The 288358-nt window shown below is 45.1% G+C and overlaps 1 protein-coding gene and 1 long non-coding RNA gene across 2 annotated transcripts in view; one reads left to right on the top strand and one right to left on the bottom strand.

The window, feature by feature from the left end:
• Window positions 1–45952, bottom strand: part of LOC137538465 (uncharacterized) — a 200331-nt gene extending 154379 nt beyond the window's left edge. The window contains exons 1-2 of the long non-coding RNA XR_011024799.1: window positions 45866–45952; window positions 17233–17311 (exon numbers count right to left, since the gene is read on the bottom strand). This is a non-coding gene — a long non-coding RNA (uncharacterized lncRNA). The remainder of the gene's footprint in view (window positions 1–17232; window positions 17312–45865) is intronic.
• Window positions 45953–53224: 7272 nt separating this feature from the next.
• MYBPC3 (myosin binding protein C3) lies at window positions 53225–270697 on the top strand. The gene is made up of 32 exons (XM_068260679.1): window positions 53225–53306; window positions 94575–94835; window positions 107740–107892; window positions 112275–112355; window positions 117122–117270; window positions 125492–125609; window positions 128833–128881; window positions 136973–137029; window positions 155835–156001; window positions 159863–159995; window positions 163372–163374; window positions 164690–164814; window positions 176475–176580; window positions 190828–190994; window positions 192221–192386; window positions 193909–194015; window positions 196884–196913; window positions 197010–197146; window positions 201201–201266; window positions 205848–206007; window positions 208723–208827; window positions 213264–213452; window positions 235808–235942; window positions 242584–242751; window positions 244431–244519; window positions 248024–248219; window positions 249829–249968; window positions 251521–251680; window positions 255777–255913; window positions 259925–260111; window positions 261633–261665; window positions 269728–270697. Exons 1-31 carry the CDS (start codon window positions 53282–53284, stop codon window positions 261641–261643), a joined length of 3777 nt encoding a protein of 1258 aa, XP_068116780.1. The 5' UTR covers window positions 53225–53281; the 3' UTR covers window positions 261644–261665; window positions 269728–270697.
• The last annotated feature ends 17661 nt before the right edge of the window (window positions 270698–288358 follow it).

Below are 288358 nucleotides of genomic sequence, written 5' to 3'. Positions count from 1 at the left end.
TGACAGCATTTCTTGTTAAAGTGGGATTGTCATCCATAAATTATCAAAACAGATTTACCTACTGCTTTGTGTTTATTATGTAGTCAGTCTATGTGCAGTCTGCAGTCTAGAGAGGGAAGCTGGTTATCGCCCCTCCCACATTCCTGCCCCTCACTGATTGGCTGAAGGCAGTTTAGCAGTGTCATGAGGCTGAGAAGGGAATTACGCCTCACCCCTCTGCAGAAGCTGCTGAAATACGATCTATGCTGTGCTCTCATGTGTTTACAAAGCAAGCTAGATATGACAGTGCAGTTTCTAGCATTAAAAAAGTAAGAGTAAGGGAGGAAATTACATTAGGATTGGCTTCAGTCAGAGGCAGTAAAGATGGAAAATGCCTGGAACAGTTTTCTCTTTATTACCTATATAAAATTTACTGAAATCAAAATGTGGACAGTACAATAGGTATGTTATGTAAGCAGAACAAATATTTATCTACTTATATATTTTATATATATATATATATATATATATATATATATATATATATATATATATATATATATTTTTTTTTTTTTTTTCCTGGGATAGTATGGCTGCCCCTGCGGCTTGTGATAATTGCTCTAAGTTGCATGTACTCCCTTCAGTCTACTGCTGGTGGCATAATTTGCTTTTTTTAACCACTACTGGACCACCAATAGTATAAAAACGTCCAGTTTTTCCCTGTTGATGGACCAGTGGACGGTTTAACACGTCCAGTGTTTAAAATCGATTTTCTCAAAAACTATAAGGTCTGTTTGAAAAAAATTGCCACTGTAGCATGTATGGGGGATTTGCTATTAACGTTAAAGTCAAATCCGTATTCACGGCCGTGATAACGGATTCTACATGTAATCACAGCTAGAATTCAAGTCGAATCCCGAGCTCCGATTCAAATCCAGATCACAATTATGGCATATCCGGATTTCGATTCTGCCGTGACCGGATTTACTCGAATTTGTGATTGGGGGGCATCCGAGCAACACTGCCCGTGTACTAATGTGCACTTTAAAAGTGACAACCTGGGGCTTCTTTCAGCCTATCTGTCCCTTGCCGCAGCTCTAGTATCCCAGGATCCCCTCCGCTGCAGATGCTGACCTTGCCAGGTACTACTGGCACTACTGGCAGTTTACAGTCTGTCATGTGCCCAAAAACCTAACTGATTATGTATAGTGTAAGGTTAAGGTTATGATTTTAGCCCTGACAAGAGAGAGAATAGAATTTGGGGTGTTTGACAGATGAGGCCTATGTAATTTAATAATTTTTTATTTATTTTTTGCCAATGTGGAAAAAATTGTAAAAAAAATATACAATTTTCAAAGTTATGGTACAATTGCAGCAAAACTGCATAAGTTCAAATGTTAAAAAAAATATGTATATCTGAGTAGGCCTGGGTCTGTAGTTTTCAGAAGGGTGACATTTATGGCTTTTCTTGACTGTTCAGACAATCCATTGGATTTGCTAAGAAAGAATGACTGTATTACTTTTGGTGCAAAAAATGGCCTTGAAAAATCAGTTGGTGCTGTTCATGGTTAATAGTGTATTGCGTGGCCAAAAAGCTATCTGATTGTGTACATAGGGTATTATTTTAACCGTGACAAGCGAGAGAATAAAATTCTGTAAAAAAGTACCAGTTTCAAAGTTATGGTACAATTTTAGCAAAACCGCATAAGTACAAATGATACAAAATATGTATATTTGAGTAGGCCTGGGTCTCTAGTTTTCAGAATGGTGACATTTATGGCTTTTCTTGACTGTTCAGACACTCCATGGGCTTTTCTAAGAAAGAATGACTGTATTTCTTTTGGTGCAAAAAATCGTCTTGAAGAATCAATTGGTGCTGCTTATGGTTAAGTGTGTATTGCGTGGCCAAAAAGCTATTTGATTATGTATATAGGGTATCATTTTAATTGTGACAAGCAAAATCGTAGAATTTGGGGTGTTTGAGATCTAAGGCCTGTGACATTTGAATTTTTTTAGCTGCAAACTGAATGAGAAGCAATAAAATTGTTATTTTCATATACTTTGTACCAAAATAAAACACTTGTAAAAAAAAAAAAAAAGTGACAGAATTAAAAAGAGAATGCATAAATATTTACTTTAAAGCCTCAGTTTTTTTAAATATGTATGCCATGAGGGTGTATTAGGACAAATAGGCAGATAAAACGTGTGGGTTTTATGTATGGTAGCATTGTTTATTTTAAAACTATAGGGGATGGAATTGGAGAAATAGTGTATTTTTTCATTATTTTCCTTGTTTTTCCCTTTAAAATGCATAGAAAGTAAAGTTATTGCTGAAAACAAATATCACCCCCAAAAAGCCTAATCTGTGGGAAAAAACGGAGAGTAGTGTAGTATACATAAAAATAAGTGAAAATATGAGATAATATTAAGTAGACAGTAGCCATGGGGTGCCTCCCCAGTCCCAACCCCAATATGGGTATCATATTTGTTAATGGAAAAATAAGCGATATTGACCTTGTCTTACAATTGAGTTTGTGCACTACAAACCCCTAGTGAAGACACATTTTAGATCCAGGGGAGCGGGAGCCATTTCTTTTCAAAATGATGCATCATGTCGGCCCCTCCAGCCCCATATGCAGAGTTTACCATCTTACATCAAGGATACCACACATTTGTTGAGGGTGCTTGATGAGTTGGTTGTACCACCTGGCACTATTTTGGTGTCCCTGGACATGGAGGCCCTCTATTCAAGCATCCCACATGATCGTGGGATTAAAGCAGTATCCACCTTTCTGAGAGAACGAGGTCGTGAGGAGTCGGAACACAATCTGTTCCTTTTGGCCCTACTGAGATTTTTGCTCAATAATAACATTTTCGTGTTTGATGGGGTCCACTACCTCCAGGTGCAGGGGGCGGCGATGGGCACCACGTGTGCTCCATCATACGCAAACCTGTACCTGGGGGAGTGGGAGCGTTTTGTTTTTTCGTGTGAGGACCTTGAGATATACCTGTGCCACGTTCTTACGTGGCACAGGTTTATCGATGACATATTCATTCTATGGGCTGGCACTCATGACGATCTGACCCGGTTCGTTGAGAGATTGAATGTGAATGAGCGTAACCTCCGTTTCACCATGGCCTGTGACGAGTCTACCATCTCATTTTTAGACTTTCGGATTTCCATCTTGGCGAATGGTCATATATCTACTGATCTTTTTAGAAAGGAAACTGCAACGAATGCGTTATTGCACGCTAAGAGTTTCCACCCGTTTCATACCATCAGAGGAATCCCTACGGGACAGTATTTGAGATTGAAGCGAAATTGTTCATCCGACGAGGATTTTAAAATACAATCTAATTCTTTACGTACTCGTTTTTTGAACAGGGGATATCCAGATGGGATACTCCGTAAAGCGTTCAATCGGGTTAAGACGTATGATCGGTCTGGACTTTTATGTCGCAGTCCTGGTGAAACTAAGAGGCGGACTAAAATGGAGGGTGACTTACGGTTTGTGACGAGATATTGCGCTCAATATCCTATTTTACGTGGCATTTTACAGAAACATTGGTATCTACTGTTGAATGAGCCTGTAATGCGTCGGTTTGTTCCGGAACACCCGAGCCTGACTTTTCGAAGGGCCAAATCCCTTTGTGATACGTCAGTACAGAACCACTTTCGGGGAGTAAACCCGAGATGACACTGTATCGTTTTAGGCACATACACCTGTGGTGGGTGTTCCTATTGTCGATACATGAGGGTGGGAAGGACGGTCCCCCTCCCAAATGGGAGATTATACACGCTCAAACATTACACTAATTGTCAAACTGAATTAGTGGTATATTTATTACTTGGCCCCTGTGGGGCCTTCTATATCGGCAAAACCAAAAGACCTTTATGGAGGCGCATCTCGGAGCATATGCAAAACATCGGCAATCGGGAGTCTTTGACCCCGATTGCACGACATGTTAGACAATGTCAAACATGTACAGGTGACAAAATACGGTTCGTGGGGCTCGATCGAGTCCACGGAACCATACGTGGGTGCAATTTCGATCGTTTATTACTACAACATGAGACACGGTGGATATACGAGCTGAATGCCTGTCATGCCCCTGGCCTTAATGAGTCATTTGGTTTTGCTCACTTCTTACAACTATAATATGTATATAGTTTCTGTATCCCCATTTAACATCTTTTCTGCTTTATTATCTGCATGAGTGCTCCTGAGCTTGAAACTGGGACAGCGATAGTCCTCCGACTGTAGACATGTAGCATATGAGCCATTATAATGGATTTTTTTGACTCAGATACAATTGTTGTGTCGATGAGTCTAGTGTGTGATGGTTGAATTTACTGACACACTATTGCTATTGCTAGATATTTGGCTCATACCTCTCTTACCCCTTTTTTGATGTGATGCATTGGTTTGCTGATTGTGTGGTGTGTGGCCGGTTGCTCAGATGGGCGGGGCGTGACCGGCGGAGGCCGGGAGGCGTAGGCGCGCATAGGGTGGAGCGCACTTCTGTTCCTCCTTGTGGAGCGCAGGCGTCACTTCCACCTTTGCGTGGCCACCCCTTGCGTCCGATTGGCCGCAACAAAGTATGAATACGCATGAGCGACAGCTAGGGGCACGCCTTCTGATGACGCCAGAAGCCAGCGAAACATGTTAGGGCTGTGCCTTCACTGAGCTGGCGTCCCATCTGCAGACTCCACGTCTCCTCTCCCCACATGTTGCCTCCCTCTCCGGACCACACGGATTGATTGAGCCAACGGGCGGATGGGCATAGCGGAGCATGCTGGACACGGAATTGCCGGACTATTGCATCTCCAGCAATTGCCATATCACCACTCTAGCTGATCAACAGCGGTGAGAAACTGTTCCCATACGGTGACCTCCGCTTGGGACAACAACCATTGCCGGACTTAACACCAGGAGTGACAGATACAGGATCTGTGTATGCAGTCAACAGTAGACCCTGCACGGAACTATGGAACAAAGTACCCTGGTGTGGTGAGATACGTGGTTGTATTTATGTGGAACTGTTATACCTTATCAGCTTGACTTCACGTGCTTTACGCTGCTGAACTAACACCTATGCTTGGCTGAACTCCGTTGTGCTTGACCCTTTGCCACCTAGCGCACTATTGTGATTTGTATGAAAAACGCAAGGCCTTGAACCGTTTGGGAGACATTGCATCATAATCTTTCAGTACAGGGGACTGGTGCTCTTGAGTTCTACCATTGGTTCTCCCCATATTGTGATCATCACAGCTAGGCAAGGAATGTGTGGGATGGCTGTGAGGCGTGGTTGTCTGTGTGAGGGGATGGCCATCTCAGTATAATTTGTAACAACATTTTATCTTTTTATGTAATCAATAAAGTAATTTTGCTATATTCTTTATAGAGTGTATTATGAGCAATTTCTTGAGATCACCCGTAGCATGTTTTTTCCTCTCCTCCTAGTATAGATTATCATGCCCATCAGGTTTGCCTTGATCTTTTCGCTAATCATGATCTCGTGTATGCAATCAAGCACTAGCCTATAGTGTAACAGTGGTTATTTCCATTGTGAAGCAATATAGGTCTTAGAAGCATTGGCTATAAAATGAATCAATTTGTGTTTAGCAGAAGTTATATTTATTATTTTATCTTATTAGGCTGGAGGCCTCATAAGAATATAGCTGGATCAAGATTAAGATGTAAATCTAGGATCTTATTGATCAATCTGAGTAATTTCTTCCAAAGATTGGCCACGACCACCATATACATGAAACATATTTCCAGAGTTTAGACATCCCTGGAAGCAATTAGGATCCCTTTCCGGGTAAATCTGGTGCAGTCTAGTAGGAACCAGATAGGCTCGGTGTAGAACCTGTAATGATACTTCCATTAGTAAATCACTTTAATGAATATAATAGTTCAAATTGGACTGCAGTCTATAAAGGTGTTAGCCAGGGTGCCAAACAGTTACTCAGATCTCAAAAAGTAAACCAACTTCAGCGGTTAGAGTGATATAAATTTAAGGTTATGTGCCTCTGTGCGGCTCTCACCCACCACCAGGACGCGGCACCTGTCACCACGGATGTCGCTCCTTTCCAGCTAAAGTACCTCCTCAAAGACTAGAACTCCATACACCTCTCACCAAGCACAATCCATGGTGTGCCCTTACTTCTACGCACCTATCCCACTATACCACAGCTCGTCAGCTGGCTTAGTGTTGCAGAGGGGGATAAGGACGGAGTGAGGCTAGCAGTGTGTTGTGGCTAAAGCTCCTGCCACATGTGTCACTTGTCACGCACCAGGCTTTCTCAAGCCTCCATATACGTTGCAATATGCAAGGGTACTAGTTTATTGCTCAAGTCTGCCTAAGGCAAGCCAAAGACTTAATTATGAAGCCCGGGTTTTATAGATATGCCTCTGATCTGCTGTATATTCTGACGTCATCAAGGAGCGTGTGAAGCCACTAGTGATGATCATAATCAACGTATTATGAATATGCAAAATTTTGTGTAGATTTTTGCAATTAGACCTAGGCGTAATTACAATTTGTTAATAATAATTTGTAATATTTGTGTGAATTTTCGCGTAATTTCATGGTGACTTTGGCAGTGGTGAATAACAAAGCCCCCATACATGCTATTGCCACCAAAATTGCTACATATTTAACCATTTCTGCCGCCCGGACGTGAAGTTCACGTCCGGGCGGCTGCTCTGCTGCGGTGCCGCGCTTTGGCGCGCTCCCGCGCGCGATCGTGGGCGCGCCCCCGTGTTGTCCCCCGGTAGCCCTGGGATCAGAACATGGTTCCCGATCACCGATCCGTGTCCCCAGCATAAAAACCGAAGCGCTCTTACTAGAGGCTTCAGTCTTTTTGCACGTAAAAATTTCCGCATCCCCCTTGTACTTCCGCTTAGCAAGAAGCTCAAGGAGGGAAAAAAACAGAAGGTGGCCATCTTGTGGCCAAATAGTAAAACTACATCTACATATTTTTTTACATTACAATTTGCACATATAACATCATTAAAAATTAACTGTTTATTTCCCACACTAAAATAATACCCAAATAAATTTTTAATTGAAAAAAAAATTACAATAAAAAAAAAAAAAAAAAAAAAGTTACCTAAGGGTATGAACTTTTTAAATATGCATTTGAAGGGGGTATACTACGAACATTTTTTAAATTATAAGCTTGTAAATAGTGATGGACGCAAAATGGAAAAAATGCACTTTTATTTCCAAATAAAACATTGGCGCCATACATTGTGATAGGGACAAAATTTAAATGGTGTCATAACCGAGACAAACAGGCAAATAAAATACATAGGTTTTAATTATGGTAGCGTGCATTATTTTAAAGCTATAATGGCTGAAAACTGAGAAATAATGAATGTTTTCCTTTTTGTTTCTTATTAATCCTGTTAAAATGCATTTATAAAAAAATAAATTTTAGCAAACTGTACCACCCAAAGAAAGTCTAATTAGTGGCGGAAAAAACAAGATATAGATCAATAAATTGTGATCAGTAGTGATAAAGTTATTAGCGAATGAATGGGAGGTGAAAATTGCTCTGATGCGGGCTGAAATGGTTAAAGGAGAATAGTGGGTAACAGTCAAAAAAATGATTTTTCAAAAAGACCTTGTAGATTTTGAAAAAAATCGATGAAATCAATAAAAATACAAAGAAAAATGTTTTTTACTGTTTAAAAATCTTTTTTTTTTTCATTTTTAAAATCGATTTTTTAAAAAGCTACAAGGTCTTTTTGAAAAAATATTTTATTTACTCGTACCCACTATTCCTGCTTTACATATGTAGCAATTTTGGTGGCAATAGCATGTACGGGGTCTTTTCTATAAACTGCTAAAGCCAGCACAAAATTACGTGAAAATTATGCAAAAATTTAAATTACCAATGATTACAATTACAGATGAAATTAATTATGATTTTTCCCAAAATGTTGCATTAGAAATTTCGATACCCCCCCCCCCCCATTATGCCTAATCCTCCAAAGCCACCCACCAATGCTTAACCTTAAAGTATACATCCGAGCTGCCCAAAAAATTGACATCTACTTACCCGAGGCTTCCTCCGGCCCCTGGCAGCCAATATGTCCCTTGTTGCAACTCTGGTGTCCCGGGATCCATCCGTTCCAGATGGCGACCTCTCCTGGTTGGCCCTACTGTGCCTGCGCGAGCGCCACTACCGTTCGCCCTCACATGGTATGAAGCATTCTGCACAGGAGCAGAAGTACGTGCAGAACACTCCAGACCACGTGAGCGTGGCCCCAAGTGGCTCTTACACAGGTGCAGTGTCTGGCGAGGTCGACATCTGGAACGGAGGGGATTCTGGGACACCGGAGCTGTGGCGAGGGACATAGTGGCTGCCAGGGGCTAGAAGAAGTCCCGGTAAGTAGATTTTTGGGGCAGATGTATCCTTTAAATCAACCCCCGAAGCTTAACCTTAAACACCCCACCAACACCTAACCGCAGCAAAATATGAGCAATATCGGGTGTCGAAGAAGTTTGTGTGCCGCCATAGATGCCCATACTAATATCAGCTAACGTGTGAAATTTGAGCGTCCCGTAAAAAGAAGGCAATCCTCAGGGTGTGGAGATGGAGTTGCCACGTTTTCTGGCGCCTATTATTCTTATGAGCCTAAAGCTAGCCATACATGTAGCAATTCTGAGTTAATCGACAAAGCGATCGACTTTATTAAGGAATCGACTTCAGTATGGTTGATCGAAAGTCGATCGACTAGTGACCCACACATTACAAGCGATTCCTATGCGATTTCGCCTTCACTAATCGATCTGATCGATGTGTCTCCATGCTCTGAATGCAAAAAATCGATTCAGAGCAGATCGAATGACATGTGACCTGCAGCCTATTCCTGTGCGATCGACCGATTTCTTGCATCCTGCTCGATCGACTAAGCTGGTCGATTCAACGTGAAATTGGCCACTTTTCATCGATTGAGAATTCTGGAACACACTAGATTCACTCACGATTCTATAAAATTATCGAACTGAATGGTCAATCGTACAGCCAAATAGCTAGATGTAGGACCACCTTAAGATCTGTATATATATGTAAATATATATATATATATACAGTGGAGGAAATAATTATTTGACCCCTCACTGATTTTGTAAGTTTGTCCAATGACAAAGAAATGAAAAGTCTCAGAACAGTATCATTTCAATGGTAGGTTTATTTTAACAGTGGCAGATAGCACATCAAAAGGAAAATCGAAAAAATAACCTTAAATAAAAGATAGCAACTGATTTGCATTTCATTGAGTGAAAAAAGTTTTTGAACCCTCTAACAATAAAAGACTTAATACTTAGTGGAAAAACCCTTGTTTGCAAGCACAGAGGTCAAACGTTTCTTGTAATTGATGACCAAGTTTGCACACATTTTAGGAGGAATGTTGGTCCACTCCTCTTTGCAGATCATCTCTAAATCCCTAAGGTTTCGAGGCTGTCTCTGTGCAACTCTGAGCTTGAGCTCCCTCCATAGGTTTTCTATTGGATTAAGGTCCGGAGACTGACTAGGCCACTCCATGACCTTAATGTGCTTCTTCTTGAGCCACTCCTTTGTTGCCTTTGCTGTATGTTTTGGGTCATTGTCGTGCTGGAACACCCATCCACGATCCATTTTCAGTTTCCTGGCAGAGGGAAGGAGGTTGTCGTTCAGGATTTCACGATACATGGCTCCGTCCATTTTCCCGTTAATGCGATTAAGTTGTCCTGTGCCCTTAGCAGAAAAACACCCCCAAAGCAAAATGTTTCCACCCCCATGCTTGACGGTGGGGACGGTGTTTTGGGGGTCATAGGCAGCATTTTTCTTCCTCCAAACACAGCGAGTTGAGTTAATGCCAAAGAGCTCTATTTTGGTCTTATCAGACCACAGCACCTTCTCCCAGTCACTCACTGAATCATTCAGGTGTTCATTGGCAAACTTCAGATGGGCCTGCACATGTGCCTTCTTGAGCAGGGGGACCTTGCGAGCCCTGCAGTATTTTAATCCATTGCGGTGTAATGTGTTTCCAATGGTTTTCTTGGTGACTGTGGTCCCTGCTAATTTGAGGTCATTCACTAACTCCTCCCGTGTAGTTCTAGGATGCTTTTTCACCTTTCTCAGAACCATTGACACCCCACGAGGTGAGATCTTGCGTGGAGCCCCAGAGCGAGGTCGATTGATGGTCATTTTGTGCTCCTTCCATTTTTGAACAATCGCACCAACAGTTGTCACCTTCTCTCCCAGCTTCTTGCTAATGGTTTTGTAGCCCATTCCAGCCTTGTGCAGGTCTACAATTTTGTCTCTGACATCCTTGGACAGCTCTTTGGTCTTTCCCATATTGGAGAGTTTGGAGTCTGCTTGATTGATTGATTCTGTGGACAGGTGTCTTTTATACAGGTGACTAGTTAAGACAGGTGTCCTTAATAAGGGTGACTAATTGAGTAGAAGTGTCTAACCACTCTGTGGGAGCCAGAACTCTTAATGGTTGGTAGGGGTTCAAAAACTTATTTCACTCAATGAAATGCAAATCAGTTGCTATCTTTTATTTAAGGTTATTTTTTCGATTTTCCTTTTGATGTGCTATCTGCCACTGTTAAAATAAACCTACCATTGAAATGATACTGTTCTGAGACTTTTCATTTCTTTGTCATTGGACAAACTTACAAAATCAGTGAGGGGTCAAATAATTATTTCCTCCACTATATATATATATATATATATATATATATAAAGAGAGAGTGAGAGACACTAAATTAATTGCCTTCACTTTATAGTGGAACCTCACAGTACCCACATAAGGTTTAGATGCCTTAAAGTGTACCCAAAGCGGTGTGTCGGGGCAGATCAGACACAGAGGCATGTTCCCTGCTGCAGGACATGCCTCTGTGACCCCCCACGCCGATGTCTGCCCCCCTCCACCGCAGCGATATAACCCCTCAAAATTAATGACAATGATTGTCGCTATTCTGGAGGGTAAGGGAGGAGAGAGGTATTCCCTGCTTAAACGCCCACTCGGGCTTTCCTGCAGACCTTCCAAAGCTGCCATTGGGCAGCTCTCTCCCCGGCCGTGCCCCCTGCCACTCCCCTGCCTCCCTGCAAGCCTCCCTTGGCTAAATATTCCATTTAGCTTGGCACTTGTATTGGCCTGAGGAAGCGGGCTTGGAGCCGCGAAACGCGTTGCCTGTGCTATTAATAAATCTTTTGTTTATTACAAAGATTTTTCGAAGCAGTGAGGGAATTTATTTGGCATTAAATCAGTGATACAAGGTGTTCATTCCACAGTCATCTTAGTTACAGCAAATCAGGAAATAGGAATATGATTGCATATCTTGAAGTAACGGAAGCATCAATTAGCAGTGGCTGGATAGTGTAATGGTTAAGGGCTCTGCCTCTGACACAGGCAACCTGGGTTTGAATCTCAGTTCTGCCTGTACAGTAAGCCAGCACCTATTCAGTAGGAGACCTTGGACAAGTCTCCCTAACACTGCTACTGCCTATAGAGCGTGTCCTAATGGCTGCAGCTCTGGTGCTTTGAGGCTGCCAGGAGAAAAGTGTGATATAAATGTTCTGTGTTTGATCAATAAACATAAGCAAGCTAAACTAAAGTAAGTCCTAAACAACTAAGCTCTAGACAGAAGTAAGCTAAACTAGGCTATATGTAAGCAAAAGTAAACCATAAAACTATGGATACATTCTATATACAGTATATAGAAAACTCTCTAGCTTAAAGAGACTCTGTAACAAATTTTCCAGCTTTATTTATTCTAGCCTATAAGTTCCTAGTCCTGTTCTAATGTGGTCTGTATTACTGCAGCCTTTTCTAGTTGCACTGTCTCTGTAAAATATTTAATCTTTTTTTCTTTGTCAAGCTTTATCAACCCAAGGGAGAAATGGGCTGCCTCTGTTGTAATGAATACAAGTTATGCACGCCCCCTCAAGGGTCTGTGTGCTTTGTTTATTACTCACATACAGCGTCTCTACTCTCAGTTTCAGCTCCTCTGTGATGCAGTTTGTGAGGCTGAGGGAGGAGGGAGCTGCCTGTCACATGCTAAGAAACTGTAAGAATCCCAGACTGGAGTGCAGATAATTCACACACACACATACACACACATATATATATATATATATATATACACACACACACACAAACATCACTTCCTGGTTAGCGGCCATGTCTTTTGTTTGTAAACACTGCCTAAAACTGGCGATTAAAAGCCAGGATCGCGTCGGGGAGCGGCGGAAATAGCAAAGAGGGAACCAGGAGATCACAGTAACTCGTTTGGTATGTTTTTTATTGTACAAATCGAACAGTACAGATTCTCTTCAACAAGTGTTAATTAGACACATCCCACTGTCGGTGGGATGACAGGTGTCAATCACATTATGAGCTTTCTATTAGCTTGTATGATTGACATACCATCCACTGTGCAGGGCCTTAATCTCAGACCATGATTGGAGACCTGTTCCCTGATTTCTGGGGAACTGTTATTGCTTTGAATGTGCTCTGGTGCCTTCCGGACTGCCCAACTTGTTAGATTAGAAACTAGCTAACCTTCCTCTCTACCAAGCAAGATGTCTCACTAGAATCCATGTCTTAAAGCGGAATATAACCCTGCATTTCAACTTTGCTCTAAAACATTATTTACAGTATATTATATGCAACCAGCATTTTTTTTTTACTAGACCAGCATTGGAAGGGTTACACAGGGCTTTAAAGTTCCTGGAGATTTCTGCAGACGCATCCGAAGCTGAAATAGATACATTTTGTTTACATAAATGTATCTAAGTGTTGAATGTGACTCACTCTCTCTCACTGAGAAGGAGCTTGGAAGACAGCCAAAGAGTGTGTAACATTTATCAATAGATACATTCAACTAAATAGAATGTATCTATCTGAACTTCTGCATATCTTTCCACTGAACTTTAATCCTCTGTGTTTAACCCTTCCAATGCTGGTCTAGTAAAAAAAATAATGCTTTTTGCATATAATATGCTGTAAATAATATTTTAGAGCAAAGTTGAAATGCAGGGTTATATTCCGCTTTAAGGGAGAACTCGGCATATAGTCTTCTGCTGAAACATTAGTTCTAAATCAATGATGGTTTTACATTGCAAGAACCTCACAGATTCCTACAAGTTCTATAATAAAATACAACTATCCACAATATTTTTGTCACCTTAATTTAAAATAAGTCCTTTGGTTACCCTCCTTATACTTTGTTACCTCTTAATAATATACTCATGGCGGTGGGAACTCCAGATATGGTACTGAGAACTATGACTGGGTACAGTAGTTAGTGCCTTTACAAAGAAGAAATCGGATATTGTATGTTATAAATGTGTTTTCTATGTAAAGCTTTTTTCTACATTTGCAAACCTATAAAGATGTGGACACATTTGTTGGTACCCTTACAATCCTTACAACGGTGGATGAATAGTGTACTGGTTGATGCAGGGGTAGGGGACCTATAGCTTGGGAGCCAGATGTGGCTCTTTTGATGGCTACATCTGGCTCACAGACAAATCAGTAGGGGTTGATTCACTAAGCTGCCCTGCTCAAGCAACACAGCTTAAGTTGGCCACACACTATAAAATAAAATGATCAGATTTTACGTCAATTTGATAAAAAAGATCGGATAAACCCAAAAATGTAAAGCTTTTTTTTTTTTTTTTTTCTTCGAGCAAGAAATCCGATTGGATTTCCTGTTTTTATTGATAAAAGTTTATCAGGAATGCTGGATTTTTCTGATCAATTTTTATGTAAATTGAATGGTGTGTGGTAGATTGTCAATTTCCTTAGGTTTACTTCTAAGCAATTTTTCTCAGAGTTTTCAGTCATTTTTATCATAATTGGGGAAAAATTGAACATAGGTGTGTGGTACATTGTAACATTTAAAAAATCTGACCAATCAGTCAGAAAATTTGATTGCCATTCTTGAATTGAACATATATTTTAAAAATTGTATGGTGTGTGGCCACCTTTAGTGTGGCAGCGCAAGTACATTTTTCAAAATAGGCACACTACTGCTGTGGAGTGCACTACTAACTTCCTAACCCAGGGGTCAGGAAAAGATTCCTGACCCCTGGGTTAATGCCTTTGACACAGGAGACCAGGGTTCAAATCTCGGCTCTGCCTGTTCAGTAAACCAGCACCTATTCAGTAAAGAGCTTCTTGGGCAAGTCTCCATAACACTGCTACTGCCTACTGAGTGTGCTCTTGTGGCTGCCTTACAAACGCTTTGAGTCTGACAGGAGAAAAGCGCTATACAAATACTGCAATTATTATTATGAACTCATTGAAGAAGAGATTTATGTCTGCTGGTAGCTAATAGTTAGAAGAGAGCCAAACTCTGGCACAGCACAGTGGCACAGTACAGTAGCTGTTCACATCTCTGTGTTCTGTGTTTGTTTACACAGAGTAACATCTCTAATTAGTCCTTATCAGCATCAACTGTGAATTGTCTGCAGAAGAGCTCTGTGGAGGCAACTCTCCATATGGTAAACACCAAGGCTTAACCCTTTCAGTGCCTTCTGCAGAACTGAAACAAAATAAAACTTTTTTAGGCTTTCCATTAATTGTCATGAAGAAACGTTTCTTTTTTCCATAAAGGTTATCATGCTGTGCCCAATCTTTTAAAGCAGAGAGTTTAGTTCCACTTTAATTGTTAATGTGTACCTGCATGCTGCTTGTCATCAAGTAAAGCAAAGTAAATATAAAAAGAGATAAAGTAATGCATATCCTACAAAGATGCAGTAAAGTAGCCAGGACAGATTTGTTGGCACCTCTAAAATAGATAATAAATAATTGGATTAGAATGATTTTACAAACTAGCTTTTTTCTTAAAGATGAGTACACACCTCAGTGTTCTTGTCCAGCTCTTTTAGCCTGTAGCTCCACCCGGCTAGTTTTGGTGAGCACCCGGTTGTTATCTGCTCACCTCCTCCTCTGCTGTAAGCAAAGAAGCGCCAGCCCTGCATTCTTTCATCTCGCACCACCCAGCTATTTTTTCATGCCACCCAGCTGGAAAACAATTCTGAGGAGAACACTGCACCTCTTGACTTATGACGCCTGTCAGGGATCGAGACCCGATTCCCCTGGGCGACATTGCTGGCCAGCCTGTACAGACGCCTGTCAGCTATATAGCTGCCGACACGTTCTGTTGCTATGCGAGGGGGGGGGGGGAGAGGGAAGACAGAGGGCGCGTGGGTGATGTCACACAGTGGGCAAGGGAATTGGCACAGACAAGGTGATCAGCCGTAGTGGGGATGAGCTGATCCACCAGGCAGATTGCTTGCGGGCTAGGGGTCGGCGACCACTGTGCACATGCCTGACGTAAGTAAGTTGTGGGTATTAGCCTTAAAGGACCACTATGCCGAAAAAAATGTAAAATGTAAAATACATGTAATTGTATTCTAATAAGAAGTGCATTTCTTCCAAAGTAAAATGAGCCAAAAATTACTTTTCTCCTATGTTTCTGTCACTTACTGTAGGTAATAGAAATCTGACAGACCCGACCGGTTTTGGGGTAGTCCATCTCTTCATGGGAGATTCTCAGCATGGCTTTTATTCTTTACAAAGACTCTACCTGAAAAGGCTTTATACAAAGATGCTGGCCATCCTCCCTGCTCGCTGCACACTTTTTTGGCAGTTGGACAGAGCCACTGCCCTCCGCTAAGAGCTTTTGAAGCTATAGACTCCCTGAGAATCCCCAACGAGGAGATGAGCTACTCCAAAACCTGTCTGTTCTGTCAGATTTCTACTACCCACTGTAAGTGACGGCAACGTAGGAGAAAAGTGATTTATGGCTCATTTTACTCTGGAAGAAATATACTTCTTATTTGAATGTGTTTACATGCTTTTTAAATTTTACAACGTAAACAATTTTACAATAGGATAGTGGTCCGTTAATGGAAATCACCCGTGTATAATTCTGGTAGGGTTTTTGAAACAAACTACCTCATGTACGGTAATTTACTTCATAAGGTAATGACATTTAGCAATTCTGGTAGGTTTTAGTCATGTTTTACCCGATGCGGTAAATTATGAGGTGATTGGTGAGGTAATTTGTATTAATTTTACAGAAAATAGCTATTCTCATGGAAATAAGAGGGCATGTTAGCACATAATTTACCAATCAGTTTAAAACCTTGCCTGTACCTGGTGGTAAAGTCAATTTGTATGCATTTTGCAGTTTTTAGTGAAGTTCCTATTGCTGTTTTAGCGTCGTTCCTATTCAGGCTGTGTAATAGAAAAGAACAGTAGAAATAAAACTCCAAACATTTACTGTAATTTTTTTTTATAGGGGATGCCTATTAATATACTTTTCATAAATGGCTACATAACCAAATACACCTTCCCCCCTCAAAAAAAAAACATCTTCCAAAGACTATTATAACTTATGGAAGACAAAGACTACTATTATTTATTTACTGCATGCTTACCGCTAAAATATCGCACTTTATGCATTTACTGCACGTTTTATCACATGTTCGGAAATGCTGAAAAATCTTTCAGAATTGCTAAAACGAGAAAATACCTCACGAGGTATTTTACCTAAAAAAAATATTTACCTCACATAGCTACCAGAATTAAGGCCAATGTGTTTAGCAGCTCAAGGCTGCTTCATATGGTCAATATAGTGCCAAATACAGTTGTAGAGTGGTAGAGCTTGGAAAACTTTTTTTCCCTTGTTCTGAATAAAGTTCTTTTTGAAATTATACGTAAATGATCTCCTTGAAGGTTGGATAACAGGTACCTTTACTCTTAAATGGTTTTTAATTATTTTATTGTACTTGGCCGCCTCCAGTTACCGGTTTTGGACATTTTTAGCTGGTCTAAATTTGAAGTAGGAAGAACATTTTTGACTGAGCTTAAATTAAAAAGAGACTTACACAGTACCCATCTTACACAGTACCCAATGTTATGATAAGAGTAGAGTTTTCCTTTAAACCTTGATAACATGGCGATAATGTAAGATTGCTGGATTATATATATACTGCCCACCATTCTCCAGCTCAGGACAGTAAATCAGCCCCAATGGTCACATCCCAGGAATACTTCCACGTAATCTATGTTGCAATTATTAGTCTGAGCCTCTTGAATTGGACATAGGTTGTCCGTCTTCACTTATTTTATGGCCTCTGTGTCTTGGGTTTCCAGCCTGTTGTCAGAAGTTGTCTATTTTTAGTTTGGAGACATTTTAAAGTCTCTATCATATTGCAAGTTTACTTACCTTGCCTCTAAGACTCTGTGCTCAACTTTTAAGGCTGTGAAATGTACATATTGCACATACTGCCCTGTGATACAGCTTCCTGTAAAAAAAAAAGAGACAAAATTATATATATATATATATATATATATATATATATATATATATATATTATATTAATATGGTATTGGTAAATTGCATAACATGTAAATCGTTAGTGATGGGTGTTTAACTTCTTATTGTACCAGAACCAATCATGGAATCGGTAACAATATTCATGCACAAATCATCAATTGGCAAAATTCAATAACCTTTATACAAACAACTTAAAGAGGAACTGAAACCAAGGGTTGAACTTTATCCCAATCAGTAGCTGATACCTCCTTTCCCATGAGAAATCTTTACCTCTTCTGAGATAGATCATTAGGGGGCTCTGTGTGGCTGATATTGTTTTGAAAACCCTCCCACAGTGTGATGTCAGCACCTAGGTACTGACATCACACTGTGGGAAATAACAGCTGTTTCCAACTACCAAAAAAGTAGCCTCTCCTTCAACAGAGATCACCTGCCAGCAGTTAAATGTCGCCATGTGATAAATGTCAGAATGTAAATCAGGGAGAGGAAGGATTTTACAATTGGCAATCACTGACTAAATCATTTATAAATAAAGCACTTTTTTCATTAAATTATTTTCACTGAAGTTCTACTTTAAAGGGACTACAAAATGCTGTTGCAATAAGTATAAAACCCTCATAAAAATAAGGACCCAGGCCAGGAATTGCAGGCAACACATACAGTGGGATGCGAAAGTTTGGGCAACCTTGTTAATCGTCATGATTTTCCTGTATAAATCGTCGGTTGTTACGATAAAAAATGTCAGTTGAATATATCACATAGGAGACAGACACAGTGATATTTGAGACATGAAATGAAGTTTATTGAATTTACAGAAAGTGTGCAATAATTGTTTAAACAAAATTAGGCAGGTGCATAAATTTGGGCACCACAAAAAGAAATGAAATCAATATTTAGTAGATCCTCCTTTTGCAGAAATTACAGCCTCTAAACGCTTGCTGTAGGTTCCAATGAGAGTCTGGATTCTGGTTGAAGGTATTTTGGACCATTCCTCTTTACAAAACATCTCTAGACAGAGGCGCTTAACTTGAATCCTTGTGCTTGATACTCCTCCCTGTATTGCCTGATGAAGCGGGATTGAGCCTGCGAAACGCGTTGCAATTTTTTGGGAGTTTCTAATAAATGTGTTTGACTGTCTGAATTGCAGTCGTTGTCGTGTCTGCTTGAGGGAGGTAAGACCACCACTTCCTCCTTCATTTTTGCCAATTAAGTTGTTTTTTAAGCTAATTTAATCTAATTTTATACTTTTGGCGCCTCTGTTCATTATATACAATTTCGAGTCCACCCTTGGTGGAGGGTTGCTACCCTTTTTTCCTGTCTACAGAGAGAGACTTCTTAATCCTGAGTGGGGTCAGGACAATCTCCCCACCTGCCTTTAGAGTGGTTACCTGCTGGTGACCCTGACCGGTGAGTATCTAGCAATATGAATTTATTGCCACCTTATCCAGTACGTATTACACTATTGGGGCTCTTGGTGTTCCCTGTTTTTATCTCTAGTTCACTAAGGTTTGATGGCTTCCGAGCATGGACAGCTCTCTTTAACTCACACCACATATTTTCAATTATATTCAGTTCTGGGGACTGAGATGGCCATTCCAGAACGTTGTACTTGTTCCTCTGCATGAATGCCTTAGTGGATTTTGAGTAGTGTTTAGGGTCGTTGTCTTGTTGACTATCCAGCACCGGCGCAGCTTCAGCTTTGTCACTGATTCCTGGACATTGGTCTCCAGAATCTGCTGATACTGAGTAGAATCCATGTGTACCTCAACTTTGAAAAGATTCTTGGTCCCTGCACTGGCCACACAGCCCCACTGCATGATGGAACCACCACCATATTTTACTGTAGGTAGCAGGTGTTTTTCTTGAAATGCTGTGTTGTTTTTCCTCCATGCATAACGCCCCTTGTTATGCCCAAATAACTCAATTTTAGTTTCATCAGTCCACAGCACCTTATTCCAAAATGAAGCTGGCTTGTCCAACTGTGCTATAGCATACCTCAAGCGGCTCTTTTTGTGCTGTGGGCGGAGAAAAGGCTTCCTCTACATACAGCATCTCCTTGTGTAAAGTGCACCAAATGGTTGAACAATGCACAGTGACCACCACCATATTCAGCAAGCAAGCAAGATCATGCAGCAAGCAAGATTATGCAGCAAGATTATGTTGTAGGTCTTTTGTGCTGGTCTGTGGGTTGACTCTGACTGTTATCACCATTCGTCCCTTCTGTTTATTCAAGATTTTTCTTGGTCTGTCACTTTGAGCCTTAACTTGAACTGAGCCTGTGGTCTTCCATTTCCTCAATATGTTCCTAACTGTGGAAACAGACAGGTGAAATCTCTGAGACAGCTTTCTGTATCCTTTTCCCAAACCATGATGGTGAACAATCTATGTCTTCAGTTCATTTGAGAGTTGTTTTGAGACCCCCCAAGTTGCTACTCTTCAGAGAACATTTAAAGAGGAGGGAAACTTACAATTGACCCCCTTAAATACTCTTTCTCATAATTGGATTCACTTGTGTATGTAGGTCAGGGGTCACTAACTTTATTTAAACAATTATTGTGCACTTTCTGTAAATCCAATAAACTTCATTTCACTTCTCAAATATCACTGTGTGTGCCTCCTATATGATATATTTAACTGACATTTTTGTATCCTAACAACCAACGATTTATACAGGAAAATCATGACGATTAACAAGGTTGCCCAAACTTTCGCATCCCACTGTATACTGTATGTCTCTGATGTGAGCCTGTTGCCGGTCCATTGCAGGATTCCTGACACTCAGTGTGATTTATGACACTGCATTGCTATGTCCATAAAAATGCTAGTGTGGGATATTGCAACAGCTTTTATGCTTAAACAGAGTGCTTGCTAAAAGGCCACAAGGAGGCACTGTGTATTTTGTTGATGTGTATACTGAGTGTTATGTGCTCATCTATTACGCTACTCTGTAGTTTTCTACTTCTTACTTGTTCCACCTTGTAGGATTTTTTTGTATTAAAGTTTTGATTGTTTTATAAGAAGGTCTAAAGAGTGTACAACGTGAATACTTTGTGTGCAGCACGCTGCACACCATATATACTCCAAATAGCAGTACACTACATAGAGGACAAATATCTTTTCAATGTGTACCTGTATGATAATTATTTAGGAATAACCTGAAGTTAATCATAACCTAAATATAGTATACAAAGTAAGGAGGAGAGAAGAGGGAAAGGAAAGAAGGAAAAGAAGATAAAGAACTTGCCAGACATTAGTAGAGCTTATTACTAGTGTTGGGCGAACATCTAGATGTTCGGGTTCGGGCCGAACAGGCCGAACATGGCCGCGATGTTCGGGTGTTCGACCCGAACTCCGAACATAATGGAAGTCAATGGGGACCCGAACTTTTGTGCTTTGTAAAGCCTCCTTACATGCTACATACCCCAAATTTACAGGGTATGTGCACCTTGGGAGTGGGTACAAGAGGAAAAAAAAATTAGCAAAAAGAGCTTATAGTTTTTGAGAAAATCGATTTTAAAGTTTCAAAGGGAAAACTGTCTTTTAAATGCGGGAAATGTCTGTTTTCTTTGCACAGGTAACATGCTTTTTGTCGGCATGCAGTCATAAATGTAATACATATAAGAGGTTCCAGGAAAAGGGACCGGTAACGCTAACCCAGCAGCAGCACACGTGATGGAACAGGAGGAGGGTGGCGCAGGAGGAGAAGGCCACGCTTTGAGACACAACAACCCAGGCCTTGCATGAGGACAAGAAGCGTGCGGATAGCAATTTGCATTTTGTCGCCATGCAGTCATAAATGTAATACAGATGAGAGGTTCAATAAACAGGGACCGGAAACGCTAACCCATCACAGATGTTCATTGTTCATGTTACTTGGTTGGGGTCCGGGAGTGTTGCGTAGTCGTTTCCAATCCAGGATTGATTCATTTTAATTTGAGTCAGACGGTCTGCATTTTCTGTGGAGAGGCGGATACGCCGCCGATCTGTGACGATGCCTCCGGCAGCACTGAAACAGCGTTCCGACATAACGCTGGCTGCCGGGCAAGCCAGCACCTCTATTGCGTACATTGCCAGTTTGTGCCAGGTGTCTAGCTTCGATACCCAATAGTTGAAGGGTGCAGATGGATTGTTCAACACAGCTACGCCATCTGACATGTAGTCCTTGACCATCTTCTCCAGGCGATCGGTGTTGGAGGTGGATCTGCACGCTTGCTGTTCTGTGTGCTGCTGCATGGGTGTCAGAAAATTTTCCCACTCCAAGGACACTGCCGATACCATTCCCTTTTGGGCACTAGCTGCGGCTTGTGTTGTTTGCTGCCCTCCTGGTCGTCCTGGGTTTGCGGAAGTCAGTCTGTCGGCGTACAACTGGCTAGAGGAGGGGGAGGATGTCAATCTCCTCTCTAAAGTCTCCACAAGGGCCTGCTGGTATTCTTCCATTTTGACCTGTCTGGCTCTTTCTTCAAGCAGTTTTGGAACATTGTGTTTGTACCGTGGATCCAGAAGGGTATAAACCCAGTAATTGGTGTTGTCCAGAATGCCCACAATGCGTGGGTCGCGTTCAATGCAGTCCTAGGCCGAAGAGGTCATAGCCTAGGGTCACAAAACCTGTTTATTGGGCAATTTCAATGGTGGCGAGTCTGACGTACATAAATCGCAGCAATGGCCGTTAGCAACGTCTGAATCTCACGAAATGTCTCATGCAGGTAGAAGACATATTGTTAGACTTGGGCTCCAAAGATGGGTTCCCTACATCTCTGCAAACCAGAGTTACAGGGGTCCAAATTTGGTAAAATCCCGCATAGGCTTTCATTGGGCCTCCTATTTACAGTTCCAAAATCTCACATCTTTTCAAAGGGCAATTACTCAGCAGTGGCAAATTTTCTAGCATTGTAGGGACCCTTAGGGGGAACATGACTGGTGAGTTTCGGGCCCCTAGGCCAAAGAAGTCATAGCCTAGGGTCACAAAAACCTGTTTATTTGGGCTATTTCAATGGTAGTGATGGTGACGTACATAAATCGCAGCAATGGCCGTTAGCAAAGTCTGAATCTCACGAAATGTCTCATGCAGGTAGAAGACATATTGTTAGACTTGGATTCCAAAGATGGGTTCCCTACATCTCTGCAAACCAGAGTTACAGGGGTCCAAAATTGGTAAAATCCCCCATAGGATTTCATTGGCTCCCTATTTCACTTTCCAAAATCTCACATCTTTTCAAAGGGCAATGGCTCAGCAGTACCAAATTTTCTAGCATTGTAGGGACCCTTAGGGGGAACATGACTGGTGAGTTTCGGGCCCCTAGGCCGAAGAGGTCATAGCATAGGGTCACAAAAACCTGTTTATTTGGGCTATTTCAATGGTAGTGATGGTGGCGTACATAAATCGCAGCAATGGCCGTTAGCAAAGTCTGAATCTCACAAAATGTCTCATGCAGGTAGAAGACATATTGTTAGACTTGGATTCCAAAGATGGGGTCCCTACATCTCTGCAAACCAGAGTTACAGGGGTCCAAAATTGGTAAAATCCCCCATAGGCTTTCATTGGGCCTCCTATTTACCGTTCCAAAATCTCACACCATTTCAAAGGGCAATGGCTCAGCAGTGGCAAAACTCACCAGTCATGATCCCCCTAAGGGTCCCTACAATGCTAGAAAATTTGGTACTGCTGAGCCATTGCCCTTTGAAAAGATGTGAGATTTTGGAAAGTGAAATAGGGAGCCAATGAAATCCTATGGGGGATTTTACCAATTTTGGACCCCTGTAACTCTGGTTTGCAGAGATGTAGGAACCCCATCTTTGGAATCCAAGTCTAACAATATGTCTTCTACCTGCATGAGACATTTCGTGAGATTCAGACTTTGCTAACGGCCATTGCTGCGATTTATGTACGCCACCATCACTACCATTGAAATAGCCAAAATAAACAGGTTTTTGTGACCCTAGGCTATGACCTCTTCAGCCTAGGGGCCCGAAACTCACCAGTCATGTTCCCCCTAAGGGTCCCTACAATGCTAGAAAATTTGGTACTGCTGAGCCATTGCCCTTTGAAAAGATGTGAGATTTTGGAAAGTGAAATAGGGAGCCAATGAAATCCTATGGGGGATTTTACCAATTTTGGACCCCTGTAACTCTGGTTTGCAGAGATGTAGGGACCCCATCTTTGGAATCCAAGTCTAACAATATGTCTTCTACCTGCATGAGACATTTCGTGAGATTCAGACTTTGCTAACGGCCATTGCTGCGATTTATGTACGCCACCATCACTACCATTGAAATAGCCCAAATAAACAGGTTTTTGTGACCCTAGGCTATGACCTCTTCGGCCTAGGGGCCCGAAACTCACCAGTCATGTTCCCCCTAAGGGTCCCTACAATGCTAGAAAATTTGGTACTGCTGAGCCATTGCCCTTTGAAAAGATGTGAGATTTTGGAAAGTGAAATAGGGAGCCAATGAAATCCTATGGGGGATTTTACCAATTTTGGACCCCTGTAACTCTGGTTTGCAGAGATGTAGGGACCCCATCTTTGGAATCCAAGTCTAACAATATGTCTTCTACCTGCATGAGACATTTCGTGAGATTCAGACTTTGCTAACGGCCATTGCTGCGATTTATGTACGTCACCATCACTACCATTGAAATAGCCCAAATAAACAGGTTTTTGTGACCCTAGGCTATGACCTCTTTGGCCTAGGGGCCCGAAACTCACCAGTCATGTTCCCCCTAAGGGTCCCTACAATGCTAGAAAATTTGGTACTGCTGAGCCATTGCCCTTTGAAAAGATGTGAGATTTTGGAAAGTGAAATAGGGAGCCAATGAAATCCTATGGGGGATTTTACCAATTTTGGACCCCTGTAACTCTGGTTTGCAGAGATGTAGGGACCCCATCTTTGGAATCCAAGTCTAACAATATGTCTTCTACCTGCATGAGACATTTCGTGAGATTCAGACTTTGCTAACGGCCATTGCTGCGATTTATGTACGCCACCATCACTACCATTGAAATAGCCCAAATAAACAGGTTTTTGTGACCCTAGGCTATGACCTCTTCGGCCTAGGGGCCCGAAACTCACCAGTCATGTTCCCCCTAAGGGTCCCTACAATGCTAGAAAATTTGGTACTGCTGAGCCATTGCCCTTTGAAAAGATGTGAGATTTTGGAAAGTGAAATAGGGAGGCAATGAAATCCTATGGGGGATTTTACCAATTTTGGACCCCTGTAACTCTGGTTTGCAGAGATGTAGGGACCCCATCTTTGGAATCCAAGTCTAACAATATGTCTTCTACCTGCATGAGACATTTCGTGAGATTCAGTAGTTGCTAACGGCCATTGCTGCGATTTATGTACGTCAGACTCGCCACCATTGAAATTGCCCAATAAACAGGTTTTGTGACCCTAGGCTATGACCTCTTCGGCCTAGGACTGCATTGAACGCGACCCACGCATTGTGCACATTCTGGACAACACCAATTACTGGGTTTATACCCTTCTGGATCCATGGTACAAACACAATGTTCCAAAACTGCTTGAAGAAAGAGCCAGACAGGTCAAAATGGAAGAATACCAGCAGGCCCTTGTGGAGACTTTAGAGAGGAGATTGACATCCTCCCCCTCCTCTAGCCAGTTGTACGCCGACAGACTGACTTCCGCAAACCCAGGACGACCAGGAGGGCAGCAAACAACACAAGCCGCAGCTAGTGCCCAAAAGGGAATGGTATCGGCAGTGTCCTTGGAGTGGGAACATTTTCTGACACCCATGCAGCAGCACACAGAACAGCAAGCGTGCAGATCCACCTCCAACACCGATCGCCTGGAGAAGATGGTCAAGGACTACATGTCAGATGGCGTAGCTGTGTTGAACAATCCATCTGCACCCTTCAACTATTGGGTATCGAAGCTAGACACCTGGCACAAACTGGCAATGTACGCAATAGAGGTGCTGGCTTGCCCGGCAGCCAGCGTTATGTCGGAACGCTGTTTCAGTGCTGCCGGAGGCATCGTCACAGATCGGCGGCGTATCCGCCTCTCCACAGAAAATGCAGACCGTCTGACTCAAATTAAAATGAATCAATCCTGGATTGGAAACGACTACGCAACACTCCCGGACCCCAACCAAGTAACATGAACAATGAACATCTGTGATGGGTTAGCGTTTCCGGTCCCTGTTTATTGAACCTCTCATCTGTATTACATTTATGACTGCATGGCGACAAAATGCAAATTGCTATCCGCACGCTTCTTGTCCTCATGCAAGGCCTGGGTTGTTGTGTCTCAAAGCGTGGCCTTCTCCACCTGCGCCACCCTCCTCCTGTTCCATCACGTGTGCTGCTGCTGGGTTAGCGTTACCGGTCCCTTTTCCTGGAACCTCTTATATGTATTACATTTATGACTGCATGCCGACAAAAAGCATGTTACCTGTGCAAAGAAAACAGACATTTCCCGCATTTAAAAGACAGTTTTCCCTTTGAAACTTTAAAATCGATTTTCTCAAAAACTATAAGCTCTTTTTGCTAAAAATTTTTTTCCTCTTGTACCCACTCCCAAGGTGCACATACCCTGTAAATTTGGGGTATGTAGCATGTAAGGAGGCTTTACAAAGCACGAAAGTTCGGGTCCCCATTGACTTCCATTATGTTCGGAGTTCGGCCATGTTCGGCCCGAACCCGAACATCTAGATGTTCGCCCAACACTACACATGACCCGTTCGGCCAATCACAGCGCTAGCCGAACGTTCGGGTAACGTTCGGCCATGCACTCTTAGTTCGGCCATATGGCCGAACAGTTTGGCCGAACACCATCAGGTGTTCGGCCGAACCCGAACATCACCCTAACAGGGTGATGTTCTGCAGAACCCGAACAGTGGCGAACACTGTTCGCCCAACACTACTTATTACTCAAGTGGTGACTTGTGTAGTAAGCCAACAGTTTTCACAGGGAAATACCTTCCCATATCTTTGAGTTTAGTTGTCAAACTCTCAATTTTGTAGACATATCTGACCCTAGTATGAAGATCCGCCCCTTGTGGGAGGGTTTACATCTCTCCAATGTTTAGAGATAAGGCAACGAGCTGCCGTAGGGCAACGGTTCTGTAGCCTCTGAGATGGGGCTTTCAGCTTGGGCATTGAAAGAGCCAACAGACAGATCCAGGGTCTTTAGGAACCGAAATGCCTGTATGTGTTTTGACAAAAGAAAGAACTTCGTCCCAAAAGGATTGAATGATTGGACAGGATCAGAAAGTATGGTGTGTGGTGCCTATGTTTCCACCGTTCCTCCAACCATTCCTCCGTCTATTTATATAGTCACACAGGAGTGTGGAGTTCTTTTTATTATCCCTGTGTGATGCCAAAGTAATGCCTTCTTACAAGTTGCTGAGCTGAGTGCCCTTTGTGTAATCATAAAAAAAGACGACATTTGCCTACAGTTAGAACTCCCCTTTAAATTTTTATTTCTGTATCTCAGTTCCTGTCACTAGGATCAGTGGGATTCAGATTAAATCATTAAAGGGCACTGAGTACCCCTGAGTACCCCTCACACTTTTTCTTTACAATGAGAGGAGGAGGTAGGTTGGTAATGCAGTATGACGTTGGGGTTTCGAGGGTAAGGGGGATACCACTGCTTATCGCCAGGTGGAATGTGCCAAGTCTGCAGCGGACGCAGTTCAAAGTTTCCACCTTTGGATGCTGCAATGCATGTTGGCAGCTGTAGTCTGTGCATCTCCCCTACGGCAGAAGTACTCACATTTAGGTACGGCATCCATCTCCCGACATGCATTAACGTGAGGTTCATTGTAAAAAGCGCAGTGTGATCGGTGCTCAATGCACTTTTAAAGGAACCAACACCACTTTTCCCCCTGGTTTGCAAAAGATATAGGAGCTGCCATGCCCCCCCCCCCTCCCCTTCTAGATGCCCATTTTTTATCCAGGGGAACATGTGAAGATAGCATCTGTGACTTCTCTAAACTCTTTGAAGCACAGTATCCTATGACCCCCCCAGGCTGATGAGAGCTTTTGTTTGCTCTCTCTCTCTCTCTCTCCGCACGCTCATCAGGTGAAGCAACTGAAATGCATTGATGAGTGACACATTCAGAGGTCAAGCTTAGGATCGATTCCCCCACACCACACCTACCACACATTTGCAACCCTGGCTAGGTGCAAGTACATCCAGAGGACTGACAGGCAGCCACAGATACGTGCACACTTCATTTCATTGTAAGTGCAATTTGTATGTGTTTTTAATTGAATTAAAAGGTCAATGCACTATTGGAGTGCTCCTCCTCCTTGTTCGTTCTAGGACCCTGTTAAAGGCTTACAATCTAAGGGCAGGGGATATGGACACACTAGGTAGGGCTCTAGAATAAGTATTCAGTATAGAGTTACTGTGTGGTGGTGGTGGTGCGGCTAGGCCATCTTGAAGAAGTGAGTTTTGAGGGCTCGCTTGAATGTGTTTAAAGAAGGGGCACGTCTGATGGGTGGTGAAAGGGAGTTCCAGAAGGTGGGGCGGCTCTTGAGAAATCCTGCAGGCACGCACGGGAGTTGGAAATGTGCAGGGCAGTTAGGCGAAGGTCATTGGAGAATACCTGTATACCTGTAAACAAGCTCTGAGATGTAGTCACAAAAGAAAAGCAGTCTGAGCTTCCCAACAATTTTTGTACATTGATAGCTGGCTACAAACTACAACGGAAAGATCGTTTTGATAAAGTGTAAAACTTGAGCAGCATATCAGCTCCCCCGGCTGAATATGAGTACTTATTCCTTGTAAGTATATACAGCTGCGCCGGATAGTTGGTTATCATGTTTAGACCCGAGGCATACAGTGATACCCGCACAGGATTCCCAGTAAAACAAGAGCACTTGGGAGGAAATAGGCTGTGAAATCATGCAGAGCAATCTCTTCCCAGAGTTTCCATTCCTGTCCTGCTGAGAGGCTCACGATGACATCTGTCACCAAACTGTCCATTTTTCCGTTGACAGCAGCAGTGCGCGTTAGAGGCTGCGGGTCACACTGGGGGCTCACACTGTCTTAGCAGGAAAGCCGCCCCCCCTGTTCAGAGCTGTGACAATTCACAGATAAACGTGCAAGCTGTTGCCACCAATGTTGATGTGTCATCTATGTGGACGGCCCTGGCGGCGGTGCAAGCTGTGCAGCACTGAAGGGGTGTCAGTGCGATGATTAATGTCATAGTGATCTTATCTTTGTGGTTATTAATACTCACTAAGTTAAAGAGGAACTGTCGTGAAAATAACATAATGAATAAAATTGCTTATTGTTTACAATATTTATTTATAGATGATGTAGTCTGCGTTGCCCATTGTAAAATCTTTCCTCTCTCTGATTTACATTCTGAAATGTCTCACTGGTGGTGACATCTTTAGTCCTGGCAGGTGATCTGCACGGAATGTTCGCTACTGAGAGTTCTATGCACAGGGGGAGATACTGCTTGCTGGGCAGTTGGAAAAAGCCGTTATTCAGTAAACTGTCAGGACCTTGGTCATGACATCACACTGTGGGAGGGGTTTCACCACAATATCAGCCATACAGAGCCCGGATGATCTATTTGAGAAAAGGTAAAGATTTCCTGTGTGAAAGAAGGTATCAGCTACTGCATGTAATGAAGTTCGATCCATGGGTACAGTTCCTATTTAATACTTGAAAAAAAAAGCAATTGCATTCATTACATTCATTTCACTACATTTCCCTTTTTATTATTTTTTTTGCCAGTTGTAAAATCTTTCCTCTTCTTGATTTACATTTAGAAATTTACCACAGGTAGTAACATCTTTACTCCTGTCAGATTCAGCTCTGTAGAATGTTTGTTTCTGAGCGTTCTGAATCTAGTAGAAGATATACCTGATCCCCCAGAATGCTCTGGGGGGAGAATTCTGCATATCTAAATATACCAATTAGACCAATAAATAGCAATATATAGCTATAAGAAATGTTTCCAATGCTGAAACCAGGAAAATGCACGAGGAGGCCGCTTTCTGGGGGTCCCAGTGGTGGAAGGGGTCTACAAAGGTTGACGGGGGAAGCCTCTTTAGGATCAAAAGGCTTCCCCCTCCCGAGGTGAGTACTCCATAGGGGAGATTTTTTTCCCACACAGGTGTCCTTTCATTCTGGACAGTTTACAGACTGCTATTCAGTTTAATCCAGTTAAAAACAAGGAACACCAAGAGCCCCAATAGTGTAATATGTACTGGTAAATGGTTATTAAATAGAGTAAATATTAATACTCACAAACCAGGGTTACCATTAGGCAACCACTGTAAAGGTAGGTGGGGAGATTTTCCTGACCCCACTCAGGAATAAGAAGTCGCTGTTTGTAGATGAGAAAAAAGGGGGTTCAACCCTCCACCCAGGGTGGACTCAATATTATGCAGGAGAACAGAGGCGCCAAAAGGATAAAAGGAAGCTAAATGAGTTTAAAAACCAAATTCTTGGTAAATAGAGGAGGTAGTGGTGGACTTACCTCCTCCAAGTAGACACACAACGACTGTAGTAAAGACAGTCAATATATTTTATTTATGAACTCCAAATATGCAACGCGTTTCGCAGGATTGATCCCGCCTCATCAGGCAATAACAACGGAGCAATAGTATATGTGGTCAGTAGAAGAGCCAGGCACCTTACAGAGGGCTCACCTGTACATCCCTCTAGGTATGGTTTGGGGGTTCCGGCCTGTGGGAGAGTCCGGGGCCTGGTCCTGTGAACCAGTGTTTGTGGCATGTGACATTCGCACAGGAAGTCAGCATTACAAACCCAACCACCCAGATAATAATAAAAAGAAATGAAATAATAAAATGAATAATGCAACAATGGTTTACATGCAATGCATAAAACTGTGCATACCAAATCCTAACAACCTTTAAAGGGATATACATTCGCTTTGGCACTGCAATATGATTATAGTTTCAGATACATTTCCTCATAATCAGATCTATTTTACCTTCCTAAAGATAAATGGTGATTTCATGCAATTAGTCATATAAGTCTGCAAGCAATGGCCATACATATTAATAGCTTGAAGTGGAACACAGGGAAGGCACACAAACCTCATCACATGAACAAAACTGTAATAGCAGGTAGTGTGATAATTATACAAGATATGAAATATCACTCACCAAGGGCAAGGAGTAACTGAGCGCGCTGGTCGTATTTAGAACTGGAGAGATACAATGTCACAGCAGATGGAGGTGATCAAACATTTTAGGCAATGTCCACTTCCTGGCAGGGAGCCTCTGACATTTCTGTCACCCCCAAGAACTGTCTCTATTGCTTCACAGAAAACACGGCACCTCATTTCTCATTTTATGACATTTCTTGGGTGAGATGCAAACTATCTATGTGCTGTGCAAACCAAAGGGTTGCAACTCCGGGATCATATTACCGTATATACTCGACTACAAGTCGAGAAATTTAGGACTGCCTCACAATGTAAAAGTGGGGGGGTCGACTTATAGTCGCGTCAGACCTAAATTTCCAAACTTATAGCCAGGGTCGGGGTGCCACTTTCTCCTCATTAGGCTACACTGCACTGCCCCCTCACTAGCTCTCCCTCCCTCCTGTCTCCTCCTAATCATAACTGTTGCCAGTTTTACCTACAAACCTCCCCTCCCAGCCGCTATGGTGCCTTCCGCTCTCTCCCCTGGTGGCCGCCTCTCTCCCCCGTGTTCAGTGACAACAGCGTAGCAGAGCTGACATACGTTACCTAATCCACCGCTGCGCGCTGTGTCCTTTGATCTCCTCCTCGTTCATGCCGGCGAGCATACTATAGCGTCTCTCCCGCTTCCAGTACCATGTGACATCGGGAGTCACATGGTACTGAAGCGGGAGAGACGCTATAGTATGCTCGCCGGCATGAACGAGGAGGAGATCAAAGGACACAGCGCGCAGCGGTGGATTAGGTAACTTATGTCAGCTCTGCTACGCTGTTGTCACTGAACACGGGGGAGAGAGGCGGCCACCCGGGGGAGAGAGCGGAAGGCACCATAGCGGCTGGGAGGGGAGGTTTGCAGTTAAAAAGGAATAGGTCACGTATGACAGCTCTGCTACATTGTTTTCACAGAACACGGGGGTGGGAGGCGAGGGGGCCACCCGGGGGAGAGAGTGGAAGGCACCGCAGCTGCTGGGAAGGGGAGTTTGTAGGGAAAACTGCCCATAGTACTTGATGCCTAAATATGTGCATATATCTGCTCTGCATATGTGAAAAGCTGAAGCAGCACCTGGGGACCAGGAGGAGTTAATGGCCGCAGAGTTTTATGCACTACAGCCATTAACTTCTCCTGGTCCCTAAGTGCAGACATTACTTCTCTTGGACCGCAAGTGCAAAACCAGTAACCCCTCCTAGTCCCCACCTGCAGCCATCAACTTTCCTAGGCCGACTTATACTTGAGACTTTGAAAAATACCAGCTTTTGGGGATCAAATTTGGGGGTCGACTTATACACGGGGTCGACTTGTATCCGAGTATATACGGTATAGTCATAAAATATTTGATTCTCAAGCCCTGGTGATGTTTGATTCTCAAACCTGGAGTGAAAATAAATTGATGATATAAGTAATTATAAGGTTGGGTATTGGAAACTGTCACGAAAATCTTAAAATTTAAAACGCATACAAATAAGAAGTATGCTTCTTCCTGAGTAAAATGAGCCATAAATTACTTCTCTCCCACGTTGCTGTCACTTACAGTAAGTAGTAGAAATCTGACATTACAGGGTTTGGGCTAGTCCATCTCTCCTTAGAGGATTCTCAGCATGGCCTTTATTCTTTATAAAGACACTCCCTGAAAAATATTTATACAAAGATGCTGACCAGCCTCCCAGCTCACCATAGATTTTGTTGGCAGTGGAACGGAGCAATTGCCATTCACTAAGTGCAGTTTGAAAATAAGGAAATCCCTGTGAACTCCCCATGAGGAGATGGGCTAATCCAAAACCTGTCGGTTCTGTCAGATTTTTACTACGTACTGTAAGTGACAGCAACATAGGAGAAAAGTAATTTATGGCTCATTTTACCCTGGAAGAAATGTACTTTTTAATTGTATATGTTTACGCGAAAGAGGTCCTTTAAGGAAAAAAACGGCACCATCATAAGCACCTATGATAACAGCCGCATTTAGGGGCATTAGGGGAACATTATGCAGCTATAAAGGTAAATTTGGGTGCCCAGAGGCAATGCTGCAATATAGTTATTCACAAGCCAGAAGCCTGTGCAAAAAAATGTCCCTTCTTGGCGGGAGGCGCCCAAATTTACCTTCATAGCCACATATCGCGGCTTTGAGAAAGAGGGGGGTTAAGTTAAAGAGGAAGATTTAGGGTTGGGCGCCATTGGGGGGGGGGGTTAGGGTTAGGCACCACCGGGGGGTCTTAGGGCTAGCCATCAGTAGAAGTAGGGTTCTGTGTGAGAGCAGGGTTAGGTTTCGCAATAGTAAAATACCGGTAAATAATACAGATACTCCACTGTGGAAATGTATTAGTAGAATATCCCTAATTTTAGTGAGATTTTACTACCAGCAAACCCGGCGCCCTTTATCCCACACGCCTTTTTTCATGTTTGTAATATTCACTTTAAAGTAAACCTATAACAAAAAAAAACAGCACCTAAGAGGCTTCTCCCGTCCTCTGTAGCCTTGAGGATCCAGCCCTGGCTCCCCTGAACATTTCCCTGACAAGCACTCCGCAGACGCAGCAGCAATATTTACCTTCAGGGCTCCAGGGCAGACACAGTAGCGGCTCTCCGATGGGCACCAACAGAAATAGCCATGCGGGTCCACTGTACTGCGCAGGCACGAGTCGGAGAGCTTCTACTGTGGCTGTGCTGGATTGCGATAGTTAAATATTTACCTCTCCGTCATTCGGGGGCTTCCAGCGCTGGATCGCCAGGACGGAGGAGGGCGGGGGAAGCCTCATTATGATGCAGAGGCTTCCCTCTACCGAGGTTAGTACTCCCCAGGTGCTGTTTTTTCATTACAGGTTTCCTTTAAAAAAATTGGCAGAAAGTTTGTTTTGATCTGTAGTTGTTAACTCTTCTCTACTTGGTCATTAGTGACGGTCATGTCTAGGAGAACTTGTGTAGAAGCATGTGATTTGTTTGATCAGCTAATAGATTTGCAGAGCTCTGATTTGCTGTGATAACATCCTGCTTTAGCACATGATCATGGCTAGCAAATCAGAGACTTGCATATCTATCACCTGAACAAACTGATCACATGCTTCTCCATGAGTTCTCCTAGACATGACCATCACTAGTGGAGGTCAGCATCCAGATTTAGGGCCCATTCACACTTGAGCGTTTTGCCGGCGATTTTGGCAAAACGCTCAAACGCTAGCACTTTTGAAAGTGCTAGTGCAATGAAACCCTATGGGCCCGTCTTTACTTGGGCGATTTGCGCTAATCGCCGCAAATCGCCCAAAAACGCCAAACGCAAACGCGTACCCTGCACCATTTTCAGGTGATTTCCCGGCAATCCCGTTTCAGTGCTATAGAAACGCTAAACACGATCGTAAAAAAATCGACAAATTTGAATGGTGATTTTTCTTCACATTAATCACGCAAAATCGCCATAGCACAACGCTAGCAAAAGCGCTAGCGTTTTGGGATCAGCAAATGTGAATGGGCCCTTACAGATTTTTCCCAGCATTTCTTGACACTATTATTGTAGAAGCCTGCAGATTGTGCCTTAACCTCCTTGGCGGTAACCCCGTGTGTGACACGGGGTAAGCCGCCGGAGGGTGCCGCTCAAGCCCTGCTGGGCCGATTTACATAATTTTTTTTTTGCTGGACGCAGCTAGCACTTTGCTAGCTGCGCCAGCACCCCGATCGCCGCGCGCCCGATCGCCGCTATCCGATGCGGCGCGCGCCCCCCCCCCCCCCCCAGCGCTGCCTGGCCAATCAGTGCCAGGCAGCGCCAAGGGGTGGATCGGGTCTCCCAATGACGTCCCGACGTCGGTGACGTCATTCCGCCCCGTCGCCATGGCGACGGGGGAAGCCCTCCAGGAAATTCTGTTCTTTGAACGGGATTTCCTGATCGCCTATCGCCGGAGGCGATCAGCGGGGCTGGGGGGATGCAGCGGCTATCATGTAGCGAGCCCTCGGCTCGCTACATGATTTTAAAAAAAAAAATAAAAAAAAAACTGCTGCGCTGCCCCCTGGCGGTATTTTTCATACCGCCAAGGGGGTTAAAGAGACTCTGAAGCCAGCTTAAAAACTAGTTTTTACCTTTAATTTAACTTAAAGAGAATCTGTAACGTTAAAACGTCCCCTGGGGGGTACTCACCTCGGATGGGGGAAGCCTCAGGATCCTAATGAGGCTTCCCACGCCGTCTGCCGTCCCTCGGGGGTCTCGCTGTAGCCCTCCGTACAGCGGTGACGTACTATTTACCTTTGCAGGCTCCTGCGCAGGCGCTCTGGCTGCTTTCGCTCCGAAGGAGGCGGAAATACCCGATCTCAGTCGGGTCCGCTCTACTGCGCAGGCGCAAGTCTCCGGCGCCTGCGCAGTAGAGCGGACCCGACTGAGATCGGGTATTTCCGCCTCCTTCGGAGCGAAAGCAGCCACAGCGCCCCCGCTGGAGCCTGCAAAGGTAAATATTGAATTGAACAGTCGGCACAGTCGCCGGCTGTTCGGAGGGCTGCAGCGAGACCTCCGTGGGACAGAGGACGGCGTGGGAAGCCTCATTAGGATCCTGAGGCTTCCCCCACCCGAGGTGAGTACCCCCCAGGGGATCTTTTTGTCGTTACAGAGTCTCTTTAAGGATCATGGTTCCTGCTAAAGCTCTGCTATCCCGTGGCAGAAAGAAGGATTTTTTATCCCCCAAATCCTAGACTTTCTTGGTCGTGGATTTTACTGCCCAGGGAGGCAGAGCTCAGGGCTGTAGCTCTGCCTCTCGTCGAATCAATCCTCACTGATCTCCGCTTCTCCCCACCCCTCTCAATGAAAGAAGACTGAGAGGGGCAGGGAGAGGCAGAGATCAGTGAGGATTGATTTGACGAGAGGCAGAGCTACAGTCCAAAGCTCTACCTCAATCAAGAAGTGCTCCCCGGTATTTGCCCCGGGGATTTGGGGGGTAAAAAACTCTCGTAGCAGTCACAATCCTCCTTCAGCAGAATAAAAGGTAAAAACTATTTTTAAAACTGGCTTCAGACTCTCTTCAAATTACTCTCCACATCAAGAATGACACCATAAGTGTTCTCAAATCAGCAATTCCTCTTCATCCTGTGCCAACTGCATCAAAATCTGTCTGCAAAAGTCACGTCGGGTTTGTTTCTGGAAAGGGGTTAGCAAACATGAAACCCAGCGTGCAGACACCTTACACATTCACTTCATCGTGAATAATTTTCAGCACACTACCACAACTGAGACCAGTTTCATTCATGATCATTTGGATGGTTGTCTGTCTGTCTTCCAGGATTAACACTCCACTTTCTTCAATGTGACTGCATCATCCATCAATAATGGTCTGACATGGTCTTGGCTCATCTATGAGGAACATAAGACCACATTGGAAATCCCTTTTCCACCTCACAATGGTGCCATGGGTAATCGTTTCCATAAACTGCCATGATCTCATCATGAATTTGCCGGGCACTATTACCTAGAGTGACCAGATTTTTGTGCGTCCAACCTGGGACGGGGAGGGGCGAAAAGTGGGGGGACTGAGGAGCGCGCAGTGACGAAGACTGGGGGTGGGGGGTTGTGTCAGAAAGTGGGCGTGTCCATGACATTGTATGGGCGGAGCTAACGTAATGATGTAACAGCGAGGCATAAGAAAGCAGTGTTTACGCCATGATGTGGACAAACGAGACTTTGTATCATGGGTGTGCAGAAACTGTGTGATGCTAATAGTATACCGTAACCACAAAGCAGCAAACATAGCCATCTATGACCATTAAATAATAAATGCAGTAACAATTCCCCCGGACACCAGAAAATAAACGCAATGGGCAACATGTCAGCACAAAATAAACGCAATGCGGGCAACATGTCAGTATAAAATAAACGCAATGCGGGCAAACATTTCAATAGAAAATAAACGCAATGCGGGCAACATGTCAGTACAAAATAAACGCAATGCTGGCAAACATGTCAGTACAAAATAAACGCAATGCCGGCAACATGTCAGTACAAAATAAACGCAATGCGGGCAAACATGTCAGTACAAAATAAACGCAATGCGGGCAAACATGTCAGTACAAAATAAACGCAATGCGGGCAAACATTTCACCAGAAAATAAATGCAATGCGGGCAAACATTTCACCAGAAAATAAATGCAATGCGGGCAAACATTTCACCAGAAAATAAACGCAATGCGGGCAAACATTTCACCAGAAAATAAACACAATGCGGGCAAACATTTCACCAGAAAATAAACGCAATGTGGGCAAACATTTCACCAGAAAATTAACGCAATGTGGGCAAACATTTCACCAGAAAATAAACGCAATGTGGGCAAACATTTCACCTGGAAAAGAAAGCATTTACTCACCTGGCAGAAGTCTCCGTCCTCTGGCGCGCTGCTCCCGGGACCACATTCCTCCTGCTCTTGTCTCCTGCGCTGACAGGGCTACGGCAAGATGGCGCCCGAAGCCCTGTACTGGAGACACAAATAGTCTCCAGTACAGGGCTTCGGCAGCCATCTTGCCGTAGCCCTGCTCGCCTGCCGGTGTCAAAACACCGGAAGACTAAGGAGGCTGGAGCGGGGCTGCGGGCAATGAACTGCCACGGCGTCTATAGACGCCGCTGCCAGTTCATGAAGATAGAGTGGCCAGAGTCCCGAGGCCGGGACGTCCCGCTGCTAAAAGCGGGACCTCATGCAGCCTAGGACAGCGGACCCCGAATCCGGGACGTGTCCCGGGCAATCCGGGACATCTGGTCACTCTATATTACCCTTCAAATGCAGAAACTTCATCAAGCTGCAAGCCTAAGTCTATTGACTTTCATGTTACTGTTCACATTAGACAAAGCGTTCCATAGTGTTGTAACTCCTCTGGGAGCTTTTAATCACACAACGCAAGCATTTTTTCCATCGGGTGAAACAGATACACGTCGAACCGCAACTTCCCAATGTCATGCCGTGTGCCATAACACGTGCATGAAATCAGGTTCTGGCACGTGTTAGCTAGTGTCAAAAAGAGCCCTCAATCTTTTCCATTTCACACTTTAGTCACTTTTGGCACAATCTGTTAAAGAAATAAAGGATGCAGGAGTTATTTTCTCAATATCATGCACTTCGGGACCAATGATGACACTGACAAGTTTTCATCAATGTTCCTAAATAACTTCTGGGTTCTAAATAATTAAAGATAATCTGTAACAGAAAATGAGCCCCTGAGGGGTACCTACCTCAGGAGGGGGAAGTCTCTGGTTCTTAAAGAGTCTTCCCTCTTCCTCCTCAGCAGAGGGGATCCAGCGCTGGGACCCCCCGAAGATCTCCTTGTCGGCCACTTGTCGGAGTGTGCACATGCGCAGTAGCGGCTCCAACGGTATTAGGAGAGCCCGATTGGGTCTGCTCTACTGTGCAGGGGTGAGCCGTATTCGCTTGCTCAGTAGAGCGGACCCGATTGGGCTCATCTACAGTGGCGTTGCTAGCCCCAAAGATTAGTGGCAGGTGCCCCGGATGTATTCTGGCGTTCCCCGGATGTTTCCTCAGGCAGAATCAGCTGTGGTGCCTCAATGGTGGGCATGCTGGGAGCTGTGGTGCATCATTTGGGGGTATGCTGGGTGCTGTGGTGCCATGCTGGGTGCCTTTATGGGGGCATACTGGGTGCTGTGGTGCCATGCTGGGTGCCTCAAAGGTGGGCATGCTGGGAGCTGTGGTGCATCATTTGGGGGTATGCTGGGTGCTGTGGTGCCATGCTGGGTGCCTTTATGGGGGCATACTGGGTGCTGTGGTGCCATGCTGGGTGCCTCAAAGGTGGGCATGCTGGGAGCTGTGGTGCATCATTTGGGGGTATGCTGGGTAGCTGTGGTGCCTTTATAGGGGCATACTGGGTGCTGTGGTGCCTCTATGGGGGAATACTGGGTGCTGTGGTGCCATGCTGGGTGCCTATGTGGGTATACTGGGTGCTGTGGTGCATCAATTGGGGGTATGCTGGGTGCTGTTGTGCCTTTATGTGGGCATACTGGGTGCTGTGGTGCCATGCTGGGTGTTGTGGTGCCTCTATGGGGGCATACTGGGTGCTGTGGTGCATCAATTGGGGTATGCTGGGTGCTGTGGTGCCTTTATAGGGGCTTACTGGGTGCTGTGGTGCCATGCTGGGTGCTGTGGTGCCTCAATGGTGGGCATGCTGGGAGCTGTGGTGTATCATTTGGGGGTATGCTGGGTGCTGTGGTGCCTTTATAGGGGCATACTGGGTGCTGTGGTGCCATACTGGGTGCTGTGGTGCCTCTATGGGGGCATACTGGGTGCTGTGGTGCTTTTATGGGAGCATGCAGGGAGCTGTGGTTCTTCTATGGGGGCATGCTAGGTGTTGTGGTGCCTGAATAAGAGGCCCATGGGAGCATGGGAATTAGTCCACTAGAAGGTCAGGGAAAGCTATGGGGGGCTGCCAAACAACCTGGCAACAGGCCAGCCTGCAAGCAGAAAGTCAGACCAGCCAGGACAGTTAACTCTGTCTAGCTTTGTGATATGCTGCATTTTTGGTTCCCTACCTGGTCCCCTACCTTTCTTGTCCCTACCTCTCCCTCTAGATTGTAAGCCTTCGGGCAGGGTCCTCCTCCTTGTGTTTCCTACCAGATCACACAACTCCATTACTGTACACCCATCCTATGGATCTGAGTGAACTCGATTTGCCTAATCTCCATGCTCCCATCCAGTGACTAACTATGCATTACCCTCAACTCCCACTGTGCTGCGTAATCTGGTTTTTCTTGTATTCCTATATTGTCTTATTGCTGTATGTCACCAATAAATATTGTCTGTAACCTTAAAGGGAAGGTCCAAGCAAAAAAAAAAAATGAGTTTCACTTACCTGGGGCTTCTACCAGCCCCATGCAGCCATCCTGTGCCCTCATAGTCACTCACTGCTGCTCCAGTCCCCCGCTGGCAGCTTTCTGACCTCGGAGGTCAGGGCCGAATTGCGTACATTTTTACACATTTCCGCTAGTGCAGGAACATTAACACATACATTTTTACGCGTTACTGGTGCAACGCGTACATTTTTGTTCCTGCACTAGCTGGAATGCGTAAAAATGTATGCAATGTGGCCCTGACCTCCGAGGTCAGAAAGCTGCCAGTGGGGGACTGGAGCAGCAGTGAGTGACTACGAGGGCACAGGATGGCTACATGGGGCTGGTAGAAGCCCCAGGTAAGTGAAACTCATTTTTTTTTTTTGCTAGGACCTTCCCTTTAACTAATGTCCAGCGGCACTGCGTTATATGTTAGCACTTTATAAATGCAATAAACGAATAAATAAATGTTGGGGTTGTTGTTTTTTTGTATTAATGGAGAGGGGGCTTCATCCAACATTTTACTGGGCAAGCCTACTGAGACCGCTGTTAAGTTCATGTAAATTTGGCTCCACCCATGACCACACCACATTCTGGTGCATGGCCACACCCATTTTACGGCTGTAGTGCCCCAGATCTCTTAGGAGCCTAGCAACACCCCTGCTCAGCTATATCAGCCGTAGCCCGATTGGAGAGCCGCTTCTGCGCAGTGACAATTGTAAATATTATTGCTGCTCTGTATCCGGGAAGCCAGTGCTCGATCCAAATGACTAAGCATGATGGGGGAAGCCTCTTTAGGATCAAGAGGCTTCCCCCTCCAGAGATAACTACCCCCAGGGGCAATTTTATTTTTACAGGTTTCCTTTACCCCACAGCCAGGAGCGCTCCCGGTCGCAGGTGCATGATCAAGGACCTGGGTTGCCAGGCGACACCTGCACAGCGTGTACCGACCCTGCCAACCCAGAAGTAGGATCGGGTGGACATTAGGCCTTAATGGAGACGGATGGAGGAGAACGGGGGGAGTGGTGGACATGAGGAGAGGCTCCTACAAATGCCTGCTCCCCGTTTTTAAACTTTTAAAATGGCTAAAGTATACTTAAAGAGAACCCGAGGTGGCCTTGTATTACGTAAGTGGGGCACAGAGGCTGGTTGGGCACACTAACACCAGCCTCTGTTGCCCCATCGTGTGTGTCAAAGACCCCCCTGCTCGCCGCTAAACTCCCTGCAGTGCTGGCGACACGCAGCGCGTCGCCAGCACAATGTTTACTCTAGCGCTGTCTGTCAGCGCCGCTCCCACGCCTCCTCCGCATCGCCGCTACCCGCCCTCGTCCCTTCCCTCCAATCAGCGGGAGGGAAGGGACGAGGGCGGGTAGCGGCGATGCGGAGGAGGCGGCGGAGCGGCGCTGACAGACAGCGCTAGAGTAAACATTGTGCTGGCGACACGCTGCGTGTCGCCAGCTCTGCGGGGGTATAGCGGCAAGCAGGGGGGTCTTTGACACACACGATGGGGCAACAGAGGCTGGTGTTAGTGTGACCAACCAGCCTCTGTGCCCCACTTACGTAATACAAGGCCACCTCGGGTTCTCTTTAAACTCTTTCTGTATTGGAAAACAATATGAGTCTCTTTTCTTTGCTACTAATGTTCCATTCCTCAGCTGTACTACACATACAATTCATTATCTCATAAGTTTATTTTTGCTTCAGGTTTGCTATAAAGTGGATCCGAGATGAAAAACTAACTATAACAAGTAACTTGTCTATATATCTTATCTAAAGTTTAGATAGTTTACACAGAAAATCTAGCTGCAAACAGCTTCAACACTTTATCATTATTTCTTCCTGTGATACAATGAGGGGAGGCATGTTCTGTTTGTGATCGTTACACACAGGCAAGCTGATCTGCATCTCCAGCCCTCAGCCTGTAAAAACTTCACTCCCCTCCCCTCCTCCCCTCTGCCTCTGAAATCTCTGACTAGTAACCTCCTCCTGCTCAGACTGAGCTCCCATAAGCCCTTGCTACATGGGCCTCAGAGTGCCAAGGCACTGGAAAAGCTGTGGGCGAAGATGGCTTATTTTATAGGGAATTAGGGTATTAAAACAACAACAACAAAAGTATTGGGCTTCAGGAATGCCCTATAAACTATATGAAAGGAACACAATTATGCAATGAGTAAAAGTTTATCTCGGATGCACTTTAAGGAGAGATACATTTCGAGTTGATAAGTAAGGTGAGATACTTCAGCAGAGAGGCTTTGTGAATCGGCCTCATTTAACCCCATTATAAGGACACTGAATAGGCTGAGTATTTTTAATGTGCTGAGATAACAACATGATTTATCTTCAAATGGGACTTGATTAATCCCTGTGCCCCTTTTTAATCCCTAATTAGTTAACAGCTCAAAGCAAAGGATCAATGACAAATTCTATAATCTCCGCAGTACATTCAGGGCCCATAAAAAGCCCTCTGAAAGGCAGAGTAATATTCAGCAATGCAGCAGGCAGGCAATGTTCACAGGCCATACAGAGTATCCCCTTCTGCAAACTAACTAATCCCTATAAGTAACAGAGAGTCCCAGACACAGCCTAGGCATTCATAGCTTGCACGGCCGGCCCGCAGTGCTTTCATTCCTCCTCTCAGTCCACATCCAGCGTGTAAGACTTGTCACTGTCATCTCTCCGATCCACACCACACAGCATGGCTTATAGATGTACAATCAGGACACAATAATGAATGGCTAGCAGCTCTCTCCATTAATCCTTTACTGACAGTCCTTCTTGTGCATGGTTCTATTTATTCAGAGTTCACTCTCAGATCCCAGAGTCAGGAAGGTCAGAGAGGACGACACAGAGAATGCCAAGGCGATAAGCTTCAAGGGTTCCCAGTAAGCTGTCCCTGTGTTCCTGATAGGTGCCTAGATTCCTGACTGGAGAGGTGAGTGACACGATTAAAGCTCCACTCCGGGTATAAACGATTTCCAGGCCTTGTCAGCACTCATGGACAGAGCCAGAGTACATTTCCACTTTTTGCTCCCGTAGGAGGTTTCGAGCCATCTTCACAAGGACCGCAAAGATCAGACACTGGTCGCTGTTACCGACAAATGTTTATAGAGATACTGCCTCTTCAATGTATCTTGCTTACACTGCTGTATATTGTGTTTATTCTGCTATGTACTGTGGTTTCAATCTCCTATCTCTTACTTAAAAGAGTACCTATAAGAAAAAAGTGCCCCTGGAGGGTACATACCTTGGGAGGGAGATCCTAAAGGTATGTACCCTCTGGATCCTAAAGAGGCTTCCCCTGTCCTCCCCAGCAGAGGCGATCCAGCGCAGGGACCCTCTGAAGATCTTGTCAGCGTGTGCAAAGGCGCACTAGCGGTTCTCCACTCGGGCTCCGGCATAAAAAGGCAAGCACGATCCGATCCGCTCTAATACGCAGGCATGTGGACCCGATCAAGCTCGGCTATTTCTGCCTGATCAGTAGAGTGGAGCCCGATTGGGAAACCGCTACTGTGCCTGCACCCACAAAGGCTTCCCCCCCCCAATGCCGGATTTACCATAAGGCATTGTAGGCACATGCCTTCAGGCGCCTGATGATGGAAAGGCTGCACACTTTCCTCCCCGAGCGCCTCCCTCCCTCCTTCATTATGCAGAGTCCTGATGAGAGTGTTATTGAGAGGTTACTCACTCTGCTCTCGGCATTCCACTGAAGAGATCGCCCTTTAATTAGGGGCTCCTCTAGCTACTTAATACTGAGGTTCCTCTAACTACCTACTACTTGGGGGCACCTCTAGCTACTTAAAGAGAGTCTGAAGCGAGAATAAATCTCGCTTCAGACCTCATAGATAGCAGGGGCATGTGTGCCCCTGCTAAACCGCCGCTATCGCGCCGCTAAACGGGGGTCCCTTCACCCCCAAATCCCCTCGGTGCAGCAGGGGAGCGCTTCCTGGTTGGGGCAGGGCTAACCGCCGCAGCCCTGCCCCACGCGCGTCTGTCAGCGCGTATCTCCGCCTCTCCCCCGCCCCTCTCAGTCTTCCTTCACTGAGAGGGGCGGGGGAGAGGCGGCGATGCGCCACTGATAGACGCGACTGGAGGCAAGGCTGCAGCCGTTAGCCCTGCCTCCAGGAGAGACCAAGTCTGCGACCAAGTGTTGCAGTGGGGGGTTTGGGGGTGAAGGGACCCCCGTTTAGCGGCGGTTTAGCAGGGGCACACATGCCCCTGCTAACTGTGAGCTCTGAAGCGAGATTTATTCTCGCTTCAGTGTCTCTTTAATACTGATGCTACTTCTGGCTACCTAATGCTAAGGGACATCTGTAGTTACGTATGACAGGTAGGGGAAGTAAGGGTGAAATGACAGCTGGGCCAGCAAGCACACTTGCAATGCGGTTTGGTGGGGGTTTGTAGGTTCAGGGGGGCCAAGTCTAAGGTGGCAGGACATCTTTGCCTATAGGCTCCTGTTAGGTAAATCTAGGCCTGCTTCCCCCCCCCCCCCTCCCACCCCGAGGTAAGTGCTGCCCCGCCCCCCTGGCGATGTTATTGTATCGCCCAGGAGGTTAAAACAGAAAATATTTGCGATAATTCAGGTTGGAGTGAGCTCTGAGATGTCTCCCAGTGCATCATTGCTGAAATATGCAAATCAACCTTTGTTGTCCTTAGAAGCTAAACACACCTCCAGATCCGCTGGAATGCAATGATGTGTCAGCTTGTTATTTGTACAGAGCCATAATAATCCAACATGCATACAGACTGTTTTGGATTGGTTGATCCTCATCAGTGCATGGCATAGATAAATGTGGCTCTATGGAGTAGGACTTGAAACACCCAGAGGTACAGACTAACCAGCAAGGTCATGGTGATTCAGAACTCATTTGAGTGCGTAAGGGGCTACAATGGTCCAAAAGCCCTCTTACTATTGTATCATTGTAGCCCCTTACACACGCCAATGAGTTCTGGTTCACCATAAGCTTGCTGGTTAGTCTGTACCTCATTTTATCCAGGTATTCTTTCAAAGCAGTCTTGAATCTAAAATGCCCTGTTTGTTTATTTTGCATTAATTTCAATAAAGATTTATTGAAAAGAAAAAAAAAGACACAGCTATTGTTACAGGGCAGCACAGCTGCCATCAAACTCCATAAATAACTTTCAAGCCTTCTCATATAAGGCATATATTTCATTGCCCCCTATGGATCCTGTGCAAGGGAAATTTGTGTACCTGCCACAAGTACTATCTGTTTCCCCAATGGTGTAGTGTTTGGAATTATCTGCATCCTTTGTTGTAGTGGAAGGAATGCCTACACAGTATTCATCCCAGTGTATCCACTCTTTCTCATAAGTGTTCCACAAAATCCCTAAGATGAAACTAGTCCTCTTTCTCCTCATCTCACTGTCTGAAGCCTTCAAATCCTTGAGTTTTGTCTTCTGAACCCTTGCATCACTCAGGCATCACTCTTACTCAGCCACAGAACCCCAACTCCTGGTGAGTGGTCTCTCTGATACTGTAACTGCCCTGGCTACTGTTCACACAAAACACTCATCATTCTAAGTAGAACATTCGCAGAGAGATTTGGGCATAGCAGAAGCTGGAGGTACTGTAGCTAGGTATGAGAAATGCTGAAATATTACAAGACTGAGGCGCCAGGTGTAACCCGGACCAAATGCTGTTGTGTACTCCTATTGTCTATTGCCTGATGAAGCAGGTGCAAGCCTGAGAAATGCGTTGCAAATACCCCCTGGAGTGTACCAATAAATTTGCTTTATTTTGAATACACAGCCTATTGTGTCTGCTTGCAGGAGGTAAGTCCACTACTGCCTCCTAAGCACTTTTAAACTTTTAAGGGCTCTTTCACATAAGAGCTTGCGTTGGAGAACGCTCAAAGCATACGTTTTGTTGTATGCGATTTAATGCGTTTTGATATGCGTTGCACTGCAGTTTTCAATGCGTTACAGCACATAAAAAAACGCAGGTAATTTTTTTTTCTTTTAGTTCTCAACTTTCTACATTGTTCCTCTGTTGCATCCTGGGACTGATTGCCTGCGTTAACGGATGAAAAACGCGCATAGTATGCGTTTTACATTGACTAACATTGTAACGCATAAAGCTAGCGTTGGCCGAAAAACTGCGCCTGGGTGCAGTGTAACGCAACGCACAAAAAGGCTGCGTTAAATGTGAAAGCTAAAATGAAAGTCTATGGACTTTAATTTCACCTTGGGTAATGCAAACTTTACCCTTTGTGTTGAAACGCAGAAAATCTGCCCTAATGTGAAAGAGCCCTTAGTATCTGATTTTATTATTTTGGCGCCTCTTTTCTCCATTACGAGTTCCGATAACCACAAGACTCAGAAGGTGAAGATCTGGAACTTACAGTGTTGCAGACAGAGATAGAGGACTACTCTTGGTATATGCATTCTTGTAAACACTAACGAGAAAAATTTCAATTGCATGTAGGGTAGTGCTACATACATGAGTTGGAAAGGGCTGGTTTTCTGGAAAATGGGAAAAACTGAGAGACTCCCCCAAAAATTAAAGGTTTAAATTGAAAGATGGAATCCAATAATACTAATAATAAAATTGGTAAGTCTTAGCTTACCTTGAAAGATTCACCAATCACAAGATTCAGACTTTTTATTCATTACAACACGTTTCACGGTCAACAGACGCATCATAGGATCAGTAGAAACAGTGCCTTAAAACATAAAACAGGAGGCTCACTACTCAAAACATTACAAATAGCTCATGGTCTGCATCTTAAAAATATTTCCAGTAAATATATATAGAAACAACCAGAGATATTTCTTGATGTGAGTATACAGTATATGTAGTCACGGAGCGCAGCACCGAGGATCATCCTTTCAACTGTTGATGTGAGTATACATTTGCATTTGACAGTGTGGAGAAAAGGGGAGGGGTGGGAAGGAGAAGCGAGGGGGAGGGGGGGGGAGAGGAAGGGAAAAGAAAAAGAGGGGACAGTAGGGGAGGAGGAGAGAGGAGAATAGCAAATTAGACAGTTTATGGTATATGTGGCAGATCTGGATACCAGAATATAGAAGCATAACACCACCTGTCCCACACAGCAAATATGTAAAATGTAGTGCATATCTATCTATATCTATATATATATATATATACAGTGGTGTGAAACACTATTTGCCCCCTTCCTGATTTCTTATTCTTTTGCATGTTTGTCACACTTAAATGTTTCTGCTCATCAAAAACCGTTAACTATTAGTCAAAGATAACATAATTGAACACAAAATGCAGTTTTAAATGATGGTTTTTATTATTTAGTGAGGAAAAAAAACTCAAAACCTACATGGCCCTGTGTGAAAAAGTGATTGCCCCCCTTGTTAAAAAATAACTTAACTGTGGTTTATCACACCAGAGTTCAATTTCTGTAGTCACCCCCAGGCCTGATTACTGCCACACCTGTTTCAATCAAGAAATCACTTAAATAGGAGCTATCTGACACAGAGAAGTAGACCAAAAGCACCTCAAAAGCTAGACATCATGCCAAGATCCAAAGAAATTCAGGAACAAATGAGAACAAAAGTACTGTAATTGAGATCTATCAGTCTGGTAAAGGTTATAAAGCCATTTCTAAAGCTTTGGGACTCCAGCGAACCACAGTGAGAGCCATTATCCAAAAATGGCAAAAACATGGAACAGTGATGAACCTTCCCAGGAGTGGCTGGCCGACCAAAATTACCCCAAGAGCGCAGAGAAAACTCATCCGAGAGGCCACAAAAGACCCCAGCACAACATCTAAATTACTGCAGGCCTCACTTGCCTCAATTAAGGTCAGTGTTCATGACTCCACCATAAGAAAGAGACTGGGCAAAAAACGGCCTGTATGGCAGATATCCAAGGCGCAAACCACTTTTAAGCAAAAAGAACATTAAGGCTCGTCTCAATTTTGCTAAAAAAAACATCTCAATGATTGCCAAGACTTGTGGGAAAATACCTTGTGGACCGCCGAGACAAAAGTTGAACTTTTTGGAAGGTGCGTGTCCTGTTAAATCTGTCATAGAAGTAGCACAGCATTTCAGCAAAAGAACATCATACCAACAGTAAAATACGGTGGTGGTAGTGTGATGGTCTGGGGTTGTTTTGCTGCTTCAGGACCTGGAAGGCTTGTGATAGATGGAACCATGAATTCTACTGTCTACCAAAAAATCCTGAAGGAGAATGTCCGGCCATCTGTTCGTCAACTCAAGCTGAAGCGATCTTGGGTGCTGCAGCAGGACAATGACCCAAAAGACACCAGCAAATCCACCTCTGAATGGCTGAAGAAAAACAAAATGAAGACTTTGGAGTGGCCTAGTCAAAGCCCTGACCTGAATCCTATTGAGATGTTGTGGCATGACCTTAAAAAGGCAGTTCATGCTAGAAAAACCTCAAATAAAGCTGAATTACAACAATTCTGTAAAGATGAGTGGGCCAAAATTCCTCCAGAGCGCTGCAAAAGACTTGTTGCAAGTTATCGCAAACGCTTGATTGCAGTTATTGCTGCTAAGGGTGGCCCAACCAGTTATTAAGTTCTGGGGGCAATTTCTTTTTCACACAGGGCCATGTAGGTTTTGAGTATTTTTTCTCACTAAATAATAAAAACCATCATTTAAAACTGCATTTTGTGTTCAATTATGTTATCTTTAACTAATGGTTAACGTTTTTTCATGAGCAGAAACATTTAAAGTGGACCCAAACCAAACATTTTTTTTAATTAAAAAATATTTAGTTGCACCACTCTGACACATACAAAGATAAATAAACACTCCTTCAAGTCTATGAGCATTTCAGTGCATGCTTTTCACCCTTCTCTTTTCATAACTAGGGTTATACTGGGGGCAGCCATTAGCAATTCCTCCATTGCCAGACACCTCTTACTTCACCAGTTTGCCGGATTTTGTCCCGGCAATTTGAGAGGATGGGAGGGGTTCCACCAATAAATGTAAAATATTTTATATTTGTCATCATGCAGCTGAAAAAAGGCTGCAATTTATTATTATAATTTAGAAAATAGATTTTATTTCTGAAATCTTGAATTTTTAATTTGGGTCCACTTTAAGTGTGACAAACATGCAAAAGAATAAGAAATCAGGAAGGGGGCAAATAGTTTTTCACACCACTGTATATATATATATATATATATATATATATATATATATATATATATATATATATATATATATATATATATATATATACACAGTCTATACACACAGTACGAAAAAATCTGTACTGCGCCTGCGCAGTATGCCTTAGGCTGCAGGAGCGTGAACGAGGAGGTGCAGTTTCCCCGAACTGCGTGAAGTAAAAGTGAGCCGCGGCGTGGGACCAGAGCATCGGTGAGTGGCTGCATGGGAACAGGTCAGCTGCAGGGGGTTGGCAGAAGCCCCAGGTAAGTGAAACTCTTATTTTTTATGCAGCTTACAGTTCCACTTTAATCAGACACCTGAAACAAGCATGCAGCTAATCCAGTCAAACTTTCCTTAGAGGCATCTGATCTGCATGCTTGTTCAGGGTCTATGGCTAAAAGTATTAAAGGCAAAGGATCAGTAGGACAGCTAGGCGATGTGCATTGTTTAAATGGAAATACAGTAGTATCCCTTTATAGCATACATGTCAAACTCCGGCCCACGGGCCAAATCTTGCCCTCAAAACCATTAAATTAGGCCCTCAAGTGGTTTACCCAGTTTGCTTTATGTTTGGCCCACTCTAGACCACCAGGGAAGCTGCACTGGAGGTGAAGCCCTAGAACACCAGAGAAGCCATATGGGAGGTAGGGGGAAAGCACTAAACACTAGGGAACTGTATAAGAGAGGGAGGACCACTAGGCACCAGGGAACTGGGTTGGTGGGGGGCATTAGACACCTGGGACCTTTATAAGGGAGGGAGGTGGCCAGTAGACATTGAGGTTGGCCCGCTACTAGGTCCTAGTGTACAATTTCAGCCCACTTTGTATTTGAGTTTGACACCCCTGCTTTATAGCGAACTTTAAGGGACTGGAAAAAGTAGTTTACTGTATCAGTATTTTACTATATCAGAATACTCTGCATAATCAAGCACATAAAGAATACTATAGTACTGGATCTTAATTCAATCAGTAATTGGGAGTGATTTTTTTCTTTTGAATGCTTCAGCAAGCCAGTACAGACAGCATCTAAGCTAGATCAAAATGCACAGTGCTCCATATGCAGGGATTTGGATGCAATAATCACACAACAGCTTGCACAGGAAGCATAGATCTCACCAGGTAAAGCAGGTTGAGTACTATTAGTGTGCTCCTCTGTCCTCATTTCTGTGCAGCTTGGATGATGCTGTAGTGTTGCAGCCATGAACAAGCAGTCACGGATGATAAGCAATCCCCTCAGTAATCAGGCAGCAGCTTACACAGGAAGCATAGGCCTCACCTGCTGGTGCTTTTGAGGTAATCCACACAGGTCCAGAGAAGTGTGCAGATAGCGAGCAGGCTGTACAAGTGGCTCCCACCCTGCCAACTGACCACGACTTGTGGGTCTCCTACTGATTATGATGCATGCGCCTGTCCACTTAATATTGAATACTGCAGGGGCCAAAAACCAGGTTTACTATAACAGAAGTTCTATTATATCAGGGTGTACTATATCAGACGTTAGTCTCATATACTTATAATGCTGCTTGGTTGGGACCTGGACATTTAGTTCACTATACGCAAATAATTACTATATCAGATTTTGTAAATGTCAGCATCTACATTCCTTTTACTTCAGTTTTCTTTTAAATCCAAGTGGTGGTTTCACAAAGTAATGACAAACCTTAGTGATTTTGTTTTTAAATTTCTTTATGAACGGTTGTTATTTTATCTTTCAGTTGGCTTTATATTGTATTGTATCAACATATCTGAAATGTATATGTGTGTGTGTATGTGTGTGTGTTGTGTGCGTGTGAATTATGTGTGTGACACTTGTTGATTCAAGAGTCAGGGATGCTGTAAAACAGACAGGTGTTTCGAAGACACACCGGTCCTCTTCATCAGTATAACATCATGTGCTGTCTGATAAAGAGGACCTGTGTGTCTTTGAAACAGCTGTCTGTTTTACAGCATCCATGACTCTTTTGCATCAATAAAAGTCCTTGAAAGGATTATGCAGACCTACTCTTGTACTTTGCTGAGGAGGCACCCTCTGTTGGGTGATCACACTCCATCCAGCTAAAGGGCTGTGCGAATCTTACTACATATCGACCCTTGTTTTCATTTCAGGTTACAAAACAACAAAATGTGAATTTTTTCAAAAGCGGCAAATGTTTTCTGTATTTATTGTATCTACAGCAGTCGTCCTCAAACCTTTTTACCCTGGAGGAAGCCTGCAAATCATTTTTGGCTCTCGAGGAACCCCTGCATTTATTTTGCAGAGGCATGGTCTTTAAAAAATAGGTGTGGTTGTTAATTTAACTACCCCTATTACAGCGTCTCTTTATTCTAGTGCTTTTTATTACTGTGCTTCTTTTTACAATACCTCCTGTTATAATTTGCTCTATCATCCTTCCCCCACCACCACGATAGGGGAGAATGCCAAGGAACCCCTACAGAGTACTCATGGGACCCTGCTTGAGAAAACCTGATCTACAGCATTAACTATCCAGGCTTTGCCAAGGAAGAGAGTGACACTATATAAATCAATAGATTTGTATTGTGTATTTATCAACAGAAGATTGAAATGTAATTGGGAAGAAAAGATCATTGCTATAAGGGCCACTTTTCATATGAATGGATCAGCCCTGATCTATTTGGCTGCAATAGTGTCTGAATAACAGCAGAAACAAGCATGCAGGAAACACCTGATCTGCTGCATGCTTGTTCAGGGTCTGTAGCTAAAGTACCAGGCAACTGGTATTGCTTAAAACAAACCTGAAGCAAAAGAAAAAATGTATGATACAATGAATTGTATGTGTAGTAAGGATAAGGAATGGAAGATTAGTAGGAAAGAAAAGAATATTTTTTATTTTCGGTTATATCGCTTTTTTAAAAAAAAATAACATTGCATCATTCTGTCACCGTTGCAGTTTTAAAGGCACACTCTGTCTTTTAAGCTATACAACAAAGCAGAAATAATAACCCTTTGAACTTTCCTGCAGTAAAACCTTCTCTCACGCTGTCTCTCACTGTTTCTTTGCTGTTTAAGTGTTTCAGAAAACAGGACTTTATTCGATCCAGTGGGTTGAAGAGCTCTGAGAAGCTCTTTTGCATAGATAACTGAAGTTTTTTTTAACTCTTCCTGTACTGGAAAACAACACGAGACTCCTTTCTTTGCTACCCAATGTTCTATTTCTTAGCTGTACTACATATACAATTCATTATATCATACGTTTATTTTCGCTTAAGGTTTGCTTTAAAGGGAAATAAATATGGCAGCCTCCATATCCCTTTCGCTTCAGTTGTCCTTTAAAGGGACTCCAAGCTCAAAATAAAAACGAAATCGGTACTCACCTGGGGCTTTCTGCAGCCCAGTGTAGGTCGGGAGGTCCCACGGCGTCCGTCTGGCTCTTCTCCCAGGGCCTGGACAGAAATGGCTCCCGGGCGGCTCCCGGCGACACTGGGCCGAGTGTCGGGCTCCTTCTTCCTGAAACGTCACGTCTGTCGTCACCACGCCGGCCGCCTCGCGTCATCACGGCGGCCGGGGTGACAGTACGGCGCCGGCCACCGTGATGACGCGAGGCGGCCGGCGAGGTGACGACAGACATGACGTTTCAGGAAGAAGGAGCCCGACACTCGGGCCCAGTGTCGCTGGGAGTCACGCCGGCCACCGTGATGACGCAAGGCGGCCGGCGTGGTGAAGACAGACGTGACATTTCAGGAAGGAGCCCGACACTCGGGCCCAGTGTCGCCGGGAGTCACGCCAGCCACCGTGATGACGCGAGGCGGCCGACGTGGTGACAACAGACGTGACGTTTCAGGAAGAAGGAGCCCGACACTCGGGCCCAGTGTCGCCGGGAGTCACGCCGGCCACAGTGATGACGCAAGGCGGCTGGCGTGGTGACGACAGACGTGACGTTTCTGGAAGAAGGAGCCTGACACTCGGACCCAGTTTCGCCGGGAGTTATTTCTGGCCAAGCCCTGGGAGAAGAGCCAGATGGACACCGTGGGACTTCCCGACCTACACTGGGCTGCAGAAAGCCCCAGGTGACTACCGATTTCATTTTTATTTTGAGCTTGGAGTCCCTTTAAATATAAATACCTACTGGTTAAGAAAAAGCAAATATACTGTACTGCTTCAGTGTAGCAAAGCTTATACTGGCCTGTGCAAAATGTGGTTCTTGTCGAAGCTTAATATAACTGGGGTCTAAATATATAACACCCAGCCCTGCAAGCACTGCCTTTGTCATAAATCCAACTTACACCCGCTCTTGTACTATACATACTAAGGAGGACCCAAAAAACTTTCACCGAGTGTGAAGTAACAGTTTTTGTAATAAACCTTTTGCTCTGTCCGTTGTTCCTCCCTGAAAAGCGTATGTATATGTGACATACGTGTTCTGGATTTAAACAAGGTCAGCTGTAAAGTGACAGGATCTTTCAGCACAGAAGCCTCAGTTATCCAGGAACAAGGACACCGGTGATGTCAGTGCATTAGGTCGGCACAGATTTATGGGCCTAGAACCCAGGCTGGGTAGTGATGTCAGGCCCGATACCAGCTTGGGTCAGAATCATGGCTGACGTACAATACCAGGCTCTACGGACAGCACACAACCAAAAGTGGGGGCAGAGGGCAAACATCAATGCACTGGCAGCTTGGCTATATATATCCCAGCTGATATATCCTGTCAAGCAAAGTCTGTTGCTGAGAAGGTGACAGGGCTGTGTGACAACAGGAGAGAGTGTGGGGGGTGGAGCACTTTTGAGTTTCTTCCTATCTTTTAAGGGGGTCTGTCAATCCCAGCAGCCTCATTCCAGCCTTGGCTGCGATTTGGACTGGGACTTCTGCTGCTTGCCACCTCCTTCTCGGTATTTCTGCCAGGCTGAGCAAGGATGCCCGAGCCTGTTAAGAAAACAGGTACATGGGGGCAGGAGGGGAGGCCGGTATGAGGGATGAAAGAGAATGAAAGGATAATAATAACGCAGTTGCTATAAAACAAGCACATAGGTTGGTGATGGAGAGTCAGGAGATAGTGCATGTGGACTTCCTCACCTTCAGATGACATTCAGGCTTGGTGTTTATAGACAACCTGGGGTTGGGTTAGAGAAATCAGATTATGTCTAATGAACTGTCAGATTCCTGTGTATTTCATTACAGCAGCTGTACTCTTCTCAGCTATCTCACACGTTATGCATCGACGTTGGGTGGACTAACATTAACATGTTATTACAAGCATCATTTTATATTACTGTCTCCATAAGGATTAGCTGGAGGAATTAGGTGGGTAAATAACAACGAGTTAACATGGGAAAATGATTTATGACTTAGCATGTGGATAACTTCTTGCTAGCATTGCATTGTGGGTGCTTCTTGGTGCATTGTGGACTTGTCAACGTTATGAATCGATGTTTAGCTGAAACAAGTTAATCCTGACTGAAATTGTACAATTCACCATAAATGGTCAGATCGAGGGATTAGAGACCTGTCAGACTCCGCCCATGGACAGGAAACAGAATGCCTAACCATAGAGATCCACTAACTGTGCAGACATGCGCAAATTCAACACGATGGCGAATCTGTGGACAATAAAAACGACTGTTTGATTCTCAATAATATGACTTCTATTTTTCGATTTGTTTGTGAAGTCAAATTTTGACATGAATATCTCTGTTGCGATAATTTGTGAGCTTAATGTTTGGCGGCAACGAAATGGGACGAATTGCGTGAAATTGAAAAAAGTGTTTAACTCTAATTATGGGTGGTCACACACAATGCAATACAATGATCCAATTGTACAGCAATTCCATAAAAATGATTAGTTGTACTGAGAAGTTTTTTTTCCATTCGTTTGAGAAATCTGATCGAATTTCCCATTTTTCTTGGATTTATTTAGGTATTTATATAGTGCCGACATATTACGCAGCGCTGTACAGAGTATGAAAGAAGATCGGGAGTGTTGGATTTTGAGATCAATTTGTATGAAAACTGAATGGTGTAAGATAGATTGTTAGTTTCTTGATGTAAGACCCAAGCAATTTTTTCTGAGTTGTCAATCATTTTTTTCAAAATTTAACATGTTTGTGGTACATTGGTCAGTGTTTTAAAATGTTACAATCAGTCAGAAAAATTGTTAGCAATTCTTGAATTGTAAAGATATTTAAAAAAAATTGTATGGTGTGTGGCTACAACTTATCTCCAGTGTAGTCTTAACATTAATCTTAATACTCCAATACGATAAATACTCAACTTTATCTTTAATGTAATCCTTACAGTGAACTTTAAAATAAGCTTAAAGCACACCTGAGGTGACATTAAACTAAAGAGAAAAAGAATTGTATCTATAGTCATAATCCTAAATTTAGTCTTAGTTTGGTTCACAAGTAAAAAAAAAAATGTTGATAAGCTTGGGTGAATGATCATGTTTATTTAGCCCCATAAAGACACATTTTGAACTACTGAACTTTTATCTGTCTCTTGTGCTCATAATTGTTTTACTCAGCTACACATGAGTTTTATGACCTGTGATTACTGATCGATCAAAGATAGCAGTTCTGGCTGCACAGAAATGGTCATTTAGATTCTCTGGATTCATAACTCTTACAGTGAGAAAAAAAGGAGTACAGCCTAGTTCTGTGTAGGATTGGGATTGTTCATACACATTTATCTCAGCTAGTTACCGTACGTGTCAGTTCAGTGTCCCTCTAATAGCAACCAAGGCTGTAAATATAACAGCACATGCAGCTGCTATGGGGCCCTGCTTTTTACTTGTGCTAATTAACAATGCACATAGTAATATGTAAGCTAACAATAATAACTATATAACTGCTATAATTTACTCAACTGCCATGAAAGCAAATCTACTGAGTTTGTTTTGAATAGTCAATTCTTACTGGAGGCATTAACAGTGACATATAGTCTACATATGGGGGCCCTATGTTTATATTTCCATGGGTCCTAAACACACATAGGCACACATCAAGTACATCGATTTCTGTCTGATTTAATCCCTTTGATCAATCTGCGAGTTACAGTATCGATTGCCCCAACACATCCCATAGATTCACTCTTGATCGGTTTTGGGCAGTTTATAAATCTAAAGTCTGAATGGACTTGTTGGAAAATATTTGTGAGTAGGGCAGAAAAGGTGAGGGTTGTTCAATATATATATATATATATATATATATATATAGAGAGAGAGAGAGAGAGAGAGAGAGAGAGAGAGAGAGAGAGAGAGAGAGAGAGAGAGAGAGAGAGAGAGAGAGAGAGAGAGAGAGAGAGAGAGAGAGAGAGAGAGAGAGAGAGAGAGAGAGAGATATTGACCAGTACAATGCTTGTAGTTCGATCGATGCTCCATATATTTATGCTGAAATCTATAATAATTAAGTTTACTGTGTATGGCAGGAATTGATCCCTATCCGATTTAATTTTAATCCGAATGGAATTGATTCGCTACACATAGCAGCTAATAACCGACCTGTGAATGGTTAGCTTAAAGTGAAGAACCTCTAGACTAAAAATCTACTCAGCAGCACTGAAAAGGCTTTGTGTTTCTTTAACAGTTTCACAACATCATAACTTTGTTTTTCTTACCAAAGCATCATTTTTAGCTGCATTTTTATCTAAGCTCCACCCATCAAAGGACACTTTTTTTCCTCTGATGCTGTGCAGAGCATGATGGGATTTCCTATGTTGTTATTCGCGCTGCCTAGCAACTGGGAGAGGTGCTCAGGACACAGGACAGTTGGAACTGTGTCTCATGCTCCCTCTCACCTCCTTTCAACCAAAAAGATGGCTGCCATCATGAAATCAAACATTTGCCTGTTCTTTTAAAACAGGGTGGGTAAGAGATTATATTACCTATCTATTTTAATTAACATAACTAATGTAACTTAATGACAGTATGTTTGTTTAGGCTGGAGTTCCTCTTTAACCACTTGAGGACCGCCCCCAGCCGATGGGCGGCGGCAAAGACCGGGCCCAAACGACCGCAATACGCCCATCGGCGGGGGCGGCTGCGGGAGTGGCTGTGCGGCGATCGCGTCATTCGTGACGCGATCAGCCGCCGGGGACTGGCTCCGCCCACCGTTCGTTGTAACCCGCCGGCCGCTCGGAAGCGCCGGCGGGTTACTAGCACCCGGATCGCCGCATGTAACAAGTATAATAGGCTTTGTAATGTATACAAAGCCTATTATACTGGCTGCCTCCTGCCCTGGTGGTCCCAGTGTCCGAGGGACCACCAGGGCAGGCTGCAGCCACCCTAGTCTGCACCCAAGCACACTGATTTCCCCCTCCCCTGCCCCCTGATCGCCCACAGCACCCCTCAGACCCCCCCCTGCCCACCCCCCAGACCACTGTTTGCACCCAGTCACCCCCCTAATCACCCATCAATCACTCCCTGTCACTATCTGTCAACGCTATTTTTATTTTTAAGTCCCTAATCTGCCCCCTACTCCCTCCTGATCACCCCCCCACCCCTCAGATTCTCCCCAGACCCCCCCCCCCCCCCCAGACCCCCCCCCCCCCCCCGTGTACTGTATGCATCTATCCCCCCTGATCACCTGTCAATCACCTGTCAATCACCTGTCAATCACCCGTCAATCACCCCCTGTCACTGCCACCCATCAATCAGCCCCTAACCTGCCCCTTGCGGGCAATCTGATCACCCACCCACACCAATAGATCGCCCGCAGATCCGGCATCAGATCACCTCCCAAATCCATTGTTTACATCTCTTATCTCCTCTAAACACCCACTAATTACCCATCAATCACCCCCTATCACCACCTGTCACTGTTACCCATCAGATTAGACCCTAATCTGCCCCTTGCGGGCACCCAATCACCCGCCCACACGCTCAGATTGCCCTCAGACCCCCCCTTATCAATTCGCCCGTGCAATATTTACATCTGTTATTCCCTGTAATAACCCACTGATCACCTGTCAATCACCCATCAATCACCCCCTGTCACTGCCACCCATCAATCACCCCCTGTCACTGCCACCCATCAAACAGCCCCTAACCTGCCCCTTGCGGGCAATCTGATCACCCACCCACACCAATAGATCGCCCGCAGATCCGACATCAGATCACCTCCCAAATCCATTGTTTACATCTCTTATCTCCTCTAAACACCCACTAATTACCCATCAATTACCCCCTATCACCACCTGTCACTGTTACCCATCAGATTAGACCCTAATCTGCCCCTTGCGGGCACCCAATCACCCGCCCACACGCTCAGATTGCCCTCAGACCCCCCCTTATCAATTCGCCCGTGCAATATTTACATCTGTTATTCCCTGTAATAACCCACTGATCACCTGTCAATCACCCATCAATCACCCCCTGTCACTGCCACCCATCAATCACCCCCTGTCACTGCCACCCATCAAACAGCCCCTAACCTGCCCCTTGCGGGCAATCTGATCACCCACCCACACCAATAGATCGCCCGCAGATCTTCTCTCCTCTAAACACCCACTAATTACCCATCAATCACCCCCTATCACCACCTGTCACTGTTACCCATCAGATTAGACCCTAATCTGCCCCTTGCGGGCACCCAATCACCCGCCCACACCTCAGAACGCCCTCAGACCCCAGCCCTGATCACCTCGCCAGTGCATTGCTTGCATCTATTTCCCCCCTCTAATCACACCTTGAGACACCCATCAATCACCTCCTGTCACCCCCTAGCACACCTACCCATCAGATCAGGCCCTAATTTGCCCCGTGTGGGCACCTGATCACTCGGCCAAACCCTCAGATCCCCCTCAGACCCCCTTCCGATCACGGTCCCCAGTGCATTTATTGCATCTATTTTCCCCTCTAACCGCCCCCCTGAGACACCCATCAATCACCTCCTGTCACCCCCCCTAGGCACTCCTATCCATCAGATCAGGCCCAATACATCCTGTCATCTAAGAGGCCACCCTGCTTATGACCGCTTCCACAAAATTTGCCCCCTCATAGACCACCTGTCATCAAAATTTGCAGATGCTTATACCCCTGAACAGTCATTTTGAGAAATTTGGTTTCCAGACTACTCACAGTTTTGGGCCCGTAAAATGCCAGGGCAGTATAGGAACCCCACAAGTGACCCCATTTTAGAAAGAAGACACCCCAAGGTATTCTGTTAGGTGTATGATGAGTTCATAGAATATTTAATTTTTTGTCAAAAGTTAGAGGAAATTGGATTTTTATTGTTTTTTTTCACAAAGTGTCATTTTTCACTAACTTGTGACAAAAAATAAAATCTTCTATGAACTCACCATACCCCTAACGGAATACCTTGGGGTGTCTTCTTTCTAAAATGGGGTCACTTGTGGGGTTCCTATACTGCCCCTGGCATTTTAGGGGCCCTAAACCGTGAGGAGTAGTCTAGAATCCAAATGCCTCAAAATGACCTGTGAATAGGACGTTAGGCCCCTTAGCGCACCTAGGTTGCAAAAAAGTGTCACACATGTGGTATCGCCGTACTCAGAAGAAGTAGTATAATGTGTTTTGCGGTGTATTTTTATACATACCCATGCTGGGTGGGAGAAATCTCTCTGTAAATGGACAATTGTGTGTAAAAAAAAATCAAATAATTGTCATTTACAGAGATATTTCTCCCACCCAGCATCTGTATGTGTAAAAATACACCCCAAAACACATTATACTACTTCTCCTGAGTACGGCGGTACCACATGTGTGGCACTTTTTTGCACCCTAAGTGCGCTAAGGGGCCCAAAGTCCAATGAGTACCTTTAGGATTTCACAGGTCATTTTGCGACATTTGGTTTCAAGACTACTCCTCACGGTTTAGGGCCCCTAAAATGCCAGGGCAGTATAGGAACCCCACAAATGACCCCATTTTAGAAAGAAGACACCCCAAGGTATTCCGTTAGGAGTATGGTGAGTTCATAGAAGATTTTATTTTTTTTTGTCACAAGTTAGCGGAAAATGACACTTTGTGAAAAAAACAATTAACATCAATTTCTGCTAACTTGTGACAAAAAAAAAAAATCTTCTATGAACTCACCATACTCCTAATGGAATACCTTGGGTGTCTTCTTTCTAAAATGGGGTAATTTGTGGGGTTCCTATACTGTCCTGGCATTTTAGGGGCCCTAAACCGTGAGGAGTAGTCTTGAAACAAAATTTCTCAAAATGACCTGTGAAATCCTAAAGGTACTCATTGGACTTTGGGCCCCTTAGCGCAGTTAGGGTGCAAAAAAGTGCCACACATGTGGTATCGCGTACTCAGGAGAAGTAGTATAATGTGTTTTGGGGTGTATTTTTCCACATACCCATGCTGAGTGGGATAAATATCTCTATAAAATAGACAATTGTGTGTAAAAAAAAAAAAAAAAAAAATTGTCATTTACGAAGATATTTCTCCCAACCCAGCATGGGTATGTGTAAAAATACACCCCAAAACACATTATACTACTTTTCCTGAGTACGGCAATACCACATGTGTGGCACTTTTTTGCAGCCTAACTGCGCTAAGGGGCCCAAAGTCCAATGAGCATCTTTAGGCTTTACAGGGGTGCTTACAATTAGGCACCCCCCAAAATGCCAGGACAGTGAACACACCCCACAAATGACCCCATTTTGGAAAGTAGACACTTCAAGGCATTCAGAGAGGAGCATAGTGAGTCCGTGGCAGATTTCATTTTTTTTTGTCGCAAGTTAGAAGAAATGGAAACTTTTTTTTTTTGTTGTTGTTGTCACAAAGTGTCATTTTCCGCTAACTTGTGACAAAAAATAAAATCTTCTATGAACTCACCATGCCTCTCACTGAATACTTTGGGATGTCTTCTTTCCAAAATGGGGTCATTTGGGGGGTATTTGTACTATCCTAGAATTTTAGCCCCTCATGAAACCTGACAGGTGCGCAGAAAAGTCAGAGATGCTTGAAAATGGGAAAATTCACTTTTGGCACCATAGTTTGTAAACGCTATAACTTTTACCCAATCCAATAAATATACACTGAATGGTTTTTTTTTTTATCAAAGACATGTAGCAGAATAACTTTCGCGCTCAAATGTATAGGAAATTTTACTTTATTTGAAAAATGTCAGCACAGAAAGTTAAAAAAGTCATTTTTTTGACAAAATTCATGTCTTTTTTGATGAATATAATAAAAAGTAAAACTCGCAGCAGCAATCAAATAGCATCAAAAGAAAGCTGTATTAGTGACAAGAAAAGGAGGTAAAATTCATTTAGGTGGTAGGTTGTATGACCGAGCATTAAACCGTGAAAGCTGCAGTGGTTTTGAATGGAGAAAAAGGCTCTGGTCCTTAAGGGGCGAAAAGACTGTGGTCCTGAAGTGGTTAAGTCACATCATGTGCCAAAAATAATTTGGCCCAAAAGATCGTCTGCAATTATTGCATCCATGAGGGGGTTCTGACTTGTTGCTGGCAGCCCAACACATGAGTAGATTATCATCGAAAAGGGTCTAATTCCAACACACACGTTCAACAGTGCTTGTCACCAATTCTGGCAAATGGCCTTTGTTTGAAATATTTCATAAAGGCTGGTTTTAAACCGGCATTAAAAACAGTCTTTTTTTGCCGGAGCTAAAGGGACCGGATCCTAAGTTAATGTCAGAATCAGAATAATTTATTGTGCCAAGTACAAACGGGGGGGGGGTTTGTACCCAGAATTGGTTTTGGCTCATACAGGTTCTGGAAGGATGGGGGGATAATGTCTGAAAGCCAAGAGGCTGCCATACTACGGCAATCATCTGTCATCCCTAAGGAGACATGGGGGGAGGGGGCAGAGGGAGGTGAAGGTTCAGCAGTGATGACCCAGTTCTTCATGAAATAAACCAGCGGTGAAGGCTGACGCTGCAAAGGATCACGATTGCTGACATCTGGCAGTGCTGGCCAAGGTGTTACAGTTCAAAAAGGTGCAGTTGCGTTCATTTCTGTGGTGGGTCCTGACTTCTGGCAAGCATTCGGCAGGGATAGTCAAGATAATCTGGCCCTTACTTCCGGTTTAGTGGCTGGCATCATGGAGAGGCTGAACCAGAGATGTCCCTGCTGCAGTGGAGCAGCAACAGCCGATGGATGGAGCTGGCATCCAGCGAGGGCAAAGGTTTCCCAATCAGCACGGTGTCCTAACTCAGTGGAGCCCCGACCTCCTGGGTAGCAGCGGTGGACTCCACAAGGCCTGTACCTGCACAGACATCGGACTCAGACAACAGCAAGGAAGAAAAAACTCCTGGTCCCGGACTCCCCATGGCCCGCACCAGCATCCCAGGCTACACCGGACCACACTGCACACCTTCAGGGGGGAAGCAAGATGAATTGGTAGGGAAATGGGAAGAAAAACAAGGGAAAAAATGATGTATAGGATCCATTCACATTGCTCTGTTTAAACAGATCTGTTTGGCCCATTTTGCAGACCGGAGTGCAAGCTTGGGGTACCCAGGATTTTTCCAGATTGGCGCATTCATCGCATTGACTGTGCGCTAATAGAATGGTCACAGATCAAAAGTTGATGCCGAACGGATCAGTTTGTACACAGATCAGTTTTTGATCCGAGCAATGTGAACCGGCCCTTTAGACAATAGTGGTATTCTGTAGAAAATAACAACTTTTTCTACCCAAAAAATAAACTACATGAAATAGTTGCACCTTTGCATTTGTGCATATTTCTAGAACATACTGAAACCATGGTTACAAGAAGATGGAATGTAAGTTCGCAGCCTGTTTAGTTGCTCTTATGGTCCTATAGATCAGGTTATCCAACAATGTTAGTTTCTTAAGGGGATCACATTTCTAAAGATTCAAACTATCTTAAAGTAAACCTTCAGACTAAAAATCTACTCAGCAGCACTGAAAAGGTTTAGTGTTTCTTTAACTGTTTCACAGCATCAGAACTTTGTTTTGTTACCCAAGCCTCATTTTTAGCTGTACAGAAGCTAAGCTCCGCCCCATCAACAAAATCTGTTCGGGCATTTTTCCCCTGATGCTGTGTAAAGGATGATGGACATTCTGATGTTGTTGTTCTCGTTGCCTAGCGCGCGCAGCCCGGAGGGGTGATCAGGACACAGGACAGTTGGAACTGTGTCTCATGCTCCCTGTCACCTCCTTTCATCCAAAAAGATGGCTGCCTCCATGAAATCACAAACATTTCCCTGTTCTTTTAAAACAGGGTGGGTAAGAGATTATATTACCTATTTATTTTAATTCATATATCTAATGTAACTTAATGACAGTATGTTTATTTAGGCTAAAGTTCCTCTTTAAGTGAAGGAATTTTGCACTTGAAATCACTTGTTTATTAGGACAACTGTTTTATGCCTACAGGTATCCAAAAATAACCTTTTTCCAGTGTGTAATCTGTTGGTTTATTGGAACCTCAGCAAAAGCAACTTGCTTATTTAGTGCTTGAGAAACTACAAGACCTAATTCCCTTCACAACTGTACAAACAACCAGGGTCATAACTTCAAAACATGGTTCCTCCAGCAAAACCTTGGAGGGGCCTCCTTCCTACATTACTGTCCCCATCCCTGTGCAGAGAAGGATCATCCACCAGACAACCTAGGCAGGTGCTTGGGGCCTAGTGGGTGTCAAGGGGCCATCTGCCACCTTCTTTGACCTCCTTAACTTCAGCTTACATATAGACCACCAGGGGCCCCAAATCTACTACCTTGCCCAGGGGCTCATTAAATCTTAATCCACCTCTGTCCCTGTGGTGACTGCGAAGATGGCCATCCTCCTTTCACCAACACCCATAGCAAGTGCGGTCAATAAAACTCCCTTCGTCCACCCCTAACAAACGCAGCGTTCATACAGCAACCTACAACAAGATCAGCCACCATTGCTCCTTCTATCTATAGAGGCAGTAGGCAAGCTAGTGATGCACAGAAATTACGGCAATGCGTACAGTGTGAACCATAACAAATAACTCTAACCTCACACTCTATGCTCAGTATGTGCCAACAAGAGCTATACAGCAATGATAAAGTGCCCATATATTACTCAATTTTCCATTAATAGATTCAAGAGTTTCACTTACCTGGGGCTTCTAACCAGGCCCCTGCAGGCGCCGTCACTGAACTATTCTCCAGTCCCCCACAGCGGCTGAGTTTCATTTTCAGCAACTGGGCCAGTGGATGGTCACTGCACCTGCGCACGTCCTCGATCACGCTACCGTCGATGGGAGCGTCCTGCGCATGCGCAGTACGAGATTCTATCATAGTGCGCAGGCGCAGTGGACATCCACTTGCCTGAGTCGACAACCAGAGGATCGTTTCATGACGGCGCGGGCACAGGGGGACTGCAGGGAGGCTGGTAGGAGCCCCAGGTAAGTGAAACTCTTTTTTTTTTTGCTGTTAGTTTTAGTTCCCTTCAAGCAATAGACTTTATTATACGATCGATACAGTGTGGTCAATCGAAAGTGAATCGACTAGTGGTCCATACACTGCAATTGAGATCCAGCCAATTCTCCTTCACTAATCGAGCTGAACGATTTTGTGCCTCAATGCTCTGAAACCAAAAATCCATTCTGAGTCGATTTAAATCATGTGAACATTAACATATTTCTTTACCATCGACACATATTTTCCATTCTGCTTGACTGGAATACTCAAGTAAATTTGACAATTTGTCCAGATATCGCCCAATTTCCATCGACTGAGCAGAATGGAACATAATCGATTCTCCGCTGCCCCACTGAAATGGTTGAATCGACCGGTCGATTCTACAGGAAAATTGAGTAATGTATGGGCACCTGTAAACAGTGCAAACAAATAAAAAAGAATAGGAGGAACATAGTGTACCCAAGGCCACATGTGACCTGATGAGATAAACATGTGTATGTGCAGGACTGCTTAACAGATTAATAACCAGTCTGTTTTTCTTTTTTTATTTTGCCGCCTGAAAGAGTTAATTTTCAGGCATACATGTGACAGTTTCTCTCTTGTTGGTACCGTGTGGGTAATATAGTAAACCTCACTGATAAGCAAATTACAGCCATAAAAGTTTTCCTGGCAAATCACAACTTCTGGGGGCATGGGAGAGATAAAAAAAAAGGTCAATGGTTCATGTATTTTAGCTGTAGAACACTTAATAGACCGCCATTGAGAAGAGACCATAAAACATTCCATCTACTTTATAAATGTTCAAATATAAAATAAAACCAGGGGATAGCTAATTTTTTAGGAGGAGGTGGAGATATTTTAACCTGCTCCACTCAGAGTCTCTACTGGACTGAATTTGGTCGCTCTCTGGGAAAAAGAAACACTTACTTGCCTCCACAATGGTAAAAACCATGTAGGGCTTGGAAGTACCCCTGAAACTGGAAGGTTGGGGGTGTAAAACAGCACAATAGAGAAAAAGGCGCCCAGGTGTATATAGAACTAGGTTAAAAACACTAAAATAAAAAAAAGCAGGAGGTAGCTTACCTCAATGACAGTCACATATGTCAATAAAATGTATTAGCATAGGCAACACGTTTCGTGGGTCCAAGCCCACTTCCTCAGGCCTATACAGGGCCAAAGGAGTTAAATGCCAGAGTTTTCAGTGCCTTGTGAGGCTTGGACCCGTGAAACGCGTTGCCTGTGCCAATACATTTTATTGACATATGTGACTGTCGTTATTGAGGTAAGCCACCTCCTGCTTTTTTTATTTTAGTGTCTTTAACCTAGTTCTATATACACCTGGGCGCCTCTTTCCCCTATTGTGCTGTTTTACACCCCCCGACCTTCCAGTTTGGAGGGGTACTTCCAAGCTCTACATGGTTTTTAACATTGTGGAGGCAAGTAAGTATTTCTTTTTCCAAGAGAGCGACCATATCCAGTCCAGTGGAGACTCTGAGTGGAGCAGGTTAAAATATCTCCACCTGCTTTGAGTGATCAGTTACGCCCTCTGCAACTCACCTTTGTGAGTAGTTTTACATTACATTCTTGACCCTCTATATGATTTTTACATATTGCGCTATTTGGGATCCCGTTGTCTCTGTTCTCTTTTTTAAAGGGAAGGTCCAAGCAATTTAAAAATAAAAAATCCACTTACCTGGGCTTCCTCCAGCCCCCTGCATCCACCCTGTGCCCTCTCCGTAGCTCCGTTGGCTCCAGGTCCCCTCCGGTGAAGATGCCGACCTCGCCAGGTCGGCTTCCTGGTCGGTCTCTTCTGCACACCAGCATACGGCTCACTGGTTGCGCTGATGTCATCACTACAGTAGGGATGATGTCAGTGCGAATCTGAGAGCCGCTCGTGCAGATGCAGTGAACATCCTGTGCCGGAGGTGACTCCGGGTCATTGGCGATGAGCGGCGCTGCGCCGAGGGTACAGAACGGCTGGCAGGGGCAGGAGGGAGCCACAGGTAAGTGAATTTTTTTATTTTTAAATAACTTGGATGTATCCTTTAAGGCAGTGGTCCTCAAAGTACGGCCCGCGGGCCGAATGCGGCCCCCTGAGGTATATTCACTGGCTCCCAAACACAAAATGTATAACTTACTGTATACATGTAGCACACTGCACCTTTAAATATCAGCGGCCTGCATATAGAATGGCAGTGCTGGCATCACCCATTCACATACTGTAGAAGCCAGCAAGCAGTCAATTGCTGGCTTCCAATCCAATTCTGTTTACGGTGACACTGCTGTCCAACCAGATGGCAGGTTGTCCCCTGGGTATGCTTCACTGTCTGGGGCACAAAGACGTTCTTCAAGTGCCGCATGAGTGAATGGCTGCTGCTGGGAGTTCTCCTCTGGGCATTATTGGGGGGGAACCGATACATAAAATGATGTTGAAAAACTTTACATTGAATTTAGGTATGTTCCGGCCCCCCAGCAGTCTGAAGTATGTTGACCCAGCCCTCGACCGAAAAAGTTTTGGGACCCCTGTTTTAAGGTGTCAAGACACCCCATACCTTTTTTTATTTCCACTTTGGGCATTTTAACTAGATAAGGACCGCAGTGATTGAGATCTACGCCCTGTATTGGTGGGCTCCTGGCTGGCAGGGCGTAGATCTCAATCACTGTCCGCAGCGCGCATCTGCCGTTTCCGCCACTCCCCGCCAATCGCGCCGCTCAAACCCGACGATTCTCGATGCATCTCACAGGCTCTGCCTGTCTCTATGACGGCAGAGTCATGTGAACGGGTCAGGAGCCGATTTCATTGCCTCCTGGCCCTGTCTTTCAATGTAAGCCGTTCCCATTGGCTTGCATTGAAAAACACGGCCAGGAGCCAATGAGAGTGGCTCCTGACCGGCTAACATGACTCTGCCGTCATAGAGACGGCAGAGTCTATGTCCTGGGGGTCTCGGTGAGCGGCGATTGCGGCGGGTATGTACGGCAATTCGTCGGGATTCCGTGGGGATTGGACCAGAGGTCCAGCGGTCTCTGGTATTTAAGTGCCCAAAGACCGCTGGTCCTTAAATGGTCAAGAAGCAGTGAAAAAGGAGTTAGAAGTGCACTGTTCAAGCAGGAATCGGCACAGATTCGGAGATATTCAAAAAACATTGGAAAAAAGGTGGAACATTGGAAAAAAGGTACATGCACACATTTTGGCTTGATTCACAAAAGAGTGCTAACTGATAGCACGTCCTTTTTCGCGTGCATTTTTGCGCAATCGCAAATTTCCACGCGCAATTGCGTTGTGCGTGAAAATGCACGCGAAAATGGCCGTGCTATCAGTTACCACTCTTTTGTGAATCAAGCCCATACAGTTTACTGTCCAGGCCTAACGCAAATAGTGAAGTGGATGCTAGAGAAGCAACGTGTATGTTGGATAAATGCTGTGAGCTTCGCATTATGCAGTTTGTGTTCGGCCACCGCAAGCCTTATTTGTGTAAGTAAGTTTTACCTGTGTCTTGTGACTTACCCCCTGTGTAGCTTGTATACTATCAGCAAAGAGTGTACTGTACATACTGGAGGTGATATAATATTATTATAATATAGCGATGTAATCAGTAATGCAAGCGTGTCATAAGTAAACCAACAGCTTAAAGCAGACCTGCAGCGAAAATAAACTTATGCTATAATGAAATGTAAAGAGAAAGAGATGATAAGATATAATGAAATTTATGTGTAGTACAGCTAAGAAATAGAAGAAATAGAACATTAGTAGCAAAGAAAAGAGTCTCATATTATTTTCCAGTACAGAAAGAGTTTAAGAACGTCAGTTGTTATCTATGCAAAAGAACTTCTCTGAGCTCTTTGACCCATTGGGTCCAATACAGTGCTATTTTCTGAGGCTCTTAAACACCAAAGCCCACTGACACAGTTGTGCCCGCTTTTCGGTTACACATCAATGTTACAGATGCTGAAAAGAGGACAGCAGCGGACACAACTGTGCTAGTGGGCTCAGGCCCGTAGTGACAGCTTGAGATAAGGTTTAACTGCAGGGAAGGTCAAAGGGTTATTATTTCTGCTTTGTTTTATAGTTTAAAAGACAAAGGGCTTGATTCACTAAGACAAATAGCATGCCTTATCAGAGTTAACACATCTTAGCAGAGTTAACACGCCTTATCAGAGTTAACCTGCCTTACGCCAGAGTTAACATGCTTTGATTGGTCCAATAGGCTGCCTGTCAAGTTTTCTTTCAAGTGACAGGCAGCCTATTGGGCCAATCAAAGTGCGGGGATAATATCTTTTAAGGCTTCTTGCACACAGGGACGTTACAGGCGCACGTTAGTGCAGCCTGTAACGCTCCCCTAACACACAGCAATGTAACACAAGTGGGCTGTTCACACTGCCCATGTTGCGTTACATTTTAACGCAGCAAAGTGCTGCATGCTGTGCGTTCTAGGCGGCTAAGCCGTGTTAGACTGTTTGCACATGCTCAGTCATGTTGGGGAGGAGGGGAGAGTGGCCGGGCACATGGCTAATTAATATTCACTGCACTCAGTGACGTGCAGTGTTTACTTCCTGGAGCGGCCGCTCTGTGCGGCGATTGGCCGGGAGGGACCACGTGATGCCGCATGCAAAAGTACGCATCACGGACGCCAGAGTGAGCTGCACAATGCGGCTCACTCCGACGTCCACACCAGAGAGCACCAGGCGTTGCGTTAGGGGCACGTTATGTGCCCTATAACGTCCCTAAACGCAACGTCCTGGTGTGTCACTAGCCTTAAGTGATTGGACTCGCAGGGACTCAGGGCAGGAAGAGTGGAGCTCTCATCATAGCCAAATAGCAGGCATAAGTTCCTAGCGTTCGCTATTCTACTCTGATAAGGCGTGTTAACTCTAATAAGGCATGCTATTTGTCTTAGTGAATCAAGCCCCAAGTGCGCTTTTAAAACTGCACCTGCGACAGAATGATGCAATGTTATTTAAAAAAAAGCTATAAAACTGAAAATACAAATATAAGACTCATTTCTTTGCTATTAATGTTCTACTCCATAGCCTGAATACACATACAATTCATTATATCATACGTTTTCTTTCACTGCAGATTTGCTTTAAAGTCAGCGTCATATATTTCATCTCAAGAGCTCTGTTCGTGTTTATTTTTTATTTTTTTGCATTTTTGTGGGTTTAAGCTTTTCATAACCCCTGTGGCATAGCATGTTGAAAATTGCGCAGTCTTTATCTTGAGAAACACACAAGTGTTATCGAAGCCTCTTAAATCATTTGCACATTTTTTCTTTTTTTAGCATGTCCTGTTGTTTACTTCATTGCACATGATTATCACAGGCAGACAAAAGGCACACTTAAAGAGGAACTGTAAAGAATGAAAAACATAATGAATGCAATTGCTTATTTTTTAGAATATTCATTTATAAAGCTTTTAGGGCCCTTTTCCCCTAGCAAGCGCGACCGCAAGCGCAAATCACCTGCGTTCTCGCAAACTGCTTTTTCCACTGTCCGCATTGTGTACCGCCGTCGGGAATGTAGCGCGATCGAGGTGAGAATCGCCCCGGCCGGCGATCGCAATTCAGCAAAAAATGAATCGCAAACGAAGCATTGTAATGGAAAATGAGCACCGCGATTTACAGGTTACCGCAGTGCTCTAGCGATCGGAAAAATGACTGCGATACGCTTTTTGAATCGGATTGCAGCTAGTGGAAAAGGGCCCTAAGTCAGTGTTTGCCCATTCTGAAATCTTTCCTTACGATGATTTACATTCTGAAATGTATCAAAGGTGGCGACATCTTTAGTCCTGTCATGTGATTTGTTTGTTTACTGAGAGCTCTATGCATTGCACAGAGGAAAATATTGCTTTCTTGGCAGTCGGAAAAAAGCCTATATTTCCCATAATGCAATGAGGTTCACAGACAGCACACTGTCAGCGCCATGGCCCTGATGTCACACGGTATTTCTCTGTCTTTGTCTGCCAGCACAGATAACTTGAGCCCTCCCACCACCTCAATGCCTGGTAAAAGATTAGCTCTTTGTTGCCAGCACTGCAACTTATAATAAGCAGACTCTCCAATAGTTGCAGTGTTGGCAACAAAGAGTGCATTCACACTGCGCCATGCCTTGATGCATGTAAGTATGCTGCCCATAGAATTGTATGGGCATGTTCACATCTCTGCGTTTCAACGGCTCATGTTATCCATACGCACTTTCTACAGTGTGATTCAGGATAACGTGTGGGATAACGAGCATGGTACATAGCAGTTCACGCTATGAAAAATAACGTTGCCATTATAGCTTTCAGAGTGTGGGGTGCAGTATGCCCACATTGTAGTGTTGTTGTGTTACAAAACACATGGCCTCAATTTACTAAGATCATGCAGGAGATAATAAGGCAAGAGAAAACTTACCACCACACATCAATAGTATTTTCAGTGTCACGGTAATTCACTAAAAAAGCTTGCCTTATTAAGGTGCAGAGATAAGTTTTCACAGTAATGATAGGTACACACCATACAATTTTCTGGCAGATATACCTGCTGGATCGATTATTTCCAACATGTCCAATCTGAATTTCGATCGATTTCCTGATTGTTTTTTAAATAGTTTTTCTCAATCGTTTTTAGATCAATTTTCATTCAGTTCTACGAAAATCAATAAAAAAAAAAAAAAAAATTTAAAAAATCGGAAAATCAAAAAATCGATTGAAATTCAGATCGGACATGTTGGAAATAATCAATCTGGCAGGTAAATCTGCCAGAAAATTGTATGGTGTGTACCTAGCATGAGAGTTATCTTATCATTTCTGTCCTTAAAGGGATACTGTAGGGGGTCAGAAGAAAATGAGTTGAACTTACCCGGGCCTTCTAATGGTCCCCCGCAGACATCCTGTGCCCGCGCAGCCACTCACCAATGCTCCGGCCCTGCCTCCGGTTCACTTCTGGAATTTCAGACTTCAAAGTCTAAAAACCACTGCGCCTGCATTGCCGTGTCCTCGCCCACGCTGTTGTCACCAGGAGCGTACTGCGCAGGCACAGACCATACTGTACCTGCGCTGTGCGCTCCTGGTGACATCAGGGGAAGCGAGGACACGGGAACACAGGAGCTGTGGTTTTCAGACTTTAAAGTCTGAAATTCCAGAAGTGAACCGGAGGCGGGGCCGGAGCATCGGTGAGTGGCTGTGCGGGCACAGGATGTCTGCGGGGGACCATCAGAAGCCCCAGGTAAGTTCAACTCATTTTCCCCCGACCCCCTACAGTATCCCTTTAAGTTACCTCCTCTGTAGTTATTTTCACATGCAGTTAAAGGGAAGGTTCACGGTACTAAAAAAAAAAAAACTGCACTCACCTGGGGCTTCTTCCAGCTCCTGGCAGTTGATCGGTGCCCTCGGCGAAGCTCCTCTCCCTCCGGGCGTCCAGCGGTGAAGAAGCCGACCTCGTCAGGTCGGCTTCCAGGTCGGCTTCCGTGCACTCCACGGCGGGGGGTCACGTGGTGTAGAGACGTCATCGGGTCTCTACTGCGCAGGCGCAAAACTACTGCGCCTGTGCAGTAGAGACCTGATGACGTCACGTACATCACGTGACCCGCGCCGTGGAACGCACATGACGCCGACCCGGAAGCCGACCTGGCGAGGTCGGCTTCTTCACCGCTTGACCTCCGGAGGGAGAGGAGCTTCGCCGAGGGCACCGATCAACTGCCAGGAGCTGGAAGAAGCCCCAGGTGAGTGCAGTTTTTTTTTTTTTTGATGTGCGGATCTTCCCTTTAATTAACAGCCTGTCTTTAACTTTAGAACTCTGTAGTTATTTTAACAATTGAAATGTTAACTTTAGAGATCTCTCCTTAAAGGGGCCCATACACTGGTCAATTTCAGACATCGATTGATCGATTCTATAGAATTGATCGATCAGAAATCGATTTTTTCAAATCAGATTTGCGATTTCAATCAATTTGATCTGACAGGATGGAAAATCTAGGTCCATCTGCTGCTGGTAGCAGATCGATGGCCCTAAAGGTAGCCATACACTGGTCGATTTGCCATCAGATTCGACCAACAGATAGATCCCTCTCTGATCGAATCTGATCAGAGAGGGATCGTATGGCTACCTTTACAGCAAACAGATTGTGAACCGATTTCAGCCTGAAACCGTTCACAATCTGTTGTGGTGGTGCTGCTGCTGCTGCCCCCGCCCGCCCGCATACATTACCTGCTCCGCCGGCGCGACTGCAGTCTCCCGGTCACCGCTGCTCCGTCTGCGCTCTGGTCTCCAGATCCGGCATGCCTCACTTCTTCTAGCCCGGCAGGAAGTTTAAACAGTAGAGGGCGCTCTACTGTTTAAACTTCCTGCCGGGCTAGAAGAAGTGAGGCATGCCGGACCTGGAGACCAGAGCGCAGACGGAGCAGCGGTGACCGGGAGACTGCAGTCGCGCCGGCGGAGCAGGTAATGTATGCGGGCTCTATTGCGTCGGTCGTCGGGCACTCGAACGCCGCTAGCGATGCGCTCTTTACCCGCGGGCGATCGACGGTTATTTTCCGCACGGCACGATCGACGGGATCGGACGAAATGGATCGAAATTCGGCGTGTAGCGTGAACGATTGGCAGCAGATTCGATCCCAGTGATCGAATCTGCTGTCGAAACGGGCGCAAATCGGGCCAGTGTATGGCCTGCTATAGAGTTGCATTGGATCTAATGGTGCAATAATGCATTTAAATTAATTTTCAATAGATTTCCAATAGATTTCATTCTGAAATCTATTGGAAATCTGTTCCTAGTGAGTGACACACATTCCTGAGAGATTCCTGTCAGATTCGACTTGACAGACATCTGACAGAAATCTATCTGATGGTTGAATCTGCTGCAAATCTATAAGTGTATGGCCACCTTAACTTAAAGCCAGAAGAGTTACGTTTACTACATGCCTTATCACCATGGTGATAACACTGGAAACAGCTCAGAAACGTTATTAAAGTGGGCCTGAACTCTTGCACAGGACAGAAGGAAAAGATAGAGAAATGCCCCCTGTATATATTTAGAGAGTTTAGCCTGTATAATTCTCCCTCATTTGTATCTAATCACAAGTTGTATTCTGATCTCTCCCCGTATCACATGACTGCCATGGCAGATAAGCCCATTTGAAAGCACAGGCTGTACACAATATGTCTGCTTCCATGAATCAGAAAGTAAAAACTGTGCAGATTTATTTTAGGATCTGTAGCAGCTGTAACAAAGAAATGTTTTTTGTTTAAGGGCTCTTACACAGTGGGACGTTGCGTTGCAGGAGACGTTAAGGTCACATAACGTTCCCCTAACAACGCATGGTGGTGCTAAAGGTGGACGCTACATAGAGCCGCATTATGCAGCTCCTGGTGCGCCGTTTTCGTTGGATAGAACCGGCAATGATTTATATGAATCATTGCTAGTAGGCAGAGAACCGACAATAGCAGGCAGAGAACCGAGAATGATTCATATGAATCATTGCTAGCAGGCAGAGAACCGACAATAGCAGGCAGAGAACCGAGAATGATTCATATGAATCATTGCTAGCAGGCAGAGAACCGACAATAGCAGGCAGAGAACCGAGAATGATTCATATGAATCATTGCTAGTAGGCAGAGAACCGACAATAGCAGGCAGAGAACCGAGAATGATTCATATGAATCATTGCTAGCAGGCAGAGAACCGACAATAGCAGGCATAGAACCGAGAATGATTCATTTGAATCATTGCTAGCAGGCAGAAACCGAGAATGATTCATATGATCATTGCTAGCAGGCAGAGAATGATTCATATGAATCATTGCTAGTAGGCAGAGAACCAACAATAGCAGGCAGAGAACCGAGAATGATTCATAGGAATCATTGCTAGCAGGCAGAGAACCGACAATAGCAGGCAGAGAACCGAGAATGATTAATATGAATCATTGCTAGTAGGCAGAGAACCGACAATAGCAGGCAGAGAACCGAGAATGATTCATATGAATCATTGCTAGTAGGCAGAGAACCGACAATAGCAGGCAGAGAACCGAGAATGATTCATATGAATCATTGCTAGCAGGCAGAGAACCGACAATAGCAGGCATAGAACCGAGAATGATTCATTTGAATCATTGCTAGCAGGCAGAAACCGAGAATGATTCATATGAATCATTGCTAGCAGGCAGAGAATGATTCATATGAATCATTGCTAGCAGGCAGAGAATGATTCATATTATTATTATTATTTATTTATAAAGCGCCAACATATTCCGTGGCACTGTACAATGTAATAAAAAAAACAAACAAGGGATACATAATGATACAGACAATGATATACATCAAATATGAACACTGATACAAGATACAGCACTGCTGATTACAATTTGATTTAACATGATGACTAAAATGTATAAATGTCTAACAGAGTGCAAGCAATTAAATTAATAACAGTCCATGACACAAAAGGGTGAGAGCCCTGCCCTTGCGAGCTTACAATCTAAAGGAATGGGGTGGAAACAAGAGGTGGGGATGTATACAGTATATGTACAGGCAGTGCATAATTAGGTTATTTAGTGGGTGCATGGCCTAAGCTAGAGAATATGCTTGTCGGAAAAGGTGGGTTTTGAGGGAGTGTTTAAAGATTTCAAAGGTGGGAGAATGGCGGATGTGTTGTGGAAGGGCATTCCAGAGGAGGGGTGAGGCACGTGAGAAGTCTTGTACACGTGAATGTGAGGAGGTAATTGTGGAAGAGGATAGAAGATATGAATCATTGCTAGCAGGAAGAGAACCGGCATTGCAGTGCAGTGAATATTAATTAGCCATGTGGCTAGGCAAAATAGCGGACTCTCCCCTCCTCCTCTCCTGCACACAAAAAAACAATAAAACAACATTACTGAGCATGTGCAAACAGTCTAACGCGGCTAAAAACGCGTATAACGTGCAGCGTAACACAACGTGGGCACTGTGAACAGCCCATTGATTTTTCAGTACTGTGAGTTGGGCTGCGTTACAGGCTGCTCTAACGTGCGCCTGTAACGTCTCACTGTGAAAGCAGCCTTAAGGTTATTATGCTGTTGTGCATCTTTTAGAGCAGAGAGGAGTTCTGAGCTCAGGTCCGCTTTAAAGACAGGAGATAAGCTTAGTGAATTGAGGCCAAAGTCAGAGCGTTAACCTCTAAGCAGCAAAGGGCGGAGGTAGGTGGGGTGGTTGAGTGATCAGCAGAGGGAGCTGCTCTAGGGAATACTCCTAACAGCTTTCGTGAATGGATCTTGGGTCACATGACTTTACCAAAGGGAGTTTCTCTGAAACAGCTGCATTAAATATGAAAAAAATGTTTGATTAATGACGCAGTCCCCTATTCACCTGTACACACAATGTAAAGTCTGAGAGGGTTTAGGAACTAGGGCATTACTAAATCCTGCACGTTTTGCAATATAAACAAGGAAAATATCAGCTGCAGCATCCTCATCAGCTCCTCAATGGTCTCCAGCTGCCTGCTCACTCCCCCCACAGAGCCCAGCCACAACTCCCTACTGCAAATGTAGTTCAGATTGACTGGGAGTGATTGGGCAGAAATACCAGCAATAGAATCCCTACAATTAAATCCTAAAAATTGTGCTGAAAGATCGCATCTGATAAAAAATTTGTAATGTCAATGAGCACCTTTTGAAATTCCGGTGTGTAATGTGCAGAGATGTACAGTATGGTGCCAATGTATGGTTCTCAGGGAAACCAGGACCTATTGACATTTATGCTGCAGGTGTCAGTGCAGTAAATCACATGACAGCTGCACATCACTTTAGGGAGCAGAAACGCTGGTATTTTTGGCTCATGATACCCAAGACTCAGTGTGGGATATATACAGTAGAGACTCTCTCCAGGCAACAGGCCAGGCTGAAGAAGCTGCGAAGAGTCACACTATGTCTGAGAATCAGGATGATACTGTTTATTAGCTAACTTTAAAAAAAAAAAAAAAAAAAAAGAGTAAGCTTTCGGCTATTCTGCCTTCATCAGTCCCAATTCTTGTATGCTGACAAGATGTTGGAGCACACATAAATTTTTTGGGGGAAACAATGTATTTATGTTTCAAAAAAAATAAATCTATGAATCCCCTTTTGATGTTGCATGTACAGTATGTAGCTGTGTACTCAACATCTTGTCAGCATAGAGCATTCAAATCTGATGAAGGCGGAATTGCTGAAAGCTTACTCTTATTTTTTTAAAGGGACACTGTAACGAAAAAAAACCAGAGCCTGGGGGTACTTACCTCGGTAGGGGGAGGCTTCTGGATCCTAACAAGGCTATTCCTGTCCACCGGTGTCCCGGCAATACAGCGCTGCAGCCCCCCGAACCATGGAGAGGTAAATATTTTAAATATTTACCTACCGCGATACTGGGCAGGAGCACTAGCAGCTCTCCGTTCGGGTTACGGTGGAAATAGCTGAACCCGATCGGATCCGCTCTACTGCGCAGGCTCCAGTCCTTTGCGCCGGGCGCAGTAGAGGGGATACGATTGGATTTGATTATTAATGCCTTACCTGAATGAAGAGCCGCTAGTGCACCTGCGCTGGATTGTGTGAGGTAAATATAGCCTGCGCACCCTTGTCAAGCTTGTCGGGTTGGGGGGGGGGGGGGGTTCAGGGGAGCCAGCGCTTAATTCCCCAAAGCTACAGAGGATGAGGAAGCCTCATTGGGACCCTGAGGCTTCCCCCTCCCGAGGTAAGTATTCCCCAGAGGTATGAGGCTTCCCCATCCTCTTCTCCCTCTGGGATCCAGCACTGACAGCCTCCAAAAACACAGTAAAATAACATTTTTTACCGCCCCTGGCTCCAGCACAGGCGCAGTAGCGGCTTTCCGATGGACTGGAAACTGGCTATTGGAAATAGCCAAGCCCAATCAGATCCGCTCTACTGCGCAGGCACGAGTCGTATTTACATCACCGTTGTTCAGGGGATTGTCACGGAATAGCCGTGAGAAACGCAGGTGAATCTAGAGAATTCACAGTCGCTTTCCTGATCGCTCCCTGTCGGATCTGTGCAGTCATGCAAGCGATCCGAAAACGACATTTTTGTGTTGTTTTAAATCCAGAGATCTGTTCCCCTGTGAGCCAAAGCAGTCCCCTCACCCCTCATGAATGCCTCACCACTCAGGAATCTCGCACGTGGCAGGGTTCCCTGCAGGGCCTAGCTCATTCCCCCTACAGCAGATGTCCCCATGAAAAGGACCAGGAAACTGGCTCCACAGGGGGGCCATAGAAAGCCAGCCGATCCGGCACCGAGCATGGGCCATAAGGAAAGCATGGGTGATATGATTTCCTGTCGGCATACGAAAACCGTATGTCGCACAGCTATAAAATTCATATCGTCTTGTCCGGTAAAATCTGGCCATCGTGCTGATATGAAATTCCTTGGGATAGACCGTCCGGTTATCGAGATATTAATCTTCTCAGGAGCCTGACCCGCTGGCTTAGCCGTGTCTGATGTCATATTAATCTGTATTTTCCAACAAGTCTGAAGCTGTTACCCCCCTAAATATAACGTGTATGGTTCAGGAGTTACAGCATTTCATAAGTTTAGCCCTAAAATCTCTCAGAGGGAATGAACTGTCATTGGTGGGTGACTCAGAGGGGCGGCATTGCCACACCCCCAAACCAGCTTCATCAAAAGCACCTGGCCAGCAGGCGGGCGGGGAATTCCTCCCTTTACCATCTTCATGACAAGCTGCTGCCAGCCAGAGGACATAGGGCTGGTGGCCATTTTGCTGACCCATCTGAACAAAGAACTCTAAGAACTTGAAACCGTTTTGCTTGAACTTGATTGGAAACCAGAACTCTGATTTTTCCCACAAAAAGGACATCTTTCCAGGAACTAAGTATTTTTCTCCCTTCTTTTATTTTTCATTCTGGCTATTACTGTTTTCATAATTGTTGGTTTTCATAATTGTCTGTATATATTAATTATTTATATTGCGTGAATAAACGACTTTCTCCAAGTCATTCACTTTCCGCTACCCTGCTTATCAGCACACACACAGAAATGATCCCGGGTCTCTGAAGATACGCTACTGTTTGTTTGTTGTTGGCTAGACAGAATATCGTGTGTTTAACCGTTTTATTCGCAGGATTAGTCAGTCAGTTAGTGGGCCCCACGGTCCCATAGTAACCGCGGTGGTGGCAGTTTACTCTGAACCAGTGGGTGACGTTGTAATCACCCGTGTCTCACAGGCTCCCTTCTGAGCTGTCTGCGGCTAATTCTTAACGGTTCCTGCGCATTGACTGCGACCAGAGTTCGCACGATCTGTGCGCTGGCATCGTTTAGAAGGCTAAGTGCGGTCAGCCACTGAGGGCTCCTGTGACAGGGATGCCAGGCCTGGATCCCTCAGGGTGAAGAGGACGGGGGAAGCCTCGTTAGGATCCAGAGACTTCCCCCTCCTGAGGTGAGTTCCACCCAGGAGAGGTTTTCTTTATTACAGATTCACTGAGGCTGAGTTCACAGTGGGACGTTAAAGTCGCGCGTTAAAACAACATTTAACGCAGAATAACTCACTGCAATGAAAAATCAATGCGCTGTTCACAGTGCACACGTTGCGTTGGTGCCTAACGCTGCACGTTAAAGAGACACTGAAGCGAGACTAAATCTCGCTTCAGCTCTCATATATAGCAGGGGCACGTGTGCCCCTGCTAAAACGCCGCTATCCCGCGGCTGCACGAGGGTCCCTTCACCCCCAACCCACCCCCCGCAAAAGATGGTCGGAAAGTTGGTCGTACATTTCTTTCTTCCTGGAGGCAGGGCTAACGGCTGCAGCCCTGCCTCTAGTCGCGTCTATCAGACGCGCATCGCCGCCTCTCCCCCGCCCCTCTCAGTGAAGGAAGACTGAGAGGGGCGGGGGAGAGGCGGAGATACGCGCTGACAGACGCGCGTGGGGCAGGGCTGCGGTGGCTAGCCCTGCCCCAACCAGGAAGCGCTCCCGCGCTGTATGGAGGGGATTTGGGGGGATAGCGGCGTTTTAGCAGGGGCACAAGTGCCCCTGCTATATATGAGGTCTGAAGCGAGATCTGTTCTCGCTTCAGACTCTCTTTAAGTAAAAGTACTGCATTCAGTGCGTTATACACGTTATTAGCTGCGTTGGACTGTTTGCACATGCTCAGTAATGACTTGGAAGCATACTTTTCATTGCCTGTATTTTTTACTGTATCTGCTGCATGCGACGGTAACGCTGCGTTGCCACTTTTTGGCCGCATTGCGTTGTAAGCTTGCGATGCGACTTTAACGTGGCATCAAAATGCAACGTCCCACTGTGAATCTATTATTATTATTATTATTTATATAGCGCCAACATCTTACGCAGCGCTGTACAGTGTATATATATATATATATTGTATTGTCACTAACTGTCCCTCAAAGGAGCTCACAATCTAATCCCTACTATTATCATATGTCTATGTATGTATTATGTAGTGTAATTACTGTAGTCTAGGGCCAATTTAGGGGTGAGCCAATTAACTTATCTGTATATTTTTAGGATGTGGGAGGAAACCGGAGTACCCGGAGGAAACCCACACAGACACGGGGAGAACATACAAACTCCTTGCAGATGGTGCCCTGGCTGGGATATGAACCTGGCGCACAGCGCTGCAAGGCGAGAGTGCTAACCACTACGCCACCGTGCTGCCTGAATATAATCATATAAGAAGAATATGGAGGCTGCCACATTTGTTTCCTTTTCAACAATACCAGTTGCCTGGCAGCCCTGCTGATCTATTTGGCTTTAAAGTGCACAGACAATGCTTACAATTTTTCTAACTTTGCTTCTCTCTCCTACTACACAAGGCATACTGAATATCAGGGCCGTGGAGTCGGAGATGAAGACATTTTTGGGTACCTTGAGTCAGAGTCAGGAAAAAAAATCACTGACTCCTAACAAATGTAAACTGTAATTAAAATAGGAAGTTTGATAAAATGTTCTATGTCTCAGATAATAAGTCATCATAAATAATAGTTCTATATACAGTAACATCAGTGCTTAGTCCACAAAAATGAAATAAATAAGCCATATAAAAAAACAACTCATTTGTGCTGCTATAATAAAGCAGTCATCACAATTTTAAAGTCAGATATCCATATCTGATTGTGACTCTATATCTGATGTGTATACAGGAATATTTTATATATAATAAATAATATCCCTGCTGTAAGAGTAAACCCTGAAGTGTAGTTGTGTCACTAGGAGGGAATGAGATGCAAATAATTCTACGTTGATGCAGTTTAATGCAAATTTTGTATGCAAATTTATGCACTACTTTTGCTCATGAAATCAAATAATTTGATACTGTATATTAAATTTGGGGTTAATGACTACAATTTTAGTAAGATTCACTGAAACCCCATATAACCTGGGTCCTGGTACACAGATTTGCCCCCTTCCAGAAAATGGCCCTGGCTTTTTCTATATCAGATATAGAAAAGATAGAGGACTTTTTCTGATAGGTGGCAGGGCTACGTGCTGAAAGCCAGCAGATATGGGGAAACTTAGTATACAGACGACATGCTGGGGCATTCACGTTGACAATGAAAGGCCGGGATGACTGACAGGGTAGAGCGCCAGTTTCTTGACCAGAAGCTTTTTGTTCCCCAAAAAAACGCTTCAGGCCGGTTTCAGACTAAGAATTGGTGGTAGCAGTGCGGCCCTGGGGCCTTCAGGGATTACCCCGTTAGCACGCGGTAATCCCCATCTTGCAGCCGGCCAAGTAGGGATCACGGGCACGGAAGTGTATTGCTAAAATATTCTTCTGTACATGCGCAACCCAAATACTTGCAGCGGACATTCTAAAATATATATGCGTTGCCATAGACTTACATGACTTCAGGTCCACCGCAGAAACGTACATAGGTTTGCAAAAAGTCACTTCCGTTGCATCGCGCTGCACCGTGTCAGTATGAGAGTCCCCATAGACTTTCATTGCTGTGTGGTACCGCACCCTCCCAGTGTGAAGGGGCCCTTAAAATTCCTAAGCTTTGGCAGTAATGAAATGTTCTTTATGTTATTTTAGAGTCATATTGGCTATTGTTCTACAGGAGAGGTAATTGTTTTATACTTTTTGGGTGCCTCCACCCACCAGTATTACTGTTCACACCTTTGTTGGGAGGCTGTTGGTTTTTCTTTAGCTTAGTGCCCTTTAGGGCCTTTCTAAGAACCAGGAGCACAGCCAGGGTGGATCCTCTCAAGCCTGAGGCGGGTGTGGGAACTCCCCTGCATGCCTTATTGGTGGTTGCAATTTGTTTGCAGGCAGAAAAGTGTGAGTAGGGAAATCCTCTTAGCTCTATTTTGTAATACTGCGACATATTGCGCCATTGGATCCTGTGTTTTTCTCCTTTGTGTTTTCTTTTAAATCTCCAGGTCCGACCTCCTCCAAGTTTTTCTAAGTGCCTTATTTATAAGTCAGTATAATGCTGGATATCACATCTATACTGCTTATACATGCTACTGTCCCTTGTCATGAGCCATTTAAGGCTATGAGACATTTACCAGTAACAGCAGACAGTGTTCTTCTGTGTAATTGCTAAATGGGGAAGTTAGCTCTGTATACAAAATTTGTGGTTTACACGACATGTCGCCATATGACTAGCAGTGAGTGGGGAGTCTAGGGGGTTCCAACTTCTCTTTGTTCTCATCAGGAACTACTAATATATAAGGCTGTCTATAGACTCTACTTTTTTCCACTACAAACAACCCTAGTTTTATGACGTTTATGGTGTGTTGACATCCTTGAGTCCTTATTGGGTGATCCCGTTATAAATCTCACTACCTTCTGCTGTGAGCCCTCTGAGGAAGCTGACTAAGCCTCGAAACGCGCGTCAAGTGCTTACAGCGTATGCAAGTTACATGATTCGTTAGCTGTACAGTAGAATCTTGTTATAGTAAACTCTGGTTCACCGGCATCGTAGTTTACATGATTCCCTTCCTGCCTGGTGGACCGCAGCGGCGTTTTTCCCGACGGGACACTGTAATGAGACATCACATCGTGGAGAGCGCTGCTGCAGTCCACCAGGCAGAAAGGGAACCATGGAAACCACGATGCCAGTGAAATAGGCAACGTATGCATCCCTGCTGAGTTGCCGACTCACCCCACCACCATCTGCACACCACAGTTACACAAGCCGCTGCAGGGCAAACTGAATATATTGTAGCACCGGCCCACTGCTTCTCACAAAAAAAATGCAGCTTTGACAATCACATGATCGCCTTATCCAAAATCACGATTTCGGTCTAAAAACAATAAATCCTTTAGCCTTACTCTGATTTGCTGTTATCATTTTCTGCTTTAGTACTGGTATATCCTACTGACCACAAAATATAGCCCTAGACTCAGTCCACACCTGCTGCCTATCTGTAAAATGGAAAAAAAGTGCCCAATTTTGGACTCATGTGAAATAAGCCCTACACGTCTATCAGCTGATCAAATGATTTTCCAGGAATTCTGTACATAGGCAGCACTGGCTGGAACCTGTGATATATACACACAGGATGCAGTCACAGGGCTACTCTCAAGAATGTTTTACCACTTAGCAGCTTATAGTACCATTGAACTGGGAGGTGCTGAACATACTTTTAATCCTGTTTTATCTGTGATGCTCTGACATATGTCGCAGCACCATCCTCACCCTCCAGCACCCCCTGTGGCCCCGCTCTGCTCACCTGTAGTATTCAACTGAGCAGAATGTCGATTATGGGCGGGGAAGTTGCAGTTCTCCCTCCTCTCTGCCCGACCTTAGGAACACCCCCTCCACTGGCTGGTTATGGTTCCAGATATCCTGTTACGGATATACTGTTACACAGGAGAGCTGCGCTGTGTGTGGGCTTGTGGAGATTGAGCTCAGAACGTTAGTGTATTACTACAGCTATTAGTACACTATCGTTCTGAGCTCAATCTCCACAAGCCCACACACAGCGCAGCTCTCCTGTGTAACAGTATATCCGTAACAGGATATTGGGAACCATAACCAGCCAGTGTTTCTACACTTTGTTTGTATTAACTGCGCTCCACGGAAAAGCACCCACAAATGTAAAAACATACAAGTCCTTGATAGGTAGGTGAAAAGAGGCGCCAAAAGGATAAAAGTACATAAAATATTTAAAAAATTGCTGGGAGGAAGTGGTGAACTCGCCTCCGTTAAAGCAGACACCAAGGACTGTAAATGTATAGATATACACATTTATTGAAAATACCCCAAAGATGCAACGCGTTTCGCGGGCACAGCCCACTTCTTCAGGCAATAAGCAGGGGATAAACAACAGCAATTCAGTTATAGCAAGCAGAGCACCTCTGTCTGCATTGCGACAAAACGCGTAGGGCGGAGCCAGGCAGCACGCTGACAATCCGGAGCTATAGGCAAACCAGGAAGGACGGAGCACCTCGTATCCGCGGCCGAAGGTTGTATTGATGTCCTAATTCTTGTGGAATGCCTTTTTATCGCTTTTAATAAAGAAGTCTTAAGTGGAGACTGAGGAGCGTGGATCACTATATATACACTACGTGCAAACTGACAAGCAGCCATTTGGTGAGTGGATTCACGAGGGGGGAACGCTGTCCCTGTCCCCATTGGTGAAGGCACGTCCCTGTGGAGTGCTGCACGCGGTGGATGTTATTATTGTGTCCCAAACAGTGCTGAGCACTATGTGCGTTTTCTCTATTGTGTCTTCATTGTAGGGGTCTTATCTCTGCTGGAGAATAGGAGTAAGTAGGCGCAGCAAGTGTCTGTGAACTTGTGTATTAAGCCAGTGTTTCTAAGGCTGGCCGGTCCCCTGTAATCTGTCTGCTCCCTCACCCTACTCTCGGTCCCCTCTGTTGTGCTGTTGTGAAGTCCGCGATCCAGCTGGGTTGTGGCTCACTGCGCATGTGCTGGGGGAGCAGGGATGGGGACCCAGGTGAGAGGGGCAACCCCCCTCCTCGCCGCCACGCCCATCCTGGCTGCTACCCCCTCCAGCATGGCATCCCCCTCCCCAGCCACAGAAAGGGCTGTGACACAGAAAACGGATCTGTTTTTGTGTCCAAAGCTGCCTGTGTAGAGGGAGGTCTGTTTTTCAGGGCTGTGGAGTCGGAGTCGGAAAAATTTTGGGTGCCCGGAGTCAGAAAAAAATGCACCGACTCCGACTCCTAATGAATTTAAACTGTAATTAAAATATAAAATATGATAAAATGTTCTATTTCTCAGATAAAAGTCATCATAAATAATGTATACATACAGTAATAGCTGTGCTTAGTCCACAAAAATGAAATAAACCAATCAAAATTAGTTACTTGTGCTGCTTCAGTAAAGCAGTCCCCGTATTTTTAAAGTCAGATATACACATCTGATTGTGACTGTATATATGATGTGTACACAGGAATCTCTTATATATACTAAATAACATCTATGCTGTAAGTATAAAGCCTGATGTGTAGCCGTGTCACTAATAGAGATGGTCAATGAGATGGAAATAATTCTGCGTTGATTCTGATTTATGCAAATGTATGCACTCTTTGCTCATGAAATCAAATAATTTGATATATTGTTAAAATTTGGTTTGGTGACTACGAATTAAATGGTACCTGAGAAGGATGAAAAGAAAAGTTTTATACATACCTGGGGCTTCTTCCAGCCCCCTTCAGGCTAATCAGTCCCTCACTGTCCACCTACACCACCTGGATCTTCTGCTATGAGTCCTGGTAATTCAGCCAGTCAGCGCAGTCCGGCCGCATGCCACTTCCACAGCCAGGAGCGTTCTGCACCTGCGCAATAGTGCTACGCAGGTGTAGTACGCTCCCGGCGGCGGTGTGTGTGCATGCACACTACACCTGACTGGCTCAAGTACCTGGACTCATAGCAGAAGATCCAGGTGGCGGAGGAGAACAGTGAGGGACTGATTAGCCTGAAGGGGGCAGGAGGAAGCCCCAGGTATGTATAAAACTTTAATTTCATCTGTCTCAGGTTTACTTTGTTACACAGTAGTACTATACTCTACATATGCACTCTCCACAGAGCTTCAGGGAATCCACTAAGAATGTTGTGCACATTGAACACAGTGGTGTTGTCTATCACCCATAAACCTGGTTCAGATTGTGCATGGAGAATGTGTAATAGAGGAAGAATCCCCTCATTCTCCTGCAGAGTACCTGCACAACACTCTTACATGTACCCACAGTTACTCTACCTAGGGCCTGATCCATGTTCAGATTGTGCATGGAGAATGTGTAATAGAGGAAAAATTCCCTCATTCTCCTGCAGAGTACCTGCACATCACTCTTACATGTACCCACAGTTACATTGCCTAGGGCCTGATAGATGTTCTTTGTTCCGGTCTGTACCTTTTACAAGTACTCTTACTAAGGACTAGTTTTAGTCTATGACTAAAGGGAATAAATATGGCATATGTATGTCTCCATATCCTTCTCACTTCAGTTGTCTTTTAAAATTCCTAAGCGTTGGCAGTTAAGAGACGAATTTCATGTTACATACTTTCAATCAACAAGATTGTAATATGCAAATTAGAGGAGTCGGAGGAATCCTAAACTGAGGAGTCAGAGGATTTTTGTACCGACTCCACAGCCCTGCTGTTTTTACATTCCTGCAAATCCGGACCGTCCGTTCAGTTTTTTAAAACGGATTCCCCAGGACGCACACACATCCGTTTTGAAAGTGAGTCAAGACTGCTGCTATTATTAAAATGACTATCCGTGGCTCCAGTTTTGGTCCGGGCCCCAAAACAGAGCCACAGATACGTTTTTTAAACAAGTGTGAACCAGCCCTAAAGGAGGCTGAAAGAAGCTGCAGGCGAGTAATAGTCCTTTCTCCCCTTTTGTCTCAGCTACACTTTAAAGCAAAACTGAAGTGAGGTTTGATACTTATCTAAGAGAAGGAAAGGCTGTGGATACCATTCAGCCTTCCCATTCCTCCGTGCTGCCTGTCGTTCCTGTGCGCATGCGCGGATGCACTCGTCTTCGGAAGTACTCAGGGAAGCAAATACTTCTGAAGGCTTCCTGAAAGCCTCCCGAAAGCGCTATCAGGTGGAAGTCCCATGAGGCACTGCAATAATGTGACAGCTCTAAGCATAACTCGGGGAGGCAGAGGCATGATGGGATTTGTAGTTTTGTCACGGCTGGAATGCCAAGGTTAGCCATCACTGCTATCCAGTATCCAGAGCCTTATGCTAGGTATACATGATACCATTTTCTGACAGATTTACTGTCAGATCGATTATTTCCAACAGGTCCGATCTGATTTTCGATCAATTTTCCATAGAAGTGAACAGCAAATAGATTGGAAAATCCATTGGAAATCAAATCGGACCTGTCGGAAATAATCGATATGACAGTATCTGTCAGAGAATTGTATAGTGTGTACCTAATCAAGCCTGAAGGTGAGACTCTTCACTTTATTTTCACTAATGTATTATTGTTCCTTCTGTCTTCCCTCCCCTCTGCCTAGCTGCTTATAGTCCACTATACACTGTACACCACCTCCACATCTCTGCATCCCTGTGTGACACTCACCTGTTTTGAGGTCTAACCACCATGACTCTGAGTTGTCCATCATATTCCTCCTGAATGAATGCCCCGAATGCCCCTCCTACTTCCTGTGCACAGACAGGAACAGGAAGCAACAAGTACAGTGCACTTATGATGAGACCTGTCTGCAGATTTTTGAGTCCCAGAAGCTTCTACAGGGATGGGTAGCAGTGGGGGGTCTGCAGGGAGCAGGTAGGGGCAGCAGAATCTTTGCGAAGTAAAACCTGGTGTAGAGAATACACAATATTACACACAGTGGTGTACAGCGGATATGTAGCTGTAGGTTTCTGTGAAGAAGGGTTTGTAGTCAGGGAATCTGCATGTCTCATCAGAGGGCTCAAATCATCCCCCAGTCATCAGTTGGGGTGTCACACTGACTAAGAGTGCTCATACATTATTGGATTTTGTAGCACTTTCGACCTTTGGATGTGATAATTTTAGTGAATCGAAGGAGAATTGGTACCGCAACATGGGCTCCCGATCGATCTCTCCATCGATCATGGCCTTACAGAATCAGTCGAAATGATAATCCAAGAATGGTGTAAAATCTTGATTGCAAGGGCTTAATTGTGTGCACGGTTATATTAATCACGTCTGATATTGCGACAACCAACAGACCCCCAGCCGGTCTCCTCTAAGGCCTGGTGCACACCAAAAACCGCTAGCAGATCCGCAAAATGCTAGCAGGTTTTGAAACGCTTTTTCTTATTTTTCTGTAGCGTTTCACCTAGCATTTTGCGGTTTTGTGAAGCGTTTTTGGTGTAGTAGATTTCATATATTGAACAGCTTCTGTAACAAAAACGCCTGCAAAGCCGCTCTGAACAGCCGTTTTTCAGAGCGGTTTGCGGTTTTCCTATACTTTACATTGGAGGCAGAAACGCCTCCGCAATCCAAAAAATGCCCCACCCCGGGATTATGCGTTTCAGCAAAACTCCTCCCGCTCTGGTGTGAACCACCCCATTGAGATACATTAACCAAGCGTATCCGCAGCCACAAGCGGCTGCAAAAACGCCAAAAAACCCGCTCGGTGTGCCCCAGCCCCTAGTGTTTGTAACTTCTGCTAAAGCCTCCCGTGTGCAATGTTGAAAGCTCATCTGTTACACGGCGGCCCGAATCCTGGCCTCCTCCAGTGTCACCCTGTGCGCCTGTACCAAGTGACATGGACCCATGTAGCAACATCACTGCATGCACCTGGTGTCACGTGGTACAAGCACTCGCAGTGATGCCGGACACCAGAGGACAGGATGTGAGTCGGTGTGTGACAGGTGAGCCTTCAACACTGCCCACGTATACACAGGGGGGATGCTGAAGTCTATTGGAAATTAGTGCGCACTGTATAAGCAGACAATAAATCTCTCTTCTCCGATCAGATCCATCTAATGATCAATGTGGTTGCAGACTGAACAATTGCAACCTCATTGTTCTAGTTTTGAATCTAGTCCCAGAACACCATCTGCATGCAATTTATGTTGTTCTCAAATTTACATTGTTCTCCTCTTTTAAATGGCCTTAGCATGTGGCATTCAGGGCCAGTTCTAGGCAAACTTGTGAGGATGCGTCCCCCCCCCCCCCCCGGATTTAGAATGATTGCACAGCACCTGACAATTTACTCTGCTTCATTAATGTTCTCACGTGACATGCTGCAGCTCAACACAGTAATGCACTGGCCGGCTGTGAGTCTGTGACAAACAAACTGATCACCCTCAACCACTCCATTCCTCCCCAGTCAGGGCAGCAGTGCCACCTCCTCCCTTCTGCTGTGCAAGTCAAGAGAATCACTGCTGATCTCCAGCCTCCCCCCTCCTCACTCACTGTCAGACTCCTCACACAGCACAACAAGCTGCTTTTCCCCAATGATGACCTCTTCACCTCACTCGCTCTCCTCTCGCTTCTCATCCTACTCTGACTGCATGCTGTTAGTGTAAGCACAGTACAATCATGCTGCCCCTGTAATCTCTGCACCTGATGCAAATGTTTCACCTTGCTTCATGAGAGAACAGGCCCTGGTGGCATTATGTAACATAATGTTACGTCTACAGTAGGGATCACATTGTGAGCTCCTTTGAGGGACAGTTAGTGACATGAAGGCCCGGTTCACACTGGACGGATCAAAAACCGATCCGTGTCCCTTGGTTCTGATCAATGCGACGTGTCCATCGCTCCGCAATCATTGCAGCTTCCTCAAACTTGCAGAACCAATCTGTTCTAATACAGAAACTTGAACAGATCCTATTGATTAACCTGTAGATGACCAAGTTACACCGATGGGCGTGATCGCGGCGGCAGCCCCAGGAACACCTAACGCCAATAGACATCAAGTCCTGGGGCGGGGTTTTGCAGGAGATCGCGCGTGCTGATGCATGCGCATCTCCACTTGAATGATGGAGCTTCATCAATCGCCGCTAGGAGACTGTTAGACGGCGAAACCGCCATCTAATAACACTGTACATCACTGCGATTTACGGCAGTGCTGTACTGGGGACAGCCGTGTCACCCTGGGCGGCAGGGAAGTGATCCACTTTCATAGGCTGAAGCCTTTGACAGCCAATCGCACTGATTGGCTGGTGGGGGGAAGGAGGGTTATTAAAATAATTTTTAAAAATGGTTAAAGCTGTAGTGGGCAAATTAGTAAAGAATGGCCTGGTCACTAGGGGTTTAACCACTTGCCGACCGCACGCTTATACCGTGCGTCGGCAAAGTGGCAGCTGCAGGACCAGCGACGCAGTACTGCGTCGCCAGCTGCAGGCTGATTAATCAGGAAGCAGCCGCTCGTGCGAGCGGCTGCTTCCTGTCAATTCACGGCGGGGGGCTCCGTGAATAGCCTGCGGGCCGCCAATGGCGGCTCGCAGGCTAAATGTAAACACAAGCGGAAATAATCCGCTTTGTTTACATTTGTACGGCGCTGCTGCGCAGCAGCGCCGTAAGGCAGATCGGCGATCCCCGGCCAATCAGCGGCCGGGGATCGCCGCCATGTGACAGGGGACGTCCCGTCACTGGCTGCACAGGACGGATAGCGTCCTGTGCAGCCCAGATCTCCCGGGGGAGCAGGTAGGAGAGGGAGGGGGGAGAATGTCGCCGCGGAGGGGGGCTTTGAGGTGCCCCCCCCCGCAACATGCCTGCAGGTAGGAGCGATCAGACCCCCCCTGCACATCATCCCCCTAGTGGGGAAAAAAGGGGGGCGATCTGATCGCTCTGTGTGGCCGCGGATCTGTGCTGGGGGCTGCAGAGCCCACCCAGCACAGATCCAAACAAACAGCGCTGGTCCTTAAGGGGGGGTAAAGGGTGGGTCCTCAAGTGGTTAAAGGGACACTGTAGGGGGGTCGGGGGAAAATGAGTTGATCTTACCCGGGGCTTCTAATGGTCCCCCACAGACATCCTGTGCCCGTGCAGCCACTCACCGATTTAAGATTATACTTTAAAGTCTGAAAACCACTGCGCCTGTGTTGCCGTGTCCTCGTTCCCGCTGATATCACCAGGAGCGTACTGCACAGGCACAGACCATACTGGGCATGCACAGTATGCTCCTGGTGACATCAGTGGGAGCGAAGACACGGCAACGCAGGCGCAGTGGTTTTCAGACTTTAAGAGTCAGAAATTATAGAAGTGAACCGGAGGCGGGGCCAGCGCATCGGTGAGTGGCTGCGAGGGCACAGGATGTCTGCGGGGGACCATTAGAAGCGCGGGTAAGTTCAACTCATTTTCCCCCGACCCCCCTACAGTACTCCTTTAAGCCCATGTTCCTTAAGAGGTTAACATAGGATCCGTTCACCTCCGTTATGATCGGACCGTTTTTAGTGCCAATGTGAACCGGGCTGAATTGTGTGATGTCGCTTGGATAACACTGCAGGAGATGTCAGCATTAAATAAATGCAGAATACTGATTGCTTTATTAATCCAGGAATTTGTGAGTTATTTATTATATTTATACAACAAGAACACTTAATCCTTTAAGAGCTGCGAGATAACAGATGCGGAAAGCTTTATAAATAGACACAAACATTCTTTGTAATAAAATGAGTGGGGCTGGCAGATAGCCAGGAGAAGAGATCACTCCCTGATTCAGGAAGCTGCCAACACTTTCATTTACTTTTATTTTGTAAACTGCACAAAAAGTGCAAAGAACATGTGGGCTAAGCAGTTCCCTTCTTCACACTTATAAATAAACTCCGTAGTGTACATTTCTTAAAGTGGACCAGAACTCTTGCACAGGACAGAAGGAAAACATAGAGAAATGCACCCTTGTATGTATTTATAGAGTTTAGCCTGTCTAATTTCCCCTCATTTGTGACTAATCACAACTGTAATTTGATCCCTCAGCCGTGTCAGCTGGCGGCCTCGGCAGAGCAGCTAATTTCTAAACACAGGATGTTAACTTTATGTCTGCTTCCATGAAAGCAGGAAGTAGACACACTGCAGATTTATTGCAGGATTTGTATCAGCTGTAACAAAGAAATGTTTTTTATTATGCTGTTACTTATCTTTTAGAGCAGAGAAGAAGTTCTGAGTTCAGGTCCGCTTTAAAGTGTACCCGAGGTGAAACTAGGGTAAAAAAACACATATCTACCTAAAAAGAGGTTTGTAGATATGTGTTTCCTGCAGAGGCTTCCCACAACATCCTCCAGACCTTCATTGGTCTCAATTCACTAAGATCATGCTGGAGATAATAAGGCAAGAGAAAACTTACCTCACACAGTGAGAGAGTTATCTTATCTCTTCATTCCTTACGTTACCTCCTCTGTAGTTAATTTACCTCCTCTGTAGTTAATTTACCTCCTCTGTAGTTAAGTTACCTCCTCTGTAGTTAAGTTACCGCCTCTGTAGTTATTTTCACACGCAGTTAATAAACAGCCTGTCTTTAACTCTGGAGTTATTTTAAGGATTGGAGAGTTAACTTAAATACAGAAGAGTTAACTTTAGGTTTGCCTGAGGTAAAATGTTTCCTGAATACTACATGCCTTATCACCATGGTAACAACTCTAGAAACGTTATTAAAGACAGGAGATAAGCTTAGTGAATTGAGGCCATTGCCACTTGTGGACCCCCCAAAGAAATCTGACAAGAGGTTGTCGGAATGAAGATCTGGGCTGTGCTCCTCTAGAGGTACAAGTGTGACTGTGCTGCGTCTGCGCGACTACGGTAGAGCCAGTGCAGTAAGGTGGAGTCTCTCGTGCACAAGCAGCTTTGTGCTACTGTGCAGGCATGGCCATGCTCGTGTGGGTGCAGCCTGGATCTTCCAGGGGGCCCAGGCAAGGAGGACAGCCTCTAAAGGATCCTAGAGCAGTGGTATCAAGCTCAAATACAAAGTGGGCCGAGATTGTACACTGGGACCTAGTCGCGGGCCAACCTCAATGTCTACTAGCCACCTTCCTCCCTTATAAAGTTCCCTAGTGGCCCCCCTCCCTCCCCTATACAACTCCCTGGTGTCTAGTGCTTTCCCCTTCCCTCCCCAATATGACTTCCCTGGTGTTCTAGAGCTTCTCCTCCAATATAGCTTCCCTGGTGGTCTCGAGTGAGCCAAACATAATGCAAAGTGGGGAAACCACTTCTGGGCCAAATTTAATGGCTCTGTTGGCCCAATTTGGGCCGTGGGCCTGAGTTTGACATGTATGCTCTAGAGGCTTCCCTCTTCTTAGGTACCATAAGTATGTGTCACTTTAAAGTACAGTTTCCGTAAGGGAGGTATGGAGACGGTCATCTTGATCCTCTAAAAAGTATCTGCCCGTTATGCTTACCCTCTACTTATAAGGCCTTTTGAGTCATTACATGCATACCTCCTACCTTTTTGAGATAAGAGAAAGGGATAGCTATAAGACATGCCTCTGCCACACCTCTAATCACACCCTGCCAATAAGACATGCCTCTGCCACACCTCTAATCACACCCTGCCAATAAGACATGCCTCTGCCACACCTCTAATCACACCTTGCCAATAAGACATGCCTCTGCCACACCTCTAATCACACCCTGCCAATAAGACATGCCTCTGCCACACCTCTAATCACACCCTGCCAATAAGACATGCCTCTGCCACACCTCTAATCACACCCTGCCAATAAGACATGCCTCTGCCACACCTCTAATCACACCCTGCCAATAAGACATGCCTCTGCCACACCTCTAATCACACCCTGCCAATAAGACATGCCTCTGCCACACCTCTAATCACACCCTGCCAATAAGACATGCCTCTGCCACACCTCTAATCACACCTCTGTCAATAAGACATGCCTCTGCCACACCTCTAATCACACCTCTGTCAATAAGACATGCCTCTGCCACACCTCTAATCACACCCTGTCAATAAGACATGCCTCTGTCACACCTCTAATCACACCCTGTCAATAAGACATGCCTCTGTCACACCTCTAATCACACCCTGTCAATAAGACATGCCTCTGCCACACATCTAATCACACCCTGTCAATAAGACATGCCTCTGCCACACCTCTAATCACACCTTGCCAATAAGATATGCCTCTGCCACACCTCTAATCACACCCTGCCAATAAGACATGCCTCTGCCACACCTCTAATCACACCCTGCCAATAAGACATGCCTCTGCCACACCTCTAATCACACCCTGTCAATAAGACATGCCTCTGCCACACCTCTAATCACACCCTGTCAATAAGACATGCCTCTGCCACACCTCTAATCACACCTCTGTCAATAAGACATGCCTCTGCCACACCTCTAATCACACCTCTGTCAATAAGACATGCCTCTGTCACACCTCTAATCACACCCTGTCAATAAGACATGCCTCTGTCACACCTCTAATCACACCCTGTCAATAAGACATGCCTCTGCCACACCTCTAATCACACCCTGCCAATAAGACATGTCTCTGCCACACCTCTAATCAGACCTCTGTCAATAAGACATGTCTGTGACACACCTCTAATCACACCCTGTCAGTAAGACATGCCTCTGCCACACCTCTAATCACACCCTGTCAATAAGACATGCCTCTGCCACACCTCTATTTACCCCCTGTCAATAAGACATGCCTCTGCCACACCTCTAATCACACCCTGTCAGTAAGACATGCCTCTGCCACACCTCTAATCACACCCTGTCAATAAGACATGCCTCTGCCACACCTCTATTTACCCCCTGTCAATAAGACATGCCTCTGCCACACCTCTAATCACACCCTGTCAATAAGACATGCCTCTGCCACACCTCTATTTACCCCCTGTCAATAAGACATGCCTCTGCCACACCTCTAATCACACCTCTGTCAATAAGACCTGTCAATAAGACATGCCTCTGCCACACCTCTAATTACCCCCTGTCAATAAGACATGCCTCTGCCACACCTCTAATCACACCTCTGTCAATAAGACATGCCTCTGCCACACCTCTATTTACCCCCTGTCAATAAGACATGCCTCTGCCACACCTCTAATCACACCTCTGTCAATAAGACATGCCTCTGCCACACCTCTAATTACCCACTGTCAATAAGACATGCCTCTAATGTTTGTCAACACTTGACAAAGGCCTAGTGCCAAAACGTTGTGTGCTTTTTGCTGCTATGGAATAAAAATCACTTTGCTATAACTGCACTAATCCAGGTGGAGATCCAGTCTTCCTTTTTGTGCTGGTCACACCTCTGTCAATAAAACATGCCTCTGCCACACCTCTAATCACACCTCTGTCAATAAGACATGCTTCTGCCACACCTCTAATCACACCTCTGTCAATAAGACATGCCTCTGCCACACCTCTAATCACACCTCTGTCAATAAGACATGCCTCTGCCGCACCTCTAATCACACCCTGTCAATAAGACATGCCTCTGCCACACCTCTAATCACACAGGAAGTACATCACTGATTATCTTTCGATCTGTGCATGTGCGCTACACCATCACCACAACAATCTGTTCCATTGATTCCACTGCAAATGCCTCTTGTACCGCTCGCCGGTGCACTGCAGAGCCAGCTTCTCCTCTGCATTGTCGGGAGCTCTTCCGCCGCATTGCTGTAGTACGGCCAGTCTCACAGAGACTAATGGCCACTGTGTCGGGAGAAAGGCACGGCAGCGAGCCATGACGAGAAGTGACGCACCACATGTGAAATGGGCTTTCATGGTCAGCAGCAGGTGAAGCATAACAAAAAGCCAGGGATGGCAGGGAGACGCCTACTGGTGGTCAGTGGAACAATACAAAATTATGTGTGTCCAACAGGTGAAACTTGCAACTGCACATTTCCTGACATTGAAGCTTAGCCACGTCAGTGTACTATAGTCAGATATTACAGGGTTTTATATGTTGCATGTGGTTCATGTTTTACGGTTTATGTAATATAAAGTTTATTTTTACATTGCCACTGATCCAGCTGTTTCCATTTGCGCAGCCTTCACCAAGAAGCCAAAGTCGGGTGAAGTGGTTGCTGGTGGCGCCATCACCTTCGACGCCGAGACAGAGAAACCCGGGGTTAAAGTGAAATGGCAGAAAAATAATGCAGACATCGGCGCCAGTGACAAGTACGTCATCAAGGCGGATGGCAAAAGCCACTCATTGACCATAAACAATGCCAGCTCGGAGGATGAGGTGGTCTACGCCGTCATTGCCGGGACCTCTAAGGTGAAGTTTGAGCTCAAAGTGAAAGTGCCAGGTAAGCTGCACATTATGAACTACATGTTTCTTATCTAAACATCATCTGTGTTAAGTACTACTTTCTTAAGGTGACCACATACGATACAATAAAATGATCCGATTTTATGACAATTCCAAAACATTGAAAGCTTTTTTTTCTATTCAACCAAGAAATCCGATCGGATTTCCTGGGTTTTTTTTTCAATATAAGTCAATCAGGAAGGGCGGATTTTTCAGATTTTTTAGGAAAATTGAATGGTGTAGGATAGATTGTCCCTTTATTAATGTATAGACCCAAGCAATTTTTTCAGAGTTTTCAATCTTTTTTTTTTTTAATTGGGAAAAAATTGAAAACACATTGGTCAGACCTTGCACAGTTCAGTATTACTGTAATGATAGCCCTTTGCATGCTGGTCGGTTGAGTTATATGTTTTAGTGTTTGCTTTTGATGCTGACAGTGGACTTCATACAGTACAGTACATTGGGCCTGATTCACAAAGCTTTTCTGTTAAACTATCTCCCTTTATTTATTAACTCACAATTTATCTCTCCTTAAAGAGACACTGTAACATCAAAAAGATCCCCTGGGGGGTACTCACCTCGGGTGGGGGAAGCCTCCGGATCCTAATGAGGCTTCCCACACCGTCCTCTGTCCCACGGGGGTCTCGCCGCAGCCCTCCGAACAGCCGGCGACTGTGCCGACTGTCAGTTCAATATTTACCTTTGCTGGCTCCAGCGGGGGCACTGTGGCGACTTTCGGCATGGAAATAGATGGAAATACCCGATCTCCGTCGGGTCCGCTCTATTGCGCAGGCGCCGGAAACTTGCGCCTGCGCAGTAGAGCAGACCCGACGGAGATCGGGTATTTCCGCCTACTTCGGCGCCGACAGCCGTCAGAGCGCCTGCGCAGGAGCCAGGAAGGTAAATATTACGTCACCGCTGCACGGAGGGCTACAGCGAGACCCCTGACGGATGGAGGACGGCGTGGGAAGCCTCATTAGGATCCGGAGGCTTCCCCCACCCGAGGTGAGTACCCCCCAGGGGCCGTTTTGTCGTTACAGTTCCTCTTTAAAGAGAACCCGAGGTGGGGTTCTGACAATGCTATCTGCACACAGAGGCTTGGTCTGCCTATACAGCCCAGCCTCTGTTGCTATCCAGATCCCCCCTAAGTTTCCCCTGCACTCTGCTATCCCCATAAATCACAGCCGTGCTGTGTTTACCTATGTACTGTCAGTCTGGGCTTTCCCCCCGCCTGTTGCATAGCTCCAGTCCCCGCCCGCATCCCTTCCCTCCAATCAGCGGGGAGGGAAGGGACACGGGCGGGGACCGGAGCTACGCAGGAGGCGGGGGGAGCAGCGAGACTGACAGTACATAGGTAAACAGCCCGCTGCGACACGCTGCATGTCGACAGCGCGGCTGTGATTTATGGGGGATAGCAGAGTGCAGGGGGGCTTAGGAGGGATCTGGATAGCAACAGAGGCTGGGCAGTATAGGCAGACCCAGCCTCTGTATGCGGATAGCATTGTCAGAACCCCACCTCGGGCTCTCTTTATATGACTTAACTCATTATTTACCTCTCCTTATCTAACTTAACTCATGGTTTAGCTCTCCTTATCTATTTATCTCATGAATTGTCTCTCCTTATTTGTTTATCTCATGCATTAGCACTCCTTGCAGTAATGCTGGGTACACACGATACGTTTTTCTGCTCGATTTTCCACCCGCTCTTTTTTCCGCTCGATTCTGCACTCGATTCTCTCATCTTCTGCTCGTTTTTCTTATCTGTTTCCATTCACTTCTATGAGAAATCGAGCGCAGAATCGATCGGAAGGAATATCGGTCATGTTGGGAATTATCTATCGAATCCATGTATCGAGAGGAAAAGCTTATGGTGCGTATACTACCCAGTATTAAGGTGAAAAATCAGTAACCTTTGTGAATCAGCCCCATTGTATTATACTGCATGCAGATTCTCTATAGAGCATTTCCTATTCTCATTGTTTATAGAACAAAAGTGAAAATAAACCAAATAAATTTGAGGAAGCTGAAAAATATCTAAATAGGGAATTTTTAAGGACGGCCACGGTGAAGATAGCACTTAGAAACAGCTGCATGAAATTACATTTACAGAAGTAAGGTGTTACAGTTCTGTTGTGGTCAACATTGTTTGGCTGTGAAAAAGATCACATTATTGTTTTTAGTACAAAACCTACTTGCAAGGAAAAAGGCAGGTGCTGTTTGCAGCATTAAGAGACCTGATTGGTTGCCAGCACCAACACGTCATTTTGATACACAATAAATATGGGGGCATCAGTTGTTGTTTGGTACTCATACCTTTTCACTATGCAAACACAGCAAGCAATGTCTACTAAAGCAGGACATACTTGCACACTTTTAGCTCGCAAGCTTCGACTGAATGCGTGACGTTGCAACAGGAGCAACTTTCTACTCACCCTAACCCAACACAGCTGAAGAGTCCATCCACAGTGGCCCCATGGCTGAAGAGTCCATCCCCAGTGGCTTCATGGCTGAAGAGTCCATCCCCAGTGCCTTCATGCCTTAAGAGTACATCCCTAGTGGCTCCATGGCTGAAGAGTCCATCCCCAGTGCCTTCATGCCTTAAGAGTACATCCCCAGTGGCTCCATGGCTTAAGAGTACATCCCCGGTGCCTTCATGCCTTAAGAGTCCATCCCTAGTGGCTCCATGGCTTAAGAGTCCATCCCTAGTGGCTCCATGCCTTAAGAGTCCATCCCTAGTGGCTCCATGGCTTAAGAGTCCATCCCTAGTGGCTCCATGGCTTAAGAGTCCATCCCCAGTGGCTCCATGGCTTAAGAGACCATCCCCAGTGGCTCCATGGCTTAAGAGTACATCCCCGGTGGCTCCATGGCTTAAGAGTCCATCCCCAGTGGCTCCATGGCATAAGAGTCCATCCCTAGTGGCTCCATGGCTTAAGAGTCCATCCCCAGTGGCTCCATGGCTTAAGAGTCCATCCCCAGTGGCTCCATGGCTTAAGAGTCCATCCCCAGTGGCTCCATGGCTTAAGAGTCCATCCCCAGTGGCTCCATGGCTTAAGAGTCCATCCCCAGTGGCTCCATGGCTTAAGAGTCCATCCCTAGTGGCTCCATGGCTTAAGAGTCCATCCCTAGTGGCTCCATGGCTTAAGAGTCCATCCCCAGTGGCTCCATGGCTTAAGAGTCCATCCCCAGTGGCTCCATGGCTTAAGAGTCCATCCCCAGTGGCTCCATGGCTTAAGAGTCAATCCCCAGTGGCTCCATGGCTTAAGAGTCCATCCCTAGTGGCTCCATGGCTTAAGAGTCCATCCCTAGTGGCTCCATGGCTTAAGAGTCCATCCCTAGTGGCTCCATGGCTTAAGAGTCCATCCCTAGTGGCTCCATGGCTTAAGAGTCCATCCCCAGTGGCTCCATGGCTTAAGAGTCCATCCCCAGTGGCTCCATGGCTTAAGAGTCCATCCCTAGTGGCTCCATGGCATAAGAGTCCATCCCTAGTGGCTCCATGGCTTAAGAATCCATCCCTAGTGGCTTCATGGCTTAAGAGTCCATCCCTAGTGGCCCCATGGCTTAAGAGTCCATCCCTAGTGGCCCCATGGCTTAAGAGTCCATCCCTAGTGGCTCCATGGCTTAAGAGTCCATCCCTAGTGGCTCCATGGCTTAAGAGTCCATCCCTAGTGGCTCCATGGCTTAAGAGTCCATCCCCAGTGGCTCCATGGCTTAAGAGTCCATCCCTAGTGGCTCCATGGCTTAATAGTCCACCCCCAGTGGCTCCATGGCTTAAGAATTCATCCCCAGTAGCTCCATGGCTTAAGAGTCCATCCCTAGTGGCTCCATCGCTTAAGAGTCCGTCCCCAGTGGCTCCATGGCTTAAGAATTCATCCCCAGTGGCTCCATGGCATAAGAGTCCATCCCTAGTGGCTCCATGGCTTAAGAATTCATCCCCAGTGGCTCCATGGCTTAATAGTCCATCCCCAGTGGCTCCATGGCTTAAGAGTCCATCCCCAGTGGCTCCATGGCTTAATAGTCCATCCCCAGTGGCTCCATGGCTTAAGAATTCATCCCCAGTGGCTCCATGGCTTAATAGTCCATCCCCAGTGGCTCCATGGCTTAAGAGTCCATCCCCAGTGGCTCCATGGCTTAATAGTCCATCCCCAGTGGCTCCATGGCATAAGAGTCCACCCCCAGTGGCTCCTTGGCTTAAGAGTCCATCCCCAGTGGATCAATGACTTAAGAATCCATCCCCAGTGGCTCCATGGCATAAGAATTCATCCCCAGTGGCTCAATGACTTAAGAATCCATCCCCAGTGAATGTAGTTTGGTTGAAAAAAGATTAGCATTAATAGCATAAGAAAAGATCTATTAGAACGGTTGATACTACAGAATACCCATATAGCTCGTGGTGACCCAGAATCCACTAGGATGGGACTATAAGGAGCTAAAAGAGATTTAAAAGCCCTCTTACTAAAAAGCAACACTGTAAATATTTTTTTTCCTTCTTAAAGCGAACCTATAGCAAAAAAAAAAATCATATGATATAATACATTAGTAGTGAAGAAAAGATTCTCATATTTTTATTTTCAGTTATATAGTTTTTTTGGTCATATAGTTTTATTATAACATTGCATCATTCATCAAACAGAGCAGAAATAATTACCCTTTGAACTTTCCTGCAGTAAAACCTTGTCTCAAGCTGTCTTTCATTGTTTCTAGGCTATTTAAAGAGACTCTGAAGCGAGAATAAATCTCGCTTCAGAGTTCATAGTTAGCAGGGGCAGTCGCGTCTGTCAGCGGCGCATTGCCGCCTCTCCCCCACCCCTCTCAGTGAAGGAAGACTGAGAGGGGCGGGGGAGAGGCGGAGATACGCGCTGACAGACGCGCGTGGGGCAGGGCTGCGGCGGTTAGCCCTGCCCCAACCAGGAAGCGATCCCCCGCATTACGGAGGGGATTTGGGGGATCAGGGACCCCCGTTAAGCCGCGGGATAGCGGCGGTTTAGCAGGGGCACACGTGCCCCTGCTATCTATGAGGTCTGAAGCGAGATTTATTCTCGCTTCAGACTCTCTTTAAAGGGAACCAGAGAGGAACGGGGGGTGAAAAAAGGAAAAGATTTCATACATACCTGGGGCTTCTTCCAGCCCCATAAGCCTGAATCGCTCCCACTCCGCCATCCTCAACTTCCTGGATCCGCCGGTACCGGGCCCGTCACTTCCGGCGGACGCGGCCAATTGTTCGCATCACAGGGGCTCCCTCCATACACGTACGCATGCGGCTGCGCAGTAGGCAGCCACATGCGTATCTGTATGGAGAGAGCACCCTGTGATGCGGAGAATTGGCCGCGTCCGCCGGCCGACTCGCCGACTCGCGGCAATGACGGGACCCGGTGGCGGCAGATCCAGGCAGCGGAGGACGGCGGTGTTGGAGCGATCCGTGCGTATGGGGCTGGAGGAAGCCCCAGGTATGTATGTGTCATCCTCTCTGGTTCCCTGAAGTCTCATAAAATTCACGTTTTTATTTTAAAAATCACTTTAACATCATTGACCTACCTAAAACGCTGCATCTCTGTGGCTGAACTGTAACTAAATGCCCCCTAAGTCCCCCAGTCCCCCCCCCTCCCGCCCCAAATAAAATCCACAACTTTCTTGGTTGTGGATTTTGCTGCCCCGGGAGGCAGAACTTTCAGCTGCAGCTCTGCCTCCATGCGCGTCAATCGGCGCGTATCTCTGCCTCTTCCCTGCCCCTCTCAGTGAAAGAAGACTGAGAGGGGCGGGCGGCGGCGGCGATCCGTGCTGATAGATGCGTGTAGAGGCCGAGCTGCAGCCGAAAGCTCTGCCTCTCACGGAAGCGCTCCCCACAGTGTGCCCCGGGGAGTTTGCGGGGATTTAGTTAGTGTTCAGCCGCGGGGATGCCGTGTTTTAGGTAGGGTAAAGGGGAACACTAATTGATGATGTGGGGACTTAAAATCCCCCCCCCCCCCCCAAAAAAAAATGGCTGTCAATTAACATTAGGCCTAGGATCCAGACAGCGGGCGTGCTGCCCACATTGTGTCCAAAGTCCAACCACACAACTGGGACATGACAGTTTTCAGCCAAGACACCTCCAAAAAAGTATGCAGCAATTGTGTTTTGGGTTAAATATAGGTGGTATCAGTGGCCTGTGGCACCCTGGCCTGGCGGTGGGAGCTGCACAGACAGCAGGAGCAGGGCAATGCAGCAGCAGCAGCAGGTGTAATGTGTGCCGGGAGTATGCCGGACGTGGTACGTGGCAATTGGCACTTAGCACGTGTCACGTTGCATTTGCCAACATGCATATAGCCTATTTCAAACTTTTTGGTCCTCATCAGTGCATGGTGTGGATTGTTAAGGCTCTATGGGATAGGATCCCCTGTTAGCAGTCTCCAAACTTTTTGGGTTTGGGTTAGGAGGCGGGGGTCTATACTGTTAGTAATGTATGGGGGTCCTCAGAGGTTAAAGTTAGGCACAGGTGGGGGGGTGTTTAAGGTTAGGCACCACCGGGAGGAGGGGGGGGGGGTGAAGCAATGACCATGACCAATACGTTGTACAGTTGTGCACACACTGCTGAAACAGAACATTGTCCTGCAGTAAAGACATTGTTTAACTGGAAATGTAATAATAGCACTGAAAGTAAAAGGAATATTCTGTGAAAGAGGAACTCTGATTCCTAATGGCACAACAAACTTACAAATAAACGTCTTCAGTTCCTGTTAAGGAAGAATAATTGCACTTCTACTCAATTCTACTTATTGTCATTTTGGGCTATCCAGCGTTGCTTGAATCTGTGAATCCAAACAACCCCCACTATGTCACTGAAGGAGTAGAAAACGTGGTCACTGTCTGGATACCACGGTCACCTGTATGACAAGGAGAGACCAGGAGCCAAATGGTGCAGTATTGTGGGGTATTAGATATTAGATTGTAGTATAAGAGTATTTATACTCACAAAGGCGGTTGCAGTCCCTGCAATCACCATATATATCGCCAATGGGGAAATAACCATCCCCGCTCTGTATTCCAAGTCCTACTGGAACTGGATGGTCGCACTCCTTGTAGATAACACCACACCCAGAAGGTGGACACCTCCAAAAGAGATGGAATGTATAGTACTGGGGGGGAGACGCCTACACCCCCCAGTGATGTCACTGAAGGGTGGTATGAGGTGGCGGAACTACAAATCATGGGCACCCCAGCAAAACTTTGATGGAGCCCTCCAATGTTAACACGCCTTCCCTTGCCTACTCCTGGTGACCCTCACAGCCTGGGGGCCCAGCTTGCAAGGCTCATAAAACATGTGTGAACATCGTCATTTTCACACTCATAACAAGTGTAGACATAAAAACAGCTTTTGGTGCCCCCTTACAGCTCTGTGCCCTCTGCTGTCCCCTTTAAGCAATCCCGAGCTGAAGCTGCAAAATAAGATCCTGACCTGAAGGAAGGGTAGCCTCAGGATCCTATTGAGGCTTCCCTCGGTGGTCTGAAGCCCCCCATTGCTAAGTGTGGCCTTCCTCCCCTCCCAGCCATGGATCATGCAAGACCACAGCTCTGGCTTATGGCTGATGAAAATCATTTTATCTTGGCCCTATTATATTGACCCTATAGATCCTCATTTCAGCAGTGGTGCCACAACAGCTGAACTGTGCGCTTGCCGAGCAATTCAACGTCCCGTCTGCTGCCCACAAGCACTATTCGGGTGCAATTTAAATGCAGCCAAATGGCAGCTGTTGTAACACCATGTGTGTCATAGCTTGACACGTGGGGGGGGGGTGTTACTCCGTGGCAGAAAACCACAACATGTTGCATCTGAGCACTGTTGCGCCCGCCCTCAGATGCGAAAAAATAAAAACATATATCCAGGCACATCGCCTCTAGTTAGGATATTAAATAAGTTATTAAGGAAAGGAAGGTGCTGAAGGGGGTGTGGCCAGAAAATTAGCAAAAATCAGTAACCCTTCGCACTCTCGCATGCAAATGTTCAAATAAATGCATTTACAGATTTAATCATCCAGGCACCACTGTTATCCCTACAGGTAAGTTAAAAGCCGGGGTTTTAGTTCGCAGAAGAATGCATTCTTATGCTTAGTCACCTACACTGCGCAGAAGTACCCAGGTAAACGGAGGTGTCCTAACTCTGGCCCTGTAACATGCATAGTGCAGACATGCAAACATTCATTGCATCAAACCTATCTAGGGATTAGGAGCACACATCCTGACGTCCTCTCCTGGGACAGACAGTGCATCTTACCAATCGCACAAGGGAGCTAACGTAGTGCATCCTTGCGCACCATGCACATACACCAGCATAAGCTGTGTGCATGCTGACAGAAAAACACATACAGGGGAAGGAGGGAGTGCACTGAATTAAAACCCTGGCCACAGGGGTCAGTAACAAGAAAAAAAAACATACATCCAGGCACATCGCCTCTAGTTAGGACATTAAATAAGTTATTAAGGTAAGGGAGGTGCTGAAGAGGGTGTGGCCAGAAAATAGCAAAAATCAGTAACCCTTCGCACTCTCGCATGCAAATGTTCAAACCCTCAGATGTGACTCTATGGGAGGAAGCTGCCTGTCGACCACGGGACCGGCCAGTGCACAAGAGCAGCTACCAGACGATGAATTCCCTGCGTTCAGCTGCTCGTCTGAAAGAGGCCTTAGAGTGAGAGTCAGGGTCAGGGCTATGCTCTAGGGGTTTGGTGAGCATTAGTTAGTGAGACTTAGGTTAATGTTAGGCTGTGTTAGGCTGTGAGTTAGAATTATGGTTCAGGTTTGGGTAAGGTTTGTGTCAGGCTTAGGAATAGGTTAGAGTAAGAGAGATGTTAGTGTAAGACCAGGGGTAACAATAAATCAGGGTGTGTGTGATGGTAAGGTTAAAGGGGCACTATATGTGCAAACATAGGCAAATAAGAAGTATGTTTACTCCAGAGTAAAATGAGCCGTAAGTTACTTTTCTCCTATGTTGCTGTCACTTACAGTAGGTAGTAGAAATCTGACTGAAGCGACAGGTTTTGGACTAGTCCATCTCTTCATGGGGGGGTTACATAGTTACATAGTTATTTTGGTTCAAAAAAGACATACGTCCATCGAGTTCAACCAGTACAAAGTACAACTCCAGCCCGTCCCCCACATACCCCTGTTGATCCAAAGGAAGGCGAAAAAAAACCCACCAGGCATGGTCCAATTAGCCCCAAATGGGAAAAATTCCTTCCTGACTCCAGATGACAATCAGATAAAATCCCTGGATCAACATCATTAGGCATAACCTAGTAATTGTAGCCATGGATGTCTTTCAACGCAAGGAAAGCATCTAAGCCCCCTTTAAATGCAGGTATAGAGTTTGCCATAACGACTTCCTGTGGCAATGCATTCCACATCTTAACCACTCTTACTGTAAAGAACCCTTTCCTAAATAAATGGCTAAAACGTTTTTCCTCCATGCGCAGCTCATGTCCTCTAGTCCTTTGAGAAGGCCTAGGGACAAAAAGCTCATCCGCCAAGCTATTATATTGCCCTCTAATGTATTTATACATGTTAATTAGATCTCCTCTAAGGCGTCTTTTCTCTAGACTAAATAAACCCAGTTTATCTAACCTTTCTTGGTAAGAGAGACCTTCCATCCCACGTATCAATTTTGTAGCTCGTCTCTGCACCTGCTCTAAAACTGCAATATCTTTTTTGTAATGTGGTGCCCAGAACTGAATTCCATATTCCAGATGTGGCCTTACTAGAGAGTTAAACAGGGGCAATATTATGCTAGCATCTCGAGTTTTTATTTCCCTTTTAATGCATCCCAAAATTTTGTTCGCTTTAGCTGCAGCGGCTTGGCATTGAGTACGATTATTTAACTTGTTGTCGATGAGTACTCCTAAGTCCTTCTCCAAGTTTGATGTTCCCAACTGTATCCCATTTATTTTGTATGGTGCTAGACCATTGGTACGACCAAAATGCATGACTTTACATTTGTCAATATTGAATTTCATCTGCCATGTATGTGCCCATATAGCCATCCTATCCAGATCCTGTTGCAATATGACACTATCTTCCTGAGAGTTGATGATTCTGCACAATTTTGTATCATCTGCAAAAATAGCAACATTGCTCACTACTGCATCTACTAGGTCATTAATAAATAAATTGAAGAGCACTGGACCCAGTACAGACCCCTGTGGGACCCCACTGCTAACAGTCTCCCATTTTGAGTACGATCCATTGACCACAACTCTTTGTTTTCTGTCCATTAGCCAGTTCCCTATCCATGCACACAAACTCTTCCCCAGTCCTTGCATCCTCAACTTTTGCACCAGACTTCTGTGGGGAACAGTGTCGAAGGCCTTTGCAAAGTCCAAATATATCACATCTACAGCATTCCCAATATCCATATTAGCATTCACTACCTCATAAAAGCTGAGCATGTTAGTCAAACAGGACCTGTCTTTAGTAAACCCATGTTGATGCTGAGAAATAAGATTATTTTCTACTATGAAGTCATGTATAGTATCTCTTAGTAACCCCTCAAATAGTTTGCATACAACTGATGTTAAGCTTACAGGTCTATAATTTCCTGGATCAGATTTTTTGCCCTTCTTAAATAATGGGAAAACGTGGGCTGTACGCCAATCCACTGGGACTCTGCTAGTTGCAAGAGAGTCACAAAAGATAAGATAAAGGGGCTTAGCCATAAATGAACTTAATTCTCTTAGGACCCGAGGATGCATGCCATCCGGGCCAGGTGCCTTGTCTATTTTTAATTTATTTAGTCTTGCCTTTACTTCTTCCTGCGTTAAGTATTTAATATTACAGTTAGAAGATTGAGACTCTTCTGCCTCTGTAATTTGCAACAGTGCTGTTTCCTTTGTGAAGACAGAAGCAAATAAAGCATTTAATAACTCTGCCTTACCTTGGTCGTCCACCATTGAGTTCCCACCCTCATCCTTTAGGATTCCTATACAGTCAACCTTTCTTTTTTTAGAGTTGATGTACTTGTAAAACTTTTTTGGGTTAGATTTGATATCCCTAGCGATTTGATTTTCAGCTTCGATCTTTGCCAGCCTAATTTCTTTTTTACAATTTTTATTGCACTCCTTTCCAATGCAGCTCAGTATTTCCCCCACGCCCCTTTCCCTGGTAATTGTTGTGGCCAGGACTTTCAGACTTGTGTTTTCCTGGCATTTCCTTTCCTCAAAGTATCACTTACCACTGGGTAAATTGCTGCAAATAGGAATATCACGATTAGTACACACATTAGTCGGTGATCAGTGTCGTCAGTGACTCGTGTATAAGTCGACCCCTATACTTTTATTAAGGGAATCAGACCTAAATTTCTAGACTTATACTTGAGTATATACAGTACGTATTGCGGCAGCACTGATTACTCAAGAGGTGGTGACGCTGGTAGTGAAATATTGGTAATTTGCATTACTGATAATTTACAATGCAGTACCTGGCACACATTCTCACTTAAACTCTCCCCTCCTAGTGCCTAAAATGAAACCCCACCTAATGCCTAGACCTAATCCTCCCTCCTAGTGCCTAAAACAAAACCCCGCCCCTCACCTAATGCCTAAACCCAATCTTCGCTCCTAGTGCCTAAAACAAAACCTGCCTCCACCTAATGCCTAAGCTTAATCCTCCCTGCTAGTGCCTAAAACAAAACCCCTACACCTAATGCCTAAGCCTATTCCTCACTCCTATTACCTACCCCCCCCCACACACACACACACACCGAATGCCTAGACCTAATCCTCCCTCCTAGTGCCTCCCCCCACCTAATGCCAAAGCCTAATCTTCCCTCCCAATGCCTAAAACAACCCCCTCATCCCATCTAATGCCTAAACATAATCCTCTCTCTTAGTGCCTAAAACAAAACGCCGACCCCTCACCTAATGCCTAAACATAATCCTCTCTCCTAGTGGTGCCTAAAACAAAACCGCGCCCCTCACCTAATGCCTAAACCCAATCCTCCCTCCTAGTGCCTAAAACAAAACCCAGCCCCTCACCTAATGCCTAAACATAATCCTCTCTCCTAGTGCCTCAAACAAAACCTGCCTCCACCTAATGCCTAAGCTTAATCCTCCCTGCTAGTGCCTAAAACAAAACCCCTCCACCTAATGCCTAAGCCTATTCCTCCCTCCTATTGCCTACCCCCCCCCCCCCACACACACACACACACACACAATCCGAATGCCTAGACCTAATCCTCCCTCCTAATGCCTACCCCCCCCCCCCCCCTTCACCTAATGTCAAAGCCTAATCTTCCCTCCCAATGCCTAAAACAACCCCCTCATCCCATCTAATGCCTAAACATAATCCTCTCTCCTAGTGCCTAAAACAAAACCCCGCCCCTCACCTAATGCCTAAACCCAATCTTCCCTCCTAGTGCCTAAAAGAAAACCCTGCCCCTCACCTAATGCCTAAGCCTATTCCTCTCACTCCTATTGCCTCCCCCCCCCCCCCCACACACACACCGAATGCCTAAACCTAATCCTCCCTCCTAGTGCCTAAAACACCCCCCACACACCGAGTGCCTGAACCTAATCCTCCCTCCTAGTGCCTACAACAAAACCCTTCCACCTAATGCTTAAACCAAACCACCTAACCCCTAACCCATGCACCCATTGTCTACAACTGTTAGCTCCTATGTAGCTGATCGGCTACTAGCCGCGTCCATCACCCAACTCACCACTTGGGTTCATGATTACTGCTAATTAACACAGGCGTCTATTAGATGCCTGCCAATCCCCACACTAAAATGACTTAATTCGAGAGGGCACCCAGCAGGCCACCAAGAGTCATGGTTTAAAAAGAAGAAATACCACTGTTGAATAACAGTGTTAGAAGTTGCTACTATGCTCCAATGTTGTAATTCACAGACCTGCATTATTTATACAATTTTATTTGACTGCAGAAAAAACTGAGGAAGCTCCAGCACCTGCCCCTCCTGCCCCTGAGGCTCCTGCCCCTGAGGCTGCAGAAGTTCCAGCACCTGCCGGTGAGGCACCAGCTCCAGAAGTGCCCGCCCCCGCCGCAGAAGAGAAGACAGATGCCCCTCCTGCTGATGGTATTTATACTCACCCAGACACTGATGATCTATCCTGTCAACCAATCAGAAGTCATTTTCACTGTTCCACCTACTCTAAATTGAAGTACTGAAATCTGATTGGTCCCTGTAGATGGATGTACAACATCACAGCTCTTTGCTCTGGTTTAATTAGAAAGTAATAGTAACATGTCTTTCCATTTATTTCCAGTACAGCCATAATGATGAAATGCTTCATAACACTTGGATGCATCTGAGAGGGACCATGTGCCCAGACCAATAGCCCCGACACATTTGGTGTCATCATTCATGCAGGAGGGTCTGAAACACCCCCAGAGAACACGTTAAAGCCACTTTTCTCTTTAAAACAGGAGTTCCCAACATTTTTTAACCCAAGAACCACTGTAAGGACTGAACTTTTTCCAAGGGGATGAGTTTGACGGCAATGTATGTCTTGGAGGGCTTCCCTGGGGTAGGACACTCCAAAATGTGCTGTGTTCTTGAAGGGCGGCATTTGTCTTGGGGGCACTCCGGGGTGTATGGTGGGCTTGACGGCGAGTTCATTGCAGACTGCTGAAAAAATATTTTAAACAAACGATGAAAATGATCTCCTAGGAGATAAGTCAGGAGAAAATGTGAATTGCATATGGGCCATATGTAAATAAACCGTCAGACATACGGGCCCACATGCCATTAACTTTTTCTCCTAAGTTTTCTCTCAAGTGACATTTTCTTAACTCATCAATAAAATGCCTTTTAAGCCCCAGCAAGCAAGAAAATACTCAATTGTAAACTTCAATTGTAAAATGCTTAAACGTTATTTCGAAGACAATATGAAAAGCATCTCCTATTAGATAACTCAGGAGAATTTTTTTTTTCTGCTGAGTTATCTAATAGGAGATGATTTTCTCCTAAGAGATCATTTATTATCTTCTTATTATCTTCTTTTTAAAATAACTTTTCAGCACTCTCAGCACTCTGCAATTGAAAAGGGGCCAAAAAGTAGGTGAAATAGTACTACCAAAATTATTTCGAGTATTTTCTTCCTTGCTGACGGTTAAAGAGATTCTGAAGCGACTAAAAATTTACCTGGTAGCTCGCTTCAGTAGTCTCAGTAGATGTAAACCGCCACATCCCTGCTGCAAAACGAGGGGTTTATACCCCCCAAATCCCAGGGCAAACATCCACGACTTTCTTGGTCATGGATTTTGCTGCCCGGGGAGGCAGAGCTTTGAGCTGTAGCTCTGCCTCTACTGACGTCAATCGTCGTGCGGATCTCCGCCTCTCCCCGCCCTTCTTTGTGAAGGAAGATTGAGAGGAGCGGGGAGTGGCGGAGATCCGCGCCGATTGACTTCAGTAGAGGCAAAGCTACAGCAGAAAGCTCTGCCTCTTTCAGGAAGCGCTCCCCGGATTTTCCCCTGGGGAATTGGGGGGTCTAAAGCCCTCGTTTTGTCGCGGGGATGCGACAAAACTTTTTCACCTACTTTTTGGTACTTTTTCAATTACGGAGTACTGAAAAGTTATTTTAAACAGAAGATAAAAAATTGTCTCCTAGGCGAAGACTCAAGAGAAAAACAACCTGATCCATTCCATTTCACTTTTTCTCTTAAAGAGGAACTCCAGTGAAAATAATGTAGTAAAAAAAAGTGCTTCATTTTTTATCATAATTATGTATAAATGATTTAGTCAGTGTTTGGCCATTGTAAAATCTTTCCTCTCCTGATTTACAGTCTGACATTGTTACTGTGGGTAGGTTATGTAGCTGCTTCTAGCTGTTTTGGCTGTTAGAGACAGCTGTGAACAGCTAATTCCTGTCTCTGAACATTGTTACATTGTGGCAGTTTGCCCAGAGTACCGCGGTACTCAGAGCTTCTTCTGGGAGGGGTTTCAGCACAATATCAGCCATACAACGCCCCCTGATGGTCTGTTTGTGAAAATCATTATATTTCTCATGTAAAAGGGGGTATCAGCTACTGATTGGGATAAAGTTCAATTCTAGGTTGGAGTTTCTCTTTAAGTTTCCTCCCCAGTGAATTTTCATCTTATCAAAAAAATGCCCTTCAAGCCACCAGCAAGCAAGAAAATACTAAGAATAGTGTGTTAGTAGAGTGCTGAAAGTTATTTTAAACAAAACATGAAAAATGATCTCCTAGGGGAACACTTAGGAGAAAAAGTGAATTGAATGTTTCTCTTAAGTGTTCTCCTAGGTGATATTTTCACTAGTGATGTCGGCAAACACTTCGCCAGCGAATAGCTATGGTCAGCCTGACCCCTGTACTACTTCCGGGTCGCAATGACTCGTAGTAGTACACGTGCTCTGGGCCAGATGCGTTCATTAGTACGCATGCCCTGGCCGGGCGATGGGCGTCCTCGATTGCACGCCGGGCACGCTTCGTGACGTCACTCTCATGCGCAAATCAAGGACACATATTGCCGGGCCAGGGCATGCATACTAATAAAGGCATCCGGCCCAGGGCATGCGTACTACCGTGTGTCATTGCGACCCGGAAGTAGTACAGGGGTCAGCCTGCCCATAGCTTCGCAGTGAGCAGTTCGCAGAACTGCTCACTACATCTCTAATTTTCACACCTTATCAATATAATGCTCTTTAAAGAGGAACTGTCGCAAAAATCTTAAAATTTAAAACACATACAAATAAGAAGTATGTTTCTTCCAGAGTAAAATGAGCCATACATTACTTTTCTCCTATGTTGCTGTCACTTACAGTAGGTAGTAGAAAACTGACATCACCGACAGGTTTTGGGTTAGTCCAGCTCTTCATGGGGAATTCTCAGCATGGCATTTATTCTTTATAAAGACATTCCCTGAAAAAGATTTATAAAGACATTCCCTGAAAAAGTTTTATACAATGATGCTGACCAGCCTCCCTGCTTACTGTACAGTTTTTTGGCAGTTGGACGGAGCAACTGTTATTCACTAAGGCCTCAATTCACAGAGCTTTATCAAACACTTTATCAAACGTTTGATAATTTTCCTCATGGGTAAAATCTAATTTTGAATTAAGTGTTTGATAAAGCTCTGTGAATTGAGGCCATAGTGCTTTAAAAATAAAGAAAACCCTTAGGGCCCTTTTCCACTAGCAATCGCTAGCGTTCACGCTGAACGCTAGCGATTGCTGAATTACCGGCGATTCCCCGACGTTCGCGGCCGCGATTTTGCTATGCTATGCATTGCATAGCAAAATCGCGGCAAATATCGCTCCGCCGCGCGTTCGCGTTCCCGGCAAAAACGAATCGCGGTAGTGGAAATGACCTACCGCGATTCCTATGTTAAAAAGCAAACCGTAGCGATTGTAAAATTCCACTACACGCAGATTCTGCATGCAGAAAACTGACTCCAATGAATGCCTATGGGAAATCTGCATCAGAAAAATCGCCTTCAGTGGAAACGGGCCCATAGACATTCATTGGAGTCAGTTTTCTGCATGCAGAATCTGCGTGTAGTGGAAACGGGCCCTAAGAAACCCCTATGAGAAGATGGGCTAGTCGAAAATCTGTCGGTAATGTCAGATTTTCTACTACGTACTGTGAATGATAGCAACATAGGAGAAAAGTAATTTGTGGCTCATTTAACTCCGGAAGAAACATACTTTAGTATTTGTATGTGTTTTAAATTTTAAGATTTTCGCGACAGAAGTCCTTTACGGCACCAGCCAGCAAGAAAATACTCAGAATAATTTTGACAGTACTTTTTCATCTACTTTTTGGTGCTTTTTCAATTGCATAGTGCTGAAAAGTTATTTTAAACAAAATATGAAAATCGATCTCTAGGGGGGGGGGGGGGGGGGGGGTGAATTGGATCAGGCTCATTGTCCGAAGGGTAGAAATAGTAGAAAGGTCAACATACCCACCTGTGAATCTACATGTGCCACCAATCAAGGTACGCTTAAAGTAAACCTGAGATCACAGAATTAAAAGGTTTTATACTCACCCGGAGCTTCCTCCAGCCCCATGAGCAGTGATGTGTCCCTCGCTGTCCTTCCGAGTTCCTCCGTTCAGCCGCAATTAGTCCCGGTAATCTGGCTCAGTTGTGCATGCGTGGCCTCTCCGCACATGCGCAGAAGAGCTGACTGGCCAGATTACCATGATTAATTGTGGCCAAACGGAGGCACTTGGGAGGATGACGGGTGACACATCGGTGCTCATTGGGCTGGAGGAAGACCCAGGTGAGTATAAAACCTTTTTATTCTGCAATCTCAGGTTTACTTTAAGGGAATCCAATATCTGCATCGGCTGAATTTTTCTGGTGTTTCCTTTTCCATGCTATACTTTCTCTCAGAACATATGAGTTCTGTGATTTCAGAGATTACTTACAAATAAGCGATCCTTGTCATTGCTGTTTGATGTAATGATTGTGTTTTTGGTTTCTTTCCACCCTCACAGCCCCCGCTCCTGCACCAGAGGCTCCTAAAGATGAAATTGGCCTATTTATCGAGAGACCAGTGGATGGAGAAGTCACTGTCGGTCAGTAGTTTCTTACGCAGAGATCACATCACTGCTGGATTGGGACAGCCGTGTACTTGTCAATACAGCACCTTAAATAAAGTGACCAGACTGCCGATCATTATTAGTAAATTAACATTACAAGTTCATGAGCAGCCATGCTTCTTTGTTTCAGTGCAGACACTTTCCCATGAAATAGTGATATTTTCAGATTTGCTGTTCAGATCTGACATCTAAAAATTAAGATGCTGATCTTGCCCAAGATCAGGTGCAAGTGTCCCTCAGTGTTGTTAAAGAGGACCTTTAGTGAAAATAACATAATATTATTTTTTCAATATTCATTTATAGTTTATTTAGTCAGTGTTTGCCCATTGTAAAATCTTTCCTCTCCCTGATTTATGCCCGGTACACACTATGCAATTTCCCAGCAGCTTTCGGGTTGAATCGATCATTTCCGACAGGTCCGATCTGATTGCTGATTGTTTTGCAGATCTATTTTGTACAGGAGTGATTGCTAAATCGATCAGAAAAACTATTGGAAATCAGAACGGACCTGGCTGAAATGATTGATTAGGCCCTAAATCTGATGGGAAATGGCATGGTGTGTACCAGGCATTACATTCTGGAATTTAGCACAGGTCTTTAGTTCTGCCAGGTGATCTGTACGGAATGTTCGTTACTGAGTGTTCTGTGCACAGTGGGAGATATCGCTTACTTGGCAGTTGGAAAAAGCTGTTATTTCCCACAATGAAACGAGGTTTATAGATGGCAAACTGTTAGGACCTTGGTTGTGACATCACCCTGCGGGAGGGATTTCACCACAATATCAGCCATACAGACCCCCCTGATGATCTATTCGAGAAAAGGTAAAGGCTTCTCATGGGAAAGGGTCATCAGCTACTGACTGGGAGGAAGTTCAAACCTTGGTAAACCTTCCTGGCGGTAACCCCGCGCTGCCCCCCCCCCCACGACCCTGTGCGCTGCCTGGCCAATCAGTGCCAGGCAAAGCTGAGGGGTGGATCGGGACTCCCAATGACGTGACGACGTCGGTGACGTCATCCCGCCCGTTGCCATGGCGACGGGGGAAGCCCTCCAGGAAATCCCGTTCTTTGAACGGGATTTCCTGATCGCAGATCGCCGGATGCTACATGATTTAAAAAAAAAAAAAAATTAAAAAAAAACTGCTGCGCTACCCCCTGGCAGTTTTTAATAGACCGCCAGGAGGGTTAAAGTATCTCCTTAAGCTGGTCATGCACTACTCGACTAAAATATAGATCCCTCTCAGATCTGAATCTGACCAGAGAGGGATCAATCTAATCGGATCCTTCCACTCATTGGACATAGATTTTTAATATATTTCAGCATTAACTCTTTGAGGACAGTACAGGGCTGACACTGTATAGACGTGTTGCTAGCCTGTAGGCCAGGGGTCTCAAACTCAATGTACCTGGGGGCCGCAGGAGGCAAAGTCAGGATGAGGCTGGGCCACATAAGGAATTTCACAATCGCGGCGCATGGCCGCCTCTGCCCGCCCCTCTCACTCTTCCTTCACAGAGAGGGGCGGGGAGAGGCGCCGATTGACGTCAGGAGGGGCAGAGCTGAAGCTGAAAGCTCTGCCCCTTCCAGGAAATGCTGGCGGATTGCCCTCCGGGTGATTTGGGGGCTCTGCAGCCCTCGTTTAGCGGCGGGGATGCGGCGGATTACTTGGGAGCACTGAAGCGAACTATAAGGAAGCATTTGCCGGCGAGGGCCACAAAATATTGTATCGAGGGCCGCAAATGGCCTGTGGGCCGCGAGTTTGAGACCCCTGCTGTAGGCTATGCAGGTGGGAGGAGGGCTGATGGAGAGGCTCAAAGTGCTTCCTGTGGGGGGCGAGTTGAGTAAGGAGTACAATGCTCTTCATCAGCGCTCGGCCAAGTCAATCTGCCGGGCTAATGGCTGGCCAGGGCATCGGGAGGCATCGGGGCCGATGTACTGATGCTAGATTCTCAGCCCAGGCGGTCGTCATTGCCCGCCTTGGCCAAACTGCATCAAGCAGGTGTGCATGGCTTAACGCGTACTTGCCCAGCTCCTGATGTTGGACTATGTCTTTTCTATCAGAATGGATCAGAAGCTAGGATTAGAAATGATAGCATAATATAACCACAGCTATGATTACTTCAGTGGTGTAGCTAGCAATAGGGGATGCAGAGGTTCCGACTGCACCGGGGCCCTGCTGTATTAGCTCTTCATTGGTTCTATGCTGGTACTGATCACTTCTATATGTGCTTTGAATGTCAAAGCAGGTGTTTTTGGCAGATTTTGGTGCTCACTATAAATATCTTTAGAGGGGCCCAATGTAAACATTGCACTAGGGCCCATAGTTACTTACCTACGCCACTGGCATTCTTAACACCATTTTGCTGATACAGGGCCCTGTTACTCCGGAGAGCTAATTGCACATTACACTGTGAATGGGCCCATTGGAGGACCATTGCAGCGAGTTGCTGTATGATTATAACTCCTGTTATAATGCAATGCGCATAGTGTGATCGCACCCTATATCTGATGGAAATCCTTTAAAGAAATAGATGCTTAAAGAGTCCCTGTAGTTACATATAGTAGGATGCAGTACATTTTTACACTCTTTTACTCAGAAACACTTCCTATAGCTATACTGTATATTGCCCTATGTCGGTAGCCCTGCCCTCTCTGTGATGTTTAGCCTAGGCTGATTAGCTAGTGTGGAATCGGATTTCTCCCCTCCCCCCTCAAGCATTCTGGGAGACCAGTTATATTTTGTACTGGCATTGGAACGCTCAATAAATGAACATTCCACAGAGCTCACCTGACTGGACTAAACATTTTAGAATGTAAATCAGGGAGAGGAAAGATTTTACAATTGGCAAACACTGACCAAACAGTTTATAACGAATATTATAAGAAAAAATCAATCAATGGTCCCTCAGCTGTGTAGGGTATTGGAGGGGGGGGGGGGGGCTGCAGAGGCAGTGGTAAAAGATCAGCGTTCCCACTGCTTTGTATTGTACAGCAGGGCCGGTTTAAGCATCAATGGGGCCTCAGGGCAAAATAAACCTGGGGGCCCCCCAACAGATACCCTGGGACAAAAATCGGCATTAAGGGACCTTTTATGCAGCTGGTATAGTCAGGGTGGGAAGCCCCAATTGGTCGGAGCTCCACATTCTGGCTACCCCAGCCTGCATGGGAGACAAGGGGTTAATAAGTTTCAGGAGGGGGGACCCCACATAATTAAAAAAATATATATCCTACACTCTAAGCATACAAACAAAATTGGGAAAATAGGAAAAAATGCCAGGGATCTTCATGCAGCCATATTGCGGCTGTATAGCGATCCCTGGCCAAAGTGCTGCGGCTGCGTATGGACCCCCTGGGAACCCCATCAGGAAATGCATTGCTCTTTCTTTTGATACATGTAAAATTACACTACCGTTAGGTTTGCTACTAAAAGTTACATTTACCGCATTTAAAAGTATACTTTTTTCCTTCAAAACTTTAAAATCGATTTTCTCAAAAACTATAAAGTCTTTTTGAAAAATAGTTTTTTCCTCTTATTCCCAATGATCTCCTTAACATATCCTGCAAATTTAGGGTTTGTAGCCTTTAAGGTAGATTTGCTATTAACCATTAAAGTCGGCGGGTTTTTAAATGTGTATTTTTTTTCCTTTGAAACTTTAAAATTGATTTTCTCAAAAACTATAAGGTCTTTTTTAAAATGTTTTTTCCTCTTGTAGCCACTGGGGGCCCCTACAGGCTCTGGGGCCCTGGGGCAATTGCCTCCTTTGCCTCTATGGTAGCGCCGGCCCTGTTGTACAGTACAAAGCAATGGTGTAATCAATATTTGAGTGGTAAAATAATTGAGTATTTTTAGGCCCCTTTTACACTTAGGGCCTGTTTCCACTGTATGCTGTGCAGCTACATAGCCACATTGTACCGCGGCTGCACTGTAACCAATGCACGGCAATGGAACAGTTTCCATTGTGTGTTGGTTTTGCGGAGCGGTGCAGAGCATGCTGCAGAATCCTGCACAGCTGCATCCGCCCGCCGTCTACTCCAATACACTTCTGTGCCGGGAGATGCGGAAGTGACGCGAATGTGAGCAAATGCAAATTCAAATGCAAATTCAAATGCAAATGAGCCCTTATACACTTTTTTGCAATGTGTTTCCCTTTCTGCACGCAGGGTAACGCAACAGCAACAAAAGTGTATGGGGCCCAGTACACTTACTGCGTCACGTTGTGCCAAAATCTTCCGATTTGCCGCCAGCCCACCACAAAGTCAACAGCCTGTTAGCGTGCGATTTCCACTGCATCGCAGCGGAATGCATTGAAGTCAATGCGCGATGTGTAAATTTTAAATTAGTCGGCGGCGGTGAGAATGTGTGGAACAAAACAAATACAACGGGGAAGCTGGGAATCCCAGTGACGTCCTTCCTGTCCAGCAGACAGGAAGTGCGGAAAGGTGAGGCTATGCATATGACCCTATCAGCGCACTCTGCCGCAGGGTCATATGAATCTTGTTTTTGGCACTGCAGTGCGATGCTAGAGGGCGGAGAATCACACTTGGCTCATATATATAACCTTCCTTAATCAGGAAAGAATCAGTTGTAGTTGATGTTGGATATACAGTACACCGCCTAGAGTTTGCCTAGCTTTATAAGTAACACCCCATACCTGAAGCATCCTGTTTTTGGGGTGGGCTTTAAACCTTGTCGATTTTTCTAAAACTTTACTAGGTTCACGTACAATTTTCTGCTGTTTTAATTACAGGGGAAAACATCAAATTTACTGCCAGGGTCAATGGGGCCAACCTCATGAAGAAGCCAGTAGCGAAATGGTTTAAGGGCAAATGGATGGACTTGTCCACCAAGGTTGGCAAACACCTCCAGATCACCGAGACCTACGACCGGAACACTAAGGTAATGGCAAAGAAGCCTTTGCAGGGGGTCCTGAATGTACACCTCCATAATTCTCGAAGGGCCCGTTTCCACTGGCGTTTAGGACGCACGGTCATTGCCGCATCGCCTCACATCCCTCCGTAAGCTTCCGGTTGTCTTCTGTACAACCGGATGAGGAGTCATGAGGCTTCCCGTCGACGGCTATTGGGAAAATTCATGTCAATGGAAACTACTCCATCGAGTGGATTGGTTGCGGTTTCCTTGCGTTGTGATACGGAGCGGTTTCCACGTAGCAACACGTCTAGTGGAAACGGGCCCTAAAGGAAGGTGAACTTTACATTGTACTCCAAACAAACAAAAAACAGTTAGCTACTTATCTATAATGAGGAAAGCTTCTGGATCCTCCAGATACTTCCTTGTCCTTTTCTCCCATCGTTGTCTCATGTGGACCCTCAGATCATACCCAACAAGAGCTGGTCAGATATGTAATCATGGCCATGCTCCTGGCGGTGTACAAGCATGGCATTACTGCTTGGGTATGGGCGCGCCTTAGCTGTAAGCCGAAGCCGCTCATTCACACCTAATTGCTATTCCTTATTTTTATTTTTTTTACATCTTGCCTGATGTGTTCTTGATAAGTATCATTAACCTTGAGACAGCGATACCAATACAGGTCATTGGTTGGAAGCATCGCCCTATGCTTTGTCCTCCTTTTTTATTGCCTCACCACCATTATGTTATTTCCACATTACCACCAGTGTTTTGCCACAAGTAGGAATTCAGTCAAGCACTTATAGGACATCTGACCTAATGTAAAGCTACCACAGGTAAGCAAACAGGTATGGCCATGCTGGATCCACAAACCTGCCTCTTCCTGTCTGAAAAATTGACTTTAGCCAAAAGACAATCCTCAGAAGTATGTGGATCCAGCATGAGCATACCAGTTTGCCTATCTTAGATGGCTTTGCCTCAGTTCAGGTGTCTTTTCAGTGATTCCCTTTGCCACTGCAATTCCGTGAGGTGCCACGGGCTGCACGGTGGTGTAGTGGACTGGATAGCACTCTCACCTTACAATGCTGAGCCTCTTGTTCAGGTCCCTGCCAGGGCACTATCTGCCCTGTATGTTTGTATGTTCTCCTGTGTCTGTGTGGCTTTCCTCCCACATTCCAAAAACATACAGATAAATTAATTGGCTTCCCCCTAAATTGGCACTAGACTTCGATACATACACTACACTATACATACATTGATATTTCACTATGGTTGGGATTAGATTGTGAGCTCCTCTGAGGGACAGAGCTGGCGCTATATAAATTTGAAATATTATAAATACAGAGAGAACTGCAATGACGTTACATCAAGTGAAATCAATGCTATAATGCTAGTGTTTTTCTAAATTGATCCTTAAAGAGACACTGAAGCGGAAAAAAAATGATGATATTATGATTTGTATGTGTAGCACAGCTAAGAAATAAAACATTAAGATCAGATACATCAGTGTAATTGTTTCCAGTACAGGAAGAGTTGAGAAACTCCAGTTGTTATCTCTATGCAAACAAGCCATTAAGTTCTCCGACTACGTGGAGAGGACGGTTATCTGACTTTTATTATCTCAACTGTTCCTGGACTATTTACTTTTCCTCTGCTAGAGGAGAGATCATTACTTCACAGACTGCTCTGAAAGACTCATTTTGAATGCCGAGTGTTGTGTAATGTGCACATATTATAGAATGATGCAATGTTAGAAAAAACACTATATACTTGAAAATAAAAGTATGAGAATATTTTCTTTGCTGCTAATCTTCTAGTAATTAGTGCACATAGTACACAAGCAATTCACTATATCATATTTTTTTTTCCGCTTCAGTGTCTCCTTAAAGGGGCACTATCGGGAAGAAGTGTACAATTTAAAATACATATGTATACATAAATACACTTGTCTCAAAGTAAATGCAATGTATTTTTTTTTTACTTCCGATACAGCTATCACTTACAACAAGTACTATAATCTCAGACAGCTCTGAACCTATCTCAGACAGCTCTGAACATCTCACCGACAGGTTTTGGATTATTCCACCTGCTTATGTGGGATTCTCAAAGTTTATTTTGTTTCAAAAGCACTCCCTGGAAAGTATCTATACAGAGCTGCCAGCCAGGCTGCTTACTCACGTGCCCACCATTTTGGCAATTGGACTGTGCCACTGCCATTCAGGGAATGCTTCTGAAAATAAAAGAAATCGTGAGAATCCCCCATGGAGATGGACTAATCAAAAACATGTTGGTAAGAAATTCAGACTTGGTTAAATATAACTCCTACTGTACATGACAGCTACATAGAAAATAAAAAATATATAGTGAGTTTACTCTCAGACAAATGTTTGGTGTACATATGAATTTTTACGGAGGGAGAGAAAAAGGAGGACACCGAGAGCACAATATAGTGTAGTATGTATTAAAAAGGTAGAGATGAATGTATAAGTATAATTTAATACTCACAAACCAAGGTTACCGTCCAGGTAACCACTGTACGAGCAGGTGTGGAGATTAGATTTATGAATATGAATTTTTACAGTTTTTCGCCATAGTGCCCCTTTAAATACTTCTGCATAGCTGACAGCTATGAATAGGAGAGAATTCAGGCTGACAGTGTTATGAGGGCCTTTGCAGCCTGGCAGGAGCTGAAGATTGGAAAAACAATACAGCTAAATAACAGGGCAACAATCAATTTCTGGCAACGACAGATTCTCAGTTATATCAGATTCAGTTTATTACCAATACCAAAGCATGATGTTCTTAAAGCAAATCTAAAGCAAAAAAAATGTATGTATATATAGATAAGGAATAGAACATTAGTAGCAAAGACAAGAGTCTCATAATTTTATTTTCAGTTATATAGCTTTTTTATTAACATTGCATCATTCTGTTACAGTTGCAGTTTTAAAAGCACACTATGTATTTTAAGCTATAAAACAAAGCAGAAGTAATGACCCTTTGAACCATCCGCAGTAAAACCTTATCTCAGTCTTTCTCTCACTGTTTCTTGTCTGTTTAAGTGCTTTAGAACAGGACTTTATATAAAAAAAGAGAGCTAGGATGCAATCTTGTAGTACAAAAATATAGTAACAACTTTATTGACACATATAGCAAAAAAGATAAAAAGAGTTCTTCAATTTCATATGATCAATCTTCATACAATCAACTCTGTATCAAGAGTCCACAAATGAAGGCTGGCAAATAATCTGACTTGGCTTGGTGAGTGGTTGGAGCTTTTATAGGCGTGTGTTTAAAGGCAACGACACATGTTCGTTTCGGGCCTTTTTTACATAATATAAGCGTCTTTCATCAGGCCGTAATACATTTTTGCTATATGTGTCAATAAATTTGTTACTATATTTTTGTACTACAAGATTGCATCCTAGCTCTCTTTTTTTGATATAAAGTCCTGTTCTAAAACAACAAAGGTCTTAATGGGGCAAGGTGGATTGCCCTAAAAAAGGACTGTGTTTTGATCCTTCACTTTTATAAAGGATTTTACCCAACTATATATTTATAAGTGCTTTAGAAAACAGGACTGCATGCGTCCAAGTTGGGTTGAAGAGCTCAGAGTAGCTCTTTTGCATAGATAACAACTAAAGTCTTTTAACTCTCCCTGTCTGGAAAATAATATGAGATGAGGATCATTTGAAAAGACCGCAAGTTAAAAAGGGCGCGGCTATCTCCACTATAGATTATAGCGGTTATACAGAAATCTTGGCACACGCAGTATTCAGTTGACGCATGTTATAATAGCGGCTACAATTTGTAGCTGCTATTTGTAGCTACTATTTGTAATGTGTTGCCACTATTTGTAGCTGATATTTTCAGTGGCGTCCCTACCATAGTGCGCAGGGGGGCGGGGCGCACCTGGTGTCAGACACCCAGGGGGGTGTCACAACGACCCCCGACAGCAGCACAGCAGGAGGGAGAAGCAGGGCTAGAAGGAGGGGCAGTGGGGGCAGCGGTGGGGAGGGGGGAAATATCCCCCCCTCCCTCACCTGGGACCCCTCCTTCTGCCTCTCTCCCCCTCCAGAATAGCGGCGACAAGTGCGGGGCGGCCGGAGGCGTATGAACAATTACTCACCTGATTTCCGCGTTCCAAGCGTGGAGCGCAGCGTCATGACGTCACAGGTCTCTGTCTTCAATGCCGCCCACTGTGCTTCCTGATTAGTGGAAGCACAGTGGGCGGCATTGGAGGCGGAGACCTGTAACGTCATGACGCTGGGAACGCGGAGATTAGGTGAGTAATTGTCTATACGCCTCCGGCCGCCCCGCACTTTGTCGCAGCTATTCTGGAGGGGGAGAGAGAGGCAGAAGGAGGGGTCCCAGGTGAGCGGTGATATTTCCCCCCTCCCCACCGCTGCCCCCACTGCCCCTTCTTCTAGCGCTGCTTCTCCCCCTCCTGGGCATCTTTACTGGGGGGGGAACTGTACTAGCTATACTGGGGGCAGCTATACTGGGGGCAGCTATACTGGGGGAAACTATACCAGCTACACTGGGGGCAACTATACCAGCTATACTGGGGGCAGCTATACTAGGGGCAACTAAACTAGCTATACTGGGGGCAACTATACCAGCTATACTGGGGGCAACTAAACTAGCTATACTGAGGGCAACTATACCAGCTATACTGGGGGCAGCTATACTAGGGGCAACTAAACTAGCTATACTGGGGGCAACTATACCAGCTATACTGGGGGCAACTAAACTAGCTATACTGGGGGCAACTATACCAGCTATACTGGGGGCAACTATACCAGCTATACTGGGGGCAACTATACCAGCTATACTGGGGGCAACTATACCAGCTATACTGGGGGCAACTATACCAGCTATACTGGGGGCTAGCTGGGGGCAACTATACTAGCTTATACTGGGGGCAACTATACCAGCTATACTGGGGGCAGCTATACTGGGGGCAACTATACCAGCTATACTGGGGGCAACTATACTGGGGGCAGCTATACTGGGGGCAACTAAACTAGCTATACCGGGGGCAACTAAACTAGCTATACTGGGGGCAGGTATACTAGCTATACTGGGGGCAGCTATACTGGAGGCAACTAAACTAGCTATACTGGGGGGGGGGCAACTAAACTAGCTATACTGGGGGGCAACTATACTAGCTATACTGGGGGCAACTATACCAGCTATACTGGGGGCAACTATACCAGCTATACTGGGGGCAACTATACCAGCTATACTGGGGGCAACTATACCAGCTATACTGGGGGCAACTATACCAGCTATACTGGGGGCAACTATACTAGCTATACTGGGGGCAACTATACCAGCTATACTGGGGGCAGCTATACTGGGGGCAACTAAACTAGCTATACTGGGGGCAACTAAACTAGCTATACTGGGGGCAGGTATACTAGCTATACTAGGGGCAGCTATACTGGGGGCAGGTATACTAGCTATACTGGGGGCAGCTATACTGGTGGCAACTAAACTAGCTATACTGGGGGCAACTAAACTAGCTATACTGGGGGGCAACTAAACTAGCTATACTGGGGGGCAACTAAACTAGCTATACTGAGGGCAGGTATACTAGCTATACTGGGGGCAGCTATACTGGGGGCAACTAAACTAGCTATACTGGGGCAACTAAACCAGCTATACTGGGGCAACTAAACCAGCTATACTGGGGGCAACTATACTAGCTATACTGGGGGCAACTAGCTTCACTGGGGGCAACTATACTAGCTTCACTGGGGGCAACTATACTAGCTTCACTGGGGGCAACTATACTGGGGGAAACTACTAGATATACTGGGGCAACTATACTAGCTAATACTTTAAATTACAGTTAGCTCCGCCCTCATCCGGTCATGACTACGCCCATTTTTTGCCGCGAAGCACGCCGCAGGTTGTGGCCACGCCCATTTTTTAAGGGGGGGGGTGTCTTTTAATACCCAACACCGGGTGCCAAATGCCCTAGGTACGCCACTGGATATTTTCTATGTGCAGCTGCTGTAGCGGCTACAATTTGTGGCTGCTATATGTATTAAGCATTTGGCACCACCAGGGGTAGGGTTAAGGGTTAGAGTAGGGAGAGGTTAGGTCATAGTACTATAGCGGCTTCAATTTGTAGCTGATATTTTGTCTGCAGAGATTAAGGGTTAGGCACCACCAAAGGGGAGTTAAGGGTTAGGCACCACCAAGGGGGTGTTAAGGGTTAGAGTAGGGAGATGTTAGGTCATAGTACTATAGCGGCTACAATTAGCAGCTGATATTTGTAGCTGCAGAGATTAATGGTTAGGCACCACCAGGGGTAGGGTTAAGGGTTAGGCACCACCAAGGGGGGGGGGGGGGGTTAAGGGTTAGAGTAGGGAGAGGTTAGGTCATAGTACTATAGCGGCTACAATTTGTAGCTGATATTTTATCTGCAGAGATTAAGGGTTAGACACCACCAGTGGGACCAAAGGGGCGTTAAGGGTTAGGCACCACCAAGGGGGGGTTAAGGGTTAGAGTGGGGAGATGTTAAGTCATAGTACTATAGCGGCTACAATTAGTAGCTGCTATTTGTAGCTGTAGAGATTAATGGTTAGGCACTACCAGGGGTAGTGTTAAGGGCTAGGCACCACCAAGGGGGAGTTAAGGGTTAGGCATCACCAAGGGTGGGTTTAGGGTTAGAGTAGGGAGAGGTTAGGTCATAGTACTATAGCGGCTACAATTGTAGCCGCTATTTGTAGGTGCAGAGATTAAGGGTTAGGCTCCACCAGGGGTGGGGATAAGGGTTAGGCTACAACCCAAACGATAGTTTCCCCAGAACTCAGTCCTTCACAAGTTCATTACCAATATAATTTTATTGCATGATTGGCGGTATACAGCATACACGTATAGCACAACGTTTCGTGCCTGCTGCCCTTTCTCAAGTGCTCAACCTTCTGCACACACAGTGAAGCATTTTAAAGACACCAATAATCAGGCCCATTCACTCAATTGAAGGGGAGGGTACAACCTTGAATAAAATGTTAACCCTTAAAAGGCAGCGTAGCAGCAATGTAAATCACAGAAAACATCTGAGAATAAAGTCTTCATTCAGCCCCCCTGGTGATTGAGTCCCCAGTAGTAGCAATCTATCCAGTAGGCTTCACAATGCAGGAGGGCTGTTCTCAAGGAACCACCCTCATGCGACTGAGCCACCTCCAATATCTGCCATCTCAACTGACTCACATTGTGTTTATTTTCTATGAAATGTCGTGCCAGGGGGGTATTTTACTCATATCCAATAACCCTTAAACCCACCCCTGGTGGTGCCTAACCCTTAATCTCCGCACCTACAAATAGCGGCTACAGGTTGGGGACTCAATCACCCGGGGGCCTGAATGAGGACTTTAGTCTCAGATGTTCTCTGTGATTTACATTGCTGCTACGCTGCCTTGTAAGGGTTAACATTTTACTCAAGGTTGTACCCGCCCCTTCAATTGAGTGGAGGAGCGTGATTATTGGTGTCTTTAAAATGCTTCACTGTGTGTGCAGAAGGTTGAGCACTTGAGAAAGGGCAGCAGGCCCGAAACGTTGTGCTATACGTGTATGCTGTAATACCGCCAATCATGCAATAAAATTATATTGGAAATGAACCTGTGAAGGATTGAGTTCTGGGGAAACTATCGATTTGGTTGTAGACTGGTCGTGCGAGGAGTGATGGACCTCACCCAGTAGGACTCCCCGAGAAATACTATCATTTACCCTGAGGTCAAGCGGAACCTTTTGTTCTACAGTTAAGGGTTAGGCACCATCAAGGGGGAGTTAAAGGTTAGGCATCACCAGGGTTGGGGTTAAGGGGTAGGCACCACCAAGGTAGGTTAGGGGTTAGAGTAGGGAGAGGTTAGGTCATAGTAAAATATTGGTAAACATTACCGATATTTTACTATATTAATGAAGTAGAATATTGGTAATACTACAGATATTCTAATGCCGCTATCCTGCGCCCTTTTAGTTTAAACTTGTTGGTTTTTTTTAATGTATGCCTCTTTTCTTTGCTGCTAATGTTCTATTTCTTAGCTGTACTACACATACAATTCCTTATCTCATAAGTTTATGTTTGCTTCAGGTTTGCAGTTCCCCAATTCGGCACACAAAGACCACTACACAGAGACTCTTTGATAATAAAGCTGATCACTGATTGGCTGTTGTAGGTCCAGAATACATGACTATGATGAAGTTAATATATTCTCTTTGTTGTGTTCCTCTTCAGATTTACACCTTTGTAATTCAAATAATCAAGGCCAAGACAACATACGCTGGAGGTTACCGATGCGAGGTGTCTAGCAAGGACAAATTTGACAGCTGCAATTTCAACTTGAACGTTCACGGTACTTTCCTGTGCCTATTATTCCAGTGAATGTCATTTATCAATAAGGCTCACTGTCATCAACCACCGTAGGACTGCCCAGAGTACTTTCATAATAGGGACTTTCATTCCAGTTAGTCTGCAGTCATCTCTCCCTGCTAGGAAAAAAAATATTCTACATATATTTTCATAAAACAGAAATAGCGGTAGTCACCAGCAAACCCAAGAATTAAAGAGAACCTTCAGCGTCCAGGACACCACAAACTTCCCAGCTACTTCTAGGTCCTCCATTTCTCATGGTATGTTGTGTATTCAAGATACCTCTCAAGAATGTGTTTCAACAAAATCCTGGGTTGGGGCTGGGGACTACAGGGTTGGAGCAAGGGACTGGAGGAACAGAGCATGGTACCAGTGTATTGGAGCAGATGATTGGAGAATTGGAACAATGAACTAGAGGATTGGAGCAAGGGACAGGAGGATTGGAGCAAGGAACTGGAGGACCAGAGCATGGTACCAGTGCATTGGAGCAGATGATTAAAGAATTGGCACAAGGAACTAGTGTATTGGAGCATGGAACAGGAGGATTGTAAGGAGAAGACCAAAGGACTGTAGCAGGAACTGAAAGATTGGAGCAGTGGACTGGAGGAGTGGAGCTGGGATTAGAGGAGTAGAGCAGGGAACCAGAGGATTGAAACAGGGGACTGGGGAACTGAAGCAGTGTAATGGGGGAATAGAGCAGGGAACTGGAGGATTGGAGCATGGGGCTGAAGAAGTGGAGCAGGGATTGGAGAAGTATAGCAGGGAACCAGGGGATTGGAATAAGAGACTGGAAGACTGAAGCAGGGGGGTGGGGGAATGGAACAAGGATTGGAGGAGTAAAGCAGGGCTAACCAGAGTATTGGAATAGGGAACTGGAGGACTGAAGCAGGGGGATGGGGGAAGGGAGCAGGAAACTGGAGAATTGGAGCAGAGGGCTGGATAAATGAAGCAGGGATTGGAGGAGTGGAGCAGGTAACCAGAGGATTGGATGGGGGGGGGGGGGGCTGGAGGAGTGGAGCAGGGGACCTCAGGATTGGAACAGGGGAGTAGAGGACTGGAGGACTGCAGAAGGGAACTAGAGGATTCGAGCAGGGGACCAGAAGTCTGGAGCAGGGGGCCGGAGGACTGGATCAAGGTGTAGTGCATTGGGGAAGGGGACTGGAGGATGGGCACAAGGATCTAGAACAATGGAACAGGATTGGAGCAGGGGGTAGAGGACTGGAGCAGTCAACTAGATGACTGAAGCAGAGCAGTAGAGAATTGGAGCAGAGGACTGGAGGATTAGAACAGGGGACTGGAGGACTGATTCAGGGAGCTGGAGGATTGGAGCAGTGAACTGGAAGACTGAAGCGGGGTAGAAAAGGATTGGAGCAGCGGGATAGAGAATTGGAGCAGTGAACTGGATGAGTGAAGCAGGGCATTAGAGGATTCGAGCAGGGGGGCAGAGGATTGGAGCAGTGAACTGGAAGACTGAAGCAAGTAGTAAAGGATTGGAGCAGCGGGATAGAGAATTGGAGCAGTGAACTGGAGGAGTGAAGCAGGGCAGTAGAGGATTAGAGCAGGGGGGTAGAGGATTGGAGCAGTGAACTGGAAGACTGAAGCGGGGTAGAAAAGGATTGGAGCAGCGGGATAGAGAATTGGAGCAGTGAACTGGAGGAGTGAAGCAGGGCAGTAGAGGATTCGAGCAGGGGGATAGAGAATTGGAGCAGTGAACTGGAGGAGTGAAGCAGGGCAGTAGAGGATTAGAGCAGGGGGGTAGAGGATTGGAGCAGTGAACTGGAAGACTGAAGCGGGGTAGAAAAGGATTGGAGCAGCGGGATAGAGAATTGGAGCAGTGAACTGAAGGAGTGAAGCAGGGCAGTAGAGGATTCGAGCAGGGGGGTAGAGAATTGGAGCAGTGAACTGGAAGACTGAAGCAAGTAGTAAAGGATTAGAGCAGTAGGGTAGAGAATTGGAGCAGTGAACTGGAGGACTGAAGCGAGTAGTAAAGGATTGGAGCAGTAGGGTAGAGAATTGGAGCAGTGAACTGGCGGACTGAAGCGAGTAGTAAAGGATTGGAGCAGCGGGATAGAGAATTGGAGCAGTGAACTGAAGGAGTGAAGCAGGGCAGTAGAGGATTCGAGCAGGGGGGTAGAAAATTGGAGCAGTGAACTGGAAGACTGAAGCAAGTAGTAAAGGATTAGAGCAGTAGGGTAGAGAATTGGAGCAGTGAACTGGAGGACTGAAGCGAGTAGTAAAGGATTGGAGCAGTGGGGTAGAGAATTGGAGCAGTGAACTGGAGGACTGAAGCTGAGCAGTAGAGGATTGGAACAGGGGACTGATGGATTGGAGCAGTAGAGGATTTTAGTAAGGGATCAGAGAAATGAAGAAACTGCAGATACCAGTGATGCCGATATTTAGTGAGAACTGGAAGATCATGAAGATGAAAGTCTCTTAATGAAAGTGGTGGCTTTATGGAGACTAGATTGGAGGTAGTGACATTTTATTTGATTTGCTCTGCAATGTTAGTGGACTAGCAGTGGTGCTTCAATAGAAAACTGGTTCCATATCATAATGATCACCTCTATATGTGCCCTGAATAGAGGTAATCATTAAGCGTAATGTGTTCCCCTGCCCTGCTTACATCTCTCTGGCACTTCGGCTGTCCTTTTCAGGTTGGTACCCCATTTCAATTGTTATGTTGAAAGGTGCCCAATGTAGAACCTGCACTGGAGTCTGGTGCTTCCTAGCTACACCAAGGTGGACTAACCTGACTGGACAGCTGTAGGAACCAGTGTACTTTCTGCATTTGTGACTTACACAGCACTAAAGCCAAATGCCAGCATTTCAGCCAGGCAATTTTCCTTGTAGTATAAAGATGGCGGGCTCCATGTGCCTCTCACCTCCCTTCTGTTACGTGGGGGACTTGTCTTCACTAAAGACTGGTACACACCTTTTTGATTGGCCAATCGCTGACCATATTTACTACCTCCAAGTAGTATGAGAGTTTACCTACAGAGTTTGTATAAGTTTCCTCAAACCCCCCCCCCCCCCCCCCCCTGTCTCATGTTCCCTTTAAATCTATGTACCCACTGAAATATAGATTACGTGAATCAAGTTAGTTAGAGAAAAGAAAATCCTGAACATGAGCTTTAACCTGAAAATATTGTTAGCAATTAATTATTTCCATTCTGCCAACACTGTTTTCTCTGTGCTCTTTTGTGTAGAAGCCAGCACTTCCGCTGACGTCGACATCCGTTCTGCATTCAAGCGCACGTAAGTATCTGCCCTCAACACATTTTTCATGTCCTCTTTTAAGTTTAAGGGTGAGAGTGATTGAATGTGGAAGTTGAAGGGTACCTGTAACATCAATCACACAAGAACAAGTAGGACGCACACATGGACATGGGGGATGGTTAGGGTTTGGTTTTATAGGAAGGACAATTTGATATGCCCATCATACTGTAATAGCGGCCATACACTTATCACACCCTGAGCAATTGTAAGCAAAGGATCCATATTAATATTGTTTGTTAGGGATGTTAATGTGCTAAATGGTGCTTTCTGTAGGCAGCAAAATCACTCAAAATTATTGATCGCTCCAAATGGAGGATCTCCTTCAAAATGGGAAGTAGATTGGCAGCCATCTGAAGGAACCCCCCATCTCCCTGCAAGTTTAATAGTGCTCCCCAGGGGCCTGATCTCGATGCAGAGTACTGACAGTGGAGCGCACTCACCTGTCTGGCCGGCGCACTCCCTCCTGTGTCCTTCTGTCTCCATCCCTAATGGTTGCCTGTACTTCGTGACCCAGTGGCATCATGATACGTGACTACATACATGCCGCCGACAGTGATGGAGACAGAAGGTCATAAGAGGGAGGGCCAGACAGGTGAGTGAGCTCCTCTACCAATATTCTGCAGAGGCCTTCGGGAGCACTTTTAGATGGGGGAGATCTGTTGGGACCTGTCACATGGTCCTGCTCTTCAGTGATTCAATAGATTTCAAGCTGAAATCTATTCAAAATCTGTTTGCAGTGTGTGTCAAGAGTAGAGCATACATTGGGTAAAGCCAAAAACAGCTCAACCTGCTACTGCAAAAGTCCCACTACAGGCCACCATTGACACTGGGGTAAGACGTACTTTGGCTTACAGATATTGCTGGTGGTTGAATTATGCTGTTTTTATCGTAATTTGTGGTTCGTCTTTTGAAGGCGGCCAAATTACTGACGGAACGCCACTATAGAGCTCCGTCACATTACGGCCTATGGCAACACCGGCTGCGCATCAATTTCCAGTGCCATTTTTGCCTGACTCAGATTCAGATCAAAGGGGGATCCTTTGTGCATCTGCCAGTGTGTGGCCACCCTTATTCACAGAATGCCAGCTAGAGACACAATCCAAACTTTTGAATGGCAGGAAAAATAAGAGGTATTTTTTCTTTCATATGTTCTAACACACAACCAGAGAGGATCATTTACATGGCAATTGTGGCTGCTGTGCTGAATCCTTTGAAAGGCTCTTTTGTGTCAGGAATTGCTCAGGGTGGATGTGGAGGAAATGGGGTGACGTTTCAGATGTTATTCAATCTGTGTATGTCTCGCACTTCTCTAACACATCCAGGAGCATAGTAGGACCATCAAGGAGGAGGATATCCGTTGCCAGGTAGCTACACTTTGCTGCAGCAACTTTACCCAAGGTATCCCAGTCATTGTCTTCCTAATATGATATGAAAAATCTGCCCTTGCACTGAAACGACTTATATTGGTGAAATCAATGTCTCACGTCTGCGCAACAGCATGGAGCCGATTGGGTTGGGTGGGAAAAGCCAAGCCCGATTGTCTCCATGGTACGGTGCAGGTGTGAGGCACAAGCCAATCGCAGAGAGTGTGGCCACAGGCACCTCTCGACAAGCCCTTGTCGAAGAGGTTTGGGGTAATCCAAGTGCTGGATCGGTGGAGGCGAGTGGGACAGGATCTTCCTTTTTCCCAGGTAAGTATTGAAGCCCAGGAATTTCAATTTGCCAATATCTAACGTAGGTTTCAGTGTAAGGACAAATGTTTTTATTCATTGGGAAGACTGTTTCTCACTATCATTGGGATGGTTGCTGAGCAAACAGACACCCAGAATTCTTCCTGCGTTGTTATGGAAGATCTGGTTCTCTGCTCAGACTTCCGATACAACTCAATTCTGGTTGGAGAAGGAGCGTTTCTGACACTCTCTGTGTACCGATCACTTCATTTATTCCTGCACTATTCAGCTTGTCACCATCAGTCTCCCTGCATCCCACATACACCTCCTGCATGCCCTCTGACGTGACTCCCCTATGTACACCGGAGCACTTTACAGCACGGAGGCTTGTGTTACACCTGTCACCCAGTGATGTATGTTTCCCTGTACTGTCTATATATTACCACATGCTATGTCTGTCCCTTGCCAATCGAGCACATTTTGTAGTGTTAATATGACTTGTCAATCATATCGCCTCTTTAGTGCTGATATATATATATATATATATATATATATATATATATATATGTGTGTGTGTGTGTGTGAAGAGCTGAAGCTCGAGTACAAAATCACCTGCTTACCATCCTTTTCTCCCACATTGCCGCTCACAGACCCTCCAAAGATTACCGACAAGGTTTAGGTAATTACATTGGGCTATGCCGCTCTTCAGGCACCCGTGTGGCCATACTTGGGCTGCGCGAGTACAGCTGCACCTGCGCAGTAAGCCAGAACTCCTGGGGCATGAGCGGCTCCATACTATCCCGCAGGCGCAGCTATAGCATGGAAACGCTCGTGCCAGAAAAGGAGCATGGCTCAGATCAGCAGGAGCATCCCGGGCAGAGGACCAGAGGGGAAGCCTCATTAGAATGCAGAGGCTTACCGCTCCTTAGCTAAGTACGTGTTTCTGAACCTGAGCTTCAGCTTTAAACTCAGTAGACATGCTTCATCCCTATTGTTAAAAAGCAAATGTTTCCCGACAGTTTAAATTTAAATTACGGACATCGGAGCACGTCAGAGCTCCCATGACATGTGATCCTGCACCGCATAGGTGTAATGCCAGCCTTAAGGGAGAGCTTAAAGAGAGCCCGAGGTGGGCTCAAAAAATGGAAAAAAAGGAGGCTCACTGATCTGCCGGGCTGAGCAGATCAGGTAGCTGGAAAAACCGCGCTCCCCACCACTCCCGTAGACCACAGTGGCCCACTTTCACTTTCGTGACCTCTGGGTCACAACGCTGCATTGAGAGACTGTGGGCCTGATTCACAGAGCGGTGATAACTCAGTTATCACGCCTAAAAGACTTTAGGCGTGATAACCTTTGCATCGCTGAGTTAGCACCGCTTTGTGCTGGTTATCGCGCGCAAAGTCCCGCGTGCAAAGTTTTGCATGTGCAATCGCGCAATTCCGCGCGCATCGCCCATAGGGTTTAATGGGCGCATCGCACGCACGGCGGGAATTTCGCGCAAGTTTTTATTTTATCACGCCTAAACTGAGTTTAGGCGTGATAGAGGGCTTTTCACAGGCGTGCAAACACTTTGCACCGCTTTGTGAATCAGGCCCTGTGTGTCTCTCATAGCGTGCAGGGAGGCGGCGGAGTGGCAGGAGGCGTGGCGAGGGAGAGAGCTGCACAATGACAGCTGCAGGAACACCACTGGCAGGCGATTTGAACAGGGAATTCCTCTCCCCTGTGTTTACCTCTGAGTTAGCAACAAATCTTGTCACTAAACTCGGGGAGCAATAGCATGGCAATGGGGGCGCAGAGAGCGGCAGTTGGGGGACACAGAGCCATGTCATTAGGCAGAGGACATGGCTCTGTGTCCCATCTGCCCCCCCGAAGATTCACCTCGGGTTCTCTTTAAAGATCTTCAAGATTGGAGAGTGATGTATATATTTTGGAAGGGAATTCAAGGAAAGGGTTTAGGCTCGTGAGAAATCTTGTACGCGTAATCAGAGTACAGAAGAAGGTTGTGTGCACAGTGGAGATTGCAGTTGAAGTGGTATCTGGTAACTATTGCAGAGATGTAAGGGGGGGAAGAGATTGTGGAAATCTTTGTAGGTTAGAGTTTGAAGTGGAGGTCAGGATTGTGTTTCTGGAAAAGGTCAGTGTTACATAGTTACATAGTTATTTGGGTTGAAAAAAGACATACGTCCATCGAGTTCAACCAGAGGAAGATAGCCGAGCTCACAATTACTAAGGGAGGATGTTAGGTTTAGGTGTCTGAAAGGAGTCAGTGTTAGTGGAGAGGTTAGAAGTAGTTCTCTAGAAGGGGTCTAAAAGGGGTCAGTGTTAAAGGGACAAGGTTAGGATTAGGTTTCTGGTTAAGGAAGAGAATAAGATTACGTGTCTGAAAGAGGTCAGTGCCAATTGGGAGGTCAGGAGTAGGTGTTTGAAAGGGGACAGTGTGTGGAAGGGGTCAGTGTTAAGTGGAGAGGTTAGTGTTAGGTGTCTGGAAGGTGTCAGTGTTAAGTGGAGAGGTCAGGGTTAGGTGTCTGGAAGGGGTCAGTGTTAAGTGGAGAGGTTAGTGTTAGGTGTCTGGAAGGGGTCAGTGTTAGGTAGAGAGGTCAGGGTTAGGTGTCTGGAAGGGGTCAGTGTTAGGTAGAGAGGTCAGGGTTAGATGTCTGGAAGGGGTCAGTGTTAAGGGGAAAAGTAGAATAACAGTTAGGCTTCAGGAAGGATCATCTTCTTGCAATGACAGATAAGTGGGAGGCAAACGATGGGGGGAAATGATAAAAGCACTTCTGAAAATATAATTTAATTGCTGGCAAAATAAATGGCACCTATTTTTTTATTTTAGACATTTACACAATACGCTTTTTGTGTGCCTGTATCCACCTTGTGATTTTGTTTGCGATTCTTCCAATCACCGGCATTTTTTTTTTTTTGCGATGAACGATTGTTTCCACAATCTCGCAATGTGGGTAAAGGCACACAATTAGCCAAGTGACACAACTCCCGCGCAAAGTGCCGTGATAACTTGAACTTTCGTTTGTGCCCGTCGTGTGCCGTCGTGTGTTCCCTGGGGTAGGAAGATGGATCGGGGAACCTTGTTCATCGGGAGGCGTCACTGTTAAGTGGTCCCCACCGATCCTTCGTAAGGTGAGTATTCAGCTTTACGCTTGTATCTATTATCAGTTCACCTCTGAGACTGAGAGATCTAAACATTTTGGGTTGGATCTTTGGAGAGTAATTGAGAGCTCTGCTATTTTCCGTAAAGTGGATCCGAGGTGAACTTCTACTCAATGCATAATTGTGTTCCTTTCCTATTGTTTATAGGGCATTCCTGGAGCAAAATACTTTTTTGTTTTTGTTTTAATACTCTAATTCCCTATAAACTAAAAAAGCCACACCCACAGGTTTTCAGAGAGCTAAGGCAGTAGCAAGGGCTCATGGGAGCTCAGTCTGGGCAGGAGGAGGGGGAGGTGTTACTAGCCATTGATTTCAGAGGCAGAGGGGAGGAGGGAGGAGGAGAGGGGATCTGGCTGATGGCTCAAGATACAGATAAGCCTGCTTCTGTGTAATGTTTACAAACAACATGGCCGCTGTCATTGTATCACAGGAATAAATAATCATATTCTATTAAAACTGTTTGCAGCTAGATTTGCTGTGTAAACCATCTAAACTTTAGATAAGATATATAGACAAGCTACTTGTTATAGTTAGTTTTTCATCTTGGATCCGCTTTAAGGCTCGTACACACTGGGTAAAAAAATTGCGCAAAACGAACAACACATAATTCAGATACCAGCGGGAAAACATTTAGCAAACGACGGGTTTAGATGAATGATCCAGGAAGATTCTTGTGCTTTTTGATGACGGATCAGATCGGCAGATAATTGTTCATAGTCAGCAATGTGTACAGAGCTAAGAACGATTATCAAATGATGTGTCCGCAAAGTCTGCGCCGCTTGTAACACGTTTCTCATCACTTAACGATCAGATCCATTTCGCCAACCAACACATCACGGAATTCACATCATGCTGCGTGGATATCGTGAAATGTAGATTGTGGAATGATAGTTCATCGGTGGTCTTTCAGTGTGTACGTAGATTTAGCAAGATCTGATCTGATTGTTAGCGCCAATGTTTCTGTCATGAGGTTCACTTTGAAGCCCAAAGATAAATCATGGAGAAATCTGCAGATTTTCAGATGGGCCAAGGAGGGTCCCTTAAAGCACACCTGAAGTGAGAAGGATATAGAGCAGGCATGGGCAAACTTGGCCCTCCAGCTGTTGAGGAACTACAAGTCCCACAATGCATTGCAGGGGTCTGACAGCCACAGTCATGACTCATAAAGGCAAATGCATTGTGGGATTTGTAGTTCCTTAACAGCTGGAGGGCCAAGTTTGCCCATGCCTGATATAGAGGCTGACATATTTATTTGCTTTTAAACAATACCAGTTGCTCGGCTGCCCTGCTGATCTCTTTGTCTGTCGTAGTATCTGAATCACACACCTGAAACAAGCATGCAGCTAATCCATTCAGACTTCAGTCAGAGCACCTGATCTGCCTGCTTGTTCAGGGTATATGGCTAAAAGTATTACAGGCAGAAAAGCAGCAGGGTTGCCATGTGTTAAAGGGAAATAAATATCAGATTATATTGCTTTCACTTTAGGTGTCCTTTTTTAAAGGAGTATTGTAGGGAGGTAGGGGGAAAAAGAGTGGAACTTACCTGGGGATTCAATGGTCCCCCGCAGACGTCCTGTGCCTGCGCAGCCACTCACCGATGCTCCCGTCCCCGCCTCCGATTCACTTCTGGAATTTCCGTGTCCTCGCTCCCGTTGACATCACCAGAAGTGTATTGCGCAGGCGGAATACAGTCTACACCTGCGCACTATGCTCCTGATGACGTGGGCGGGAGCGAGGACACGGCCGCCACAGGCGCAGTGGTTTTCTGACTTTAAAGTCAGAAATTCCAGAAGTAAACCGGAGGCGGGGACCGGAGCATCGGTGAGTGGCTGCGCGGGCACAGGATGTCTGCGGGGGACCATTTGAAGCCCCAGGTAAGCTCAACTCTTTTCCCCCCTACAGTAGTCCTTTAAAGGGGGATTAAAGGACACCTAAAGTGAAAGGAATATGAAGGCTGCCATATTGATTTCCTTTTGAACAATACATATTGCCTGGCTATCCTGCTCATCCTCTGACTCTAATACTTTTAGTCATAGACTTTGAACTTTCATGGAGATTAGATGTTTAAATGCATTTGCCACATGCCTGTTTCAGGTGTGTGGTTCCGATACTGATACATGAAAGATCAGCAAAATTGCCAGGCAACTGGTATTGTTTAAAAGGAAATAAATATGTCAGCCTCTATATCCCTCTCACTTCACGTCCTTTAAATATCACTACGGAGGAACCACAAGAGGGCAGATGACTCCAGTGTTGTATCTCTCTTGTCCTAGTGGATTCTACGTAATTATTATTCCTCCTGTAACTTTCATATTGATACTGTATATTCCAGAGGTGCACAAACTATTTTGTAATTCTTAATAAAATTACCCTTCTAGTTTTGTCTGCCGCCAGTTATGATTGTTGAGACATGCTGGTTTATCTTTTCTTGTAGCCATGGCGACAGCCCACTGATAAAACTTCTTCCTCATATTTTTGTTTTTGCATGCTCATTTCCTTATGCAGTGGGTGGGGTGTAAGTCCAAGGGAGGGGTTTGGAGCTATGATGGTGACGGGTAAGCAATCTATTCTACTGGGCATGTATGAAACTTTCTTGCACATGCCTAGTCGGAATACACTTGTCAATGTCCGGTAGCATGGCTGTAAGGTTACACTTGGGTGACTTGCATGCGTTTTCCCGCGATGCCAAAACGCACTGAAAACACATGTGATGATTCCCTGTACAGATTTGCAGACAGTCGTGTGATGTGCGTTTTTCTGCTGTGGGGGGTAAATATACCAAGCTTTTTTTTTCCACACCACGTTTTCTGAAAATCACAAATATTTTCTGAGGACTCAAGTGTGATGCCTGCCTAAGGATCTAATTCGACTGGCTCCAGTCATGTAACCCTTTAGGGATACTTTGAACCAAAACATCAGCAAACATCTGGCATTTTTGAAAAGGAGCAAAGATGGCAGCTTCTTTGCTCCTCCCACTTCAGACCTTCTTTACTGTCCCAGAGAAGGGCACGCCTCACCCACAGGTATGCTTCTTATATGTCTCACTGCTGGAACCATGAAGAGCTTTATAGACTCAGAGAGATGTCAGCCTTCACCCCACTTCATACAAAACGAATGTGTTCCAATTTCAAATACATTTCATTTCCTTTTAGCTGGGTTGGAAATGGTAATACAGTATCTACTGAAAAAAATGCATTTCCTTTGATGAACTCTTTCTGTTTTACAATCCTCTTTATAGTGGAGATGGAGCTGAGGAAGCTGGGGAACTGGACTTCAGTGCTCTGCTGAAGAAAAGGTCAGTGTGTGAATCTAACGTATTCCCCTAGCAGGACAATTATCTGTATTCGTACTGCAATGCTAGGCTATCCATTACTCACTCCCATGTATATTCTGAAAACACACTGTCCACACATAATGTTCAGTATCGTGTACAAGAAATTAAGAGGTGGCTTACCCTAGGGGTGACACTACCATATGTGTAATCATACCAACATTATTTATTTACACTATGGCTTTAAAAAAATGGCAATGCATTTTGTGGGTTGTAACCCGCTTCCTTGGGCCAACATTTTTGCTAAAAAAGCAATGACGAGCCAAGCTCTGAGCACCTCTTCAGATCGCCACATTTTTAAGCTACCTACCAGCATGAATGATTGTCTCTTTAACCCCCTTAGCGGTAACCCCGAGTCAGGCTCGGTCCGGAAATCTGCAGCTCAGAGCAGTAACCCCGAGCCTGAGGGTAGCCGCCGGGTGGTATGTGCAGAGCCTGCATGCAGCGGGCTTTGTAACCCACCTCCTGGGGGATCCAGATGCTGGCAGCCATTCTTCTTCCAGTCCTCTGAGGCTCTCGATCCCCCTGGTGAGATCGTTGTCTGCCATCATGATGACAGACAACAATCTCACTATAGGGGTAGAGTGCCACCCGGCGGATGGAGGGAGAAGTGCAGTGCTGGATCCAGGGGAGGTAAGTAATGTGCAGGGCTGCTGCAGATCACTCTAGCGGCATGATTTTTTTCCCCGCTTTTAGGGTCTAAAAGCATGTGAAAAAATTGCACCATTTTTAGACCCTAAAGTTCGTAAATAATCATACCGCTAGGAATAAGAAAAAGACACAGAGAGCCCAATATGGTGTAGTATGCTCAGGACAATAGTGAATAATGTAATGTGAGAAGGTTATACTCACAAACAAGGGTTACCGCTGAGGCAACCACTGTGAATGCAGGTGAGGAGATTAGACCTGTCTTCACTCAGGGTTAAGAAGTCGCTCTCTGTAGATAGACGAAAGGTAGGGGTGGGTCCCCCTTCCACCAAGGGTGGACACTATAATGACTTTGATGAACAGAGGCGCCAGCAGAATAAAAACAATAATTAAAAGTTTTAAAACATGCTGGGGAGGCAGTGGTGGACTTACCTCCGGAAAGCAGACTAGACTACTTGTCTGACATAAATAAACACTTTATTAGTACCCCAATAGATGCAACGCGTTTCGCAGGACCAAGCCCGGAGGCACTATACGTGCTACCTGAGAGCTACTGTTTTGTCCCCTGTTTTATTGCCTGATGAAGCGGGCTTGGTCCTGCGAAACGCGTTGCATCTATTGGGGTACTAATAAAGTGTTTATTTATGTCAGACAAGTAGTCTAGTCTGCTTTCGGAGGTAAGTCCACCACTGCCTCCCCAGCATATTTTAAAACTTTGAATTATTGTTTTTATTCTGCTGGCGCCTCTGTTCATCAAAGTCATACCGCTAGGAAGGTTAACCTGGGATTGTAATTTTGTTTTTGATTGCTAGTTTAAGCAAAAGTCTGATCAAAATCCAAATTTACAAAGTGGCAATCAGCCTAAATGCAACTAGATCACCAATCAACATTGTCCATTTTGAATGTGGAGAACGCCATAGGCTACAATAGAGATCCGCATTTTTCATTTTAGAATGTGTGCCAGTTTGCTGCAAAACACAACTTAAGACATATACTGCTACTTATAATAGTGAGAAGTAGCAGTCGCAGCTGGCAATACATTACCCACTATAGCAGGGGTAGGGAACCTATGGCTCCGGAGCCAGATGTGGCTCTTTTGATGGCTGCATCTGGCTCACAGACAAATTAAGCTACAACGCTCAAGAAGCGCAGCTTAGTGTGGCAGCGCAAGTAAAATTTTCAAAGTAGGCACGCTACTGCTGTAGCATGCACTACTAACTCACTTGCGCTCCCCTAAAAAGGAATAGCTGCTCCAGTTGTCCCACTTTGGACTCTGTCAGGTCCAGTGACTTTGTAGGACGAGATCCCCGCACTTTGTTTGGCCCAATAGGCTTCCTGTCACTTGACAGGTAGCCTATTGAGCCAAAGTGTGAGGATCTCATCCTACAAAATGAATCAACCCTCAAGTCAGCTAGCTAATTGTACAAGCTGTTAGTCAGTATTTCTCCTGTCTGGCTATCGGGGAAATTGCTGATGTTGCTGAAACCCAAGAGAAGCTGAAGACGTGTCTGACATTTCCGCTGCCCGGCGGATCAATTGTATACACATCACCATGGCAACAGGGACACGAGCCCTCTGCTGCGCATGAGCACTGTCCCCGTTTGAAACATATCGTATGGCTCCCACAGAATTGCATTTTAAAATATTTGGCGTTTATCATGGCTCTCTCAGCCAAACGGTTCCTGATCCCTGCGCTATGGCGATACAATATGGAGATCAGAGCACTGATCACTACTGTAATACATCTGACTGACTGCCATTTTATAAATATTGTATTACAAAAATGTCTAGTGCAGAGAGTACCTTATGCCAAAAAATCTGTGGCTTATTACAGTGTATCTTCCCTTAAAGTGAACCCGAGGTGAAAATAAACTGATGAAATAAACAACTATATTTATCCTCCAACTCCTAAAAATTACTTTTTTAGATATCCCAGGGTTTTATTTCATATTTAATTTCATATATAACCACTTAAAGGGATACTGTAGGGGGGTCGGGGGGAAATTGAGCTGTACTTACCCGGGGCTTCTAATGGTCCCCCGCAGACATCCTGTGCCTGCGCAGCCACTCCCCAATGCTCCGGCCCCGCCTCCGGTTCACTTCTGGAATTTCTGACTTTAAAGTCAGAAAACCACTGCGCCTGCGTTGCCGTGTCCTTGCTCCCGCTGATGTCACCAGGAGTGTACTGCGCAGACACAGACCATACTGGGCCTGCGCTGTGCGCTCTTGATGACATCAGCAGGATCGAGGACACGGCAACGCAGGCGCAAGCGTTTTCAGACTTTAAAGTCAGAAATTCCAGAAGTGAACCGGAGGCGGGGCCGGAGCATCGGTGAGTGGCTGCGCCAACACAGGATGTCTGCGGGGGACCATTAGAAGCCCCGGGTAAGTTCAGCTCATTTTCCCCCGACCCCCCTACAGTATCCCTTTAAGGACTGGGCTATTTTCTGCTGATCTGTGCTGCGTGGACTCTCCAGCCCACAGCACAGATCAGCAGTGAGGCAGGGTGACCAGGCTTCCCCCCTTTTTGCCCCACTAGGGGGATGACCTGCTGGGGGGGTCTGATCGCCGCCGCTCCGTGTGGCCGAGCGGGGGGGGGGGGGGGGGGCACAGGACGGCGATCCGTTCTGCGCTGCCTCTGATAGGCTTCAGCCTATCAGATGCCGGCGATCAGAGGCCGGGGATCGCCGATCTCCTTTACGGCGCTGCCGTATGGATGTAAACAGCAGGGATTTCTTCCCCGCGTGTTTACAATTAGCCTGTGAGCTGCGATCGGAAGCTCGCAGGCTGTTCACGGAGACACCCTCCGTGAACTGAGCGGCCGTTTCCATGTAAGACCACAAACGACCAGCCGCCGCCTATCGGCGTTAGGCGGTTGTTATGTGGTTAAACATTTACAAAGTAGGTTGAATGTTTCGCTGTCTCTAATGAGGGAAAGCCTATTAAATGTACCAAAGTTAGAAAAAGGTCAATAGTTCATGTATTTTATCCCTCCCTGCCCTCAGAAGTTGTGCCAGGAAAACTTTTATGGCTGTAATTTGCTTATCAGTGAGGTTTACTTTACTCCTGACAATACAGAAGCTGTCACTTCCATGCCTAGAAATTAACCCTTTCAGACAGCAAAATAAAACAATGAATACAGCCTGGTTATTAATGTTTTGTACTCTACATACACATGTTTATCTAATCATGTCACATGTCGCCTTGGGTACACTTTAACCAAACCCCTATATACAGAACTCTGTGCCAAGCATTCTCTCACTTATATTAGAATATCCTTCCTTACAACGCCTTCATGTACACAGAGTACTCTGTGCCAAGCAATGTGTCATTCATTTGTATATTTATCATTCCCTGCAATCTTCTATCTTCCCAGTCATGTCACTGACAACATGTCCCAGCTGCTTGGCATAGGAGGCATTCATGTAGCGCTGGTGACCATTTTCCGTCACGTACTTCGCATGGGCATCTCATCCTACCTCTGTTCTGTGCTATGTTCACACAGTATTCTTCAAGTTCCCAGCATGCTTGGCACAGACGATCCACACTGCCTTATATGCCACAGTCTAGTGTTACACCAGATGTTTATAGTCTTTTCCAATCAGGTGAAAAGAACTACTAGAATGACGAGGATGACATTAGAAATGCATTTCCATGCTACAACAGTTAACCAAAATCACAGCCCCCCAGCTCCTTACTGCTGACAGCCTGGAACCACCTTGCTCTACCTATTTTTCGTGGGACTTTGCCTGTCTAAACTTGGCCTCCGGTTAGTCTAACGGTCCTTTTACACTACATCAGTTGCTGTCTATTATAACTGAACAGACAACTGATGTGCAAGATAATGTTTATGTTCATGTTTCCCTTTGGCTCAGTTCGCATTATATGCTTTTTAACTGAAAGCTTTTTTAAAATGCACCGCTATGAAAAGTTAAAACACATCAGATTTTCAGCAGATTGTGTAAAAGAGGCCTTAGGGTCTTTCCACTGGAGTGCCCTGTCTGTTTCCGAATCGGACACCACACAAGTGATGTTGCAAAGCCTGAGCCAAATCGCTACACCTGTGCCATGCAGATGTGCGCTGGGGTAAACAGCGGCAAAGCAGCTTTTCCCCGTCCGACTAGAATGTGGGGAAACGCAGCATATTTCACACTAGTGGAAATGGGCTTTTAAGGTAATCGCAGTGACATAGTTCACATCACAGAGAGGAGGATCCAACTGCCACAGCCACACCTCCCTGTATACCGTCAGCCTATCTATAGGCGTGCAAGGAGGCCTCAGATTGTCGGGTGTGAGGAGCTGAGAGCATGTGATCTGCTGCAACAGGCACTTTTCATTTTTGCCGAAAAAAAATTGAAAGATATATTTAGTGTGACATTTTTAATTATAGAGTAACCAAGCAGCTCAGGGTGACCCAAACCACTGGGAATGTAAAGGATAAAAATTATATTTCTAATAAAGTAACTATACTCTAATATGTGCTCTTTTTATGTTTAAAATTGTCTGAAAAAAAACAACCTCTGTGTTGCCTGTAGCAACAGATCCTCCCATCCTGGTGTCTATGGCACATTAGAAGGTGCAAGGAAGAAGCTGATTGGTTCCTAGGGACAACACGGCATTTTTTCAGACAATGCAATAAAAGTTGAATTATCAATCACTAACTGGGGCATACAGAAGTCCCCGGTTTTGCTAGGTGATCATAAACATCTGGTAAATTATCACGCGTACGTACAAAAAGGGCGCCTGGACAAAAAGGGCGCGGGGTGTAAACTCTAAATAATAATTAATCATTAATAGGGTTTATAAATATAGTGTGCTATATTTCGTTTACAAATAATGTTTAACAAAATTATAAATCATTAAATAATGTTTATGAAATCGGAAATTGTGAAAACGTTAATCTTCCCTGTTTCAAAAGTTAAACTTATAATTACGTTTATAAAAAAAACAATAATATATGTTTAATTGTTATAATTGTATATTATTGTGAATAACCGTCATTTATGGTTTGTTGTTATAATAAAATTTGAAAATATTGTTTATAAAGATGATATAAATATAACTACGTTCGTAATAAATGTTGTAATACATTAGTAATTATTACTAAAATTTTACTAAAACTATACCTAAGCCTACTCTTACACAGAACCCTACCTGTACCTATCCCTAACCCCTAGACTCCCCTGTTGGTGCCTAAACCTAAGACCCCCCTGTTGGTGCCTAAACCTAAGACCCCCCTGTTGGTGCCTAAACCTAAGACCCCCCTGTTGGTGCCTAAACCTAAGACCCCCCTGTTGGTGCCTAAACCTAAGACCCCCCTGTTGGTGCCTAAACCTAAGACCCCCTGTTGGTGCCTAAACCTAAGACCCCCCTGTTGGTGCCTAAACCTAAGACCCCCCCTGTTGGTGCCTAAGTAACCCTCCCTGTACCTACCCCTAACCCCTAGACCCCCCTCTTGGTGCCTAAACCTAGGACCCCCCTGTTGGTGCCTAAACCTAAGACCCCCCTGTTAATGCCTAAACCTAAAACCCCCCTGTTGGTGCCTAAACCTAAGACCCCCCTGTTGGTGCCTAAACCTAAGACCCCCCTGTTGGTGCCTAAACCTAAGACCCCCCTGTTGGTGCCTAAACCTAAGACCCCCCTGTTGGTGCCTAAACCTAAGACCCCCTGTTGGTGCCTAAACCTAAGACCCCCCTGTTGGTGCCTAAACCTAAGACCCCCCCTGTTGGTGCCTAAGTAACCCTCCCTGTACCTACCCCTAACCCCTAGACCCCCCTCTTGGTGCCTAAACCTAGGACCCCCCTGTTGGTGCCTAAACCTAAGACCCCCCTGTTAATGCCTAAACCTAAAACCCCCCTGTTGGTGCCTAAACCTAAGACCCCCCTGTTAGTGCCTAAACCTAAGACCCCCCCCTGTTGTTGCCTAAGTACCCCTCCCTGTACCTACCCCTAACCCCTAGACCCCCCTATTGGTGCCTAAACCTAAGACCCCCCTGTTGGTGCCTAAACCTAAGACCCCCCTTTATTATGTGGATAATAATGTTTTACTAATTGTGGATTCAAAAAAAATTTTGCAATTTACGTTACGTACTGATCGCTTTATTTTGTGAATAATAATGTTTTACAAACAGTAAGAGATAAAACTTTAAATAATGTTTTAATTATTTAAATAAGATAAATATGTTTATTATTTTCATAAACGTTATTCGGCACGGGTGCATTTTATAAACGTAAATCACCACAAGTTCAGTTATAAATCATTAAACATCGCCGGGCGCCGTTTGTAAACTTTATTTAGCTCCTGGCGCCGTTTATAAACTTTATTTAGCTCCGGCGCCCTTTTTTCCTACTCGGCGCCCATTAAACGCTATTTATTATGGGAGTGAATGGCGGCGCCCTTTTTGTCCACTAGCGGCATGCGCCCTTTTTTCCCAGCTCCAATTATGACAGCCCATCAGACTTGAAGAACAATTGTGCAGGTGTTATATATAAACTCATGTATGGTTGTTTATTATAGACATGGACAATACTGCTGTTTTCTTTAAATTGTGCATCTTTGTCTCAGTGTAATCTTGAGTTATTATTATGTAATGTTTCCTGTGCAATCTGCAATGTTCTGCCATGTTCATCTCCGTCTAGCTCTCCTGCAGTATATTCTCTGCTTTCTGCCATGCTTCATTCCCTGTTCATCAAGCATAGCCTAGTTGATGACTTCATGTATCCCAACCGCTTCATGTATATTCAGTGTTCGCTATACTACATTCCATCTCCTGCAGCTTGCTTGCTGCAGCTTTTTCGTACTGCGCTCTTACTGAACTTGCCACAGTCTTCAATCCTGTCGTCTTACAGCACTGGCTACATCATTTAGTTCTGCTCTCTAGCACTGCTTGCTGCATATTCTGCTCTCTTGCAACGCTTGCTGCATCTTCTCTCTTGCAACTTTTGCTGCATATTCTTCTGTTCTGCAACACTTGCTGCCTCTTTCAATTCTGTTCTCTTGCAACGCTTGCTGCATATTCTGCTCTCTTGCAATGCTTGCTGTATCTTCTGCTCTCTTGGAATGCTTGCTGTATCTTCTGCTCTCTTGCAACCTTTGCTGCATATTCTGCTGCTCAGCAATGCTTGCTGCATCTTTCAATTCTGCTCTATTGCAACCCTTCTGCATATTCTGCTCTCTTGCAATGCTTCATGTATATTCTGCTGTTCTACAACACTTACTTTATTGCTCTCTTGTAATGCTTGCTGCATCTTGTGCTCTCTTACAACACTTCCTTCATCTTTCAATTCTGCTCTCTTGCAACACTTCCTGCATATTCTGCGCTCTTGCAATGCTTGCTGCATCTTCTGCTCTCTTGCAACGCTTGCTGCATCTTCTGCTCGCTTGTAACGCTTGCTGCATCTTCTGCTCTCTTGCACCGCTTGATTATCTTTCCAATCTGCTCTCTTGCAACGCTTGCTGCATCTTCTGCTCTGTTGCAATGCTTGCTGTATCCCTGAGTTCTTAGGCCGGGCTCACACTTGAGGAATTCGTATGCATTTTCCCCACATGCAGAATCGCATTATATGTTGCAGCCCGTATTAACCAAGAGGCATGTTCACATTTAAATGCAGTTTCTGTATGTGGGGGGAAAAACTGCTAACTGCAGCATAAGAACACATACCATATCTGTCGGTGATGAGTGCATTAAAACGTGCATTAGAAACAAAAAAACATAATTGTGAACCCTCCTTTCTGCAACGCTTGCTGCATCTTTCAGTTCTGCTCCAATGCGATGCTTGCTGCATCTTCCAATCCTCTCTTGTTGTGACGCTTGCTGCATCTTCTGCTCACTTTCAATACTTTCAGCTTGTTTTGTCTTGCAGCTCTGCTCTCTCGCAAAGCTTGCTACCTCCGTCCATCCCTCAATGGTCATTGCATCTCCTCTGCAGCGCTTGGCGCATCCTTCAATCCTGCATCGTCCTGTCATTCTCTCTTTTCGTGCTTGTTCAGTATACGTCTTTCACGTTTCCTCCTTTAGCTCCTCTATACAATTCTGTCACTACCAACTTTCTCTGTCTTCTTTTCATCTCTCCTCATGCTGTATACAGAGAGTAAGTTATCCTCACATGCATGCTTTGTGCCTGAATGAGCTCTGGTGTGACATAGCAAAGCAAGTGGCTAGCGACTGATGTCTTGTGAACAGCTTGCATTAACTTGTATTAGTGAATGCCACTACTAATGCTCTGGCAATGTTATGCGGTTTTAAAGTAGAATTACAGCATGGCATGGCATATAATAAAAACCTCCATACTCATTACTGACTGTATAGTTATACTGTCTGCCTTTATCCCATAGCAATTTCATCTATTTACAAATCTCACTCTCCCCCAAGCTTGGCACAACAAGCACTAGAAGGAGCCAGGTTACATTTCGATGTCCTATCCAGTACAGGAAAGAAAGCATAGCATTCTGCTTCTTGCAATCAGTGTAGCTGTCCCACAGAACTAGACAGAACTGCTCAGCCTTGTCTTCTGCATTTTCTAGGAGGCGTACAGCAATTCACACTGTCAACATTCAAGAGCTCTCTACAGAACTTTTCAAGACCTCTATTAAGTTTGAAATAAGGTCTTAACAGAAAATTGAAACCAAGAGCCCTTTCCATTGACTGCATTTTGATCTGAAAATGTTGTTCTGCTTTAGCCATAGGACCCCATAACTTGGTCCCGAAATGTCACTCTACGGATCGAGTCCCAAACAATATGGGCGAGAGTAGTAGTTGTGTGTGTGTGTGTGTGTGTGTGTGTGTGTGTGTGTGTGTGTGTGTACCATAAGACAATCCCATGTCAGCAGGCTATTTGTAGAGTACGAAAATGGTTTGGAAAGCATTGACTATTGATTTGTTTTCATGATAGTTTAGCTTCAGAGGTGTTCTCAAGCATATGAATAGGAATGCTTGGGCAACCAGTGTGTTCATGTTTATGCCTGAAGTTGGACATATACAAAACAAGTATGCATTAAAATAGTGAAAAGTCAATACATATACATCTCAAAAGCACACAAAGGACCAGCAATACTCTGGATAAGGTGATCATGGGCTACAATTCACTAAGGTCATACTTGTGGTAATAAGGCTTATCCCCACACATGAATCAGTATTTTAAGTGTTAAGATGCGCATACAGTAGAAGATGTATGGGTAGATTGACCAAGAGACAGGTCTCTCTCTGATTTCATGCTGAAATCGATCCGGAATCAGCCTTGTGATGCTGCATCCACTGCCCGATGCTGTCCCCCCAATGCTCAATTTTCCCCCCAGTGCACTATACATTATCTGTCTGTGTCCGCCATTGGCTCCAGGCGCCACTTGCACGCCACGTGAACCACGTGGGTTTCATGTATAGGGCGGTGCTCGGAGCCAGCAGGTAATGTATACTGCACTGGACACTGGGGGGCACATCATGGGGGACAGCGTCAGGGGTTTTTATTGCTCATCTTGATATCACTTGCCGTTACCGCCATGCACCTGACCAACCACGATGGTCCAGCATCTTGCAGCATGTCCGATCGACATGCTCAGCCTGAAATTGGTTGCATCGTCGCTGGGATACACTTGGTGGCACAGATTTTTATCCAATTTGATAGTAATTATCGAATCAGATGGTCAGTCGACTGCCAAGTCGCTAGATGTATGGGTACCTTTAATTCACTGAAGAAGCTTGCCTCATTAACATGTAGTGATAAGCTTTCACAGTGAGATTGCTGTCTTATCACTCCACTCCTTAAGTTATCACCACTGTAGTTATTCTCAAATGCAGTAGATAGAGAGGGGAGGGGCACATGCAGGCACCCCTGCTGCCAGGACTATTACAGCTAACCTGTGTAGGACAGCCACGGAAGGAGACAGCTCAGAATGCTTTACTTTGCAGTCTCTAGTAACAGCTCAGGCCAGGTGATAATTCCTCCAACACTTGTTATCACTTGCATTCCTCTCTGTGAAGTAACATCTTGGCCCATATGCAATTAACTTTTTCTCCTGAGTTTTCTCCTAGGAGGTCATTTTTCATTTTTGATTTAGATTAACTTTTCAGCACTTTGCAATAGAAAAAGTACCACAAAGTAGGTGAAAAAGTACTATCAAAATTATGTTTAGTAATTTTTTTTGCCTGCTGGTAATTTATATGGAATTTTATTGACAAGTTGGAAAATACCACATAGGATAAATACTCAAGTGAAAAAGTTTATGGCCTCCTGTCTTTAAATTCTGCCTTTATTTTAAGGATTGAAATCTCAGCTTTAAAAATCACTCCTTAACTTAAGGACAGAATCCTTATATTAAGGTTTAACTGAGGTAAATTATTTAGTGAATACTAAATGCTTTATCACCATAGTGATTATCACCATGGTGATAACAGTAAAACAGCACAGAACCATTATGAAAAACAGGAGATGGGCTTAGTGAATTGTAGCCATGTCTTCATGAGTGGGATCAGTTATTTACAGGCATTAATACCCCCGGTTAGAGTTTTTATTGTCTTCTAAAGCTCTTGAGTTCTCTGCAAATCCAGCATAAGCCACATCCTCTTTCCAGTTATTTAATACATTATTTTGTATTAGAAGCTAACATTGCAGCAGAGTTATTTGTAACTATGTACAGTGAGTGACCCCCTGTGATGTCACTGCGCTGAGTGACCTGCCTGCTCTCTCCTGTGGCCAGTAAGTAGAAAGACTGTTGTAGGTCTCGCAATGCAGCTGCTTGAGCTTTGGAAAGAGTGACACGTCTTTAAGGAGGTGACAGCTGATCGCAAATGAGTAACAGGATAGTGTGCATCATAGCCTCAAGAAAGAGCTGTGTTGCTATATTAAAACATCCTTGACTGCTTTTTAAATATCTCTCATCACCAGGAAGACCAAGTGGGAATACGACAGGAACCAATGTGGAGAGAGCAAGTCATTATGGGTAAAAACAGGTGTGGCTTTTTCAGGTCGATTTTACGCCTCTATTTTTTGCATTGCGGTGGGAGGCAATGCTCCTGCCACATCCCATCACAATGTAAGAAATGACATATGAGTGCGCTGACAGGGTCATATGTATAGCGCTGGCCCTGCTCAGTGACGTACTCCCGGCTGGGCAGGAAGTACATCACTGCGATTCCACTTGGTCTGCACATGTGCAACAAGAGAGACGCACTGCGCTTCGTCATTTACACGTAGTGTGTCGCCTATAGACTTCCATTACCCCAAGCACTGTGCGTTAAGCACGATGCTTGCAGTAACACACTATTGCCCTTGTGTCGGATCAGATACTTCTGGTGCACGGCAAAGAACCGCAGTAAGTTTGAAAGTCTCCATAGACTTTCTTTGCTTTTGCAGCAATATAGGGTAACGGAACGCAGGTTTACCCTTCTAGTATAAAAGCCCCTAAGGACAACTGGAGTTAGAGTGATATGGAGGCTGCCATATTTATTCCCTTTTAAGCAATACCAGTTGCCTGGCTGTCCCACTGATCCTCTGACTCTAATTCTTTCAGCCATATCCCCGAACAAGCATGCAGCAGATCAGATGTTTCTGACATTATTGTCAGAACTGACAAGATTAGCTGCATGCTTGTTTCTGGTGTGATTCAGACACCACTGCAGCCAAATAGATCAGCAGGTCTGCCGGGCAACTGGCATTGCTTAAAAGGAAATAAACATGGCAGCCTCCACAAACCTCTCATTAAAGATTTTTCTTTAAGCCTAGGGCTAGTTGTAGAGGGTTATCCTAAAGCCACACAGGCAATCTTCAACCCTCAATCACATGATTAAAATCTCTTGTGTTTATTTGCTTTGCTTGTGCCATATGGGATAACATGTAAAGTGCTACAGAGATGTCCTGCTCAGTGATTAAGTGCAAGATCTCCTGCACTCCCGACCCGTCGACAGTTGGTCTTAACATATCCATCCTGCACAATCAACTGATTTCAGGCAGAAATTGCTTGATCGTGAATCGTTGTGGCATCAATTTCTAGCAGATTCAATTAAATAATTGAATCCGCCAGATATTGATAGGGAAAATCGGTAAGTGTATGGCCAACTTAAGGCTTGGTACACTTAAAACTCGGCTGAGGCAGCCAACAACAACCGCCTCTGCTAACTATCCAGCATGTGTGCGGCAACCCCAGGCCCCCCTCAACCGCTCTGCCAGCTATCCAACCTGGGACATTGCTTTGGCCTAGCTACAGCTGAGAGCATTGTTTACCCTGCCCCCCACCTGACATCACAAACACCCCCCCCCCCATATAACAACATACAGGTTCTAGCCTACAGACTAGCGACATGTCCGTCCGGCTGAATGGGAGGATGAGGGAATCCTCCCGAGGCTTCCTCCCGAGTTGAATACCCCACAGGGGCACTTTTTTCACTTTGTTTACTTTAATGGTGCCTGGCCCACCATCCACACCCGCACATGATCACTTCCTGGCTGTCTTAGTGGTAAATTCAAAAAAGGCAGTCCACAGCACAGGGGTTGGAAAATCTTCAAAGACAGTCTTCCAATACTCTATTGGTCAATCAATCCATAAAAGAAAATACATGCCCACAACCAATGAACAGAGAATTGCTTACCAAATCTACAAAGGGCAGGGCAGAAGTGCCAGAACTGTACACTTGTCAGGCAGCTCAGCTTCCAGTCTGCTGGCCACAAGTGCCTTTTGGCTGCAGTTTCATTCAAGAAAACGCATTTTGCCAAATCTTAGCACAGCTCAGTTGTGACTCTACAGGGGGTCTCTTTTCCAAGGTCTGGGCCGATGCATGGGAGCAGCTGACAGGCAGTGAATTCACCACCTTCAGCCTCCTCCTCCCATACCCACTACGCGTTCTTGTCTGACAACCAGGGTTTTTGAGCAACAAGCGTTTGTTTCCGCGTTCTCGTGACGTGAGTACAGACGCGATTGCGCAAACAACGTTTGGCAACGTGCAGTGACAATCTTCTTCACTAAATACTAAAGTGCTTTATACCAAAATAAAAAAGCACACTTTGGCTCAGATTCTGCTATGACTGATGTACAGGATGTTTTGTGAAGCCCATATTGTGACAATGACTCTACAGCGTCACCTGCTGGTACACAAATAGGCTGCATTCCCATGTGTATGATTTTGCCAAACTACCAACATCCTGTACATCAGCAGAAGCTTATTTATAGCACAGCAATATCTGTAGATGCAGAGCATGTGTTTGTTCTACGCTCATACGCTAGTTTCTTATGTATTAGCAGTTCTGTAGCTGAGACAGCAGTAACTAGGGGAAAAGTGTTTATTTTGTCTCTGACCACACAGCAAAATGTATATGAGCAGCAGGAAATATGCCACACCAAGAAATTTACACTTGCAAGGCCAGTCACTGGTCTGGACTTTTTCTCCCTAATATGGCTCAAAATGTATGGACAGCCTTAGGCCCCATTCATATAACGAATGCATTGTAAAGTCCAGACCCAGTTTTACCTAACAGGAGCCTATAGACACAGATGGCCTGGCATCTTAAGGTGGCCGCTAATGATACAATTTACTGAACGATAGTTTACAAATGATTATTTGTATGAACGTGCAAAAATGATCGTTTGGGACCACTAGTGGACAAAACTCTCCTAACCAATCCGATCAGATTAATGAACTTCATCCGAATTTTGGTTCGTTCCCGTCAATCTGATCGGATTGGTTAGGAGATTTTGGTCCATTAGTGGTCCCAAACAATCGTTTACAATCGTTCATAAGAAGAATCGTTCATAATGGATCGTTAGGCAAATAGTATCATTAGTGGCCACCTTTATAATCTGATCGGATTGGTTAGGAGATTTTGGTCCATTAGTGGTCCCAAACAATCGTTTACGATCGTTCATAAGAAGAATCGTTCATAATGGATTGTTAGGCAAATAGTATCATTAGTGGCCACCTTTATACTTTGCTCTCCATAAAGCTACATACCCACACCAAACTGCACCGCAAGTGTGCTGGCTGGCCCAGCTGTCACTTCTCCCTTGCCTAACATAGGTACATTTTGTGGGCACCCTCTACAAAAGAAACAGCTCTTCTTATGACTTTTTAAAATGCTGTCACAGCTACAGGATTAGGTGATAACCAGTCACATCGCTTGAGTGTAGCACAAGAACTTCAGAGGTTTGTCTTGCATCACTTGCTTGGGTAGCAGTTTTGCACCAAACTTTTCATTGCGCTGTTTGTATTTCCTTGCATGCTGGTTTGCTGCTTGATCTGTATATTGTGTTTGCATTTCTTCCTCCCCGTTGGCCTGGTCTCGGCCAGTGAATGTGATTTTGGTGTTTGCTCTGCACTGATGTGTCTTGCTCTCTCTTGGCCCCGGTGACGTGGGTGCTGTCTTCCGATGCATGCTTTTTCTCAACACTTCTTTGCAAGTCCAGCAGTTTCCTGCGCTCTACACATCGGTAAGACCCGAAGTATACAATGGTCTTCCCATACGGTCACAGAATGGTTTCTAATGTTCTGCATCTGCTGTGAATGTGCGTTATTTCTTCTCGCCTCGGACGTGTGGTAAACAAGGACGTCCTATGCTTAGCTGCCAACTAAGAAACAAACTGGAAGAATGAAATGTATGTCTCAGCTGCATAAACTTTTCACTACATATGGAAGCCATGTGACCCTTTACAGAAAAATTCCTCTTTGCTAAAATAAAAAAAATAAATAAAAAAAAATTATATATATATATATATATATATATATATATATATATATATATATATATATATATATATATATATATATATATATATATATATATATATATATATATATATATATATATACATACATACATATACAGTATTAGGTCTACAATGATACTAAAAACACAAAAATGCATAAATATTTTTTTTAAGTTTAAAAGAAAGGTGGTGGTAGCTTTTACCTTACATAAGACTGCTTGTAGTAATTTTCAAACGCTTTTACTGGCTATACTGTAAACCAAAAAGACAGACAACTCGTTTTGTGGAATCTGACTGCTTCTTCGGGCCAATAGACTGTGTTTCACAGAAAAGCAGTAGACAGCATGAGCATCTTTCCAATACTGTGTATATTAGTACTACACAATCTATTATGGGGCTGATTCCCCAAATTTCCCAAATTATCTCACCTTACTTATTAGCCGAGGGATTATGCCTCCATGGGCCTGATGCACTAAACTGCGGGAAGATAGCCATGCACAGGCAGGATGGCTGTTTTTGTATATATAACAGCCAAATGGCTGTTTTTGGGGGTATATGTATATATATATATATATATATATATATATATATATATATATATAACTAAAAAGCATCCATGAAAGCAGAAGTAATTAATGCAAAGTTCCTACAAATTGTACAGAACTAGCCTGACAGGATTTCATTTTATGAACAAAAATAGAATTTTGCGTTAAACATATTTCTCCTGGTAAGGGGGTTACTATCATCAACCTATAAGAACGCCAATATGTGATCTAAAGGAGTGTTTATTATTGTGTACAGCAGCAGCCAATCAGATTCTCCTTCTAGTGTTCCTTTGCATGTTGGGAAAAGTAAAGTGAGAATCCAATTGGTTGATAACGAAAATCCCAACTTTTTATGACTTGTGTCCACCATGTCAAACACAAGAAACAACTATCAAACAATAACACCTTATAAGGTAACAATTATAAACTTTACTACTGGTTAACCCATTAGCAGCTTCAATAGAGTTATCTCATTTGAGATAAGTGCACTACTTCTGACTTCAGTTGGCAGAACTTGCTGTACTGCAAATCCTTGGAATGCTTTAAAGAGAACCCGAGGTGTGTTTAAAGAATGTTATCTGCATACAGAGGCTGGATCTGCCTATACAGCCCAGCCTCTGTTGCAATCCCAAACCCCACTAAGGTCCCCCTGCACTCTGCAATCCCTCATAAATCACAGCCGTGCTCTGAGGCTGTGTTTACATCTGTAGTGTCAGTCTCAGCTGCTCCCCCGCCTCCTGCATAGCTCCGGTCCCTGCCCCCGTCCCTTCCCTCCAATCAGCAGGGAGGGAAGGGATGCAGGCGGGGACTGGAGTTCTGCAGGAGGCGGGGAGAGCAGCAGACTGACACTATAGAGATAAACACAGCCAGCTCTGACAAGCTGTTTGTCAGCAGCGTGGCTGTGATTTATGAGGGATTGCAGAGTGCAGGGGGAGCTTAGGGGGGTTTGGGATAGCAACAGAGGCTGGGCTGTATAGGCAGATCCAGCCTCTGTATGCAGATAATACTCTTCAAACCCACCTCGGGTTCTCTTTAATATCGCTCTGCTAGCAGAAAATATAGAAACTGAAGTCAGAAGTCCTCTGTTATTGTCTCACATTGCCCACTAGTGACAAGTGGCCATAAATCCACAATATATCAGTACTAACTAGAAGCAAAGGAAATGTAACAAATAAGAAGTAAAAAAAATTGCTAAAATAAATTAGCCTGGAGCAGTTTCAAGCCTCTAAACAAAGGGCTACTGCAAAGAAACTTCATTGAGTCAAATGACAGTACTGAGAAAATATAGGCCCTCTACCATTAACCAGCTGAGCGGTCTGGACGAGCTCAGCTCGTCCAACACCGCCAGCGGCTGCCGCTCAGGCCCTGCTGGGCCGATTTTAATGAAATAAAAAGCAGCACACGCAGCCGGCACTTTGCCAGCCGCGTGTGCTGCCTGATCGCCGCCGCTCTGCGGCGATTCGCCGCGAGCAGCGGCGAAAGAGGGTCCCCCCAGCCGCCTGACCCCAGCGTAGCCGGAACAAAAAGTTCCGGCCAGCGCTAAGGGCTGGATCGGAGGCGGCTGACGTCAGGACGTCGGCTGACGTCGATGACGTCACTCCGCTCGTCGCTATGGCGACGATATAAGCAAAACAAGGAAGGCCGCTCATTGCGGCCTTCCTTGTTTATTCTGGGCGCCGGAGGCGATCGGAAGATCGCCTCCGGAGCGCCCTCTAGTGGGCTTTCATGCAGCCAACTTTCAGTTGGCTGCATGAAATAGTTTTTTTTTTATTTAAAAAAAACCCTCCCGCAGCCACCCTGGCGATTTAATCACAACGCCAGGGTGGTTAAACTTCAACGCATTAATCATTGTTCCATGTAGTAGTCCAGTTAATCCATTTACTCTCAATGAATACAGAGATATAAAGAGAACAGTCAATCTGAACGACATTAACAGAGTGAGATGTTAAAGAGATCCCTTGACTACAAAGTTTAACCTGTTCCTACAAAACAGGATTTGCTGTTCTTAACAGGATGAAGTCCTATGAGATTAGTTTCAGCGGTAAGCACATGTGGTGGATGCAGTTTACTATGTAATGTAGACAGAAGCTGGGTATCAGTTCTGTTCTGAGCAGAAGTCGCAGTGTTATAGCTTATTACTACAACCTGTTTCTATTTACAGGACCTTACTACTCTTACTAATAAACTGCAGCTCCATTTCACTGTAAATGAGTTCTGAACAGAAGCCAAGATCTTTTCATAAGTACACAGCTCATGGCGTGAGCCAAGGGATTCACATTAATCCTAGTGCAGGGGCTGCAGAGGTCCGTGTGAATTACGTTAGAACCTGGCATAAGTATTCAGTACCCCCCATGGACGCCTTCACGTTGCAACCTGAAATAAACACTTTGACAGACTAAATATAAATATTTTTGTACAGAAAGACTAAATACATCAAAGCCCCCAGTATCCGGTATAGGCCGGGATCGGCTGATGCTGGAAACATGTGCTTGCTGGTTGCTTGAGCAACTGAATGAAAAGGCACAATCCCATCCCCTCCCTCCTCCTCCATGGTTGGCTCCCGGATTTCCACCTGAGCAGCATTGGGTCACGTGACACGCTGGGAGCCATGCACGGATGCCGGAAAGCCGCTAGGTGCTTCAGGAAGGTTAGAAGACGCCATTCTTGGCCCAGTCTTGCATTTTTGTCTCCAGTCTCAGGTCTCCTGTAGATTGAGACCTATAGGAAAATCCAAGGGGGCTGAATATTTATGCAAGGTATTATTTACGACCTCCCTTTGAAGCTTCGGGTTCATTTAGTTGTCAGGTATTGCACTTTTATTCCTCTGGCCTTTGTGGTAGGCTAGGGGGGTCACCATGGTTGTGTACTAACTCCTCCCCTTCTGACAGCAATGAGGTGAAGCAGGATACTGCGCCTGATGTGGATGTCTGGGAGATCCTTAAAGGTGCCCCGCCCTCTGAATACGAGAAGATTGCCTTCCAGTACGGCATCACTGATCTGCGCGGACTTCTAAAACGCCTCAAGAAGATGAAGAAGGAGGAAAAGAAGAGTGAAGGTGAGGGGGTCTACCAATAATAATTCTATATAAAAAAAAATCTAATGGAAAAAAAATAATAATTTACTTTTCAACAGCGAAGGAACATGTTAAAACCTAATTTGGTTTACAGTAGAATCTTAATATAGTAAACTCTGATATTGTATAACTCTGGCTATAGTAGTCCCCAGGTCCTGACCATGCACCTGTGTAAATATGCCATTTACGACCAACCCTAATGTACCAAACTTTTGATAGAGTAAACTACTTGGTCAGTTCTCTTGAAGTTTACTATAAGGGGATTATACTGTATTACCTTTTCTCCATGACTCTGCTTTGGATATTTTTCGCTCCCTCGCTTCCTGTACTTAGGCATCAATAGCTTAACCACTTGCCGACCGCGCACTCATACCGCGCGTCGGCAAAGTGGCAGCTGCAGGACCAGCGACGCAGTTCTGCGTTGCCGGCTGCAGGCTAATTAATCAGGAAGCAGCCGCTCGCGCGAGCGGCTGCTTCCTGTCAATTCACGGCGGGGGGCTCCGTGAATAGCCTGCGGGCCGCCGATCGCGGCTCGCAGGCTAAATCTAAACACAAGCGGAAATAATCCGCTTTGTTTACATTCGTACAACGCTGCTAACAGTAGCAGCGTTGTACCAGATCATCGATCCCCGGCCAATCAGCGGCCGGGGATCGCTGTCACATGACAGGCAGGAGCCTGTTAGAGGCTGCACAGGACAGATCCGTTCCTGTGCAGTCTCAGATCTCCGGGGCAGAGAGGGAGAGGGGGAATCCTGCGGTGGAGGGGGGTTTGAGGTGCCCCCCGCCAGCCACACGCAGGCAGGAGCGATCAGACCCTCCCAGCACATCATCCCCCTAGTGGGGAAAAAAGGGGGGCGATCTGGTCGCTCTGCCTGCACCCTGATCTGTGCTGGGGGCTGCACAGCCCACCCAGCACAGATCAGCTAAAACAGCGCTGGTCCTTAAGGGTGGGTAAAGGGTGGGTCCTCAAGTGGTTAAAGAGGAACTTTTAATCCAGGATTGAACTTCATCCCAATCAGTAGCCAATCCCACTAGAAATATATACATTTTCTCGAATAGATCACCAGGGACAGCTGTATGGTTGATATTGTGGTGACACACCTCTCACAGTGTGTTGTCAGGGCCATGGCCCTGACAGTTTCCTCTCTGTGAACCTTGTTGCATTGTGAAGCAGAGGGACACCAAGAGCCCCATTAGTGTAATGCGTCTTTGGGACAACAAAATATATGAGAAGTTAAAATAATACTTACAAACCAGGGTTACCAATAGGCAACCACTGTATAGGCAGGTGGGGAGAACAATCCTGACCCCACTCAGGAATAAAAGTCGCTCTCTGTAGACAGGAACATAGGGTAACAACCCTCCTCCCGGTGTGGACTCAATATAGTGTACAAGATACAGAGGCGCCAAAAGAATAAAAGGTAATTAAATGAACTTAAAAAACCAACTGGTTAAACAGAGGAGGCAGCGGTGGTCTTACCCCCTCCAAACAGACACAGGCAAGGACTGCGATTCAGACAGTCAACAATTTATTCGGAACGCCAAAAAACAATGCAACGCGTTTCGTGGGCCATACATCCCGCTTCCTGAGGCAAAATACAGTAGGAGTCACAGCATTTGTATTATATCAGCGAGCTCGGTGCCTCTGATGATGACAGAGGCGCCGAGCTCGCTGATATAATACAGATGCTGTGACTCCTACTGTATTTTGCCTCAGGAAGCGGGATGTATGGCCCGCGAAACGCGTTGCATTGTTTTTTGGCGTTCCGAATAAATTGTTGACTGTCTGAATCGCAGTCCTTGCCTGTGTCTGTTTGGAGGGGGTAAGACCACCGCTGCCTCCTCTGTTTAACCAGTTGGTTTTTAAGTTCATTTAATTACCTTTTATTCTTTTGGCGCCTCTGTATCTTGTACACTTGTTGCATTGTGGGAAATAACAGCTGTTTACAAATGTCAAGCAAGCATCATCTCCCTCTGTGCATAGATAACAACCTTTAGCCTATCACATTGTTAGTAGGTGTGTTTATAGATAATGGCATTTGGTGCGGTCTGTTTTTCTTCTTGTCCGCCAGTAGTAAAGATGACGACCTGCAGGCTTAAGATGGATCAAACAACGTAAACAAATTGCTTGGCAAAAATCAATAATTTCTTGATTTATCTTCTTTTTTTAACTTCTCACTTTGGAATGTATTGATTTATTTTTCTCCCCCTACTACTTTTGGTGAAGTTCCTCTTTAAATTTGAATACTTGTTTCCCTGGGACCAGGAAATGATGGACACCAACACAATAACTGATGATGTGCTAGCAGTGCATCCACTGTCCACTGGGAAAATGTGTAGTGTGACATGGTAGTGCATTAGACATATGTGAACAGGTATAGACCTGTTCACATACCTGTTCACATATGTCTAATGCGCTACCATGTCACACTACACATTTTCCCAGTGGACAGTGGATGCACTGCTAGCACATCATCAGTTATTGTGTTGGTGTCCATCATTTCCTGGTCCCAGGGAAACAAGTATTCATATTTAAAGAGGCCTAGAAACATCACAGGAGGCTATAGGCTAGACCATGAACCTACAAACCCCCTCTGAACCGGCTGGCCCAGCTGTCACTTCTCCCTTACTTCCTTGCCCATCAATCATAGGCAGCCACAGGAGCATCAGGTAGCCAGAGGTGGAGGCAGGAAATTTGGGCGCATGAGGCAGGTGGACAAAAAGGGCGCCGCCATTCACTCCCATAATAAATATCGTTTAACGGGCGCCCAATAGGAAAAAAGGGCGCCGCCATTCACTCCCATAATAAATATCGTTTAATGGGCGCCCAACAGGAAAAAAGGGCGCCGGAGAAAAATAACGTTTTACAAGCGGCGCCCGGAGACTTTTAATGTTGTATAACTGCTTCTCATGATTACACATTAAAAATAATGTTTAAAAAATTATAAATCATTAAATAAACGAAAAACAGTACAATATTTTTTTAAAACATTATTTTTAAACGAAAAACAGCACAATATTTTTTTAAAACATTATTTTTAAACGAAAAACAGCACAATATTTTTTTAAAAACGTTATTAATGCTTATCACAGTGGGATCTTAGGTTTAGGCACCACCAGGGGGGTCTTAGCTTTAGGCACCACCAGGGGGGTCTTAGGTTTAGGCACCACCAGGGGGGTCTAGGGGTTAGGGGTAGGTACAGGGAGGGTTCTGTGTGAGAGTAGGGTTAGGTATAGTTTTAGTAAAATTCTTATTAATCTTTTATAAAACGTTATTATACATTTCACTTTTTAAACAGGGAAGATTAACGTTTTTACAATTCCCGATTTCATACACATTATTTAATGATTTATAACTTTATAAAACATTATTTTTAAATGAAATATAGCACAATTTTTTTAAACGTTATTCATGCTTATCGTTTAAAACCCTGTGCCCTTTTTTCCCCGACACCCTTTTTTAACGTACGCGCCAGAGGTACCCTCAGTATTAAGTAGCTTGTGGTGCCCCTGACTGAAGGGAGATCTCATTAGTGGAATGCTGAGAGCTGTATGAATAGCCTCTCATTTACGCTCTGTTCAGTACTCTGTGGGGAGGGAGGCAATAGGGCAAGGGAGTGAGCCGCCTTTGCATCATCAGGTGCCTGAAGGCATGTGCCTACAGTGCCTTATGGTAAATCTGGGTCTAGGAAAAAGCATGGATCCATCATGCTTGTCCATTGTCTACTGCAGTATGACACACGAGTATATGTGAATGACCTGTATTTGTTCCAGTGGCAGGAATTTTTGCACTTCCAGTCAGGGTTGTTGTCTAAACAAAGCCATCTCTCTATGATCCACTAGCTTTCCTGAAGAAGCTGGACCCAGCCTACCAAGTGGATAAGGGTGGGAAAATAAAGCTTGTGGTAGAAGTAGCCAATCCCGATGCAGAAGTCAAATGGCTGAAGAACGGCCAGGAGATCCGAGTCTCTGGAAGGTGAGTTGAGGTGACAGCCGAGTGTGCAGGAAACAGAATGATGCCAAGCTTTGTGCAATTCATGTGGACCTTTTCATGGAAAATGTAACACCTTCTTAGTTTAGTAATATACACAGAACCGATTATACTATACAGTGGGATGCAACAATTTGGGCAACCTTGTTAATCGTCATGATTTTCCTGTATAAATCATTGGTTGATGCGATAAAAAATGTCAGCACAATCATATAGGGGACACACACAGTGATATTTGAGAAGTGAAATTAAGTTTATTGGATTTACAGAAAGTGTGCAATAATTGTTTAAATAAAATTAGGCAGGTGCATAAATGTGGTCACTGTTGTCATTTTATTGATTCCAAAACCTTTAGAACTAGTTATTGGAGCTAACAACCAATGATTTATACAGGAAAATAATGATAATGAACAAGGTTGCCCAAACTTTCGCATCCCACTGTAAGTCATTTCTTGGTCATGTTAACGTGATTTAGCATGTACAGAATGATATACCTGTGGTCCATATCAATGAACTATATCATGTCTCCCAAAATCTCAGATCAACAGAATCTAATAACTTGGACACCCCTATTCACCACCGAAAAGGTGCAAATTTGTTCTTGCGAGAAGACGCAATACCGATACACCTTACCGGCACTGCATTCTAATAAGTAGCATGCCAACAGTTCCCATGTACTTCTAGAAAACAGCATGTTTTATTGAAGCAGGCAATTTGGGCACCACTAACGCTGGAAGTATTGGCGCCGCTATAATACCGGCACCTAAATTATGGATCAATGCAGATATTTCTATAGGCGCCGCCCGAGAACGTATGTTTTTGTTTTTCTTTCTTGCGGCAGGGAGCGGTTTGGCGTCAGGCAGGTAGTGCATGTGGGGGGGTGGGGGTTTAGGATTAGGCGTCAGGCAGGTTGTTTGTGCGGGGTAGAGGACTAGGGTTAGGCGTCAGGCAGGAAGTTTGTGGGGTAAGGTGTATGGTTAGGCTTCAGGCATGTAGTTGGTGCATGGGGGGGGATTAGGTAGTTCCTGTGGAGGGGGTGGGGGTTTAGGGGTAGGCATCTGGCAGGTAATTTGTGCGGGGGGGGGAATTAGGGTTAGGCATCAGGCAGGTAGTTCCTGTGGGGGAAGGTTTATGGTTAGGCATCATGCAGATGGTTTGGGCACGGTTTAGGGTTAGGTGTCAGGCAGGTAGTTCCTGTGGGGGTTTAGGGATAGACGTCAGGCAGGTAGTTTGTGTGGGGGGGATTAGGGTTAGGCGTCAGGCAGGGAGTTGGTGCAGGGGGGGAGTTAGGCGTCAGGCAGATACAATAGTTTGTGGGAGGGTTAGGTGTCAGGCAGGTAGTTTGTGTGTGTGCAGGGGGGTGGGTTAGGGTTAGGTGTCAGGCAGGTAGTTTGTGCGGCTGGGTGGGGAATAGGATTAGGCATTTGGTAGGTAGTTTGTGTGTGTGTGTGTGTGGGGGGGGGGGGGGTTAGGCGTCAGGCAGGTAGTTTGTGTTTGTGTGGGGGGGGGGGTTAAGGTTAGGCTTTAGGCAGGTAGTTTGTAGGGGAAGGTTAATGGTTAGACGTCAGGCAGGTAGTTTGTGTGTGGGGGGGGGGTTAGGCGTCAGGCAGGTAGTTTGTGTGTGGGTTGGGTTAGGGTTGGGCATCAGGTAGGTAGTTTGTGCGGGGTGGGTGGGGATTAGGGTTAGGCATCAGGTAGGTAGTTTGTGCGGGGTGGGTGGGGATTAGGGTTAGGCATCAGGCAGGTAGTTTGTGGGGAAAGGTTTATGGTTAGGCGTCAGTCAGGTAGTTGGTGCAAGGGGGGGGTGTTTAGGTTTAGGCGTCAGGCAGATTGTTTGGGGGTCAGTGGGGGGGGGTTGGGGTTTAGGGTTAGGTGTCATGCAGGTAGTTTGTGCGGGGAGGGGGGGCTAGGGTTAGGTGATGGCAGGAGGGTTCTGTGTGAGAGTAGGCTTAGATTTAGCCATAGTAAAATATCAGTATTTAACCACTTAAGCCCGAAGGGTTGTTTATTTTTTGCATCTGAGCACCTTTCACCTCCCATTCATTTTCCAATAACTTTATCACTACTCATCACAATAAATTGGTCTATATCTTGTTTTCTTTCTTGGTCTATATCTTGCTTTCTTTGGGTGATACATTTTGCTAAGAATTTTTTTATTCTAAATCCATTTTAACAGAAATATTAAGAAAGAAATGGAAAAAAAATCATTATTTCTCAGTTTTTGGCCATTATAGTTTGAAATTAATACATGCTACCATAATTAAAACCTATGTACTTTATTTGCCTATTTGTCCTGCTTATTACACCATTTCAATTATGTCCCTATCACAATGTATGGCAACGATATTTTATTTGGAAATAAAGGTGCATTTTTTTAATTTGCGTCCATCACTATTTACAAGCCCATAATTTTAAATATGCATGTCAAATAAGTATATTAATATAATTTTTTAAAAGTTCAGACCCTTAGGTAACTATGTATGTTTTTTTTTTGTAATTTTTTTTTTGTTTGGTATTAAAAATTGTATGTGGGTAATTTGTGGTGTGAGAGGTAAACAGCTAATTATAAATATAAAAATTGTATTTATTTATTAAAAAAAAGGCATACGTGTGTAGTTTTAGTATTTGGCCACAAGATGGCCACAGTGAAAAAGTCCTGGAAGCATGATCGTACGCTTCCAGGAAGAAGAATGAAGATGGGGAACTTTTTGAAACTCAGAAAAAACGCAGCGTCTGATGAGACGGTGATGGCTTTTCTGCTGGGGGCTTCGATCAATAAAAGGGATCTATAATCCCTTTCAATGATCGCTGGGCTAACGGCCGGCGGCGGGAGTGCGCGCTCCACGGGAGTACGTGCAGACCACGGGAGTGCGCGCAGCCCAACTGGACGAGAATATTCGTCAAGTTGGGCTTAAGTGGTTAATACTGATATTTTATACTTTAATAGCAAAATATTGGTAATAAACACTGATATTTTACTATCAGCATTACTGGGCACCCAAATTTCGAGTAAGATAATTTAATCAAGTTTTGCTTCTTGTGTGGGCTAAAACAGGAAGTAGAAGTGAGACATCATTATGACCAGCCAATCAGAGGCTTACAAATTGATCACCTGATCATACCCATCACATGTTCTCTGTGATTTCACTTCGAGAGAAATTTTGCAGGATAAACTGATCATCACTAGTTAGACTTCTTCCACGATGTACTGTATACAAAATAAAGTTCTGGCTGAGGTTGCATTTAAAAACGTATCTGCATTTGTCAATCACTTTTTTCTATGTTTATTAATCAGTTTTCCGTTCTTTCTTTCTTCCTTCTCATGTTCTGTTTCCATCCACTGTTTGTGATCCTCTTTCAGCAAGTAAGTGTTCTTTTATGAACCTCTTAACTCAGCAACTACAAAACGCTTACATAATTCAGCAAAAGTGTTTTCCTCTACCTAGGCTAACCATCCTATATAATAATTTGCAAGTGTCTCTGCGTCCCATGTCCCCATGTCAGTGCTTTTGCGCTACTGTGCATGTGCCGCACTGACAGCTGACAGGACGCAAGGACTTGCCAAGGGGCCGGGCGGGCGTGTGTGCGCGCGCGGGTGCATATGGCGGGGACAGACCTCGTTTTTAAATGGGCTCAGGTCGCCTAGTACTCAATACAATACAATAATTCACTAGGGCTATCAATCTGATAACAGAGTTGGACAATAGTGATGACCATCTCCACATTTCTCTTATACCTCATTTATGTTATGAATTATTTTATTAAATCGGATCCGAGATGAAAAACTAACTATAACAAGTAACTTGTCTGTATATCTTATCTAAAGTTTAGATAGTTTACACAGCAAATCTAGCTGCAAACAGCTTTAATAGAATAAGAATAATTCTTCCTGTGATACAATGACAGCGGCCATGTTGTTTGTAAACATTACACAGAAGCAAGCTTATCTGTATCTGGAGCACTCAGCCTGTGAAAAAAAAACTAATCCCCCTCCTCCCCTCTGCCTCTGAAATCTCTGGCTAGTATTACCTCCCCCTTTCCCTGCCCAGACTGAGCTCCCATGAGCCCTTGCTACTGTCTGAAAGTGCCTTGGCTCTCTGAAAAACTGTGGGAGTGGCTTATTTAGTTTATAGGGAATAAGAGCATTAAAACAAAAACAAAAAAGTATTTGGCTTGAGGAATGCCCTATAAACTATATGAAAGGAACACAATTATGCAATGTGTAAAAGTTAATCTCGGATCCACTTTAATATTTATTGGCTTGTGCTTGGCTAAGAGGGTCAATATGGATCTCTCAGCAAAGCATCGGGGAGGGTCGGGGGCCACCATACACATGCTAGATTCTCAGCAGAGGCAGCCTCCAATCGGTCACCTTGCTGTGTACAAGGCTTTACACAACCGTCACCTGATCAAACTGATCGTATTCATCCTAATTAATTCTGGTAGACGCGAGCAACACTAATTGCTCTTTCACACAGACATGTGGATATTATTATTAAAACTCCTTTACTGAGGGGACATTTTAGTGCAGAGTTTTGACGCAGGATATACGATACGTGACAGGAACGCCATGCAGCAACATGCGTGAGGTATAAGCTGCAGGCCTTGGTTGCATTAGTTTGTAGTTTTATGTTTGCTCTGCCTTCATAGCGCTCATGTGTAAACTTTGCATTGTCCAGGTACATATTTGAGAGCATTGGCAATAAAAGGATTCTGACCATCAACAACTGTTCCCTGGCAGACGACGCAGCTTACCAGTGTGTGATCGGGGATGAGAAATGCTTCACCGAGCTGTTTGTTAAAGGTCGGTATCAGCCAAATGGGATTTTTAAAGGTCATAAGCAGGACCTACCATGAAGCCACCTGAATCACATGATTCAGCTACAAAAACATAGGGAGCAGCGTTTGGACAAAAAGTTTGGGCCACCTTGCGCCTGCTTCCTCTCCTCTCTCCTGCCCGCCTTCCTGGCACCCACACTACCTTCCTCATCCACGCCTCTCAGAATCATGCTGGCACCAGACTGGCCAATCACAGCTGCCTGCTGCTCCTTTTGCTAACTGGTGCCTATGGTCTTGCGGACACGACCACGGCACCATCACTGGGCTAATCACTGTACTTGATCAGTAGCAGTGACATCTAATAGGTCACTGCTACTGATCAAATGCAGTGATTGGCTCAATGAGGGTACCGTAGCGGCACCAGTTAGCAAATGGAGCAGTGGGCAGCTGTGATTGGCCAGTTTGGCAAATGACCAATCGGGCGGGTGCTTTCACCAAAGTTTCCCCCCTGACTACTGTCCACCCAAGTTGTCCGCTGATGCTGGCACCGCTTTTTGAGCACTAGAAACACCGGTATACCATTCCCAGAGCCCTAGTAGATGCGTCAAGCTCCCATTGGCTTGCAAAAGACCAACAGGAATTCTCTGTTCTCTACTCAGTGAACCAATGAGAACCCTCCCTAGAGAGGGATGCAGTGGGAGCCTGACGCTTCTGCTGAGGCTCTGAAAGCTGTATACTGGGATATCTTTGGTGCAGGAACCCGAATGGATGGTGGTGGAGGACTGGAGTGAATGGCAGAAAGTGTGTATTTTGTGAAAATAAACTGTCCATTCTCATAGGCTTGCATTAACTCACTCATCCTCCATCCCCATCCGCGGAAATCACATACCACACAATGTTGCGTTCATGGGAGGACTGGCCAGGTGGGAAGGGGGGAGATTTCCCCCCAGGCTGCCTCTCATTTAATGATTTAGGGTTGGTGCAATGCCTGGGGCATTCAGGTTTTTGTATAAGGCAAAGTGAACCAGTAGGCTGGCTGAGGGAAATAAACGCCCAATTACGGAGCAAATAGAGGGCGGGCAAACTGGTAAATATACACAACATGATGCAGAGCAGATGCTTGCCTGCAGGGTCCATGGGAAAAAATATGTCTGGTCTCTCACCATTGTTAACTGCATGTGCACAGCTACATAAGATATTGTCTAGGTCAAAACGTTTTTTACAGTCCCTAGACTCCAGAAGGACTGCTAACAAGACACTCCCTAGTCTCCAGGAGGGCTGCTGGCAGACAGTCCCTAGACTCCAGAAGGGCTGCTTGCAGGACTTGTGTGAGAGATGAAAACCATGGCCATTGTAACTCAAAATGTATTATGTGCCCCCAGTTCCAGTGCATTTATACTTTACCTGTCACGCTGTCCTTCGAGTGTCCTTGCTGTATTTCTCACGTGACTACCTACCAGCATATATGTGATGTCATTCGGGCTGGGGCTTCTGTGAAAATGGGCCTCTAGTTTGTGGTTTCACCCAGGCCAAAATGTCCCAGTCCTCCCCTGGTTGCGTTCCACTCATCAGAATGGACTGAATGGATCCGTTACAAATGGACTGATGTGAACTGATTCTATTGCTTTGCATAAGCAATAGAATCAGTTCACTTCATCATAAATGTTTTTACCCACAGTGTGAACTGAGCCTAGTTTTTTTGCAGCAGCTCAGCAAATGCAGACAGGTCAGGAGTTGCTGATTGGACCGTGTGGAATAGCAACGCAATAGCAAGCCTCCCTTGTAGTAGCGCTGATCTAAAGGAGACCACAGGAAACAGATCCATATTCTAATACTGGGTTCAAATAAAATACACGCTTTTGATATATAATGCCATTGGCTTGCATTAGACTTGCGGTAAACGCGAATTCGTAAAAAATTCTATTCACATACGAATTCTATCTTGTGTGAAGGGGGCCTTATAGTTATGATTGTCAAAGCAAAAATGATTTATTGGTTCACCTTGTAACAACCTCATCAGAACGCAGTGATGGCTTTTCCTTCTGCTGGCTGTGCGGAACACGCACCATCACGGCCTAAATATAGCTGACGTGTCAACCTGAAAATTGCGCCTGATATAGTGATGCTGGGCCGTGAAGGAGACTCGATCTATGTAGATATTGCCAGACGCTCATAATTTTCTGGGACAGCTCCAGGCTTCAAGCTGGGCGGTGTGTCTGAGTGATTAATGCCCACATGGGGGGGGGGGGGGGAAGTCTCTTGCTCAAGAGCAAGACTATCAGACATCAAGCCTAAATGGGCTTCCCTAAAGGAATTCCACTAGCTTCATTTCACTGAAGACACCCCCCTGTTTCTCCACTAGGCAGGATCTGGGAAGATATAACCCTGATGATGTAGCATACAGAAGAGATTAGGCAGCCATATCTTCCTTCAGGTTGTAGATCAGGAATAGCCGTGTGTACCATGTAAAAAAATAAAATAAAAATGTGTGTGTATATACAGTGTATCATACTGTATATGTGTACCATGTTTCCTTGAAAGACATCCCCGAAAGTAAGCCATAGCAGGAATTCTGAGCATTCTCGAAATATAAGCCCTACCCCGAATGTAAGCCCTAGTGGCAGTAAGGGGAAAAAGCATGGCAACATGGTGTTATTACTGGAGCCAATAGTCTCGCGGGCGGGACCATGGCTCCATCATTGAGCCAGTCACTTCACAGTCCTAGCATCTGCTTTTACAGAGGTTTCCTGCTATACAGGTAGTCCCCGGTTAACGAACAAGATAGGGACTGTGTGGTTAGTTCTTAACCTGAATCTGTTCTTAAGTCAGAACACTGTGCTATCTCTGTCCCCTGTACCTCCTCTGCGCCCCCCTGTGCCTCCAGTGGCCCCCTCAGTGTCACCTCTGCCCTCTGTACCTGCTTATACAAGTTTAAAATACATTTTTTTCTTAGATTTTTTTTAAAATCGAGTTTTTCAAAAACTACAAGTTCAATTTGAAAAAAAATTTTGTGACTTGTTCCCATGGAAACACAGAATCCATGCTATTCGCATCGGCGGGTCGTTCATAAGTCGGGCATTCGTAAGTCGGGGACTACCTGTACACATCCAACTTTGATTGTCTAATGTTACTACTTCCATGCAGTATGAGGGTTTGCCTACACAATCTGTGCATAGTATTTTCATTCTGTTGACTCTCACACTACATGGAGGTGGTTAAAATTGGTCAGTTATCGGCAAATTAAAATTGGATGGGCCAGATTGGACAGTGATTAGCCAATCAAAATTGGATTCGTGTGTGCACCCTAAAACCATACGTTCAATTTAGATAGGCCTGGACAATTTTACCACTTCCATGTAGTGTGAAGGCCTAACAGATTTTGAATACTATAAACACATTATTGTGTTGGGAAGCTCTTGTACTACATGTAATTGGTAAAATTGGCCAATCATTAGCAAATCAAAACTGAATGTGTGTACGCACCTTAAAGGGCACCTGAAATGAGTGATATATTAAGGCTGCAAACATTGAAAATTGCCTGGCTTTTCTACTGATCCTCTGCCTCTAATATTTTAGCCATATACCCTGAGCAATCTGCCTTATCGGGCACAGTATCTAATTTATTACAGTACCTCAGAAGCACTAATGAGTTTGATTGGACTTCCGATCCAAAAGTCCAGCAATGCCAGCTGCTTCCCATGTCATGCCTCTAACAAGCCCCTCCTGTGCTGGCCACGCCCCTCCTGGTGATATAATCTGTCCAAGAGTATATCAGGTGGCGGGTGGAGGGGAAAGATACTAGTCAAGTTATATTTGGATTCTGATTTTGCTACAGTAACTTCCTTTGACTCAGTAGACCCACATTAGTAGATGTGGTCCATGCTCTATTGCCATCTATTGGCTGAAATACAATAATGCAGCATTGAGTCTGTACTGTTTGGCTGTGTTCTGCTGCCATCTAGTGCTGAAATAGCAATATGCAGCAATCCTATATTATGAATTTGTTTTTCATAATCAGATTTTTTTTTAACAAACTTCACATTTTTACTTAACTTTAATTTACTTATTTATGTAAGTTCCCTGATTTATGTAATTCTATTACACATGTTTTTTTTGTCTTGAAAAAAATGTAACGTTTAGCAGAAAAATATGATTATTTAAATTATTATTATTATTCCATTTATAAAGTGCCAAATCATTTGAACAAAGCATTGAACAATTAATAGGGGGTATCAATAGCAAACCTGCATGAGAGGACCCTGCCTAATAGGGCTTAGCACCTAGGAGGTGGGGAGAATATAGTATACGATAGGAAAATTGTCCTGTGACCAATTAGTTATGGTTAAGGGGAGAGGAAGATGGCTAAAGAGTCTTAAGAGGTGTCCGTTGAGGGCCTGTTAAAATGTGTTAAATGCAAAAGCAAGACTAATGAGATAAGAAAGGGAAGTCCAGAAAGTGGAGGCAGACCTAGAGAAGATTTGGAGCCTTGCATAGTAAGTTTTGACTGAGGAAGTCATTAGTGGGCCATTGGGGAAGTAGAGAGCATGATTCAGGGAGTATTTCAGTATCAGACTAGAAATGGAAACGAGCTCTAAGGTAGTCAAAGGAAGTGCTCATAATAATCTCCGAGTGATGTTACATCCTGTGGGCAAGTTTCTGTCTGAGTTACACTTAGTGAATTGAGGCCTATGTCCTGACACAAGATCTCTAAGCTTTATCAAACATTTACCTCATGAGTAAAATCTAATTTTGATTTCACTAAGGTGTAATAGATTTATTGAATGTTTTGTCGATAAACATTCAATAAATCTATAACACCTTAGTGAATTCAAAATTAGATTTTACTCATGCAGTAAATTATCAAACATTTGATAAAGTGTTTGATAAAGCTTAGTGAATTGAGGCCATAGTCTAGCATGCTTCCTGCTGCACTGATGCAAAAGAGAGCATGGTGTGTGCTCATATGCCCCCAGGAAAGGGGAGCGGCACCCCCAGCACACTCGTTACCCATGGTGTGTGCTCATATGCCCCCAGGAAAGGGGAACAGCTCCCCAAGCACAATCGTTACCCATGGTGTGTGCTCATATGCCTCCAGGAAAGGGGAGCTGCACCCCAAGCACACTCGTTACTCATGGTGTGTGCTCATATGCCCCCAGGAAAGGGGAGCAGCACCCCAAGTACTCTCGTTACCCATGGTGTGTGCTCATATGCCCCCAGGAAAGGGGAACAGCACCCCAAGCACACTCGTTACCCATGGTGTGTGCTCATATGCCCCCAGGAAAGGTGAGCGGCACCCCCAGCACACTCGTTACCCATGGTGTGTGCTCATATGCCCCCAGGAAAGGGGAGAAGCACACAAAGCACACTCGTTACCCATGGTGTGTGCTCATATGCCCCCAGGAAAGGGGAGCAGCATCCCAAGCACACTCGTTACCCATGGTGTGTGCTCCTATGCCCCCAGGAAAGGGAAGCTGCACCCCAAGCACACTAGTTACCCATGGTGTGTGCTCATATGCCCCCAGGAAAGGGGAGCAGCACCCCAAGTACACTCGTTACCCATGGTGTGTGCTCATATGCCTCCAGGAAAGGGGAGCTGCACCCCAAGCACACTCGTTACCCATGGTGTGTGCTCATATGCCCCCAGGAAAGGGGAGCTGCACCCCAAGCACTCTCGTTACCCATGGTGTGTGCTCATATTCCCCCAGGAAAGGGGAGCAGCACCCCAAGCACACTCGTTACCCATGGTGTGTGCTCATATGCCCCCAGGAAAGGGGAGCGGCACCCCGAGCACATTCGTTACCCATGGTGTGTGCTCATATTCCCCCAGGAAAGGGGAGCAGCACCCCAAGCACACTCATTACCCATGGTGTGTGCTCATATGCCCCCAGGAAAGGGGAGCAGCACCCCCAGCACACTCGTTACCCATGGTGTGTGCTCATATGCCCCCAGGAAAGGGGAACAGCACCCCAAGCACTCTCGTTACCCATGGTGTGTGCTCATATGCCCCCAGGAAAGGGGAGCAGCACCCCCAGCACACTCGTTACCCATGGTGTGTGCTCATATGCCCCCAGGAAAGGGGAGCTGCACCCCAAGCACTCTCGTTACCCATGGTGTGTGCTCATATGTCCCCAGGAAAGGGGAGCAGCACCCCAAGCACACTCGTTACCCATGGTGTGTGCTCATATGCCCCCAGGAAAGGGGAGCAGCACCCCCAGCACACTCGTTACCCATGGTGTGTGCTCATATGCCCCCAGGAAAGGGGAACAGCACCCCAAGCACTCTCGTTACCCATGGTGTGTGCTCATATGCCCCCAGGAAAGGGTAGCAGCATCCCAAGCACACTCGTTACCCATGGTGTGTGCTCATATGTCCCCAGGAAAGGGGAACAGCATCCCAAGCACACTCATTACCCATGGTGTGTGCTCATATGCCCCCAGGAAAGGGAAGCGGCACCCCAAGTGCACTCGTTACCCATGGTGTGTGAACATATGCCCCCAGGAAAGGGGAGCAGCACCCCAAGCACAATCGTTACCCATGGTGTGTGCTCATATGCCTCCAGGAAAGGGGAACTGCACCCCAAGCACACTCGTTACCCATGGTGTGTGCTCATATTCCCCCAGGAAAGGGGAGCGGCACCCCCAAGCACACTCGTTACCCATGGTGTGTGCTCATATGCCCCCAGGAAAGGGGAGCGGCACCACAAGCACACTCGTTACCCATGGTGTGTGCCCATATGCCCCCAGGAAAGGGGAGCGGCACCCCAAGCACACTCGTTACCCATGGTGTGTGCTCATATGCCCCCAGGAAAGGGGAGCAGCACCCCAAGTACTCTCGTTACCCATGGTGTGTGCTCATATGCCCCCAGGAAAGGGGAACAGCACCCCAAGCACACTCGTTACCCATGGTGTGTGCTCATATGCCCCCAGTAAAGGTGAGCGGCACCCCCAGCACACTCGTTACCCATGGTGTGTGCTCATATGCCCCCAGGAAAGGGGAGAAGCACACAAAGCACACTCGTTACCCATGGTGTATGCTCATATGCCCCCAGGAAAGGGGAGCAGCATCCCAAGCACACTCGTTACCCATGGTGTGTGCTCATATGCCCCCAGGAAAGGGGAGCTGCACCCCAAGCACTCTCGTTACCCATGGTGTGTGCTCATATGCCCCCAGGAAAGGGAAGCTGCACCCCAAGCACACTAGTTACCCATGGTGTGTGCTCATATGCCCCCAGGAAAGGGGAGCAGCACCCCAAGTACACTCGTTACCCATGGTGTGTGCACATATGCCCCCAGGAAAGGGGAGCAGCACCCCAAGCACACTCGTTACCCATGGTGTGTGCTCATATGCCTCCAGGAAAGGGGAGCTGCACCCCAAGCACACTCGTTACCCATGGTGTGTGCTCATATTCCCCCAGGAAAGGGGAGCAGCACCCCAAGCACACTCGTTACCCATGGTGTGTGCTCATATGCCCCCAGGAAAGGGGAGCCGCACCCCAAGTACACTCGTTACCCATGGTGTGTGCTCATATTCCCCCAGGAAAGGGGAGCTGCACCCCAAGCACACTCGTTACCCATGGTGTGTGCTCATATTCCCCCAGTAAAGGGGAGCGGCACCACAAGCACACTCATTACCCATGGTGTGTGCCCATATGCCCACAGGACAGGAGAGCGGCACCCCTAGCACACTCGTTACCCATGGTGTGTGCTCATATGCCCCCAGGAAAGGGGAGCGGCACCACAAGCACACTCATTACCCATGGTGTGTGCTCATATGCCCTCAGGAAAGGGGAGAAGCACACAAAGCACACTCGTTACCCATGGTGTGTGCTCATATGCCCCCAGGAAAGGGGAGCAGCATCCCAAGCACACTTGTTACCCATGGTGTGTGCTCATATTCCCCCAGGAAAGGGAAGCTGCACCCCAAGCACACTAGTTACCCATGGTGTGTGCTCATATGTCCCCAGGAAAGGGGAGCAGCACCCCAAGCACACTAGTTACCCATGGTGTGTGCTCATATGCCCCCAGGAAAGGGGAGCAGCACCCCAAGCACACTAGTTACCCATGGTGTGTGCTCATATGCCCCCAGGAAAGGGGAGCAGCACCCCAAGCACACTAGTTACCCATGGTGTGTGCTCATATGCCCTCAGGAAAGGGGAGCAGCACCCCAAGCACACTAGTTACCCATGGTGTGTGCTCATATGCCCTCAGGAAAGGGGAGAAGCACACAAAGCACACTCGTTACCCATGGTGTGTGCTCATATTCCCCCAGGAAAGGGGAGCGGCACCCCAAGTACACTCGTTACCCATGGTGTGTGCTCATATGCCCTCAGGAAAGGGGAGAAGCACACGAAGCACACTCGTTACCCATGGTGTGTGCTCATATGCCCCCAGGAAAGGGGAGCAGCATCCCAAGCACACTTGTTACCCATGGTGTGTGCTCATATTCCCCCAGGAAAGGGAAGCTGCACCCCAAGCACACTAGTTACCCATGGTGTGTGCTCATATGTCCCCAGGAAAGGGGAGCAGCACCCCAAGCACACTAGTTACCCATGGTGTGTGCTCATATGCCCCCAGGAAAGGGGAGCAGCACCCCAAGCACACTAGTTACCCATGGTGTGTGCTCATATGCCCCCAGGAAAGGGGAGCAGCACCCCAAGCACACTAGTTACCCATGGTGTGTGCTCATATGCCCTCAGGAAAGGGGAGCAGCACCCCAAGCACACTAGTTACCCATGGTGTGTGCTCATATGCCCCCAGGAAAGGGGAGCAGCACCCCAAGTACACTCGTTACCCATGGTGTGTGCTCATATGCCCCCAGGAAAGGGAAGCTGCACCCCAAGCACACTAGTTACCCATGGTGTGTGCTCATATGCCCCCAGGAAAGGGGAGCAGCACCCCAAGTACACTCGTTACCCATGGTGTGTGCACATATGCCCCCAGGAAAGGGGAGCAGCACCCCAAGCACACTCGTTACCCATGGTGTGTGCTCATATGCCTCCAGGAAAGGGGAGCTGCACCCCAAGCACACTAGTTACCCATGGTGTGTGCTCATATGTCCCCAGGAAAGGGGAACAGCACCCCAAGCACACTCGTTACTCATGGTGTGTGCTCATATTCCCCCAGGAAAGGGGAGCAGCACCCCAAGCACACTCGTTACCCATGGTGTGTGCTCATATGCCCCCAGGAAAGGGGAGCCGCACCCCAAGCACACTCGTTACCCATGGTGTGTGCTCATATGCCCCCAGGAAAGGGGAGCGGCACCCCAAGCACACTCGTTACCCATGGTGTGTGCTCATATGCCCCCAGGAAAGGGGAGCAGCACCCCCAGCACACTCGTTACCCATGGTGTGTGCTCATATGCCCCCAGGAAATGGGAGCGGCACCCCAAGTACACTCGTTACCCATGGTGTGTGCTCATATGCCCCCAGGAAAGGGGAGCAGCACCCCAAGCACTCTCGTTACCCATGGTGTGTGCTCATATGCCCCCAGGAAAGGGGAGCAGCATCCCAAGCACACTCATTACCCATGGTGTGTGCTCATATGCCCCCAGGAAAGGGGAACAGCACCCCAAGCACACTCGTTACCCATGGTGTGTGCTCATTTGCCCCCAGGAAATGGGAGCGGCACCCCAAGCACTCTCGTTACCCATGGTGTGTGCTCATATTCCCCCAGGAAAGGGGAGCAGCACCCCAAGCACACTCGTTACCCATGGTGTGTGCTCATATGCCCCCAGGAAAGGGGAACAGCACCCCAAGCACACTCGTTACCCATGGTGTGTGCTCATTTGCCCCCAGGAAATGGGAGCGGCACCCCAAGCACTCTCGTTACCCATGGTGTGTGCTCATATTCCCCCAGGAAAGGGGAGCGGCACCCCCAAGTGCACTCGTTACCCATGGTGTGTGCTCATATGCCCCCAGGAAATGGGAGCGGCACCCCAAGTACACTCGTTACCCATGGTGTGTGCTCATATGCCCCCAGCAAAGGGGAGCAGCACCCCGAGCACACTCGTTACCCATGGTGTGTGCTCATATGCCCCCAGGAAAGGGGAGCGGCACCCCGAGCACACTGGTTACCCATGGTGTGTGCCCATATGCCCCCAGGAGTGCCACAACTGCACCCCATGAGGGTTTATTGTGGCATTTTCTCTCTTCTGATTACATTAAAAATGTAATCAATGAAATTTTCTTTTTCAATCTATCATAGAATAATTTTTACATAGATTTTTGCGACACACGGTGCAGTGTTTTCAATCATAAAAATCGGATTGAAAGATTGCATGTGATGAAGAAATTGTACCGTTAATAGGCACCTTAAAGTGTATCGCAGTAGTAGTGCACAGCTGCAGAACGCTCCTGGGGACATTGCGCAGTACACCCCAAATCTGTGCACCCCAAATCTGCTTTTCTACATTCTCCAACATGATTTGCTTGTTCTTTTAATTGAATTTAGATATTCTAAGAATGAACCAAATGTCATCCATAGTTCTCCGGATCCTTATGGACTATTTCTGAATCCTGCAGTTTTGTGTACCCGTGGTGAGAGTAATATGGAAGCTGCCATATTAATTTCCATTTAAAGTGGAACTGAAATAAAGAAAAACTAAGAGTTTCACTCACCTGGGGCTTCTGCCAGCCCCTTACAGCCTTCCTGTCCCACGCCGGTCCTCCGCGAGTCTTCGTTCTCCTGCCGCCAGCTACTTGCGGTTCGGTGGCCGGGCCACGCATATCTTTCTCAGCAATAGCGTCCTGCTACCGAAAGCAGCTGGCGGCGGAAGACTGGCGTGGGACAGGAAGGCTACAAGGGGCTGGCAGAAGCCCCAGGCAAGTGAAACGCTTTGGTTTTTTATTATTTCAGTTCTGCTTTAAACAATACCAGTTGCCTGCCTAGCAGTTTAACTTCTGGCAACCCTGTCCCCTCGGGTTCCCTTTAAGGCACGTTCACAGGTGCAAAAAATGTCACCCACAGGGATCTGGACTCAATCTCTCAGGCAAGTGCTGTACAGACATATTGAGAGACTACAGTATTGTGACGCATTTTGTTGCTATGGAGGGAGGAGAAGGGGTGACAGTGTGGTACGTGAAGGAATGGTTTTAAGCAACACATTGGGGAGGCTGTACACACGGTAAATTATCTGAATAGAGATGTTTCGATGTGTCTGACCATTCACCTCCAACAAGAACCAACTAGTGTGTGTATGAGACATTATTAAGAAAATACTAATATGAGCCACAGTGGGTTCCATCAATCTCAATCACATGAGGGTAGTGGAATTGCATCCACTGAGGGCCTGAGCACACTAACACATTTGTGTCTGCTTTTCAGCAACACATCAGTGTTACAGATGCTGAAAAGCAGACAGAAGCGGACACAACTGCGTTCGTGGACTCAGGCCCTGACCCCTCTCCCCCTTCCTATTCCCCTTTCAATCTCCTTCCATCATGGAAGATATACAGAGCTGTCAAATCAATAAGGTCCAGGCAGTTTCTCCCCTGAGCGATGAACTGCATAAATCCCTACAGGGCTACCAATAATGCTGCAACTGCTGAGATACATAGCAATATGCCACAGGAACTGTATAGCCATTGTTACTACTGTTTGTTTCAGTATGTCCAGTAAAAGGAAAAAAAGATGTTGAAAACTTGCAAATGAATCTCAACAGTAGTGTAACTTTTTGTTTTGTTTTCAGAGCCCCCAATTCTGATCCTACGGCCGCTGGAAGATCAGGCGGTGATGGTTGGCGAGAGAGTAGAATTTATGTGTGAGGTGTCAGAGGAAGGAGCACATGTAAAATGGTAAGAGCAGAAAAGACTTTGCCAACTAGGAACCACATCACAAAATTCTTTTTACTGTGAAAATCATGTTTTCCCCAAAGGAGAAGTTTTCTCAAAAATACATAGAATTTTTGCACAACAAGGATTGTTGCAGAAACAGGGATATTTACATAAACACGTTTTCTTATGCCCTATTGACTTTGAAACATTCTGCAAAATGTATTATTTTTATGAAAATGTAATCTATGCTTTGTGAAAATTCTCAGTCATAGGTCTGGTGCACACAAGGGGCTTGATTCACTAACCAGCGCTGAGCCGGTTAGTGTGCCTTATCTGAGGTTAGTGTGCCTTATCTGAGTTAGTGTGCCTTATCTGAGTTAAGGTGGCCACACGCGATACAATAAAATGATCCGATTTTACGGCAATTCGATAAAAATGATCGTATCTCCCGAAAAAATTGAAAGCTTTTTTTTCATTCGACTGAAAAATCCGATCGGATTTCCCGTTTTTTTCAATTTTTATCTATCCGGAATGCCAGATATTTTTCTTCAATTTCTCTAAAGATTGTACGGTGTGTGTTAGATTGTCAATTTATTAATATACACACCCTGGCAATTTTCTCAGAGTTTCCAATCATTTTTAACATAATTGGGGAAAAATTGAACATAGGTGTGTGGTACGTTGGTCATATTTTTTGAAATGTTACAATCAGTCAGAAAAATTGATTGCAATTCTTAAATTGAACAGATATTTAAAAAAATGTATGGTGTGTGGCCACCTTAAGTGTGCCTTATCTGAGGTTAGTGTGCCTTATCTGAGTTTAGTGTGCCTTATCTGAGTTTAGTGTGCCTTATCTGAGGTAAGGGTGCCTTATCTGAACTTAGTGCCCCTTAAGTAGCTTTGTGCACACTAAAAGATGCACAAAGCTACATCGCGCACTGCACGATAACATCGCACCCGCTATACTGTACATGATGTGACCTTAAGGTCGCATAGGATGTGACCTAAACGGCACATCAGTGCACCGTTATCGTCGCATCCTATGCAACCTTATGGTTGCATCATATACAGTATAGCAGGTGGGACGTTATCGTCGCACCGCGCGCAAAGATTAATGCATTACGCTGTGCGCTGTGCAGTGCGCGATGTAGCTTTGTGCTTCTTTTAGTGTGCACAAAGCTACTTAAGGGGCACTAAGTTCAGATAAGGCACACTAACCTCAGATAGGGCACACTAACCTCAGATAGGGCATACTAACCTCAGATAGGGCACACTAACCTCAGATAAGGCACACTAACCTCAGATAAGGCACACTAACCTCAAATAAGGCACACTAACCTCAAATAAGGCACACTAACCTCAAATAAAGCACACTAACTCAGATAAGGCACAGTAACCTCAGATAAGGCACAGTAACCTCAGAAAGGTTAGTGCTGTAGTTTGTGCCCACTAAGTGATAAGGCACACTAACCAGCTCAGTGCCGATTAGTGAATCAAGACCCAAGAGTTTTTAAAAACGCTTGTGGTTTGAAAATAGCTTGGCTAATGTATTTCAGTGGGATGGTGCACACCAGAGCAATTTGTTTTTTTCCCCCAAATGCAAACTCGGGTCCTGCAGCATTTTTGTGGATTTCTGAGGTGATTCTGCCTCAATGTTAAGTATAGGAAAGTGGAAAATCTCTCTGAAAAGCGCTAGACCAGAGCGATTTTCCAAGCGTTTTTGTTACAGAAGCTGTTCAGTTACAGCTCTACTGAACAAAAAATAAAATATGCTACACCAAAACGCTCCAAAAAATGCTAGGCATGTATAGAAAATCGCTCTGCACATGCCTAGAAAAAACGGTTTAAAAAAAGCTAGCTTTTGTGATGCGCTAGCGGTTATTGGTGTGCACTGGGCCATATTCTCACTAGCGCTCAGTGCAGCCCACCCAAACTGCCAAACAAACTACCCACAATTTTGCTAGTTGACAAAAATCACTTTATACATCCACCTCAAGCTAGCCTTGGGTTCTGCTATAAATAGGAAAATGTAACCGACAAGTGATTTTAACAAGCGATTTTTGCCGCTTTGTAAGCAGTTTTATGTTCCAATACTTTGAACACAAACACAATTATTTAAAACGCTGCTGGCGCTGCATTTGCGATTCTGACAAAATCAAATCGCTCTAGTGAGATCACCTCAATAAGAATAAGCTGTCATAGCGCATTGCTGATCACCGGCGATTAGTGATGATCGCTATCTGCTAATTACGGTTACACAAAATTTTGCGTACATTTTTGCAATTACAGCCCTACGTAATTACGATTTGGACATTTAATTGATTTTGTGTAATCCATTTGTAACTTCACTTTCTTTTACGTAATTTTCATGTAATTTTGTGCCAATAGGAACAGTGTATAAGTCAAAACAATAATTTTTCAAAAGACCTTGTAGTTTGAAAATCAATCTTAAAAATGTAAATGAAAATGAGATATTTTGACTTGTTCCTGCTATTCCCCTTAAAGGGGAACTTCAGCCTAAATAAACATACTGTCAATAAGTTACATTAGTTATCTTAATTAAAATAGATAGGTAATAATCTCTTACCCACCCTGTTTTAAAAGAACAGGCACATGTTTGTGATTTCATGGGGCAGCCATCTTTTTGGTTGAAAGGAGGTGACAGGGAGCATGAGACACAGTTCCAACTGTCCTGTGTCCTGATCACCCCTCTCAGCTGTGTGCACTAGGCTTCAAATCTCAAATTAAAAATTAAAAAAAAAAATGCACCAAAATAGCAGAACGAGAACAACAACATCAGAAATCAGGGGAAAAATGCAAAAAAAAAAACATCAGGGGAAAAATGCCCTGGCAGTTTTCTTATGTGCAGCTAAAAATGAGGTTTGGGTAAGAAAAACAAAGTTCTGATGGTGTGAAACTGTTAAAGAAACACCAAGTCTTTTCAGGGCTGCTGAGTAGGTTTTTAGTCTGGAGGTTCACTTAAATATATGTAACAATTTTGGCGATGGTAATATGTATGCGGGCTTATTAACCACCAAAGTCTGCACAAAACTATGCAGAAGTAACTCGAAAATTCCAAAATTCGGATTTCTGATTATGATTACAAACTACGATTTTTCACAAAATTTCACATTATGATTTTGCATCATAATTATGAATTTAGATGCATAATTATGATTATGTGAAGTTCGTGCTCATCACTACCTAGCGAGCAGCAAATGCTTGGAAAGGATTTATGATGGAACCCAGCTTCTGTACACACAGACCATTTTTCAGGCTTTTGAAAGACAACCGCCCCCTTGGTTTTAAAGTCAACCTAGCCAACCTATAGTTTTTAAGAAGGCCGATGAGACTGTCTTTTGATTTTATTTTTTAATATATATATTTTACTTTTCTTTAAAAACAAGAGGAATCATGCAAAAAATAAATTTTTCTGTCAGCCTAGAAATCTACAATACCACCATCTTGGTTATAATATCAGCCCATAGGAGGCCATAACTAGTGGTTAATAAATCCATGATTTGACAGAACATGATCACATGTGCCCAAACGCCAGGCATGCTGGCAGACTTTTTTGCTAACAAGGTGATCTAGATTTTACCCTCACTGCAGGGGCGTAACAATGGACCCTGCAAGGGATGCAGCCGCAGGGGTGTCCAGAAGCACCAGGAGGCCCCGTCCTGAGAGACTGAAAACTAAGGGCAAGGATCAAAAAAACTTTCTGCTCTCTGCACAATTGTTCTCATCACTGCATCTGCTCAGCTACTGATAAGGAATCGTACAAAGTTTTGCAGACAGATTTGTATACAGTACCTCTTCAAAGTTCAGCAGGTTCTTGTGTACAGTGCTGTTCTACTCCCATCCTTTTTTACCCTTCCCCAACTGCTGTGTCCTGTAGTGATGCTATAGAAGTCTCCAGAACCAGTTCTGCTCCACCAAAGGAGGACAGAATGAGTGTAATAATCTGAGGCTGAGGGGAAGGGGAGGGGGTGTTTAGCGGGAGGGGGTCCCATCCAAAGTTTCGCAGGGGGGCCCATGATTTCTAGTTACGACCCTAGTAAATCGCCACTCACTTATATTGAACCGGTTCAGCCCCACAGTGTCGAAAACCTCATGCATATTACAATGAATTGATCTATATCTCATTTTTTCCGCCACTAATTAGGCTTTCTTTGGGTAGTACAGTACATTTTGCTAAGAATAATTTTTTTCTAAATCCATTTTAACAGGAAGATTAAGAAAGAAATGAAACAAATTCATTATTTCTCAGTTTTGCCCATTATAGTTTGAAATTAATATACGCTACCGTAATTAAAACTCATTTATTTTATTTGCCCATTTGTCCCGGTCATTGCACCGTTTAAATTATGTCCCTATCACAATGTATGTCGCCGATATTTTATTTAGAAATAAAGGTGAATTTTTTTCAGTTTGCGTCCAACACTATTTACAAGTTTATAATTTAAAATAATATAATAATATACTCTCTTGACATGCGTATTTAAAAAGTTCAGAGCCTTAGGTAACCATTTATGTTGTTTTTGGTTTTTTTTATTGTAATTTTTTTTATTTTATTTATTTTATAAAAAATGTATTTGGGTAATTTTTGGTGTTGGAAGGAAACAGCTAATTTTAAATGTAAAATAATGTAATTGTTTAATAAAAAAATGGGTGTAGTTTACTATTTGGCCACAAGATGGCCATAGTCAAAAAAGTCCTGGATGCAAACGATCTCGCATCCAGGAACTAGAAAGAGGACAGGACATTTTTTTTTGGCAGAAAGACGGTGGTCTCTGATGAGAGATCATCAGTTTTTCTGCGGGGGACATAGATCGATGAATGGGAACTATATTCCCATTCACTGATCGGGGGGCTAGCGGCAGGCGGAGGGAGCATCTGACGACATAACAACAAAAGTAGTTTAGTTGATACCTGCTCAGGAATCTCCTCTATTTGTTTCTTAAAAAGGACTACAACTTTTAATAAGATACTGTAGCACAATCTTGCAGTATAAAACTTGATACAACTTTATTGGCATAATACATAAATTCAAAAATTGACATATTCATACAACTTTTTTTTATATCCGTGAGAACAGTCTTCATGAACAACAATATAGTATGTCCAAAAAGGGACTTTCATGACACTGATAGACACTATGATCTGGCTTGACGTCAGTGGCGTAGCTAAAAAGCTGTGGGCCCCGATGCAAGTTTTACAATGGGGCCCCCCTAGCACTCTATACATAACAACTGATACGGCACACCAAAACTTGCCAATGGCTACTACAGTGTCAGAGGTGAAAGAAGGGGATGGGGAACAGCTAGTTAATGATTACTGCTATCCATAGCACCTATAAAAGTGATTATTATGAGCACAGGACAAATAGAGTGCTAATACTGTAGTTGAGGGAGGGCCCTTCGGGGCCCCTCTGGCCCAAGGGCCCCGATGCGGTCGCTACCGCTGCACCCCCTATTGCTACGCCCCTGCTTGACGTGATGAGCAATAATTATTTAGGCAACAACATGTTCGTTTTGGGCTATGTTGTGCCCTTCATCAGGCCACTGTATATATAAACAGTTCTATTCAGCGCAGTCAGCAGCCCAGAAGTAGCATCTGCACCAACCAGATGCAATTAACATGATCCTGCCGGCCGGCATTTGAGAATAGTCATCCAGCTTATCTTTTAGAGCCGAGAGGAAGTTATGAGTTCAGATCTTGACTAATCGTACAAGATTTCTTTGCAAGCTTTCAAACACTTTAAAGGGGAACTGAAGTAAGAGGTATACGGAGGCTGCCATATTTATTTCCTTTTAATCAATACCAGTTGCCTGGCAGCCCTGCTGATCCTCTGCCTCTAATACTATTAGCCATAGCCCCTGAACAAGCATGCAGCAGATCAGGTGTTTCAGACTTTAAAGAGAAACTCCGACCAAGAATTTAACTTTATCCCAATCAGTAGCTGATACCCTCTTCTACATGACAAATCTATTGCATTTCACAAACAGACCATCTGGGGGCGCTGTATGACTGATATTGTGGTGAAACCCCTCCCACAAGAAGCTCTGAGGACCGCGGTACTCTGGGCAAACTGCCACAATGTAACAAGGTTCACGACAGGAAATAGCTGCCTGCTTACAGCTGTCTCTAACAGCCAAAACAGCTAGGAGCAGCTACATAACCTGCCCACAGTAACAATGTCACCATGTAATACATGTCAGAATGTGAATCTGGGAGAGGAAAGATTTTACAATGAGCAAACACTGACTAAATCATTTATACATAATTATTGTAAAAATGAAGCACTTGTTTTATTACATTATTTTCACTGGAGTTCCTCTTTAAGGCTGCTTACACACTAAGAAGTTACAGGCGCACGTTAGTGCGCCTGTAACGCTCCCCCAACGCACAGCAATGTAACACAAGTGAGCTGTTCACACAGCACACGTTGAGTTACATGTAACGCTGCACGTTCTGCCGAAAGTGGAGCATGCTACGGCGTTAGAGCGGTTATAGCCGCGTTAGACTGTTTGCACATGCTCAGTGGGGGGCGGAGAGGAGGCGGGGAGATGCAGCTACAGTAGCTGCGCACATGGCTACTTAATATGCACTGCACTGGCGGCCGCTGATTGGCCGGCGGGACCACGTGATGCGTCTCGCTCCGCATCACGTGGTCCCGCCGGCCAATCAACGCCACTCTGGGAGACCTTATACGGATAGAGCCGCCTAACGCGGCTCACTCTACCGTCCTCTCCCGCACCACCATACGTTGCGTTAGGTGCACGTTATGCGACCTTAACGTAGCACCTAACGCAACGTCTTGGTGTGCAAGTAGCCTAAAGTCAGATCTGACAAGACTAGCTGCATGCTTGTTTCTGGTGTTATTCAGATACTACTGCAGAGAAATAGACCAGCAGGGCTGCCAGGCAACTGGTATTGATTACAAGGAAATAAATATGGCAGCCTCCGTATACCTCTTACTTCAGTTCCCCTTTACGTTTCTTCTTCAAGCATGATACAGAACTGGATCAGAACCATACCAGTTCTGTATCATGCTTGAAGAATAAATTTTAAAGAGGAACGCCAGTGAAAATAATATAATAAAAAAGTGCTTCATTTTTACAATAATTATGTATACATGATTTAGTCAGTGTTTGCCCATTGTAAAATCTTTTAAATCCCTGATTTACATTCTGTCATTTTTCACATAGTGACATTTTTACTGCTGGCAGTGACAGGTGATGTAGCTGCTGCTTGCTTTTTTGGCAGTTGGAAACAGCTGTAGACAGCTATTTCCCACAACGCAGCAAGGTTCACAGACAGGAAACTGCTAGGACCATTGTCCTCAGAGTTTCTTGTGGGAGGGGTTTCACCACAATATCAGCCATACAGCGCCCCCTGATGATCCGTTTGTGAAAAATAATAGATTTCTCTTGTAAAAGGGGGTATCAGCTACTGATTGGGATGAAGTTCAATTCTTGGTCACAGTTTTGAAAGCTTGCAAAGAAATCCTTTACAGTTAGTCGTTAAAGGTATTACCTAAACCACTTATGTTGTTATGTTTCGCATTCTCTCTATGACTAACATAGAACCTGAGCTGCATGACCTATGAAGCCAGGTCTCACCCTCACGGCTGTCGGCTCTGGGCACAGCCCCGCCTCCTACCTCTAACCTTCAACCCTCTCAGAGTTAATGCCTACCTAAAAGCTGAAGGGTTTTGTATTTTTCTCAATAAAAGGGGCGCTTCACTTTAATATGTTAATCTATATAAAAAAAATTAAAAGCACCACAATTTATCTTTGAAAAACTGTCAACTTCTTTCTGCAGTGGGGCCCTGTACAGCTTCCAACTGTTACTGGCAGCCTGACCCTGTGACAGTTTGCCACTGGAGCTTCTGCCCGTGGTACATGTTTACACTCTCTATCAATTATGGGCCTGGACGTCAACGTGCCTTTTTTTTAGATGAAGGAGCAGAGATGGCATTCCGCAGGACCAAGCTTGCACGTCTCCCGCTGAAGCATTGGCATTTTAACAAAGCTCCTTGCACCCCTTTAATTATAGCTAGGGGCTCGGTTTCAGCATTTAAAATAGCACCTCTCTGCCCCTAAACTAAACTTGTAAAAGCATGGATGCCTTCCCAGCTATGTCACATCACAGCTGCCAGAATGTGTCTCCCACCGTCTCTTATTCACAGGAGAGACGGCTGTGCTGTGTCAGCAGATGCTCCTGTGAAAGGCACCTTGGGTACAATCTCAGCTCCGCTGTAGTTACCAACCTGCAGTTGTTACATTTTTATTAGGGGCATTAAAGCGAAACAGCAAAAACAACAATGCAGGAACCCTTACGAAATAGGGAGTAGTCATAGGCGCCTACTATAAAAGCTGTGATTTGTGTAAAGGGACAGAAATTTGGGTGCACGGCAGGGGGAGGGGGGTAAGGTTTAGGAGGGGGTAGGTTTAGGTGCTCCCTGGGTTAGGCAACTTCAGGGGAGTCTTGGGGGTTAAGCTTCAATGGGGGGGGGGGCGGGTTTCTTAGAGTTAGGCACCACTGGGGGGGCCTTAGGGTTAGGCATCACGGGAGGGGGGGGGAGCGTTCTTAGGGCCCATTTGCACTTATTCAATTGCTCTAATTTATATTTGAAAGAAATCTGATTTTCACAGTAATGCCCATGTTCCCCAATGGCTCAGTTACCTCTATACTTGTTTTAGCTAAAAGCTTGATCACAGTGCACTGCTATGGAAAAAACGAATACCAGTTTGTACTAACGCATACCAATGCATTAAGTGTAAAGAGCCCCTAGGGTTAGGCACCACCGGGGGGAAGGGGGGGTTAGGGTTAGGCATCGGTAGAGGGAGGGTTCTGTGTGAGAATAGAATTAGGGTTAGGCACCATCGGGGGGAAGGAGGGGTTAGGGTTAGGCATCGGTAGAGGGAGGGTTCTGTGTGAGAATAGGGGTTAGGTTTAGCCATAGTGAAATATTGGTAAACATTACCAATATTTTACTATTGGACTCCAGCAGTAGAATATCGCTAATTGTAGCACCTGTTTTAATGTATGGAATTAAAGTACACCTTAATGGACAACTGTGTGAGTGGTCTATGGAGGCTGCCATATGAATTTCCTTTTAAACAATACCAGTTGCTTGGCAGCCCTGCTAATCTATTTGGCTGCAACAGTGTCTGAATAACACCAGAAACAAGCATGCAGCTAATCTTGTCAGATCTGACAGTAATGTCAAACACCTGATCTGCTGCGTGCTTGCTCAGGATGTATGTCTAAAATTAATAGAGACAGAGCAACAGCAGGATAGCCAGGTAACTGGTATTGCTTAAAAAGCAATCACTATGGCAGCCTCGATATACCTCTCACTTCAGTTGTCCTTTAAATTAAAGGGAACCTCATATTTCATATTTATTTCCTTTTAAACAATACCAGTTGCATGGCTGTCTCCCGGATCCTGTGTCTCTAAAGTCTCATGCATGTGCTCAACAAAAGTCGCCACAAAGAAAAAAAGCAAGGTCTATCGGTGACAACTCTACCAGCGGCAATGACAAACAGCAAGTCTTTCCAGCGATGTTGTCTGCTGCACACTATTACAAATGACCAACTCATTTAAATACTGCGGAAGTGGCATTACACACATTATGCACACATTCTGTAGAACAATGTTGATAAAATGTGCCGCCTGCACGATATCTGCCCAAAAGTCGCCTGACAAATACCCTATGTCAGTCACTTGCTGTGGTCATTCGGATATTTTTTTTTTTTTGAAAAACCCTGCAATACATCTGTAGTGTGTCTACTTTGAGGGCCCGTTTCCACTTGTGCGGTGCGAATTGGTCGCGGAAAACGCAAAAACGAATTTGCATGTGAATGCGAATTTTACCGCGAATTCGCAGGCGTTTTCGCATATGTTGGTAAGTATGCAAATTTAACCATGTGAGTGCCTGTGTGCTTTTACATTGATTTTATGCGAAAACACCCACGAATTTGCGGTAAAAATCGCGGTAAAATTCGCATACGAAAACGCATGCAAATTTCCTATTAAATACATTGTATGCGAATCTGATGGCTCTGCCGTGCAGATGTTTCCTGCACACAAAACCGCACAGGATTTCTGACAAGTGGAAACAGGCCCATCCACTTGTATTGGTTATGCGGATCTGCATGCAGAAAACGCATGCAGATTTACACAGGTGGAAACGGGCCCTCATCATAGAAGCAGACATTTTGTTAAAGAGGAACTGTAACGACAAAACGTCCCCTGGGGGGTACTCACCTCGGGTGGGGGAAGCCTCCGGATCCTAATGAGGCTTCCCACGCCGTCCTCCATCCGTCAGGGGTCTCGCTGCAGCCCTCCGTGCAGCGGTGACGTAATATTTACCTTCCTGGCTCCTGCGCAGGCGCTCTGACGGCTGTCGGCTCCGAAGTAGGCGGAAATACTCGAACGCCGTCGGGTCTGCTCTACTGCGCAGGCGCAAGTTTCCGGCGCCTGCGCAGTAGAGAGGACCCGACGGAGATCGGGTATTTCCGTCTATTTCCGTGACGAAAGCAGCCACAGCGCCCCCGCTGGAGCCAGCAAAGGTAAATATTGAAGCTACAGTCAGCTCTGTCGCCGGCTGTTCGGAGGGCTGCAGCGAGACCCCCGTGGGACAGAGGACGGCGTGGGAAGCCTCATTAGGATCCGGAGGCTTCCCCCACCCGAGGTGAGTACCCCCCAGGGGAGGTTTTGTTGTTACAGAATCTCTTTAAAGAGAACCCGGGGTGGCTTGTAAGAATGCTATTAGCACACAGAGGCTGGGTCTGCATATAATGCCCAGCCTCTGTAGCTATATAGTGCCCCCCCAGGCCCCCCTCCACGCTCTCCTCTACGCAGCGTGTCGCCAGCAGGCTGTTTACATATGCCCTATCACTCTCGCTGCTCCCCCGCCTCCTCTATGTCGCCACTCCCCGCCCGAGTCCCTTCCCTCCAATCAGCGGGGAGAGAAGGGACGCAGGTGGAGAGCGGCGACTTAGAGGAGACGGGGGAGCGGCGAGAGTGATAGGGCAGATGTAAACAGCCTGCTGGCGACACGCTGCATGGAGGGGGGCCTGGGGGAGGGCACAGTATAGCAACAGAGGCTGGGCATTATATGCAGACCCAGCCTCTGTGTGCTAATAGGATTCTTACAAGCCACCTCGGGTTCTCTTTAACATTCTGTGTTTACAAATTAGCTGCTCTGCCATGGCAGAGGAGATTCCAGAGCTGACACAGCTGAGTGATTAAATTACAACTTATGATTAGACACAGATGAGGGGGAATTAGACAGGCTAAATGCTCTAAATACATACAGGGTACATTTCTCTCAGTTTTTTTCCTATCCTGTGCAAGAGTTCAGGTCCACTTTAGCCATAGAACCTGAACAAGCAAGCCGATCACTTGCTCTGCTTAAAGTCTTACTGGATTAGCCGCATGCCTGTTTCAAAGTTTACGACTCAGACACTACTAATGCCAGAAGATGAACTGGGCTGTCAGACAACTGACATTGGCCTCAATTCACTAAGATCATGCTGGAGATAATAAGGCAAGAGAAAACTTACCTCCACACGTGAGAGAGTTATCTTACCTCTTCATTCCTTAAGTTACCTCTCCTGTAGTTAATTTACCTCCTCTGTAGTTAATGTACCTCCTATGTAGTTATTTTCACATGCAGCTAATTAACAGCCTGTCTTTAACTCTGGAGTTATTTTAACCACTTAACATCTCAGTCGTTTTCAGCTTATGCATCCGAGCAATGTTCACCTCCCATTCATTAGCCTATAACTTTATCACTACTAATCACAATGAACTGATCTATATCTTGTTTTTTCCGCCACCAATTAGGCTTTCTTTGGGGGGTACATTTTGCTAAGAGCCAATTTACTGTAAATGCATTTTAACAGGAAGAATAAGAAAAAAAATGAAAAAATTCATTATTTGTCAGTTTTCGGCCATTATAGTTTTAAAATAATACATGCCTCCATAATTAAAACCCACGTATTGTTATTGCCCATTTGTCACGGTTATTTCACCATTTAAATTATGTCCCTATCACAATGTATCGCGACAATATTTTATTTGGAAATAAAAGAGCATTTTTTCCGTTTTGCATACATCACTATTTACAAGCTTATAAAAAAAAATAGAGAGAAATATTTCATCTTTACATAGATATTTAAAAAGTTTAGACCCTTAGGTAAATATTTATGTTGTTTTTTTTTTATAGTAATGTTTTTTTTTTTTTTTTTATTAAACATTTTATGTGGGCATTTTTGGGAGGGTGGGATATAAAAGTGTTTTATTTGGGGAAATATTGGTGTAGTGTAATGTTTTTGGGTATTTGCTTGTAGTTTTACTTTTTGGCCACAAGATGGCAATCTCGATTTTTTTTACATGACGTCACTCTAAGCGTACAATGTACGCTTAGAGGGACACAGCTTCAGAAAGAGCGAAGCTTCCGAGAGAAGCTGTCGCTTTTTCAGCGGGGGAGAGGAATCAATGATCGGGCTCCCCAGCCCGATACATTGATTCCGTGGCTACCGACTCCGCGGCCGGGAGTGCGCGTGCACGCGCGCGATCGGCCGTGGGAGCGCGCGGGAGCGCGCCTGTCCTCCTTGACGTTTTTATACGTCAAGGAGGACAAAGTGGTTAAGGATTGGAGAGTTAATTTAAAGACAAAAGAGTTAACTTTAGGCTTGCCTGAGGTAAAATGTTTCCTGAATACTACATGCCTTATCACCATGGTAACAACTCTAGAAGAGTTATTAAAGACAGGAGATAAGTTTAGTGAATTGAGGCCAATGTGTGGAAAAGGAAATTAATCTGCAAGCCTCCATCAGTCTCACCTTTTCATTTTTTAAAGGGAGCCTAAACTGAGAAGGAATGAATTTTTCCTTTTAAAATAATACCAGTTGCCTGACTCTCCTGCTGATCCTGTGTCTATAATACTTTCAGCCACAGCCCCTGAACAAGCATGCAGATCAGGTGGTCTGACTGAAGTCAGACTGGATCGGCTCCATGCTAGTTTCAGGTGTGATTCAACCTCTACTGCAGCAAATAGATTAGCAGGACTGCCAGGCAACTGGTATAGTTTAAAAGGAAACATCCTTATCCCTCTCAGTTTAGGTTCCCTTTAAAGTGTGCCTTCCCCAGCCTGGCAGGCTATGCAGAGTGGCGCAGGGACCTGTCATAATTGCCTGTTCGGACGATGGACCAGTTTCTCCTCATCCTCCACCAGCAGCGCTGCACTCCCGGCATCCTCTTCTGACTTCTGATCAAATGTTATTACATGTGATCGAGGCTCAGAGTATAGTGTCAGCTGTGCAGTGCCACCTGGTGGTGGAAGAGGGGTGATGGAAGAGATTCTTCCATTAGGGCCCATTCACATTTGAGCGTTTTGCCGGCGATTTCGGCAAAACGCTCAAACACTAACGCTTTTGAAAGCGCTAGTGTACTAAAACCCTATGGGCCCATTCTTACGTGGGCAATTTGCGGTAATCGCCGCAAATCGCCCAAAAACGCAAATGCGTAGCCTGCACAATTTTCAGGCGGTTTCAGTGCTAAACGCGATCGCGGAGAAATCGCTGCCATGTCCAGTGATTTTTCCGCATGAAATATTGGAAAAATCACTCCCGCAAAACGCCGGCAAAAATCGCCCGCGTTTTGCGCTTCTAAGTGTGAATGGGCCCTTACCCTCAGTTATCACCTCAGTTTTCTTCACCCTTTTTTGTTTCATTAATTTTGTTTTTATTTTATTTTTTTACTTGTTTTACTAGTTTTTAAGACAATGCCACCATTACTAATAAAAATGAAAGGCAAAAAACTTTACACTTTATTCAAGGACAACTATACTGGTTGGAATTTGATGTAATGTAGAGTGCTGCAGGATGGTAGATCAGTGAAATCATTTCAGAGAGATTATTATGTACTCCATGTTTGTTTCTTACCTTGTACATTGCCATGGAATGTGTTGGCACATTATACATCACTAATCATATTAATGGCAACATTTATGGCAAAAGCTAATGGACATTTATGTCAGTGTTTGACACCCAGTGCTGATGGAAAGCAATAGATGGACACCACCCATAGCTTCTGACAGCCAATCAGATGCACGTGCATGAGTCCACCATGAATGCCACAGCCATCCATATATGGCTATTGGTACCACAGAGTGGCTGGCAAGCGGTGACTGCACTGCCTCCGTTACCCCATGTGAACTAATCTTATGGCTTGTTTGTTTCCCACAGGGAAAAGGACGGGGTAGAGCTGACCAGAGAAGAAACCTTTAAATATCGCTTTAAGAAGGATGGCAAGAAGCATTATCTATACATTAACGAGACTACACTGGAAGACAGCGGCAACTACACTGCGAAGACCAACGGAGGAGAATCTGTTGCTGAGCTGATGGTGCAGGGTGAGTGCCAAGAATGGTACTATAGCACCAGGATAAGGTTCTCCAGCACCAACGGCAGAGATTCACCCCCCCCCCTGGGTTTCTCCCCCTCCAGTATAGGTAGCCAGATGTACTCCCAGTATCAAGTAAGTTCCTTACCCCCCTCCCCCAGTATAAGTAGCTAGATATGTCCCAAGTATTAGGTAGGTCCCCCAATATAGTTTGCCAGATGTGCCTCCCTCCAGTATTAGGTAGCCCCCTTCCCCAGTGTAGATATCAGTTCGGACTCCAGTATTAGGTAACCCCCCTCCTGGCCCTGCACCCAGAAGCTCCCAAGACTCTACCTTGGCCTAACCCTAAGAGAGTACATTCAATGATGGGCCGAAATTTTGCGTTGAAATTCGCATTTACGCATTGTAGTCATAGTGTGATAGTTCAGGGAAAATCGTACTTAATTGCGTATGTAATAGTAATTTTTCATAATTACGCATAATTTTTCACGTAATTGTCGCAAAATTTCGCATAATTTGGTGCCGACTTTAGCCCTCATAGATGCTATTGCTACCAAAATTGCTACATATGTTAAGCAGAATAGTGAGTACAAGTAAAAAAAAAAAAAATTTCAAAAAGACCATGTATTTTTTGAGAAAATTTTAAAAATGCAAAGAAAAATTGTTTTTAAATTGTAATTTTTCTGAGTTTAAAAAACATTTTTTCTTTGCATTTTTAAACTCAATTTTCTCAAAAACTACAAGGTCTTTTTAGAAAATTATTTTTTTGACTTGTATCCACTATTCTTCTTAACATACGTAGCAATTTTGGAGTCAGTAGCATGTACGGGGGCTTTGCTATTCACTGCCAAAATCGGCACGAAATTACATGAAAATTACGCAACATTACGAATGACTGTACAAAATCAAGTAAATATAGAAATCGTAATTACGTATAGGCGAAATTGCAAAAATTCATATTGGTCTAGCTGTGCCACAGAAGGCATGGTGAGTTCAGGTTAGAAGAAGAGAAGTGAATAGGACCAATAGTAGATCGGGGTGAAGAGACATCTATAATTTGATCCAGGTGCCCCCTGCCATACTCGGCTGAGTTACAGTACCACTAGGTCATCAGTGGGCCATCATAAAATGGAGGCAGCTCAGAAGGCTTTGTCACTGTCTGACATGCAGCAGTCATCTTTCATCTTTGGGTTGAAGTGTCTCAGCATCACACGTATCATTTTATCTCCTTTGCAGAGAAGCAGCTGGAGGTCCTCCAAGGGGTGGCTGACCTGACAGTGAAGGCCAAAGAGCAGGCCGTCTTCAAGTGTGAGGTGTCCGACGAGACCGTTACTGGAATATGGGTGAAGAATGGCAAGGAAGTGATTCCCAATGATAGGATCAAAATCTCCCACATCGGAAGGTCTGAATGTTACATCACAACCCTGTATAACCTTTATATGCATGCTTGTATGTTCCGGGGTCTCTTCCCAAACAATGTGGGGAACCTAACATAACAACTTCACATTCTCCACCAAACCTTGGAGCCACATCCAATCTTTACCTCATCCTAATGAAGGACTGGGACTGCAGCCTGCAAGCTTGATTTTTAGTAAAATGGCATTTTGCGGCCTTTGAGCCCCTTGTAATATCCTAGTGGTTCTGGGTCACCATGAGCTATCTAGGAACTCACCATAAGCTATCTAGGAACTCTGTAAACACTTGATTGCCTGCCCACCTCAAAGGCTGGGTTTCCACTACACAGCAGCCACATGGTTACAGAAGATCCGATCTGCTGTGTCCATCCACTTCCGTTTCAACGAATTCTGGTGCCAGTTGTGATGGACACCTCCAGGCCTTCACCACTCAGGCCAAATTAAAGTATATTTGACAGAGTGTCCAATATACTCACTTTCCTTTTTGCTGCAGTGACATAACATAAAACTCTGGAAAAATATACAGGAGTGAGTATCAAATACACTCTCCTTCTGTATTATTATAATGATCTATTAATGGGAAGAGGTAAGAGAGGGGCAGGGTTTTCTTCTCTTCTTCCTGTTTTTCCCTATCGTGCCTGTCCATTTTAAGTGAGAATGGATGTAGTCCACTTTTCTACGGTGTTTCTTTGATGTCTAGAAAAGTTATGCAGGACTTGAGTTTGTCTTCTGCTACCACAATGGTGACAATGGATGCGTTAAAAATAAAGAATTCGTAATAATGTTTGCAAAAGTCCTTGTGGTGTACAGATGTAAAGTGAAGCGTTTATTCCTGCTTAACCATAGCTGGCTATCGGCAATCAAGCAATCCTTTTAGTTCAGGGCTATACATTGCTAGAATGAATGGCCAACCCCTGCATACAAAACACTACCACCTGGCAATTATTTAATTAGTGCAAGTGTAGAAAATACATAAATATGCTTTGTTACTCAGGAGGCAAGATCAGAGCTTCTAGACAGGTTGTGCTACAGAGAGATTGCAGCATCTTTCCAGTCATGAAAAGATGTGCAATTTCATCTTACAATCATTTCATGGAACAAATTGGCATTTTTTTTTTTTGGGGGGGGGGGGGGGTTGTCTCAGTTTCTAATCCATTCCATAAAGTGACCTCCCAGAATACCCTAATACCATTTTGCTGGTTAAGATCCAGTGATGGCAACTGCAAACCTGGTCCCTGAGATGTTTCCCTTAACTTGACAGTAGGGTAGGCTTAAACTAAGAGAGGCCATGTGGGAAGTTGTGCAATGTGGTGCTAGGAATCGTGGGAGGGGTGGTGCTAGTCAGGGCATAGGGGTTGGGATCCAGACCTTGGCTGTGTTTTTAATCTCGGACATGCTCTGTTTAATTAGGATGGGAGGAGTGGGTGGGGGTGCACAAACGTATTAAAAAATGTGAAACCATCCTGTAATTTTAACAGTTTTATTGCAAAGTGTTTCCTCTGGCCATAGGGTGCACAAGCTGACCATCGATGATGTGGTTTCATCTGATGAAGGAGACTATTCCTTTATCCCCAACGGGTTTGCCTTCAATCTGTCCGCCAAGCTGCACTTTATGGGTGAGTAGAGCGACTCCAGTCAAGACTTGTAAATGCATGAGAAACAGTCTAACCCTGGAGAATCTTGGCTAACCAGGCTGTCCCAGAGAAAAAAACACGTCATGCCATTATTGCTAATGCACTGTAAAGAGTTTAAGATGCCACCACTAAGACTCAGCTGATTCAGAATAACATTGACTCATCCCTGACACCAGACCTCTCCTACATGTTCCTGCTTCTACAGTGAGTCATGAGTGAAGGAAGTTTAGGCACTTGGTAAGTACTGAAGTCTCTGGACTGAGTTCTTTATGTATTATTAATCTACAATCTTATTAACCCCTCAGTGGTGAAGTGGTTAAGAAGTGAAATCAAGTTTAATGGATTTACAGAAAGTGTGCAATAATTGATTAAACAAAATTAGGCAGGTGCATAAATTTGGGCACCACAGAAAATACATGAAATCAATATTTAGTAGATCCTCTTTTTGCAGAAATTACAGCCTCTAAACACTTCCTGTAGGTTTCAATGAGGGTCTGAATTCTGATTGAAGGTATTTTGGACCATTCCTCTTTACAAAACTTCTCTAGTTCATTCAGGTTTGATGGCTTCCGAGCATGGACAGCTCTCTTTAACTCACACCACAGATTTTCAATTTTATTTAGGTCTGGGGACTGAGATGGCCATTATTATTATTATTATTTATTTATTTATTTATATAGCACCAACATCTTCCGTAGCGCTGTACCTAGTACAATGCACTATGAACATTGTACTTGTTCCTCTGCATGAATACCTTAGTTGATTTTGAGCAGTGTTTAGGGTCGCTGTCTTGTTGAAAGATCCAGCCCCAGTGCAGCTTCAGCTTTGTCACTGATTCCTGGACATTGGACTCCAGAATCTTCTGATACTGAGTGGAATCCATGCGTCCCTCAACTTTGACAAGATTCCCAGTCCCTGCACTGGCCACACAGCATGATGGAACCACCACCATATATTACTGTAGGTAGCAGGTGTTTTTCTTGGAATGCTGTGTTCTTTTTCCTACATGCACGCCCCTTGTTATGCCCAAATAACTCAGCACCTTATTCTCAAATTAAGTTGGCTTGTCCAAATGTGTTTTAGCATACCTCAATTGGCTCTGTTTGTGCTATGGACAGAGAAAAAGCTGCCTCTGCATCACTCTCACATACATCATCTCCTTGTGTAAACTTTGCCAAATGATTGAACAATGCACAGTGACTCCATCTGCAGCAAGATTATGTTGTAGGTCTTTGGTGCTGGTGTGTGGATTGACTCTGACTGTTCTCACCATTCATCGCTTCTGTCTATCCGAGATTTTTCTTGGTCTGCCACTACGAGCCTTAACTTGAACTGAGTGTGTGGTCTTCCATTTCCTCAATATGTTCCTAACTGTGGAATCAGACAGCTGAACTATCTGAAACAGCTTTCTGTATCCTTCCCCTAAACCATGATAGTAAACAATCTTTGTCTTCAGGTCATTTGAGAGTTATTTTGAGACCCCCATGTTGCTACTCTTCAGAGAAAATTCAAACAGGAGGTAAACTTACAATTGACCCCATTAAATACTCTTTCTCACAATTAGATTCACCTATGTATGTAGGTCAGGGGTCACTGAGCTTACCAAGCCAATTTGAGTTCCAATAATTACTTCTAAAGGTTTTGGAATCAATAAAATGAAAATTATGAAAATTAACAAGGTTGCCCAAACTTTCGCATCCCACTGTATTATATTGCTCCACTGCACTACTCTGCAGTAGGGGAGGCAGAGGTCCCCTTAGCCCCCTGCCCCTCACGGTCACTATAATTATGCCTTCGGTTTGAGACTGTTCAATTAATGTTAAATGTTAACAAACAATTTGGCCCATGACTTACACTATGTTTTAGATTTTGACCCCTTACGTGATTGAGTTTGACACAGCTGTTCAGGGCTGACTGTCAGAGATGAGCTCCGGATAAAATTCCTTAGCGGGTGTGTTCGGAGTTAAACTTACCTAGAAGCCTTCTTCTTTAACCCATCCCACGGCGCGTCCCACGCTGCGTTCCAAGCCGCGGTCAAGTGACTACAAACACTTCCTCCTTCCGGGTTGAAGGAGGAAGCATAGTAGTCATCCCTGCTGACTGTATCAACTCCCTAATCTTCAGAGACCCTACAGCGAGCAGCGGTGACCCCCTGCATGCGTGACCCCGAGCCACGCGCACCCTGATAGCGCGACCATTGCCGGTTTGGCTCTGCTGGCCGGAGGGTCTCTGAAGGAAAGCCAAGCACAGGATGACTGCAGGGGGCTGCAAGAAACCCCATGTAAGTTAATCTGATGTTTTTATTTGGCTTTAGATCTCTTTTAAAGGTAATCAGAGCTGAGATAAACTAAAAGTTTTATACATACCTGCGGCTTCCTCCGGCCCCATGCGCAAGGATCGCTCCCACCCCGCTGTCCTCAGTCTTGTCCCTCTACAGTACCGGGTTCCATAACTTCAGCCAGTCTGCGCAAAAGAAGTGTGCCCTATGTATTTGTCCAGAAGCTGCCGGAGAGATACGTAGAGGGGGTACTTCTCTTGCGCAGACTGGAGGAAGTTACGGGAAATGCTACTGAAGAGGGAGAAGGCTGAAAACGGCAGTGTGGGAGTGATCAGTGCGCATGGAGCTGGAGGAAGCCCCAGGTATGTATAAAACTTTTAGTTTATCTCAGGTCTGATACACTTTAAATCACCAGTGAGTGAAAGCAATAATAGGTAAGCATAACCCCTAGTGCTTCCAACAGAATATTTGTACCTGTGTGTCCTTTGTGGCCATGTCTATGAATAAAGTTATGTATTCTTTCTAAGTGATTTAGTTTCATATTTTTCTTTCTTTGTCTTTTTCTGCATTAGAGGTGAAGATTGATTTCGTCCCCAGACAAGGTACTTTGAGGAATCGTTTGTGTTTGTCCCTTGTCGGAAGTGTCCCTATAACCACCTCCTTCTGATTGTTTTCCTGCATCTAATTTCCCCCCACAGAGCCACCAAAGATTAAGTTGGACTGCATGTCTGGATGTGCTGACACCATTATAGTGGTTGCCGGTAATAAGCTGCGGTTGGATGTTCCCATTGCTGGTGATCCAGCACCTACTGTGGTCTGGAGCAGAGGAGACAAGGTAACGTGGAACTGTGTGTTTTTCTCTCTTGTTATAATGGTCTGGATGCATGCATACCTTACAGATTAATGGGCAAGATGTTTACTGCAATAGCCAATCAAATATCTTTATTTAAAGTTAGGTTGCACAAACACCTGTCTTTCCTCAGTTTTTTTCTACTACACATGGAGTTATTGCCTGAAAAAAGTGGTGTCCTTTAGTGTCCCCAACACCATTGGCCTTAGTTACTTGCCTACCTTTATAGTGCTCTCTATTCTTTAGAACGTTCCAATTAGACTTTCATTATCATGCTCCCCAGCAGAGATGGAGTGGGTGTCAGGAAATGTGGGTTCCGTAGGTGCCACAGAGGTTTTGACGCCCATGTTAATATCGGCAATTAATGGAAATTGTGGCGCCCAATAAAATAGGAAAACTTCATCTACAAATTGTGACTGCTCAGGCGCTCTTTTATCGGGCTCCATGGGTGCCCACCTTTTCCTTTATTGCCGATATTAACATGGGCCCCTATGGAGTTCCTAAAATTCCACGGCACCCAATAATTTTTGTGTACAATGGCGGTGGTGGTGTGGTTTGCGGCGGGGGGAAGGGGGTGGTTAGGTTAGGCAACAGTGGGGCGGATCAGTTGAGGTTAGGCATCAGTGGAGGGAATCACTTGGGAGAGGGGGGGGGGTGATTAGGGTTAGGCATCGGTAGAGGGAGTGTACTGGGTTATTTTCTAAGTCATATCCTTAGATATGAGAAGATGGTGAGAAGTTGCAACTTTATTATTCTCCTGTTCTTTATTTTTGGCTTGCCAACTATGGAACTTTGGGCATTAGCTTAAAAAAACAACAACACTTTTAGACAGGAAGTCTCATGCTCCATTAAGGTTCCTGATGGCCTGTGATCATTCATCTTACTCTATGGTTCTCTTCTCCCCTTTGTGCCACTGTGCTGTTAGTGAAGATATTATAACACCTCTTTTCAAGTGGCCACTGCTTCCCAATCGTTTCCAATAATTACTACTATGCTAGATTAAGGGAATGGCCACCAGTCCCTCACCTCTGCCATCTCCAATGACCTGAACTGATGACCACTGAAGATGTTTTGGAGGGGTTAGTCACTCACTGTCCATTCACTGTAGCAACAGGGAGGAATTGTTTTCAGGTGTTTATAGCCAGGGCTCATTGGTTGTGCCTTTAAAATAATTATTGTCTCAATCAATGAAACCCATACACATATTCTATACCATTTTGGGGTCTTCTTTTTTGTATGGATATGATAATTTTATTGAAAAATGTCTCTGTACAATCTTTATGTTGTAATACTGCCGTCATCTCCAACTACTGTCACCCGTTCCTTTACTGCTCTATGTAAATTACCCATTACCCTTTGTGGCTTTTAACCTCCCTGGTGTTCAGTTTCCCCAGGATTTCTGTGCAAAAAGTGATTCAATTAATTTTCATAACCTTTTTTTTTTCCTGTAACTTGTCAAAAAGTGTCAAGCAAGGGTCTAGTATACAGTGCAGGAGAGTATTGACGTGTATGCACACCAATACTGTCCACAGCATGTTTAGTATTGACGTGTATAACCCTCAATACCGCTAGGGAGGATTTATTATGGTTTTTTTGTGTCATATTTTTGTGTTTGTTTCTTTCAAGTTTGTAACTGACACAACACCCCACCCCCCATCTTAATTAATGTACAGTGTTGGTGTTTGTTTCAGGCTGACATGGCAGCTTTGGTGCAGGAATCACAGGGTGCCTGCCTACTACAGATCATTTCTCATAGGTCACAGGCATGGGCAAACTTGGCCCTCCAGCTGTTGAGGAACTACAAGTCCCACAATGCATTGCAGGAGTCTGACAGCCACAGTAATGACTCATAAAGGCAAATGCATTGTGGGATTTGTAGTTCCTTAACAGCTGGAGGGCCAAGTTTGCCCATGCCTGTCATAGGAGCTCCATGCTGTGAGAGAACTGAAAAGTGCCATTCTCCACACTCTGTTTCAAGTTTTGTCTTTCCCCTTCCTGTTTACAGTGCTATTGAGGTGTTCTCAATAGTTTGTGCCAGTCATTGCTCTGTGTGCAGCAGGAAAAGGTGGAGCAAAACTTCATGTCAGAAGCGGAACACTAAAATATAGGTCCTCTTGGGTGCTCAGAAAAGACTGGAATATAAGACAGGTGCTTGCAGGCTTTTTGTGATATCTGCAGCTAAAGCCCCATTACAGGCACATATGTTTTCATAGACCTTTGTAGTCGCTCAGTAGTACAGCTTTTTTATATCTATGTATAGTTCATGGTAAATAAATCACTTTTATGGCTTGTTCACACTATGAGCGCTTTTGTTTTTTTTAAGAGCTGTCGATTTTTAAAAGCGCTTGTGCAATGATTTCCTATGTATCCTCACATGAGTGATGAGCTTTCTTTCCAATCACAATCGCGGCTCCTGCACCATTTCCTGAGTGTTTGCGCTTCAATGCAAGGTATAGGTAAATCGGTGAGCGCTTGAAAAAGCGACTGGAAATGCGATTTTATGAGCGCTTTTCCTCACAAATTACCTTAAAGTTATTTAGTTCCAGGTCAAAGAGTTCACTTCCTGATTGTTTCTTTAAAAAAAAAAAAAACGCTAAGGGCCAAACAAAAGCGATTAGAAAAGGGCTTCTAAGAATTGCTAATCGCTCAGAAAGTGCTGGGAAAAGCACTTAGAGAAGCGCACAGAAAAGCGCGTGCGATTGCGTTGGCGATTCCTAATGTGAACAAGGCCTTCAATTAGATGGTCAGCGGCCCAGATGCTGGCCACTTCCTGCAACACAGTTTCTTATTGCTACAGATTGCTATCTTCTCAAAGAGATTCAGTCTGTGCTATCGATTTTGAACTCTGAACAGTAAGATGATGTAATCCAAGACAATTTTAGACAGAAAATATTTTTAGCAGCAAGAGGATCAGTTTACATGAAAAAGGGTAACTTTGTAGCCCTGAGTAAACCAGTTTAGGTACATTTAGATATAAATGTGGAGATGGGTTATACGATTCTGTCAGGTTGAAGCTGGATAGTGTGTACTGCCTTCCCTAAAAGGATTTAGTCACACAGGCAGCTGAAGCTGAAGGGCTGTAAGGTGGCACCCGTCTCCTGGAGTACATGCAAACATGATGCCAGCCACCCCTAGGTGCATTCAATTGCAAGCGGAAGGCACTTGTTGACGTCATATTTGAAGCTGAAGCATGCAGTTCAACTGTCTGTGTGAAAGAGCCCTTTAAATGACAACCATCACGAAAAATAGTAAACTTTAAAACACATACACATAAATGTAATTTTCTCTGAGAGTAAAATGCACTATAATTTACTTTTTTCCTATGCTGCTGTCACTTACAGTAGGCAGTGACAATCTGACAGATCTGTCCAGGTTTGGGACAAGTCCGTCTCCTCATGGGGGGTTATCAGTATTTTTTTATTTACAAAAGTACTTACTGAACTGGAAATGTTCAGTTCAATTGCCAAAATAGTGTGCAAAATGAGAAGGCCGGTATCTTTGTATAGATCCTTTCCAGGGAATGCTTTTATAAAGAATAAAGGTTATACTGAGAATCTCCCAGGAAAAAATGGACTAGTCCAAATTCTGTCAGATCTGTCAGCTTTTTACTACCTACTGTAACTGGCAGCAACATAGGAAAATAGTTATTTATAGTGTAATTTACTCGAGGGAAATGTACATTTTTTATGTACAGTATGTATTTTACATTTTACATTTTTTTTTTATGATCGGGTTCCTTTAAAAGATATGATCTCATAAGATCTCATGCCAAAGCAGTATCTAAGGATATTAGTATAGTAACTTCCTAGCAACCAATCAGATTTCAGCAAGTTCAGAAAATCAGAACAATTCAAGCTGATTTCTGATTGGTTGCTGTTTGTTATTGCACCACCTTACACTTTGCCATCCTTACCAGGTAATGTCAAACAAGCATCTGCATTTTAATGCAGACAATACATACACGAGCAGTAATGTTTTCACCCCGTATATCCCAGCGCTTTGTCCTTCCTTCCATCTCAGCTGTGTTTTCCACAATCAGGTTATTGAGCAGAGAGCTGTCAAGACTGATAATGAATCTGGGGTGGACATGAATGAAGATACGGATGTAAGTGGGGCACGGAGTCATTCCAGGGCCCTGAAATGCACAAAATCACTTGTACTTATCTCACGCGTGTACCATCCCCTGTGTGATCACATACCACTCACCATCACTTCTGCTTTGTTGCTTTACTGTATGTGGGGGAGAGGGGTGCAGGTCAAATGTTTATTTCCTCTGAATTAGCCTTTCTGTGTAGGCCTGGTTACTGATCATGATGTAGAGATAATTGGGAGAAGCACATAAGGTAGCAACGTCATGCTGCCCCTACCCTGTGTAATGCCTTGCCAAGCTCAAGACAGCTCCAACCCTGGACACGTTTAAATCAAAAATGAAAGACCACCTGTTTAGTCTGGCATTTATGATCACAGAACTTTTTCCACTGTACACGCCTGCAAGTACTGATCTGAGACAAGCTTATGCACTTTGGGTCCTATGGGAGAAAAGCGCTTAACTAATGTTTTGTTGTGGTCCTTAATGGGTGCACCAGCACACCTGCAGTAACCTTTATTCAGCTGATAAGGGCAATAAATATTATGAGTGATCCAGGAAACACAAAAGCTTGCAGTTTACTTGCTCATATATTGCAAAAAATAATGCACAACCAGGGGCGCAACTAAAACTCTGTGGGCCTCCGGCAAGACTCTGCCGGTAGGTAGGTTCCTCTGGGAACTTAGAATCCCATATCCCAAAAATATATTTGTAGGTTGTCTTTCACCTAAATTGGCTCAATGCTACAGTAGTGATCTTTAACTATGGTGAGTACTTCAGATTGTGAGCCCCTTTTTAGGGCAGTTAGTTACAGGAATTATTCAGTGTACTCTATAAGGTACTGTACTATGGAAAATGTCAGTGCAATTTAAGTGCACAGTAAGAATAGTAGATGAAAGTGGACAACTTGATTGGAAAGTATTAGGTAAACCGGTTGATGGAGAAGGATTTGGCTGTACTTGCAGGCCTTAGACGCAGCGACAGCATGCATTGTCAATCAGCAACTTACACAGCTGCCAATATGATGTCATCTTTGGCTTATGGTGGGCGCAGCTTCAAGAGAAAAGAGACATGATTTGACTTCATTGTAAATTATTAATAAAACTTGATCTCTGACCCTTCCATTCATTATGGACATTGCTTCACAAGAATGACTTGGAACAACGTTATAAAGACTAACATACAGCGTTAGATCTGTTTATACTGGACAAGAGGCACTTAGTATGATCACCATGTATAAATACATAAAAGACTCATGCCCAAACCACAGAGACCAACTGTTTATTTTAAGGTCAAGAGATGACTCTCCCATGTCTGGTTAAAAAAAAATAAGAGATTTAAAGGGAACCTTAAGTAACATGTTACCTATATGATGACATAAACATGTGTATATACATTGGCAAGCATACAAATAATTAGGCTGTGTTCCTTTTCTTCTTTTTCTGCCTAAAAGAGTTAAAGAGGAACTTCAGCCTAAACAAACATACTGTCATTAAAGAGACAATGAAGCAAAAAAAAAATATGATATAATGAATTGGTTGTGTACTATGAATAATTACTAGAAGATTAGCAGCAAATAAAATATTCTCATATTTTTATTTTCAGGTATATAGTGTTTTTTCTAACATTGCGTCATTCTCTAATATGTGCAGATTACACAACACTCAGCATTCAAAATGATTCTTTCAGAGCAGTCTGTGAACTAATCGTATACAATATCAGATAGCGCTATTTAAGAACCTTATACACACTAAACCAAAAAAGACATAATGCTGCCTTTTAAAATCATAAAAATTACTGCACAGCTTTAATAAACCTCAATTCATAGGTAAAAATGCATATAGTGGAAAATTAATAGTCATTAGTTGTATAAATATACATAAGCAATTAATTTACTCTCAAATTGGAGATTAGTGTATTAATCCATTGATTGATCATAATGCAGCCTGAGGCTTAAATGCTCTTGATAATAAGGTGATTAGTTCCCATATAAGGATATTCGGAGATGATACTCCTTATTGTGTAAACATTGAATGGCATACAGTGGAGTTCCAATGTGAGAGGGTCCTGGTCTTTAAAACACAGGTGCACTTAAGTCCTCTTCACTAAGCTTAGCGTGCTAAAATGTTCCTAGGTCAGTGACCAAATGGATTGTAGTGAGTACTCACGATCCCAGATGTTAAGAAAGCATGAGCCGTAGAATACACACGGGTCTTGAGGGGGAGCCGCTCAATCTCACTGGCCCCGGCCGGCAGCACATTGAGAGAGACTACACGAACTGCAGGACGGCCGCTGCAGGGTCGGGCAGTCTGTCCGGCTCCCGGAAGAGATGCGCTGTTACTGTGAGCGAATTCCGTTCCTTCACCGCTGTGTGCTGGCTCAGATCAGCCACCCTCTTCCTCGTACTGTGTGACGTCACACATGATGCCTGGTCCTGACGTTTCGGGAGGAACGCCTCCCTTTCTCAAAATTTTATATACAGTCTGTGAACTAATGAACTCTCCTCTGCCAGAGGAAAAGTAAATAGTTAACTAACAGTTGAGATAATAAAAGTCAGAAAACAGCCCTCTCCACGACTTTTGAAAGTCGTAGAGATAATGGCTTTTTTGTATAGAGATAACAACTGGAGTTTCTTAACTCTTCCTGTACTGGAAACAATTAGACTGATGTATCTGATCTTAATGTTTTATTTCTTAGCTGTACTACACATATAAATCATAATATCATATATTTTTTTTTCGCTTCATTGTCTCTTTAAGTTACATTAGTTATCTTAATTAAAATAGATAGATAATATAATCTTTTACCCACCCTGTTTTAAAAGAACAGGCAAATGTTTGTGATTTCATGAGGGCAGCCATCTTTTTTGTTGAAAGGAGGTGACAGGGAGCATGAGACACAGTTCCAACTGTCCTGTGTCCTGATCACCCCTCCCAGCTGCTAGGCAACGAGAACAACAACATCAGAAATCCCATCATGCTTTGCACAGCATCGGGAAAAATGCCCTGGCAGTTTTCTTTGATGGGGTGGGGCTTAGCTTCTAAGCAGCTAATAATTAGGCTTGGGTATGAAAAACAAAGTTCTGATGCTGTGAAACTGTTAAAGAAACACTAAGCCTTTTCAGTGCTGCTGAGTAGATTTTTAGTCTGGAGGTTCACTTTAACATTCAGCTATGCAACTGACCATAGCATAAGCCTCACTGATAAGTATGGTAATTAAAGCCATAAAGCTCTTTCCTGCAGAGAATAGCTTCACGCTGCATGGGGATAGATAAAAAAGGTCAATAGTTCATATATTTTAGCTCTCTGGACACAAACACACTGTGTCATTGAGCAGATTAAAAACTTAAAAATGTAGATTTATTGTTTTTTAACGTAACATAAAAAGTTGGGATATCTACAAAGGTCATTTTTAGGAGTTGGAGGATATATATAATTGTTTATCTCATCTGTTTATTTTAACTTAAAGACAACCTGAAGCAAGAGGTATATGGAGGCTGCCATATATATTTCCTTTTAAAGTGTACCAGAGCTCTGTTAAATAAAAGATTTATAAATAACTGGGACTTCCTCCAGCCCCATCTGCTCGGATCACTCCCTTGCCACTTTCCTCCGCTGCCCGCAGGTCCCGTCACTGCTGTCAGTCGCAGCCAGTCTACGCAGGAGAAGTATGCTCTTTGCGTATCTCTTCAGCAGCTGCTGGAGAGATAGGTAGAGGGCACACTTCTCTTACGCCCGACTGGCTGCGACTGACGGAGGTGCGGGGACCCGATATAACAGAGCTCTGGTTTCCTTTAAAATACCAGTTTCCTGACAGTCATGCTGATCTCTGCAGTAGTGTCTGAAGCACACACCCGAAACAAGCATGCAGCAAATCTTGTCAGATTTTTTGGCAGAAACAACTGATCTGCATGCTTATTCAATGTATAAGGCTAAAAGTATTAGGGGCAGAGGATCAGCAAGACTGCCAGGCAACTGGTATTGTTTAAAATTAAATAAATATGTCAGCCTCCATATACTTCTCACTTTAGGTGTCCATGACCAGTAATCATCATCCATAATCTCCATTAGCAGCTGCAATATTTGGGCACTGATGATCAGCAGTCTTATAGCCGAGCACCAGATATTGACTAAAATGTGACTATAATGTGAAACCAAGTGCTTGCACTGAGGCGCTAGACTTGACTGATCCAGCTCTCCAACCAGCCGCTTCATTATCACTTTACACCAACCCTTTATTTAGTTCAGGTATACCACAACTTAAAATGAAACACCTGCATACGTACCATAAACAGTTACAGAGACAAGGACAACAGATGAATGACCACAGACCTACTGCTATGGTCCACCATGACCCATCGCTACGAGTGTTAGAGCTACATTTAATTTAGTTGATTTTGGGTTTCTGCCCTCTCCATCCAGCATGGCTTATTCACTTGGAATGATTTTGCCACGTTTTCTTAGTTGGGCTTGTCCACATTGAACACCAACCACCACCATGCAACTGTCTTGTGTCCCACGTGTGTCACTCTTGCACTGTGTTCTCCCAGGGGACACTTCCCATAATTCTCTGTAAACTAACACACCTGAATCCTCACAGCTCCTTTCAGACAGCGATGGCCGAGTCCACGTGGAGACCTTTGCCGATCACTGCGTGTTCATCATTGAGGGGGCAGAGAAGTCCGACGAAGGAGCCTACACTGTGCTGGTGAAGAATCCCGCTGGAGAAGACAAGGCCAACATCAACATCAAAGTCATCGGTAAATCTCATTTTTATGGTTGAGATCAACCACCATTGGCACTGCTTTGCCACCCAATTACAAAAGAGACTGGTGGGAGGAGGCGCCTCAGGGAGATAAATTATACAATGAATAAAAGACTATAACACAAAGACTATATTTTGCGGGTCCTACCAACTTTTTCAGGTCAACAATATAATGTCTTTGCAGACAATCTTCTGGACTTGGAGCACCTGCTATTCATTTTACAATTTACCTTCCTTGGTTGCCTCCTCCCAACAATTTCAGTTTAGGGGTCTATCTGTAAAGCCTGAGAAGATGCAGTTGAATAGCAATAGCAAGCTCTGCTAGTAATAAGCCAAAACAGTTGCATCTGACTGTGCAAACACTCCTGATAGCAGTACAGGGCAGAAAAGTTTACAAGGTAATTATTTCTCTTGTGGGATCTAAATGAACCAGACTTTAGGTCACACTGACATGGCTACTGTTTATAGTTCAGGCTTAAAGTGAACCTGTACTGGCCAGGGAACAAACTGTTAAATACTTTCCTAGGTAGAGGGAATTCTTTGAATAGGCCAGAGGCTTACCATGTCCTCCTCGACCCCACCGTTGCTGCAATTTTATAATATGAACATATCTGTTTAGAGCTCGTTGGATACATTCTCATGGCCATGCTCCCCACCGTGTACGAGCACGACTGTACTGCACCTGCTCTAAAACGGACGAGCCTGCACAGAAGCCTAAGCCACTTAACATGATACAGTCTGTGCTCCTGCACAGGCATGGCTGGACTCATGCAGGCGCAGTACAGCGACACGTGTTCACAAAGGGGAGCGTGTCCGCAGACTCTCAGAGTGTGCCGGCCAGCAGCGGTGGTGTAGAGGACAGCGGGAGTCTCTGGACTATCCAGAGGCTTCCCTCTAACTAGGTAAGTATCAAACTTCTTGTTCCCTCGCCAGAACAGATTTGCTTTAAAATGTGGATACTCGATTCTTTGGGCGGCAGTTCAAAGCTGTGGTCTGTACTGATTCTCTGTACAATGCACAGTAATGCCAATTCATGAGACAAACAATGTGTCGTATCGCCTGTGTAAAGCAGGTAATTCGTTTAATGTAGAAAATGAGGGCAGATGAACGCTAAACACCAACTCCCCATATTTGCAAATTCCATAAGATAAACACATTGCCAACCCTTAAGGCTCGGTTCACACTGGACCGTGGGCATTAATGATCGCCGCAGATCCGCGCACCATCTGTTGTAATGTCATAGATAGCATTGTTGTCTATGACATGTACATGTTCTGTGTGGTGTCTGGTAATGCAGTGCAGGTAAGGATTATACACTCTGTGTCACCGCAATGGACACCGCAGAAATGTGCAAAAAGATCCTGAGTCCGGCAAAAGCGGTGCAGGAAATTTGGGTGCACTAGGCGCGACCATAGGCTGTAATGTGAATTATGGCAATAACGACAATCAGGCAGATGGAGCCCCAATTACCATTAAACAGAGCAATTTGTCCACCAGCAATAGCTGGAAACCGAATTATGTCTTTCCCTGGTATCCGTGGTGGCCTGGAGGGGGACTAGTAATTAACACAGCCGGGACTTTTGATTGAGCCATTTTTCTGCTTCACGCTGCACCCAAATTTCCTGGTGCACACTATTTGTTCAATGCAAAAATGGTCCAATATGGACTGTAGTGTGACCCTAATACTGGTTACTGTAATCTTAGTGTTAACCCCGAGTCAGGCTGGGAGAGGAAGCTCAGAGCGGTAACCCAGAGTTGGATCCATGGGAGGTGAGTAATGTGCAAGGCTGCTGCAGATCTATCTAGCGGTATGATTTTTTTAGGGTCTGAAAGCAGGTGAAAAAATTGCACCGCTTTTAGAACCTAAAATATGGAAATAATCATACCGTCTGGGAGGTTAAATCAGGCTTCTAAATTACACTAGACTTCCTTTGCTATGGAAACACTAATTGGTTCTTAGTAAGTACTTAAGCCACTAGAGGGCGCCAAACATTGACATACTGCAAGAGCCAGTATGTTCTTATACCACTAGAGCAGGGGTCTCAAACTCAATTTACCTGGGGGCTGCAGGAGGCAAAGTCAGGATGAGGCTGGACCACATAAGGAATTTCACAATCGAGGCGCATCGCCGCCTCTGCCCGCCCCTCTCACTCTTCCTTCACAGAGAGGGGCGGGGAGAGGCGGTGGTTGACGTCAGGAGGGGCAGATCAGCTCTGCCCCTTCCAGGAAATGCCGGCGGATTATCCCCCGGGCGATTTGGGGGCTCTGCAGCCCTCGTTTAGCGGCGGGGATGCTGCGGATTACTTGGGAGCACTGAAGCGAACTATAAGGAAGCTTTTGCCAGTGAGGGCCACAAAATATTGTATCGAGGGCCGCAAATGGCCCGCGGGCCGCGAGTTTGAGACCCCTGCACTAGAGGGTGCCAAACAATTACACACTGCAAGAGCCAGTAAGTTCATACACTACTAGAGGGCGCCAAATAATGACATGCTGCAGTGTACACAGCCATAATCAATGATATGCTAATAGAGTTTGTTTGCAATGTTGTAGCAAACAGAAGGCAAATGTGTAAGTAAATACTATATTAGTATTAGTGCGATTAGTCCGATATGTAAGAGCCCTCTAACTAATCATCTATATGAGGGCTCTTACATATCGGACCAGACGCTGCTGATGTACCTGGTGATTTACTGACTGCTTTTCATTACAGAGGTCCCAGACCCCCCTGAGGCTCCCAAGATTCTTAACATTGGAGAGGACTTCTGCACTGTACAGTGGGAGCCGCCCAAGTATGACGGAGGCATGCCAGTGCTGGGTAAGACAAACACTATTTTGTTGCTGTATCCAAGTTCCAAGTGTGGCTGCATCATGTTAAGGGGCGTAGCAATAGGGGTTGCAGAGGTTGCGACCGCATCGGGGCCCTTGGACCAGAGGGGCCCCGAAGGGCCCTCCCTCAACTACAGTATTAGCTCTCTATTGGTCCTGTGCCCATAATAATCACTTCTATAGATACTTTGAATAGTGGTAATCCTTAACAAACTGTTCCCCATCCCCTTCTTGCACCTCTGACACTGTAGGTTTCGGTGCGCCGTATCAATTGTTATGTATAGAGTGCTTGGGAGGCCCCATTGTAAAACTTGCATCGGGACCCACAACTCCTTAGCTACCCCACTGATCATGTTTCAGCTACAGATACATTTTAACGCCACTTATATACATTTGGAGGGTAGCTTTAGCTAGCTGTATTGTAGTGCTTTACTTGTTTGTATTCTGGAGTCAGCGATAGTAGATACAGCAGGTGGTGGTAATCAAGAGTGGTCTGCCCTGGGGTGACAAGGAATAAATTAGCATGCAGGGTTTCCCTTTAGCTGTACATCCTCTAAGGTCATGTACTGTATATAGAAATAGAGAGTGTGGAGGGTGTCTGAAATTGTACTTATAAGACAACTATTGCGAACATTGTAAAATATAAAATACATGCATATAAAATGTAGGTTTCTTCCAGACTAAAATGCACTATAAATTATTTTTTCCTAGGTCACTGCCACCAGAGGTGCCCATACATGTAGTGATGCTGGGTAGATTCAACCAAAAGACAGATCTCTCTCTTATCGAATCTGATTAGAGAGAGATCTGTATCGGCATACTCCGCAGGCCAATTCTTGATCGATTTCAGCATGAAATCTCCGAGAAATTCTGGAATCAGCCGAGTTCCCTGCGTCCACTGCATCCGCTGCCACCCTAGTGTATAAATGTGTGTCGTCCCCCCCCCCCCCCCCCTGGTGTGTGTATTTATACATCACCTGTCCTGTGTCGCCCCTTGAGCGGTGCCCATCCGTCTTCTGATTCCCCCGATCGTCTGTTAGCGCTAAACACGCTGCTGGCATATAGCAAATGACGTGTGTGTGATGTCACACATGCAACACGCCATCGCCATGTATACTGCTAATGGAAGAGCGGGGGATTATGAAAACGGATGGGCACCGGTGGGTGACATAGGACAGGTAATGTATAAATGCACCCATGAGGGGCACATTTATACATCGGGGAAACAGCACCATGGGTTTCATCAGTAATCACGATATCACTCGCCGTTAGCGCTGCGCACCTGATTGTCCACGATGGCCCAACATCTTGCAGCATGTCTGATCGATACATGTGACCAATTTCGGCCCGTAGATTGGGCATGATCTTGGCGGTACCACTTTTCATCCGATTACATAATAATTATTGAATCAGATGATCGATCGGCTGCCAAGTCGAGAGATGTATGCCCATCTTTACAGCACCAAGTGATTATTTTTTGTATTTATTGAAGCACTTGTTCAGTCCAATTGCCAGAATAGTGAGCAAATGAGTTAAGGGGACGTCCAAGATCTCTGCATAGATGCTTTCCAGCAAGCTTTTGAAAAGAATAAAATGTAATACTGAGGAGTTAGACTTGTCCAAAATCTGTCAGATCTTACAGCTTTTGTTTGCCTACTGTGAGTAACATCAGCATAGGAAAAAATAATTTACAGTGCATTTTACTCTGGGAAAAATGTTATATATGTACAGTATATGTATATGTTCGCAACGATCGGATCGGAAGGTCGTTTGTTTGGGAAATTGGATTGTTAATGCCTGGGCACCTTAAAAGACACTGGTTCACATAAAAATGCTTATGTGTTAAAGGGACCCGGAACACAACAATAAAATGCCATACTGAACTTATCTTAGTCCGTGAGGTCCCTATGCGTCCTTTGGGCTCCCTCCTTCCCCCTGCTGGTGACTCCATTAGCTGTGCAACTGCCTGTCCATGTACCCATCTTGCTTGCATGCCCTTTGCCATGAGCGTTCTGCACATGCACAGTTTTTGAAAGAATTAACAGCGCATTCTCAGAACGCTCACGGCAACAGGCGCACAAGCGAGACGGGTGTGGGTCGTGCCACGCATGCACAGTTGTGCGTGACTCCCGGCCAAGTTGGAGCTACCAGCGGGAGAACAGAGGGAGTCCAAAGGCTGCAGAGCGACCTCACGGACTACAGGGGGCTGAAGGAAGCCCCAGGTGAGTCCATTATGGCATTTTTTTGTTGTGTTAATGGTCCCTTTAAGGAGCACTGCATGTAGGCTGCCTGATGCCCCCAGGATAGAGGAGCAATACAGACAGTGCCCCAAACCTTTTTTTTGTGTGTGAATACACCCCATTATGTCCTGGCATTGGCAGGTTCATACTTACCTATGCTGAAGATTGACCAGATCTCCTTATAATCCTAAAATCTGGTCAAAATCAAGTGCTGCAAGGTGGCAAAACAATTTGGGGGCTGTAACAAGTACAGAGAAGGAGAGAAAGAAAAAAACCGCAGGGGTACCAGGAGCCCTTCTGGTGTATTATCTTCAAGAAAAATGGATTAAAAGTAAGAGTAGTAGTTATACTCACAAGTGTGGGTTGCTAACCATGCAACCACTTTGTATAGCATATAGGGAAGTACCGTCCCCACTCGGCCTTTTAGAGGGTTGGTCGCTGCTCCTTTGGAAAAAAGACTTCACTCCTGAATAGTCGTTAAGAACCCCACAAGTAGGGTAATACAAAATCGTGTTTCAAGAAGGATAGGAGGCGCCCGTGTAGTATATTTGATGTTCCCTTATACAAGGAGACGTCACTTCGTAGAGGATTAGATTATTTTATTGATATATTGCACTTTCAGACAACGCGTTTCGCGGCTCAAACCGATTCCTCTGGTCAAAATAAGGTGCTTCGCCATAAAGACAACAGATGCCAGGGTGCCAAAAAAAACCTTTTTTTGGCGCCCTGGCATCTGTTGTCTTTATGGCGAAGCACCTTATTTTGACCTGAGGAAGCGGTTTGAGCCGCGAAACGCATTGTCTGAAAGTGCAATATATCAATAAAATAATCTAATCCTTTACGAAGTGACGTCTCCTTGTATAAGGGAACATCAAATATACTACACGGGCGCCTCCTATCCTTCTTGGCAAAACAATTGCTACTTCCAAGGATCGACAAACTGACTGTTTCCTGGATCATTTGCCCATTGCACAGGCCTCAATTCACTAAGCTTTATCAAAACACTTTATCAAACATTTGATAATTTACCTCATGGTTAAAATCTCATTTTGAACTCACTAAGGTGTTATAGATTTATCAAATGTTTTGTCGATAAAACATGCGATAAATCTATAACACCTTAGTGAATTCAAAATTAGATTTTACCCATTAGGTAAATTATCAAATGTTTGATAAAGTGATTGATAAAGCTTAGAGAATTGAGGCCATAGTGTATGGCTAGAATTAGGCTACCTCAGATCATGATAGGCCGTCATGTTTACAGTTGTGTTCAAAATTATTCACAACCCCACTGAAATTGAGTGTTTTGGCCAGTTTGACATTGATTTTGATCATTTCAGTCATCTTGTTTACAATTAAATCAAAGAGGCACTTGTAAGTCAGACAAATATAACATAACATTTGATGATATGAAATGTCTTTTCTGTGCTCACTTGATTATCAGTTTTATTCAACCCCCAAGTGACATTCATTCTTAGTACTTAGTATAACATCCTTTTCCAGTTATAACAGCTTTTAAACGTGAAGCATAGCTTGACACAAGTGTCTTGCAGCGATCTACGGGTGTCTTAGCCCATTCTTCATGGGCAAAAGCCTCCAGTTCAGTCACATTCTTAAGCTTGCGCACTGCAACTGCTTTCTTTAAGTCCCCCCAGAGGTTCTCAATCGGATTTAAATCTGGTGACTGCGATGGCCACTCCAAAATGTTCCAGCCTTTAATCTGCAACCATGCTCTAGTGGACTTGGAGGTATGCTTGGGATCATTGTCCTGTTGAAAGGTTCAACGTCTCCCAAGCCTCAGGTTTGTGATGGACTGCATCACATTTTCATCCAATATCTCCTGGTACTGAAGAGAATTCATGGTACCTTGCACACACTGAAGCTTCCCTGTACCTGCAGAAGCAAAACAGCCCCAAAGCATGATTGACCCCCCGCCATGCTTCACAGTAGGCAAAGAGTGCTTTTCTTCATAGGCCTTGTTCTTCCTCCTTCAAACATAGCGTTGATCCATGGGCCCAAACAGTTCTAATTTTGTTTTATCAGTCCACAGAACACTATCCCAAATCTTTATTTCAGTGGGGGTTGAATAATTTTGAACACAACTGTAGTTTCCAAAATGCCCCCAAATGCTCTATTTTCTGTATCTTCATCATCCAGCGCTCTGACTCTCTGGCTCCACCCACAGGTTATGTTTTGGAGAGGAAGAAGAAGAAGAGTTACCGCTGGATGAGGCTTAATTACGACCTGGTGAAGGAACTGACTTACGAATCTAAACGCATGATTGAGGGTGCCGTATATGAGATCCGTATCTATGCTGTGAACATTATCGGAATGTCTCACCACAGCCAGTCCTCTCAGCCATTCATGCCTATTGGTAAGTTATTACTCTTTGCTTTATGTGATATGAGGAGAGAGCAGTTATCTTATCTGCTGCCGGTGCTTGACCAGAACAGTTATTCCCTTTTGCTGATTTATTATTTTGACAAGAGCTGTTCTTTAAAAGTAACCTGGATCAGAAGTTATTGTGTTTTTTCTTCTTTGCCTACACATGTAAATGTGGTCAGTTTAAGGTTAACGTTCATCTATATATGGGAAGGTTTTATAGCTGTTTGGATTGGGGTATATGCCAAAGAAAAAGATTCCCCACACTGATGCCTTCTTCAGCATTCATTCATTGTGATACTGAATTTTTAAAATGTCCGGAATACCTTTAATTTTCCTGCAAGTAAAGCTGTCATGTGACCACTCCACCTGCTTCCTCCTCCTCCCACGTGCTGTGTGAGAGCGTCTGTGGGCCCCCCTAACCACCTATCTTATAACCCCCATACATGGGTCTCCCTAACCACCTGTATATGGCCTATCCTATAACTCCCGTACGTGGGCCATCCATTAACCCCTGTACATGGGTCAACAGTAACCCCTTGTACATGGGCCATCTCTTTACCCCTGTACATGGTGCTTACCTCAACCAAATGTACATAGGCCTCTCCTTAACCACCCATGGGCCATCCTTTAACTCCCTGTACATGGGTTCCCCTAACTATCTTTACATGGAGCATCCCTTAACCCCTGTACATGGGCCCCCCTAACCACCTGTACATAGGCCATCCCTTAACCTTCCACACATGTTCCATCCTTTAACCCACTGCACATGAGAAAACGCAGGCCAGTGGGGGATCAGCAACACCCAAAGGGTAGTGGATAGTGAAGGTGTGCTTATTTAAAGAGGCACTTGACCATCCTAGTATTATGGAAAACGTGCACCTGAGGAAGCCTGCAGTCTGGTGAAACGTGTTTAATAAAGTCTGTTGATTTATTCCCCTTCTGTTTTATGAAAATAAGCTCACCTTCACAATCCACTACCATTTCATACCCCCTGTTAGCAGGAGTTGTACCCTCCTCGTTAGTGTTAGTGAAGCAAAGTGGGGTGTTCTGGAGGACAACTGGAAGTACATTATAGTGGTTACCGAATAGTAGAATAGTAAGGGACAAAGAAAGACACAACCCCCAAACCTTAAAGGATACATCTGGCAAAGTAAGGAAATCAGATTTCCAGCCCCTGGAAGCCTATGTGTCCCTCACCCGTAGCTCCGCTGAAAGTCTGCCACCCAAGAAGCATCCCTATGGTGGAAAACGTATTACTTGAAGAGACCACTAGGTGGAGCCATTTCTAAACCAATGGCTGCCTCCAGACTTTAAAGCAATTTTAGTCCAGCCTGGTAACCACACAACTCAACATCTGTCCCAGCAAAGCACAATTTCCAAGGGTCCAATGCACATCTGCTCCCTCATCTATTGCTCATAGTAGGGCAAATACATAAGAAGTTGTTTAAAGGAGTACTGTAACCTTTAAAAAAAATGAGCTAAATTTACCTGGGGATTCTACCGGCTCCCCGCAGACTTCCTGTGCCCGCATCGGGACAAAACAATCCTCCGCTCCCCGCTTCGGCTCACATCCGTTTTTGGCAACTTTAATGTCGCAAACAACTGCACTGACGTTGCCAGGAGCTCCTTGCAGGATTAAGGGATACACCATTTGTATGTACGGTGCTAGGCATGCAAATAACTAGGCTGTGTTTCTTTTTCTGCCTCAAAAGGGTCAGCATTTAGTTATGCAAGTGGCAGTTTCTATTAAGTCGGACTATAGTCCCTGATAAGGAATTACAGCCTTAAAGAGGAGCTTTACCAAAAAAATAGTGAAGGGGGAAAAAATAAATCAATACACTGCAAAGTGAGAAGTTAAACATTAGAAGAGAGATCAAGAATTGACTGATACTTGCCATGTAATTTGTTCATATTGTTTGATCCACAATCAGCCAACATGTAATCATCTTTACTACTGGCAGACAAAAAACTAGACAGCACCAACTGCCATTATCTATAACCACACCCCTAACAATGCAATAGGCTAAGGGCCCTTTTACACTTAATCCATTGCTCTCAGTTATAACAAAGAAAATTAATTTTCAAAGTATTGCCCATGTTTTCCTATGGCACCTTTCACACTCAATGCGTTTTAATTGAAATCTTTTTCACAATGCACTGCTATGGAAAAAAATGCGTACTAATGCGTACTAACGCACACTGGCGCATACCAACTGATTAAGTGTAAATGGGCCTTTAAAGGTTTTTTTTTTTTTAAGAAATACATATGCACAGACGGAGATACTGATGGCTTGGCAGTTGGAATTTCCCACTATGCAACAAGGATCACAGAAAGGGAACTGTCAGGACCTAGGTGCTGACATCACACTGTGGGAGGGGTTTCACCACAATACCAGACACCCCGATGATCTATTAGACAAAAGGTAAAGAATTCTCATGGGGAAGGGGGAATTAGCTACTGATTGGGGTGAAGTTCAATCCTTGGTTAAAGTTCCTCTTTAAAACTCTTTCCTTTCTGAGAACAGCTTCTGTGTGCAGGGGATAGATAAAAAAGGGCAAGATTTCATATACATCAGCTTATGGGACGCTGAAAGACTGTCTCAGCGTATGAGACAATACAACCATTAAATATTATTTTTTTTAGCTGATTCACAAAAAATAAAACTGCAGGATTCTAAAAAAAAAAAAAAAAAAAAAAAAAAGGTAATTTTATGAGTAGGAGAATAGATACAATTGTTTATCTCGTCAGTTGGTTTTCACCTTGGGTTTCCTTTAATAGTGCGAGCACCAGCCATAGTATGTGTGACAATTCCCAGCAGACTCTTTTAGGATCAAGATCGGGAATCCTCTGATATGACAACCGCTCAGCAGTGAGGATGGAGGAGATCAAAGGGTGGTGCTCCTGGAATTCAGAAAGAAGCCACAAGGGAGCTGTTAGCGTTATTAGTAGACTCTGTGGAGGGAGAAGTAGTGGAGTAACGTTAGTAACGTTACCACTAAAAACATTATTGGTATTCTTTAGTCTGGTGTGGGTGGAGGTCCAAAGTATAAACTTTTCATTTCAGGACCACATGCTATAGTCTTCTCTCTCCTCAGGCCAGGATTAAGGTTATGTGTGTGGGTGGTATAAGGTTTGGCTTGGGGGAGGGGGTTAGGTGTGGGGGTGTGGAGGGTTGTAGGGGGAAGCAGGAAATAAGGGCGACAGAGAGCCGCAGAAGTTTGGGTGCCTCTATAGGGGCCCATACAAATATTGTTTACAGCAGGGAATTTGGGCACTGAAGGTGCCCGATAAATAGCAGGTACTGGTGCAGCTATGAATGATGTTTTATGGGCACCTATAGCAGCACCCGATATCTAGCTGCTTTCTTTAAATGATTTTAGCATTTCTTGCCATACACAATACTTTTTTAAGGTTAGGCTAGGGGGGGGGGGCTTTAAGGTTAGGAGGCGGGATTAAGGTTAGGCATCAGCAAGGGTAGTGGTTAGGGTTAGGCATTGGTGAGGGGTGGTTAGGGTTAGGCATAGGTAGAGAAAGGGCTCTGGGTGAGAATAGGGTTTGGTTTAGTTGTAGTAAAATATTGGTATCATTAACCAACATGTTTTCCTATCCGAATTTGCACTTCATAATAGAAGAATATTGGTGAATGTGCCAATATCCTACTAGCTGATATTTCAGGTGCCCACATTTCCGAGAGCCCTCTTTGCATGTACACGCACCTATAGAAATTAGTCCTTCATTTGTATAGATCTTGAGCGCAGTGTTTTAATTTCAATTTGATCTTATGGGACAGTATACATCGGCATTTTTGGTTGCATTTTTCTAAACACATCCAGCCTGTTATCTGACATTTGAAGTACGTTGTATTGATTTGAAGTTGATTTGCATTGAGTTGATTCTCCCTCATTTGTGTCTAAGCACAAGTTGTTATTTGATCTCTCCCCTGTGTCACCTGACTGTCACGGCAGATAAGCTCATTTGAAAGCACTGGATGTTAACAATATGTCTGCTTCCATGAAAACAGGAAGTAGACACACTGCAGATTTATTGCAGGATTTGTATCAGCTGTAACAAAGAAATGTTTTTCTTTAAAGGTGATTATGCTGTTTAGTATATTTCAGAGCAGAGAGGAAGTTCTGAGTCCAGGTCCGCTTTAAAACAAAAATCAGTATACAAACTTCCAGCAGATGGCAGCATAACTTCTTTCTTCTGTATGCCCAGACATAATCCTAGCCGTTGAACAATTGTACTTTAGATTGATTTTGAACAATTCAAGAATTACAACCAATTTTCTGATTGATTGCAACATTTTAAAAATCTGACCAATGTATCACACACAATTGTTTCCCAACTATGAAAAAGGAATGATTGGAAACTCTGAACAAAAATGCTTGAGTCTATTACTCAAGAAATTGACAATCTAACCTTCACAATTCAATTTTCATATAGATTGATCAGAAAAATCAGACAACCCTGATCGACTTATATCGATAAAAACTAAAAATTCAATCAGATTTTTAAATTGAAATTTAATTAATTGCCGTCAAATTAAATCTTTTCATTATATTGCGTGTTGCCACTATTAAGCCAGAAACCCACTAGGAGCGATTTTCTGAGCGCTTTGCGATTTGAAAACTCTTGCTAATGTAATGCTATGGGTGTGATCCCACTGGAGCGATGTGATTTTATAAAAATCCCCCATAGCATTGCATTAGCAAGACCTTTTTCAAAACACTAGCGATTAGATTCCAACAATATTGCCAATTTCCCATTATTTAAGAAGGGCAAAAAAATCAGATCCAGGAAATTATAGACCTGTAAGCTTAACATCAGCTGTATGCAAACTATTTGAGGGGTTACTAAGAGTTACCATACATGACTTCATAGTAGAAAATAATCTTATTTTTCAGCATCAACATGGGTTTACTAAAGACAGGTCCTGTTTGACTAACATGTTCAGCTTTTATGAGGTAGTGAACGCTAATGTGGATATTGGGAATGCTGTAGATGTGATATACTTGGACTTTGCAAAGGCCTTTGACACTGTCCCCCCCCCCCCCCCCCATGTCTGGTGCAAAAGTTGATGATGCAAGGACTGGGGAAGAGTCTGTGTGCATGGATAGGGAACTGGCTAATGGACAGAAAACAATGAGTTGTGGTCAATGGATCATACTCAAAATGGGAGACTGTTAGCAGTGGGGTCCCACAGGGGGTCCGTACTGGGTCCAGTGCTCTTCAATTTATTTATTAATGACCTAGTAGATGTAGTAGTGAGCAATGTTGCTATTTTTGCAGATGATACAAAATTGTGCAGAATCATCAACTCTCAGGAAGATAGGGACATATTGCAACAGGATCTGAATAGGATGGCTATATGGGCACATACATGGCCGATGAAATTCAATGTTGAAAAATGTAAAGTCATGCATTTTGGTCGTACCAATGGTCTAGCACCATACAAAATAAATGGGATACAGTTGGGGACATCAAACTTGGAGAAGGACTTAGGAGTACTCATCGACAACAAGTTAAATAATCGTACTCATTGCCAAGCCGCTGCAGCTAAAGCTAACAAAATTTTGGGATGCATTAAAAGGGAAATAAAAACTCAAGATGCTAGCATAATATTGCCCCTAGCCACATCTGGAATATGGAAGAGACGAGCAACAAAACTGATACGTGGGATGGAAGGTCTCACTTACCAAGAAAGGTTAGATAAACTGGGTTTATTTAGTCTAGACTAGAAAAGACGCCTTAGAGGGGATCTAATTAACATGTAAAAATACTTTAGAGGGCAATATAAAGGCTTGGCGGATGAGCTTTTTGTCCCTAGGCCTTCTCAAAGGACTAGAGGACATGATCTGCGCATGGAGGAAAAACGTTTAAACCATTTATTTAGGAAAAGGTTCTTTACACTAAGAGTGATTAAGGTGTGGAATGCATTGCCACAGGAAGTAGTTATGGAAAACTCTATACCTGCATTAAAAGGGGGCTTAGATGCTTTCCTAATGCTTGCCTAATGATGTTGATCCAGGGATTTTATCTGATTGCCATCTGGAGTCGAGAAGGAATTTTTTTCTGTTTTGGGGCTAATTGGACCATGCCTTGTAAGGGTTTTTCGCCTTCCTCTGGATCAACAGGGATATGTGAGGGAGCAGGCTGGTGTTGTACTTAGTTATTTGGGTTGAAAAAAGACATACATCCATCGAGTTCAACCAGAGAACAATGTAATTTCTTAAGAGAGTCTGAAGCCTCTTAAAATGCATCTTTTTATTAACAATCCCCTTCTACACTATTACCCCATCTAAAATGCAGCTATCCTGTGGCAGAGCGATGTGTTTAACCCCCAAATCCTCGGGGCAATGTTGGAGGTGCGCTTCCTAGTAGAGGCAGAGCTTTGGGCTGTAGCTCTACCTGTACTCCCGTCAATCTGATCGCCGCCTCTCCCCGCCCCTCTCAGTCTCCTTTCACTGAGAGGGGCGGGGGAGAGGCGGAAATACGCATGGATTGACACAAATGGAGGCAAAGCTACAGCTCAAAGCTCTGCCTCCCCCGGGCAGCAAAATCCACGACCAGAAAAGTTGTGGATTTTTTCCCCGGTGTTTGGGAAGAGGGGTTAAACACAGCATTCTGACGCAGGATAGCAGAGTTTTAGATAGGGTGATAGTGTAGAAGGGGATTGTTAATAAAAAGATGAATTTTAAGAGGCTTCAGAGTCTTTTTAAAGGGACTCTGAGCAGTGGCAAAAAAACAAAAAACAAATCTGGCCTTACCTGGGGCTTCCTCCAGCCCTCCGTAGCCAGGTTGCTCCCTCTGAGTCCTCTGGGTCCCCTCCGTTGTCCCGATGGCAGCTCCGTAAACCTGGTGACTTCGACTGAAGTTGTGCATGTCCAGGGACCAGTCGCATCATAGCGCCCATTTCTGTAAGGGTCCTGTACATGCGTGACTCAGTTTTCCTAGTACCGCGTATGTACAGGACCCTTACGGCAACGGGCGCAATGACGAGCTGGGTGCTCAACTTTTTTTTTTTTTAAATCTGTTCAAAGTCCCGTTAAAGGACTATTACAGAAAAAACTGTAAAATCAAAAACACATATGTACACACATATACAGGGGTTGGACAAAATAATGGAAACACCTTGAAAATCAGCAAAATATCTTTTAATATGGTGTAGGTTCACCTTTTACTATTACAGCCTCAATTCTCCGAGGTATTGATTCATACAAATTGTGAATTGTTTCCAAAGGAATTTTAGCCCATTCTTCAGTTAAAACACCCTCCAGTACTTTTAGAGACGATGGCAGTGAAAATCGACTTCTTACTTGAATCTCTCAAAAAGACCATGAATGCTTAATAATGTTGAGGTCTGGGGATTGTGGTGGCCAGATGAGATGCTCAACTTTATTAGAATGTTCCTCGTGCCATTCTTTAACAATTCTAGCTGTATGGATTAGAGCATCATCTTGAAAGATTGCATTCCCCTCCGGAAACAGTTCTTGAACCAAAGGATGAACTTGGTCGCCCAAAATTTCTAAATAATCTCGGCTGTTAATTCTTCCATGAAGGGAAAGCATTGGCCCGGCGAATGTCCGAGAAATAGCACCCAGATCATCACAGAAACCCCGCCATGTTTTACGGTTGAGAGAAGGCAGTTTGGATAAAATGCTTCTTTTGGCTGTCTCCAAATGTACACTCGGCCGGAGGTCAGAAATAAGGTAACCGATTATTCGTCAGAGAAAATCACATTTTTCTACTGCTCGAGGGACCAATTCTGATGGTTTCTACACCACTGTAAATGCTTTGAAACATTTGTCTCTGAGAGCAGAGGTTTTATAATTGCAGTTCTTCCATGGAATCCAGATTTGTGCAGCTCCCGACGAACAGTTTTTGTGGAAACTGGGTTCTGTAGGTGTTCATTCAGCTCTGCAGTGATTTTAGGAGCCGTGGTCTTGCAAGCTTTTCTAACAATTCGATTTAGAGTCCGATGGTCTCTCTCAGACAACTTCGACTTTCGGGCCACAACTGTGCCTTGCTGAGGACGTTTTTCCTTCTCTTTCAAAGTCAGTAATTACTTTTGAGACAGTACCTCTTGAAATGCCAAGCAAGGGCAGTTTCTGTTACAGTAGCGCCTGCCATATGAGCACCAACAATTTGGCCTCTTTGAAAGTCTGAGAGATCTGCCATTTTTATAAATTATAAACAACTTTGGTTTAAATATCTGTAAAAAAACAATCATTTTAGTTTAACATTTTGGCATCATAATCTTTGAACATGTTTTAAGCAATCAAAACTTAACATATGTTAATTTTTTTTTTTGTTTATTATTTTTATTTCATATGTTTGTTAGTAATGTTTACATTATTTTGTCCAACCCTGTATAAGGCTACGTTCACAGTGGACATTGCGTTCCCTGTAACAGTAGAACGGAATGGGAAACCATCTGCATGCACATTATCTATTGCGTCGCATACATTCAATGTCTCACTGTCACTGTTAAGGTGCATGTTTTGCAGTAATGCACCGGATAGAGTGCCCTAAGACGCTGCATGCCGTTTTACCACACCGGCCACTCTGTGAACGTCGTATTGTTGGTGCATTGCAGTTCTGAAAACTGCGTTACAATGCAACTGTTACATCACACTGCAACGCACCACTGTGAAAATAGCCTAAGATGTTCTTTCGTCGCCCAGTAAGAAGCACTGTAAAGGTTTTTCCTCCCTATATCACTGTCACAAACAGTAGATAATATTAATCTGACAGCTCCTGACCTCTTACTGACAGGTCTTGGTCTAGTCCATCTCCTCATGGGGGATTTCTTTATTCTTTTCAAAAGCATACAGTGATGTGGGCCAGCCTACTAACCTGCATGCCAGCAGCACAGTAGCGTAGTGGTTAGCACTCTAGATTTACATTGCTGGGTCCCCAGTTCAAATCCCAACCTGGGCAACATTTGCATGGAGTTTGTATGTTCCCCCTGCGTCGGCGTGGGTTTCCTCCGGGCACTTCGGTTTCCTTTCACATCCCAAAAACATGTACATAAGTTAATTAGATTCCCCCTAAATTGGCCCTAGACTGTGATACATACGCTACACATAAATAGACATATGACTATGGGAGGGATTAGATTGTCAGCCCCTCTGAGGGACAATTAAGTGACAAGACAATATACTCTGTGCAGCACTGCGAAAGATGTTGGCGCTATAAAAATACTAAATAATAATGCCAGTATTGATGGATCATCCTAGTGCCAACCAGGAAGTGCTTTTGAAGATAAATTAAACCTTAAGACACCCCCAGGAGGAGGTGGACTAATACAAAACCTGTCAGTGTTATGCTGGGTACACACAATGCCATTTCATGTCTGACGCATGGGTAATTTGACAGGAAGTTGCATCGTGTGTACATGTCCAAACTGTTCCTGATCGATAACGGGATCAATTTTCCTGTGATAACTTCGGAAAATTAACCCCGTTCACGAACGGGAGCAGATCGGACATGACGGAAATAATCCTCTGATTCCTGTCAATTGGACAGGAAATAGCATTGTGTACCAAGCATAAGAGTTGGGAGATAATTTGGGAGAGTTGGGAGATAATTTAGTGGGCGTGCTGCCCATAACCGGTGCGCTGCGCCCAAATTTATCTGTATGCGCCAGTGTTCTCAGTATAGCAGCTACATTACATTAGCGGCAATGGCCACTGGGCTTTATCAGGTGCCGCAGGCACCCGATAAAAATCATGTACTTAAAGTCGGAAGCTAAGCCGCGACCCAGGGAGTACCTCCCAGGTCGCGGCTTAGCTTCCGATTGAAGGACGCTCACAGGAGGCGGGCAGCGGCAGGGGAGCGCGCATAGAATGACATACAGAAGGTAAATAGAAGGCTAGTGGCAAGTAAATTGTCGCTAGCCTGGCGCTTTTTACAGAGGGGCACAGCAGACCCCGGAGGGGGAACTAGAGATGGCAATACAGAGACACAAAGGCATGTGATTATGCACAGGACATGCCTCTGTGGTCTCTTAAGATATAAAATATCCGCCTTGGGTTCTCTGTAGGGGATAGACGCTGGCAGGGCTGGCACTATCATAGAGGAAAAGGGGGCAATTGCACCAGGGCCCCAGAGCCTGTAGGGACCCCCTGGGGGGGGGGGGGGGGTAATTTTGATTACAACAATGGGCCCCTAATGCCGCTTTTTGGTCAGGGGGTGACTGTTGGGGGGTCCCTCAGTTAATTTTGCCCAGGGGCCCCATTACTAATAGAACCAGGGGGTGTTGTTAAGGGTTAGGTGAGGGGGGGGAGGGTATGGTTAGTGTTAGGCGTTAAGAGGGAGGGTTCTGTGTTTAGCTTAGGTTAGGACATAGTAAAACATTGGTAAAATTAATGATATTCTACTATAGTGGATAATAGAATATCTGTAAAATTATCAATACTCTATTGCCAGTATTTTGTGCCCATCTCTACATGCGGCGCTTTCATAGGTACGTGCTGTTTATATTTTACCAGTTTTGGTCATAGTGGTCCTTCCACAAGGTACTATCCCGCTGCTCCCCAACACCCTCCCCCCCCCCCCCCCGTACACCACACAATCATTCATATATGAGGTTTCTCTTGCTATAGTGTTCCCTGTAGCCCCCATTCTAGCGTGGCATCCTCCAGTGATATACACAGCTGTCAGGGGGCGTCACGTTTGTTTGCTGTGTGGAGATGTACACTCCCACCTGTCACCACCACCGAAGTCTCAAATTTTGCAGCTGAAGACAAAAAGCGATGATGCCAGACTCACAAATATGCGAGGCCACATACTTGGCTCCGGAGTCCCAGACTTTGGCTGCTGCCACTTATTTTGGGGTTAACATGATGTAATGGATAAAGTCGCCATTGTACATAGAGTGCAATGTATAGCATAACTCAGTGTTCAAAGGGAATCTGAAGTGAAAATAAACGTAGGAGATAATAATGAATTGTATGTGTAGTACAGCTAAGAAATAGAGCATTAGTCGCACATATATGAGTCTCATATTGTTTCCGGTACAGGAAGAGTTAAGAAACTTCAGTTGTTATCTATGCCTAAGGAGAGGGAAGCCTCTGGAACCTCTGCTACTACCTGGGACCATCCTGCACAGTGTGGTCCTCTTCCTGCACAATCACGCCTGCGCAGAAAGCCAGCGGCTCTGGCTTACTGTGCAGATGTGGGCATCCTCTCTCAGGCACAGTACGCCTGCGCTCCTACTTGCAGAGGGACATGGCCGCCAGCTTGGAAGCAGACACCCTAGAGTCATTAAGGCAGCCTTAATGCTGGGTACACACAGTGCGTTCCCGCACTCGATGCCCTGCTCGATTTCCGTTGATTCCCGGCCGCTCAACTATTTCCGACATGTCCGATTCGCGTTTCGATGGATCGTTAGGTCAATTCTCATGTAAAGTATGCCAAATGGACCTAACGATCATCGAAATGTGATCGGAAATGCTCGGAAATAATCTGGCGGCCGGGAATCGAGCGGGGCATCGAGTGGGGGAACGCACCGTGTGTACCCAGCATTAGGTGGACAAACACTGGTCGATTTTTTTCAGTCGATGTGCATGCGGCCCATTCAATCATTTCATCGAATCTGCAAGAAATTGATGCTGCAAACAATGCCTGATCATTGGCTGAAATCGATTAACTCGGTCAATTGCGCCAGATGGTAAATATTGCTCAGTGTGCGGTGGGTTTGGAGTGTGGTGACAGCGGTGTTTGATTTTGGGGCAAGTGACCCATGTAGCCAGCAGAGCTTTCACTTACCTGTCCACCGACGCACTTCCTGTGTCTTTTCTCCATAGCTGTCGGGCACTCCTCCCTGAGTCTTCTCTCCCAGCGTGCCTGTTTTAAGTATTGGATGCCGAACACTGGAGGACTTTAGTGGTCAGGTAAGGTGCGTGCAACGGTGCCTCTAGTTTTTGGCCTCCAGTGTTTGTCACATGACACAGCCGCCCTGGGAAAGAAGGCACGCCACCCTGGGAAAGAAGACTTTAGTGGTCAAGTAAGGTGCGTGCCACGGTGCCTCTAGTTTTTGGCCTCCAGTGTTTGTCACATGAGACAGCCACCCTGGGAAAGAAGGCACGCCACCCTGGGAAAGAAGACTTTAGTGGTCAAGTAAAGTGCGTGCCATGGTGCCTCTAGTTTTTGGCCTCCAGTGTTTGTCACATGAGACAGCCACCCTGGGAAAGAAGACTTTAGTGGTCAGGTAAGGTGCGTGCCTTGGTGCTTCTAGTTTTGGGCCTCCAGTGTTTGTCATGTGACACAGCCACCCTGGGAAAGAAGGCACGCATCGGCGGACAGGTGAATGAAAGTTCCTCTGCCCATCACTATCTACAGCCCGGGTGCGGGGGGGAGGGGGGGGGCGATCTTGTGGGGGGGGTCCAGCAGGCAGTGTGGGGCTCCACAGGTTTTCAATAGATTTTATGCTGAAATGGATTGGTCGTCTGTACAGTGTGTGGAAGTATTTGATGATAGAAACCCCTCTCTTATCAGATTATGATCTGAGAGGGATCTATATTTTGGCCTCTTTGACCAGTGTACGGCCAGAAATATTCATGCGAGATTCTCAGCAGAGACGCCCCATCCTGCCGCCTCAGCTGACAACACCTCAGCTTTGGTGGTATGGGATAAAACCAGGGAGCCCGGACATGTAAACACAGGAGAGCATACAAGCCCCATGCAGATAGTGTCTTGGCCCAGAAATAAAATATATAATTATAATCACTGACTTAAAGCAAACCTGAACTGAAAAATAAAAGTCAAGATAAACATACACAAGTCATACTTACCGCCTGTGTAGCCTTCTCCTCAATCTCTTTCTCCTCTCCCGTGTCCTGTTTGTCCACTGTGATCAATGGAATTCTCCATCCTCCATTTTTAAAATGGTGAAGACCCCATAACCGCTTCCGGGTCAGCACACCATTAACCAGTAATATCGCTTGAACCATAAGAAAACATGGACATTACCTTGCACATCAGTTGCCCTTTCTTGTATAACTGAAAGCAACTGATAAAGTGGAAAATAGCCCTAAAGGTGTCCACAAACCATACCATTTTTTAAATATCTGTTCAATTCAAGAATAGCAATCAATTTTTCTGACTGATTGTAATATTTCAAATATCTGACCTATGTACCACACACTTATGTTCAATTTTTCTTCAATTATGATAAAAATGATTGAAAACTCTGAGAAAATTGCTTTGGTATATATATTTATAAATTCACAATCTACCACACACCATTCAATTTTCATAAAAAATGGTCAGAAAAATGCACCATTCCCACTAAACTTTTATCAAATAAAAACAGGAAATCTGATCGGATTTCTTGCTCAAATAAAAAAAAGCTTTTGATTTTTCAGGAAATCCAATCTTTTTTTTATCAAATTGTCATAAAATCAGATCATTTTATTGTATAATGTGTGGCCACCTTTAGGCTTCCACTTCCAACTAGATTTAGTCAAATCTGAAAGGAATCGTAAGAAGAAAATGGTGAGCTTCTGAGAGGAAGTAATGGTGAGGTAAGTATGTAGTATTCATTTGCAGGCACATCATGTGTTTATTTTAAATAATTTTACTTAGTTCAGGTTCCCTTTGAATAACTCCACCATCTACATCTGCACTATCCAATTAACTAACTATTATTCATAATGCAAGTGTTTTTCCGCGGAAGAACAAGGGTAATATTACAAACAGGCACATTTCAATAAAAACGGGTAAGGGTTCCAATATGGCTTATGCTCTCCAGCATACTGCAAACCTGGACAAACGTTAACAAACCTCACCCTGCTCTTACACCCTGGCTTAGAGTCAGTTGTCATGCCCTGAAGCATAATAAAAATTGGATTTACAAATGAGTCAGATCTGCGTGACATTTAAAAGGTCCTGCACAGCAGCTGCCACCGCTTCCATGCGGGGACAATATGTATGTCTTCTATTTTCATAAAAAGTTATGTCACCTAAAGTCACCTTTCATGTAATCTTGGCGAGGTGACTCACTGGAGACGAAAGCGATCCGCAGTATCCTCTCCTTTGCCCGTCAGATCTATATATAATACGACATAACTTTGTTTTCACAGAGAGAAGGTGAGCATTCCTGTCCTTTTGTCATTTGAATTTCCCTCACTTACTCTCTAACCTCTAATGGTTATCTGCAATGATCAATTGTCTGATCTGGTCTTTAGTCTGGTCACTGTGCTGTTGGCGGTGTGCTTGCTATATTTAGAGGTGAGAGCATGAGGGTGATTGAGGATGAAGGCTCAGAGTGCATGAAAGAAATGTTCCTAGCTATAGAGAAGGGGTGGGAGCAGGGCTTTCTCTCCTCTCACCCCCTCCCCTTGACTTGTGGAGATCCTAAGTCCATAGAAACCTCCCGTCCCTGTATCATCTTCACACTTGTGCAGACACATTGCTTTGAGGAGGCTCCATCTGAGCTTGGAGACATCATTCCACCATGACTCGAGTGTCTGTTGAGGAGCATAGACAAGCGGTTTCCCCCAGAATCTCAAGGAGGAACAAGAAGAAAGAATTCTTAGGTGTGATCCCGAACCCTTTAACAAATCAATGGAATATTCTGATTGTATTTATTTAGTGAGTTCATCGGAGCTGTCTAGATGACCGACTTATAATTGGTGGGAGGATGCTGGACTGACTCTTTGCACAGCCCTACAAAGTAGTTGTGTTTGTCTTATGGAAATGAATATATATTTATTATGTGGTATTTTGTGGAGTGAGATGTTGACCAAGATGGGTTTTGTTGTCACCTGAAAATAAAATTTTAGGAAGAAACTCTATTTCTCATGCAGTTGGGAATTTTATCCGACCATAGTATGCCGTCAGGTGCCCTTTTCAAGTATACCAAGAAATCTCGTTGGCTGATGTGCAAACCTCTTTACTAAGTGTTGCTAGAGAAATGTTCATTCATTGGTAATTCTGAGATTGGAAACGATGTTGTACAGAAATGATACTTGTATAACGAAAGCAGAATAGTGCGTGTTGTCAGAGGAGGCTTCCTTGTGTTGTTATGGCTTACACACACCATGCAATTTTCCCGTCAGATCGACGGATCATTTAATAGTTTCCAGCATGTCCAATCTGGTTCCAATCAAGAAAGGAATCAATTTTGTGCATTGCTGATCTCAAAATGAATCCCTTTCTCGATCATTGTAGCACAAAATTGATCCCTTTCTCTATTGGAAACAAACTGGACATGCTGGAAAATATCCATCGACTGAGAAATTGCATGGTGTGTATAAGTCTTAATATTCCAAAGGCCATATACAATTCACATTTTCTTCTAAGTTTTCTCCTAAATGATAATTTCACACCTTATCAATAAAATGCCATATAAGCCACCAGATAGCAAGAACATACTCAGAATCATTTTTATAGTATTTTGTCACCCACTTTTTAGTACTTTCTTAATTGCAGAATACTAAAAAAAATGTTTTTAACAGGATATGAAAAATTATCTCCTAGGAGAAAACATAGGAAAAAAAGCAAATTGAATTAGACCCCAAGTGTTTTTCCATTTGTAAAACTGGAAATGGAACTTAGCATTTTGATTGAATAGTTTCTAGTGTTTATGGATCATATGTGAATATTGCTGTCTGTTGGCTCAGTCCTCCAAATGGTCAGAGCACTGAGAAAGTTGTGGGTTATTAGAGTGTGATCGTTTGTAGATCCATGCAAGAACTGTCATGAATCATGTTTTCAATAGTTATAAATTCTGAATATTGAAGCAAACTGCTGGTCAATTCTCCTAAACAGAAGGGACAATAGATGTTGTCAAGGGCAGAATATAAGAAGTGTATTCAGTCTGTAGTAACCCGCAGCAATCTACCAGCGTTCATCTATGATGCATACAACTACAGTCAAATAATATTTGGAGCAAAGTTGAGTTCCCATTTGTTAGATTCCGCGTGTGGTTTGTGTTTTCTTGCTAAATTGTGATTGCAGCCTTGGGTGCTGGAGGACCTTGTCCCGGCTCTGCTTCTCATTTACTGTATTGCAATATTGCACTTTTGTGTATGTGAATTTCTACATGTAAAATCACTGTTTTTTTTTGTATAAGAAGCCTGATTCACATTTCAATGGAAATCAAAGTGAACGCAGGAAAAAAAAGATCATGTGTGGTTTTTATTTTATCAGATACACTTTTATGTAAGTAAACTTTGATTTTTATTCACAGAAAATTGCAAACAGACATTTGCATATTACAAAATAATCATCTGAAAAAACGCTAAAATCGCAAAACGCCGATTGGTGCATGCTGGAAATCGCACACAGAATTGGCAGTGACAAGTACGAACGGGCCAATAGTGTTACCAACTCACCAGGAAACTCATGATGAACCAGCAAGCGGTTATGGCTGGAACCCACTACAGCGCTTTTCTGAGCGTTTAGGGAGAGCTTTAAATCGCTAGCGATTTCCCTAAACGCTCTGCCAATTAAATAAATGTAACAGATTCCACAGTAGCAATTGTGATTAGCAAAAAACGCAATCGCAGGACATGCAGCATTTCGGGAGAGTTTGGGCTTCAATGTTAAGTATTGAAGGGCTGGCAAATCGCTAATGAGCCGCTACACTTAGCAGTCTGTGTGTGATTTTAAATAACTGCAAACTGTAAAAAAAATTATAATAATTTGAAAGGATCAAATCACTTTCACAACCACTGGCAAAAAGCATCAACTTTTTAAAATCGATAACAAAATCGCCGGAAAACACTCATGAAATCGCTTACAAAACGCTAATTAAAAATGTTAGCGATTGCGATAGCACTTTGCGATTTGTTGTGGGTTCCAGGCCTAAGACAACATAAAGCTCTCCACCATTATTAAGGTACTAACACACTAGAGGAAAATTGTCTGAAGTGGCTGATAACAACTGCTTCGGCCGACAATTAGTCACTCCTAGTGAGTGTACAGTGCCCACTTAACGTTGCTTAAAGGACACCTGAGGTGAGAGTGATATGGAGGCGGCCATATTTATTTCCTTATAAACCATGCCAGTTGCCTGGCAGTCCTGTTGATCCTCTGGCATATGTAGCATCAGAGTCAAAACCCTGGAACAAGATATGGCTAATCCAATAAAATCTGAGTCAGCTGATCAGGGTTGTTCAGGGTTTATAGCTAAAAGTATTAGAGACACAGGATCAGCAGGACACCCAGGCAACTCTACAGTGGACGCGGCGGCAGCCTCAGGACCACTCAATGCCAATTGGCATGAAGTCCTGGGCGGGGTTTTGCAGGAGATTGATGACGGAGTGGAGCAGCGCACGCAGTCTCCCAGCGGCAACCGCCGTTAGGAGCCTGTTAGCGCTGCCGTAGATCGTGTGACACGGCTGTCCCCCTGGGAGACAGGAGAGCGATCGGCTTTCATAGGCTGACGCATTGTTTTCATTCAACCCCCCCACGAATCCATCATGCGTCCATCATCATCATTGCATGTGTGTGTATAGCTGGCCATATACTATGCACCATTTTTCCCAAGTAGATCTTATATTCAACAAAAACATCCAACTAGGCAAAAATTTTAGTTAACCACAGCACCACGGTTGTCCTGCGATTGATCCACAGGCGACATTACATGATCGGGATAGGCATTTTTTTCCACGTTCGACCCCCGACATTGCTCATAATGACAATTGCGGGACAGTTGAGTCACAGTTAAATAGTGTACGGGTAGTTTAAAGCTATAGCTCCTGGTGTCATAGTAGGTGGGTGCCAGGCTCGGATTTACATCACAGGAGCCCAATAGGTACAGATGTCGTGGCACCCTAGATTTCGCCCTCCATGTACCTACAAATGCCCGCTGAACCACACTGCAAGTGTTGGTCACTCTTCCCTTACTTCCCATACCCTTAACCATAATGGGTAGCTACAGAAGCCCCTTGCTATTATGTAGCCAGAGCTATCCACAGCTTTAAGTAGCTAGAGGCACCCCCAAGTATTAGGTAGCTAGAGGTACCTCCGACTGAAGGGAGATCTGGTCAGTGGAGAGCTGGGTGAGTTACCTCTCATTTACGCGATGCTTGGGACTTTGCATAGGTAATGCAGGAGGGAGGCACTAGGGGAGGGGAGTGAGCCGCTTTCCACCATCGGGCGCCTGTAGGCATGTGCCTACAGTGCCTTATGGCAAATCCAGCCCAGGTGGGTGCACAGGTGTGTATGCATGTGTGCAGGCGTGTGTGTGTTTTATATTTTATTGGCTGTGTGTGCTGTGCATGTTTCTGTGTGTCGGAGTACTCGTGTGCTTGTGCATCTGTTTGAGCAGGCTTTTGTGTATGTGTGTGAGTTGGCCACTGAGCAAAATCTGTACGGGTGGGGGGGGGGGGGGCTCCTGTACCAGAGAGGCCCAAAAAGCAGTGACAGTTTCAAAACGTATACAAACTCCATGCAGAGCCCTGTTTTAACACCAAAGTATTTTTACACATACACAGCAGTTTAGTAACCAAAGCTTCTAACATGCAGCCTCCTCTGCATGCTGTAGACAGTAAATGTGCTGGCTTGGCACCCTCGAATTGTCGCCGCCCTAAAGCACGTAATTCACCCTGCTTGATGGGAGAAGTGTAATGTAATGCCCCAATATGAACACAATACCCCAGTGTGAACTCTCATTCTGCTTACATCTTTCAGATACTGGGGCTGTTCTTGGGAAGTGTTGGTGCTCCATATCAATTGTTATTTACAGAGTGCTTTAGGGCACCCAATGTAAAACTTGCACTAGTGCCCCAAGATACTTATGACCACGGCTCTCTCAAAGTGGGGCACTTCACATGGAGTTTAGATGCATTGTCTGTGCACTTTGAAGCAAGGTAGCTTGGTTCACACTAAGGAGCTGAAGAGCAAGTTTATTCATTCATTTACTAAATACATCAGATTGTTCTTCTGCTTTTGGGAGCATAAAGCAAATGACCTTGCTTGAATATTGGAAATGGCCCCACCCACTTATCAGTTTACACGCACCTGATACTAACAGTTTAGTGAGGGCTGCCTCACTTTATTTCATGTGCTTTGTGTGTTTTATACTGAAAATAACAGTTCATGAGTGTTTGATGGTGTTAAATAGAGTAGTGCAGGTAAATAGTAACAGTGTGGAATTTTTTTGCCACTCAACTCCCTTACAGAGTGTCTTTTTACTGTTGCAGTAAACAAGTCATATAACAATACCAATCAGTTACTGAGCCTTATTATTGTCTATAAAAAGATGCTTAATGCTGGGAATACACGATGAGATTTTTCAACAGATTTACTGTCTGATCAATTTACGATCGTTTTTCCAGTCGATTTCCATTCACTTCTTTCTATGAGAAATTGATCAAAAAAATGATCGAAAATCAGATCAGACCTGTCGGAAATTATCTATCGAACCATCTATCTGCCCCCCAAAAAAAGTAAGAGGGGAGGCCTCTCCAGCTTCTTTATCCTCCTTCTGATATAGAACACTCCTTCATAGCAGGCTACATCCTCACTTGTAATTGGCTGGAACAGTCATGGTGGGCACACTGTTGTGGTGAGTGGTGGTTATGGTGGCCACACTGTTATGGCTGGTAGAGGTCATGGTGGCCACACTGATATGGCTGGTAGTGGTCATGGTAGCCACACTGTTATGGCTGGTAGAGGTCATGGTGGCCACACTGATATGGCCACTGATATGGCTGGTAGTGGTCATGGTAGCCACGCTGTTATGGTTGGTAGTGGTCATGGTGGCCACGCTGTTATGGCTGGTTGTGGTCATGGTGGCCATGCTGTTATGGCTGGTAGAGGTCATGGTGGCCACACTGATATGGCTGGTAGAGGTCATGGTGGCCACACTGATATGGCTGGTAGTGGTCAGGGTAGCCACGCTGTTATGGTTGGTAGAGATCATGGTGGCCACACTGATATGGCTGGTTGTGGTCATGGTGGCCACGCTGTTATGGTTGGTAGTGGTCATGGTGGCCACACTGTTATGATGAGTGGTGGTCATGGTGGCCACGCTGTTATGGCTTGTAGGGATCATAGTGGCCACACTGTTATGGCTGGTAGAGGTCATGGTGGCCACACTGATATGGCTGGTAGTGGTCATGGTAGCCACGCTGTTATGGTTGGTAGTGGTCATGGTGGCCATGCTGTTATGGTGGGGGGTGGTCATAGTGGCCACACTGTTATGGTGAGTGGTGGTCATGGTGGCCACGCTGTTATGGCTTGTAGGGATCATAGTTGTTATGGCTGGTAGTGGTCATGGTGGCCACACTGTTATGGCTGGTTGTGGTCATGGTGGCCACGCTGTTATGGTGAGTGGTGGTCATGGTGGCCACACTGTTATGGTGAGTGGTGGCCACACTTATGGTGGGGGGTGGTCATGATGGCCACACTGTTATGGCTAGTAGTTGTCATGATGGCCACACTGTGATGGTGGGTGGTAGTCATGGTTATATGATTCTGGGTGGATGGGACACTGAGGGAGTTAACACTGGGGAGCAGGGAGCCCTTGCATTTTTTTTTCTGGGGCCCCTTTGAAGTATAGTTACTCTTCCTTGTACTTACCAAGTTTGCTAGTTAAGGTACCCATAGACATGATACTTGATTCAATGTAAGTACACATTAGACAATTTTTAATGGACTAGACATTAGATTTAATTTAAACAAATTGAATCAAAAGAAACTCTATTAAAAAAAAAGGAGGCTCCATCAGTTACTTTGTTGACTGAACAACGACTGGGAAAGGCCGTTCTTTAGGAGATGGGGTAGGGTGAAGCTCGGGGAATGTGGGAGGAGCACTATGAGAGTGAGCCTCCATGGCTTTTTAGTGGCTTACTCTATCAGATCTTTTTTTCAGATATTCTTCTAATATCGGGCGTGGCACACCGGGAAGGTGGTAAATGACCAGTAGATATCAATTATTTACCACAAGAATAAAATGTACATCTGGAATTGCTGATACTGACCATTTCTGCCAAACATCTGCTGAACAGCATTGCCTGCCAAATAACTGTTCCCAAACGAAAACGCAATCCACCAGTACGGACGTTTACTGGCCAGGAATCAGGAGGGCATCGTGTGTCCATGGCAACCTGCCAGTGGTGAATGGAAAAACCCCATTCACTGCTGCATCAGCACTACAGTACATTGGCTGACTTTTGTTGGCCGAAACAAGGAAAATAGATAACAGTTTTATCAATCATTGCTCTTCAGAGTCTTTGGGCAAATCTGCAGGTGGTAAGTTGACCACAGTTGCTTGCCAGCCTGCCATATGCAAAGCTAAGAAGAAAGACCAACAAGTAGTGGTCATGGTCATGCTTGAAATTTTTTTCTGCGTTCATCAAATCATGCACAATATAAAGCAGACATGCAGACTAAATTTTAGACATGGAAAAATCACAAATGCAATTTGCATACCAATACATAACCACTGATTCTACTATTGTTCATTAAACAATATCAGTCACAATGTTTAACGAGACAGGAAAAAAGAGCTCCGGACATTTGGGCGCCGCCATAGGCTGTAATGTAAATTATGGCTACAGCGGTGTTCCGAGGGTAATTTGGGCGCCGGCAAAAGCCGGAGCCCAAATTACTAAAAAATCAGTGCAATTCAGCCACCAGGAATAGCTGGCAGCCAAATTGCATCTTTCTCCTGAGTCCATGGCGGCCTGGAGAGGGAATAGTAATTATCACTGCCACAAAATTTGCAATAGCGGGGTGAACCTTTTTTGGCTTCACCCTGTGCCCAAATTCCTTGGTGCCCTTTTTTGCATGTATGCACTGATATTACTCTTTGAACAACATTACTGTTTTTGACTTTGGTCTGCCACCAGACCTCATAGTACAGGTGCTGGTAGCGCCATTCATTAGCTGATCACAATCTCTTCACTATCGTCGATGCTGACATAGACTGGCCACACACTGAATCACAGAATGTGGTTCTGATCTGAAGGGCCCTAGATTGGTACACTGGACTTGCTACAGACAGAGCCAGCGCTTATTATAAGGGCAAACTGGGCCATCACCCATGACCCAGAGCCTTTGGGGGCCCCCAAGTCTCCCCTCTTAAAGGACGTCCCTATTGAGATCCAGAGGTGGGGTGGAGGGACAAAGGCCACCTTATATGTAGGGCACGAAGACCTACTTCCATGTAGGGGTGAGGGACAAAGGCCACCTAATACCTCTATATATGGGGGGAGAGAATTTGAGGGCTCATGTTCATTTTTGCCCAAGGCCCCATTGTACCTAAAACCAGCCCTGGCCTCAGGCATCTATTATTGACCTCACACAAACCATTGCTAGCGTTGTATTGTTGTGCTTGTGATGTATTGTTGACCTTCTTCCCATCTTGTGTCCCTGTGCAGCTCCTACAAGCGAGCCCGTTCAGCTGTCTGTGGAGGATGTCAGTGACACCAGCATCACACTGAAATGGAGGCCTCCAGAGAAGATCGGGGCAGGAGGCCTGGATGGATACATCATAGAGTACTGCAAGGAGGGCTGTAAGTGTCAACGTTCTGCTAAGCCTCCGTCTTCAGTGTCTGAGGGAAGAAAAAGCTCAAAGAGGGTCAATTCACTAACCTACAGTAAAACTTTGTGCGTAAATAGCACATTGCAGTCTTACCTTTATTTACGCCACTAGAGTAACGTGCGCTGCGCAATTAACGCAACCCGCGATACATGACTAATACTCGCACTGCTACAGTAACGTGCGTTGTGTACCGTGGGTTGTGCTAATTACTTAAAGCAAGCTACCCTACTGCTGTTTAGTCATTTGAACCTGTGGATTTTCATGGGTTGTTTCCGGAGTTCTAGATATACTAGGCTTGGTCCACAAATGAAAAGGTGTCCAGTCCTGTCAGTTTTTGGCTCGGGTCACACTTGTCCATGCAGAAAACCATCAGTTTTTTGCCATGGGCTTTTATTGAGTTTTTTTACCTATGTTTGCATTTTTCGTGTGCTTTTTTCAAGCGTTTCCATTTGTGTTTTTTAATTAACCGCTTGAGGACCAAAGGCTCACACCCCCCTTAGTGACCAGGCTATTTTTTACAATTCAGCACACTGCAGCTTTAACAGTTTGCTGCACGGCCATACAACTCAGCACTCAAATTAATCTGTCCTCCTTCTACAGAGCTTTCTGTTGGTGACATCTGATTGCAGCTGCGGTTTTAATGTTTATTTTTTTTTTATTAATAATATTGCTTTTTTTTTTTTAAAATAAAATAGGCTATTTTTTCCTATTGCCCCCCCCCCCCCCGACATCCAATCATATAGATCGCCTCTTATAGGCATCAGCCCATGAGAGCGATCTGTATTCCTGCCTATCTAGGGGACAGCCAAGTGACAGGGGTGTCCCTTGTACAGCACTGCACTATATTGCAGCGCTGTACAAGTAATTTTGGCCTTTTTCTTTATTTTTACTTTTATTAGCTGAGTTACGTAGCTCCGCTCTGTAAAAAACCTGCCAGCCGCGATTACGGCTGGCAGGTTTTTTACAGAGCAGAGCTCCGTAACTCAGCTAATCTCCGCCCCCAGGACTTGACTTCGATCTGCGTTAGGCAGTCCTGGGCCTGAGGAGCCACCTTCCTGAAGCCCATCAGCGTTAGGCAGTCGGGAAGGGGTTAATATTCGTATTTGACAAGTAAAAAAATCATTTTCAAATTAGTTTTTACCTTATTTGATCAAAAACGCATGGGAAACGCATTTTGTGAAGCCCATAGACCAGGGGTCCCCAAACGTTTTGGGTCGAGAGCCGGGTCAACATACTTCAGACTGCTGGGGGGCCGGAGTATACATAAAATGATGTACAAGTCTTTGTGGGCCAGACGGTGAAGCATACCTAGGTGACAACCTGCAGTCCAATTAGAATTGAATTGCATTGGGAACCAGCGAATAACTGCTTTCTGGCTTCCATGTGGATGGGTGGTGCCAGCACTGCTATTCTATATGTGGACCACCAATATTTAAAGATGCAGCTGACCGCATCTATAAGTAATACATTTTGTGCCTGGGGGGCCGGTAAAAAAAGCCTCAGGGGGCCACATTCGGCCCACGGGCCTTAGTTTGAGGACCACTGCCATAGACTATCATTATGTGCGTTTTTGCTTGTGTTTTCAAAAACTCAGCCATATAAACACATGCAAAACTGATGTTTGAGGCATGTGTCCTAGTAAAACTGATGCAAAACTGACAGCATAGTACTGGACTGGAAATATGCAGATTTATGTGTGAGCCAGGCCTTACTGCAAAAAGTTAGCATAGGACCGTGCCTACAGTTTAGTCCCTAATATGCTCTATTCAACTTCCTTCTGTAATAGGGCTGAAGAGAGGAGATAAGAAACCCCTAAGGGCTGTTTCACACCGAAAATTGTAAAAAAAAATTGCTATTGTTATTCTAATTTTGTCACGATTGTTCGTGATGGCTCCCAAATCGATGCATGCAGTGCTTTTGTAATTACAAACTCTGCAGTGAGAATGCTCTCATTGGGCGCGACTGCACTAGCAATTTATCAGCGCAAACACTGTGAAATCACCCGGGGTGTGAACCAGCCCTAAAGCTGCCCATTAACGATACAATCTGCTGTAAGATCGAACCTTTCCAATTATCGGTATTGTTTTTCGGATTGATCCCATCAGTCTGATCGAATTGGCTAGACAAGACAAAGAACATTTACATTGCGCTTTTCTCCTGTCAGACTCAAAGCACCAGAGCTGCAGCCACTAGAGCATGCTCAGTAGGCAGATACATTGTTAGGGAGTCTTGCCCAACAACTCCTTACTGTATAGATAAGGCCAAAACTTGATAAGTCTGATCATACGGTGGATTGTCTAGTTAATGGCCACCTTTAGAGAGGTGGAACGGGCCTTTTTTACTTAGGTGCTACCGAGCCAGAGAACACTTTGAGAAAATCCAGTTCAGCGTTTTTGGATCACTTATGTTTTTCAAAACGTCTGGCTGCTTCTAGGTGTCAAAACTGTGCAATTGCTCCCTGGGTCATATCACAACATAGTGGAGTTGCTGAACAGTTGTGCACATTACTGCAGTCGCATAACTGCCAATTTTTGCAACAATGAAAACTTTATTGAATACATCTAACCCTTTCTGGTTTAATTAAGGCTAGTTACACACCAGGACGTTGCTTTTTAGGGGATGTTATAGGGCACATAACGTGCCCCTAACGCAACACCTGGTGCTCTCTGGTGTGGACGTCGGAGTGAGCCGCGCTGTGCAGCTCACTCTGGCGTCCATGATGCGTACTCTTGGACGCATGCGGCATCACGTGATCCCGCCCGGCCAATCGCCGCACAGAGCGGTCACTCCAGGAAGTAAACACTGCACGTCACTGAGTGCAGTGAATATTAATTAGCCATGTGCCCGGCCGCTCTCCCCTCCTTCCCAACATGACTGAACATGTGCAAACAGTCTAACGCGGCTTAGCCGCGTTACAATGTAACGCAACGTGGGCAGTGTGAACAGCCCACTTGTGTTACATTGCTGTGCGTTGGGGGAGCGTTACAGGCTGCACTAACGTGCGCCTATAACGTCCCTGTGTGCAAGAAGCCTAAAGGTAAGTTCTTGATGTTTGTTCTGCATAGGCATGAAGTCTAATTTACTAACTAATTTTCAGTCCTTACTATATTCTGATATGACTCAGGTAGTGTTGCAAACTTTGCCATTTAACAACACCTGTGGTTTAAAAAGATCCACAGATAATTGTCATATGAAACAATTATTAGTGATTATTTGGGGTGCCAGAAACAGAGTGAATACTGTATAGGCATACTGATTGGATTTTAGTGAGCAGCCTGTTCCAATCAGTGGAGAGGGGGGATCCTTTCTATGTCAACAGTAGCATGAGCCAGGGATTATTCATCTTAACCAATCACAGGAGTAGAGGCCGCTGGTGCCAGGGGACACCTGCACACAGTCTAGATTTTCACAATCATTTTGAATGATGAGAATATAAAGCATGGTTTGTTGTCTTGCGGATATTCTGGTCCTGGCCATTTATTCCTGATAATGATGACACTGACAGATCGTTGAGTGGCAAGGAACTGAGCAGAGATGGGTTTAGTGAATGTTATCATTGGCCGTGTATGAACGCCTTATGTAGGCATAAGTTCATCCCAGGCTCGCCTAATACTAAAGTGCAGATTAAAAGCTTATCCTCTTGAGTTCCCGGTGGCCTCTCCACAACTGGGTCTCTTGCCACGATAAACACTCCAGAGCGATTGTAGTCCGCACTGTGAGGGCTGCAGGAAGGATGCCAAGGACAGAATTAATTGTAATCCTGACCGGCTCTTCCTGCGAGCTCTAATCAGGCGCTACCTGAGAGCTTTGCACAGTATCCATTTACTTCTGGCCTCTAACCAATTGATAATGATTTAATGTGATTAGGGCAGGATGTCTGCGGGGGGCGCTATCTCCATTACCTGAGCTTGGGGGCACACAGTGTCGGGGAAGGTGCCAGTGTGCTCAGAGCGCTGTGCGGGTGTACGCAGCTCCTAGGCTTACATTGCAGTGATGGGTGACACTTGTACCAGCCTCTTTCCTTTCCACCCGCAATGTAAAATGACTCTGGCATTCACGGATCTGATTTCCTGGCGACAAGTGCCAGGATAAAGCCCGTTGCCAGATGTATGAAAAAAATGCAGGCGTGTGTGAATTCCTGGCAAATACGTAGGTTTTATTTATAAACATCTCCCACACTAGCTGCGCTGTTAAGGCCAAAGCAATTTGCCAACACATGCATTAACGTGCCAGCTGGGAATATCTCCAGTTGTAGAGTATTTTTGTAGACGGCACACTCTGTCGTCCCAACACACTTCTAGGCATCTCCACAAAGTGGGTGCGAAGAGCAAGAAGCAGTTACAAAGTGTGCTCTCCCTAAGCAACCTACAATGGTTGGGTACAGTCAGCTTGGCTCCAAGCAGCTTTGTTTTCTGCAGTTTGTCCTGGTTTCTAATAGCTGTAGGAGCTGCCATTTCCCCCCATCCCTTCTGTCTGCCCTTATTTATCCAGGAGAAATTGTGAACGCAATCAAGTGTGACTTCTTTAAACTGTTTGAAGTACAGTGTACTGTCGCCCCACTGATGAAAGCTTTTGTTTGCTCATTTGTACTGCTAATTACAGCAGTTCTTATCTTATCTGCCTGCTATTTCTATGGGCAGTAGGTCATAGAAGGGCAATAAAACCTTCTAGCATTTACATGTAAAAAGAAGAGGTAGAATGGATTTTTATTAGTAATGAGTCCTATTGTTAGCATGCATTTTTAATGTATTATTGATCTGCACGCATTAATCTGCACGATTCCAAAGCATTTTTGGTGGTGCAGCCGCCGCACCGCAGTGCTGACACCAATATACAGTGTGAAGCCGGCCTCAAAAGGAAATAAATATGGCAGCCACCATATCCCTCTCCCTTCAGCTTCCCTTTAATTTTGCCTGGCTGAGAGAGCCATGTCTACTCTGGTGTCACTCCTGTTTGTCACCTGGGGAGTATTTGTGGTGAAGACTGGCAATGTGGTGTTGTTTGGCAATTGAGAATACATCAGATTCAAGGACACTCTCTAGTTGTTTCTGGAATCAGTAAACAGGAAACTGTAATCTGTACAGCTGGGATAACATATCTACCCTCCTCCTGCTGCCCAGACTGAGCTCCCATAAGCCCTTGCTACATAGGTTTCAGAGTGTCAAGGCACTGGAAAAGCTGTGGGCAAGACTTGTTTAGTTTATAGGGAATTAGAGTATTAAACCAAAAAAAAAAAGTATTTGGCTTGAGGAATGCCCTATAACCTATATGTAAGGAACGCAATTATGCAGTGAGTAAAAGTGTATATCGGATCCCTTTTGGATCCGAGATAAACTTTTACTCATTGCATAATTGTGTTCCTTACATATAGTTTATAGGGCATTCTTCAAGCCAAATATGTTTTTTTTTGTTTAATGCTCTTTTTAATTCCCTATAAACTAAACAAAGCCTCGCCTACAGCTTTTCAGAGTGACTTGACACCGTAGCAAGGGCTTATGGGGGAGCTCAGTCTGGCCAGGAGGAGGAGGTTTCAGAGGGGACGAGGGAGGAGGAGAGGGGATTGAGCTAAGGGCTGCAGATGCTATCAGCTCGCCTGTGTGTAATGTGACAAACAGAACATGGCCGCTCTCATTGTATCACAGGAAGGAATAATCATAAACAGTTGAAGCTGTTTGCAGCTAGATATGCTGTGTAAACTTTAGATAAGATATATAGACAAGTTACTTGTTATAGTTAGTTTTTCATCTCGGATCCACTTTAAAGTAAATGTAGGCAAAGGCAAGAAAAAAAAGTCTGATACTTACCTATGGACTGGGAAAGCTCTGGATCCTGTAGAGCCATCCCTGTCCTCTTTTGTACTCCTCGTTCCAGCTCCGTCACCTCTGTTTAATTTGCCGCCTCGGGAGGACTCCTGTACCTAAGTGCTTCTGAAGATGGGCGGCTCTGTACTGCAATAGACCGAGTGCTCGTGCAAGTGTGCTCATGCAAATGCAGTATAGAGCCACCCATCTTCTGAAGCACTCGGGGACACTAGTGCTTCTGAAGTCTCTCAAGGGCTTACAGACGTTTACTGAGTACACACAACAAGAGTGACACTGCTGGAACAAGAGAAGCAAGAGAAGACAGGGAAGTCTCTATAGCAGTGGTCCTCAAACTAAGGCCCGCGGGCCGAATGTGGCCCCCTGAGGATTTTTTACCGGCCCCCCCACACACAAAGTGTATCACTTATAGATGCGGTCAGCTACATCTTTAAATATTAGTGGTCCGCATATCGAATAGCAGTACTTGCACCACCCATCCACATGTAAGCCAGAAAGCAGTAATTCCCTGGTTTCCAATCAAATTCCACAGCAGGTGGACTGCAGGTTGTCACCTGGGTATGCTTCACTGTCTGGCCCGCAAAGACTTCTATATCATTTTATGTATACTCCGGCCCCCCAGCAGTCTGAAGTATGTTGACCCGGCCCTCGACCCAAAACGTTTGGGGACCCCTGCTCTATAGGATCCGGAGCCCTTCCTGTCCATTTGCTTTGATAGGGTAGTCATAGTCATTGCCATTGTGTTTTATCCAATCTACTTGACATGTCACTGTATCCTTGTTGTCTTCTGCAGCCAGCGAGTGGGTGCCAGCTCTGCAGGGCCTGACTGAGAGGACCTCTTGTATGATAAGGGACCTTCCCACCGGGGCAAGACTCACCTTTAGAGTCAAAGCAATAAACCTGGCAGGACCCAGCGAGCCCTGCACCATGAAGGAGCCTGTGACCATCCGGGAGATCATGCGTAAGTGTGGCAGGAACATGCTGAGATACTCAACATATCTCCCCTGGCTTACTGCGGCATCTCCAGTGACTCCAGAGGAGGCCTAGAGGGGACATCATATGCTAGCCAGCAAACCTGGACCGGATGCATTAACCCCTTGGCGTTATGATTCTTTCTGGATTTTAGGGTCTAAAGCGGTGCAATTTTTTTAAAACCTGGAAAAAATCATGCTGCCAGAGAGATCTGCAGCAGTTTTAAAAATCACTCACCTCCCTGGCTCCAGCGCTGGAGTTTTCCCTCCATCCTCCAGGTGGCGCTGCAACTTTCAAGTGAAATTGCCAGCTGTCGTCATGACGACAGCCGGCAATCTCACCAGGAGGAAGCAGAGCCCCGGAGGAGAGGAAGAAGAATGGCGGCTGACGTTGGGATCCCATGGGAGGTATGTACAAATGCCCACGGCGCGATATACTCTGCAGTAGCCTCCTGGCGGCTACCCCGAGCAGAGGTCGTGATTACTGCTCTTAGCTGCAGTTTTCTGCCCCGACCCTCGGCAATACCACCAAGGAGGTTAAAGAGGCACTGTAGTGACATATAGCAGAAGGCAGTAAGTTATCCAGGATACCCACATTTACATATAATATCCTGGTTTCAGCATCAGAAACACTTCCTATAGTTATGTATTGCTGTACTATATATTGGCATGTAGCCCCACTCTTCCAGTGAGGCTTTCCCTAGGCTGCTTATTATGCGGAATTCTCCCCCAGAGATCTTTTCTACTTGGTTTAGATATCTCATTCCGTACAGATCACCTGGCAGGACTAAAGGTGTCACCACCAGTGATAAATGTCAGAATGTAAATCAGGGAGAAGAAATGTTTTACAATGGACAAGCAGTAACTAAATAATCTGTAAATGAGTGTTGTAAAAACAAATAATAGCAATTGTATTCATTATGTTACGTTGATCACAGTTCCTCTTTAATTAACTTAGTAGGAACTGCTAAACCATCCAGTGTAGAAATAGAGGAGGGGGTGGTGCAGGTGGGGAAGGTGGAGCTGGAACTTTGCAGAGATTGTTCGGGGAGGATCAGTCTTTATCCATTTCAATGTTCTCATTTTACTGTACTGCTCACATAAGTTTTTGGGGTTTGTCCTCCACTTCTGGGTGCTAGAAGTCTTTCTCCTAACTTGCTTGAAGAATCTGTAGGGTTTGTATGGCTGACATTGTGAAACCCCTCCCACAGTGTGATGTCATGCTGTCTGTGAACCTCGTTACATTGTGGGAAATAACAGCAATATCACTCTCTGTGCATAGAACTCTCAGTAATATTCTTTATAGATCACCTGGCAAAACTAAAGATGGCACCACCAGTGATACATTTCAGAATGTAAATCAGGGAGAGGAAAGATTTTACAATGGCCAGACAATACTAAATGAATACTATACATGAATATTGTAAAAAAAAAACAAGCAATTTTATTGGCTATATTATATTCACTACAGTTCCTCTTTAACTCCTTTTGATAAAGTTTGAATGGTTCTGCTGAAGCAGGGGCGGCTGATGGTGTAAGGCTGTTACAATGGCTGAGCTTTATGTTCAGAGTAAAAAGAGATAGGGTCATGTTGGGATATACAGTCACTGGAGTGTAGTACAATCATAAACCTGTATAAACATTCTCAACATTTCTTGCTTCCCTTTAGAGAGGCCAAAGATCTGGCTCCCTCGTTATCTGAGACAAAAGTTCCTGAAGAGGGTCGGAGAGACAGTGAACATTGTCATCCCCTTCCAGGTATGTCCAAGCCACTGGGTAATGCTCTATGGGCAGGGGCGTAGCAATAGGGGGTGCAGAGGTAGCGACCACATCGGGGCCCTCCCTCAACTGTAGCATTAGCTCTCTGTTGGTCCTGTGCTCATAATAATCACTTCTGTAGATGCTTTGAATAGTGGTAATCATTAACAAACTGCTCCCCATCCCCTTCTTGCACCTCTGACACTGTAGTTGCCATTGGCAGGTTTTGGTGTGCCACATCAATTGTTATGTATAGAGTGCTTGGAGGGCCCCATTGTAAAACTTGCATCGGGGCCCACAGCTCCTTAGCTACGCCACTGTCTCTGGGGTTGGGTGGGGTGTGTGTGCATAGCTCACAACTGCACCCCTTTTGCAGGGACAGTCCCTCTTTGGGAATCCAATCCCTCTGTCCCTCTTTCTTCCTCATCTGTCCCTGTTTCTGGACTGATGTACAGAACTGTGTAAATACATGTTTTTTCCACTGAAAATGTGTTTAATTGACTCTGAGCTTTATTCCCATTTTTTAAATGGATGTATTTCTTGTTTGCAAATGTTAATATGATGGAAGATGAATCAGGATAGAAAGGACCAGTGTAGGTTGAATGACAAAACAAGATATTTTTCTGTCGCTATGACGGCAGAGCGCTGTGAGCTGGTCAGGAGCCGATTTCATTGGCTTCTGACCTTATCACATTTGTAGTGTTGTCTCGCGCACACTAAAGGATCCAACCCATTGTCTGTAGGGGGAGTGCAACAATTGCTGCTGCTGCCTGCTGAGAACACATTGCTGGATGAGAGTGCTTAGAGGAGCCTGACTCCCACCTCCCTAACAGGAGCTGATTTGCAGCGACAATTTTGCTCCAAGCAAAGATTACCTTGATAAAGGGGCCCTATGTCGCTCCGAAACATTGGCTATAAGCTTTTACATGGAGCCAATAAAGATTAACTTTATATATGCCAGCTCTTTACTTTGTCGTTGTTCGCAGATATTACCAGCACACCAGGGTTTATGAAACGCACTTTATTGTGCCAGTTTCCACAAGAAATCCAACAAAGTGCGTTTCATAAAGTGCATTTCATAAACCCTGATGTGCTGGTAATATCTGCGAACTGTACTAATGGTGGCACTGCCTATGCCACTTTACCAAGCACCCGGAAACAACAGATGGTGTTCCAGCTTTATCCTGTGACATTGCTCTTTACTTTGTTGGCTCCTGACCCTGTGGTCAATGTGAGCCACTGAGATCCCTGGCAGGGATAACAGCTCCCAAACAGGGCGTAGATTTCAACTAGTGCGGTCCGGAAATCGGTTTAGTCTGGTACACACCTTGCAATTTCCTTTCAGATTGACGGGGTGAATAAAAAATTTCCAAGAGGTCCAATCAGCTCTTGATTGATAACGCAATCAATTTTCGAATTACTACTGCACAAAATCAATCGGAAGCTGATGGGACCTGTTGGAAATTATGGTTTTGAACCGTCGATCCAACTGGAAATTCCATGGTGTGTACCAGTCTTTACTCATGCGTTATAATGGCGTTATTGGCCAGAGGGCAGTTCAGCCAGGGATTACTTTTGTCTTTCTCTAATTATTGAGATAGTGGACAGGCTTGTTGTTGGACCCGATAGTGGTATCAGTGTAGAGGTCCTCTAAGCTTTCTCTTTGGACAGAGCGATTAGTTACCATAATGAGTAGAGGTATGAGGAGGTGAGTGAGGGGTCAGCATACAGACAAGCTGGTTAGTAAACTGCTAGGCTGGCTGACTTTGGACAATGGGAGAAGATACAGGACATGTGGCTATATTTAGTCTCCAGTGTTGATGTGTACAGTATGTGGGGTAAGTGGATCATTGAAGGACGCTATTATCATTTTACGAGAGATAGAAATAGGATGAGAGCGGGTCTAAGGACAACAAAGGGCATAACAGGGAAGGCCGGCTACCCAGTAAAATCCTGGTGTGACTTTCTCTTCATGCTGAGATGGTCAGTGTCAAATTGTATGCAGCGTCTCAAGTTACTACATGTTGATGCACTAAAACCTTCATCACGTGTGGTTCCCGTTCCATGCAGCATTCACAACCGCATTTATTAATACAGAACAACCTAGCTTTATTGAAAATAATCTTACTAGAGCGGGCACTCCATCAGCGTTCAAGGGTGTTTGATAAGGTTAGTATAGGCAATACCATGGATTCTATGCAGTTACAATTGTTATCAGCACACCAAGTCCAACAATTGTTTTGGGGGCCTTGCAGGGTCCTTGATAAAGGGGGACCCTGCGAGGCCCCCAAAACGAATGTTGTGCTTTTAGTGGATACTAACACAATCAAAAGCGTGATTGGTTGGTGTGCTGATCACATTTGCAACTACTTTAAGCGACTACATGAGGCTGCAAACATATAGTTGTCACCTCTATTACATTTCCTCATTAATCTCCCCTGCTAACCCCTGTCTCTCCCCTCCTAGTGTCTCTACCCCACTACCCTCTAGAGCAGGGGTGTCAAGCTCAAATACAAAGTGGGCCGAAAATGAACACTGGGACCAAGTCATGGGCCAACCTCAAGGTCTAGTGACCACCTCCTTCCCTTATAAAGTTCCCTGGTGTATAATGGCCCCCTCCCCTATACAGATTCCTGGTATCTAGTGGTCTCACGCCCTACCCTATACAGTTCTCTGGTGTCTAGTGGTCTCACAACCCTCCCCTATACAATTACCTGGCGTCTAGTGTTGCCACGCCCTCACCTATACAGTTCCCTAATGTCTAGTGACCCTTGTCCCTCCCCCTATACAGTTCCCTGGTGTCTAATGCTTATCCCCTCACCCATATTGCTACCTTGATGATCTAGGGCTTCACCTCAAGTATAGCTTCAGCTTCCCTGATTGTCTAGAGTGGGCCAAATGTAATGTCAAACAATTAATGCTCCCCCCCAGCAAAAATATTTCTCACACACCTTCCCTTGCCTCCCCTTGGTGCCCCTCACGGCCTTGAGGCCCATCTCAAGGATCATAAACCAAGTGCGGCCATGATGATATTGACACCTATAACAAGTGTAGGCACAAAAACACCTGATCTGCAGGATGGAACCCTTTATTCCAGGAAGGGAAGGTTAGTAGTTGGGGGTCCCCCACAGCTCTGGTCCCCCCACAGGGACTGATCCCCTTGAGATACGCCCCTGCCAAATGTGACCTATTTTATGATAATAGGTTTACCCACGTGTTAAATAAAGTAGCGTAAGAAGAAGAAAACACTTTTAGTGATTTATTAAAGCCAAAGTTCTTTAATTAAGCAAAAAACCATACCGGTACATTTCGTAGCATGCACCCTTCTTCCTCAGGTTATAGTGCGCCAAGGCTCAGAAGTAACAGTGTGTGAGCGTCCTGACCTGTTCTAACTCATGCAGTAGCCTTGTATGGGATGCGAGTTTACAAAGGTGGAATTTCACATAAATGGTTATTTACAAAATCATTTATTGGTAATAAACCAAAACTTTTTGTGGGTTTTAGGGAAAGCCACGCCCTGTAGTCACCTGGTTGAAGGACGGGCAGCCTATTGACCCAAAGCAAGTGGGCATCAGGAACAGTGAAGCCGACACCATCCTCTTCATCAGATCTGCCGAGAGGCATCACTCCGGAGAGTACCAAGTTAAAATCCAGATTGAGAACTGCGAGGATTCAGCCACCATCCAGATTCAGATTGTGGGTAAGTAACAATGGCAGAGGATGTCATGGAAACGCGGTGGCAAGAACTGACAATACCACATTGTATAAAGCAGTTGATTGTGGCACTGATCAACTGGACTGTAATACATTTTGTCGCAAAGAATCTTAGCACTGCTGGCGCTGATCATGTACGAGCAGCATTTTATCTGATAGCTAGGGTTAGTGCGTGGATAATGCTAGGCACACACCATTCAATTTTCTGGCAGATTTACCTGCCAGATCGATTATTTCGAACATGTCCGATCTGAATTTTGATCTATTTTTTTTTTTTATTTATTTTAGTTTTTTTTTTTTAATCGATTTTCATTCAGTTCTATGAAAATCGGTCAAGAAAACGATCGGAAAATCGGACATGTTGGAGATAATTGATCTGGCAGGTAAATCTGCCAGAAAATTGTATGGTGTGTAGAGCTGCCCAAATCCGGAACCGGGAGATACCCGGATAGTTGCTATCCGGATATCTCCCAGTAAACCTGTGCGGGGTGGGCGTGGGGGTCAATCTTACCTGTCTGACGTCTTCTTCGTCCGTCCCTCGGCGCCTCCCACGATGCATTACAAACACTTCCTTCTTCAACCCGGAAGGAGGAAGTGTTTGTAATCACGTGACCACCGCTTGGACCGCATCATGGGAGGTGCCGAGGGACGGACTGAAGAAGACGGCAGACAGGTAAGATTGGCCCTCCCCGCACAGGTTTACTGGGAGATATCCGGATAGAACTATCCGGATGTCTCCCGGATCTGGATTTGAGCAGCTCTGATGGTGTGTACCTAGCAACTGGATTAAATTAAATCTAGCGATGATGGGCAGATTCGCCCAAGAATCAAATCTCTCTCTAATTGAATCCGATTAGAAAGAGATCTGTCGGCCCATACACTTCAGGCTGATTCCCGATCAATTTCATGCTGTAATTGATTCGGAATCGGCCTTGTGGCGCTGCATCCGCTGGCCCGACGCTGTCCCCCCCCCCTCGTCAATGTCCAATGTGCCCACCTGGTACTCAGTGCTCTACTTTAGCTGTCCATGGCCGCTGCTTCCTCCAGTCTTCATCCTCCGTCCAAAAACACATGCCCCGTGAGGTTGCCGGAGTAACGTGGGGGCGTGTGGGTGACGTCACAACGCAATTATATGGGGCTTATGTATGGATGGAGCCTGGAGCCAGTGGTGGACACAGATAGGTACAGTATTGTGCACTGGGCACCAGGGGGGCACATTGGACATTACAGCGGACAGCGCTGTGTCATTAGAGGGTATACAGCATTTCGGGTTCCATCGCATTCGCTGCTCGTCCCGCTATAGCATGCCGTAATCTACATGCACCCAATAGAGCATGTCGGCTCAAAGTCTTGCAGCATGTTCGAACAATATATGCAACCAATTTCGGTTCAAAATTGGTTGCATCATCGATCGGGCATGCTAATGGCGGCAGTGATTTTCATCCGATTATAATCATCGAATCAGATGATCGATAGCTCGCCAAGTCACCTGATGTACGGCCACCTTTAGTCATAAGCAAGATAATAATCACTGTGCTGAGATAGCCTTGCAAATCTTATGTTATGTGTGTTTTATGGGTGATTCTGCATTCCAGACAAGCCCAGCGCCCCTCAGAACCTGAAGCTTGTAGAAGTTTGGGGATTCAACGTCGCTCTAGAATGGGCTCCTCCCCAGGATGATGGAAACGCTGAGATAACTGGCTACACCATTCAAAAAGCAGATAAGAAAACCATGGTGAGTTGTGCGCCAGACAATCTTTACAGAGGGGGTGATTTATATATTGGGAATTTCAAATTCTGAGGACCACCAGTGATCAGCTCAGGACTGATTCCTCAATCATGTTCATGGACACTGCTACATTCTCAATATTCTAATTTTTATGTCCGCTTCATAGCTCCCAACTGTCACTCTTTTGGAGGGACAGTCCCTCTTTGGGATCCCTGTCCCTCTTTCCTCCTCATTTGTCCCTCTTTCAGGACTTTGTTCCCCTTTCTATGTAAATATATATATTTCTCTACTAAAAAATGTGTTTGACTCTTTATTCCCATCTTTTAAATTGATATATCACTAATTTTAAAATGTTAATATGAAGGAAAATTAACCAGGATAGAGTGGGCCAGTGTGGTTTGAATTATGAAACAACATATTTTTCTTATGAAATCTTTATGGTATGCGTGACTAGGGGTATGATGGGGGCGTGATCAGGGGTGTGGCAGGGGCGTGGCTTAAGTGTCCCTTTTTCTCATACCAAAAAGTTGGGAGGTATGCAGCTCTGTTTTGCTAAATAACAAATAATGTGCAGTAGTTTGAACTGCTCACAGTTTATGGCCGAGGAAGACACAATACAATGACAAATAACTGAGGCTCAACCAATCCGGGAGGCCTTTCCCCGTTCCAGCATGTTACTCTGCTGAAAATGAATTCAATTAGGGCAAAACCTTCTGGGCTAGTTAATCATTAGTCATCGTCTCTGATGTGCATTGGGGTGGATTGTCCAGCATGACCAGAGTGACTCTCTAGAATTGCTGTCGTATTATTATTTAAAGAGAATCTGTATTGTTAAAATCGCACAAAAGTAAACATACCAGTGCGTTAGGGGACATCTCTTATTACCCTCTGTCACAATTTCGCCGCTCCCCGCCGCATTAAAAGTGGTTAAAAACAGTTTTAAAAAGTTTGTTTATAAACAAACAAAATGGCCACCAAAACAGGAAGTAGGTTGATGTACAGTATGTCCACACATAGAAAATACATCCATAGAAAAGCAGGCTGTATACACCCTTCCTTTTGAATCTCAAGAGATCATTTGTGTGTTTCTTTCCCCCTGCAGCTATCTTCCACTGAAGTGTCAGGCTATTTCTTCCTGCAGAGTGCAGACAGCTGTGCCTGTATGTAATTCCTCATTATGTGAAAGCCCAGCCAGCTCAGAGGAGGATTTATCCAGCTTGTAAAAGATAATAGAACAGAGAGAAGCTGCACTAATCTAAATATCACACTGGCAGTGTGCAGAGAGGGGCCTGGATGGGGGAGTTCATAGCAGAACCACAACACTGAAGAACTTGGCAGCCTTCCAGACACAGGCCTGACAAGTCTGACAAGAGAGAGAGAAGTTGATTTATTACAGAGATGGTGATAGTAGAACGTGCTGCAGTAAGCCAGAACACATTAGAATAGCTTTTGGAACTTGTAGGATGATAAAAAACAGGATGCAATTTTTGTTACGGAGTCTCTTTAATGTATTTATAAAGCACCAACCATAATACTGGTCTTATTATCTCTGCCTCAGGAATGGTTCACAGTCTTTGAACACTACAGACGCCTTCACTGCGTGGTGTCCGATCTGATTATGGGTAACCAGTACTACTTCCGGGTGTTCAGCGAGAATATGTGTGGACTCAGCGAGAATCCAGGAACTTCTAAGAACTTTGCAAATATCCTGAAATCAGGTAAGAACCTCTGGCCACACACATGACACTGCGCATCACGCACTACAGCTAATCTGAAATACAGCCGCCCGTCTTTTACTACATGCAAATTTACAGATACCATCATTGTTGTCTATCAGTGCTGCAGACATCTCCCGTGCTATGGTGTCCAATTCCTGAAATTAAGTACACCTTGTGTAGCTGCTGAAAGGACAGAGTCCGATAGTTAAAAGTTGTACAATGAATGTTGTGGATGAAATTTAGGTGTTGTACTCCATAGACTGGGAGAGAAACAGAACAGAGAACACCAGGGCCACCAATTTTATTGTAGTATTCAGAGGCAATGAGAAACAGGTTCGAGATCAATACTACTTACAATGGTTGCTACTAGGCAAACACACCATCAAGCATGTGGAGGAGAATTCCGTCTGCACGGGGATAAGAAGTCTTCTTCAGGATCTGATGGGTCGCACTCCAAATTAAAGGCCAAAAAAGATGCAGGATACTGTATGAGGTGTGAGGAAATGCCCCCCAAAAATATGTATAGGAAGTATATAATGTATGTAATGAAACAGTCTTACCTCAGAATGAAGAGCTTGGTGTAATTTGCCTTCTTAAAACAGAAGAAAATTTGCAATAATTCAGTTATAAGTGAACATTTGTGGTTACCCACAATGCTCTACTGAATATGCAAATTATCCATTTTCGCCCTTGTTAAGCCAAGCAACCATCCAGAACCGCTGGTGTATAGCAAGCTTATAGCTTTAAGTTTTACACAGCTATATCAAACCCACATGTAGACAGCCTGTTTCGGACTTTTGGTCCTCATCAGTACATGGCAGGGATTGATAAAGCTGTATGAAATAGGGCTTGAACGAGTACAACAGAGTAACCAAACCACAAATGTTCACTTATAACTGAATTATTGCAAATTTCCTTCTGTTTTAAGAAGGCAAATTACACCAAGCTTTGCTTTTTTAGTAGGAGGGCTTTTTGGTTCCTTTTATCCCCCTATACATTCCTAGTAGTTTGGGTCACCCTGAGCTGCTTGGTTACTCTGTTTCTCAGAATGAAGAGAACTAAATTTACTGGACACCAAAAAAGACGATGCATTTCGCAGACCTGCCCCTTCTTCAGGTCAATAGTACAGTGTCTTTTGCAGTTGCACACAAAGACTCGGTGTGCCTAGTCGCATTAGGCTGTATTATTAACCTGAAGAAGTGGACATGTCCCTCGAAACATGTCTTTTTTGGTGTCCACTGGATCTTCAGGACTCAAATGGTCGCACTCCTTAACAGATTCTTGTTGTAAAAACAAAATAAACTACAACCTGCCTATACAGGTGTATAAGGAAGGATTTAGGATGAAGGCACCCAAAATGTTAAAATCAGTTAAAAACAGTTTAGAAAGAGGTATTGTTGGCTTACCTCTCCGGAAGACACCAATATACCAATCATATTTTGGTAAATTAACTATTTGCACAAAACTAAGGACAATGCACTTCTCAGGTTAAAACAGTTAATGTGCCAAACAGCTAGAGCATTGTCCCTATTTTGGTTGTACAATAAAATGGAGAATATCCACCAAATATGACTGGTGTGTGACTTCCAAAGAGATAAGCCAACAAAACCTCTCCTTTTAGGGCTGGTTCAGACAGACGGCTGAAGCAACCGCCCGCAGCAGCCCGACATCTCATTGCAAATGCTTTACTGCATGCAGAAAAGCATATGTCAGCTTAGGGTGGTGCTTCCTTGCGTGAAGAGTTTTTCATCCCCAAAGGGGCACAAGGAAGCGTGGCGGTAAACAATCCAGGAAGCAACCTGTTGCTTCCAGGGCTGGCTAAGCGTCGGACAGACGACAGCAAAAATTGTCCATTCATCTGAATGCACGTTGTTAAACAACAAGCGTCATTACCAACCTTTACCATCGCAGAACTGTCCTTGTGAACCAAGCCTATAACTGTTTTTTAGACAGCAGGGTGAGGTGAGAGTACTACCCAAAGCAGGCTGCATCTGAACCACTACCAGCATAGGTGTGCAGAGCCTAAATATAGGCAGGGTACACTACTTGCATTCAAAACAGATTAACATTAATAGAGGATATTAGCTTCCAAAACAGTTTTTCATGGAAAGTATTCCATACTTGACTCTTCCACCGCGATGAGGCCATACTTTTGGAAGGGACCCTAGCCGCTAACTAATTAACAATCAGGGATATATGTCCCCTGTTGTCTACAGCTGTTTTAAACTTATTTTATAATTTTTGGGCACCACCACCCTAAATCGTTTACGGAAACAAGGTATGTAGAACAGGGTGGCTGCACTCAGTAGTGATCATTTAACGTCCTGTGAAGGAAAGGTGCTACATCCAGCACAGCATTGCCTGCTCTCATGTGTCAGCCTTTCAGCACACGCAGCAATATTCTAGGCTTCTCCATCATCGATTGGCAGCTTTCATTCAGTGCTGAAGGTTGACACATGTCACTGGTAAAGCCTTCTCCAACTATCCAGATCTGATGACCTTGGAAAAGGTTGAAATCAGATCATCTGGACAGCTAATACTGCTGATAGCTCCACAAGATTGATAAGGATAGACAGGATCCTAGTACTGGACTAAACATGGAGATACATCACTCGAGCTAAGATGGATTACGGTCAAGTGGGGCCCCAGGCAAGGTAGTAGCTTTAAGGCCTCCTTATGATTCTTTTGGTAAGATGAGGTAAAGAAGGGTCAGAGAAAGCAGTAATTGGGCCCCTGTACGCCCACTAGGCCTCAGGCAACTGGCTAGGTTGCCTTGTGGATAATCTCGCTCTGGGGCTGATCGACTTTTTTCAATCCAATAATTTTATCAGATTAAAGGAGAATCGATGCTGCAACATATCCACACGATTTATCATTCCATTGATTTCTGTCCAGAATCAAAAGGATCAGTCGGGCATGCTGGGAAATCTCATTTGCAAGGGCTTGATCAACAGTAACGATGTTTGATTTCCTGACAAATAGTGTACCCCCAAATGTATATGTGGCCCCCAGGTGCCAGAAGCAGTGTTGAAAGCTCACCTGTCATGCCGGTGTGAATCCGGGCCTCTTCCGGTATCACAGAGTGTGACTGTACCGCGTGACATGGCAAATGAAGCAACGTCACTATATGTGCCAGTGTCACGTGGTACACCTGAGGAGGCCAGGATTCATGCCAGCACTGGGGGGACACATACAGTGTATACAATTGGGGGGGGGGGGATGCTAGGGAGATTACAAATAGATTTCATGCTGAAATCTGTTGGAAACCGGCAGTGTCAGACTGGGAGGTGGGAAAGCTGAGGAAACCCACCTGCTGGCCAAGTAGCAGAAACCCTGTGTAATCACTCACAATAGAAAGCTGCAGCAAGACTTCACTGTGAGCAGCAACACATGATTACTGCTGCTTGGACAGCAAGTGGATTTCTTCAGCTTTTCCACCTCCCAGTCCGACACTGGAAATCGGTGTGGTGTGTGAGCAAGAAATAGACTTGATCAGAGAGGGATCTATCTAATGGCTGACCTGTTGTCAGATGGACTGATGTATGGCCACCTTAAGAGGTTTTCTGAGAGTATCAGGTGCAGGAACATTTGCTGAGATGTTCTGAGATGAAGAGATGGTATCTGCAATCAGGGAGGAGGAAAGGTGACTTCAGCCACAGTGTCTGCCATGTGATTCTGTCCACTTGTACAATTGCTCCACCCTTCACATCTTATGCTACAAATGTTCAAAAACATTCCCTTGGAGGTGAGCGCTTTTGAGAGGAATAAAAAAAACTTTGAGAATCCCCCATGTTAAGATATACCAGTCCAAAGCCTGTTGGTTCTGACAGTTGGACTGTACAACAACTGTTCAGGGAGGGCTTTGAAAGTAAAGGAAATATTAAAACTCCCCCATGAGGAGATGAACCAGTCCAAAACCTGTCAGTGAGAGGTTCAGAGATGCCAGATTAATAATTCTGTAAGTGACATCTACACAGAAAAAAAGTCACTTACACTTGGATTTTAAAATGTAATTTTTTTTTGTGTGAAAGTGGTCCTTAAATGTATTGACCCATGTATGAGTATCTTAATCCTCTGTCCATATGTGTTTCCTCAGGTACTGAATACAAACCGCCCAATTACAAGGAACCAGAGTTTGGGGAGGCTCCAAAGTTTACTCATCCGCTAGTGAACCGCTCTGTGGTCTCCGGGTACAACGCCACCCTCAGCTGTTCTGTGCGCGGAACACCCAGGGTAAATGCTGCCTTTCACCTATACACATGTGACACATACACACGTGACACAGACACACGTGACACAGACACACATGACTTGGTCAGAAGCAGGGAGATATTTTGGACATTTTTGCAGAATTTTGCACTGTTTTCCATACAGATTAATAGTGAAATCTTATAAATACTGTGATGTTTTAGCTTTAGAACGTCATCAGCACTAGCAATGCTCGCTGCTATGTGTTTCAGCCTTCAGTTGAGTTTTAAAGAGAACCCGAGCCGGGTGTCAAAAAGTGAAACAAAAAACCACGCTGCCTGATGAGGTGGGGAGTCGATAGATCAGGTAGCGTCCATTACATCCTCTCCCTCCTGCTCCTAGCTCCTGGAATCCTGTAGTTTGGCTTTGGTGACCTTTGGGGTCCTGATGCTGGAGAGGCAGGTTCTGTGCTCTCCTCTGAGAGCACAGCATTAATTGATGTGGAGGGGGTGGGAAGCAGGCAGCGGAGAGTCTGTTCAGAGGCTCTGATAGGTGGGGAAGGGGCATTGTGCTGGAGTTCCTATCCTGCATAGTGACACCCCTTCCGTGTTAGTTTGCCAACATTCTGAATGTCGGCAAATTCCAGGGGGGCTAGCAGGGCACAGGGGACACTGATAGCGGCGAGCAGGGCATACAGAGGCATGTCCTTCAGCCAGAAACATGCCTCTGTGTCCCTTTTTTAGCTTTTAAGCCGCCTCGGGTACACTTTAAAGCAGACTCCCGGTGTAAAAATAATACTCTCACGATCAGCACAGGTAGCAGAAGTTATATATCCAAATAGCGAGAAAAAGTGTAAACATGTCTAAAGACTGACTACTTGCGCCCTAAAATCCAGGTTTTGTTTGTTGCCCACACCACCTTTCTGAAAAACTGCCATGGCAGTTTTCTGCCTTTGCAAAGACTGCTAAGAGATTGTGTCATCTGTGGGTGGGAGGAGCCTCATCATGTGGCCTGAAAAGTACTCTGCTTCTATCTGTGCCACTGAGCCAGCCTATGTAAGAGAGGAGAGGTGAAGAGAAAAGTAGTGTAGTGCCAGCCACAGTATGTTACGTTGCCTGTTGCTTAATGAGGTAGTCAGCTGTTGCTGCATTGGGCAAAAGAGTGGGAACAATCATTGTAAGGGCTTGTCCACACTATGAGCGTTTGCGTATTTTTTTAAGCGCTTGCGATTTTAGAAATTGCCCTAAAAGCACTTGTGCAATGATTTCCTATGAGAGTGTTCAAATATGAGCGGTTGCGTTCCGCTTCCAAAAGTGCTGCCTGTACCATTTTTTGAGCGTTTTTGTTCAATGGAAGGTATAGGGAAATTGCAATGCACTTGAAAAAGTGCTTTGTATAGCGATTTCCCTAGCACTTTTATAATATAAATACATTGGGCTTGATTCACAAAGCCATGCTAACAGTTAGCAAGGCAGTGCTAACCTACTTAGTGCAATGCTTATCATGCCCAAAAGTCTTTAGGCGTGCTAACTAGGTTCGCACCGCTTAGTAAATCAAGCCCATTGTATTTATTCATTTCTGGGTGAAAGAGTTCACTTCCTGACTAACGTCAGGAAGTGAAGAAACAAATCGCTCTGCAAAAGAAAAGCGCTTGCAAAACTCTCAATAAATTGCTTAGCGCTTGTGATAGCGCTGGTAATTTATAATGTGGACATAGCCTTAGTGTTCTTGTCTGCAGGATTATGCAAAGTTTGTATGCAAATGTATGCAGTTTTGAAATGGACCAATCAAACCGTGACCAGGTAACATTTGATTGGTCCATTTTCAAACTGCATAAATATGCATGCAAAATTTGCATTATCCTGCATCATAGTATAATTGTTTGCTTCTCATTGACCATACCTAATCATCTGCAGGTGGATTTTTTTCAATTCGAAAAGTTGAGCTCCAAAGTTTATACTCATAATTTACACTAATCAACATATTGGAAATGCCTTGCTAAGTTTCAAGTTTTGAAGTTTTGGTTGAACTTTTAAGTGCAATGAAACTCCATATTAAATAAAAAAAAATGTATCGAATAAGGAATTAATTATTTAGCTTACTTATCCTGTTTTTTTTAGTTTTCACCGTTAGGAGAAATGCAATATAAAATAATTTTTTCCTGCTGTTTTCCATCCTAAGGGCTTGTTTCCATATGTGCGCTTTCAGCCACGCTTATGGAAACACAATCACAGTGACATCAGAGAGTGCATAGGCTGCACCGTCTGCTGTTTCCATACTTGCGCTACGATTTCCCACTGAGGGCTGGTGCACACCGAGCGGCTTTTTGGGCATTTTCAGATCGGCTTGTGGCTGCAGATCCGCTTCGTCAATGTATCTCAATGGGGTGGTGCACACCAGAGCGGGAGGCGTTTTGCTGAAACGCATAATCCCGGGGTGAGGCATTTTTTGGATTGTGGATGCGTTTCTGCCTCAATGTTAAGTATAGGAAAAACGCAAACCGCTCTGAAAAACGCCAGATCAGAGCGGTTTTCCAGGCGTTTTTGTTACAGAAGCTGTTCAGTAACAGCTTTACTGTAACAATATCTGAAATCTACTACACCAAAAACGCTTCCCAAAACCGCAAAATGCTAGCTACAGAAAACTAACAAAAAGCGTTTCAAAATCTGCTAGCATTTTGCGGATCTGCTAGCGGGTTTTGGAGTGCACCAGGCCTATATTGCAGTGCATGGTTACACGTATTTTGGGGTGATAATAATGAATGGGATTGCAAGCGCCACCCCCGGAGGAGTCACATGCATCGCAGAGCTGCGCTGATGCCAGGGACGGATCTAGGGGGGGCTAGGGGGGGGCAGGCGGGTGTCTTGCCCCAGGCGCAGTTTGTTGAATTCTTATAAAGGCGGCAAAATGAATGGCAGTTTAGGCGCCAAAACCTGACCTTTAGGCGCCAAAACCTGACCTTGGCCCAGGCGCAACTTGGTCTTGATCCGCCCCTGGCTGACGCACTTCTGGAAACGATCCCTTAGGGCTCAGCCACCCTATAAGCGCTTTTCTGAGCGATTTGTGATTGATTAGCGCTTTTTAAAAATCACTCCCATTCGCTTTTATTAAAATCACTGTAAAAATGTCTGCATAGTCCACCGCACAGATTTACTGACAAGTGGAAACAGGCCCATTGACTATTATTCGGTATGCGAATCTGATTGCAGAAAACGCATGCAGATTCGCTCTAGTGCAGGGGTCCCCAACCACCGGTCCGCAGCCCACTGCTGGTCCGTGGGACGTTTGCAGTTGGGCCACGGGTCTGTCCTCTTGCTATTCTGGGGCACTATGCTAGCTATACTGGGGTAACTATACTAGCCGGAAAAGATTGGGGACCCCTGCTCTAGTGGAAACTGGCCCCTACTGTTTCTCTGTGATACCAAAAGTGACCCAGCTCAGTGCTCATTTTTCCTGTCTACGGTCACAGCTTACTGTCCATCCCACTGCAAACATCACCCTAACAACAGGCCTAAACCACTGTGTAAACACTTTAAGGAAGGGGGATTTAGGTCATAGTGTCCTTATTTTATCCAAAATAGGAAGCTTTGTTATTTGCATGCTGAGATAATCTCATTCTCTCATCGCTGTAGCTTGAATAAAACCCACAATCCTACTGGCACTGCACATTTCCTGCAGTTAGGCTACGGTAATCAGACCAGGTAAAAATAAAAAAATGGGGGACACATAGAGACCAATTTGGGGGGCAAAGGGTGGGGGGTGCCATATTTTTGGGGGGCACTATTTTATTCCAATTGTTTTACTGTTGGATGTTACAACCCCCTTTAAATAAGTTCCTACCCAATTTAGGTGGTGATCACTCACTGATCTGTCGCCATCGAAATAGAAATTCTCCTTGTAAAGAAAAAGGAAATATTGTTGTGAGCAGGTGGATAGATAGCAGTGATTGCTTATGAAGCCTGGAAGCATCATCTCCATACCTGAACACACATCTGGTGAATTATTTTCCCCGTCATGCTGAATGTCCGTTCACCCTCATGGCTTCCATTCCTGCAGCCCAAGATCACCTGGTACAAGAACAAGATGGACCTGTCCTGGGAGGCCAAGTTCCGCTCCTTCAGTAAGCAGGGCGTGCTGACCCTAGAGGTGAGGAAGCCCAGCCCATTCGATGGCGGCGTCTATACCTGCAAAGCGGTGAACGAACACGGGGAGGCCGAGACTGAGTGCAGGCTGGAAGTCCGGGGTGAGTTTTGGATCAGTACTTCTTGTGTTCACAAAGGCCAGCCTCTATGGCTGATAGGTGCACTTTAAATTAGAATCCATTAGTGCAGAAAAAGGGTGCCCTAGTTTTATCTGTTATGGCAAGACCATTTTAGCTATTGTTTTCCCTTGCTTGTAATATGTTTTGAAAAAAGAATAGTAACAGTCTTTTGGCCTCTACAAAGACGTTGTTTCTTTAAGAGGAACCTGAAGTGACAGGTATATGGAGGCTGCCATTTTTGTTTCCTTTTATACTACTGGTTGCCTGGCTGTCCTATGGCTGTCCTGCTGATCTCCTTGGCTGCAGTTGTGTCTGAATCACACACCTGAAACAAGCATTGGGGCTTATCCACTCAGACTTCAGTCAGAAACATCTAATCTGCGTGCTTGTTCAGGGTCTATGGCTAAAAGTAGAGGCAGAGGATCAGCAGGACAGCCAGACAATGCGCATTGTTTAAAAGGAAATAAAGATGTCTGCCTCCATTTTTTAGATAAATCCAGTGTGTCTTACATGTATTAAAATAGGTTGTTCTTGTTGGTGTATGCAGTCTCTAATATTCTTATATTGCACTACTTCCCTCTGATATGACTCACATGAGGGTTGGAAACATTTACCGACCCATAGACACTTTGCCCAGAACTCTATATAAGTCATACATGAAAACACTAGATAAACCTTATTCGGAGATTGGTTATAGTTAATAAAACGTAGCTTTTAATAAATTCGGGTTAAAATAATTAGTTCAAACAGATTATACTACCCCTTAGTGTAAAAAGTGATACATTGGGTTGGGGATAAAGGTAATTTGTCTGTCAGACTCTCCTCCAAACTCACAATGCCTGTATATTAACAACCCCACACACAACCCTACATGTTTCATTTCCTTAATTGGAAACTTCGTCAGGGGTAACCAAAGTGCTAAGTGCCTAGAGTGCCTAAAGTGCTAAAGTATAAGTCATACATGTCAAACTCAAATTTGGCCTACAGAGCTGTCAAATTTGGACCACAAGTGGTTTCCCCACTTTGCATTATGTTTGGCCTACTCTAGACCACCAGGGAAGCTATATTGAAGGTGAAGCCCTAGGACACCAGGGAAACCATATGGGGGAAGAAAGGAGAAAGTATTAGACACCAGCAAAATGTTTAGGGGAGGGAAGGAGGACCTCTAGGCACCAGGGAACTGTATAGGGAAGGGAGGACCACTAGATACCAGAGAACTGTATAGGGGAGGTAGGGGTTCCATTAGACACCAAGGACCTTTATAAGGGAGGGTGGTTCCCAGTAGACATTAGGGTTGGCCCACAACTTGGTCCCAATGTTCAGTTTCAGCCCACTTAGTATTTGAGTTTGACACCCCTGCTGCAGCCAACACCTAAGTGTACATTGCAGATGCTGGGTGAGGGTTATAGGGTTATATACAGACTGTGTGGATGGAGTTACCTTTATCTATGCCCGTCAGATGCCACAAATTCTCTAAATAATGTTCCTGTTTTTCTTCCGCAGTTCCCCAGTAAATACAGTGATGGACAGCAGCAGGTAGGTGTTGTGTGGGCGGTACAGGGGGCTTTGCATGCCATGTTTTTTGGGGCTGTCTTCATTATAGCATGATATGAATGTGTAATTTGGAGTATGCTTACAGCTAAAGATGGGCTAAAGATGGATATAAAAAAGTCACCAATAGGCATCCCTAATTGTTGGCACGGTGATGTAACGCAGAGATGGATTAAGATGTAACGGGCCCTATGCAAGGTAGTAGATTTGAGGCCCCCTTGTGGTCCTTTTGGTAAGCTGAAGTGAAGAGAGGTCAAATGAGGTAGCAGGTGGGCCCAGGCCCGGATTTATCTCACAGGAGCCTGTAGGCACAGATGTCCTGACACCTTATGCTGGGAATACACAATAAGATTTTTCCGCAGATTTTCTGTCCGATCGATTTTCTGATCGTTTTTCATTCACTCCCATGAGAAATCGATCAGAAAAACAATCGACAATCAGATCGGACCTGTCGGAAATTATCTTTTGAACCATCTATCTGCCAAAAAATCTCGTGGTGTATTCCCAGCATTAGACTTCGCCCTCCATGAATGTACAAACCCCAACCAAACTGTACTGCAAGTGTGCTGGCTAGCCAGCTCTCACTCCTCCCTTACTTTCATTGCCTGTCATAGGTAGCTACAGGTGCTCCTTAGTATTAGGTAGCCAGAATTACCCTCAGTATTAAGTAGCTAGACAAGAACCCCGGACTGAAGGGAGATCTGGTCAGTGGAATGTTGAGAGCAGGGCAAGTAACTTCTCATTTACACTCTCATCAGGACTCTGCATAGGGAAGGAAGGAGGCACTCCGGCAGGGTAGTGAGCCGCCTTTCCATTATCAGGCGCCTGTAGGCACGTGTCTACAGTGCCTTATGGGAAATCCGGCCCAGGGAGGGCCCTTGACATCCGCTAGGCCCCAAGCACCTACCGAGGTTGAAAGGTGGCTAATCCTGCTCTGACATAACAGGTCACACAGTCTCAGGTTTGAATGTCAGCTAGGACTCTATATGCATGGAGTTTGTAATTTCTGCCAGAGTTTGTGAGGGTTTCCTTCAGACACATTAGCCCCCCCCCCCCCCCCCTCTCCCCAATAATAATAATACAAATAATTAAAACATACTGATACATTTCTTGGTTCCCTCTCCAAATTGCCTCAACTCCACTAAAGGTGTCCATACATCAATTTTTTTAAACAAGCAATTAAACGATCCACTTTATTGTGCGACCAACAACAGTGTGGTCAATCGAAAGTCGATCGACTGATCGCCCACACACTAAGATCCTCCTTCACTAATCTAAATGATGCTGCGCCACCATGCTCGGAAACCAAAAGTCGATTCTGTGCCGATAGCAGATTCCTTTGCAATCAACCAAAATTTTCCATCAGGCCTGTTCAAGTAAATTGGTCGATTCATCCTGATATCGGTCAATTTCCATCGATCGAGCAGAATGTTACATAATCGATTTTCCCTCGATCCAATAAAAGGACCAAACCAAATGATCGCTTGTACAGGAAAATCGAATAATGTATCGGGTCCTTAACAGTAAAATAGCAAGTGGGAGATGTGCAGTGGCGTAGTTAAGGGGCTGTGGGCCCCAGTGCAAGTTTTACATTGGGGCCCCCCATGCTCTCTATACATAACAATTGATACGGCGCACCAAAACCTGCCAATGGCAACTACAGTGTCTGAGGTGCAAGAAGGGGATGGGGAGCAGTGTGTTAGTGATCACTGCTATTATAATAATCTATAGAAGTGATTATTACCAGCATAGGACCAATAGAGAGCTAATACTGTAGTTGAGGGAGGGCCCCCCCTCCTCCCCAAGGGCCCCGATGCAGTCGCTACCTCTGCACCCCCTATTGCTACGCCCCTGGAGATGTGTAAAGCCTTGTTCACATGGACGAGACATGTGGCCAGGGTGGGATTGGTTGAAGATAATGGTCCGCACCACGTGCAAATATACATCAGCTTTATTGAAGGTCCATAAAATGCTGTGTAGCTGCTACGGTGCGGACCATTATCTGCAAACAAGTTTCACTTTCACCCTGTTCGTACAAGGGGTTGGTTCTCGCACACTCAGTGAGGGGTTGGTTCTCGCACACCCAGTGAGGGGTTGGTTCTCGCACACTCAGTGAGGGGTTGGTTCTCGCACACTCAGTGAGGGGTTGGTTCTCGCACACCCAGTGAGGGGTTGGTTCTCGCACACTCAGTGAGGGGTTGGTTCTCGCACACTCAGTGAGGGGTTGGTTCTCGCACACTCAGTGAGGGGTTGGTTCTGGCACACTCAGTGAGGGGTTGGTTCTCGCACACCCAGTGAGGGGTTGGTTCTGGCACACTCAGTGAGGGGTTGGTTCTGGCACACTCAGTGAGGGGTTGGTTCTGGCACACTCAGTGAGGGGTTGGTTCTGGCACACTCAGTGAGGGGTTGGTTCTCGCACACTCAGTGAGGGGTTGGTTCTCACACACTCAGTGAGGGGTTGGTTCTCGCACATTCAGTGAGGGGTTGGTTCTCGCACACCCAGTGAGGGGTTGGTTCTCGCACACTCAGTGAGGGGTTGGTTCTCGCACACTCAGTGAGAGGTTGGTTCTCGCACACTCAGTGAGGGGTTGGTTCTCGCACACTCAGTGAGAGGTTGGTTCTCACACACTCAGTGAGGGGTTGGTTCTCGCACACTCAGTGAGGGGTTGGTTCTGGCACACTCAGTGAGGGGTTGGTTCTCGCACACTCAGTGAGGGGTTGGTTCAGGCACACTCAGTGAGGGGTTGGTTCTCGCACACTCAGTGAGGGGTTGGTTCTCGCACACCCAGTGAGGGGTTGGTTCTCGCACACCCAGTGAGGGGTTGGTTCTCGCACACCCAGTGAGGGGTTGGTTCTCGCACACTCAGTGAGGGGTTGGTTCTCGCACACTCAGTGAGGGGTTGGTTCTCGCACACCCAGTGAGGGGTTGGTTCTCGCACACTCAGTGAGGGGTTGGTTCTCACACACCCAGTGAGGGGTTGGTTCTCGCACACCCAGTGAGGGGTTGGTTCTCGCATACTCAGTGAGGGGTTGGTTCTCGCACACTCAGTGAGGGGTTGGTTTTGGCACACTCAGTGAGGGGTTGGTTCTCGCACACTCAGTGAGGGGTTGGTTCTCGCACACCCAGTGAGGGGTTGGTTCTTGCACACCCAGTGAGGGGTTGGTTCTCGCACACCCAGTGAGGGGTTGGTTCTCGCACACTCAGTGAGGGGTTGGTTCTCGCACACTCAGTAAAGGGGTTGGTTCTCGTGCACCCAGTGAGGGGTTGGTTCTCGCACACTCAGTGAGGGGTTGGTTCTCGCACACTCAGTGAGGGGTTGGTTCTCGCACACCCAGTGAGGGGTTGGTTCTCGCACACCCAGTGAGGGGTTGGTTCTCGCACACCCATTGAGGATTGCCGAGGTGCCGTTCTCTCTTCTTGGAGCCAGGGTGGGATTGGGACACAATCACCTGGGGACCATGAGGGGCAGAGACTGTATAGACACATCGCTATCCATTCCATTCTGTTTCTATATAGCCATTTACAGGTGAACGGAGGGGGACGCAATCACAAGGGAGGTGCGGTAAGAGACTGCACACTTTCCCATCCACTAGCATAGAGCTTATTTATTGCAGGCTTATTTTCGCAGGAGGTCTTATTTTAAGGGAAGCACAGTAAATTCTCAGCAGAGATGGCTGGTGAGAACTGTGTAGTGTGTAGTGCGCACAAGGCTTTACACATGTATGGAGAGGTGCACGGCTGCAGCCAAGCAGAGCCTGTTTTCATTGTCGGTTTAGTCAGGTTGTAAATCCAGATTGAAAACCTGCCTGTTATTTGGTCAAGTTGTTCTTTGCTATGTGACAAATGCCATCCAGCCACTAACTACTGAACTGAGACATGCCAGGCTGACCATACACTTATAGATTGGCACCCAATGTGGTCAAGCGATCATTCCCTCTTGATTCACAAGGAATGGATACCGATCACACACAGCACATCGATTCCAGCAGGGAATCTGTGGAAAATCCATCAAACTGCCGCATTGCACTGTTCGATACATTTCTACGCTATGGGACGTCGCTCTACGGCTGTTGTTGCCGCTCCCCCAATCGGCCTGGATCTGCCATCCTGTTTGAGAAATACTTTTGATCAATTTTTGGTCGAAATCAATTAAAAGTTGATCGATCGGAAATTTTGGGGGAACGACTCTTAGCAGATCGATCAAATCTGCCAGGAATCGAATGGGAAAATCAATAAGTGTATAGGCACCTTAAAGCGGACCTGAACTTAAACTCTCTGCTCTAAAAGATAAGCAACAGCATAATAACCTTTTAGGAAAACATTTCTTTGTTACAGCTGATACAAATCCTGTAGTAAATCTGCAGTCTACTTATTGCTTTTATGGAAGCAGACATAGGGCTTGATTCAGAAAAGGGTTCTAAGTGTTAGCACGCCACTGAAAAGCCACTTTGCATGTGCTAACATGCTTTGCACGTGCTAACTACGGTGCTAAGTATTTTGCACATGCTAACTACTTAGCACCGTAGTTAGCACATGTAAACTACTTAGCACCGTAGTTAGCACATGTAAACTACTTAGCACCGTAGTTAGCACATGTAAACTACTTAGCACCCTAGTTAGTACGGTGCTAAGTAGTAGTTTGCATGTGCTAACTACTTAACACCCTAGTTAGCACGCCCAAAGCCTTTACGTGTGCTAACTGGGTTAGCACCGTTTACTGAATCAGGCCCATAAGGTTAACATCCCATGTTTACAAATTAGTTGCTCTGCCGAGACAGCCAGCTGACACAGCTGAGGGGCAAAATTACAGTTCTGATTAGTGACAGATGAGGGGGGATTAGACAGGCTAAACTTTCTAAATACATACAGAGTACAATTCTCTCTGTTTTCCTTCTGTCCAGTGCAAGAGCTCAGGTCCACTTGAAACCCTATGGGAGATAGAGACTTTACTTAAAGGACCACTATCGCAAAAAAAAATAGACAGTTAAAATCTGACAGAACCAACAGGTTTTGGGCCAGTCGATCTCCTCATGAGGGATTCTCAGGGTTTTCCTTGTTTTCAACAGCATTTCCTGAACGGCAGTTTAACTGCCAAAATAGTAAGATACCAGCCAGTCTCCCTAATCACTTGCACACTATTTTGTCAGTTGGACTGTTCAGGAAATGCTGTTGAAAACAAAGAAAACCCCAATAATCCCCCATGAGAAGATGGACTGGCCCAAAACCTGTCAGTTCTGTCAGAATTTAACTGTCTACTTCTTTAGAAATAGTGGTCCTTTAATGTTGTTGTTGAATTGTGCAAAGGCTATGTTTGCTTTGTCTGAGCATATTATATAAGAGATCCTATTTGGACCAATCACAAATGCATTTAAGGACCTGTGCCGAGTAAAAATAACTTGTCCAAACACCAGGGATCGCATTTCAAAGATGTGGATAAAGATGTCTGCCTTCTTAGTATGCGTCTTTAAATGTAATGGGGCACCTTGCGGTTTGGAGCGGTATATTATCTCCTCCAGTGACAGCTGGCAGCGCGGCCGGATACAGCTTTGTAGTCTGTGGTAGTCAGCCCTCAGCACTGCTCGGCCGGCCTTTGCTGTGGCGAGACCATAGCTGGCGTGTTTGTGGGGAGTATTACAGGGTCTGAGAATTCAGCTGCTTTATACGTCTGACAGGCACGGCTGAGAAGACCAGCACTGCACGCAGGCTTTCATAATGCCAGCTTAAAGTGACTCCGAGGTGAGAGGGCTATAGAAGCTGCCATATTTATTTCCTTTTAAAACCATACCAGTTGCCTGGCAGCCCTGCTAATCTATTTGGCTGCAGTGGTGTCTGAATCACACCAGAAACAAGCATGCAGCTAATCTTGTCAGATCTGACAATAATGTCAGAAACACCTGATCTGCTGCATTCTTGTTCAGGGTCTATGGCTAAAAGTATTAGAGGAAGAGGATCAGCAGGACAGCCAGGCAACAGGTATTGCTTAAAAGGAAATAAATATGGCAGCCTCCATATACCTCTCACCTCGGGTTCACTTTATAAAAAATGTAATACCTGGTACACACCATGCAATTTCCTGTCCAATCGATGGGTCAAATCGATCATTTACAACATGTCCGAACAACTGATCGATTTTCAGATCAGTACTGAACAAAATCAATTTAATTAAAAATCAATCCCATTATGGATCAAAAGCTGATTGGACATGTAGGAAATTCTCGTTTCGACCTGTCAACCAGACAATACAATTGCATGTTGTGTACCAGGCATAAAGCAGGCCTGAAATGAGGGGGTTATGGAGGGTGGCATTTATTTCTGACCGACGTATGTGATGGACCCCCTGCTGCTGTCCCCCCAAGTGTTACATTTTTCTACACTACGCATGATTTATGCAAATTATTAAAAATGCTTGTAGCCAAGACAACAGTACACTGTTTGTGCAGAAGTTTTTGGTGTGGTGTTCACCACATTCTAAAACCTGGTATACTTGGCTGAGGCCACGATAATAACAACCTCTGCTGAGAATCTAGCATGCGTACAGCCTCAGCCAGCAAGCATCCTGGGTGATCGATTTAACTGAGGGTCGATCAAGAGCATGTTCTCCTCACTCGCCACACCCACCTTGTGATGTGTTTCCAATGCCGTTCCGTTGGCCCTTCCCACTCCTCGTCCCCCCCCCCCCACCCCCCATTGCATCAGAACACATCACTAGCCTTTAGGCTGTAAAGCAGGGCAGAGGCAGAGGCGAGAGAGGCTTCAGCCTCAGGGCGCAGTGTAGAAGGGGGGCGCACAACTCACTCGACTATCATTCCCCTATTGTGTCTGAAGTAGAGAGAAATAAGAAAAGGGGATACATGGCAGTGACTGCAAGCCATATAACTAGATATTAAGGTGTTGGGGGCAATCAATGTGTGACGGCTGGGGTGGGAGGGATGGAGGGGCGCACTTTTGTGTCTCAGCCTTGGGTGCTGGAGTACCTTGTCCCAGCTCTGCTGTACAGTGTTGGCCTTGAAATGTTGCTGAGGGTTCAACTCCAGATCCCTGCCGAGTGACATGCCTTGTATCTGTATACAAGGCTTAAACCAGTACATCAGCCCCCGAGGCATCAGTCAGTGATCAGCCCAGGGCCGGCTGAGAACATTGTTCACCATACCCAGTGTGTGAGACAACTCCCGTGCAGCTATGTCAGCTCTCCTCCTCCCCGCATAGGCTAGCGATGCATCTGTATAGCCTTGGCTCCCCAGATGGATAAAGTCCAGATCCCTGTCAGGCGACATACCTTGTACGTAGTTACCATTTTCTCTCCATATGCTCAGTCTGTTTGTAGCTTCTTATTCCTGCCAGTGCGTAGTTTTCAATTACGCCCTCGCAAGTACCTGCCGTTACCACCGATCACACCGTCGCCGCAGGCCCCTTACTCTGCCAGTTTCTACGACGGCAGAGCTCTGTGAGCTGCTCCGGAGCTGATTTGATTGACTACTGACCCTGTGATCATTGTGAACCAATCTCAATGGCTTACATTGATCACAGGGTCAGGAGCCAATGAAATCAGCTCCTGAATGGCTAACAGAGCTCTGTAGTCATAGCAACAACAGAGGGGCCTGCGGTGACTGGTGAGCGGCAGGTCTGTGTGGCGATACATCGGTAAGCCCTGTTTTTTAGTACTAGCAGTCTCTGGTCCTTTAGGGGCCGGCCAGAGACTGCTGGTATGCAAGTGGTTAATCCAGACAAGGTCTAATTTAGGGATGGTCAAATAATTCTGAGTTGATGCAGAATTACGCAAATTAATCCAGCTTAAAATGGACCAATCAAATCCCACCTTGGCTTTATTCGATTGGGAAATTGTCAAGCTGCATACTTTGCATTAAATAATTGCATAACTCTGCATCAGCTCAGAATTATTTGCATCTCACTGACCATCCCTAGTCTTATGTCTGCAAGTCTGGAGATCTTTTAGCAAATTGAGGGCAGTTTTTCTAACCTTACTGATTTATACATTTCAGTGAATTCATCTGAGTAGCACTAAGTTTGTGTCTGTTTCCTTTGCAGATGCCGCAATCTGGACACAGGATTTGGAATATGGAAAGTTGCCGTCTGTAATTTAATTGATAAACACGCGACTCCCATTTTACACTACAAATATGCTTGTTATGTCGAGTGGAACTGCGGCCCAAACGTTTATTTTAGCTTTAGATAGCGGGAGGAATTTATTTTTGTCTGGACCCTGGTTGGTGACGTTTGCCCTCGTGAGCTCAGGAAGTGGCTGGATCTCTCTGATGATGACCCAGACAGCATTAATAACCTGACCTGATACATGGTTATAGTCTTCCCCATAATAATAAAGTACTGTTTTAATACTGTGCGCCTTGCCCAGGGAATCAAAGATACAGCAATATCTCAAAGCACAGACAGCAAAACAAACCCTGATAGAGGTTTTTATACTTCCTTTAGGCTGTGTTCTCACTTTTGCCGGACCACATGCTGCCAGCGGGAGCCAATGGTCCAACGTTAGCCTGGGGCAGATTCCTTACCTCCATACGCTGCATGTGGGAACGCATCCACCTGCCCGGGATTATGGCGTATTGCACAGAAGTGCGGTCCGGTTACTGCAACGTATCCCGGGATCCATTGCATGCTGACAAGTGTGATCAACTCCTATTTATAAAATAGGAACCGTTCACTATCTGTTTAGCAAGGAGCGGAGAACGGACAAAAAATTTCTATTTTCCGCTCTAGTGGAAACAGAGCTTAACTCCATCCAAAACTAAAATAAAACGTTTGGCTAGGGTCCTACTTTATTTAAAGACCTATTATTGTGCTCTCCACAGCGATACTTGGCCTTCTATTCTGCAGAAGACATGAGCTTGGGTTGGTGTAGAGTTTTTGTTGATATTTTTTGTCGGGTAGGTGAACTATGACTGTTGTTTGTTCATGGCGTTCCTTAATAAAGTATAGGAGTGCTTTAAGTGATTTTGGAAGGTGAAAAAATGCAATAAAGAATGCAGAATATTTTCTGAGATCAAGCTTTCATTCTGTGAGTTCGTGTCTGAGACCTTCTCTGTTTGGCTGGCTTGAAAAGTATTACAACCAAGATGGATGTATTGCTGGGAAAAAAGGGCACAATGATGTGAAAAGACACCAATAGACAACGATTATCATCCATGTATACCCCACACCAGCAGATCCATTCGGACAGTAAAGGTGCCCATACACTCATCAGATTGGCAGCAGATAGATAAGAAATGCATCTGATGATCTATCTGATGCGTTTTTAGAAAACTTTTTACCAGGATAGAATTCCAATAGATTTCAGTTTGAAATCTATTGAAATTCGATCTGATGGCATTTTTTTGCCATCAGTTTTCTATTAAGGCCAATGCAAACTGATAAGCAATCTCATCAGATCGACCTAAATTTTCCACCCAGCCAGTTTGATGGAAATTTATCGAACTCGGCCATCGATCGGTCGATTGGCCAACCGATTTGCAAACGATCAATCGATCGGTCGGCCAGAAAATCGGCTGAGTGTATGGGCCCCTTAACTGGTATCATTTGGTTGAAAACACACGTATCGGATGGTGATAAACGATCTCTCCATTAAAAGTCCGCGTGATTTTCAGGGACATACCGTTAATCAATACTTCCCTGACCAGAACACAATTGGATAATATTGATTTCTTTATTACTGTGCACCACTTGGTGCTATTCCAATCTCAGCAGAAATCTGACCAAATGGCAATTGGACAATTCCCACTGCTTGTGCCATCAGTGCAGTATAAAGCTATGCAGTGATTCATTGCTCACTGCTCACACATCATTATGACAGAAGATGGGGAGATTAGATAGGGCACACAGGTCAGCTGCTGCCACTCAACATAAGTTACCTCTTTTCAGTCCTGCTGTAGGCAAAAGGCTTTTTAGTTGTTTAAGGTGACCATACCAAGGGTCAGCTGGATAGCCTTGGGCCGGCGCTACATTGGGGCATGCTGGGGCACTGCCTCTCGCCCCCCGGAATCACTGTCCTACCCTCACCCCCGCTCAGTAACGAGTTAACTACTATTTCCAGGCTCCAGCAATGTACAGTGAACTGGATAGGGTCTGTAAAAACTCTCCATGTCAGCCTGGGTCTATGTAGGCGTTAAAGGGAACCATAGATGAAAAACATAAAGATTCTATACATACCTGGGGCTTCCTCCAGCCCCATACCCATGCCCGCAGCTACGAGAACCGGGTCCCCGCTGTTCCGTCAGTCGGAGTCAGTCTAAGCGTAAGAGAAGTGCGCTGTTTGCGTATCTCTGCAGCAGCTGCTGGAGAGATACGTAGAGGGCGCACTTCTCCTGCGTAGCTGGCTCCGATGACATCAGTGACGGGAGCCGGTTCTCGTAGCTGCAGGCAGCGGAGGACGGCAGCGAGGGAGCGATCAGAGCGTATAGGGCTGGAGGAAGCTCCAGGTATCTATAAAATCTTTTTCATTTTCCCGTCTACGTTCATCTCTGGTTCCCTTTAAGTAAATCAAGGGTCTTATCTATTTGCTGTATGTACTTCACAATCCTTGCAAGATCCCTTGTAATTAATGTATCTGGATGACACTTATATTTGCAAAAAAATCAGTCTACCTCCTTCTGATTGTAAGCTCTCTCATTGTCAGTCAACAGAAATAGTGTCTGCAGAAGGCTTAGAAGCTGAAAGCTTACTGATTTTCTTTTAAATTAGTCAATAAACTAGAGCTTGTATTTTAACTACTTACAGACCGCGCTAATTGAAATCTACACCCTGTTTTGATGGCTATCTGGCTGACAGGTCGTAGATTAAAATTCCCCACCGCTGCGTGCATCCACCGTTTCCGTCACTCCCACCGATCTCGCCACTGAATCCCCGCTGTCTCCCGCTGCAGCTCACTTGCTCTGCCTGTCTTTATGACTGCAGAGTTCCTGTGAGCACGTCAGGAGTCGATTTGATTGGCTCCTAACCCTGTCTTTCAATGTAAGCAACTCCCATTGGCTTACATTGAAAGACAGGGCCAGGAGCCAATGAAAGCGGATCCTGGCCGGCTCACAGGTACTCTGCTGTCAAAGAGACAGCAGAGTGGGTGGCCCAGGTTCCCAACGTGCGGCGGTTGCGGCAGGTATGTGCGGCGATTCGTCGGGATTCCACCGTTTCTGTACCAGCAGTCTCTCGTCCTTAAAGGGGCAGAGACCGCTGGTACTTAAGTGGTTAAAGGGAACCTAGACTGAGGAAATAATACAAGTTGCCTGACTCTCCTGCTGATCCTGTGCCTCTAATACATTTAGCCACAGCCTCTCAACTCCTGTGTTTGAGATGTGGGGTTCCACCTCCTGACTAGTACCACCACGGGCCCATATACAGAATGACCAGAGGAAACCCACACAGACACAGAGAGAGCATACAAACTTCATGCAGATGATCTCCTGGCCTGGCCCAGATTTGAACTGGAAACCTAGCGCTGCAAGGCCAGAGTGTTATGCACTTTGTGTCCATGTCATCTTAACTTCTACAGAGACAGCTCATGAGGCGGGGTGAAACATTTGCCTCAGGCGGAATTTCTGGGGGGGGCGGCACCCACCTGTCTATGGGTGCGGGGGACCGCCCGCCGAGCTGGAGGGGGTAGCGGGCAGAAAGGGGGTATTGGGCCTAGCGGTGGGGAGGGGGGGTCCCCCCTCCCTCGCCTGGGTCCCCCGATCTGCGCTCCCCTCCATCTTTAAAAAGTGAAGTACCAGCTCTATGATTAAGAGGCAACGGGCGGGGATCACTCACCTGTTCCGCGTTCCAGCGTGCGCTCCACTGACGTCACTTCCTGCAACACCGCCCACTGTATTGTAAGTGGACGGCGTTGCAGGAAGTGACGTCAGTGAAGCGCACGATGGAACGCGGAAAAGGTGAGTGATCTCTGCCCATTGCCTCTTAATCATAGAGCTGGCACTTTTTAAAGCTGGAGGGGAGCGCAGATCGGGGGACCCAGGGGAGGGGGGGGGTCCAATCCCCCTCCCCACCGCTAGGCCCAATACCCCCTTTCTGCCCGCTACCCCTCCAGCTCGGCGGCCCCCCCACCCAGGGACGGATCAAGACCAAGTTGCGCCTGGGGCAAGTTCAGGTTTTGGCGCCTAAAGGTCATGTTTTGACGCCTAAACGGCCATTCATTTTGCCCCCTTTTAAAGAATTCAACAAACTGCGCCTGGGGCAAGATACCCGCTCGCCCCCCCCCCCCAGATCCGTCTCTGGCCCCACCCACGGACGGGATGGGGGCGGCGATTAGTCTAGGGCCGGCCCTGTACAGAGAGCAACTAATATTCTGCCGTCTCATTGGCCACATGATAAATCCAATATCGGGACTGTTACCACCAGAGTTTAGCAGCCAACACAGAAGCATGGTTGTACATTGCAGCAGTGCTCAGCATTAAAAAAAAAAAAAAAAATCAGCCTTTCGTAAATATGCCAATGCCTCTTCCTGCAAGCAGCAACAATCGGGGCCAGATTTCTGGAAAGGCCACAAAGGCCTTGGCCTTGGGTGGCTGCAGCCCCAGGGGGGAACCTGGATGGGAAATAGCGACTGCTACATATGAAAGAGATGGCTGCAAATGGGTAGCAAATCATGAAACAGGAAGCTGATGCCCAAGGTTGCTGAGCATGCAAAAGAGCGGCTACAGTACATGGATGTTACACATGGAATGGGAGGGGTACTGCTGTACATGGATGTGGAGCCCCAGCATACTTGGCCTAGGGATGAAAAAAGTATAAATCCGACCTTGGAAACAATGGGGGGTGAGCTATGAAGCTTCAGTATACCTCCACTTTCTAGACATGGTTCCCAGGGCCCGCCAAGGCAGAGGCGAGAGAGGTTCCGGCCTCAGGGCGCAGTGTAGGAGCGGGCGCAAAAATAACTCATTCAGCTATTATTCCCCTATTGTGTTTGAAGCAGACAGAAATAAGAAAAGCAGATACATGGCAGTGACTGCAAGCCAGATAACTAGAGATTAAGGTGTTGGGGGACCTGGGGAGTCTCTCACTCTAATAGCAATCAGTATGTGACGGCTGGGGTGGGGGGGATGGAGGGGCACACTTTGGTGTCTCAGCCTTGGGCGCTGGAGGACCTTGTCCCGGCTCTGATGGTTCATGTGCAATGTGGTTCCCGTGTAGTGTTGCTGGGCTGTCATAGCTCTACATGTGAACCACCTCTGTAGTCAGTGCGTTTTATCCTTAAGGACAAACAAGAGCTCTGCATTAAACACATCCGTAGCTGAAATTTCCGGCCACACAGTGGTGTCTATTATGCTAATGCGTTAATTGGAAGAAGTCTTCACTGCCTGGTTTTTGTCCTTCAAATCATAACTCGGGTAGGTCTTCTGTAGGCCTCATTTAGGCCAGCAGCTTGTGTAACATCTAGTAAAACAAAAAGTAATGTGTTATTTCCATCCTCTGGGTCATTGGCTTCAGCAGGATTTCCAGGCAACTGGTATTGTTTAAAACTAAGGAAATAAATATGGCAGCCTCCATATCCCTCTCACTTCAAGTTCAATTTAACCATTTCCAATCCTTTTTTAGTATCCCCCATGTGTTCCTTAGCGCCTCTTTTTTTTCAGGGTGCTGGGGAGGACGGTGATCCTGTAAAAGGATCAGAAGCAGGGCTTTGGAGGCTGTGCAGCTTGTGTCAGTGGTGGGGGCAGCGTCAGTTGTGTTGGGTGGGGCCAGTGTCAGCTTGCTCACTGTAGCACAAGCGCCAGCATAATAACTTTGTTCTGCGACTCCCGTTGCTCCTGGTGGGGATCAAAGTGGTGGACTTTGTCCGTCACTTCGATTCACATAGGGGGACGCCACTCCGGACCAAATCTGGAAGCGGCTCCCCTACAATGGAGCAAAGTGCATAAGGAGTCAGCGAGCAAAGCGGCGGCAGCCGGGGCCGGCGATGATCAGACTATCCAGAAGAAGATAGCGATGTGCCAGATTTTATCGCCAACAGCACCATCAAGTGGCAGCCACATTCTTCCTATATCGGACTATGTCAAACATTGGGCCTATGGTGGAAAAGGCCAATATCAGACTATGTTCAACATAGGATTGGAAATGGTTAATAATAAGGAAAAGAAAGGACGACAAGATAATAAACTAAATGGATTTGGAACAATAGTCACTTCCACAAAAAGTCATTGCAGAACTGGAAAAGAAAAGGAGTGAACAGTGAGAATCTTGTACCCCTAGGTTAGGCATGTCCAAAGTCCGGTCCAAGCCTTGTCTGGTGGCCCCCAAAGCTCTCCATAGTTCCATGGTGCCACATGAAGGGGCCACCGTGTGTCACCGCTCTGCCTCCCTCTTTGTTCATCTGTAGGTTATCAGCCTCCACTGTATCAGCCACTGATTAGCAGCCACAACTATGCTAGCAACAGTAACAACTTGTGATGGCATGAACTTCAAATTTTTGGTTCGTGAATTTTCCACAAACGTTCACGAATTGGCAAATGCGGCGAACCACCATAGACTTCTATGGCCGGGCGAATTCTAAAACCTACAGGGACTGTTTCTGGCCACAAAACTGATGGAAAAATTGGCACCTGGACAGTGGCATACCAGAGGAGGATCCATGGCAAAAGTCCCACCAAAAATAACGTAGTTTAAGCAGAGTTGTTTTTAATTTCTAAAGACCAGAAACCACATTACATTCCTAGATTTGTGGAATAAAGTGCTTTATAATGTCCGGCATGTGTGCACGTCGATCAAGTAGTGTAAGGGTTAGGCACCGCAAACAACCGCAAAGAGCTTTAGTGATAACGTCAGGTGAGCGAATAATTGTTTTTATTAGTTGACACTTACGGGCCTTAAAATGAATCCTCTCGGCGGCAATCTTTGTGTAGTGGTCGTCGTGCTTGTACGCACGTTCACTATCATGGTTTTCCAGCCCTTGGCATATCCATGTATGTTTGAAATTTGAAAAATTATGTTTTGTTGCAGCTGCTGTAGCAGAGTCCAGAAATATTTGCTACAGCGGCTGCAACAAAAATTTTTTTTTTACAAAAATAGATATGCCAGAGGCCAAAACGATTTTGGCATCTATAGTAAAAAAAAACAAAAAACTTTGACTTATCTATTTTTGAAAAAAAAAACTTTTTGTTGAAACCGCTGTACAGCAGTGAAAACTACACCTCTTCCTCTTCCTACTCCTGCTGATCTATGGCATGATCAAGCACTTATATCAAAAACATTTTGATTTGGAGAAAAACGTTTTGTTTATGGAACTGAATGAAATGAAATGACCAGACACCTTCCTGAACTGCCTGAGGACGTCCTGAAATCCTGAGTACTTCAAATCAAAGCGTTGGACAATAAGATTGGGAATATGTGCCATGCAGGGCACATGTGTTAATTTGCCTAATCTCAATGCTGCCAACAGATTGCTTCCATTGTCACACATCACTTTTCCAATTTCCAGTTGGTGCGGCGTCAGCCACTGATCAGCTTGTAACTTCAGAGCTGACAGGAGTTCTCGTCCGGTATGACTCTTGAATTCCAGGCACACTGACAGCGTGACAAAGTCGTACCTGTGATGTGGAATAGAAGCTGGGGAGCTGGGGGTGCGCAGTTGAAGTAGAGGAGGACTCAGCAGAGGGAGTGAAGAGGATGGATGAGTAGGAGGAGAAAAGTGGTGGCAGGTCTGCATGCAATTCATAGCGGTGACACCAACTCCACTGTAGAGCCACGCATACCATGCTTCCCAGCCACCATCACCAGGTTTTCCCAGTGGGCAGTGTAGGTGATATACCTGCCCTGTCTGTGCTTTGAAGACCATGAGTCAGTGGTCATATGAACCCTTTCTCCAACACTGTGTGCCAGAGATGCGGTGACTTGGCTCTGCACATGACGGTACAAGTTTGGTATTCACTTATTTGAAAAAAAAAGTGGTGTTGGCTGGCTGACCCCAGGTGCCAATACATGCTGTTTGCCTCCATATCCTTGCGAGCTCTCTCCGCTTCGTACTCGTCTTCTCCTCCCTCTCTGTCTCTTCGTCTGAACTGTCGTCCTCTTGCTCTCTTCTTGTGGGCACCCACATCACATCCATCAACAAATCATCAACATCAGCTCTTCACTTCCATCTGACAGCTCACAAAAAGCAACAGTAGCGGTGACATCATCACACTTTGTCGATCTATGTAATGTCACCTGACTGACACATATCAGGTGTAAAATCTTTATCTCCTTCATCTCCTGGCAATAATGCTTTTGCATCACTAATTTCCACAAATTGATGTGTAAATAACTCCTCTGACACATCAAGTGAAGCGGCTGTGATACTAGTGGTGGTGGAGGAAATGGTAAGTGCCCATATCAGAGCAGGATGAGGATGGTGTGGCAAAGTTCAGAGCAGAAGCAGTAGAAGATGGGGTGTGCTGTGTAAGCCAGTCAATACATCTGTGGCATTTTCTGAGTTCAGGGTATGTGCCCTCTGAACACTGGGCAATATTCTAGGGCCACAGGAAATCACAGCAGCATGACCCCTAAGACCAATGCAGTGTGGCCTGCATCTGCCTATTTTTTTTTTAATTACACAATATTAATATAGCAAAATGAAGGTCCTGCCAGTTAGGAACAGAAAATCACTTCACTCAGGTCAGGTGACAGATAGGTTTATGCCATGTGCAGAAATCACCGCAAAATATAGACTCTGCCAGTAAGGCCTTATACAGGACAGTGGATACTAGATAGCAGCAGAGTTTCTGGTCTGGACACTCAGGTGTTTGTTTTTTAGTTTTTGTTTTTTACTCAATGGCCTTGATTCACTAACTGGCGCTAAGCCGGTTAGGAGGCCTCAACAGTTAGTTTGCGCAAACCACAGCGGTAGGTGGTTTGCGCCCACAGGACCTCCCACATGGCGTGCAGCGCTGCGGGACAGTAACAGTGCGCAGCGCGATGATAACAACGAAAATGGCATTTCGGGGGCACCTGATGCGCCGTTTACAAGGCCCGCCCGCTCCCTCCGCGGCCGCCGTTGCTATTACTTGTTCAGCCGACGGCTGCTTCCTCTAATCCGGGTGCCCCTCTCGCTCTGCTCTCCATCATGCGTATTAGTGTATCACAGCAGCGCACCCGGCGCATCCTGTGACGAGGCAGGAGAGAGCCGTTACCAGGGGAACCGCTTTCTCCTGCCTCGTCACAGCAGCAGCGCCGGGCGCGCTGCTGTGATACACTAATACGCATGATGGAGAGCAGAGCGAGAGGGGCACCCGGATTAGAGCGGGCGGGCGGGGGGGGGGAATCGCTATACTAGGCACTTTACTGAGCACTATACTAGCTATACTGGGGCACACTGGGGGGATCACGCGGCCTGCACCAATCCAGCATTTCCTACCCCCGGTTTATATGAGGGTCAATCATTTTTCCCTGGTTTTTTAGGTAAAAGTTGGGGGGTCGGCTTATATGTGAGTATATACGGTACCTAACTGCAATCTTCAAAAATTGAGTTAAATTTCGCTAGAACTCAAGAACAGCGATATGCCCGAGTCCTAAAAAGTTGGGACACCCCTGCCCTGAGTGAACACCAGTGAAATGCTGCAGGATAGCTGAAGAGTTAAGACTACATGCAACCAGGTGCGGCATCAGATGTAACAAGTGCGGTATTAGATTAGAGCTGACATGTGTCGTGCGGATGCTCTGGATGGTAGTGGCTCTGCTGTGCAGAACTATTCAGAGGCTCTGGTATTAAGTGACGGCTTGCTCTGCTCTTGCAATGTGTTGAAAGCTCTCGCAGTATTATGTGTGTGCCTATTCACGCTGTGAGAACATTCTGCCCTTATAAATTTCATGTCGTTATCTCAGCTAGCCTAAGCAGGAGCTCCAAACATCTCTATCCAATGAAAGGCCCGCATGTCTGTAGACAGTAGCTGGACAACAGTTTTCCTTCAGATTTTATTGCACATAAACAGCTGCCAGTCCCTGAGGTCAGATGGGGTTATTCCATGCAGGAAATCCCTTCCTTTCGTTTAGCCATCTCATTTTCTTGGAAGTGGAATTCCGCTGCTGCCAATAAGGTGTCTTTGCTACTGTCAGTGAAAGCAGCTCTCAGTACTGGAGCATTTTGTTTGCTTTGTGGAGTGTGACACTTTCACAGTTCATCGTTCCTCAGGGACGGATCAAGACCAAGTTGCGCCTGGGGCAAGGTCAGGTTTTGGCGCCTAAACTGCCATTCATTTTGCCGCCTTTTTTAAGAATCCAACAAACTGCGCCTGGGGCAAGATACCCGCTGCCCCCCCCACCCCCCCCTCCCCCCCCACCCCTAGATCCATCCCAGCTCTGTACTTTGCCCGACAGAGACAATCTTGGTATTCTTTTTTTTTTTTTTAGGATAAATAGGGCTTATTTCGGATATCAAATATTTAATCTTGCTCATAAAAAAAAAAAAAAGAAGAAAGAAATGCATTAAAACAAAGAAACATTTTGAAAGGAGAGTCAACATGTATTTTTTTTCCTTAGGCTCCTTTTACACTTGCAAGTGTGTGTTGCATTACCCTGCTGTATCGCAGGGTGACGCAATGGCAGTGCAAGTGAATGGGGCCGTTGCATGGTGATGTGCAGAAGTATCCACTCCGCCGCAATCTTGACACACAGCCTGCAGCTTGTAACTGCAATCAGCGCACTTGACGCATGGTGCTTGGGGTAATGGAAGCCAATGTGTGACACAGGTAGTGTAAACGGAGCGTGGTGCGTTGTGGCTGCATGCATGGACCATCCTAGTGAGGTACCTCCTGCCTAGCAGTGAATATGTCACTAAGCAGGGGGGCATCGCTATGTATATGACCCTGTTGGCGCACTCTGCCGCAGGGTCATATGATTACTGGTTTTGCATTGTGGTCGGTTGCAGTAAGAGCATCACATTGCACCGCTTCAAAAAAAAAAATCAAGTGTAAAATTAGCATAAAACAGTTTTTTTCAATGTGTGTAGAGACACCAAATGTATGTATTTATTTCCAATGTGGAAATATTGGATGCCACAGGAAAAAATTGTATGTGTTTGGGTTTTGGAAGACTATAAATATAATGAAAGTTTTTATACTTCATTTATAGCAGGGCTAAAGCTACAACACCATTAAATATACCCCAAAATGAAGCCATCTAGAAAACTAGACCTTCCCCCACTCCCCAATGGGCGAAGGGTTATAATTAGGGATTTGACTCTCTCTGATTTGTTTTTATCCTGATTGGAAAAATGGAGTAAAATGTAAAAATTATTTTTTTCCTGCAGACTTGCTACTTTGAGGGCGTTTTTGGCATTTTTTCATGCGCAGGAGATTTTTAAAATTGAATCGCCCCCCAAACACCTGCGCAATGAATGTCTATGAGAAGGTTCATATCAGCGCGGGTCGTGCGCTTTGTGGTCAGAAAAGCGCTGCATGGACCATTTTTGAGGCGACTCCGCCTCAATGGAAGGTATAGGAGAAATGCAAAATGCGCACAAAATCGCTTTTTGTGCAGCGATTGCGTTCGCGTTTTTTCGGTTCAAAGAGTAACCGCAATCGCTCGGCAAATCCGCTTGGATAAAAGTAAAAAAAAACAGAGCGCAGGTAATCGCTGGGAATTGCAAGAAAACGCCACAAAACCCGCACAACCGCGGGAACAGAACGCAATGTGAACAAGGCCTGAAAGCACATAATGCCCACATGCTGTTTTCAGGCCACAAAAAACATCCTCAGACATATTACTTCCCCCGTGCATGAGGGGTACCAAATACTCACGCCCTGGCCGAATTGTTAGAGAATTGGGGGGCCAGGAATCACTTGAGTGCATTTTTGCATTTTTACGGACTGAAAATCCAAAGCAGATTTTTTTACATCTGTGCAGCTGTTCTCAAACGTGTGCTCCGACCAAGGGGGAAGAAAGAGACAATTGTAATCCAAAGCAAGAGGCAGGGACTGGGCAGTGTGGGCACTGTCGTATCGTATGCAAAGTGCATTGTTTATTGAAGTATTCCAGCTTGCATCAGTACCAAATAGATGTGCTTGTTATGTCCAGTTACGTGGTCATACCGGTGTCCTGTCTAAGGCCCGGTTCACATTAGCGGTTGTTTGCCAAACGGACCGGATGACCTGACCGGATCCGGACCGGATCCGGATCGGAACCGTACGGTTCTGATCCGGATCCGATCCGGATCCGGTCAGGTTGCATCAGGTGGTAATCAGGATGCGATCCGGATCCGTTTGGCAAAGTTAACGTAAAAAAAAAAAAAAATGTTGGGGTCTGGGAGGTCAGCAGAAGGGGGACCTGTGGAATCAGGCCCTCTGCTGTTTAGCACTCACCTCCACCTCCGACATGCTGCCAACATCCTGCCAACACCTCCAGCTCGTGCTGCTCCACTCCAAAATGCTTGCCCATGTGTCCCCAGCCAATATCGCCGCAAAAATCCGCATAGGAAGTGGGGTAGAACATCCGGATTTCTCAGCCAGTGTGTTGTGCGGCCTCCGGTTCCCATTTGTTTGTATTGGCCGGATGGTGCAGTCCGGCTCCGCCCCGGATACGGCTGCCGGAGGGGCCGGATGAAAAAATAGCGCATGTTGGAACGGAGGCCGGAGTCCGGATCCGGCCCGGATCCGGTTCTGCAGAACGGACCCATGTGAACGGACGCATAGGCTTTAATTGCTATGCCGTGCGTCCGTTCCGTCCGTTCTGCAGGCGGTGCGGCTCCGGCACGGCGATTCCGGAGGGCCACCGCAAGTGTGAACCGGGCCTAAGATAGCTACCCATCCAAAATAGCTACTTTCAGCACTGCGCATGCGCACTTCCATAAACGCGTCACAAGAGGGAGGAGGGTCGTCTGAAATAGTTTTTCTGAGTGCAGCAGAAACGTAGCTATCAAACCTACTAGTCTAGTAGAGATGGGAAGTTCGGATCTTTTCAATGATCCGGATGATTCGAATCGGATCATTGAAGAGATCCGGATCTTTGATTCGAATCTCGGATCATTTTACTACCGGAAGCATTCGGGGTAGGACAGGTCTGTGGACAGGAGAAGGGGAGGGAGTGGACACACAGAGAAGGGGAGAAGATGGACAGAGGGCAGGGAGTGGACAGAGAAGGGGGGAGCAGAGAGCAGAAATGTTTGCACGTAATACCCACATGCTGAAGTCATATGCTTTACATATATTTCACCTATATGTTCATCTGTACACTTTGAAAGAAAAGGTCGCACAGTGAAAGAAAGCATTCCCAGAAGATAAGTGCAGCTGTTTAGTGCCGAGTGCAGCAGGATCATATTGCCTTTCAATCACACTGTCTGCAAAGTTACTGAGCTGTGCTGAGCCAAAAGCTTCCAATGTGTTCACTGTGCAGCACTACGGAACAGCCAGCCTATAATGAGCAGCAGGTTATAGCCAGTATGTGTGCTCTACACATATCTGGCAGTGGCACCCATGTCCCCTCTCTCTCATCTACCTGTCTCCCTGCACGCTGCCTCCCATCCAACAGAGCGATCCCTGCTTCCAGGACCCCGCTGCCCGCTGAGAGGGGGCGTGTCGCTCCTGGCCCCGCCCCTTTTGCGATCCGAATCGTTCATTTTGATGATTCGGATGATCGACTCAAAAAATAGATTCGGATCAAAGATCCGAATCGTTCATGATCCGGACAACACTATAGTCTAGCACAGTAGAGATGGGAAGTTCGGATCTTTTCAATGATCCGGATGATTCGAATCGGATCATTGAAGAGATCCGGATCTTTGATCCGAATCTCGGATCATTTTACTACCGGAAGCATTCGGGGGTGAAATGAACAGCAGGACAGGTCTGTGGACAGGAGAAGGGGAGGGGGGTGGACACACAGAGAAGGGGAGAAGATGGACAGAGGGCAGGGAGTGGACAGAGAAGGGAGGAGCAGAGAGCAGAAATGTTTGCACGTAATACCCACATGCTGAAGTCATATGCTTTACATATATTTCACCTATATGTTCATCTGTACACTTTGAAAGAAAAGGTCGCACAGTGAAAGAAAGCATTCCCAGAAGATAAGTGCAGCTGTTTAGTGCAGAGTGCAGGAGGATTATATTGCCTTTCAATCACACTGTCTGCAAAGTTACTGAGCTATGCTGAGCCAAAAGCTTCCAATGTGTTCACTGTGCACAACTACGGAACAGCCAGCCTATAATGGGCAGCACATTGCAGCCAGTATGTGTGCTCTACACATATCTGGCAGTGGCACCCATGTCCCCTCTCTCTCATCTACCTGCTGTCCCTGCAAGGCTGGCTCCCCTCCAACAGAGCGATCCCTGCTTCCAGGACCCCGCTGCCCGCTGAGAGGGGGCGTGTCGCTCATGGCCCCGCCCCTTTTGCGATCCGAATCGTTCATTTTGATGATTCGGATGATCGACTCATAAAATAGATTCGGATCAAAGATCCGAATCGTTCATGATCCGGACAACACTATAGCACAGAAGAACTGTTGCTAAAGAAGAAGTGGCAACTAGCCGCTGTGCAGGCTTGCCGAGATCTCATCTCCCTTCTCCTCTTCTTTACTACACAGCTGCGTGACTCGCAGGGCAGCTGATACTCCCTCACTCAGGCTGACGTGCTTCTCCCTGCTTCCTCCTGAAGGCTGCAATGTCTGTCCTCCTCGCACAGCAGAGCGGTGTATATCTCTGGCATACACCTCGTCTAGTGCTGTGCATCCCTCTTCCCTGCTCTCTCCTCTGCTTCCATCAGAGCTCCTCTGCTATAATTCACATTTGTGCAGCTCCTGACTGAGTTGTCATGTGAGAAACTCGGGAAGCACAGTACACTGGGCAGCTCGCCTCTGATGAAAGTGTAGGAGAGGAGCAATGCACAGCGCTGGATGAGGTGTAATGGAATTATAAACTGCTTTGCTGTCATGTGCCTTAAAATACAAGGTGGTGGAGGACAGACATTGCAGGGGGGAGGGGGAGAATGTCAGCCACGAGGAGTGTGTGTGTGTGGGGGGGGGGGGGGCTCAAATTACATCAATCTTTGTGAGACGTAATATACTGTACATGGGGCAGGTAAGGGAAGAGGGTCAGTAATGCTGGCCAGTGGCCACTTAGTTTTTTCGTTGGGGGGAATGATCCTGGGTATACATAGGGGAACAAGAGGACTATTAGATTAGTAGGGGGGGGGGGGGGGCACACATAAAATGCTGGGAGGGATAGTCATACTAGCCACTTTGCAGGGGAGGGGGGTTTAAGGTGTACTGGCCAAACTTTTCTGGTGGGGAAATTGGTAGAACATGATATGAGGGGAAGGGCAGGGGGTAAGGTGCAGAGCAGGTGAAAACGGGGCTGCCATAAGCACCAATATTAAAGGCCGCAATTAACGATATGGACAGTACTTAAAGGGAACCAGAGACGTTGGGGGGAAAGGTTTTATACATACCTGGGGCTTCCTCCAGCCCCATAAGCCTGGATCGCTCCTACGCCACCGTCCTTCACTGCCTGGATCCGACGGTACCGGGACCTGTCATTTCCGCGAGTCGGCCGGCGGACGCGGCCAATTGTCCGCATCACAGGGGCTCCCTCCATATACCTATGCGTGCGGCTGCAAATTGCGCAGCCACATGCGTAAGGGTATGGAGGTAGCCCCTGTGCATGCGGACAATTGGCCGCGTCCGCCGGAAGTGACGGGGCCCGGTACCGGCGATACAGGAAGCGGAGGATTGCGGCGTGGGAGCGATCCGCGCTTATGGGGCTGGAGGAAGCCCCAGGTATGTATAAAACTTTTTCCTATTTTTCCCTATCCTTCCTATCTGGTTCCCTTTAATAATGTGCTGCCCACATTGCGATTTTTCTGGTGACTGCTGCCTTTCTGGTGACTGCTGCCCACTTTTACTATTATTTTCTGGTGACTGCTGCCCACTTTACGATTATTTTCTGGTGACTGCTGCCTTTCTGGTGACTGCTGCCCACTTTACGATTATTTTCTGGTGACTGCTGCCCACTTTACAATTATTTTCTGGTGACTGCTGCCTTTCTGGTGACTGCTGCCCACTTTACGATTATTTTCTGGTGACTGCTGCCTTTCTGGTGACTGCTGCCCACTTTACGATTATTTTCTGGTGACTGCTGCCCACTTTACGATTATTTTCTGGTCACTACTGCTCACATTACAATTTTCTGGTGCCTGCTGCCCACATTGCGATTTTTCTGGTGACTGCTGCCCACATTGCGATTTTCTGGAGACTGCTGCCCACTTTACGATTATTTTATGGTGACATGCTGCCCACGTTACGATTATTTTATGGTGAAATGCTGCCCACGTTATGATCATTTTATGGTGAAATGCTGCCCACTTTACGATTAATTTCTGGTGAAATGCTGCCCACTTTACGATTCATTTCTGGTGAAATGCTGCCCACTTTACGATTCATTTCTGGTGAAATGCTGCCCACTTTACGATTCATTTCTGGTGAAATGCTGCCCACTTTACGATTCATTTCTGGTGAAATGCTGCCCACTTTAAGATTCATTTCTGGTGCATTACGATTATTGTATGGTGAAACGCTGACCCGTTACAATTATTTTATAGTGAAACGCTTTATTTGAAATGATTATTTGGCACCTATGGGGGGGCCCCATCCAAATTTTGCAGGGGGGCCCAGTGATTTCTAGTTATGCCCCTGCTAGTATATGCCCAAGTGTTATACATACTTGGGGCTTCCTCCAGCCCCATCCACACGAATCGCTCCTACGGTGCCGTCCTCACTCTTCTGGTATCGGGTCCCATAACTTCAGCCAGTTGCGGCCAGTTGTTGCATGCGCAGTGTGGCTGGGAGCGTTCTTTGCCTGCACAGTACTCCCAGCTGCCGGAGAGGGACGGAGGGATCGCACTGCGCATGCGTTGACTGGCCACTGGCCAGTTGCAAATAATTATAGCTGGGGTAACTGGAAGAAGCTGCGCATGCGCAGTTATGCACAGTCCGTACAGGCACTGGTAAAGCAAGTTGAAAAATCTGTTGGGTCGCAAAATCTTTCACCACATCAATCTAGTGGGAGGCATCAGCAGCTACTTTAATAGTATTTAGATATCACAGTGGCTGAATCCGGTGTAATGAAAAATTTTGCAACCCATCATAGTTTGCAACTTGCCATAGAGGACAGTGTATAACTGCGTAGGCGTGGCTTCTCTCTGTTAACACGCCTGTCATTTTTTTGCAACCACGGATCCCATTAAGCTAGAAGGGGATTGTTCCCGTCCCCTGTAGCTCAACTAACTTCCCCCCCCCCCCCGCCGAGGGAACAATCCCCCTCTTGCTTAACTAATAACCCCCCTGGAGGGAACAATCCCCCCTTCTTGCTCAACTAATAACGGATCCCATTGAGCTAGAAGGGGATTGTTCCCTCAGGTGTTATGAGGCCCAGGATGCTTCGATAGCGGCCTTAAGCTCATCCAGAGTGTTGGGTCTTGCGTCTCTCAACTTTCTCTTCACAACATCCCACAGATTCTCTATGGGGTTCAGGTCAGGAGAGTTGGCAGGCCAATTGAGCACAGTAATACCATGGTCAGTAAACCATTTACCAGTGGTTTTGGCACTGTGAGCAGGTGCCAGGTTGTGCTGAAAAATGAAATCTTCATCTCCATAAAGCTTTTCAGCAGATGGAAGCATGAAGTGCTCCAAAATCTCCTGATAGCTAGCTGCATTGACCCTGCCCTTGATAAAACACAGTGGACCAACACCAGCAGCTGACATGGCACCCCAGACCAGAGAGGTAAGTCCACCTGAACATCCCCCTCTTTTAGACGGGTTTTAAATGTTTTTATTCTACTCTGGCGCCTCTGTACACCAAGCTTTACTGAAATCTTGATTCCACCCTCGGTGGAGGGGTGCTACCCCATTTCCTATCCACAGAGAACGACATCTTAAAAACCTGAGTGGGGTCAGGTTATAATACTCCCTACCTGCACTTGAAGTGGTTGCCTATGGGTAACCCATGTTTGTGAGTATATCTAAGATTTTTTGTTTTAAACCACAACCAACTTAACAATACTACACCATATTGGGCTCTCGATTTCTCTTTGTTCTTCCAAGCATACTCCCTCAGTATGTACCTTCCAGCATGTTCTGTTCCATAACTGTTTGTAGCCCCAAGTCCCCCCCCCCCCCCCCAGGCTCACGCTCACCCTCACCCACCCTCCCTCCCTCAGTATGTACCTTCCTGACCTGGAATGTTCCATAACTGTTTATAGCCCCCCCCCCCCCCAGGCTCACGCTCACCCACCCTCCTCCCTCTGCCAGGCTTCAAGTTCGCTCACCCACCGTCAAATATGCAGCCTGTATAGACAGACAGTAAGTGCTGTGCGCGCTGCCTTTGGTCCTGAGCTGCCTCACCTAGCTCTGGCTGATTTAAAATCCGGTCCGGCTGCTGCCTCCACCCTGGGCTCCACGCACGGAACGCTGTCTAACCTCAAGCCTCTAGGAAGTATGGGGCTGGCTCGCTGGTGGCGCCTCTGTCTCTCTGCTGACTGCCGCTCTGCTCAGCGTTCCACTTCGGCGATGACGTGTGACGTCACTGAGTGGGGAGATCCGGCTCGGCGCCGCTGGCGGTGAGGATCGATAAAATAAATGTATAGATTAAAGAAAAAAAAAAAAAGACATTGCAGCCAGTGGCGTACCTAGCATATTTGGCACCCGGTGCTGATTATCCAGTCAGCTCCCCCCCCCCCCCTAATTGGGGCTACGTAGCGCG

This window comes from Hyperolius riggenbachi, chromosome 11 (genome assembly GCF_040937935.1).
Source record: "Hyperolius riggenbachi isolate aHypRig1 chromosome 11, aHypRig1.pri, whole genome shotgun sequence".
Classification (NCBI taxonomy): Eukaryota; Metazoa; Chordata; class Amphibia; order Anura; family Hyperoliidae; genus Hyperolius; species Hyperolius riggenbachi.
This window is presented reverse-complemented; position numbering and strand designations above follow the sequence as displayed.

Bases quoted from the DNA above. Each gene is read 5' to 3' on its own strand.
- MYBPC3 (XM_068260679.1), top strand. From the start codon at position 53,282: ATGCCCGAGCCTGTTAAGAAAACAG. The intron at 94,836-107,739 runs GTAAGCTGCACA...ATTTGACTGCAG, and splicing joins GCTCAAAGTGAAAGTGCCAG to AAAAAACTGAGGAAGCTCCA. The intron at 137,030-155,834 runs GTCAGTGTGTGA...CCCTTCTGACAG, and splicing joins AGTGCTCTGCTGAAGAAAAG to CAATGAGGTGAAGCAGGATA.